Below are 287,022 nucleotides of genomic sequence, written 5' to 3'. Positions count from 1 at the left end.
AATAGTATAACTCTGATATTAAATTTTCATGGTGGGAAAACAATTAGGAAAAAATGTCTAAAAATGCTCCTGGGGTTGGGGGAATGGGCAATTTTAGTTTTTTAAAAAGGTTGAAAAATACTGATCTAGAGCAACCTCTCTTTCTTGACACTGGCCAAACCAATATTTCAGTGTATGCCCTTGTTTGGTCCAAGGGGAGATTTTCATGGTCTAAGGCAATAATACCCTTTTGTACAATGGGCTGAGTGAGGTGGTAGACTTAGAAAAGTGCCGCTCAAATACCTCCTTCAAGAAAGTACTGGCTGCCCAGCTGGGAGGAATGAGACTCTTTAGGGTCTTCCTTAGCTTTCCAGCAAAAGGCACAATCCTTTCAGGACAACCCCAGCCAATGACTGAGCAAGGCTGGCAGAGAAGGCCCAGCTATTCCCACCAGCACAAGAACTCTAAGGGGCCATCTGGGCTCTGGAGCTCCCCTATTGATCTTGCAGAGACCTTGTGGGTTAACACTCATTTTGCAGGATTCTGCAAGGGTTACATGGCAGTAGCACATGAAGTGCACAGGGCCAGAATATAGTAAGTGCTTAATAAAGGACAGCTATTACTTCAAGGATGTCTTCTAGCTTCCAGAGGAATAACAGCATGCTGAGATCTTAGATCTGCTGAATCTTTGGAGGGTCACACAAGCCAAAGACTGCTTGAGGCAGGGTTAGAACTCATAGAACCACCAGTTTATGCTCCTAAAACCAGAGTTTTCCATGTCCTTGAGTGACAAGAGGAGGGGAAAAAAAATTGGTTAACTTTGAATTGATGAATGCCATCACTAGCTGCAGGCAAAGGCAGCAGTCGATACAAAACTGTGCTCCATGATGCTATTAAAATTCAAAACTTCCCAGAGGCAGATGCCTCCTTCATGCCTCAGAGAGTTGGAATCAACCTGGGAATCATGGAGACAAATAACATTGTGAAGGATGGAAAAAGGTCACTCCTGTCCTATCTTAACTTGATTCTCTCCACCTCCCTGCTCTCTTACACCAATATATAACTGATGGGCCACAAACACACTTCCTGGTCAGAATGCACTAGGTCCTGAATTAGTCAAGATTTTGTGGTTGCAAGAAACAGAAATCCACATCAAACCAGCTTAAACAAGCAAACAAATGAACAAGTAAGTAAACAAGCATGAAGGAAAGAAGGAAGGATGGAAGGAAGAAGGTTATTGTTGATTGGTTTATTTTGTTCATGCAATGGGGAGTGCAGGAGGAGTAGACCCTAGGGGATTGCAGGGACTTAGCCATGCAGTCAGAGCTATCTATCTATCTATCTATCTATCTATCTATCTATCTATCTATCTCTCTCCCTCCCTCCCTCCCTCCCTCCCTCCCTCCCTCCCTCCCTCCCTCCCTCTATCCCCATCTTTCTTCTCTGTTAACATTCTCTCCTACTGCAGATGGGCTTGTTCTACCCTTGCTGTGGAGAGGAAGTGGAGCATGGTTCAGACAATCCTGGTTCTATCATCTCAGTCCAGTAACATCAGCTTTCTTTTCTGAAAGCCTGATACAAAGTCCCAGAGAAAGACTCAAGTTAGTTCAGCTTGATGCACAAACACATTTCTAGCTAAACACTGTGGCCAAGTCAATGGAGACTAAGGTTGGCCAAGTCTAGACCTCAAGCTCACCCCTATAGACTGCAGACTGGCTTGGCAGCCCTTAAAACCACAAGGAAAAGGAGTGGATCATTTCTCCCCAATGAAATAAGGTGCTGTGCCAGAAGAAGATGGGAAAGGAGATGCTGAACAGACACCACTGACAGGCATTCATTACAGATCCTTTATGTCTCAAGGTTTTGTTTTGTTTTCTAACAAATGTCTCTGAAAAAGAGGAGACGTTACAGTTGCAAAGGACAAACTCTGTGTTGACAGAAGGAAGAAAAAATATGCAGAAGAAAGGAGCTGAGTGAATAAGGCCATCATTAAAGCTCTTCTGTGCATCATGTTTGTGATTTCAGCTATTTACTCTCTGGGAGTATGACACTCCTATCTGCTATAAGCCTGGAATCCCAGGCTCAAACCCTCAGAGGGAAAGAGCAGTGCCTACCTTACAGGGCTGCTGTGAGAATTAGATGAGCTAACACAAGTCAAACAAATAGTACAAAGCCTGATGCACAGAAAGCTTATCCTATCTAATAAAGAGGGGATATGCTAATTGACCCTCGTGCCAACTCAAAGATGGTGGTGCCCACAGCCAATAAGGAGGGAATATGCTAATTGACTGCCATGCCCTCAAAGATGGCAGTGCCCACAGCCAATAAGGAGGGAACATGCTAATTGACCCTCATGCTGTCACAAAGATGGCAGTGCCCACAGCCACAAAATGGCAGCACCCAGTCCCCTCAGCCCTGCCGGGGATCCTCAGTCCCCTCAGCCCCCCAGCTGCCTAGGGCTGGTCCAAGGCGCAGGCAAACCTTGGATGTTGGATGCCCAGCCACCCAGGGCCGCCCGAGGCTCAGGTAACCAGGGCTGGCCGAGGCTTGTGCTGCCGGCAGTGGCAGCAGCAGAGGTGTGATGGGGCATCACCTTCCCCTGATCACTGGGTCGCCTCCCGCCCCTGAGGGCTCCGACTGTGAGAGGGGGCAGGCCAGGGTGAGGGACCCCCCCCCCTCCAGTGCATGAATTTTCATTCACCGGGCCTCTAGTTTTTTTATAAGTAAAATATAAATTGGGTATATTCATGTAGCACCCATATTCCCACAACACACTGAGGGCTCTTGGCTGCAAAAACCTGCAACTCTCTGCTTAGGGCTCTTTTTCTAAAAAAGGGAGACCCTTTCAGAGTTAATGCCCCCCCAAATCAACTCTCAACTGACAGGAGTTATCGAATAAATACTCCAGCTTCTGCCCTAACCGGTTTGGCTCAATGGATAGAGCGTCAGCCTGCGGACTCAAGGGTCCCAGGTTCGATTCTGGTCAAGGGCATGTACCTTGGTTGCGGGCACATACCCAGTAGGGAGTGTGCAGGAGGCAGCTGATCGATGTTTCTCTCTCATCGATGTTTCTGGCTCTCTATCCCTCTCCCTTCTTCTCTGTAACAAATCAATAAAATATATTTTTTTAAAAAAAATACTCCAGCTTCCTGGTCCCCCAGTGGGATAATTCTGAGCTCCCCACGTGACTGCATTCCAACAGATGCATTTGAGAACATGCACTTTTGGGGCTTCCTTGCCTTCGCTGTCTTATTACTCTCACTCCCCCACTGGCCTTTCCCGGAATCAGCTCCTAAACAGACTACTTGTACTTTAATCCTAGTCTCAGGGTCTGCCTCTGGGGAACCTAAACTGGGACAGTAAATTTACTAACAAATCTGTGAAAGAAAATGCACCAGAATGTTCACCGCCATTGTCCTAAGACTGGTGAGACTGTAAATGATTGCACTTTTTATGATCTATATTTAAAATATTTTTCACATATATGTGAATAGGAACTCATTGGATAGCAACTAATTGATTACTGAAACAGTCTCAAATCTTAAATCTAATTTTTAGTCTCTGTAGCACCTGACCACCTTTTTCTTCTACCTGACTCCTAACTCAAGGTTCCTAATCAACAAGCCTTCTTACTTTTGCACCTGCTACGTCCATTCCTAGCTCCATGCTTCTACTCATGTTTACCCAGCACTTTCTATCATTCTTACCTCTTCCATAAGGCCTCCCTGGTTCACTCCAGCCTGTGATGCCATTGTATGTCCATTTCTTCTGTATATCACTTAAGTGACATGATCAGTTCTTCCCGAATTACATCATTTTAAAGAGATACATATAAAAAAATACTACTTGGTATGGGTCTCTCAATTTCCTAGAATATTTATACTTTCAACACAAAAATGGTATTAGACCAATTCAAGATAAAATACCCCCGCCCCAAATTATTGACGATATCTGAGCTGCATCTGCTGTTTGTCTTTAACAAAAGGTCTTTTGAGCAGGACAGCGCGCTGGGAGAAGAAAAAGGGAGAACCAGAAGCTGGCTGTGATGCACTCATTCCAACAGCCATAAATGATCTTTTCATGAGGACACAGCCCATAGGGAGAGAAGGGAAGACAAAAAGCATTCTTGACTTGGGAATGGACTAGCGGCTCCCCCTCTGTCTGATCCAGTTACTCAGAATGGCCTTCTTGAGGCTGTGCCTCTTGTGAGTTATGCATCTTTCCCCCCTCCCAGGGCTTCATACGAAAGACAAGACGCAGCTGCCAGGGCCTCCAGGGGTTTCCCAGCAGTCGGCTCTGGTGAAATAAAATAGCACGTCCGGCTGGAAAACTCGCCGGTCTTTTCTTCACATGGGCTGTGCTACTCGTGGCCGGGATAAAGGATCCCAGGCCAGAGACTCACTGCTTCTCCTGAGACTGTGTGCTCCAGCTTCCGGACGTGCAGAGGACAGTTCCCTTCGAAAGCAATGAGACATGTTTGCATATCACATGCACACTCCATCTTTGTGAAATACTTTCCCGAAGGAGGGCATCTGCTTACCACCAGAGCGGAGATTCACTTCCAAGGAGAGAGGGGCTCTGTGGCCCTGATGCCGCAGACAAGTTGGGACTAATGTAGGCTGTGAGCTTCCCTGTTTATTGTAAAAGGGCTGCGGTTTATACATAACGATTGGTTGAATTGCTTGTGATGGTGCAATCTCAGCTTTATCTGCCCCAGAGGAAGACGGAGCCGGAGAGAACAGGTCTGTGACCCTCATGCGTACTATGAAGTGATGGGAAGGCAGCAAATGGGACATAACCTCTACTTAGAGTTTGAGCGTTATTAGAGACTGAGGCTGAAAGTAGACCCGGTGCCTCATCCCTCTACCCTGATTCCAATCTATAAATAATAGACCATGCTTCCAATCCCAGCAGAGGCGTGGGTGATCGCACAGCAGAGGGGAAGGAGGATGTGAGAAGTGACCGAGTTCTTGCTGATGTGTCGACAGGCAGCCCTCTCCCCACATTCTTTCTCCCTCTCCCATTTCATCTGGGTATTAGCTAGCAAATAGCTAGCAAATAGGATAAATGAAGACCCCACTTTCTGTTGGCTGTACCTTGTATTCAGAAATCTTTACTAGACTAAAATCACCAGATGCTAAAAATCGAATTTCTTTCTGACCTCAGAATAAATGAATGAATACATGAATGCCTTGTGACTTCTGTTTTGGTATTTGAACCATTTAATCAATATATTTTTAAAATGGTACAGCCAGCCCTTTAGAAGAGATACAAGCTGCCCAGCATCACTTACCTGCAATTGTTCCTATGAAAATAGCAGTAAGAATCTGTCCAGATTGACAGGACCATGTGCATTTGGTTCCAGGGATGCCTCTTGCTAATAAAACTAACACCTAAGTAAATAAATAAACATAAATGCCATATATGAGGAAGAGTCTTCAATGTGCCATGAGGTGAGAAAGCTAGAAAACATATGCCCCCTGGGCCCCACGCTTTCCAATGCACGCTCTCACTTGAGCCTCACGGCAGCCTCCTGAAGTGGGTGTTCTTGTGGTGCCTCTTTAGAGAGAAGGACACTGAGCCGTAGGAAAGTTAAGGAACTTGCCCATATCACACAGCTTGAAAGCAAGGACTAAAATCAAGTCTGTCTGAATCCAGAGCCCGGTATTTTATTGCCTCTCTGGTTTTTGCTCCCACTCTGGCTTCATGGCTCATCTCTTCCTTCTCTTTTCTCTGAGTCTTTACCAAAGTCTCTGTCCCTCTTCTCTCTTCCCCATCGCCTGCCTCCTACCACACATGTTTATCTGGGCATAGCTTTCTCCACGTTCTTCAAGGGTCCATGGTTTAGAAAAGTTTCCTTGCCAGACAGATTTGCCAGCCCCAGATTCAAAGGCCAAGCAGGTGTCTGATATCCCGGCCACCGGCCGCTGCCTGAGGCCACTGTGCAGCCACTGACCACAGGCTCCGCCTGAGCTGGGGCTGTCCGTGCATGTGGTCACTTGGATTGGAAACAGCAATTATTAATTTTAGGGGCAGTGTTAAGAAACAGCTGCCCCGTAGATTTTGTTGGCTCATCTGCATAAACATGTGCTATCAGTGTAAATAATTTGTCAGAGGTTTGCTTGGGCTCTTCTGTAGAAACAGTCTTTCTGCTCCAGAAGCTGTAAAGGTCAGATTCTCCAAGGAGCAGCTGCCCTCCTCCCTTCGGTTCCACGCACAGATCCATGCAACTCCCCCTGGCTAGCATTTTGAGCAAGGACTCTGCACAAAACACATGCCAAGAGGTTTACACACATTATCTTATTTAACCAAAGCTTCCAGGGCTAAACAAGGGCCACCTGTCACTTGCTAGGACGTGGCAGAGCCAGCTCTCCAATACAGGTGGCCTCACGTCGGGGCGTAAGCTCTCAACCCTTCTGCTCCTGGTGGCAAGCGCCTGGCCACTCCTGCCAAAGACAAAGATGAAACAGCCCAGCAAGGTACTCGGGATCCAGTAGCCAGTATTTTCACACATAACAAAAGCAGGCAGGATGCAAACCTGATATGACCCTCTCAGCTCCAACAGTAAATTTCTTAAGAAGAGCAACCGTTTAATGTGTGTGCGATGTTTTTTTAAAGAGCTTGGAGGAAAGTGGAAACCATACTGCACACTCTGATGGGCAGCCTTCCAGCTATCACAGTTACTTCTGTGAAAAGCAGAGCTGAGACCGAGGGGGGGAAGTCCAAGAAGTCAGTGGCCGAGTGGGTTTAAGGCATGTTATGTGCATCTAGAGATAAAGCAGTCAGAGGGGCCAAGCCAAGATTAATGGCCCGCGTGGCAGTCACCCCTGACCCTGAAGGAGCGGCCGCTACCATGGGAATGGCACGGATACTGAGAAGTCAAGAATCAGCCGCTAAGACCAGAGGGCCCTCCAAGGCCGAGACCTTCCCTGGGTTTATTTAGTTTTGCTATAAATCACTTATTTAATAAACTGTCATTCTTAGGATAGTACAGCCTACAATAATTTATGACGATTAGAGAGCTGAGAGAGAAAACCTGAAGTTTGTGTACAAAAGAAAAAAAAATCTCTCAAACTGTTTTCTTTAGATATCTGACTTCGTGTGGGAGATCAATGCCAAGATTCACTCTCTTTTTTTAATCCTCACCCAAGAATATTTTTTCCATTGATTTTTTTAGAGAGGATGGAGCGGAAGACAGATGGGGAGAGAGAGAAACATCAAAGTGAGAGAGACACATCGATTGGTTGCCTCCCATTCGCACCCTGATGGGGGCCAAGGGTGAAGCCTACAACCAAGATACATGTCCTGACCAGGAATGGAACCCTCCACTGTTGGGTCGGTGGGCCAACGCTCTAACCACTGAACAACCAGCCAGGGCGCCAAGACTCACTCTTGAAGGGTTGTCCTATCTCCAGCTGTTTGTAAGTGACTCTGAATCCCAATCAAATCAGCAATGGTGTGGTCTCCCCCACTGAAATGCTACTCTGCATTTTGACTTTAAGATGTATTCAATAGTTTTGGAAGAATGCAGAGCTAGGGAGTTCAGTGGCTTGGTGGGAAAGTCACAAGAACTTGACCCTCTTCAATATCAGTTCATCAAATACGTTTTTCCAACATGAGGATATTTATTGTGCTAACTTAGCTTCTGCCTGTAATCATACCTCTTACTTGGGGTGCTTCACGGAATGGGAAAAAGCTATAAGGCTTTCTCAGGAAAAGGAGTTGTACTACATTTGCCCTTTAAGGGTTATTTGATTGCATTTATCTTTCTCCAAAAAAAAAAAAAAAAATCTTGCTAGGACTTGTAATGTTCTAACAGAAATTGGTACGGCGCAGTCAGGCAACGGCAAGCAGGAAAGGGAAAAGCAGCAAGTGATGACTTTGAAAAGTATTAGCATACATTCCAGCGCATTCCAAACACATAAGGAATAAACTTAGCAGGGAAAGGCATTCCGTGAGATCCAAGTGCAAGAAACAAACACTTTACGTTACTATCCCGCGTAGAAAAAGAGCAGAAATTGGAGGCCCAGATGAAGTGTTCGTGGAAGATCCGTGAGAGCGCAGGGCAGACACACACCGAAAGATACTTCTCAGAAAGACATGCCTTGCAACTTGAGCATTTTTGAGCTCACGGTGGAATTTTAAAGCCATCCAGAAACAACAGATGTTTGAACCCAAATGATCCAACTTCTGATGCCAAAATTAGGGCTCTGAGGAGGAGCGTCAGAGCGAAACACATGAAGAACCACCTCAGTGACTCTCCTCCAGGCTGAGCTGAGAGAGATTTACTCTGTGGCCGGCTGACCTCTCCTTTTATCTGGGCCCATTTATATTCTAAGCGATAAAAATTTCTGTCAAATGGAAATATTAATAACGAAAAGGCAGGTCTCTGTTCTGGGTCTGACTTCAATCTCCCTCCTCTCCCCTTTGAGCACTCTGTCTCTAAGCTGAATTATGAAACCAGGAGGAGGACTCTTCTGAGCATGATTTATGCCCAGACTCTCACATGTGAAAACCAGCAACAGGTCACGGCTGAACCTACACGGCACAGCATTATCTAGCTTATTTAAACACTAATCAGCAAGCCAGATATTTCTGGCAAGCAAACAAAAACCAGCCAACACCAACTCCCACGACAATAAGTAAGCAGACTCAACTTTGCAAGCTCCCTTTTTTCCAGATAAATGGCAAACCTCGGCTTCACCTGGCTTAAAGGATACATCAAGGTTATTGCTTCCTTATAAAACAAGGTTTGTTTGTTTCTATTAGCTTGTCAGATTAACTACCCACCCCCACCCCATCTCTCAGTTAGACAAGTGAATGCAACTTAGACATGGAAGCACGTTATTCAGTTTTCAAAGAGACTTCTTGTACATCTTATTTATCAAATAAACTTCTCAGCAAGGTAGCAAGGGTTATTGGATGTTAGCACTAAAATGTTTCTTATTTCAGCATAGAAACACTGTGAGGAGAGTGGCAGTATGGGCATGGTTTTAGAAGGAAGCCAGGAACTCCAACTGCAACTGCACTTCAAAAATAGCACAGTGGCTATGATTATAATGTAGCTCTGCAGCACGTAAGCGTGGTATGAGCAGGAAATGGGAGTGCATCGTCTGAGCCTGATAAGATTCTCTAATGTAAGACATATGCTCTGTGTCTTAGCTGAAGAGCGAGGCCCAGCCAGAGAGAGGAAAAGCATATATGTTTATCTTTAACCCAAAGATCAAACTTATCAACCTTGGAAGGTTTTTTGAATTGCTGTTTAATTAAGTGATGAAGTCGAGAAATGCATAGCATAGATTCAAATGCGGAAAGAAATACCTTTATGGGGAAAGTTAAAATTTGAAATGCCTTCAAGAGGAAGATGAATTAAGTGGGCTCTGCGTCCCAAGCCTGTGCTATCTCAGGGCAGCCTCCCAGGCCACAGTCGCTCCTGTGGGACATCCGTGCTAATCAAGAGGGCATTCCTGACCAAAGAATAGCCATTGTCTATAAAAGGCCAAAGTTGAAAAAACACACAAACTACCCAAACAATAAAGAAGGCCAAAGTTGAATTCATTAAGAATCATATGTTTGAGAACACTCTACAATATCAATCATTATTCATAATTCTACTTATGATAAATAGAAATGTGACAAAGTGTCCCCGAGATTACCCTTATATTTAACCAGTTAACTGCCACGATATTTTGAATTTAATTAAAAAAAGGTCTGCCACTTGTGTCTATAGACGCTTATGGCCTACAAATGGTTAAGGAAAGAACCAATGGTTTATACATTTCCAGATTAGTGTTTAGAGGTAGTATGATAGAACAACATGGCCCAGCAATGGGTACAGGACAGCATCACATCCCCTAATCTCATAGTCCACATTAGGGACAATGAAGTGTGAAGCAGTCATATACCAAGGGCTGTTGGTGATAAAAGTGAACTAATATAACTGAAAGTCCTTGGTAAGATTTAAAGAGCACTGTAAAGTAGTGGTACATTTTTATACTTAGTAGGTGCCAAGAACTCAGAGACATTAATTAACTTGCCTAATGTCACACAGCTAGTGAGTGGTTAAGCTAGAATTTGAGTCCAGTCAATCTGACTCTAGAGTATATGCTATTGATCTTTATGCCGTGAATTGTATTATTATTCACCTGAAATGTAACATGCCTCTACTGCTCGATGATATAATGTGATCATCTGACGACTACGTGCCAGCAACCTAGCACTGACAGAAAAACTAATTCCAATAGCAGCCAAATTCTATGGAGGAAAACATTCTTTCACCTTCATCTATGTTCAACCTTTTCTTTTAATTTTTTAAATTAAAGTTTTATTTTTAAATTAAAATTTTGTGTCTTAGAATTTTCATATGTTTAATATGAGTACAAGATTGAACATTGGGTGCATGACAAGCATTCTGCAGCTAAAATATCTAACTTATGAAATTATTATACAGAAATCAATAGCTTTTATATTCACGAGAAAAAGATGCTTAGCAAATATAATGGAAGAAAATCTATTGACAATAAGCAATAATAAGTATAAAAATACTCCATCCTCATTTATAATAAACGTTAAAAAAACATGCTGAGATACCAACTTTCCCCATCAGACAGGCAAAACTCTGAAAGTCTGTTGGCAAAGCTGTCAAGAAATGGGCACTCTTGTACATACAGTATAAACCAGCACAGTCCTTACGGAAGACAATTTGACAATATGTCAGAATTACAAAAGCATTTCCGTTTAACCTGCCATGCCACCTTGGGAGTTTATCTCCTCTACCTGAGATATGTGAAGTGGCTGACGCAACATTGCAGAGGCAACCTGTGAGGTGTGCTGCTACTGAGGAAGCATTGTTGGTAATAGTGAATGATTAGGAAAAAATCTATCATTTATCCAAAGACTTCTTTGTGGAAAATACATTTGTATAAAAATAAACCTCACCTGAGGAACATTTTACAAAATACATGACCAGTTACTCCTTAAAACTGTCAAGGCCAACAAAACCAAAGAAAGTCTAAGAAACTGTCACAGCTGAGAGGAGCCTATGGAGACATGATGACTAATGTAATATGAGCTCCTGGAACAGAAAATGGTAAAACTACAGCAATTAGAACAAAGTATAAACTTTAGTTAATAATAATAGTAAAACTAAAGCAATCCAAACAAAGTATCAACTTTAATTAATAATAATGTGTCAATATTGGTTCAATAATTGTAATGTGTACCATGCTAAAATAAAATGTTAATAAAAAAGGGAAATTCTCTATACTGTCTTCACAATTTTTTGTAAATATAAAGTTCTTAAGAAATCAAAGTTATTAATAAAAATAAATTATAGAATAGCCATATAATGGAATAAATTCCATGCACTCTTCAAGAAAGAATAGAAAGCTCTCTGAACTGATAAGGAAAGATCTGCAAGGCTGTTAAGTGAAAAAAGCAGTCATGCCCTAGCTGGTTTGGCTCAATGGATGGAGCGTCAGCCTGTGGACTGAGGGGTCCCAGGTTCGATTCCCCCCAAGGGCACATGCCTGGGTTGCAGGCTTGATCCCCAGTAGGGGGCGTGCAGGAGGCAGCCAATCAATGATTCTCTCTCATCGTTGATGTTTCTATCTCTCTCTCCCTCTCCCATCCTCTCTAAAATCAATAAAATATATTTTTTTAAAAAGCAGTCATATAAGGCCTTGTATTTGCCTAGAGAAACCTGCATGCACACACAAGTACCTAACAACCGTGGTCATATGTCAGGGCTAGAGTGGGAATAGCAGGGTGATGGAGAATAGCATGAGGAGGAAAAAACACACAAACGCTGCCTATAGAGCCCTCTATGAATAAGCAATGAAATGGATCCCTGGATAAATGTGATTATTGTCGAAAAACAACTCCCTTCCTCAAATGATGAATCTTTCCATCCCTTACATCTCTATGGATTCATTTAAAAAATAACTACAAAGTGAAAATCCAACCAATTTCAGCCTGCCAAACTTTTATGAACCAAAACTCCTAAATGACTTGGCTTAAAAAATTATGTGACTTGCCGGTGCCGAGAGACTCGGGGAGGTGCTCAGCTCACTTAGCTGGTAAGTAATACAGAGGCGGCTTCAATCCAAACATGATTCCAATAAGAATTCCATAGTGGTCATAGAAGGATGAAGAAGGAAAAAACACACCTTAAAACCCAGCAATGAGACAAAAAGCGCCGTCCAAACCACGGCACTCAAAAATGTCCAAAAACAATAAAATAAAGGCAGAAGAGCGATCCCGACAGCGATTAAAAAAAAAAAATCATGTGACCCTTCCATAGTATTGCCAGTTTCTTTTTCAGTAAAACGAGGGTAGGCCTAAATAAAATTTTCTGTTTTGAAAAACTCTTATTATTGATTGAAAGAAAGATAATTAGTGGATAGAAGAAAAAATGAGAGGTCCATAAATAACTATTTGAAATGAAGTGCAAACTATGAACGTTATTTTCTAAAAAGATTAACGAAGTCATTTTATGTTCTACCTCTAGTAGGATATCCCTTCACTGAATATTTCAACTGTAGATATAAAGAGGGGCCGAATAATTTGAAATTGAAAGTTATTTAAAATAAAACCAAACCCTAATGATTTGAAGAGTTAGATTTATTTTGCCTTTATTTCAAAGAACTGTTAGAAGCACAATTCAAATGATAAGGCATTTAACTATGTGAGCTTCACGATGATATTATCTTCAAATCAGGCCCACCTCCTAACATTAAAGGCAGCCCCTGTCAAAAGAATATAATGAATTCAATACTTTAAAGCTGTAAGTCAAGCTAAAAATTGTTAAATAAATCCTCCTCCCTTGACATCTTCATAACAACCTAAAAGCTTAAGGCTGAATTTAGATTTCTCAGAGTCCTCAGAGTTCCATCCATACCAGAAAATAGCAAGGAAGAGGAGGAGGAGGAGGAGGAGGAGGAGGAGGGGACCTGTCCCCCTGCCCATGGCCTCCCCATCCTTGTGAGGAGAGAGGTGGGAAGAAGCCATGGAAGTTGCTTGGACCACGCGAGCTAGCAATTTCATTCTTCTATCCAGGTCACCCCAGATATGGTCTGATAGAGGGCACACAGGCTCTGAGTGGGCATGTTATCTCCATGGGTGGGGCTGGGCCAAAGGAAGGCAAGAGTAGGATCCTCAACAATTTCCAGCCCAGGCTGAGGGACCTTTCTGTTTCAGCTACTTCTTAGTGATTGATCATCAGATGAGGAAAAAGAGAGTAAGCCTTTCCATTCTTCTGGTCCTTTGAAATAACACTTTGAAATGGAGACCTTTTCAATGATGAGATTGACAAGTAGAGAAAAATCTAAACATGTAATGATCTGTCTTAGTCTTTATGCTCCTTTGGAGTTTTCTGAAATTCAAGGCCATATATAAAATAAGGTGGCACTGGTTGATTTTTATTATTTTATCATGTGATTTTTACATAGCAAATGATTCAAAAGATAATCTCTAGAGCAGAGGAATGGCAGTAGGGAGAATGGATGAGACTTACTCTTCAGTTGCTGCCATTCTTCATTGTTGGGTTTTATTTTTATTGTGTAGATATATTGCATTTACACTAAAACAACAACAAAAAAGGGAAAGATCTTCTAATGGTCCCTTAAGCAAATGTAGAAGTTTAAACGTTGAATTTAATTATCAGGTCTTTGGGTCCCCAGATGAAACACTGCCAACACAACAGATTAGGTAATGTGATAAATATAAAAACTCTATTTTTTCTTAATGGTAACATTCACATTTGAAGCAAGCTGTCAGTAGCAAACAGCTTTGCCTGAGTTGTCTGGTTTAGCAGATGTCTTTGTTAGGAATCTGACAATTATCACCACTATTTATTTCGCTGAATATCAAGTGGTACAGAGGGAAGCCAAGTCCTCATCAATAGTGCACGTGGTTAATTATATCATGCTGCTCCTCACATGCTTTACTCTTTGTTACTTGCTCTTGAAATTATCATGAAAATACATATCCAACTGACTTAAAACTGAATGCAGTTCAAAGTTAGTATCAGCTATCACACAAAATTATGTAGGCTACATAGAAAAAAGCACATTGTTTTTCTCAGCCCCTTTACTTGCTGTATAATATTAGGTAACATTTACTGAGAGCTTAGTCTGTATCAAATAATAAGCATTTCACATACATTTTCTTTTAATTAAAATCAGAAGCTCCTGTGGTGTTTGCTTATATTTTTTCACTTGCACTGTGCCTTCCTCTTAACATGTTATTATTTGTTATATTAGCCAATTATTTGAAGAAGGGTAGTGAATAGAAGGAGATGATTTGAAAGATAATGATGAAAGGAGACTTCATCGGATTGATTAGCCAAGATAAAAAACACAGCAGTGGAAAGCGATGAGTTTAATTTAGATCAGAGTGTAAGGTGTCTGCAACACATCAGTGTGGGAGGCTCAGCATACGGTTAGGAACAGGTCTGACTAGGGAAAGACAGATGAGGGAAAAGGTAGAGCTGTGAGCCATTCTCTAAAGCAGCGGTTCTCAACCTGGGGGTCGCGACCCCTTTGACGGTCGAATGACCCTTTCACAGGGTCACCTAGATCATCCTGCAAATCAGATATTTACATTACGAGTCATAACAGTAGCAACATTACAGTTATGAAGTAGCAACGGAAATAATTTTATGGTTGGGTCACAACATGAGGAACTGTATTTAAAGGGCCAGAAGGTTGAGAACCACTGCAAGGGAACAGCTAGGTAGCTCAAGCTGTAAGACAGGAGATTACCAAAGGACGGTCAAGAGTTAAGACAGAACTGAACACCGAATCTTCAGAAAGTTTATATTTAAAGGGCTTGTTTTAAGGGGGTAGCATGTAGGGATTCAGGGCAGAAACTCAACAAAAGCCATCCATGGGGCAGGAGAGCCAGTAGAATGTAACAAGGGCTCCAGGGGAGGTCAGAGTTCCAGCAAGAAGATGGTGGGGAATGCTTTCAAATTCTACTGAAAACAGAATTTGAGCAGAAGGTCTAGGAAAAGGTTGGTTTTTGGCATTAGCACTTTCTGTAGGCTAATGGTGCTGAGGATTGAGAGGGAGAAGAAAAAAGTGGATAAAATTATGGATGAACAGGAAGGAGACAGAAATACCACGAACAGAAATTAGAATCAAGGTAGAGAATTAAAACAGGAAAGAAAAGGTTTGTAGGTATCAAGGGAGGGACAAAAAGGGAAGCATTTCGAGAACATGGAAGGGAAGTAGACTAAGGGGACAAATGGAGGGGGAGCAAAGTCAAGGACCTGGGGAGGGAAGAGGGAAAAGAGAGGTGGGAACACTGGCTTCAGAAGGAAGTCAGGAAAATTCTTTAGAAACTAGAGGAAAGAGAAAGGGAATGGATGATAATTTTTGACAAATGAAATTTTTATAGTATTCCAGTTTCTGGTGAAGTTGGTAGCAAAAGAGGGGGGAGGTAGGTATGGAACTTTAATGGGGGTGCTGAAGATGGAACGGCAGCTATGTGTATTTTAAGAGTGAGTTGATGAGGGGTGAGAAAAGGAATTTCTGGCTTTGTTGAATCCCCAGAAAAATTGGAATACATTTTAGAGCATCTAATCCACCTGGTTAAGCTACTTTGTCCTGAAGTGCTCAGCCGCCTAGAATAGGGAGCAGAAGAAACAGGTGGTTGCCTTAACCAGGGCTGGGGATTGGCAGGACAGATGGGACAGGAGCTGGGGAGATGAGGGTCATTGGGATGCAGTTGTGAGTGCAGTGGGAAGAACTGTTCCTGAGCTCTGTGAGGTGCCTGAGATGTCCCGAGAGGCCAGGAACAGAAGTTATGGATAAAGAGCACAGAGTCTGTGTCCACAAAGGTGAAGAGTGGGTCAGGAGTGAGGTAACAGGAGAGAGAGACTGGTGGGTCGTGGTCAGAGAAAACTTCTAGTTTGATAGTGAAAACTAAGTTGTGGCTACACTCAGAGGACCTGAGGTGGAATGAGATGGAGTCACAGAGACAAGGTAAGGAAGTGAGAATTGAAAAGAAGGCCAAAGAGTTGAAAAGGTTATCAACATGGATTTTGAGTCCCAAAGAATACACTAGTTCTAGCTGAGATTTTTTTTCACATGACAAAGGCCCACACTAATATAGTATTAAAACATATGAGTAGCTAGAAATATACTTGGAAGGCAGACACTCAACCTTGTTCATTCAACAAATATATATTGAGCCATGTGCTTAATGTGAAACTGTATTCAATAAGCATGATCTGGTAGATTCCTCTCAAAGAATAGTTTAATTAATATTACTATCTTCCCACTGTCAGAGGGTACAACTTAGTACCTGGTGACCTTGTTGTAAAAGTAGAAAATAAAACTGGTTACTTGGAAGAAAAGAAATGATAGGAAAGCTAAACCCAGTAATGTCACCATGTTCTTAAATGGTTGGACCAATAACAGTGATTCCCAAGACACTGCTTGGATTCAATGTGAAACGACTCATCACTGCCTAATGTTTCGCCTTAGAGTATAAGCTTTCACCCGCAGAGTGAAAGTTTATACTCTTTCCACAGTCAATGGATCCAGACCTGCAGCCTCTCTCACCCCATCACCCTCTGCATTGATATAACAGTCTTGGGGCTGGCACATCTGGAGCCATTGAGTGCAGGGACCACAGCACACTGGACTCACTGGTCCTTTGTACCCCAGATGGAGACACAGTCACAATTTTCTGAAGTTCTAAACATAAATAAGCTGTTTTTCCAAGGACAAGTACAGTGACTCTATTATATACACTCAACAGGAGACTGCGCAGGGTTTGGGATGTGGTAATCACCCTACTCAAAGAGGGACTGTTAGTCAGATGTTGAAAAATATATGTAAATGGGCCCTGGAGGACATGCCATCCCTAAACCCTCCCAGAGAATGTTGACCTAGTCCTAAAGCATTTATTTACACGTTCTTTTCAAAGATTTTAAAAGCAAACTCAGAAACCCTATTTTGCATCACATGGGTTGGTCCAATATAGGCAAAATGTTGATTGTTGTTGAAGCTGCGCAGTGGATATGAGGCTTCACTATGCTATCCTCTCTACTTTGTATATGTTAGAAATTTTCCATAACAAGAAAAAAGAAAAAAAAAAGGAGATGTCTCTTTGTTGTGTTTGGATAGGTGGGATTAATGAGAGCCTTTCTTTGCTTTTCTCTTTCCTGGTGACTTACACAGTAATCTTTGAGACAGTGCTTACCCGAGGTCCCTTTTCTCCAGAAAAAATCAGAATGTACTGACACTAATATGTGGATGGTATCACATCATTATTGTCCCACATATTCCTTCATGCTACATAAAACGCTTCCATGTGCTGTCATTTCATTTATTTCTGTGGAATTTCTGTACCCACAGGCATTTTCCCAAATGATTGTCATTCCCCCTTCCCTGCCCCAAAGAATCCACACCAAAACAGGTTTTAATCATTCATAAACCAACCTTTATTGAACAAGTATGTGCCGTTATTTTAAAATCTCATAGCTAAGTAGCTTTGTAAGGCACAAATAAATAAATAAATAACACCTAACACTTCGCTTGCTCAGTAAGCATTTGTTAAGCATTCACTATCTGCAAAGTAGATGCTTGGGTCTTGATTACACAGCATGCAGGGAACCTCTGCGTGAAAGCAAGAGGGAGTGAAGACAGCCTGGCCGGGGTGGCTCAGTGGTTGAGTGTGGACCTATGAACCGGGAGGTCATGGTTCAATTCCCAGAGTATATGCCTGGGTTGAGAGCTCTAGGAGACAGCCAATCAATGATTCTCTCTTATCATTGATGTTTCTATCTTTCCCTCTCTCTCTCCCTTCATCTCTGAAATCAATTTTTAAAAATATATGTTTTTTTTTAAAAAGGGTGAAGACTAGTAAGGGGCCCTTGCAGTGGGGGAGGGAGAGTTTTTAAAACGTGCAGATGCTCAGGGTCCATACACAGAGCGGTTTGGGTCCAGCGTGGTCCCAGGAAGAGTTGAGAACCATTGGTCTAAATCACTGAGGCTAAGGGGGACCAGAGCTGACTCTGGTCTGACTGAAGCTGGCACGGCCATCCTTGGAAAGCAGTTGGTGGGTGGAAGGCAGGCAGGATGTGAATTTGAAGCTGCATCCTGATGGCGGAAAGGATATGAAAACGGCCCAAGAGAAAGGATTCAGCAGGATTTGGGCAAACGGTCAGGACTCAGAGCTGACTGGGCTATGGTTCAAGCTGGGCTCTGGTCCTGGCGGAGTTCTCAGCAAGGACCTAGAAAGGGTTGCTTGCATACTACTGGGTCCCTTTTGTGTAGCAGGCACTGTGCAAAGCTCTTCACTTACATAATCTCGTTTCATCCTCATGACAGCCCTGGGACATAGGGTGGGTTGCCCAAGGTCAGACAGCCAGTAAGTGGATGAGTTGCAGTGGAACCAAACTCTATTCTGACTGCAGACTTGTACTCCTCTGCCCCTCCCGGTGCCACAGGGACTGGGCACAAGCTTGTCAGGTTCACCCAGGGGTGAGCTAGGAAGACCACTGTTGAAGGGTCACATGAGGCACCAGGCAGTTATTTCCACCTCTACTCACTAGTGAGCAAAAACACCCAATGATTCCTGACCCTCAGGGTGCTCATTATTCCCAGCATCATGTCCCAGGAAAAAGTGAGATTGCCAGCATTTTCTTTGTGCCCCCAGCCTCCCCAATTTTCCCTGTTTCTTCCCCAGTCCCTGAGGAGGGGCCTCTTGTCCAACCAAATCCCAGCAGAGGCGAAGGAAACCAAACCTGCTGACACCCTGACCTTAGACTTGGAGCCTCAGAATCATGAGAAAATAAATCTGTTTACACCACCCAGGGTGTGGCATTTTGTTATGGAAGCCCTAGCAAACTAATACAGAGAGGTTATTCTCAAAAAGCCTTGGTGGCCCTTCTGCGTTGAGCTGAGGTCCATGTGGTGCTCTAGTCACTTGCTCCCTACTTACTTGACCCTATGCTCTTTCTGTCCCTTTCTTTATCATCATTACTCTCCTGGCTCATTGCAGTTTATTTAATAAGGGGTGTTTACTGTGAACACTGGGAATCTCAAGAATCTTTGGATGTTTGTGAACAATTTGTTTTTTATGTATTTCATTCCGGTGCAGCATTTAGATAACAGGAAGAAGCTATTAAGGTACTTATCCACTGACATATCCTCTATTTTCATTATATAAACTATGAAATGATCAGAAGAAAATCTTCCCACATCAGTTCTCTCACATTTCTTGCACCGATTGAGGGGGGTTAATAGCTCACTTTTGTAGATTATTTTAAATTCATTAGATAAATCTTTAGATTAAGATCACCCTAGATGAACCTAGTGGCTAGCCGGGGTTAATGCACTTCTTGAAGCTTTGTTTTACCACAGCCTCTCTCTCTGGGCACCTCTGTCCCTCGGCCTTCACTGCATGTGACATCTGTGCTTCTGTGAGAAAGATGTAGAAGGAACTTGAAATGAGGCAGAATGACAATCTTCATTCTGCTCCACGGCCATCCTCATACTTGACATTCTTTCAATTTCCTGAAGAAGAGTGACTCACCAGAATCACACAGCCACAGTAGCTGGAATAACTGGTCTCAAGGTCTCCTAATACTTCTTTCTCACGTCAGCAATTCCTTTTACTTATAAAGTGGAAGATTGCTTTGCCGGAGATGGCTGTGTGTTAGTGACAGAAGGAAAGGAAGAGGGAGAGTATCAGCCGGTGATTGAAAAGAGGGTTTAACTTTGGGCATTTCTTCCTTCTCTTTGTTTTCTTTCCAGAGTCCACTCTGGTCGCTTAAGCACCATGGATCTGGGAAAGCTTCTGCCTACTTTTCTCCAACAGGTTAGTATACTTTGGGAAGCTAAGAGTCAGGCCTGCCTGTTACCTAGAACTGATCAGGAGGGAGGGAGGGAGAAGAGTAAGGAGAAGTAAGGCAGACCTGCTCTCTTCCCCCAACCTTTCCAATGATACTATCAGCTGAGCCATTCATGCGACTAACAAGGTGATGCCAACTTCCCTCCCATTCGGCAAACAAACACAAAAGTCTCAAGGTGATGCTAAAGAAACAAAGAAATCTCTGTCTTTTGAAATGTGGGGGGAAACTGTATAGGTTTTTTTCCTGACTTTTTTCCTCAATGTGTTCAGATGTATGTGTGTGTAATGGAAGTTGGGAATAAATGAAGGAGCAAATATGAAGATAATATAATAATCTCTTCCTTGAAATACTCAAGTTCCACTTTTTTTCTTTTGCCCTTTTTTGGTGTTGATTTTTCTACTCTAGTTTTCTAAGCTACGGATGAACCCTAAAAGTATTAAAATTATTTCCAAAAAATATTTGGGTGCCTACTACAAGGCATTATGCCAGGTTTGAACAAGATGAGAAGAGAGCTAAGATTTAGTTCTCCTTCAAGGTCTGCAGTATCATAGCAAAGGTAATTCATGATCATATTTGCCCAGAAATTTGCAAAAGCAGCTACATTTTACAAGAGAAAACATTTTAATTGTCTAGTGCTCACTGACAGCATCTAAATGTCACTGACATTTAACTCAAACCAAAAACATATTCTGAAATAAGAAACAATTAAATAAACACTTTTATGAGAAATAAGGATTTTGGGACAGTTTGCTCACTTGTGTGTCGTAAGTTGTAAAAAGCAGAGTTACACCCATGCCATATGGGAACTAGAGGGCTCTAAAGTAATATAACATCATCTACAATACATCTGCTTCATTTAAATTCAAATTTAACATTTATAGGTTTAATAGTTGGCATTGTGGCCTTGTATGTCACATAAAAAATTATATTTGAGAAAGATTTTGAATTTGGTAGGTAGCTGATTTAGAGTTATAAAGTCTCTTCCAAATCTTAAAATATTATATTCTAGTAGGGCACAAATGTAGCCTTTTGGAATAAGAAATCCAGGGGGAAATATCTATAGCTCAACATTAGTTTTTAATGCTGTATTCCTACCATTTGGGATGATAAAGACGGCTATTATATTGGTTTCATAAAATCTATTTATCTGTTTATAGTGGTTGACTGGCAAGCTGTTATAATTTACTACCAAATTTCTGGAAGCAAAATAAAGGAGGAAAAAAATCAACTAAAAACCATAAATAAATCTTAATCACGATTCCTTCCATGAAATGGGCACGTTGTGGGTAACAATTAACATCACCATTATTTGCTCTTTTCTTTTTTATCAGATGCTTAACTATGTTACTAAAATAGGATCCAATCAATGTCAAATGACTAGAGAAATAGTGTAAGAAAGAGTCTCTAAGTTGCTAGGAGCTGCACAAAGGAAGGCAGTAATAACATACTTTTTTCACTATTACTAGCCAGTCTCCTTGGTGATCCAGTGCAATTTCTTCACCTAAAGCACATTTATGTGGCATAGGCATTTGCTTCCTCTCTGAACTTCCTGTTTTCCTGGATGTGAGGTTCTCTGAGGTGCGCTTTCAGGAAACAGTCGCTTACTCAGAGGTCTGCTAGGAAGAGTGATTTGGAGCCGGTAGGCTCCAACTGCGTGCTAAAATGATAGCCTTGCTCTAACCTTGGGCATGTCATTGACATAAAAGTCCTTAAGTTCAGTTCAATTCACTTTCACTAGCCTCTCATACAGCAGGAGGCATTCAGTCATTGCCAAAGTCAATATATGAACTCTGGTTGCTGAAGGCAGCTGGTTTCCCATAGAATCATGTGTCCCCATTTCCTATTTCAGTCAGTTTATGATTCAGTGGTAGAAAATGCCAAAGGGAGTTGGCAACAGCGGCCTTTTACACTTATAATAGATTTTCTTTTTATGTACTTTGGATTTTTCTCCGGTATTGTGCTCAGTGGTATTTTTACTGTGTAATCAGATTGGACAGCTCTACAACAAGGTGCTGATTGGCAAGAAAACCTCAAGGTAAATGGCTTCCTCTCTGCCTTCAGTCCCAGAGGCCACCGGGCTGCCAGTCTATTACCAGGAACACGGGGTCCTCAGAGGGAAGTGGGGCTTTCATCTGCATAAGAACTAAGTCTCCAGGGCAGCCCTGGAATTTGAACATTCCTTGAGCCTCCAGTGATAAGTTGAGATAAATCAGGCCTCTCTGGACAGTCAGGGTCCAAACATCCTATTTCTGCTCTGCTTTCTCCCCCACTCTCTTCTTGGCTGGTGGGAAAAAGAAAAAAATCCCTCCTTCTAAGGTAAAGAATTAAGAATGGGAGTTATTTGTTATTTAAACAGCTATTTTGCTGTTTGGTTAAATCTCTGGTCTTCAAGTTGCATGGTTCTCTAGTTTTCTTGTCTTTTGTTTGTTATCACTACTATGTCTTTTGGCTTCTCTTTCTCTGTGGGGTGAAGTTTGATCTTTACAAAAAAAGAGGAAGTAGGCTTTATTTTTTTCTAATTTTTGTTCATTAGTTTTATAACCTTGCAAATGTCACTCGACTTCCTGTACTTATAGATTAATCTATAAAAAGGCACGTTGATATCTATTTCCTTTTATTTGCAGAACATTAACACTGTCAAATATTTTACATTCTTTGACCTCAACAGAACTTTTTCTAATAACTATACTGTTCAATTGTGAATTTAATATTGGAATACACTATTCCTTTCCAAATACTTAAAAGTACAAAAATACTTAAACCATATACTGCTTGATTCCATGTATTTGTATTTTAAAAGAGATTTTGTGGATGGTAAAATACTTCTCTTGAGGTTTCATATTCTAAATTTGATGTGAACAAAATATACTCCAATATTCATTCATATGAAACTAGTTTCAGCTTTTGAGTAAATTATATATTTTTAATTTCACAAGAAAAAAATTTAGTTAGTCAATGGCTCCTTATTTTCAACATTATTTCTCAGTCCTCCCCTACTTGTCTTCAGAGGAGGAACAGAAAGTACTCGAGGGCTTTTTGGATATTTGGGTATTAGTGTTAACAGGGAAATATTGCAGATTGTCTAACCCACTTCATAAAATAAACCTCTGAAATCTCAAGCTCCACCCCTACCCACCAACCTGACTTTGTCTGCTAAGCTCTGTCATTGTAGAAAACAGGACAGACTTGTTCTATGAGAAGTGCCATCTCATTTATATTGTCAGTTGTGAGTTGGTCCTCAAAGAAAACCTCCATATAGACCTAAAACCATCCACATGTCCTTCTGCTTGCACTAAAGGTAAAAGTACTTGAAAACTGTAAAACCATCTTAACCTTTCACCAGACCAAATGTCTAGCAAATGAGGACAGGATTCAGGACAACAGAGAAATGAATCTCTTCACCTGAGGTCTTATGTATTGGAAAAGCATGAGGTCTCTGAATCTTGTCTCAGGTTCTTACAAATTTGGAGGCCTTTCACTTCACTTCTCTGAACATTGGTTTGCTCATTAAAAAAATTGAGAGTAATATCTATTTCATAAAATTGTTATATGGATTAGATTGATGTGACATGGCTGGCTATAAAAATTCTCATCTTCAAGTCAACTATCTATATTATAAAAAGCCACTGGCCCTAACGCCATAACAACCAAAGACCTGCTCGGGTGGGCGGGGCTTCGAGCACAGTGAGGTGCACGTGGGTGGGTGGGGCCGTGAGATTTTGTGCGCTGGGCTTCTAGTAGATTATAATAGGTAATTCTGGTTCTACTATCAAAGCTAGAACGTTAGTCCATATTTGTCACAAAAAATTACGAAAACAATAGTATTTGTATGACATGCCATAGTTGACAAAGCATATTCATTTACAAAATATTTTCACTTATACATATTCAGATAGTAAGGGTATTTTTGCTACTCAGATATTCTGGGGAAGTTTTGATTAAGAAACATTAAGCACCCACGTGCCAGCATCTTGGCAAACTGACGTCCATTAATTATTTACCACATCTACATTGGACATATATACAAGATGGGCTAGTGCAGCAATTCTCAAACATCTGGGCTCGGGAGCCTTTTACATTCTGACAAATTATTGAGGACCCCAAAGAATTTTTGTATATGTGGAGTATATATATTGATACTTATTAGAAATTAAAACTGAGGAAGTTTAAAAATATTATTTATTAAAAATAACAAATCCATTATACATTAACATAAATAACACATTTTTTATGAAAATTAACCATATCTTGCAAAACAAAAAGAAATTAGTTTGAAGAGTGGTACTGTTTTACATTTTTGCAAATCCCTTTAATGTTTGGCCTAAAATTAGCTGAAATTATTTATATGTTTCTGCATTCAATCTGTTGCACTTATCACACTTCATGTAGTCTCTGGAAAACTCTACTATATGCTCATGAGAGAATGAGAATCAAAAAAATTTAAAAATAGTCTTTCTGTTGAAATAATTTTGACTTCACAGATCCCCTTGCTTCTCAGATACCTCCTTCAAGGGTTTCCCATTCCACACATTATCCACTGTGCTGGTGCCTAGTACCCAGTTATGACTCAAGAAATATTTGCTGAATGAAATAATGAATACCAGACCCTGTGCTAGGTACTGGGGACCCACAGCTGAACAAGATAAGAGTGCCTGCTCTTAAGTAGCTTAGACTCCCATGAAAGAGACAAGTATGCAAAACACTGTGCTACCATAGCAGTAAATACAAGCTACTATGGGAGTGGGGTGGTAAGAGGGTATCTTGCCCAATCTTGGTGTTGGGGTCCATCCCCAACAGGTCCAGGGGTTCCCATAGGTGTGGATGAAGTCGGCGAAGAATGAAGGACACGGCGGCAGCGTTCAGTTGATCATCATAGCCAGGGTCTCCAGCCAGGTTCTCCTTTTTTTTTTTCATAATAAAAATTTACTCTTACACAAATCTAGTGTTTGAACAGAAAAAGAAAGCCCCACTGTCGCCTAGAAAGAGGACTTGAAGCAGCACGTGGGAAGCAGAGTGGCTCCAGGATGTCAGGTGTGTGGTTACCGGCTCTGCTCAATGTATGTGGAGATGTCAATTTCTTCAGGAAGCTCCGCCACATTGACTTCAAACCTATCCTGAACATCATTGAGGATTTTGGCATCATTCTCATCAGACACAAAAGTGATAGCCAGGCCTTTGGTGCCAAAGCGACCGGCACGGGCCACCCGGTGGAGGTAGGTGTCCGAGTCCTCAGGCGTGTCATAATTGAAGACGATGTTGACTCGCTCAATGTCCATCCCTCGGCCAAACAGATTGGTGGCCACCAGGATCCGCTGCTGAAAGTCCTTGAACTGCTGATAGCGTGCTAGGCGCTCCTCCTGGGCCATGGCCCTGTGGATGGCGATGGCTGGGAAGTTCTGTTCCACGAGCAGCTGGGCCAGGGCCATGCAGCGCTGCACCGACTTCACGAAGATCACCACCTGGTTAAACTCTAGCACGTCCAGGAGGTCGAAGAGTTTACGGTTCTTTTCTTTCTCTTTGAGCTTGACATAGTACTGCTGCAGCCCATGCAGCCTGAGCTTGGTCTCGTCGTCCACCAACACCTCCATGGGATCTCGCATGAACTTCCTGCAGACGGGCCGGATCTCCTTGCTCAGCGTGGCACTGAACATCATGCACTGCTTCTCGCGTGGCGTCAGGCGAAAGATCTCCTGTACATCCCGCCGCATGTCCAGCTGCTCCAGCATCCGGTCACACTCGTCCAGCACGAAGTGCTTCACGTTTCTGAGGTTGAGGCTCCTGTTCCGCACGAGTGCCAAGATGCGACCTGGAGTCCCCACCACGACGTGGGGATAGTTCTTCTTCAGCACCTCTTCGTCCTTCTTGATGGAAAGACCCCTGAAGAACAGGGACACCTTGACACTGGGCATGTACTTGGAGAAGCGCTCATACTCCTTGCTGATCTGAAAGGCCAGCTCCCGAGTGTGGCACATGACCAGGACGGTCACCTGTCCATTGACGGGCTCGATCTGCTGTAGGGTGGCCAGCACGAAGACTGCAGTCTTGCCCATTCCAGACTTGGCCTGGCATAGGACATCCATGCCCAGGATGGCTTGGGGAATACACTCGTGCTGAACCTCAGATGGATGCTCAAAGCTACAGTCCACTATGGCCCTCAGGAGCTCAGGCTTCAGCAGAAAGTCCCGGAAGCCAGAGCTGTGGATGGAAACGTAGGACCCCTTGACATCTTTCTTGGGGAGTACTGGGGTGCTCTCTGTAGGAGCCTGGGGCTCTTCATCTTCCTCAAAATCCAGAAGCTCGTTTTCCACATCCTGTTCTGCCATAATACTAGTTTCCCGTTCGCCTCCGTGCGCTCCGAGAGTCGACCCACCACTTCCTGCCTCCTGCGTTGGACTGAGCACCAGATTCTCTCTTTATTGTCCTGTTACATCTGTATTTATACCAGTTGATTTTAATCCTATCCATTGTATTCCAAAGTTTAGGGCGTTTGTTAATCTAGTTCTGTTGAGTTTAATCCTATCAATTCTATTCCAAAGGTTAGGGCGTTTGTTAATCTAGTTCTGTTGAGTTTAATCCTGTCTAGGGTAATCTCTGTGGTCCATTATAAGGGATATTCCAAGGTCACTGCTCTACTGATAAGCTATAAAGAAGTGACTGAAGGAGATTATCCTACCCAGTAAAGGTTATATCCTCCCTTCCCTGGGACTGCCCTGTGTCGGTGGGTCTCCAGGGGTATAGGCTTTGGTGCTTTCCCTGGTGGGCAGACCCCTGGGGATGTGGGCCCAACAAGTCCCAAATTTATTGCCAACAGTCTTAGTCCAAGTTCTTCATAAGTAGTACATAGTATTTCTGTACACTAGGGGGTTTCACTTATTTATCCTCTTCCTTAGTCCTGTTAATCCCTAACTTCAGGGAAAAAATCCTCACCTGGGGAAACAACCTTTCTCGGGGAGGTGGTCTTGTTTAAAACACATAGCGCTAAGAGGGGGAGCAAACATATTTTCTTAAAAATATATTTTATTGATTTTTTACAGAGAGGAAGGGAGAGAGATAGAGAGTTAGAAACATCGATGAGAGAGAAACATCTATCAGCTGCCTCCTGCACATTTCCTACTGGGGATGTGTCCGCAACCAGGTACATGACCTTGACCAGAATCGAACCTGGGACCTTTCAGTTGGCAGGCTGACGCTCTATCCACTGAGCCAAACCGGTTTCGGCGGGAGCAAACATATTAAGAACAGTATGCCACATATGCCAGGTCCCTTGAAACATATGCTGTGCAGATGTTTCTTCCCTGCAGCGACGGTGTCAAGCAGCAAGGATGGACCGGCTTCCGGCATCTTGGGAGATCAAGGAAGGCTCTAAGAGAAAATGATGGCTGAGCTGAGACTTAAAGGAGAAAGCCAGGTAAGGAATGCTAGTGTAAAAAAAGAGTGAAGGCGGGAGGGGTGGGGGTGGTAACAAGGCTTGCTAGAGTTTTTATAGAGAGCAAGGCATGGCAGGTTGGCCAGAAATAAGAATATGGATCATGTAAATTTCCTAAAAGTCTGAAGACTTTAAGCACATACATAAAGTTTAGGAAGGTCACTCTGGGTACAATGTGAAGAATGAGTTGGGATAAAATTGGAAAGGCCATTGTAGAGAGGTGAGGCCGGAGATATTGGCCTCGCTAGAACAGGAGTAGTGGAGATGGAGAGAAAGGAAGAGTTTAGACATCTCTGAGAAGGAGCCATTGACGGGACTTTCCCATGGCTGTCAATGGTGAGAGGGAGGGGCTGAGTATTTCTGGCTCAGGCCACTGGGTTGATGATGATACCATTTAGAGATTGAGAACAAAGAAACAAGTAAAATGAGGATTTAATTTGGGATACATTGTTTTGAGATACATTGGAACTTGGGGATGTATATCTTGAAGGCAGTCAGGTATGCAGATTTGTAGTAAGAAAAGAGAACTAGAAATTTTTATTTAGGAGTCATTAGCATAATCACTGAATCCATGGCAGTGAATGTGATCATCAAAGGAGAGTATAAAAAGTGAGATAGGAATAAACTGACTGGGACACAACTCTGAGGTACATGGGCATGTAAGTGACAGGCAGAAGATGGGCATCCTGGAAGTTAAAATACCGTGCTATAAAGAAGCCAGAGGAAAACTAGCAAAGTGTGGTTTCACAAATCAAGGGGCTGTAAACGCAGCAGGCCTTGATCACCAGTATCAAATGCTGCCAAGAGGTCAAGTGAAATAAGAAAGAGGGTCCACTGGATTGAACAAACAGGTTATTAGTGACTTTGTTTAGAATCTCAGTGGAGTGGCAGGGGCAGAATCGAGACGCACTGAATAAATAATCCATTGACTGAAGCTCTTGGGTGGACAGGAGGCAACAGAATCCAGAGGACAGGCATGAGCAGATCAAATACAGAGAACATGCAGAAATCCGTGCCTCGGACAAGGTAGATACCTGATGCCCTGCAATGTCGGGCAGGGTGGGCATGGGGGCAGGCAGGCTGATGAAGATGGAGACAGGAGGTTGCTGGCGTTCCTCTCTGAAGGGTTCTTTCTGCTGAGAAGAAACGAGGGAGCAAATGAGGACTTCGGAAACGTACCAAGATGCAAACCAAGCTGTTTCCTTAGATAAAATGTCCTTTATTAGAAAAAAGAAATCGGAAACATTTCAAGTATACAGAGCAGTATAGAAAATAATTACAATTTAACACCCCATGTATCCTCCACCTGGCTCTAAGCTTTTGCCACATTTTCTGCAGATTATTTTTGGGACAAAATAAAGCATTACAGATGCAAGGGAGCCCTATTACATTCCCTTCCCTTCCTCTCCATGAGTAAATCACTATTCTGAATTTGGTGTCCATCACTTCCTTATGTGATTTCCGGTTCTTAAACTTTTGTATACCATATATGTCTTTCTGCAACCTGATTCCTTCCCTCCCCTCTCAATATTATGTTAATGGATTCTGTTTAAATGAACACTAGTACCTTTGGCTCATTAGTGTACATTTAGTATTCCATGTATGTCCATTTGTCCAACAAACGTAACTTATACATCTACTCTCCCACAATGGACATTTAAATTGTCTCACTAATATAAGCAATGCTGTTATGAACATCCTTATGCCGGTTCATGAATATATATATATATATATGGTATAAGTTTATATTTATTTATTCCTATGTAAGTCCTAACATGCAGCTTAATAGGAAAGATAACCCATGTGCATGAATTATACAGGCCATTCATTCGTCTTCAAGAAGGGCTCAGAAGCCGATGGATGAGTGACGCTCTCCCTGGAAAGCGTTTGGAGGCGGCTCCAAGGGCCACACACTGTCAGTCCTGGATGCCTCATTCACGGTCACCCCGTGGCCTCACGTGCGCCCATTCATTCTCTCAACTCAAGTGCGCGCCGCCCCCCCCCCCACACCCCCCCCCCCCCCCGGCCGGACCCGGGCCCAGGGCGGGCCTAACGCCGAGGGTCCGCGGGGGCAGCCGCGCAGCCGACCCCTGGGCTGTGCCAGGCCCCCAAAGTGACAGCGCCCGGGGGGTGTGGGGCGTCCAGGGCCTAATCTCACTTGCAACCCCGCGCAGGAGGCTGAGGCGGCGGGGTGGACGGGGCACGGACGCTTGCCTCCAACTGTCTCTCCCCTCCACGCGCCACGCCGCCAGGTCAGTAGCTGGGAGCCCGGGCGCGGACCAGGCCCCCGCCCCGAGCGCCGCTCCCCAGCCGGGCCTCCCCCGGTGGCGCCTCTCCGCCTTACGCCAAATCCGTAAGGAGGCGCCGAGGCCAACCGGGCGGCGCCCGCCTCCCAAGCTCTGACGTCAGATCGCGCGGGGCGGCCCTCGCGGCGGCCATGTTTAGTAAGGGCAACCCCACCCTCGCGCCCCACTGGCCTTCCCTTCACACCTTCCTCAGGCTCTTCACGGACGAACGGGAGGGTTTAACCTTAGAGGCAGTGTTGAAGAAGCCTGCTGACGCCTGACTGCCCGTGGCCCCGGCGGTGCCCAACCCCGCCAACTTAAACATGGCGGCCGCCCCCGAGCGGCAAACGAGCGCGTACGCCAATGAAGTCATGCCCACCATGGAGCAGGGCGGCGAGGCCGTGAAGGGGAAATCTCGCGAGATCTCAGAGGCCGCCGCGCGGCCCGGAAGCCTCTCGGAGGGGGCGGGGGTGGGGGCGGGGGCGGGAGGCGTGCGCGAGCCGGAGGAGGAGTCCGGGTGCTGCGAGCTGCGCAAGCCGGGCAGCGACGCCGGGCGGCTGCGCCGCGGAACTGGCGTAGGCGGCCTTGGAGAATCGCGGGCTGCGCCGCTCCCCGGCTGGTCGCGGAGGGGGAGGGGATGTCGGTCAGTGCGAGATCCGCTGCTGCTGAGGAGAGGAGCGTCAACAGCAGCACCATGGGTGAGTCTCAGCTCCGGGCCGCCCGGCGCGGGTCGGCGGCTTCGGGCGCGGGGGGCCGCTGCGGCCGCGGACCGGGCCGGGGGAACGCCCTGAGGCCAGGCGGGGGCGGCGGCGAGAGGAGGTGGGGTGGGGGCCACGGCGGGCCCGGGGCGCGGCGGCGGCGGGCCCGGGGGGAGGGGAGGCGGCGGCGGTGACAGTTTGAATTGAAGGCGAGGGGAGCCGAGGCGGCGGCATTTCCTGTGCCGCGGCGGGCGGGCCCGGGAGCGGGGAGACGGGAGCCGCGGCCTCCGGCGCCGCGGCCGGAGCAGCCCGCGGGGGTCGTCTGTGCCCGGCCCGCCGGCTTCCGCGGCCCGGCTTCCCCGGGAGGCCGGCCGCAGCCCCGCGGGAGCTCCCCTCGCGGGAGCGGCCCGGCCCGGCGCGGAGGTGGGGGGTGTGGGCCGGCCCGGCGGGCGCGGGCGGGAGGAGGAAGGATGCGCTGGGCTGCGGCCGCGGGGAGGCGGCGGCGGCTGCTGCAGCGCTGCCCCTGCCGCCGCTCGGGCTTCCTTCCCCCCGGCGCGGCCCCGAAGGCCGGGGGATGGCGGGCGAGGCTTGAGGACCGAGTCTAAGGAGCCCGCTTTGGGCTTAATTTGTAAGAAAAAAAGAGAAAGAACGTCGGGGAAGGGCGCCCTCCCGAGGAGTGGAAGCGGGTGGGAAGGGTCGCGGGGAGGGGAGGGACCCTTCATTTCTGAAAGTGTGCAGTGTTCTCGGGGACTGTACGGAGCCCTTTCGTTTCCTCCGCTCCCCCCGCGCGTCGGAGAGAGCGAGGCCGTTTCATTCACATTTTCCACTGCCGCGCTCCCTGGCGGGCCGGGCGGTGGGCAGCCGGCGGCGAGTGTCCGGACGCGCGCCCCTCGCTGCGGGACGGGGTGGGAGCACCCTGTTTCCCACCGGGGTTTTCCCCGCGCGAGGCAGGAACCGTGGCTCCCAGGTGCCTGCTCCGTGACCGCAATAACGTCGTTGCGAGTTCATTGTCCGAGTTCAGCCCTAAGGTTTCTTTTGGTCTATTTTGGTAAAAGGGGAAGGGTGCCGAGTGCCCCTGAAAATCTAAATGAACGGGCAGTCCGGATTCAGAACATGTGACTTGTTTTACACATTGACATACACGCAGGTGACGCATGTGGTCCGCACCCCGTCCCCCACCCCAACCCCCAGCTTATGAGCAAGTTGGGGAGGAAACGTTTTAGGCGTTAAATGCACAGATAGCGATGACATGAAATTTATGGAAGCCCGGTAGACGGAAGGCCGGTGCCTTCGGATATAAACGGCTACAAAGCTGGTTGCTGCTGCCTGGATCCCTTGTGCCTCCAAATAGCCGGGACGGGGCGAAGGAGGCGGCAGGAAACGGTCCCTCACCCACCCAGCTGTCGGGTGCGGCTGGAGGCGGGCGCGGGCAGCGGGAAGTGAGCGTGGACGCGGCAGGGGTGGGCTATCTGGTCACTTCGCGTCAGTCTGGGGGGACAACACGATGTTAGCCTGATTCTCTCTCTTTTCCCTCCTTTTTATTGAGAAGCCAGGTTCTTTCAGTAAGGTTATTAAAAATGTCACCTGTGCGGTTAGGTTTACAGAACTGAAGTTCATAACTGATTCTAGAACTTCATTTTGTGTTTGTCAAGTAGATTTTAATTTACAGAAAGGAGATACATATATACACACATATACATATACATATATATACACATATATATTTGTTATTTAGTTAAGAGTTTTTGGTTTCTGGTTTTTCTTGCAGATAAGGTATTCAATAGTGTAACTACATGAAAGGTAGTGTTATCAATAGATTATGTTTCAGAAGTTTGTTATAAAATTGGTTGTTTAGATTTATGGATTTTCCCATAGAAATAATCTTAAATAAGTCCATGCCAGAACTTCTGAGCTAGTGTGAGATAAGGCTGGATCCTGACAGATCTTAAAGCAATTGTAGAGGGTTGACAACAACATAGGCGCCTCCCCCCATCCACCCCCACCCTCCCCAAAAAAACACAAACAAAAAAAAAACAGCTTGGGGAGGAGGAAGAGTTAGATCTGTGGTTTCCAAGGTCTCATGCATGGGGGTGGTCAGATGACAGGACCAGTCAGTGAAGACCGTGGTAGAGCGCTTGGTTTCAGACTTCTTATAATTCGATGGTGCACATATTCACAGTGGGTATGCTCTACTCTGGGTTTTGCCAATAGAGTATTGTTACCTACTGAATTACAGTGGAGAACCACGTTTCACATTTTGAGCTAATAAACCATGTTCAATTTTGATTAGAGATTGAAACATTTTATTTGAACATTTATGCATTTTACTAAATTTTAAGACAAAACTTTTGATATGTTCACTGTACTAAATTTGAATTGTAAATGATTTGAGATTAATTACACAATGAAAGTGATGTAGAAAAAAATGTGTTTTGCAGAGTAGAATTTTAAGGTAGCATGATTATAGGTTAGGCCTGTCCGATGAGAGCATACTGCTAAATGTAGACTGTTGGTCTCTACAACAGTGTTTTGCAGACTGCAAGTTGAGACCTATTAGTTGGTCTTGAAATCAATTTTGTGGATTTCTTCTAATGCTTTTTAAAAAGTAGGAGAGAGCCCTATCGGGTTTGGCTCAGTGGATAGAGCGTCACCCGAAGGGTCCCAGGTTTGATTACAGTCAAGGGCATGTACCTGGGTTGCAGGCTCCTCCCCGGCCCTGGTTGGGGCTCTTGCAGGAGGCAGCCAATCGATGTGTTGATCTCACATTGATATTTCTTTCTGTCTTTCCCGCTCTTCCACTCTTTCTAAAAATCAGTGGAAAAAATATACTCGGGTGAGGATTAACAACAAAAAGGTAAGAAAGAAATAGAAAATAGCAGTACATTAGTATAAATTTGGGGAGAATTAAATTCTGTTATATAAGTATTGTTTGGGATATTTCTTTTCTTATTAAGAAATACAGTAAAAATTTGTAAAAACACTCTGGGGGGTATATAGTTGGATGTGCAGTACGTGCAAGGGGTTGGAAGTCTTGGTGTGAGGAGGAAAGCGTTAAATGGTATTAAGTCCATGTGGCTTTTTCTTACCCGGATTCGGTTGTGTGTGGATAGAGAGAGCTGAGGCTACTGCTGAGAGGAGCTCATCTCAAAGCCAGATGGAGTTGGGTGGTAGCCACTGCAGCATTGTAGGAAGTGGAGAAGAGAGGTCTTTCTTAACCATCTAGTGACTAGACTAGACACAGTTTGCCAATGGTCGGCAAACTGTGGCTCGGCAAACTGCGGCTCGCGAGGCACATTGGGCTCTTTGGCCTCTTGAGTGTGGTTGTTCCACAAAATACCGGCTCTTCCACAAAATACTGACTTCTGCGAATGGGCCACGAAGTTTCAGTCGCACTGTATGTGCGCGCCCCCACGTGGTATTTTGTGGAAGAGCCACACTCAAGGGGCCAAAGAGCCACATGTGGCTCGTGAGCCGCGGTTTGCCAACCACGGATCTAGTCCATAATTCTTCTTCCTAGAACTCCGACCACTTAATACTTAGTATTTTTCAAACTTGGGAATCAGAATCACCTAGGTAGCTTTTGTGTGTCTGTACATTTATCACTTAATTAGTGGACCTTTGTGAAACATGGTCAGTAATTATTGAACATACAACATTATAGTACTAGGTCAGTATTTTCCAAAGTATAATTGATGAACCTCACACAGGAGGGTCAGTCAGGGCCTCTTACATAAGTGCCCTATATAGGTGTACCATTTTTACTCTTTTAACATCGTATTTTTACTTACCTTTCCTATGTTTAGATACACAAATACTATTGTGTTAAAATCACCTACAGTATTCAGTACGGTGACATGCTGTACAGGTGTATAACCTAGGAGATGGGCTAAACCATAGAGCCTAGGTGTGTAGCAGGCTATATATCATTAGATTTGTGTAAGTGCACGGCAGAATTGCTTACCTCATTTGTCAGAACATACCCCATTGTTAAGTCGCGCATAACTATATGCGGATAGGCTGTGATTTGTTTAACATGTCCCCTTCTGATAGATACTTATTCTCAACTAGAGGCCCAATGCATGAAATTCATGCACTGGTAGGGTCCCTATCTGCTGCTGGCTGCTAGCCTGGTACTCCCTCCCTTCCCCCGGCCGGCCCTGTCCCCTGGTCAAACTCCCAGATAACTCTTTTATTATTATTTCGCAGAGTTTTTGAACTCTTTGACACAAGACACTATTAATTAAAGCAGTAGTGTTGATGATATTGTAACTAGCTTAGGATTTCAACACTCACATTCACTCATTTAACAAATTTGTATCTTGTGCCTGCTGTGTGTCAGGCACTGGGGAAAGTGAGTTAAATGCTGTGACAGAAATAGAAGGCCTGGTGATTGATTAAGAGCTTAGATTTTGGAGTTAGGCCTAGATTCACATCCCTAAAACTTAACTGAACCTTGGAAAGATAACAGAATTTTTTCTTGTTTCCTTCTTTGTAAAAAAAAAAAAATTAGGGCCCTGACTGGTTTGGTTCAGTGGATAGAGCATCGGCCTGCGGACTGAAGGGTCCCAGGTTCGATTCCAGTCAAGGGCATGTACCTTGGTTGCAGGCACATGTAGGGAGTGTGCAGGAGGCAGCTGATCAATGTTTCTCTCTCATCGATGTTTCTAACTCTCTATCCCTTACCCTTCTTCTCTGTAAAAAAATCAAAATATATTTTAAAAAAAAGTAGGACTCCAAAAAAAAAAAAAAAAAGTAGGACTCCAAAGTTATTGGAAAATTAAATGAGATAATACATGGCAAGTTCTTAGCCTGGCTTATAACAAGCACTCAGATCTTAGCTTTAAAAAAGGTATTAGACTATTTGGCAATTAGCTACTTTTCTGTCTCCATTGTAAGTTTCTTAAACTCAAGGACTGTTTGTTCACTTTAATATTTACTTACTAAATCATTTGTGATATGATTTAAAGGTATGTATACAGTGGGAGTAGTAGGAGAAGGATACCTTTTCCAAAATGGAAAAGATGAATCTTAAAGTTGGGTATAAGTTATTAGGCAGAGGAAAATTTTCACACTTATTCTAAGCTGTGAAATCATAGTGATGTAGGTTATGAGATCTTGTGTGGTATGTTGAGGATTTTAAAAAAATCTTTATTAAAGGATTTTAAAAGACGAGGGGTAACGATGAGCAACATGATAATTCCAGTAGGGAAGATAGAGTACAAGGTGTGGCCAATGAAATAAGGAAGGTTAACGCAGCTGTCCTAGAACTAAAAAGTGATGAAGGACATCACTAGGGTGTTAGCAAAGGACATGGGGTATAGGGATGTTGGTGAGATATGTGGTGTGTGAGGGGATGTAGGTGGTAGATAACGAACCCAGAAATGTTGGAGCTTTCTGGATGAAACTGGCCAGCTGAGGAAGGGTGTGGATGGGAGATTTACTTAAAAAAATAAAAGAGTATCATTTCTTGAGATAGGTGATTTAAAACATGAAATTGATCCCTGGCCAGTGTTCTCAGTGGTTAGAGTGTTGGCCCATGCATGGGTTCGATTTCTGGTCAAGGGCGTGTACCTGCATATTCGCATATTTGGCGCGTGTGGGAGGCAGCTGTATCGATGTGTCTCTCTCCATCAATATTTCTCTCTCCCCAACTCCCTCCCATTCTCTCTAAAAATCAAAGGAAAAAAATATCCTCCAATGAAGATGAATAAAAACTAACAACAACAACAACAAAAACACACATGAAATTTCGAGGCTAGGGAGATAGCTAAGTAGGCATGTCTGGTAGTCTCAGGATTAGGAGAAATCTTGGATGGAAAATAAACATTTTAAGATTATTATAAATTTATTCATTTGTGCTTTGAATTTTTATGTTTAGTAATTGAATCTGACATATTGAACAAAAGCTATACTGGTAGTTTGGTCAGTACATTTTTTTTTATTATTTGGTTAATATTTGTGCTTTGGTGAGCAGAGTTGAAGGAAATTGGAATACGGTGATTTGTGTGAAACTCATGCATTCTTCAAAGTTAGATCAGAAGTCACCACTTTTCTTGAGTAATACTAAAATGTTTACTTAAAATTTCTGCTGGTATATTTCACAGCAGCAGCTGTTTAAGGGTCATGCAGGTGTTTCTTTACACAATGACATTTTGTATCCTTATGTATTCAAATTGTTCATTCAGATTGTAATTCAAGTTCTTTCTTTTTGAGGAATATTTTGGTACAGTTTTAGAGAATCTGTAAATACTTTCAGTGAAATCGTTATTTGTTAAGAGGAGGCAAACTCTTTATAGTACTTTTATTCTAGTGCTTTCTGTTTATACTGTTATTTAAATGACCAGGGTACCACTTCATTTGTTAGCATTCTGGGATGTGAGGTGTTCTAAACAGGGAAACACTTTTCAGTAACTAATATACTGCCAACCACCAACATTTTAAACTATTTTTAATTTTAAAAAGTTTCATATATATGTATATATATATTTAGTTCCTTTTATGATTAATTTAAACAAATTAACCAGAAGGAATAAAAACCATTAAGTTATTTCAGTCGCTAAAAGTTAATTTGTGTTCTTTTTTAATTACTTAAAATTTTTTCATGGCTGTAATTAGAGGTATATTAGTGGTTAGTGGTTCTTAACCTTGGTCAGGCATTGGAAACACTTCTAATGCTTAACGCTTGGAGGCTCATTAATTCACAGGTATGAGGTGGGGGTTCAAAAAGTGTGCATATATTAGTATTTTAGTTAATTATGATGAGCCATCAGGATTGATAACCTCTGACATGAATTACATATTATGTGGTATTTGTAAAAGTACTCTGTAAACTCTTACATTTTATACAAAACCAAGATACTATTCACTTAATATTTAATGTTGTTTTTGGTGTATTAACTCATATGAATTAAACATATGTATTAAATATGTACATGGTGTTCCAGTGTTGATACCCTAATTTGCCTAGCCATTTTTTTCCCAGCTTCAACAATTATTATTATTATTTTTTAATATATTTTATTGAGTTTTTACAGAGAGGAAAGGAGAGAGATAGAGAGTTAGAAACATCGATGAGAGAGAAACATCGACCAGCTGCCTCCTGCACGCCCCCTACTGGGGATGTGCCCGCAACTAAGGTACATGCCCTTGACTGGAATCGAACCTGGGACCTTTCAGTCCGCAGGCCGGCGCTCTATCCACTGAGCCAAACCGGTTTCGGCTGCCTAGCCATTTTTTATTTGTAGTTTCAATATTTTAGAATTTTAAGAATTATTTTAAAGAGTATCTTCAAGCAAACCTCTTCTGCTCTCCCTAGTTATTTTCCTAGTTTAGTACATTAAACTTGTTTTAATTTCTGTTTCTTATATTACTGGAGAGAGATTTGTTATGTATAAACTGATTAGTTCCATATTTTCAGTAGAATATACTGAACTTCTTAAAATCAACATCAGGAATATTTTGTTTTATGCTGTGACTTATATAGTATAGAACTATGAAATAATGCAATATGATAGTCATTTTTGCTTTTTTAAACTATATGTATATTGCTTTTCACTTTTTTCTGTTCTGTGGATGTATTTATCTTCTTCTGTCCCTGGAGTTTGTAACTATACAGTTTGCTGTTACAAATCTTTGTGTTTTACTTGCTCAGCTTTTATTTCCTGGTTCATTTCTGTATTGAAGGTCTGCTACTTGTTAAGCAGTGAGTTAGATTTCCATTTCTGTTTTCCAGTTGTATTCTGTATAGTTGATATGCTGGGTGAAAATGAAATAAAGTAGAAGTGATTAATATTTTATGGAGTATAAAATAATGTGCAAATAGAAAACCAAAATATGTAGTCATTGTATAATTTGCAAATACCATGCTAGTACATGCATGCTTAGAGGACAAATTGTAGTCTTCTATTTTTTACTAAAGGCCCAGTGCACAAATTCATGCATGAATTCATGGGTGGGGTCCCTTGGTCTGGCTGGTGATCGGGCCATCTTGCCCAGTCTCAATCAGGGCCCATTGGGGCCGGCCGGCCAGAGAGGGACCATGGGAAGGCTCCAGGGCGTGTCCAGCCCTCTCACCCAGTCCTGATCAGCCAGACCCCAGCAGCAAGCTAACCTACCAGTTGGAGCGTCTGCCCCCTGGTGGTCAGTGCACATTATAGCGACTGGTCGAGCAGTTGACTGGCATATTGTACTTTTATTATATAGACTATTTATTGATTTATCGTGAGAGAGAAATAGGTTGTTCCACTTATTTTTTTATTATCTTTTTAAAAATAATTATTTAATGTTGAAAGTATTACATATGTCCCCTCCCCCGTTGACCCCTTCCAACCCTCTTCACCCCATCCAGGCCTTTAGCACCCTGTTGTCTGTGACCATGGATTATGCATATTGTTCCACTTATTTATGAATTCATTGGTTGGTTCTTGTATGTGCCCTGACCAGGAATTGAACCTGCAACCTTGGCATATCAGGGATGATGCTCTAACCAACTGAGCTACACAGCCAGGAACTTGTCTTTTAGTTTTCTCGTTGCTGGAAAGGGTGAATCTAGTAGTTAACATATCTCTAGCTTAAGTTTGGAAACTTGAGAACTTGGCAGAAAGGATGGAACTAGTTATCCTAGATAGAAATATACATAGTTCTGTTTTGGATTTTATAATAGAATATAAAAGTTGGTCTCATACAGAACAACTAGGAGTTACATTTTGAGAGGAGGGTTCATTCAGCTGTGAGCCAAAAAGATAAAACTAGAATGACTTAGCTGGCAAGCAGACTCACCAAAAGTAGTTAAGTTTGTGTTTGACCATGGTGCTGTGCTGTTAGAAAGATAATTATATAGATATTGTTTCTTTGTTTTCTTTTTTAATCCTCATTGGAGGATACTTTTTCCATTGATTTCTAGAAAGTGGAAGGGAGGGAGGAGGGGCAGAGAGAGAGAGAGAGAGAGAGAGAGAGAGAGAGAGAGAGACATCCATGTGAAAGAGACACGTCGATTGGTTGCCTTCCACATGTGCCCCCACCCTTGACCTTGAATTGAATCTGAGACTCTTTAATCCATAGGTGGACGCTCTAACCACTGATCACCCCAGCCAGGGCCTTTTTTTTTTTTTTTTTAATTTTGGAGCTAGTTTAGACTTGCTTAAAAATTGCAACCCCTATCTTTATGAAAGTTAAGTATTTTGATCAACATGGAGGAAATGAAGAAGTAATACCATAAACTTGCAAATATGCCATGTTGTATGAAATCAATGTTATATGGAATAAACTGGCCTGGAATAAGGGAATAAGAGGAGTTTTATGCTTGATGGAAACTTTTATTTGAATCTGTGTTAGATGATTTGAAGGGTGAGTGTTCTATATCTAGCTACTCACTAGTGCATTCCGTTTAACAAATTAGAATCTAACCAAGATGAACAAAGGACTGTCTTTCCTATCGAGTAGTTTCCTCATTGGTCTCATTGCTTCCAGTCTCTTCCCACTTCATTTAATAAGTCTTTGTAAGATTATTGTACCCCAAATACTACTAATATAATTGGCCAATTATAGAACTTTAAATATTTTTCTATTTATAGTATAAGCTTCTAAAGATTCTTATTAAAAATACTGTTTTCTTGTCACCCAGTCTGCATGGCTCAGTGGTTGAGTGTCAACCTATGAACCAGGAAAAGATTTTACTCTGTTTCTAGGCTGAGGCCCAGGTAACTTTTTTATAAAGCTACTCAGGTACTTTTGATTACAACCAGGATTGGGAATCACTTATCTGCAAAGAATAGAGACCTTAATAATTGCACATTGTACTTTACTCTTTGTGAAGTGGTAAATATTTCATTCATGTATACTAGTATACATACATATGTATATGTGTGAAAATATATGTATATCTTACAATAACCTCATAAAGACATTATCCCAATCCAAGGCTCAGAAAGGTTATGTAATTTACTCACCAGAGCATAGCTCTAAGTTAGAGCAGATACTGGTATTCATATTTCTTATTAAAATATACTACTGGATTTGTCCACCTGGCCTGCGGGGATCGCACCAAAACCGGAAGCCGGACATCCCCTGAGGGATGTAGCAGTGTGCCAAACAGCAGGCGGCAAGGGAGGAGCCAGAACTGGGGCCGGGCGCCATGCCACTTGCACTCATCCTGGCCCGCTGCGCCTGCTGCCGCCATTCGGTAGTACTGCTGCGGAGTTGAGAGAGGCTCCTCCGTCACAGCTGCGCTCACCAGCCATGAGCCTGGCTTCTGGCTGAGCAGTGCTCCCCCTGTGGGAGTGCACTGACCACCAGGGGGCAGCTTCTACGTTGAGTGTCTGCCCCCTGGTGGTCAGTGCATATCATAGCGACTGGTTGTTCTGCTGTTTGGTCAATTTGCATATTAGCCTTTTATTATATAGGATAGTTTTTAAAAATCCCTCTCTGAGTCTTTTGTAGAGATTTGGTCTTTCCATTCCCTTTAACAGTATTTGTGGCAGGGGGTTATATGCTTCTAACCATCATTGTTACTTCCCTGTGAACTTTGTTTTGTACATATCCCTGCTGAAACCAAGAAGTGCATATCTTGTGATCTTAAAATTACAGATCAGAATACATCTATCTTTTGTCTCATTCTACTTGCTATAAGTCTGTTAATGAGATCTAGAGTTAAATTATCTTTTAGGGTAGCTATTGATTTATGGAGCATAGCTTTAGCTAAGATGTTCCTGCTTTTTCCTTTCATGCTGCTATTGGTTTAACTTGTTCACTTTTTGTTGTTGTGGTAACTAGAGCAACTTGTTGATTGAATGGCTGAAAATGTGCTTTCACCTTCTTTTGTAGTCTGATCTTAACTGAAAGTTTGTCTTTCAAATTCTGGTTTGGGTTGGGGGAAAAGGTAATGGTTTAGATCCACATATTTCTATGTTAAAACTTAATTTGGGTTCTGAGTGTGTCATATAAAGTTTTTGTTACCTTTCTCAGTTTTTTTTTTAAGACTTTCTTTTTTTAAAATATATTTTATTGATTTTTTTACAGAGAGGAGGGGAGAGAGATAGAGAGTTAGAAACATCAATGAGAGAGAAACATTGATCAGCTGCCTCCTGCACACTCCCTACTGGGGATGTGCCCACAACCAAGGTACATGCCCTTGACCAGAATCGAACCTGGGACCCTTCAGTCCGAAGGCCGACCCTCTATCCACTGAACCAAACCGGTTAGGGCCCTTTCTCAGTTTTTATCATCTGCCAGTTTGACAAGCCTATCTTTCATGTTTTTTATCAAAAGTATTGAATGATGTTATCTGGATTTAAGTAAGATGGATCCTGGTGGTGTATAATTCTGTTGAATTTGGCATACAACTAACCAGCTTTTGATCAATCTTATTTTATAATTTTTCAGTCTTTCTGTACCTTGCTTGTCAGAATTACCTTCTACAATTTTTCTTGAGATCTTGTCAGAATTACTCTTTTTTCCTTTGGAAACTTTTATTTGAATCTGTGTTAGATGATTTGAAGGGTGAGTGTCCAATGCAGTGGTTGCCACCTGTGGTTTGCGGACCACTTGTGGTCTGTGATGTCCGAAAGGTTGGTGACCTCTGGTCTGATGAACTTGTCAGAAATGGAAAATAAAGAACACCTGATTTGTCTATTAAAAAAAAAAACAACATACTGATTTGTGGTGAACATGACTTCATTTTCTTTCTCTGTGATTTTTTTTTTTACTAGAAATGCTTCAGATTCCTTAATAATAACCTGGAAAACAGAAAATATTATAAAACTGAATTACCCCAAATCCACTTAGCAAAATACAACCAGTGTTAAAATTTGAATATATTTTCTTTCCAGTTTTTTTTTTTTTTTTGTAAACTTCTCTTAGAAGCAGTAAGTGGCCCAGCTGGTGTGGCTCAGTGGTTGAGCATCGACCTATGAACCAGGAGGTCACAGGTTCGATTTCCAGTCAGGGCACATGCCTGGGTTGTTGGCTCTATCTCCAGTAGGGGGGGTGCAGGCGGCAGCCAATCCAATGATTCTCTCTTATCATTGATGTTTCTCCCTTCCTCTCTGAAATCAATAAATCTATAATAATAAAAGCGTAATACGCGAATTAGACCAGACATCCTTCTGGATGACCTTCCAGATAAGTCAGGGCTGCGAGGGAAGCCTGAGTCCCGAGGGCCAGAGGGAAGCCGGTGCTGGCAGCCGGGGAAAGGAAGGCCTACTCTTGCATGAATTTCATGCATCAGGCCTGCAGTATATATATACTAGAGGCCTGTTGCATGAAAAGATTCGTGCAATAGGCCTTCCCTTCCCCTGGCTGCCGGCACCGGTTTTCCTCCAGCACCTGGGACCCAGGCCTTCATTCAGGCCAGAGCCGTCTTCAGTCTTCGCTGCTCCAGCCGGAGCCACCTTCAGTCTTTGTTCCGCTGCTTCGTGCCTACGTATGCAAATTAACCACCATCTAAAAACAATTTCTATCAAAAATGCATTATATTGTTTATATTTCTCATGAATAATTTTCCTTCTAAAAATATGTCTTAAGGGAAAAATATAAATTCTGTTTCTGTTATGCTACATTTAAAAAATTGGGCCCTAACCGGTTTGGCTCAGTGGATAGAGCATCGGCCTGTGGACTGAAGGGTCCCGGGTTCAATTCCGGTCAAGGGCATGTGCCTTGGTTGCGGGAACATCCCCAGGAGTGGGTGTGCAAGAAGCAGCTGATCGATGTTTCTCTCTCATCGATGTTTCTAACTCTCTATCCCTCTCCCTTCCTCTCTGTAAAAAATCAATACAATATATCTTAAAAAACATTGGATTCTTTTGTAAGGAAGAGCTAGCTGTTCTGTCTTATGTATTTATTCATTCATTCATTCACTCATTCAGTTACTTGTTAATACTGGTATAGGGAAACGAATATAAATTTTATCAAATTGTCCTGGATTTGACCATTGGGAGCTATTTCAGTTGGCTCCTATTCTTTCTTTCAACATGCTCCTTCAATTTTGGGGGGTACTTCTTTACTTTCTGGTTCATTTTGTGTTTTCCTTTCCTAAGCCCTGGGATCAGTCATTTCTCCAAGCAGTCTAAGCTCCTTTTATTTGAGAATAGTATTTAGAATGCAAGGTCTGAGCACTAGAAGTGGTCATTGCTCTTGGGGTGTCATTGCTTCTAGGTGTCTTTAGCAGATCTAGGAAACTACATAATTATATATTCACACCTATATTAATTTCTATGTATCTAAGTGTGTCTAAACACTATATATGTATATGTTTATTAATGTAAAGTCATTAATTCATACTAATACGCCAATTTCAGTCCACTAACACAAGGTTCAATCTAGTCTTTTTCTTTACCTTATTTGTAACTCCTTTCTCCAACAGTGAAAAACCTGGCGTCCATCACAATTTACATATTTATTCAATTCTGGTATACACATAAATGTAGTTTCAGAATTGGTGTTATTATTTACTTACTAGGGCAGTGATGGCGAACCTTTTGAGCTTGGTGTGTCAGCATTTTGAAAAACCCTAACTTAACTCTGGTGCCGTGTCACATGCAGAAATTTTTTGATATTTGCAACCATAGTAAAACAAAGACTTATATTTTTGATATTTATTTTATATATTTAAATGCCATTTAACAAAGAAAAATCAACCAAAAAAATGAGTTCACGTGTCAGAGGTGACACGTGTGTTATAGGTTCGCCATCACTGTACTAGGGTATAATATTTGTATATGCTTTTTTGTCTTTAGTCTTATACAAAGTACTGTTTCAAAGTTATGTTTTTTTCTTCCCCACTCTACGTGTGATAATGTTACTGATTTGAAGTACAGTTAGCTTCATTTGTTATTTCTTTTCTGGTTCATTTTGTGTTCTCATATCCTGGCTGGCTTAGGTTACTTTTTATTGGAATGTGTGAAACATTACTGTGGTATTAATAGTCAGCTCTATAAAAACAGTATATCCACAAGTGTCCCTCAGACCTTACATCTCTTTTTACTCTATTCTGGTTCCCCCTTTCTATCACTGTTCCACCCATCCATATGGACAATCAATCTCATTAGTTTCTGATTTAGTTTTTAGTTTCTCCCTAGATTTTTACATAAATAAGAAAACTGTAAGCAAGGAGACAGAAAAACTATAAGTGAAAGGTAGCGTACAGGTCTTGTTTTCTTATCTTCTGTGTAGTTGCTTTATCCCTTTTTGAAAATGAGATATTGAAGTCCAGTTCTTGTTGAATTGTCTTATTTCTTCCTTCCATTTTGTTAGTCTTTGCTTTGTGTATTTTTGGGCTCTGTTGTTAGGGGCATATTTGTTTATAACTGTTATACCTTCTTGATAAATACTCGTTTTAATCAACATAAAACATTTTTTGTCTATGGTAACGATCTTTGTCTTAAAGTCAGTGTTGTAGCCACTTTAACTCTCTTTTTGTTACTTTTCCTAAACTTTTTCTTTCAAGCTCATTGTGTCTGTGATTCTAAAAGTGTTTCTTGTGGGCACCATACAGTTGAGTCATGGTTTTTAAAACTCCATTCAGCCAGTCTTTGCCTTTTGGTTGGAATGTTTAATCCTGTTACATTTAATCTAAGTACACTGAAAGGTAAGATTTACATCTGTCAAGCTCTGAAGCTTCATTTCACTTATACTTCTTTTCAACTTGAGAATTTTTGTTTGGTTCTTTTTAATAATTTCTCTCTCTTTATTGATGTTCTGTATTGGCAAACATTGTTCTCATGCTTTCCATTAGTTTTTCTTTTTTTTTTCTTTCTTTTTTTTAACACCTTTAAGTTTGCCTAATGTCTGGGCTTTTGGGGGGTAGTTTTCATTGATTGCTTTTTCCCCTTCTATATGGGCCGTGCATTCATGGAGAGGGTTTTTGGTTTTGTCTTGTTGCATTTCTCATAATTTTTTCTTGAATGCTGAACTTTTAAGTAATATAGTATGGCAACTGGGGTCTCAGAATCTTCCTGTCTCCCATTCCACAGGGTTTATTGTTACTGTTTGTTGCTTGTTTATCAACTTTTGGGGAACTAATTCTGTAAAGTCTGTTTTCTTTGATATGTGTTGTCATTGAAGTCTCTGATTATCTTAGTGGTTTTGTTATCTTGTGGGATCTTTCAGGGAACCACCAGACATGTCAAATAATGATAGTTCTTTGGGAATGAAGCATTGAAGGAGCATGTTCTGCCTCCTCCAGTTGTGAACAGCTGCTAATTTTTGCCATTATTGCATGTTGTTGGTTTTCAAGGCTACTGTGGTGCTGGGGAGGGGAGATGAGAATGGACAAGTTAAAATGCAAAAAGAGCTGCTGTTTTTGCTGAGATTCAGTCCTTTTTATTGAATAAGCACTCTTTGGATTGCTGCAAGCCTTTTGTTAATTTCCAGGGTTCTGGAGATGTAAAGATGGGAGGAGTTGAAGATTTTTAAGTAGATCCTACTAGGAATCTATCTCAATTTTCCTCAAATTCCGGTTTTGTTGGGTTTCCAGTTTATTACAACACCCTGTGATCAATTTTGTTGTTACTGAAAAGTATATTTAGCAGTTTCTAAAACAAGTTGCTCTTTTCAATCCTTCCATAATACTATCTATATGCTTATGATTCCCAAATATATGTTTACAGCACCAACTAACCCTAGAATTTCTAGATTCTTCTATTTAATTGCTTGCTGGACATCTCTCCTTGAATATATAATGGACACCTCAAACTTAGCATGTTCAAAGATGTTTTCTATTTTGGCAACTTTGGCTCCCACCTTTCCAGCCTTTTCCTTCTCTATGTTGCCTCTTTCCCTAAGAGATATCACTAGCCATGGAGTTGTTCAAGCTCAAAGCCTAGGAGTTTTCTTTGGTCTATTTTTCCTTCACCAGTCAACTCCAGTCCATTAGCAATGTCCTGACAGTTCTACCTTCAAAACATTCTGAATCCTTCTGATCTTAATCTACACCTTAATCTACACCATCTAAAGTTAGTGTACCCTTTCTTTCTTGGACTATTGCAGTAGGCTCCTTACTGGTTTCCTTATTTTCACTCTTTCTCTAAGCAGTGAGAGCTATCTTTAAAACACAAATCAGGTCAGGTCACTCTCCTGTGTGAAACCCTCCAGTGGCTTCCCATCATACCTAAAATAGCATCCGCATTTCTTTGTGTGATCCCACATGACCTGGCCCCTGACTGCCTCCCTGACCTCATTTTCTATCACTTATCCCCTGGTCCAGTACTTCACATCATTACAGTTCATGTACCTTCTTTTGGTTCCTGGAAGTAAAAGTTCATCCCCACTTTTAGGGCCTGCCACTTTGCCTAGAATACTTCTCTTTTCTTACTTTAGTCCTCAAATTATACCATATGCCAAAGACTTCTAGGAGATGAGGATAAAAGCAAGGAATAAGACACAGAGGGCAGACTCTGAGGCGGTTTTGTTATGTTTTTTTGTCTCGTGGGTTTCTTGAATATGCAAACTATAATATTTTCTCTGAAACTTCTTCAACTCTCCCAGATGGCCCTTTTTTAAATTTTTGATGCCACAATTTATATAATTCATTAATCTCTACCTTGATGGAGCTTACAATCTAGTTGGAGGTGGGTTGGGGCAGAGATGGCAATAAACATGATGAGTACAATGTATGTTAGATGGTGGTAAGGGCTAAAGATAAAATCATAAAACAGCGAAGTTCTGAGGTAATGAGTGGGAGTGTAATTTTAGATAAGGTGGTCAGAGTGGGCCTTGCTGTGAAGATGACATGTGAAGGGTTAGCATCATTATCATTGTTTCAGGTTGTAATATAACTCACAGATTCATGTCAGTATAGAATAAAAATGCACACTTTTCACAGACATTTTGCCCAAGGGCAGTCTGTTTTCTTTGTGCTTCATTAGTTGTCTTTCAGTTTTCACAGCTCACATTCACTTCATTTTTCCATTTGTTTTGCTTTCCATCTTTAGCTTCCTTCCCTTTCATGTATCCATCCATGAGCCTGCATTTCTTCCAATTCTGAATTTTAGTTTAGGTAATTAATAAAACCTGAAACACAGTACTGTGTAAATATTTTACCTAAAACATTTTGCCTTTATCTGATCTGGGCTGTCTTAATTCAGTGACTGACAAAGCAAAATTGATATTTTTTTCTTGCTGGTATTTATTAAACTTGGTTCCTATATAGCTTCCAGAAACTGTATGCTTGACAGCTTTCCCACCATTTCTCATAACACTTTAGGTGCAGGGTATAGAAAAGGTAGGAGGTTTTTTGTTCTATATTTCATCAGGAGAGCTGCTGAAAATGAACTCAACTCACTGGGCCTTGTATCCCTCAAAAAAAAAAAAGTCTTATTGACATGTGTAGAGAAAAGTCTGCCTTTAATTTATTTGTAATTTACCTGTGATTTGTTGAATTACATGTAAGTAACTTTTATTTTTTTCCCTATCTTTTGCTATGTTCCAATGGATTTCCTCTCCTGTTTGGACTAAATGTGTCATGTACAATTCTTGGAATTCTTCATTTACTGTTCCTCTGTGGATCTGTTCTGTTGGAATCTGGAACACTGGATGATGGAAATGTGTTCTTTACAAAGTAGCTGTGAGTATACTTGATAACTTATACAGAGACTTTTTTCAGTCTAAATTAACTTAAATTTAACTTACAGTTGGATGAAATATAAGCCAAGGAAGCCTTAATTTAATACATAGTTGTAGCTTTACACATGTAGGCTCTCAGATATTTTATTTTAAAATAATATATTCTGATCAGTATCCTAATTATATTTAAAATTAGGTTTTCAATTTAATTGGCTTTTTTTGTCTCAACATTTGGCTTAAAAATTAGTTTATGTGAATGAAAAAAGGGTAAAAGGTTATGGATAGAATATTTAACTACATATGTGATACTAGTGAAGAATGCAGACTTGTTAAATCCAAATGTGTTAGATTAATGCTTTAATCTCATGAGGTTTTTTAAATGAGAATTTAAATGTTACAAAAACTTTTAAAAGAAATGAGTACCTCTTCAGAATATTTTGCAATTATATTTTAATGATGAATAAGACCTACTACCTCTTAAGTAAAATTAACTAATAAGACTCTACTCAGATGGCCTGAACTATGGACAGTTTTTCTCACCAATGGGTAAGTTAAAAATCAGACTTATTCACTACACCAATTTAGAAGTAAGTTTCTTTGAATTACTCATGCAACTATTGAGGTCATCAAAAAACATAAAAATTATAAAACTGAATTATAATTTAAAACCAGGATAAATCTGATTTCCCTGATAATGAAGGCAGCAGGATCATGTGAAAACTTGAAGTGACATAATTGGATTTGGTATAATAGCATGAAAGATACTGTTTATTGATTAACACTGGTCATGAGAGCCTTCAAAAATTTGTGGAGAAATTGCTTTAAACTCAACTTTTTTTTTTTTTAAACTCATACCTGTGGTAATTAGTATGAACAAATGGGATAATTAGAAGAGTTCTTAATATAATTTTAAGGGATTTTATATTGTGAATAATCCTTTGTTGTTTCTTTTTAAGTTGATTGGTCAGAATCTTATTGTGAATAACTCACTATAAAGTGAAATCTAGCTCGGAGGCAGGTTTTTTTAAATTTTTATTTTATTTCCTTGGATTTTTATAATTGGCCATTATATTGTCAGTTAACTCATGCTTAATTCATTTTGTCCATTGCTGCAGTTAAGCAGTACTTTTATTGATACCATTAGAAGTCTGTTTTATTTGCCATGAATAATAGTTTGTATCGTTTTCAAAAATAGGTTAGTGAAGGGAATTTGAAATGTGTGACAAAAGAGTTTGTTGATAAATGAATAACTTGGCCCTTTTTTCTTTTCTCAGCAACAGAAGAACCTTGAAGGCTATGTGGGATTTGCAAATCTACCAAATCAAGTATACAGGAAGTCAGTGAAGAGAGGGTTTGAATTCACACTTATGGTTGTGGGTAAGATAACATTTCTCCCTAAAATTGAATTTTGATCTAAATATTAAACTATTAATCAACTCTGAATGAATTTAAGAAAACAATATTCCAAAAAACTACAGGGACCCTGTGTTATATTTTCTCTTATTATGTCAATACATTTTAAAATTGAGCTTGGTATAACAGGATTTATATGTTTTCTTGTCTCCTTTTAGTTTCCAAAACTAAAAGTTGACAAGCAGTGGGGTAGAGGTGGAATAGAACACTAGAGAAGTTCTCTTCACTTAGTAATGCTACAAGATGAAATAGCATCTGGTGATTACTTATTTCTCCAGGATAATTTTTTTTCTGTGGCTTATATTGCTAAGTAGTGTCATAGCACATGACAATTTAACTTAAACATATGTGCTCTCAATTTGAAAGAGAAGGATAGGGTAGGAAGGATCATAATCATGCAAATTATTACCCCAGGAATTCATTGAGTATAAGTTCTGGAGTGAGTGAAATATGAATCTCCTTATTCTTTAATTCAGTCTCATTTTGTTGTGCTTTATTCTTTGAACACCTTACCCTGCATGTAGTCAATTTTAAGATTGTCAAGGGTTACTTTGACAGTAGGTTGGTAACATCATTGTCTATGAAGGAACACATTACCATATGTAAGATGAGTAGACTTAAATGACAGTCTTAATCTTAAATGACTATAATATTTTCATCTCATTTAGGCTGACTTTAGAACAAATCCTAAGTATGATGCAACTTTATTGTATTTGTCTATACTTTGTAAGAAAGTTAAAAGCAGCATAATGGATTGACTGTCCTTGACAAAGAAAATTGAGTTGATACTTGGCCTTTATGTTGTGTGCATTAATTTTTGCTAATACAGTCAACCCATGGTATTGAATTAGAATAAATTATTTAGAAAATACTCCTTCATTGAAGGGAAAAATATTTTTATCAATTGACCATAATACTTTAATTAACTTGCCTGTCACAGGTAGAGTAGAAGTATAGTATGCCTAGCTTCCAAATTACTGCTGTGGAGTAGAAGTGGGTCTAGCTATATGGATAAAACTTCTTTAGAACATGCCTTTTCTTCCCTAAGTTGGTAACATGATCATTATATGTGAAGAAATAGTACATTTACATATGTAATGTTAGTGATCTTAAATGTCAAACTGTAGACAAATATAAGATCATTTTTTTTAATTTGTAAGAAAACTTCCAGGGTCCATTAGGATAATTACAATGATTTTCAAAAAGGTTTTGATAATAAAATTTTAGTATAAAAAAATAACTTCTTTTTTAAAAAATAGGTTTTTTTTTTTTTTTTTTTTTTTTTTAAGAGAGGAAGGGAGAGAGATATAGAAATACTGATGAGAGAAAACATCAAATTGATTGGCTACCTCCTGCACATACCCTGCTGGGGATCGAGCCTGCAACCTGTGGCATATGCCCTGACCAGGAATCTAACCACTGACCTCTTGGTGCATGGGTCAACACTCAGCCACTGAGCCACACCAGTTGGACTAAAGAATAATTTCTTGAACATATACTTAGTAGAATAATATTGGCATATGCAGGCCAGATTGAGTTTTAAATGCCTGTGACATTTTTTAAATGTTAACTCTTACCTGAGTGCCGGGAGCCGGTCCATGCTTGCTGTTTCAAGGGACCTGGCATATATGGCATACTGTTCTTAATATGTTTGCTCACCTTCTTGGCACCATGTGTTTTAACCAAGGTCTCTGAGAAAGGTTGTTTCCCCAGGTAGGGATTTTCCCCTGAAGTTAGGGAGGGAATAAAACCTCTTAACTAAGTGCCAGGTGGGTAATTAATCACTTTAACTACGCACAATCATGCTTAAGCTATATAATCTTTACTCCCTGGAATGGAGATAAGAAACGCCCTAACCTTTGAAATAGAGATTGATAGGATTGGAATCAACTGGTATAAATACAGATGTAAGAAGACAGAACCTACACAGAACTAGAGACAGAAGAACTTCGCTGGAGAGAACATGGCAAAAGATCCTGGACTGAACCTGACTACAGAAATGGGCAAGAGAACCTGACTAGAACCTGGTGACTGAACCTGGCTGGAGAACCTGGACTGAACCTGGCTGGAGATCTGAAGCAGAACCTCTCTGGAGATCCAGACCAGAACTTGGCTGGAGATCCTGGCTGGAGATCCTGGCTAGGCTGCTGATCAACTGAACGCTGCCTCCATGTCATTCCTTCTTTGCCGACTCCGTCCACACCTTTGGGGACCCCTGGACCCGCTGGGGTTGGACCCCGGCACCTGAGGATATGTTTTCATTGATTTGAGGGAGGGACATGCACGCACGCATACACGCACGCACTCGGTTGTCTCCTGTATGCGCCCCAACAGGGGATTGAACCTCCAACATTTCACTGTGTGGCCAGAGCCACACTGTCATATCATCTTGATTTTCAGAGGAAATATGTAATCTCTGAATGTATCCTTTTGTGAACTACAGCTTTTGTATTTTCATTGATAAAACATTTAGGTCTCTAATTCAGCAAAGTATAAAATCTGTCTAGCTTTTTATTAAGCATACTAGTGGCCCAGTGCATGAAATTCGTACACATTAAAAGGGGATTGATTAGAGGAAATATTTTAATATTGCTATTTGCCCTTTCTCTATAATAGAAGTGTCAGAGATTAAAGAAAATTAGTAAAATATATATGAAAATCTTTTGCCTGTCAGAGACTGGGGCGCACCACGGGACCCAGAGTCAAGTCCCTGCCCACCCATGTGCGCCTCAAAATCGCGCGAGACCCAGACCCTGTCAACCCCCTTCCCTTCCCCCATTGGGCTAGATCCAGACCTGGCCGGTCTCACCCTTGTCAAGCCCCACCCGGCAGGGGGTGTGGCCTGAGGTTCCCTGTCAAGTCCCATGGGGGCGGGGTGGGGAGCCTTAGGTCCCTGCTGATTGCTCGTTAAGACTCATTACGGAACTCAGCCTCCACTGTGAGTGCAGCCATCTTGTGTTATGGAAACCCTGCCTCCGGTGTAGGCGCCACCGTCTTTGTGGTGGAGTGATGGTCAATTTGCATATTCCCTCTTTATTATATAGGATTTAAACCATTAACTATTTATTGTGAATGTTATAACTATGCATACTCATGTTTTTGGTTTTTTTTTTTTTTTTTTTAAAGAAATACAGGCTCACACAATCACGAGTGTGCTTGCTTCATGCAACCTACTATTTGTCGTTGGTGTATAAATTTGGGTATATGAGATATATAGGACTTGAAAGAATCTATGAGTCATCTAATGCATAAGATCAAAGTCAACCCTTCAGCATTAAAAGGCACTCCTTAACATCTGTTTGTAGAATGTGCTCCCTGCTCAAGAATAGATCAACTCCCTGCTTCCCCTCTTCTATCCAAGTAAAATGTTTTGGGTTTTTTTGTTATACTCTGTGGTATGTTTTTTTTTCTCCTGATATCTCGCCTTTTTCTTACCCTCTAGTGTGATCATTGGCCTTAAGCTGCCCTCTAGTTTTATAGAACCCTCCACTTTATTTCCACAAAATCTTTACTTTGTCTGGTTCATATTTTTCAAAACTAATCCTATTTCCTTTCAAACTAAAACTTCCATAGTGAATGCTGGCCACTACTAGAAAGAAATTAGAGAAAAAATGTAATATCCCTCACCCCAGTATGAAAGATTAACAGTATTTCCAAGAATACTTGATTTTTATGAGGGGAAGTTTATTGAATGATCAGTTAGAATTTCAGGCAACAACATGAAGAATTTAGAGGAACGTGGTGTGAAGAGCTGTTAAACAGTATCTGTTGACTTCAGCTTTTTTTTCAGTTTAGCAGAACTTACAGAAACTTGATTTACAAACTCCAAAAGATGGCATACCCTAGCCAAAAGGAAAAAATACATTTATTTATTTTTATTCTTGACATTATTACAGATGTCCCTCATTTCCCCCCACTTTGCCCCCTCCCCCTTCCATCCAGCCCCTGCCCCCCCAGACATATACTCACTAAGGACAGTGCATTTTAAAGACAAGGTTGTGATAATCCATTTGAAAAATAATCATAAACAAAATTTTCTACATAGACATTTAGGTTTTCCTGGTAATAGGATTTTTTAAAAAGTAGTTATCTTCTTGAATTGGGCTATAAAAAAGAGTACTTTTATTTGAGTGTACCAAGAAATATCATAAATCATAAATATCCTCAAGACCTCTCAACTTTTGATGCATAGCAAGTGAAAACTTTTGAACTCAGTGAATGACGTAATTATTGAGTGGTTGGTTGGAATGTTTGCTACTAGCTACATAGCAGAATTACTACTTAGCTCTTAGTGCTGGTGGTCAATTACTATAATTAGAATAAGTAAACCTTGTTTACATAATTGCAGAACCAGGTCATCGGGAACCTGTTTAGCTTGCATTTTATAATTAGCCTGTACATCATCTGTATGTTGCAAATTCCAGGATATATAGAATACCTTGGAAATAAGCAGTATCTAATGTAACCTAGACTGTCAGATTAAATCTTCAGAGATAAGCATATCAAAAAGCAAAATAGCCCTAACTGGTTTGGCTCAGTGGATAGAGCATCAGCCTGCGGACTCAAGGGTCCCAGGTTCAGTTCCGGTCATGGGCATGTACCTTGGTTGCAGGCACATACCCAGTAGGGAGTGTGCAGGAGGCAGCTGATCGATGTTTCTCTCTCATCGATGTTTCTGACTCTCTCTATCCCTCTCCCTTCCTCTCTGTAAAAAATCAATAAAATATATTTTTTAAAAATCAATGAAATATATTAAAAACATTAAATTTAAAAAAAAAGGCAAAACAAAGAATAGCACCCTCCTGGATAACTTATTTTTATTTACCTCCTGGGTGATAGCTTTTCTTTATTTAACTGAATAAATATGTATTTTTAAATTTCCCATCTGTTAACTCTCACCATTTGACTTCTTAATATAAAATTGCTTTTATTAAAGTTCAGTAAAAGGCCTTCTCATTGTCCCTTGGCCACTTTTTTAAAAAATCTCTTATTTGGTATTATTGACCACTTTTCTTTGCAATTCCTTCTCACTTTTTGTGATACCGCCTCTTGATTTATCTGGTTGCTTAGGTTCCTTTCCACTAACCATCTTTATTTTTTTTCTTTTATTGTTATTGTTTATTTTAATCTTTATTGTTGAAACTGACCATCTTTAAATGTTGGTGTAACTATTATAAATAATTATTGGTGGGACTTCAAAACTTCGTGAACAAACATCTTATGAATGTTTTATTCTTAGGCTTGAAATGTAATATTTCTGAACAGTGATGAAATATGCATGGCTTTCATGGGCTAAAACTCAAAGATATCACAATATATTAAGTATTCAGTAGGTATCTGAAAAATGTTTACTTGGGTAGAATTTTTTCATTTATTTTTAATCAAGCATATTATTCAGGTTTATTTTTAATAATTAAGCATATTATTCAGGTTATTTCCATTTTTTAACTACTTGGTTTATCAGTATCTGAGAGGCCTGTTAGTGTTTCACTATGTGCTCTTGTAGCGCCTTGTGCAATCATCTTTCTACCATGTTTAAATTAAATGGTATATTACAGGTTTCTCCCAGCCAGTGTGTATATGGGTACATGTACGTGTGTGTGTGTGTGTGTGTGTGTAGGGAGATTCTTTTCCTAGCTGTATGATTTCTTGCTTTGGTAATTCATTAATTATTGCATTTTTACTTTTATGTTTTATTTCACTAAAGCAGCCATATACAATCCAGTGTTTTGTTTATGCCTAACTTTGACCTCTAGGAATATATTATTGTTAAAAATGAAGGCTATTGCCCAGCTGGTGTGGCTCAGTGATGAGTAGCGTTCTATGAACTGCGAGGTTATGGTTTGATTCCCAGTCAGAGAACTGGGATAAAATATGCATGGCTTTTGGGTCTCAGGCTCGATCCCCAGTAGGGGGCGTTCAGGAGTTAGCCCATAATGATTCTCTCTCATCATTGATATTTCTATCCCTCCTTCTCCCTTCCTCTCTTTGAAATCAATAAAAACAACATTTTTTTTCTAAATGGAGGCTGTGATATCAGGAACATTACTTTGTAAAATTATAAAACTAAAAAGATTCCTTGGAAACATGGGTCTAATTTGATAAGAAAATGAGGACAAAGAATTTACTCTAATAGGGAGTCTTTATAGTATATTTTCTAATGTCATATTTTTGTCCCACCAAGAAGTACTTGGATATAGCAAGTTTGATTATAGCATTGGTTGAATATTACAGTCGATAACATGGCAGAGTTTAACAGATTCCCCCTCCTCCCTGTTTCTTTTAGGTGAATCTGGATTGGGAAAGTCAACGTTAATCAACTCATTATTCCTCACAGATCTGTATTCTCCAGAGTATCCAGGTCCTTCCCATAGAATAAAAAAGACTGTACAGGTATGCGTATTAGTTTTGTTAATTGATGACAAGCTGGAATAATGTTAACACACAAAATCATGTACTATAACTTTTCTTATGCTTCCCTAGAGGTAGCTTTCAGAGTTGGCCTCAGCCAATGTAAAGTGGTAGACATGTTGCTAAGAAAGAAGTACAGCCAATTAGAGGGATTATCTTGACTAAAACCCAAATTTGTTCTGAAGACCCTAATAGAAATTACACTGTGATAATTATAGGAGTAACTAATACTCCTAGAGTTGTGCTGAATAGTAAGGTAGCTACTTGCCTTATGTGGCTATTTAAGTTTGAATGAGTTAAAGTAAATAAAATTAAAAATTTAACTTCTCAGTTGCAATAGTCACATCTCAAGTATTCACTAGCCATATGTGGCCAATGGCTACTATTGGGCAGTGAATATATATGTTACCATTGCAGAAAGTTCTCTTGGACAGTGATGTAGAGAAAACATGACTCTGAAAAGCCATTGTTATTTAAATACAGTGTTCTGTGTTCATTGGTAACATAATACCACATAGTAGTTGAATGGCAGTAGCAATTCATTAAGGCTTCCAAGCTATGTGTGGTCTAATTTAGTACTTTTCAAATTGGCTTGTCTATTCAGATCACTTGGTAAAATTTAATTTCTGTTCTCTTAGGTCTGAGGTGGACTGAGATTCTGCATTTCTAACAAAATCCTAGGTGATGGCAGTGGTACTGGCCCATAGACCATATTGCATATATAGACTCTAGATCTGTCTGCACTGTCCAGTACAATAGCATTTGCCACATGTGGCTGTTGAGCTCTTAAAATATGGGTAGTCCAACTCGAGATGTTATGCAACTATAAAATATACTTCCTGTTTTGGAGACTTAGTATGTAAAAGAGAGTGTAAAATGTCTAATAGTTTTTCTTGTATTGATTGCATTTTGCAATGATAATATTTTGGTTATATTGGGTTAAATAAAATACATTAATCTATTACTTTTTAAAGTGGCTACTGAAAAATTCAAAGTTACTTTTGGAGTTTACATTACATTTTTGTTCGGCAGCAGTGCTCTAAACGAGCGGTCGACAACCTTTCGGATCTCATGGACACCAGTGGTTCACGGACCACCGGTTGGTGACTGCTGCTCTAAACTATTGATTGAAAAAGTTGTTGGTGGAGTGATGCAGCCCATAAGCAGAGAGGAGGGGCATGGAGCAGACTTTACTCATTAGTGGTGCAGGAGCTGGATTTGGAGGATTGGCAGAAATTATCTCAGAGCACAAGATGGAAGGACAGTCTGGAAATTTGGGACAGGAACATGTATATCAAACTGCAAGATGCAGTGTAGAAATTGGATCCCTAAGACATAATTCTGTGACATAAATGTTTTATTTCTTCTTTTTAAAGCTTTGCTGCTGGGAATCTTTTTTTATCCCTCATAGAGTTTGAGATTTCAAATTACCTGCAAAAGTGTGTTCTAAAAACTTGATATTACATTGCTTATTGTAATCAGTATTGGATATTTTAACCCTAAGCAAAAAGTTAAACTTTTAACTTTCTTAATGTAAGTATTTAAATTCAGGATCAGTAAATGAAGTACATAGAAATGTTAAAGGAACCCCAGTGTAGATTCCTAGGTTTGGGCATATTGATATATATAAAAGCCTAAGGGACTAAACGACTGGTTGCTATGATGCGCACTGACCACCAGGGGACAGATGCTCAGCGCACAGGATCGGGCTCCCTCCTGTCTGGATCGGGCCTGTGGGTATCCAGCTGAAACCCGCTATCCGACATCCCCTGAGGGGTCCTGGATTGCCAGAGGGCACAGGCCAGGCTGAGGGACCCCACCGGTGCATGAATCTGGGCACCGGGCCACTAGTTTAGTATAAAATATCTGTTAGCCCTAGCTGGCTTGGTTCAGTGGATAGAGATCTGCCTGTGGGTTCAATTCCGGTCAGGGGCACATGGCCAGGTTGTGGGCTCGATACCCAGTCGGGGGAGTGCAGGAAGCAGTCAAACAGTGATTCTTATCATTGATGTTTCTGTCTCTCTCTCCCTCTCCCTTCCTCTCTGAAATCAATAAAAATATATTTTAAAAAAATATCTCTTAAATCTTAATTTCTTGTACCTACCAAGGTGATTAGTGCTAGTGAGGTTTTCTAAATCCTCTTAGTAATTTTAGCACCTAACAAAATGCCAGGCCTGCATTAGTACTTAAACTCACATAATGAGTCATTAGCATCTTACAAGTAGTGTACCAAGTACTTTAGGTACATTAACTTACTTAATTCTTATAAGGACTTTATGAAGTAGGTGGTATTATGATCTCCATTTCACAAATGTGGACATTGAGACACAGAGATGCTGATATGCCTGAGATCATGTAGAGTGACAGAACTAGGCTACAAATAGAAGCAGTCTGGTTTAGTCTGTATTCTGTCAGCCTATGCTATCTCTCTATTGTACATAATAAAGAGCTAGTTTAATTAACTTATTCTTAATAAATGGATTAGCTTTTCTTTACATCTACCCCTTTTTAAATAAAGTTTGGTCCAATAAATTATCAGTTTTCTTTTGGCTTATTTTACCTTTTCCTTTAAAAATATGACATAGGGAGATATTTTCCCAATTAGGCAATTTAAAATGAAGACTAAATGATTTGATCAGTGAAGTTATTTCTTCCTCATAGTTTTGTAATATGTGAAAGTAGTTTAAGTAACATGAAAATGCCTCTCTGGGCCATGAGGCTGCTCTCTGGTGCTGTGCTAGCTAGTAGGGATACTTGAAGTGGGGTTTTTGTCGTACACACATGGTGTTTGCTGTTGCTTATTAGGTTTGAATTTGCAAGATGGACTCGGGAGGGTATTGACTTTCATTTAAGTACTGGGCTTGAAATTCCAATAAACTGCTGGATGGATGATGGAAGCCAGTTAACTCACGAAAGTTTTGTACCGTACCATGTTTTAAAAAAATATCTCTAGCTCTCTTGATTCCCTGTGCAGTGATTTTTACTAGTGTCTAAACAGGTGAGAATATCATCCCATGCAATCTCAGGAATTCAACACTCAGAAATCTAGTTTTACATACTCTGCAATGAAGTATTTGTTTAAACAATGAGAGATTGTTTGTAATGTAGTTATAACAGTGCTTATTCTGTAATGGTTCACATAGTGCAAAAAAGTATATTAAATAGGATTCGTATACAGTTGTCATCAGTGATTCCCACATTGTGAGACTGAATATTTTTTCCTTTTATTATATCTTCTTAATTTTATACAGTAAGCATGCTTTTATCATTTTTTTTTTTTAAACACCTTTCAGAAAGGAAAAAGTAGCACCAAAAGATAAAAAGTAGCTATGGTGGGGGTTGGGGGCAGGGTAAAATTTATACTAAGTCAGTTCAACAAAACCTTCCTCTAATATTCCTTATGCCAAAAATAAATTTGCCAAACAAATCAACAGATTTATTAAAAACATCTATAGCCATACGGTACTGTTGACCCTAAACCAGCTGCTCTTCCTGCAGATTCTTCCATCTCACTACATGCAACTCTACCTTCCCAGTTGCTCAGACCAAAAATCTTGGAGCCATCCTTAATTCCTTTCTTCATTCTACTTCCACATGCAGTCCATCACAGCATATCCAGAACCCTACCACCTTTTTCCACTTCCCTAGTACCACTCATATCCACAGTTCCATCTTCTCTTTTTCTGGATTATTGCAGTAGCCCCCCTTCAACCTATTTCCTACACTTATTTTCACTTTTGGCTTATTCTGCCTGTAATACTAAAAAATTCTCCTAGTCTCTGCCCCCGGCTCCAAATGTGTTAGCTCTATGAGGGTCGGGACTTCATTTTTTTCACTGTTATAAGCTCAGTTCCTAGACTGTGTCTGTCATATGTTAGCATCCAGTATTTATTGAGTGATTGAACAAATGATTTAAGAAATTTATAAGAGTAAGTTTAATTGGGATATTTTTTAACTTGAGGATATTTGAAGTTTTGTTAATTTTTGTTTTTTGGTCTGTGATGTCCTGTAAATCCTTGTTATAGATTAAATGAAATAGTTTTAAATTTGAGGATCTTTATTTTATTATTTTCATCTTGTCTCAAACAACATTTTTAAAAATTTAATTTTTAATTATTGTATACCTTATATACTAACGGGCACAAATTTAAGCATAGAGCTTGATGAATTTTTGTGTGTATTTTTATATCCAGGTAACTACCACTCTGATTAATATATACATTTCTAGCACCCCAAAAGGCTTCCTTGTGCTCTTCTCACTCAGTATTACAACCGAACCCTAAATAGCAACTTTTTTACTTTTCTCTCTATAGATGTTCTTGTTCATTTAAATATACTCTTTGTGTCTGATTTCTTTCACTGGAGATTATGTCTGTGGTATTTATTCATGTTGCATAGCAGTTTTTTCATTGCTATATGATATTCCATTATAGCAGTGGTTCTCAACCTTCCTAATGCCGTGACCTTTTAATACAGTTCCTCATGTTGTGGTGACCCCCAATTTCATTGTTGCAAATTGAACATAATTAAATCATAGTGATTACAAAAACAGTATGTAATTATATATGTGTTTTCCGATGGTCTTAGGCAACCCTATGAAAGGGTCATTCGACCCCCAAAGGGGTTGCAACCCACAGGTTGAGAACTGCTGCATTATAGGACTACTAGAGGCCCGCTGCATGAAAATTCATGTACTGGAGGGGGCGGTCCCTCAGCCTGGCCTGCCCCCTCTCACAGTCCGGGAGCCCTCAGGGCCAGGAGGTGACGCCCCATCACACCTCTGCTGCTGCCAAGCCTCGGCCGGCCCTGGTTACCTGAGCCTCAGGCGGTTCTGGGTGGCTGCGGGGCTGCCATCCGAGGCTTGCCTGCGCCCCGAACTAGCCCTGGGCAACTAGGCAGCTGCCATCTGAGGTTTGCCTGCGCTTAGAGCCAGCCCTGGGTGGCTGAGGGGACTGGGGGTCTCCGGAGGCAGGCACCTGCCACCCTGGCGGGGCTGAGGGGACTGGGTACTACCATCTTGTAGGTGTGGGTGCCGCCATCTTTGAGGGCATGGCAGTCAATTAGCATATTCCCTTCTTATTGGCTGTGGCGCCACCATTTTTGAGGGCGGGGAAATCAATTAGCATATTCCCTCTTTATTAGATAGGATTATAATAATCCATGTGGGAATATATTCTTTCTATTGTAGATGAGCATTTGGATTTTTAGTTTTTGACTAATATGAATATTCTTACACATATCTTTTGGTGAACATAGGCACTCATTTTTCTTGTGAACATTGTGTGTGTGTGTGTATGTGTGTGTGTAAATGTATTTCATTGTTTCACTTTTTACATTTTATTTCTTGCAGGATTGAACATGTCTTTTATACTCATTAAGTGTTCAGATAACATTAAAGTGCTTTGACCATCTTAATATGACTATTCTTTCCTTCCTTGATCTGAAGGAGTTCCTTACCTAGATAATAGTCCCATACATTTCAGAAGTTACAGATAACTTCTCTCAGGCTAGCATCTGTTAAAGACATTGGGAGAAGTTCTCAATTTATTTTGTTAGAATTCTTTTTGCATTGGCCCATCTCCAATAATCCATTCTAAACTCACTTGACCTTTCTTTAAGGTAACACTTCAAAAGTATCCTCTTTTGCCCTGGGTAGGTTGCTCAGTTAGTTAGAGCATCATCTCTATATGCCAAGGTTCTGGGTTTGATCCCTGTTCAGGGCACGTACAAGAATCAACCAATGGTGCATAAATAAGCAGAACAACAAGTCAATGTTTCTTTCCCTCCCTTCTTTTCTTCCTCTCTCCCTCCCACCTCTCAAAATCAATCAATAAACTTTTTTTTTAAAAAGTGCCATCTTTTATTGTGAATATTTTTTAGTATCTCTAGTAAGATTTTTAAGAAAAAGGCCTGTGTACCACTGTTAAGTCTCCTCCATTTTCCCACAAGTAAGACCTACAGCGTCTGAGAATTGGATTGATCCAGACTTAGAATCCCAGAGAAGTCCTCTTTCCGGACTATTGCATGGAGGTATTCCTTGGTATACTGACACAAGTTGTAGATCATCCACACTTCCCCCGCCCCCCTCCCCCTTACCCGGGGAAGAACATGACATATGCCAAGTCATTCAGCATAGTTAGAGAATAGAATGTCATTTTCTTTTGCAGTTGACTGGCTCTTCACCAAGCTCAGTAATCTCTCAGATGATCTGCTTTTGGAAGCTCATAAATTCTCTCAGCAGAGAGTGCTCAGAGAATTATATCCCAGCCCAGACATATTAGACCATAAGAAACATACAATCCTGAATTTCAAAAGGCAAACTCTGCAATTTCCCTGACCTGATGGCTTTCTGAAACACTTTCAACTGTCCCAAAAAGGAGGAGGAGGAAAGAAAAATCCTGTGATGTAGCTAAATAGGGAGTGAAATTTTAATAAATCACAATTTCACCCTAGCCGGTTTGGCTTAGTGGATAGAGCATCGGTCTGCAGACCAAATGGTCCCAGGTTCAATTCCAATTGAGGGCACGTACCTTGGTTGCACACTCCTCCCTGGCCTGGACCCTGTTTGGGGCTTGTGCAGGAGGCAACCAATCAGTTTGTTTCTCTTACAACGATGTTTCTGTCTTTCCCTCTCTCTTCCACTCTCCCTAAAAATCAATGGAAAAATATCCTTGGGTGAGGATTAACGAAATAAATAAATATATAAGTGAAATATATTAAAAAAAAAAAAATTCTAACCCTTTTCTTAAAATTTAATCCAGTTAATTAAGTAACACTTTATTTACCATAGCAAATCATTCTTAAACATTAGGTTAGAAAAGTTTAGTGTATTTAACAGTCTTTTGAAAATGAAAGAAATGAAGCATATAAACATGGAAGGTTTGACTTTTTCTTCAGATTGAAAAACAACAATATTAGAAAACAGTGCCTTGGATTTCTGGAATCTAGGAATCCAAAAGAGGTCTCAATAAATTAATTATACATAAACAATATAAGGGCTTTAGTTTTATTTTCCAGAGAGAAACAGAGTTGAAAATGCCCCTGATTCATTCCTTCAGTATTAAATTATGCGTTTAATCGTAGAGAACTCTTGAGTGATGCCATAAAAAATGCTGATGTGACCTGCTTAAGTAAAGTGCATGGGAAAGTGGCCATTTGGAATACATTTGTTAAGAAAAGTTTGAAATTCCTGGACTTGCACTGATTTGTTTTCCATGGATCCCATGGGGATACTTGCAGAATCAGATGATAGGATACAGTTGGATGCTGTGAAGGGCACTCGTTTACAGTGATGTTTTCTGGATTTCTTCCATATGTTGCTGTCGACTCTGTATTTGACCATGTATGGATACACAGAATTTCATAGGCCAAAGGAGAAAAGAAGCTTTATAAACACTCTTTAAAGTATGTAAAATACAGATCTTTATTTTTCTTATGTCAATAAACAAGTTGTTGTGCTGATTTTTTAAAATAAAGACAAGGAGACAAAGACCTTAAAATTTATTCTATTAGGATGTGTGAATAATGTACAATTTATTACTGAAGGTTTAGTAATAAGGCAATCAAATGGTTTGAAGTAAAATTGGAAGATGATTCATATAGAACAATTGTATTTTTGCATCAGTTTCTAATACATAGTACTATGGATATTTCTGCTTCAATAACAGTTTCCATTAATGAATGACCTGTTTTTATGAAGAAGGTGGAGGCTGTGTGGCCTGAAACAGTGTTCTCCCAAGTGGATACTGGAGATGACCAAAAAATATTAGAATATATATATATATATATATATAATATATTTTTATTGATTTCAGAGAGGAAGAGGGGGAGAGAGAAAAACATCAATAACGAGAATCATTGATTGACTGCCTCCTGCACACCCCCTACTGGGGTTTGAGCGCACAATCATGGCATGTGTCCTGACCAGGAAGCTTAACTGTGACCTTCTGATTCATAGGTCAATGCTCAACCACTGAGCCACACGGGCTGGGCTAAGACCCTTATACTTTGATGTTTACTTTTTTCTATAGAAAAATTCTTATTAATATTTAATGTTCAGATTGCCAATTATATATAATTGAATTGAAAATATATTTGGGATGTGAGAGTTTACATCAGGATCAGAGCTGTCTGAAGACCATTGGTCTGAAAGATAAGACCTTTGCCTCTTGTCTAAAATAGTAGAAGCTCCTCCATGGACTTGCATGTCCAAATTTAGGAACTGTTTTCAGTTTTAACAGAATTCTTTTTTGATAATACTCTTTTTAACAAAATAACTTTTGATTTCTGTAGACCTGCATTGTCCAATTCCATAGTCACTAAGCCACATGTGGCTATTTAAAATAATTCAAATTGAATGAAATTAAACATTCTGTTTCTCAGTTACACATTGTACGGTCTAAGTAGCCACTTGGGCAAGCAGCCACTGTAGTGGACAGTGCCAATATATAGAACATTGCAATTATCTCAAAAAGTTTTCTTGGGTAGTGCTGCTCTAGACTTTCTTGCTCAGTAATCTCAGTTTCATCTCCTCAGTCCCTTCATGCATCAGCTAGCATCTGTAAGAAATGCCTAAGGAGAATGGAAAGACATTATCGGTTCTGTAAAGGAGCACCAAATTTCTTTTACCAGAAATTAGTCAGTTTTCCTTTCCAAACTCTGTTAATCACATAAATAGTTGCAGTTGCTTTGCACCTGTTCATGATTACATTTTCCCCTAAGTCTGGTGGCACATAATCTGGATTGTATAATGGCACTTACCACTCAAAGTTTTAATATAATTCTTGCCTCTTATGTTAGCCTTTAGGCATACCTAGAGTCTCTAGTTTTAATAAGCACTAGATGTAAATGTACAATGAGTGGGGGAATTAGTATTCTTTTCTTCACTTTATCTAGCAGCAGCATATGCCCAGGGTGAATGATTTATATGTTCTGATTGTTTAAATCCAATACTCTTTTCAATAGGTTTTTACAAATTCTATAGAGAATGGAATATTTCAATTAGAGTTAGTAGGGTTTTACTTTACCAGAATATATATTTTTTAACTGCTGGAACTTTTGTTGATTGCTTTGGCCTAAATATGCAATATCCCTTTAGAAAAGAAAACTGGATCTTAGCCATAACATAAACACAAGTGTAAATAATTACATGCTGAGAAAGATTTGGGAATGGTAATAAGTTTACTCAAGAACGGTAATTGGTTTGGACCAAAGTAGATGGAGAACATTTATTGTGTTAGATTAAATGTACTTGTCTGCCTAATCACAGTTGATCTCTTAATTATTGAATCATTCGAACACAGTATTTGTATTAATGGATGTGCATTGAGGTCATATAAGTATTATATGGCTTTAGTGATTATTACCATTTATCAGTTCCTTCTTTATACCAACTATTAGTCATAAACCCAGTATTTACATTGTACTTTTCTTTCAAGTAACCAGGACTTTTTATGTCCACGATAGTGAAAATGTGGGGGTGGGTAGATTTAGTTTGCAAAAAGCTTCTTGATTAGTTTTGATTAATGCTAATCTTCCTACAGCTTACCTTGTAGGAAACCACAGGTGTAATGTTGTGGTATTAATATCTGCACCAATTACTCTTACAGGTGGAACAATCCAAAGTTTTAATCAAAGAAGGTGGGGTTCAGTTGCTACTCACAATAGTTGACACCCCAGGATTTGGAGATGCAGTGGATAATAGTAATTGGTAAGAAGCGTTTGTCATCATTGCTTTCCATTATGTTTGGGGTTCGGGGTATTTTTAAACTCTTTCTCCTTAACATTTTAAAATTTCCCATCTTAGCAAAGGCCACTAAACTGTTCATACACCAACTTGCCACTTAATGTTGCTTAATGTCTTTGAGCTGACTTTCTTTTCTATAAAGTGGATATAATATTTATCCTAGAATTATTTTGAAGACAAATTTAAAACATGTATACAAGAATTCTGGTAAGAAATTTAAAACTTTTCATTTTCTACTATAATTTTATATATTTGTATACATTATTTTTTATCACATTCTAATTTATTTATTTTATTTTATTTTTTATTTTTTTTTATTTTTATTTTTTTTTAAATATATTTTATTGATTTTTTACAGAGAGGAAGGGAGAGAGATAGAGAGTCAGAAACATCGATGAGAGAGAATCATCGATCAGCTGCCTCCTGCACATCTCCCACCGGGGATATGCCCGCAACCCAGGTACATGCCCTTGACCGGAATCGAACCTGGGACCTCCCAGTCCGCAGGCCGACGCTCTATCCACTGAGCCAAACCAGCTTTGGCCACATTCTAATTTAAACCTGACTCTAGATCTTCAGTTTTCCATACATCATAAATGAAGAAAACATCCATGACACTTTAGTTGGAGGTTTTAATTTTTTTTAGTTCCATCTTTTGTTTTGTTTTTGAAGTAAATTTCTCTCAACTTTAAAAATACGCAAATAAATTTATCATGAGGTTTCTGTATTGTATATAAATGTACAAATTTCTTTGGATATAATTTTTCATACTGTAAATTGCCTTAGCATTGATATACTTATCGATACAAATATGGTAATAATTTAGTTACGTTTTGACTTAAATATTCTTTTATTCAGAAAATTTAGAAATAATCAAGATTTAGTCAACATAATTTATACACTGTTTTTATTTAAATCAGTATATGTAGAACAGTTTGAGACATACTGGTTAGACTGGTTTTGCCTATTTAAAAATATAGATTATTGCCCTTTATTAGTCATCATTTGTATATTTAAATATAGAATTGCCACTTAATTATTTTATCTTCATTCTGTAGCTGGCAGCCTGTTATTGACTACATTGATAGTAAATTTGAGGACTACCTAAATGCAGAATCTCGAGTGAACAGACGTCAGATGCCTGATAGCAGGGTGCAGTGTTGTTTATACTTCATTGCTCCTTCAGGACATGGGTCAGTACCTTGATGCTTCTGATAACCTTTTGTTGTTGTTTATTACTCAATTTTCAGTTCACATTTTAGTATTCTTTGTATGTGTACATTTCACTATACCGGTTGTAAAGTCCCAAATTCCATGTAAAAATGGCTTATACAATTTTTTTTCAGTCCTAGATAAGCTAGCAATGATTTTTACTTTGTAGTTTCTCATACATACTTTTTTTAACTTGCTTTCATAGAGAGGAACAGTGTTTTAATCATAGTTATATATTTCAATGTGGCTAATTTGGCTTTCTTTTTTACTACTGTGCCACTGATTGAACCACCCAATAAGGAGAAACAACCATAGCAATTAGCTTAGATTATATTCTAAGAAACTCCAAAGATGTTATTTAAAATAGATCTGAGAGAGAAGGTTACAGAAAGACAGAAGTACCAAACTCCTCACGTACCATTTCTTTGGTCACAAAATTTATTTGGCTTATTTCACCTGAGCCATCACAGCCACATTGTTTAAGTATCATGGCATCAGTACTAAACTTCTACTTACACCGAGTTAAGAACTAAGTATCTAGACATTCATCTGGTTTGATTGTTTTTTTTGTGTGTGTGTGTGGTTTTTTGTTGTTGTGGTGGTGGTTAATTCTTGGTTAATCCTTACCCAAGGATATGTTTTTTCCATTGATTTTTAGGGAGAGTGGAAGAGAGAGGGAAAGACAGAGAGAAACATTGATATGAGAGAAGCACATTGATTGGTTGCCTCCTGCACGAGCCCTGACCAGGGCCTGGGCTGGGGAGGAGCATGCAACCAAGGTACATGCCCTTGACCGGAATTGAACCCCGAACCCTCTGTTTGACCCTCAGGCGAATGCTCTAACTACTGAACCAAACTGGCTAGGGCTGGTGTGATTGTTCTCTTTGCCAGCCTGCACTCTCTTTTTTGTTGTTTTTATTTCCTCTGCCATTTTGAGTAGATATATGTATAATTGGTAACTGTAGATGTTTATAATTACTCTTTAATCTTTTTCTGGGTAAATGATTCAGTGGTAGGTAATTGCTTTTAATCTGGGTAAATGACGAAGCATAACTCAGTCACTTGATCTTAGGAACCCCACCATCTCTCCACGAAAAGGAACTAGACTGTTATATACTATCAGACTAGATAGTCCAACACCCACGTTGCAGTAGTGTACACCAGTTCCTTCATAAGAGTACCTTTCTCTTCTGTTTCCTGCTTCTTTCTCCACCTTTGCCCATTATCACTGTTTTGGTTTCGCTTTATTACTACATAAAGCCTTAATTATGTAGTTTACCATTTTTTGCAGTCAGATTGTAGTGGTACAAATATTTCTTTTATTTCAAATATTTGTCTACTATGAAGAAAGCACAAAAATTATCTCAAAAGGTTCAAAAAAGTAACATTGCCTAGCCAGTGTGGCTCAGTGGTTGAGCATCAACCTTATGAACCAGGTCACAGTTCATTTCCTGGTCAGGGCACATGCCTGGGTTATGGGCTGGATCCCTAGTGTGGGGCCTGCAGGAGGCAGCCCATCAATGATTCTCTCTCATCATTTATGTTTCTGTCTCTCCCTCTCCCTCCCTCTCCAAAATCAATTTTTTAAAAAAGTAATCTCAGAAATACAACACACACTCTATGGCCTTTTATGATTTCTTATTAGCTGCTCCCTGAATTTACACATTTTTAATCATTCCAGTTTAACTTGTAAGGGTTTTTATGTGTTGTTGTTTTTTTCCTGGAGACGGACAGAGTAAAATCTTAATCTGAGGTTGAATCAATAGAAATTGGTCAGTTTGTATTGAGTTTTATTATTTTAGGTCAGCGGTTCTCAACCTGTGGGTCGCGACCCCTTTGGCGGTTGAACAACCCTTTCATGGGGGTTGCCTAAGACCATCCTGCATATCAGATATTTACATTATGATTCATAACAGTAGCAACATTACAGTTATGAAGTAGCAATGAAAATAATTTTATGATTGGGTCACAACATGAGGAACTGTATTTAAAGGGCCAGAAGGTTGAGAACCAGTTTTAGGTCTTTTGGGCTCTCTCCAAGATTTTGTAATTCTCATGAAATCACATTTCTTCTGTTTCCCAGGGGGAAATATACTTCTTAAAATTGCATGGGAAATAAGATTTTTTTAAGCAAAAATTTTTTGATATAATTCAAATGATGTGTAGTGGCTTTGGGCCATTCATTGTTTGTCACAGGAATGGGAGTTCAAAATGTATATTTCTGATGTATAAAATGTGTTTTTGAATAGTTTCTCAGCTTAACTATTTTTGGAAATGGAACAAAGTTTTGTCCATTCATATGTGCTACTTAGTATGCATTAAGTGAAAGAATATGACACTAAATTTTATGTAGAGAGTTGTCAATCCCCTGCTCACTGCAGGCTGAAGTTCTAGGCAGTCTGATACATGAATAAGGGCCTATCTTATTTGAGTAGTCCCTGGATTTCCTTTTTTCCTGGAGTAATTATGAGTTGTTCCAGCAATGTATTTTCAGTGCCCTCTCCCCACCCCCAACCTCACCCCAGCGTTAATTTTTTATTTCAGCTATTGTTGCTTCTTTTTCTTTGTTCAGTGGTAGATAATTGCTATTATAACCACTATATCCCAGCACTTCTTTAGAGAGTATGTCTGTCAACTAAGTAAAGTAGTTCCAGTGTATTTAAATTAGCATTTGGGGGTGTGAAGAATCTGCTTTTCCAAACTTAAAATTCAGTTATATTAAATATTGTGTATTTCAGACTTAAACCATTGGATATTGAGTTTATGAAGCGTTTGCATGAAAAAGTGAACATCATCCCACTTATTGCCAAAGCAGATACACTCACACCAGAGGAATGCCAACAGTTTAAAAAACAGGTAGGCTGAATGCGCTTAACTCCTGGCTTTCTCATACCATTCATGTAATTTGTAGTTTTTCACATTTTCAGTCTAATGTGTTACAGTGTATTTCTCTTGCTACTTTTCCATGTGGTTGTTTGCGCTGTATTACAAGTAACTCTTGAAAATAATCCTCTGCATTAGTTTTCTCCTGAAAGCTCTTCTCTGTTATCGTGGTGCCTTTATTCTTTGTCGCTTAAGGCAATTTTAGACGTTTCTGTATAGCTTTCAATAGCATCCCCACACACTTTAGAATTATTTTCATGAATTTCCAAGAATATTACTTTTTGAAAGAACATGATTATGTTTTCCCCCTCATTTTGTCATGGTGCTTTCCCAATAAAACAGTCAAATTTCTTCTGTAATGGGTGTATTTATTTCAGTGCCTTGATAGCACTGTTTGTCATTTTATTCAGAAAAAAATTTTTGGAATACAGTGGTACCTGATAATTTCTTTAATTTTTAATTTTCTATAAAAGTTGAACACTTTTTAAGTCAGTTTATTTTTTCCTCATTGTATTTGGTTTGTACATATATTTTATGAAATGTAGGGTCAATTTCTGGTTTGTACATATATTTTATGAAATGTAGAGTCAATTTCTGGAATTACTCTTCTATTCCAGTAGCTATTTTTTAATTTTAGGCCAATGTTCTGTCTTTTAAATTGCAGCTGTTTTGTATAATATTTTAAAATAGATCTTAGAGTTAATTATATCTTATTTTCCTTATAGTTCTCTTTGTAACAAGAAACCTTATTTTTTCACATTTTTCAATATAAATTTGAGGATATCTTAAACCTGTTAAAAAACAAAAACCTGCTGAATTTTGCTTGTTAAAGCTATTTAGATTTTGAGACTGTTTTAATACATTTTTACTATATTTGGCATTTCTATCACTCTCATTTTTACTTTATAATGTGCTATTTCTAAATTAAAATACTAATCATATACATTTCTTCCCTTTGTCTTGATTTTAATGTATCTTGATTTGGAATGTGCTATTTCTAAGTTCAAATACTAATCATATACATTTCTTCACCTCTGTCTTGATTTTAATGTATCTTGATTTGGAACAGTAGTACTAAGAACTTAAAAAAGATGAGCAAGCAATGATCTCTTCTTCCAAATCAGTTGCATTGTAGTGGTTGTACAATTTTTTTTTTATATGCTTAAAAATAATAGTTCTTAACCCAGTGTGCCTATCAAGCTCATCTGGAGAACTTTTTCAAAATGAGTTATTGGCTTCTATCTCTACCAGTTGGTTCAATAGATTAAGGTGGGGCTTTAGCTTCGGTATTTTTGAAGATGTTTATTCAGGTCCTTTAAATACACAACCTCTGCTCTTAGAGCCAGCTTTTAGTGTTTCTTTTTTTCTGCTAGTCATGCATTTGACACATTATTATTTAGTTCATGTTTTTTCTATGTAGATACACATAACCTCAATTGTAAAACGTGTGGTTCTGTTTTTGTATGTGTGTTGTTTTTCTCCCAGTGGCAATTTTATTTCCTCTTAGTATAGTAACCATCTAACACATTTTGTTTAGGATCCTTTTACTGCTGCTGGGGACCCTTGGCAGTGAGAATAGCACTGAAATACCAGTACAGGTAGGGAGCTAGCTAGTTCTAGGTATGTTAGTGGTTTGTTGTGAATTTGAATAGGGCCAGTAGTTGAACAATATTTGGCTATCTATGTTTTGTTTAGAATTTAAAATAATTTTGGACAAGATAATTTAATTTGAAGTGGGTTATTTCTGATGTTATTAAGTTTATCTTTCTCTTTTTTGCATTCTCCTCATTAATACCTTCGCTTCATTATTTCCAGAGCATATTTTCTCCTTGTGCTTGCCCAATCTTGTATCTGTTGTTCCTTGGTTTGTGTTTATGCACATTTACATGCAAGGATATGTTCTGATGGTGTAGAATTTTTTCTACTGAAGCCAATACTGTATTTAGTTTTACTTACCTTAGCCAAAGTCTTCAAAAAATTTTAGGTGAGTTTAAGCATTGTTGATTCAGCCGAATAAAACAGTTGGAGAGAGCTTTATCTAGAGAAAGAATCTCAGTCATCCTATATAATAAAAGCCTAATATGCAAATCGACCAAACAGCGGAATGACCGGTGGAACGACCCGTTGCTGTGACATGCACTGACCACCAGGGGGCAGATGCTCATGCAGGAGCTGCCCCCAGCCCACATGCCCCAGGTCAGCCAAGGTGGGTGCCAGTGGGGGCCCCCCCAATCACCCCACTGGTCTCCCCACAGATAGGCCTTGATCGTCGGCCAGGCCTAGGGCCCCTACCCATGCACGAATTTCATGCAGTGGGCCTCTAGTTGTAAATAAATGGCCTACAGCCAATATAGTAGAAATCAACTAGAGAAAGCCCTTTCTGGAATCTCACCTCATGTTTAGACTCTTTTGGAATTATAACCACATCACTTTAACACTTCTGAAGTAATTGGACTTCAGCAGTGGTAAAGACCAGCATAGTACTTTGTTTTTAGATGAGTTTTTACATTATTGAAAAACAGTCAAGGACCTAAAGCTGAGGGCTCATAGGAATTTAAGATGAGTATAATAAAAATAAAGTTAATGAGTGGTGCTTTTTTGCTAATTTCCTCTTCCATTTTAGATAATGAAAGAAATCCAAGAACATAAAATTAAAATATATGAATTTCCAGAGACAGATGATGAAGAAGAAAATAAGCTTGTTAAAAAGATAAAGGTAGGCTCATTCCCATACATATATTAAAATGTTTTGGGGCCTTAAAAAACACTATAATATCCACAACAGTATCAGTTGGGAGATTATTCATTGTTGACTTCAACTTTGCTATTAACTCTGTTTGGTGACTATTATATGTAATAAGGCATTGTGTGGAATAGAGGGATGAATAATATAATTCCAATCTTCATATGGTTTTCAATTAACTGGTTTCATAAGATTTCCCTCCTCAAAACCAGGTAATGAGAAGTGAGAGGATTTGTTTTTAAGCACTGTTATGCTCAATCTTTGTTTTAACAGCCAGACAAAATATGTTCACTTTTGTTCTTTTATAAAAACTAACCAAAAATCTATACCAACATACTTTTTTGTATTTTTAATTTATAGTGGTTTCCTAAGTACCCTGGTCCTAAAAAGGTTTTTATAAATGGCATTGTGTAAGCACATAATTATCTTGGAATAATGAAATACTTTACCAATAAAGAATTTCTGAGTTTTTATAAAAATAGCCATATATTTTATATATTCTTATATACTCTGGGAGCTACAAGAAATTTGAAAGACTATTCTGATCTGGTCTGGATGAATACAGATGTGGGCCCCAGATTTGGACTTCCAGATGTATAGTCTAGTGAGTGTAATGTTTCCTGCTTCCAGGGCTGTTAGGGTCACTTTGTGATCATGTAGGTGGGCTAGTCACAAGCCTCATTTTTCCCCTCAATTTGCCAATATATTTTTTACCCTTTCTAGTTTTTCAATATGGGACAGCTTCTTTTTGGAATGATTTTTTTTTACAAATAATTTGATCAGTACCTGCTTTAGTACCTGCTTTAGTATTCTAAAATTTTTAGAGAAAATATGTTATTCATTGTTTACATTGCTAAGAATACCATGATATGGCAGTTTACTAAATAGTAATTGAATGCCCTATGAAAGTGAATATAGAAACTATCAAGGTAATTTTTTTACCAATCTGTTCTTGAGTAATATAACTTTTATTCTTGACCTGTGAGGACTACAGAGATGTATTTGAACAAGAATACTTTGTTTTATAGGACCGTTTACCTCTTGCTGTGGTAGGTAGTAATACTATCATTGAAGTTAATGGCAAAAGGGTCAGAGGAAGGCAGTATCCTTGGGGTGTTGCTGAAGGTAAGGTTTTCTTTAGTGAATGACTTTCTGTAAGAGCTCAAAAAAGTGATAAAAATTTGTATTTATAGTAAGTAATATAATATGATCACTGTATTGATATATTTTAGATTGTCAGAGTTAGTTATGAATTGTTTTATTTAGTCTCATTTTCTCAAACATTCCAGTTTCTCAGATCTTGTGTCCTCCTAAGTCAGGCAGATATGTGTTAAACCCTAACACATACTCAGAATTCACTTGTCAGTGCGCCACCCTCCCACCTCTGCCCCATCACTAGGTCTATTCTGTTTTGTTGTTTGAACACATGAGAACAGTGCAGGGTTCTTTACCTGGGATCCAAACATTGCCTCTGAGGAATTTAATAGTCTTTCTGAAATTGAAAACAGTTTTGGGGAAAAGGCCTCTCTCACTTTTATCTGAGTCTCAGTTGGGTCTAGGATCTCCAAAAATGAGTGAGAACAACTTTCATAAGCCCAGTGAGAGCATTCACAGCCTCCGTTCCTCAGACAGAAGCTCCCTCTTTAGGCATCTTCTCTTCAGCGGGGATCGTTACCAAGAGATCCTCTACTCATTTTGTAAAGAGTTTTAAACATCAATAAAATCTTAGCTATAGTATCAACTCTCAGAAGTCCACTGGCAAAAAGATGCATTTCCCTAAGTTTGTATTTATTATTACTAGTTTAACCTAATAGAAAGATTTAAGTCTTCTGTTTTACAGTAACTTGGAACAAAGATTGAGTCATGATTATTATTTTTTAAATATATATTTTATTGATTTTTTTACAGAGAGGAAGAGAGAGGGATAGAGAGTTAAAAACATCGATGAGAGAGAAACATCGATCAGCTGCCTCCTGCACACCCCCTACTGGGGAGGTGCCCACAACCAAGGTACATGCCCTTGACTGGAATCAAACCTGGGACCTTTCAGTCCGCAGGCCGACGCTCTATCCACTGAGCCAAACTGGTTAGGGCTAGTCATGATTATTTTATCTACTTGTTACTACTATGAAAAATTCTGTAATTTTTAGGGTATTGTTCCAAGTTACTGTCCTTATCAGTGGCTCCCCCCACCAATGAACTATACTCGTTCCCAGCCCTTAACCCAGATGACCTGCAGTTGCTAAGCAGAGGCTTTAGAGCTTGTACAATCCTTGAAATCTGCGATGAAGAATTTACTTGATATCTCTAGTTTTAGTGGTTTCTCCCCACTAAATATGTCCCTGTAAGTTATAAGGGGGTTTCTAAAGACATCCCTCTTTTACTCTCCCACCACTAAACTTTTAAAATGCATTTTATCATGGAGTAAACGTATTCTCTACCAATAAAGGAAAAGATATGATCTCCCTTTTCAACTTCACAAAAGTTCCTCTGAAGAGCTCATTTTGTTAGATGTATATATTTGATCACTGAAGATTAAACCACAGTAAAGCAGTATTACACTGTGCTTGCCAGGCATGCCCTTAGGTTAAGTACTGTGTTACCGTGTTAACCCTGAATGATAGCACTTTCACAGGTCCTGCCCAGGCAGTGGGGCCAGGATTTGGTAGCTGGTGATGAAAGAAAACCCTTGAGTGCATCTTTTTCCTGGGACTGTGCCAGTGGTAGCTGTCACTCAGTGGCACAGAGGAAAACAAATCCTTAGTGAAAAATTTATCTATGCTATTTTGCATATTCTTTTATTGTTGTTACCCCCACTTTTCTGTGAGATTTTCTTTGAAAAGCTTGCAGTTAATGGAAATGATACATGTGGTCTATTTCTTTTATAGTTGAAAATGGTGAACATTGTGATTTCACAATTCTAAGAAATATGTTGATAAGGTAAGTGTATGTAATGATGAAAACAAGCTTTTTCTTTCCCTAAATAAAGTTAGACTTGGGCAGATTTGTTTTGCCTTCCATAAATGTAGCTAGTTTAAACTGGTGTCTCATTCTAGCACTAAAGTAAGTAGTGCATGGAGACAACTTGGATTATTTCACCAGGATTTTAAAGTCATTCACAAAAATACAAAATAAGCTGTGTGGCTAGGTATGTATAGGAAAAAAGTCTATCATTGTATTTTCAGTTGAGGTTTTAACACTGAAAGGGGTATGGAAAGTTGAAAAAAAAACTTTTGCTTTTTTTTTTTTTAATGCGAAAAGCTTGGGAAAAGTGGAAGGGAAGGCTAGGTTTTGAAGGCATGTTTCCTGTAAAAGGGAGCTTATAGTTGAAGAGGTTATATGGTGTCACCTATAAGATACACTGGTGCCAAAAATTGAGTGACAGCCAAGGAGAGACTATAATGAGATAGAGTGCCTTGATTCAAAGGCTGAGAAGAGAGCTCCCACAGCATTGGAACTCTAAGTTTGGAAAATCAGTGACAAGTTAGCAAGAGCTATTTATTCTCAACCACTGGCTTTTCTTGGAATAAGCTGCCTGGCTTTACTGAAGTGGAGAGGGATAGAGCTTTAGGTGTAACTATGGTGGCCAGAGAGAGAATAAAGTCATCAAAGAGCAGAGTATAAAGAGAAAGGAGACATGGAAAACCCAGACTTAGAGCCAGGGGCAGTAAACTCTCAGAGAACTGCATAGGAATGTCAGATAGTAGGAATTAAATCATTAATTTAACATGACATTCTAATCACAAAGGGGGGATTGATAGTAAATGTTTCATGGATATTGGGAAGAATAAAAACGGAGTACACCTTTGTCTGTCTCCCAGAAGGGAGTTTTGGTAAAGTGGTGGAGTGTTGAGGAAGGGAGGATCGAATGATACAGAGACCTCCACACCACACACATCCAAGAAACTGCATTTGTGGAAGGAAATCATGCAGCAGCTCAGGGTGTCTTTAGCATTTCGAATCATTAAGGAATGATGACATTGCCTGATGTATTGTGCAGTTTATTTTACATGTATTGATTTTATATATTATGGAAATGCTACAAGCAAACATTCATTTAGCCAAGATACCACATTCATTGGGCAGTTTGAATAAACAAATTTAAATTCCCCACTTTAAATTCATCTTGATATGTGATCTAAAGTGTCCCTGTGAGTTTATTACCTTAGTAAAAATTCATGTTAATACTGCTAAAAGAAAAGGAATTCTTTCAGGTTTTATGAGCGTCCGTAGAAGCTAATCTACTTTCCCTTCTCTAGTAAAATACATACAGCAGATCCTTGAATAATGTCATTTTGTTCAATGCTGTTTTGTTATGATGTTGAGAAGCCATAGGAACTTAACTCTTATTTATATTGTTTAGCCTGGAAAGTTGCAGAACCTACCAATGATGTTAAGGGAGGACTTACTGTAGTGTAAAAGTAAATACTCTTATGTGGAAATGTCATCTTTAGTAAGTGCTTTGAGGGGATTTATGGCTCTTAAATTGTCATTTGGAACCTAAATTTCCATTGGTGTCAAGGTAGTGCATGTATCTTGCTCTGCTTTTTAATAAAAGCAAACTCTTGATCTGTTACTTCCTTACGACAGAACACATATGCAGGACTTGAAAGATGTCACTAATAATGTACACTATGAGAACTACCGGAGCAGAAAATTGGCAGCTGTGACTTATAATGGAGTTGACAATAACAAGAATAAAGGGCAGCTTACTAAGTAAGTACACATCAGAAAAGGTATTATGTCGTATATAATTATATTGTTTTCTTTTCATCAAGTATCTCCTGGCTACTCAATGGAAAACTGGGATGTTACTTATACACAACAGCAGAATTTTATGTTAACCTTTGTTTTGGCAGTTTTATATTTTCCTATTCAATTGTTGAAGGAAGTGTTGTTACCTTGTTTTTAAGAGAAAGAACCTTTCATTCTCTTAGTCAGTTGCCATTTTTATCATCTGTGTACCACACAGTTAATAGATCCACAATTAGAAATTAAACAGCTCCTTTAGAAAATACTTCCTTTTTTTTTTTAAAGGAAAGAGAAAATTTACTATTAAGATCTCTTAATCCATAATGCTTGTAAGATAAGCATCTAATTGTCTCTTTAAAAAGACTTCACATAGAGCTTCTCCCTTTTATTATGTCTTTTTTAAATAAGACTTTTTGATAGTGGAGTTTTCACTAACAGATTATGTAGAAACAAGGGACAGAACCAAACTAAAAGAATACTTAGATGACTCTGGTCTTGGTTACCATCTCTGCTTTCTCTGTTCCTGTTGTGTATTTACACGGAGTAAATTGGCTGGGTTTGGATTTCTTGGAGCGGTGTGAGTGACTACCCAGTGTGTAGCTTCACCTACTTAGTGCAGATATCAGGCTGCATGGTTTTGTGATGGGATGGGGAAAGAGGTGTGTGAAGACATGGTGAGTTAACCCGGGTAGTTCTTGGTAACAATGTCTGTGCCCTTTTTTTTTAAAAAAAAACTTGGAATTGCTGAAGATCATAAGTATTATCAAGACTATTTTAACTATAGTATGTACATTTGTAGCCAGGTGTTATCTACCATTCAAGGATAATCTGAAGGATCATCTGTATAAATAATGAGAAAGGCAAGTTTTCAAAGTAGCCATTACTGTGTTTTATAGTGTCCAGCATCCCTTATAATGGAACAAAAAGAAAATGTTCCTTTTTTCTTTTTTAGTTATGTCTCCACATGGCCTTTACATTCCAGAAGAAAGCACACAAAGCAGTTCTCTTTTAAAACCTGTGTTTATTTTCTTAATGATATTTGGGTCATAGTCCCTAATTTCTTATTTAACTTTGAATTAATTCTTATGTTATTAGCATGCTTCTTTGAGAAACTTTAGCGATTAATTTCTAGGTTTTCTGGTTTCAAGGATCTTGTGAGTGTGATTTTTAAAAAGGTAAATTTCTGGGTTTAATCATTTAGCAAGTGATTCTGTTTCGGTAGATGGGGGATGGGCCTGAGTTTATATTTTTAACTAGAGGCCTGTTGCACGAAAAGATTCGTGCAATAGGCCTTCCCTTCCCCCTGGCTGCCGGCACTGGTTTTCCTCCGGCACCTGGGACCCAGGCCTTCGCTCCAGCAGGAGCCGCCTTCAAGTCTTCGCTGCTCCGACCAGAGCCGCCCTCAAGCCTTTGCTGCTCTGGCCGGCCAGAGCCGCCTTCAGTCTTCGCTCTGCCGCTTTGTGCCTACGTATGCAAATTAACCACCATCTTTGTTGGCAGTTAATTTGCATATCTTGCTGGTTAGCTGATGGGAGGTGTAGCGAAGGTATGGTCAATTATCATGTTTGTCTATTATTAGTTTTTAATAAGCAGCCTGAGTGATTCTGATATAGGTGATTAGTAATTCATGTTTTGCAAAACATTGACTTCTAGGAAAAATTGATTTGGTTAACATTTTTAACAATTTTTAAATATTTAAAATACAATTTTTAAATATTTAAAATACAATTTTTAAATACTTAAAATATTTGCGGTAAGGTTCAGCACATGAGAAAAGGCAAGACTTTTATTTGTTATAGCAAAGTTATCAACTTTATCACAAAAAATGTAAGGATTATTAATAATTATTGTTAGTAAATGTTAATAAAATCCTATCCATTTTATTTTAATATATCCTTTAAAAGGCCATTCAATTATTTGTTTGTTTCATTGAATTTTTCAATTACAGTTCACATTCAACATTATTTTATATTAGTTTCAGGTATACAGCATAATAATTTTGACAATCATGTAACTTATGAAGTGATCCAATCCTATTTTATTTTATTTTTTAATACATTTTTATTGATTTCAGAGAATCGGAAGAAGAGAGAGAGAGAGAGAGAGAGAGAGAGAGACATCAGTGATGAGAGAGAAACATTGATCAGCTACCTCCTCCATGCCCCACAGTGGGGATCGAGCCCACAACTCAGGCCTGTGCCTGACACATAATTGAACCGTGACCTCCTGGTTCATAGGTTGACACTCAACCACTGAGCCACGCCTGCTGGGCTCCTGATTTCTTTTAAATGCACTTCACTAGCTTAAACGTTTTATAACTGTTTAAAGAAAAACATAGGTAAGTCCACTCATAATTTTATATGTTAATGTGCTGTCTATGTATTTTTCATTAAATGTATGCGCTTAATGTTTAATTTTCTTCTTTTAAACATTTGTTCATGTCCTAAAAATAAGGAATTGTTTGTTTCCATATTTCAAATACAAGGCTTTTAAAGTAGTACTGGGATATGTTTTTTTGTTAGTTGCAGGTAAGGTGTAATTCAGAGAAAAATAGTAAAACTTACAACAGTGTTGTTGAAAATTCTTCTGCATATACAGGATTCCGGTGTGGATTACTTGAGTTAAATTATACCCCAGGTGAAAACATTAAAAGTAGAATTCTATTGGAAATGTATTTCTTCCAACTGGAGAATGGCTGACATTAGAATAGATATTGATCTGCTATGTTAAGTTAGGTTTTTACTGCTTTATTGAATAACACGTACTGAATCTTACAGAAGTCACTTGGAAGTTTTATCCATTGGCTTGAAAATGTTAGCAGTTTATAAAATATTCAAGTTGACTTAAAAAAAAATCAATAAGCTAATTTTTTAAAAGTTAGATATTAGGTAGTAAATTAAATTGATTCATCTTATATTTAATTTTCTGAGACAGTTTTGGGAGGACTGTAGAATTTATGGAACCATGGATTAAAAATAAAAATATTTGGCTTGTATGTCTGAAATGTGTTTTTCTGTTATGTTAATGGTCCTAGCCAGTGGTTGGCAAACTGCGGCTCAGCAAACCACGGCTCGCAAGCCACATGTGGCTCTTTGGCCCCTTCAGCGTGGCTCTTCCACAAAGTACCTAGACCAATTATATTTTGGACAGACTTAAAAACAAGATTTAGACGTCATGTTGTACACCTTAAACTTATACAGTGTTTTTGTTTTTTTAAGATTTTAAATTGATTTTTAGAGAGAGGGAAACATGGATGTGAGAGCAAAACATCCATTGGCTGCCTCCTGCTGTGACTCTCTTAGTGGACATGTGAAAGGATGAGTCATCTGGTGGCTTCGAGGAGTGAGAGCCCCTTAAAGAGAACTCTAGAAAAAGCCAAGTTAAGTCTTTGGGGATTTAGTGTGATATTCAAGTTGTCATAGCCTTTCTTTTAAAAAAAATCTTCAAGCCTTTTTATTTCTTTGGTTGAGTTCTTTTAAATTTCTCTGACAAGTTTAAGTTTGTAATTTTTAATGTATCTGAGTGTGAAAAAGAGTTTCCCGTTAAGAAGTAGGCAGGTAATGTAATGTAATGTGTGTGTTTTTTCTAGCCATCTAAGAAAAAGTTTTATTTGAAAAAAATGTTATGACAAGTAATCCTTTTTCCCGTGTTTTCTACATAGTAAGCATAATTTTGTATTACTTCTAAATACCACTTTAGTAAAGATGACCAGAAGTAGGGTGGCAATTTATTTAAAAATTAAAGAGATTTGAAAGGTCATTTTGACTAGTGAGAGGTGTCAAAAATTCCATTTTTAAATATATGTGACCATTTTGTAAATATAATACTGGAAGATCAAATTTTTTTGGTCAGGAGTCATATTTTTGCAAGGTGAAATATTTAAAATATCTCAAATGTGAAATAATACAAATTTCTTTTGAAAGGACGCATATTTAAATAGGTTTAGAAATTTGAGCAGGCTATAAGAAGATAATTGCACAGTGTATTTATATTTACAATTTGGGATAGTAAGTACTAACAGAATTTTGGAAAAGAAATAAAATCACATTAACAAATTTTGCCATAAGCTTTTATTTTGGGGCACATACTTTATTTAATTATAAAATCTATGAATTTGCCTTTAATCGCTGCTTTCTGGTGTGGTTCACTTTACATATGCTAAGTTTCTGTATTTTTTGTTCTTTTAGATATGACACATATGAAGGCATGTAAGTGGCTATTTGTTTTTCCAAAGACAGCAGGTCTAGTATGTAGGGATTTTTAATATATAAATTTTTACCTTAAAAGAAAATTTCAAAACATTATAGCATATTTCTCTGCTATAAAAGTGTTATATTTTCTCCCAGAGTTAATTAAATAAGAATCTATATAACAATGTTTACTCTTGGTAAACTGATAGTCTTTTTACATGCAAATTATGCTATGAATTCTTTAAATTTATATGAATTGCCTATTTCCTCCCAGGGATAAAATTAAAAGAGCATTTTATAGATAGGTTTTTATAAGTAGGAATATATATATATTTAACTTTAAAATCACAATTCTATCTGAATTTTAAATTTTTAAATATATTTAGTCTTGAATATTTGTTTTCAAATCACAGCAGTATTGTTGTGTAATCTAAGTTGCTTAAACATATTCAGTTATTAAGACTCACTTCAAAAATAGTTATTAGATTGTTTCTTTTCTAGACTAAAAGGTTTTAGGAGGTGGAAGAAGTGAGGTTATTGATATACACCCTTTTTGAAAATCTGACAGCAGCTTTGGACCCTCTTACCCAGGGGTGGGCAAACTTTTTGACTCGAGGGCCACAATGGGTTCTTAAATTGGACCGGAGGGCCGGAACAAAAGCATGGATGGAGTGTTTGTGTGAACTAATATAAATTCAAAGTAAACATCATTACATAAAAGGGTACGGTCTTTTTTTTTTTTAGTTTCATTCATTTCAAACGGGCCGGATCCAGCCCGCGGACTGTAGTTTGCCCACGGCTGCACCAGAAAAATGCCCCCATGTGCGTGTGCAACACACATTTGGCATGTAATTTTTTTGTTGTTAGTCCTCACCTGAGGATATTTTTCCATTGATTTTTAGAGAGAGTGGAAGGGAGGGGTAAAGACAGAGAGATACATCAATTGTTTGCCTCTCCCAAGCACCCAACTGAGAGGATTAAGCCTACAACCCAGGTATGTGCCCTTGCTGGAATCGAATCCGAGACCCTTCAGTCCGTGGGCCAATGCTCTATCCACTGAGCCAGACCGGCTAAGGCTGCCATGTCATTTGGGGTATTCATTTGCTCTGTGCCCAAGAGATGTGATGCCATAACATAAGAAACATATTATTAAAAAGGACCTCATCAGCCTCTAGTGAAATAATAATGGCATTTACACTTAAAATTTTATTATTTGTTGACCTCACTTTTTGAATGCAGGTTCTTATTCTAAGTTAATGTTTGGCTTAGTTTCATTTTCAGGACTTCGGTTTCATTGCTTAATTGTTAAACTATACTGCAGATTTGTAAGTTTTCTTTTAGTGAAGAAATCTCCTTTCGTCAAATAACATTTTATTCTAATTTGCACTAATTGCAAAAACAGCTCATCTTGATCACAGCAGTATATCACATTTTTATCCTTCCTGTTTTGCTAAGAAAAAGCAGTCACCTATATTCTGTCCTGTTGCTCTTTTTCAGTATTTTCTGTTTAGCTCTCTTGTCCTCCTTGATAGAGAAGAGTGCTGTAAGGGTCAGAAATAGGCAGCCTCCTAAGGAGAGAATCAGCATGTTCATAGTGTCAGGTCAGGGTTAGTAACTACCCTTGGAGTTAGGGGTGATATTTAAGACCTGATTTTCTTTTTCAGCCATTATTTAATTTTTAAATCACTTTTTGAAATAAAACTCACCAATTTAAAATGTAAAATTCAATGGTCAAAGCCTGTTTTTGTGGAGGCCAAGTCAACATGTTTTAACAACAGTTGTCCCAGTGTTTTGAATAGTGTTCAGAGCTCCTCAAAGCCACAGAGCTCACTTTGCTCTCCTCGCTGGGGCTGTAGTAGGTTACCGATACTTCGGCATTCTCTCGATTCTATAAATATCCTAGTCTTTACATTAAACTCATTTGTGTTCTTTTTCAACATAAGAATTTTGAACAAAATTGTGCAGAGATTTTAGCGTGTGGACTTGAATGTCAGTGGAATACTGAACTACGTTTGTTTATGCTTATGTCTATTTTCTGACATACTAAAATAATTATTAAGATAATTATTTGCTTCGGATTCTCTGTGTGTGTTTGTTTTTATCACTATTGTTATCAATCTTGAAAAATTAAGAAATGAAATATTTGTGTTAGGTGGGATAAATTTTCAAGAGCATCAAAGTTACCAAAGTGGACTAAAAATGCTCTGCATGTAGTATTGACTGGGGTCATTTCCAGCACATCATTTCAGTTACCAAAATAAGTTTGAATTATTGTTAACAGTATAATTATGATGTCAGTAGTTGTCTTAGAGATTGTAATACTTGGAGATTTGTAGAACTAAAAGTATTCTACATATATTACTAACTCAGTTCCTTTTTTCATGTTTTAATCTTGTTTAAAGAAAGTACAAAATGAAATAATTTTCTCCTAGTTTCCCATTCTGTGAATGTATTTTGAAATGTTTCCTTTTCATTTTCCTTCTACACTTTATTTAATAGGTTATCTTTAGGTTAGATATGCACTAGGTGTAGAGAAACATCCTGCTAACAGTTGCCTTTGTTTTTTAGATCTATTTTCATAATAATTACTTACTAGAGATTTAAGTTTAGATAAGAAATTTTGTGGAAGTTCTAGATTATAAATATTTATAAATATTAAAATTTATAAAGAATTTTTAACGCATTTATGGAACTTCAGATCTGTGTTCAATGTTATTTATATGATGTCAGAATAATTGAAAAATCATTTGAAACTTATTTTCAAGAAACAGAAAGCAGAGATTTTAGTAATGCCATACAGTATCTCATTTGTTTTGATCACTCAGTTTTGTGTTAACTTTTTATTTCTGGATGTGTAATGATTATTCTTCATGTTCATAACAGGAGCCCTCTAGCACAAATGGAAGAAGAAAGAAGGGAGCATGTAGCTAAGATGAAGAAGATGGAGATGGAGATGGAGCAGGTGTTTGAGATGAAGGTCAAAGAAAAAGTTCAGAAACTGAAGGACTCTGAAGCTGAGGTAATCAAACTAATAGTTCCACTTCTTACGACACACTTCCTTTTCAGAATAATATTGTTCATAAAATTCAAAGATAATAGAACTTTTATAAATATTTTTCCAAATTGAATATAATACTCTAATGTAATAAAATGGAGAAATAAAAGCAAGCACTATGTTTCTATAAAATATATACTTCATTATGTAAGTAGACATAGTATATTTGGTAGAAAGACATAATAGAATAGTTATAATGAGTTGTTAGTTATAATGAGTAAGTTATGAAAAATGAAATTATAAGCCATTCCATATATTTAGAATAAGAAAAGTAATTCTCAGAGTTTTGAGAAATTTAACTTACTCTTTTGAAGGATGAAACCTTTCTTAGCATTAAAGGGCCTACCTGTAAAGAGATCTGGGCCAAATTTCCCCTAATACTGTATGTAAGCCATATCTCCCTGCTTTCTTCCCACTGATGTCAGCTTTCTGAACCTTGAATTAGGAGACAGGTTCAAATCCTGGTTTTCTGCCACTTTCTGGATAATGACCATGGCATAGGACTTAAACTTGTAGTCTGTTGCTTATCTATACAGTGGGAGGGAACATTGGCGTCTTCCCTCGTGAGCTTCCTACATGTTTGTGAGTAATGAAAAATGAGATAGGATATGTCTGCTGTTAGAAAGTGTGCTACACACCATAAGTTTGTAGCACTTTCCCCCATTTCTCAAGATTATTCTCTTGGGCCTCTGTTTGGGGAGGTCACAAGTCCTATAGGAAGAGGAATCCTAGTGCTTTCCAGATGGTGCTCTGTTTTATAGCACAAGAAGTCAGTGCTCACACTCTTAACATTAGGATGGATGAAACACACTTTTGCTCCCGAGTTCTTAACCACTTTTATATGTCGTGCTGTGATTTAGCTCCAACGGCGCCATGAGCAAATGAAAAAGAATTTGGAAGCACAGCACAAAGAATTAGAGGAAAAACGCCGTCAGTTTGAAGATGAGAAAGCCAACTGGGAAGCCCAGCAGCGTATTTTAGAACAACAGAACTCTTCAAGGTAACTAACTCCCAAGAAATGTCTAGTAATGTTTTAAAGAGTTATTTTCCTATTTATTAAAAAAAATTAGGATAGCATTTTAAAAGACATCACCCCTTATGCATCCTAAGCATAATTATTTTAATGGACAAATATTTTTATATAGGTGAATATAATCTAATATAATGCCAATTTTTTCACTACAAACATTTTGCATGATTTAACAGTCATCATAACTAAATTAGTAGGTTCATAACATTCTGCCCAGTTGACTCACCATAATCAGTTTCTTTCCTTCTCGCTCCAATTATTGGACTAATGGTTGTGCTCAGTTTTTAGTAAGCATAGAAAACACTAATCTAAAGATCTTTTATGCAGTCAGAGGTATGTTTTAATTGTGTTGAAATTATTTATTTAGGTAAAATTCTTAAGATAAAATTTTGGGTATATTAATTCCTACTGCAGTTAACACGTTTTGCAGTCTTTAAAGTGTTGTAAGGATTCTACAATTTACCCTCACTGATAAATGTTTTTAAGATGAGACATTTGTTCAATTAACTTTTTCTCCAAGGAGGAGGAAAATATATTTGTGAAAGCAAATGCATTTCAGAATACAAACGGCGATAGGAGAAAAGGATACCCTATTAGATATTGGTTGATTTTTTTTAAATTTGCACTATTTTGAGAATTGTTCTTATATATTGAAAATTGGTTTTTATCATATGTTTACTGTATTTATTTGTCAAATATTTGATTGCCTAAGAAAATACTATTATGGACTAGCATTGTCCTCCTTGTTTACTCTATTAATTTTTCAAATGAAAAAGTAGTGTTTGAAAATCCAACACAGTTGTAGTTGGGTTAGTTATTGCTACCATTTGTTGTTTATAATGTTGTCAATCATTTTGCTTATTTTCTTTAATCATTTAGAACCTTGGAAAAGAACAAGAAGAAAGGGAAGATCTTTTAAACCCTCTATTGACCACCAGTTACGTATTAGTTGCCAATATGCCAGCTTGGACATCAGTGTTTGTTGGATCCGTTTGACCAATTTGCACCAGTTTTATTCTTAATGATGGATTTAACAGCATGACAAAAATTATTATTATTTTTTTGTTCTTGATGGAGATTCAGATGCCTTGAATTGTCTAGGGTGTTGTGTACTTAGAAACTAACAGCTCTAAGTACCTTTCCTACATTTTCTTTTTTTATTAAACAGATGTCTTCAATTTAATGCAAGAAAACATTTTACTATTGTACAATCATGTTCTGGTGGTTTGACTGTTTACAGGATATTCCAAAATAAAAGGACTCTGAAAGGTTTTCACTGAGGATAAATTGCCATAATATGATGCAAACTATGCTTCTCTATAATAATTACAATACAAAGGTTCCATCCAATGCAGCATATACAATAATGTAATTTAGTCTAACACAGTTGACCCTATTTTTTGACACTTCCATTGTTTAAAAATACACATGGAAAAAAAAACCTATATGCTTACAATGCACCTAGAGCTTTTTTATAACAGCTTTTTTTTGTTCGTTTGTTTATTTTGGATTCTTTAAATATATATTATTCTCATTTAGTGCCCTCTTTAGCCAGAGTCTCATTACTGCTTCATTTTTGTAATAACATTTAATTTAGGTATTTTCCATATATTGGCCCTGCTAAAATAGAATATAGCATCTTTCATATGGTAGGAACCAACAAGGAAACTTTCCTTTAATTCCCTTTTTACATTTTATGGTAAGTAGCAGGGGGAAAATGCATTTATAGATCATTTCTAGGCAAAATTGTGGAGCTAACGACCAACCTCTTTCTACCCATGTGCAGCCTCTTTATTTTACTAGAAATGGGAATCATGGCCTCTTGAAAAGAAAAAAAAGTCACCATTCTGCATTTAGCTGTATTCATATATTGCATTTCTGTATTTTTTTGTTTGTATTGTAAAAAAGTCACATAATAAACAATGTTGTGATGTAATAGAGTGTGGGTCTGAACTGTTCTGCAGTTGATGTACAAGACGAGTATGTTTGGGAAGAAACTTTCCTACTTGAATTTGTCAGCTCCACGATTGCAGCGCGTCTTTTGTCTGTTTGTTTCACTTAGAATGTGTATGTGTTGCGTTTCTTTTTATTGAAGTACTGCTGCTCTAGAAACAGGTTCTCATGGTTACCGTTTTGAAAGTCTGTATTGTGATAAGGCACCTCTATTCTACCACCATGACAACTTCCACGGTCTCCATCCATGTCATGCCTCAGGTGTTCTTCAATCTGGTAGAGGAGCGATGCAGCTTTCTGGGGCCTTTTGATTGACTTCAGGCTCTTCGAGCATATGAAGGGCTGTTTTTGCCATAGGCTTGTGAGAACTGCTGTATTGTTTGTGATACTGTAACATTCAGGTGAGCATGGGGAAAGGCCAGCAGACAGCAGTGCTAGTCCCCTTGGTCAGAAGCATCCTCTCTAATTGAAGTAGCTAATGAACCACTGTCTTGCTCATTATTGGGTTGACCGAGTAAGCGCAAGTCCCGGTGCAGTTAGGGCAGCACGTGGCAGGGTTTTACTGCCACCCAGTGGGCTGAGGTCTGATTGTTTCATTGTCAAGTTCACAGGCAGCAGGGGAAGCTGACAGTGAATTAGATCTGGCTTATCTCTGTGTAGCTCAGTGTGTGATCTTGGGAGCTGAGGAGACACAGGCTTCTGCCTTTGGGCCATTAGCTTGTCAGACCTTCACATTCTGACTCCCTGTATCTTTCATGCCTTTAAAATCCTCTTGGAGAAACTGACCTAAGAATATGGAACTCAGGGGATAGTAGGTGAGAAAGAAGAGGACAGGGAAAGGTGGTGGGTAAGGCAGCAAGAGTGGAGGAGAGTTTGGCACTCCCTCAAGGCTCAGCAAATTAGCACATCCCACTCGGGAAGCCATTGATGTGGGTTTGTAAATAGTCGTTAAATCTCCGTGGATGTCCTGTGTAGACTGCTGTGTGTCCTCCCTGCCACTCAGGTAAATTGAAATCCTCTCTAATAAAAAGCTTGGCAAAGTAAACAAAAGTCAATGTATTTCATTCAGGTTGTTTTCCCTGCTCCTTGGGGAATAATAGTAACTGCCCATCTGTTGAATGCTCACTGTTGGGGGCAGTGAGCTAGTTTATGTGCATTCTCTTCACTTGATCCTCAGTAGAACCAGATGCCAGCGCCATCCTCTCTCAGCGTGGAAGCAGGTTCAGTGACTTCTCCAGGAGACAGGTGGTGACTGGTGGAGCTGCTGTTTGAACCGGGCTTGGTGACCCAGGGATCGTGTGCCTCTGTCACATGCTAAGGACCACCTGTCATCCAGGTTCCAACCCCAGCTCTGTGGGAACTGGGCCTCCGACATCCCTTCAGAACATTCATTCCTTCAGCTATAAAACAGCCACATGTCCCTTGCTGTTGGGTGCAGATTACTTCTGACTGCATGTGCAGAGGTACCTAGACTCCAAATTACCATGCGCGCGTGTGTGTGTGTGTGTGTGTCTCCCCTCAAGGATATTTTTTCCATTGATTTTTTGAGAGAGAGAATGGAAAGGGGGGAGAGAGAGAAACATCAATTGGTTACCTTCCACACATGCCCTGACTGTGGCCCAGGGTCAGATCTGCAGTCCAGGTACATGCCCTTGACCATGAATGGAACCTGCGACCCTTCGGTGCTGGGCCGACACTAACACTGAGCAACACTGGCCAGGGCTCAAAATTACCTTTGAATGTTGTGTAGGTGGCAAAGTGGGGCCAGCGCAGGTCAGGAGAATTGCTTTCCCAGTTTTAGGGGATGGTGTGTTTTCAGGACGTTTGCATGGTGCTGCGACTTGCTCTGAGTCCCCTGTGTATGCACAGGTGCTGGTTGGAGTTACTGACTGAGGTGTGTTTCAACAAAAGGGCACACCATAGAAATAAGGTAACTTTGGGGAGAAGTGGGCTTTTCTATGGTGCTAGTAATCCTGTATAATAAAAACAATATGCTAAGTGTCTGATCGTCTGGTCATCCATTCAACCAAAGTGTAATATGCTAATGATACGCTAAGGCCGCTCAAACGCTCCCTATGACATGCACTGACCACCAGGAGGCAGACGGCCAGTCGCTATGATGTGCACTGGCCACCAGGGGGCAGCTGCTCCAACCAGTAGGTTAGTTTGCTGCTGGGGTCCGGCCGATCAGGACTGAGCAAGACGGGCCAGACATGCCCTGGAACCCTCCTGCAGTCCCTTCCCAGCCCCGATTGTGCACTGGTGGGGTCCCTCGGCCTGGCCTGTGCCCTCTCACAATCTGGGATCCATCAGGGGATGTCGGAGAGCCGGTTTTTGGCCCGATCCCACAGGCCAGGCCGAGGGACCCCACTGGTGCACGAATTTGTGCACCGGGCCTCTAGTGGGAGTTATAAAATACGCTATTCTTTGCAAATAATGCTGAGGTGGTTTATCTGAGTGTCTGCAATGAAAACATTGCTGCCTTTCAAGCGAATCTGGTTCCCATGATTTGGGGTCAATCCACAGGATGTTCAAAGTGAAGTGTCAGCTGTTTTCAGCAGAGACGGGCCGGCAATTTCCTGCATTCTTTAGGAGCCTTTCAAAGCTTCCTGGGAAGAATGAAGACTATTCTTGGCCTGAGCCTTTGCCCCATGGGGTGCTGGGCCCTGCCAAACCGCCTTGTACTAGCAAAGGAGGGTCAAGTGAAAGGAGACCTTGTTCTGGGCCAGGCTCCCACAGGGCGGCCTGAACCCCTTGGCCACACACAACCACTATTTGGGATGCAGAGTTTGTGGACCTGCCGAAATCTAATGCCACTCGGGCCTTTGGAGAGCCTCTGGGATGGGGAGGGGGAGCGGCTGACATGAGAACGACTGTGAAGATGTGGTGTAAGATGGGGACTGACGGAGGGGGGGTGGGGGGCGGGGGGGTGTGAAGACTGCCCAGAAATGTCTGTTTTCTCTCTCCCAAGGGAGTGGGGGGCTGCTTAGCTTCCTGGCATCTAAGTGTGTTGCAAGGATCAGTTCACCTGGATATTTACCAGGAAACAATCAAACCACAGAATCCTGTGGGCGAAGGGCTGGCTCGCCCAGGGTGGACGGCCGAGCTAACCTGGTCTAGTGGGGCCCCTTCTCCCCGTTGTCTTTGAATTTCAGTGGTCTCTTTCATATTTAAACATGCTCCACTGGATTACAGGCCCAGAAAAGTTTCCTGTGTCTTGGATAAGCCAGCAATTTAAGCAACTTGGCAAGTGCTGGGTGCCCTGGCTTACTGCGCTGGGAGTGGGAGCTCTCCCCCTTACTCTGCATAAATCCAGGGATACAGATGGGTGGGTAGTCGGGGAGCCGTGGATATTTGTCCTAGGGATAAACCCCACGTGATTACACAAATCTGTGGCTCCGTGTGGTTTATTCTCAAAACAGAGTTGAAACGAACACCTCAGGAACACAGTTCTGTCACTCAGGCACCAAAATAAAATCCTCCTTCAGCCTGCACGCCACTGGGAACTGAGGTTGGCCTTTTCTCGAACTCCCACTTCATTTGAGCCTAATCAGACCCCACCCCGCACAGCCAGGCGCTTGGGAATGGGGCGAGGCCACTGGGCCCCCTCACACTGTGACCTCCCTCAGGTGGGGCTGGCCCAGTTACAGATCACATCCTGAGGAGACGGGCTTTCTCTCCAGCTTGTACTGGGAGGCCTGGTGGACGCGTCCTACCAAATGCGAACATTTCAGCAGGATCCAAACTGGCAGGAATACCCGGTCATCAAGGGAGAGAGCGCTCACTTGAAAATCGGAGGGAAGGGAACAGAAGTCAGGAACGTGCAGCCACAAGCATCCGTGGGTGCCTGCTGTGTGCCCAGGGGCTCCCACAGACGCCATTGTAACGCATTGGTTTTGGGGAACAAGCAGACTACAGTCAACACCGGATGGTTATATCACTTTTCTGTTCATTAGCCATTGCCGCATGCACCTGGGAATCCGCAGCCACCTGGGGGGTTCAGGGATGAACAGGCCCAGGGTGGTGGCCCAGGCCTGACCCCTGGGCTGGTGGAGGCAGCTCCCCTGCACCCCCTGGCGGCTGCCCAGCCCCCTCCCACCTCCTGGGGTCCAGTGGAGACTGGGATCCATGGGGCAGCCCTGCCTCCCACGGGGTGCCTTTCCAGCATCATTGCCTGGCGGGTGGCGGGTGGCCCTTGGGAGAGAAGGGGACGGCATCCCCACGCAGACTGCGACCCTAGGTAGGGAGGTGGCTTTCCTAGGGGCTTAGTGAGCACCATCTGCCCACTTGGGAGTCAGATTTTATTTAGTTTCAGAAATACGTCAGGACCTCCTATTATTTTTACTTAAAGGACAGTTTTATGAATGTTGCAAACGTAACTTAAACTTAAAACAACATCATAATCGAACACAGCAAACATTAACAGTTGGGCGGTTTCTCTCGAAGTTAAACAGAATTACCATGTGACCCAGTCACTCACGTCTGGGCCACCCACCCTACGAGCCTGTCATGACCCAAAGAAGCCAAAGCAGGGACTTGAGCGTCCATGTTCGCACCGTGGCCTGCATAGCAGCATCACTCACAAGAGCCAGGTGGGTGGAAACAGCCCACTTCTGGGAAAACCTGGGAAGGCAAACGTATAGGGACAGGAAGGGCTAGATACGATTAGTCCTTGAGGGAGGGGAACAGGCAGCTGCTGCCTAAGGGGTAGAGTTTCTGTTGGGCTGTTGACAGTTTTTTAAGGAGATGGTGGTGATGGCTGTACAACAATGAATGTCAATGTCACTGAACTGTCCTCTTAACAACGGTTAAAATGGCAACTTCAGTGTTGCATAGATTTCACCTTGATATCTTTAAATAGAAAATAACATTGAGTTCACCTCTCTGCCCACCTCCCCGCGGCCGGGCAGTGGCGTGACAGCTGGAAGGGCAGGGCTGGAGGGACGGCGAACCCACCAGGAGCTCGAGGCAGCTCCCTCTGCAACCAGGGCCAGGGAGGGCCCTACCCTCGCTCTCCCTGGAGCACCATTTGGTGAGTCACCCCCTCCGTCCTCCTCCATTCGCTGTCCTGTGAGCTCTGACCTGGGCCTGGGCTGGTCCGGCTTTAGTAGGCCAGCCCGCAGCTCCCCCAGGACAGGGCGTGACAGCGACTGTTCTAGAGCCCAGGTCAGCGCCGCAGGAGGGAGGCACTGCCGGCTCCCAGGGCTCCTTTCTCACCTCCAGAGGCCTCTCCCTCCCCACCTCTGCCCCTCTGAGAGCCCCCTCACCCTCTCCCTATTCCTGTCCCTCTCTCAGAGGCTGCAGGGCCTGGGTCCAGCACTCTGGCCCCCACCCCCAGCCCCATCAGCACTGCCCCACAGGCTCCTCACACTTCTGCTCATGTCACCCAAAAGTGGGGCGGGCCAAAGCGGGAAGCTTTCACAGGTGCCCGCTCTCCGGAAGTCGAGGGCTCCTAGGAAACCTCCTGGAAGCCAAAGCAGGGGAAGCCAAGGCGTTCCCTTAGGGCACATCTTGCTAACGGACACCCCGATAAGGGAGAAAAAGCCGGGTGCTCGCAGACATAGCTCAGAGCTCTGGCAGCTGGACCGAGAGGCTGGGTGTGGCTCCGCGGAGGGAGCGGCCGCCCCTCGCCAGCCATGCCCCCTGCCTCTGCCAGGGCTGCTGCGACACACACTGATGTGTTCACATGTCCCTGTTGGTACAAACACAATCCCTCGGGGTTTCTTCCCATGAGGCGAACAGGAGCTTCTGTAGGTCTTTCCTAAAACCAGTGGCGTCACAGGAACCTGCATTTTAAAAAGGCCTCACGTTACATATTGTGGGAAAGAGGATTTTGTTGGAATCTGGGGTTTTGTTGCCCCTGTTTAGTTTTAAATTTATTTTCTTTTGAATTGGATGGATGGATGGTGGGGTGCTAGGCTTTAAGGGTTTTCAGCCCCTCGGAATCTTGACCTGGTGCTGCCCAGCCTGCCCGGTGGGGGGCTCCCCCAAGACCCTCACTACTCTCCAGGCCCCTGAACAGCACAGGGAGGCCAGGCTGGGCCGGGGAGGAGAGGGGCAGGCGTGGAGGGCACCGCAGGCTCCACCAGGGGAGTGTGCTCCCTGTGGGCGGGACTGAGCCAGCCCGGGCCCAGCGGACATGTTCAGGAGGCCAGGACTGGGTGGGGGAGAAGCTAGGGTCTGAGCACAGGGAAGGGATCACCCTATTGGTGCCCATTTGGGGCAAAGATCAAGAGCAATAGGGCATTGCCCCCTGGTGGCTGGGGAGGGAGGCACCAGCTCCTAGAGCAGTGGTTCTCAACCTTCCTGATGCCGCGACCCTTTAATACAGCTCCTCAGGTTGTGGTGACCCCCAACCATAAAATTATTTTCGTTGCTACTTCCTAACTGTAATTTTGCTACTGTTATGAATTGTCATGTAAATATCTGATATGCAGGATGAATTTTCATTGTTACAAATTGAACATAATTAAAACATAGTGATTAATCACAAAACAATATGTACTTACATATGTGTTCTCCGATGGTCTTAGGTGACCCCTGTGAGAGAACTGCTGTCCTAGAGCATCAGGCTGACGGGTAGTCGTGGGCACTGGGGTGAGGGTCCTGTGACCTCACCATGTTCTGGGTGGATGAGGGACCATCTGGAAGAGGTTGGACAGATACTCAGGTGCTCCCCCTGGAGGTGTGACCACACGGCGGGCCCTCGCCGGTTATTTTGGCCACTGGGAAAACCTGCTGGCATTGCCTGGCAGGTGGCCTGGCTGTGGGAATGGCATGTGGCTGGAGGCCTGCCTGCCCCCACCTTGTGCCCTGCCCAGGTCTTAGAAGAAGGGAGGAGACAAGTGCTGGCTTGGAACCCCCACTTCCCTTGCGAGTGCTGGGAGCACAACTCCCAGTGGGCACCAGGGGGCAGCACTGCCCCAGCATCAGGCTCCTTCCACTGGCTTCAGTGGCTGCCCAGGCACTAAGCTCCTGGCAAGGCCTGAGTATTCACCGGGCCCTTTCCACTCTCCAGAGTGTCCCATCGCCGAGTAAGAGAAATGACACGTCCTCTGCGCAGTGGAGCTTGAATCTGCTGCGAGCTCAACAGCCTGAACATGTGCAGTTCCTTCCTTCCTTCCTTCCTTCCTTCCTTCCTTCCTTCCTTCCTTCCTTCCTTCCTTTTTTTTTAGTTCTGGAAACTCTCTGATCTACTCTATTCTTAGAAGATTGGCAGAAAGCACGGGGATTTCCATGGCCCCATCACGAATCCTAACCAGTTGCTTTACAACCCCAGACGGTGGTTATAAATACTCTGTCTGCCCCAGGGGCCCTCAGACGTGCTTCCAGAGGACCCCGTGCCCAAATCGCAGAAGCCACCGAGCCGTGGTGGCTGGGCCCCGACAGGGGGTGAGTGAGTGAGGGGTGGGTGGGCTCAGGGCCGCGTCTCTGCCCATGTGTTTAATGCCCCTGTGGCCGAGGCTGCTGGTCGGCGAGCTGGTGAACACACTCATAGATGCTGACTGATGTGAGTTTTTAAAAACTCGAGGAGGCATTTAGTAACTCATGTATTGTAATGAGGTGAGAATCCCTCATTCCTGGCACACGGCCCTGCTTGCATTTGGTAAGATTATTTGTCGTTCATGTGATAGGATGTAGCACACACATCACAGTACGTGGGTATTCGATGGATATTGTGGAGTCCTAACCCACGCCAGGCGCGTGCGAAAGGAGTCGTGTCATAACCTATTTTGTCCTTGAGCCGACCCCATGAAGGGCGGGGCAAACGTAGGTGTACAGTTGTTCCTATGGAAAAATAACACAAAAATTAATCAAGAATAATACAAGAATGAACTGTTTCGCAGACTCCGAAAGACGGCATCTCTTTCTCTCTTAAGGGACGAGGTGGGTCCCTGCGGAGCCTGAGGCCACAGAACATCGGACACGCGGCTGCCGCTGTGCCAGCCTCCTGGGCACGCACACTTGGCGCTGAGCCGCTCCCACGCGGGGCCTCGCTTCTCCGGGACCCCACGTTCCTCCTTCCCTGTCTGCTCGCCTGCCAGGGCCGCTGGCCGCTGGGTGGGGTGGACGAGGAGTTGGGGAGCGGATCTTTTTATTATTATTATTGATTTCAGAGAGGGAGAGGGAGAGAGACTGAAACATCCATGATGAGAGAGAATCATTGATCGGCTGCTTCCCACATGCCCCCCACCGGGGATCGAGCCCGCAACCCGGGCATGTGTCCTTGACTGGAATCGAACCTGGGACCCTTCAGTCCCAGCCGATGCTCTCTCCACTGAGCCAAACCGGGCAGGGCTGAATCCACCCTTTTGGAAGTGAATCTGTTACTGGGGGCAGGACAGCCAGGAGCATCAGTGCTCTGAGGAGCCGGTGACAGAGGCGGGGCTGAGGCAGGGCCGCCAGCAAACGGGAGGAGCCGGTGACAGAGGCGGGGCTGAGGCAGGGCCGCCAGCAAACAGGTGCCAGGGGCGGGCGGGCGGGATGCCGCTGGGCTCAGACCTGGCTCCCCTGGGCATGAAGTTGTGTGACTCTCGCTGGGCAGCATTTCTCATCCCCGCAGGGAGCCAGCTGGCCGTGGGGGTTTCTGCCCGCCCTGAGGCCCTGAGCCTCCAGGGGGGAGAGGTCTGACATTTCCCACCCCTCCTGGCTCCTCTCTGTGAATCCTTGGCCAAGACCAGTGACCTGGTCCCCGGGCCCAGCCAAGGCGGCAGGGCGGGCTTTCTCAGCCCTGAGAAGAGCTGCCCCCCCCCCCCCCCCCCCCCCGCCCCGGGAGCACTGACGGGCTGGGAGAGGCAGCTTGGCGAGCTGCGCACAAAGGGCCCCTTCTCTCGCCCAGGCGCCGTGACAAACGCGCTGCTGCTCGGGCTGCGGGGCCAGGGCGCCGGCCAGTTTCCCAGGCCCGGCGGGAGGAAAGCTGCAGGCGCAGGAGAAAGTGTGCGCAGGCTTTTGGCTGCGCCTCCTGACTCGGTGCCAGGTGGCCCCCGGGTTCCAAGCGACATCACTGCTGACTGAGTGGCTTCTCCGTCTGACCCTCTTGGAAGGATGGCTGTCTTGGCAACGGGTGGTTATCGTTTCTTCAGGATCTGCGGGAGGAACGGCCTCCTTCCGCGGAGAACCAGGGCCCAGAGCTGGCTGTGGCGGCCTCCCTCCCAGGTCACCGCGGATAGCAGGGCGGGAGGGGGCGGGCGCTGGTTCCACGGCCCAGGCTGCGTGTGGGCAGCAAGGGCCGGGCCAGGGGTGCTGACTCCCCACATCACCCACCGCCCAGCAGTGGACTCGGCTGAGCCACCCGGAGCCGTGCGGTGCCTGTGAGAGTCTCACCCACCATCACCAGGTGGAACGCGCACCTTCCCAGGGCCGCCGGCCGGTCAGAGCCGCCTCTGCGCTGAGTCCACGCCTCCGCTTCCAGGTGCATTTAAGGCAAGCTGCCATAGGTCCCAGGAAATCGGAAACAGCAGTCAGGAAGGATGTGTGCACCCTATGTTTCTAGCAGTGCAATTTACAATAGCTAAGATCCGGAAACAGCCCAAGTGCCCATCAGCAGATGAGTGGATGCGAAAGCTGTGGTACATTTTCACCATGGGATACTAGGCAGCTGTAAAAAAGAAGGCTCTCTTACCATTTGCAACAGCATGGAGGGACCTGGAGAATATCCTGCTAAGTGAAATAAGCCAGTTAGAGAAAGACAAGAATCACATGATCTCACTCATATGTGGAATCTAATGGATAAAATAAATGAATGAACAAAATAGATCCAGAGACATAGAAGCATGGAACAGACTGATGAATCTCAGAGGGAAGACGAGAGGGTGGGTGGGTGGGTGAGTGGAAGAGATCAACCAAAGAACCTGTATGCAAATATGCATAACCCATGGACACAGACAACAGGGTGGGGCTGGCTGGAAGAGGTCAATGGGGGTGGGGGGTGGAAGGGGAAACATAAGACTTTCAACAATAAAGATTTTAAAAAACAATAATAAAGCAAGCTTCCGGCTCACCCCAAAGCCATACAGAAGCGGCTCTTTGGGTTTGAACTGGGGCTGGAATATTTAATTCAGTGAGGTCTACATACTCACTTTCTCCTCTCCTGAGGGCCTCAAAGCCCCTATTGAACATTCATTGGCCATGCCTTCCCACCGCACCAACAGGAGGTTCACCCTATAGGTGCCTTTCCAGGTAGCCACAGCCTAACCAGCGTCAGCCCATGACAGTACAGGGTCCCAGCGTGGCTACGTTCTGGTTGCCTGGGCCTCGGCGAGTGACTTGACCACTTTGTACCTACATTAATTTTCTCAACTGAAAATGAGGATGATGTCCGTTACCGCCTCCACTTGGTTAGTTCAGTATGATAATGTGTGGGAAGTCTTCAGTGTTCTTAAGGAATGATAACTTTTTGGAAAGTTTGAAGAATCTCAAACCATGAGTAACTCATTGCATAATTAAATTAGCTGATATTGACCTACTGTGCATAAAACAAAAAAAATTGATTAAGTATGACTTTATAAACAAACTACTTAAAAGTTTACTTAAATAAAAGAGTTTATTGCACAAGAGGATTCTTTATAACTTCCCAAATTATTGGTATCCAACTGCGTTCAATTCTTCTTAAAACACTGCTTGTGCCATCTTATTTTCTCATACTCAAATGTTGTCCTGGTCTTCTCTGTGCTGGGGACACACTGAGGCACCCCGCTATTCTGAAGCCCTGAGTCCACCTCAGACCCACTTTTTTATGAAGCCTGCTTATCACATCTCAACTTCGGGAACATGTGTCAACTCACTGGTCTTGAAGTCACCCTCTGTAACCCTAAAAGGAAGGGACATTCTTTCTTAAGCTGCTAGGACTTGGAAGAAGCAAGTTCTAAGAAGGGGTGTGGGGGGATAGGGAAGTGGGTAGATGCCTGCTAGAGATAACAGCCAGACCTGAGTGCTGATTGGTAATGAGAAAATAAATACAGAAATGAGGAAACACAGCTCCAAGACCCAAAATGTTGGTGGAGGAACCCAGAATCCTGTATACTGTATCATCCATAGAGCATTGTTCTATTAGCGTTAACAGGATATTCACATATAGGGGCATTGATATGAGTAGAAGAATTTAGATTAGGCTCTTGTAAAGCAGTGTGTGTGAGTGGGATGGGGGGTTTGCACTGGCCAGTATTCCCCGATGGTTAGACCATTGGCCTATGCACTGAGGGTTATGGGTTCAATTCCTGGTCAGGGGCACGTATTTGGGTTTCAGGTTTGTTCACCACTCCTGGTCAGGCAAGTGCAGGAGGCAACCAGTTGATGTGTGTGTGTGTGTCGCTTTCTCATATTGATGTTTCTCTTTCTTCCTCTCTCTCTCCTCCTTTCTCCCTCCCTCCCACTTTTCTGAAAAGCAATGGAAAAATTGTCCTCAGTTGAAGATTAACAAACAAACCACCAACAACAAAAAGTTGTCATTGTACTGTTCAGACAGTACCTAGCTGTTTTCTCTTTTTTTGTTTTTTATTCAATGTTGCCTGGCATATGCATATATATTTTATAAAGTACTAGAGGCCCGGTGCACAAAATTCATGCACTTGGGGGTGGGGGTCCCTCAGCCTGGACTGTGCCCTCTCACAGTCTGGGAGCCCTCAGGGCTTCTGGCTGAGCGGCACTCCCCCGTGGGAGCGCACTGACCACCAGGGGGCAGCTCCTGTGTTGAGCATCTGCCTCCTGGTGGTCAGTGCGCGTCATAGAGACTGGTCGTTCTGCTGTTCGGTCAATTTGCATATTAGCCTTTTATTATATAGGATTATTTATTTAGTACAAACATTTATGTCCTCTTTTACTGATTACTTTTTTTTTTTCCTAATCATGTTTCATGCTTAAATCCCTGTGCTGGCTCTGCAGTTCATGGAAGAAATGGTACCTGAATGGCAATGAAGGGACAAGTCACAGTCCAGGAGCACCGTTAACCTTCTCTTTGGACCTTTCCCATTTCCCTCAAATCCCTCCAGCACGTAGGGCATGGGCCGCTGAAAAGAGAGACTTGTGTTTAACGCCAGTCTCCACCAGCACCTGGAGCAGGTTGTTCTGTGGTGAGCAGTCTCCCTGCTGAGTTTCTAATCATAACCTGGAGGCCAATGCCAATGCCTCCTACAGAAAGTCAGCCCTGCTTGTGAACAGGGCCTGAGGCAGAGGGAAGGAGGCGAGGGCCTTCACAGACCAGATGTGACTACCCTGAGTTCTGTGGATGCAGAAAGAACAGAAACCCACAGGTGATTTCCAAGGGCAGGAAGAGAAGCAAGATGCCACTCCAGGCATGTGAGAATGGGCAGCTTGTACTTATTTAAATATCAGTGGCATTGCCCAGCCGGCGTGTTTCAGTGGTTGAGCACCTATTATGAACAAAGAGGCCATGGTTCCATTCCCAGTCAGGGCACATGCCTACGTGACGGGCTAGATCCCCAGTGTGGGACGTGCAAGAGGCAGCCGATCAATGATTCTCTCTCATCGTTGAAGTTTCTATCTTTCTCTTCCTCTCCCTTCCACTCTAAAATCAATTTAAAAAAATTTAAATATCAGCAGCAGCATCCTGAGGCTGGGCGTGGGAAACTGTAGTGTTTGAGGGGAACACGCTCCTGGGGTGGAAGGAATGCAGTATGGTAGCAGGATCGTGCCAAGAAGAGAAGTAGCCGGTAGGGTTGCCCTTCTGGCTGGACAAGGCTGATGGGCCAGACACCAGGTGGCATCTGATACTCAGGTGTTAGCTTTTCCTGTTCTGCTTTGTAATCTTACGTCCTTCTAAAGCTCCAGGTACGTTTGCTCAGCACTTGTGTCAGCTTTGTTGAGAAGATAAAGGAAGACCTGTATTTAGGGGTGATGCTGGCCTGGAAGAGGGGCTCAGCATGGAGAAGCTGGCTCATCTACGGAGTAGCCTCGATGGTCAGGGAGAACCCAGAGCGGTGGTCAGAAGAAGGAGTGGCCAGCGAACCTCAACCACAGACATGCCCGTTTCCCCTTTCTGCTGCCACTCCCTCGCCCCGTCAGCATCTCCTGTCTCCCTGTTCATGTTTACTCTGTTTTGTTCCCTCCTTTAAGAGCAAAAGCGATGGACGTTATACCTGAAAGCGACTTTGGCAGCACGTAGGAGCAAACCGGGCCCCCACTTCTCCCCTCTCCACTCGCTGTGCTGCCTGGTCCTGGGGCTGCCTTCCCGCTGAAATAGCCCAAGAGTCGTTGCTGATTTTGCAAGAATAGTTGTGGTGCAAATAAATCTCTTGCCCAACTTTTCGGATCTGGAGATTTTGCCACATAACTGCTCCAACGCCAAGAATTCGTACCCCGAGGCCTTCCTTTCACCATTTAAGATTTGCAAGCAGATAGTTTAGCCTCAGCACTGGTTGCCAGGCCGCCAACCTTACAAACAAGAGGTGCAATCCAATCTGGACGGAGCCTGTGTCCGCTGTCTATTTTTAGGGAAAAGATGATTCACCCATAAGGCCAGCTGGGAATACAGCGTCGCTGGGGGTGGGCAGAGATTTAAAACAGCCCTGGCCCTCAATCCCCTGCTCTCAGTGGGGGCGGGAGGTGGTTAGAGGGACAGGAATTATTCTGGGTTTGAGAGGAGTGCAATGCAGCGTTTCCCAAAAACCCTCGACTGTTTTGCAGAGTGATAAAAATAACCCTTCCTTCTAAAAATAGCAGCCCCCCCCCCCAAAAAAAGAGAAACAAACAAACAAACAAAATAAAAATAGCCCTCCTAGAAACCAGAGGCCTGGATCTAATTATAGTCCCTAAGCACCGAGCAGGTCCTGCGGTCCCAGGGCCCAAACCGCTTCTTCGCGGATATTATGTGATGCCACCGGACCCAACCCCACGAAGCTGGTGTCTCCCCTCCCGCGGGACCGGTGAGCGCGCTGAGGGCCTGCGAGGGGATTCAGAGCTTGCACATCGCTTACCCTTCGCTGTTTCCATTTTCCCCAGATCTCCTAGGCCACAATTCCCAAACCGTGTTGCCCATCAGAATAAATGGAGACGCTTTTTAAAAATACAGATTCCTGGGCTTTCCCCCAGGCCTGCTGACTCCCGGGCTGGGCAGGAGCAGAGGCAGTTGTAAGTCCCCAGGAGGATTGGGATGTACAGCCCAGTCTGAGGTGCAGAGGGACAGGCTGGGTCCAGGGGCGCTCGGAGGTGCCACCTCCTTGTCCCTCCCATCTCGTCTCGGGCCAGGTAACCTCCAGCTGCCTTGGGCATCGCTGGCTCGTCCTCGGAGCGGAACTCCCTCTGAACCTGGAGCTTTCCCCTCTGCCTGGGAGACTCCCCACCCACCTCTCAGCTCCACACAGCTCAGCTCCAATGTCCTCTGTTGGTGGGAAGCACCAGAAAGGCTGGATGAGGTCTGCTTCACTCACAATGGAACCTGCTGGGCCTTCCACCCAGGGGGGAGGGAGGGAGGGAACAGGGGAATGGGCTGGGGTGGGTGGAGGAGCAGGGGGAGGAGAATGGCGTTCTAGTCCTGTCTGTGCCAATTTGCTGCACAACAATTTCTCCAGCTACTCCCCCGGAGGGGCTACTCTCCATGAGGATACAGGAGCGGCTGGATTAGACCCGGGTGGCAACTGCAGGAGGTGTCAGCCTGGCGCAGGGAGCTTGTGTGAAGTTGAGCTCAGCCCCTCCAGGTCTGCCTTCTACATGAGCCCAGAGAGCCCGGTGTGGGTGGGCACAGGGGGTTCTGAGGTCCTTTCTAGCCATGACCTTTTGTCACGCACCCTGTTAGCAAACAGCTCCTGGGATCTGGGCATGGGGAGGACAGAGAGTGTCCAGAACAAGTGCTGGCTTCTCAGGACCTGCCTTCCCCCTCTTCACCCCTCCACCCTCGCCCCCCCGGCTGCCAGGCAGCGCCGTCCGTGGAGGCAGGACCTCGAAAGCCATGTCCTCTGTAACCCACCTACTTGGGTCTCTGCTCTGTAGTGCCCATCCCCTGGGACAGGCATCCCGGGGGCAGCAACAGGCTCTTAGAAGACGCCAGGTACCATTCAGGACCCCCAAATGCCTGTGACCGTCGTTGCCGTGAATGGGAAGCTATATAGTGCTTTCTCCTCCGCCCCCTTTAAAAAGTATAGGACAAAAGACCTATAGAAACCACATCAAATGAATGTATAGCTCCACAAGTTACAGGTGACCATCCCTTCATCACTGCTCACCTCATGGGATTGACTTTCACGCCACCTCAGAAGCCCCTCCACGTCCTCTCAGCTCTCCCCTTCCCCTAGAGCAGGGGTGGGGGACGTCCGGCCAGGGGGCCGTGTAAGGCCTGTGAAATCATTTGGTCGGGCCCTGCCAAGGCATTAGGGATGAGTTAATTAAATGTTTGACCAACTTTAGCAGCTGGTTTGTAAGTTGATCATGTTGTACGGCCCCCGAATGGTGTCACAAACACCCCAATGGCCCTGGGCAGAAGAAAGGCTCCTGGCCTAAACGTAGACACTCTCCTGGCTTGTAGGGCTGTCCCTTCCTTGTGCTTCATAATTCCACCACCTGCTCACATTCCTAGTCTCTACAGTCTTAGCTTGCCTTCTGAAAATGTGTGTTATGTCTTTTTTAAAAATTAAATTTATCGCGGTGACATTGGTTAATAAAATGACATAGGTCTCAGGTGTGCGGCTCTGTAGACATCCTCTGTACTCTCCATGGTGTGTTCACCACCCACGGTGTCTCCTTCCAGCACCAGCATCCCCCTTCACCCTCTCCTGCCTCCCCTCCGTGTTACGTCTTCTCCGTCTCATTAGAGTCACAGGTTCCCCTCCGTCCCGCTAAGACAGAGGGCCGCTGAGCCGGTGCTTCCCCAGCCTGGCTTTGGCTGATTGCACACTCATTGCTCTGTGCTCCGATTTCCTGAAAGTTGGCAGCTGAAATCAGAGGTTTCATCAGTCTCACTCCCAATCCTCTTGGCAAGACTGTAGGTGGTGGTGTGTTCTTTCGTCAGGAGACACATGTCTGGTTTTCTCTTCCTCCCACTCCCCCTCCTCCTCCTTCTTTTCTCTCTCTCTTTCTCTCTCTCTCTCTCTCTCCCCCTCTCTCTCTCTTCCCCACGATTGACATTGTCTGGATCTATTCATTCCCTGGGAACTGAGAAGCGGTGGGAGCCCAGTGCTGTCCCTTCTTGGTCTGTAGCTGCCAAAGCCCTCGAGGACGAGGCGCTGACCCTCCTGTGTAACCCGCTGCCCGGTCCCTCATGCAGGAAGGCTTTGCTCTGGAGCCACAGGACACAGGCCCGAGCGGACTCGCGGAGAGCAGGCGGCCTGTTTGCGCTGTTTCGGCAGATGCTAGGGTTGCCTTGCTGTTCGTACCACAGAGACACAGTAAATACGCCTCCGAGGGAACCTGCCCAGGTTCCGGGGGCATTTCCCCATCTTCCGAGAGAACCCCGGGCAGGACAAGCACCGGCCTGGAGGGGAGGACTCCGGGGGAGCCCTGCATGGCTCCGGGCAGTGGCCACGTCTGCTGTGTGCGGTCCCGTGGCCTAAACGTACCTGAGGCGCCTAGTTAATGCGGAGGAGCCCAGGGGCATTGCCACGGAGACCAGGGCCCGGCCGGCCTCCCGAGTGCCGCTCGCCACAATCTCTCGTGTTGGGCTGTCCTCGGCCTGAAATTCTGCAATTATGGATTCGACCTTTGTTTCCTGGTGAAAGGCTGTTCTTGCTGAAGAAGAATAGCAATACATCAGGCCATTCCTTCTTCCCCGAGCCCCGCCTCCTCGTCCTGTGGCCCATCAGTCAGTCCTCAAGTTCTGCTTCCAAATTCCCTGTTTCGTCTGAGTAACTCTGGGCCCAAGACTTGGAAAGCAGCTCGGCTAAGAGACAAATTCTCAACCATTAAAAAAAAAAGAAAAGAAAAACAAAGAAACCCGAAGCAATTAAAGCTTTAATTTTTCATGACCCATGTTTTTATAGATGCAAATGACTCATCGACATCATGAAATATTAACCGAGTCAGTAATCCAGGATTACGTACGATGCCAAATTGCTCCCCACTGTCCGTGAAAAAGCTATCAGGCAGCAATTTCTGAAAACAAACAGGAACCTCTGAAGGCCCCAGCAGGGGAGCGAGGGCTGATTTCTCATCAGGCCGATCCTGAATGGCCCGGAAGGCTGTGCTGGCCTCCAGGCAACAGGACAGAGAGCCACACGGAGGGTGCGGGTGCAAGACCCGCCTCCAGGAAACCCAGCAGGGCTGCGACCTGGCGCCCCGGGGCCTGGCGGGCGGGCAACTCTCACCAGGATCAGTCCTGGCGCCCAGTGTGTTCATGGACAAGAAAATCGTGTCAGAAGGGAGTGCTGCTGGAGATTACACTTGTTTTATTTTACTTTTTTCTTCAGCCAAATAGGTTATGGGCCCTGTCACAATGTGGCAAATGCTGTGGGTCCTCTTGGAGGTCTGAGTCGCCTCCACTGCCCCGCCGACAGGGCTCCGTGGTTGAGTGTCGACCTATGAACCAGGAGGTTCGATGCCCAGTCGGGGCACATGGCTGCGTTGTGGGCTCGATCCCCAGTGTGGGGCGTGCAGGAGGCAGCTGACCAGTGATTCTCTCTCGTCATTGATGTTTCTATCTCCCTCTCCCTTCCTCTGGGGAAAATAATAATAATAATAATAATAATAATGTATATATATGAACTTTTGTCTTGCATAGGCTTCCTGCCAGCAAAGGGCCGTCAGCACGGGTAGGCAACCCTGTCCTGGGGGGCGGGAGGGGGGGTTGGGGGGTCAGCTCTCCCTCGCAGCAGGTGTATCCGGGAGAACAAGCATTGGACGTGAACCCACCGCTCCAGCCCTCGCTCCCGCTGGCGTGTGGAGTGGGCCAGCCCTCTGAGTGGGATAAGGACCGTGAGCGATGGAGGCCCGAGAGGCCTCCCAGGGAAATGCTGACCCCCTGAGAGCAGGGCATGTGGCAGGGGCCATTATTTTGTGGCCAAAACAGTTGCCTGCTGACCCAGCGGTCCTTCTCGGGAAGAGCCCTTCCCGGGAGAAGCCACCTCCCTGATGAGCCGTGTGACACCGGGTCCTCAGCCTCCCAGGCTGCCTGGTCTGTGGTCCAGTTTTGTCGGACGAGGCCATGAGATGGGGTACCAGGAGCTTGAGGGGCGATTTCCTCCCCTTCCCCACAAAGAAGCATCCAGACCCACGCCCAGCAGTGAACTTGGCCCTGGAGGACGGGACTGGCCAGAAAGCCGTGGTTTCTGCCTCACTGGACGCCTTCTTGCTTCTGCCTCAGGCCCTCATAAGGAAGAAGTGTCCGTAGTCTGTGCTTCACCCCAAGGACCATAGCTGGCCCCTGGCAGCGGCAGGGACCCAGGAAACCCCGGGAGGAGGCCCAAGTAATTGTGTCAACTCCCTGCTTATAAGCCAGTCTCCCCACTTCCACCTCAGGAACAGCTGCCGCCGTCCCTGCCTGACTTTTGTATGAAATTTCGAAGTGTTGCAGCATCGGCAATAGTGTCTCGTTGCTGTTGCTTCAGAGACGGGCACTGGGGGAGGCATGTGACACCCCTTCCCGTCTGTCCTCAGTGGGGAGTAGGCACAGGGGCCATGGAGAAGCTCCAATCAAGACTTGTAAACAGCCCGGCCGGTGTGGCTCAGTGGTTGAGCGTCGACCTATGAACCAGGAGCTGTGGGCTCGATCCCCAGCAGCGGGGGGAGGTGCAGGGGGCAGCCGATCAACGATCCTCTCTCATCACTGATGTTTCTGTCTCTCACTCCCTCTCCCTTCCTCTCTGAAATCAATAAAAATACATTTTAAAAAAAGACTTGTAAACATTTTCGAGCTGGTCCGCTCACCCCTGCCCGCTCTCAATTTACTTCCATCGAGGGGCGCCTTAAAGCTACCTTCGCCCTCCAGCTGTCGTTTCTCAGTTTTCTCTCCTGTAATGCGCCTTCCTGTGTTCATCCCTTTTGCGTGCAGAGAGAGACAGCGAGCAGGTGAGGGAGGGGGGAAGCCAGCGCCCAGTGCAGGGTTTCCTCACGTCGGGGCAGGGCCGGCTGACTTAGGAGCCCTTTCGGAGTTCTCCCCTGCCGTGTCCCTGCCACTGCAGATCCGGGGTGGCTGCTGTTATAGAGAGACCCCGACCCAACGCCCTGTCCCACGTAAGTCAGGAGCCTCTCTTGTGTAACTGTCTGGGTGGGGGTCTCGGGCTGCGGAGCTGGGTCAGTCTGTCCGCGCCCCAGGCCCCTGGGCTCAAAGTGCAGCTTCTCCCTCACGGGGTCAAGGGCGCTGCCCCATTTCCCGGCATCACAGCCACGCTCCAGCCTCGCCTGGGAGGGACACTACGCTGCGCAAGTCCTGTCGGTGGGGAGACAGCGGAGTAGTCTGTCCTGGCCCCCAAATTACGGCGAGACTTGTGGGCAGCAGACACCCTCGGGGTGAAATAAATATAATGTAATCTGCCCTCTCCCAGAGGTCGGGCTCACAAATCCCGTGGGAAGTGTGAGGGCCAGCGGGTCACCAGGCAGCCAGGATTTGGGGCCTGGGTGCTCTCGTCACGCGCGCCTCCCGCCAGCCCTTGCACAAGTGCTTTTGATTGATAAGCTAGATAAGGCCATTGATTTAATGACAAAACTAGGAATCAAGGAAGAGACCCTACATTTTCAAGTAAAATAAGGGGAAACTGGCTGAACAAAAGATAACATGCATTCTATTATTATTACTTTTCTTTAATCCTCACCTGAGGATATTTTTCCATTGATTTTTTACAGAGAGTAAAAGAGAGAGGGAAAGGCAGAGAGAAATGCATCGATTGGCTGCCTTCTGCGCGAGCCCCAACCAGGACCCTTTGGTCCTCAGGCCGATGCTCTATCCACTGAGCCAAACTGGCCAGGGCAGATAACCTGCCGGTCTGCTTGCTCCAGCACCCTCCTGGGCCCTGTCTCTGGGTTGCGGGGAGGGGGTGGCTGTTAGGAAACCTCACCCACAAATCTCCTCGGCCGAGGACATGCTGAGAGGTGAGAGAGTGAAAGGGAGAGAGAGAGAGAGAGAGAGAGAGAGAGAGAGAGAGAGATATCAGCTGACTGCCCTCTGCATGTGCCCAACCAGGGAGTGAACCCAAAACCCAGGTGTGCCCTGAATGGGAATCAGACCAGCGACCCTTCAGTGCACAGGACTCCGGCCAGCACTGCTGCGTCTCTGGTTCCCACACTCCCTGCCCCATGCCCTACAGAAGTCCCCTGGGACGTACAGGCGGTGAGAGGACATTTGAAAACGGACGCCTCCTTCCGTGGCAAAGGAGAGCGAGCAGCGAGGGGCAAGCCGTGCGGTGGCCTTCGCTGCCCTTGGGTGAGTACGCAGCTGGCACTGGCCCCAGCTGGCAGGGCCTGACGCCCTGGGAGGCGCTTGGCAAGTGCCAAGCATGATTGTGAGCATCCGAATAACCTCCCGGTGCCAGGTACCAAACACCTTTGCTGGGCTTTGGCAGGGGTTTCCCTCTCCCCCGAGAATCCCGGAGAATGGCCGGCTGGGCTGCGGGAAGGCCTTTCACTGGGGAGTGAGTGTGTGGAGGAAGGCGGGTCCTGTTTATGGAGTTCCCGGGCTTCGGGCTTCTCTGCTTCTCCATAGCTGCTCCTTTCCACTCACATCTGCACGTCCTGCCCCGGGGGTAGGGGGACCCTGCGCCCATTTCACAGATGTTTTCCAGATGTTGGTGCTCAGCTGCATCAGAAGCTGGGACCTTTCAACTTGGATTTGCACCCAGGTCTCTCTGACTTGAAAAATTCACTTTTCCACCTCAGTGCTCCCTTACATTCTAATTAAACCTTTTTTCAAGAATTAAACATCTTCACACACCCCCGCCCCCTGGAGGTCAGAGACTGGGTTACCATTAGTCACCCCACGTCTAATCCTTCCCAGCTGGAGGTCAGGCCTGGAGTTAGAAGAGGACCCCAATTTCTAACCCGAAATTCTGGGACCAGATATATGTTTACATCAGAAATTAAAATTCAGATATTTTCAGATTTTATAAAGGAATTTGAATGCATGTGTCACGTCTTACATAACACCCGGCAGGGCCTGAGGAAGTGGGGGAGGAGTGGATGTTCAAATTAGGCAAATCCATTGGCAGAGCCGTCCTGATTGAATTGCATTCTGGTGGCTAATCCCCTGCTACAGAATAAACGATTAAATCATTAACTTCAGCACGAGTGCACCGAGGGCAAATGGGGTGTGTCTCCCGCATTTACTCCCAAGCCCACATCACGCTGATGGTGAAACCTTAGCCAGAGGGGACTGTGGGAAACGTCACAGTCCCTTCCCCGTGACTGTGACTTCTCTCCTTCCGCAGTGATCCTCTGCACCCACACCCTTCCTCGCTGCCCTCCAGTCCGCCCTGGATGGGTAGGGCTTTCTCCTCCAGTGAGAGGGGCTTTCTCTCTGTCTCCAGTGGCTCCCAGCCAGGCTTTCCCGCTGCGTTCAGGAGCCCTAGCTCTCCTGGTTGCTACATGCTGCTGCACAGGCCCGTGCGGGGCAGAGGCTGAGATGTGGGCTCGGTGAGGTCAGCTGCCCAGACCCTGAGGTGGCACCTTCCCTCCCTCCCCTCCCCTCCCTCCCGCCCCACCCCCGCCCCCCGCCCCACGATGCTCACCTGTGACCTCTCCATCTGTCGGAGTTGTGCTGTGCCTCTAGGGCAGTGATGGCGAACCTTTTGAGCCCGGCGTGTCAGCATTTTGAAAAACCCTAACTTAACTCTGGTGCTGTGTCACATATAGAAATTTTTTGATATTTGCAACCATAGTAAAACAAAGACTTATATTTTTGATATTTATTTTATATATTTGAATGCCATTTAACAAAGAAAAATCAACCAAAAAAATGAGTTCGCGTGTCACTCCTGACACGCGTGTCATAGGTTTGCCATCACTGTTCTAGGAGGTACTTTCTGACCTTTCAAGTTGTGTTGCTAAAAACCTCCAGGCTGAGTACAACCTGAAAGGGGCCCTTTGGGAAAGAAATCCTCGATTTTGTGCTGCTTCCTGTATGTTGACGTCAAGCCTGCCCTGTGGATGTCACTGCCTGACTGTCACACGCCCAGACCTCAGTGGGCCCCACAAAGAGACCTCATAAGGGTTCGGTTAAGTCAGGGGTGGGGAACCTTTTTCTACCAAGGGTCATTGAGATATTTATAACATCATTTGTGGGCCACGCAAAGTTATCAACTTAGAAATTAGCTATATTTGGTCAAACATTTAATTAACTCACCCCTAATGCCTCGGCAGGGCCCGACCAAATGATTTCACGGGCCTTTGTTCCCACTCCTGATACATGAACCGTCCCGATGGGCGTGTCTTCACCCTCACGTGGAAGGTGGAAGGCTGCCTGAGGGTGCAGCCTCACCTGGAGCCTCACCTGGAGCCTCACCTGGAGCCTCACCTGGAGGCCCTTTGTGATCAAGAGAAGGTTTTTAGTGCAGGCAGAGCCGAAGGAAGAGGACACAGGAGCGATGGAGGGTTCTCGGCAGGTAAGGGCTGCCTGGGGGAGGCTTTCTGGCCGTTTGGGTGTAGCCTGGAGGAGGCAGTACTTTTTGGAGTGGAGAGGGAAGGGGGAAGGATTAGGAACATTCACCCACTGAAGTCCAACCCACACCACCGCTGGCTCAGGTCCCTGCCATCTCTGCTCAGTCCCGGGAGCTGCCCGGGGAGGCTGGGTGAGGGGTGGTGTGGGCTGGGCTGGGTCCCCCCTCCCTGCCAGATCCACAGGCCGCCTCCCGTGGAGGAACCTGGGTGTTGCCAGGAAGCTGGAGGGTAGCTGCCGTTGTTGGTAACGTCCGGTGCATCCAGAGATTTCCATTTGCCTTGATGAACGCAGGAGCCCCTCCGCAGGCCGGGGAGCTGAGTCTGGCTTGGGGGGGTGGGGGTGGGGACGGAGGGATCCCTGGGGAGCAAGGCCCAGTCCTCCCGTGTTCCCTGGAGACTCAGATGCGCAGTCTTCCACTTTATTTATTTATTTAACCACAGTTTGATTTATATTTTCATTCTTTATATTGTACATTTAAAACTTGTTCACATTTCTTCCTTAACACTCCGTTTTATTCTCTCCTTTTTTCTAGGTTAAATCTAGTGGGCTGACCTTGGCGAATAGGAGCATATAGGCTCAGGTGTAAGGTTTCTAAGATACAAGATCTGTGCATGGCAGTGTGCCCACCACCAAGGTCCCATCATCGTCTGCCGCCATATATATTCTCCACCCCACCCGCCCCCTTCCCTCCGGCAGCCACCACACTGCTGTTTGCGCCCACGAGTTTCGGTGTTATATCCCGCACGTGGGTGAACTCATGTGGTTCTTAGCCTTTCCTGCCTGACTTAGCATGACGTTCTCAAGGTCCATCGTGCTGTGGCGAATGGCAGTATGTCATCCTTCCTCTGGCTGCGTGGCAGGCCGCTGTGTACATGTGCCACCTCTTCCTGTCTGACCCGCTATCACAGGCTCCTTGACATCCCCAAGTCTTGGCCACCGAGAATAAGGCTGCCATGAGCATAGGGGTGCATCTGTCTTTGCAAACATGCTTTCGAGTTTTTCAGGTGTATCCCCGGAGAGGGATTGCTGGGTCGTATGGTAGCTCAATTCTTAATTTTCTGAGGAATCATCAGACTGTTTTCCATACTGGCTGTGTCAGTCTACATTCCCACCAGCAGTGGATGAGGGTTCCCTTTCCTCCACAACCTCCTGATATTACTTAGCGTGTTGAGTGCGTGTGTGTGTGTGTGTGTGTGTGTGTGTGTGTGTACAACTCTCTCGTACTTCACAAGTTTTGCTGATGGTCCTTTGATTTGCACATTACGTTTAGCATCCTCTTGTGTGCAAATTGCCACGTATCTATTGTCTTTGGTGAGGTGTCTGCCCAGGTCCTTGGTCTGTCTTTTGCTGGGGGTCTGCTTTGGCCTTGCTGGCCTGGAGAGTTCCTTGCACATTTGGGTGGCGGGCTCTTATCAGAACGTCTCTGGCAAACAGTCTCACAGCCTGTGGCCTGTCTCCACGTAGTCAGTGTGTTTCGCGGAGCAGAGGCGCTCTATGGGGTTCTGCTGGGCCTGCACTGAGCTGCAGCTGCACGGGTTTTGGCAACAGGTGACTGAGCAGAAGCCTCGGGACACACACACAGCGTGGAACCCGTGGAGGGCCGGCCTGGCATCGGGAGGGATGGCGAAGGCTGGCAGGCTGCTGCCCGGGGGGCAGGGCTGATTCTGACATTAACATGTGCGCCTCCTCCTCCACCGCCCTCAGGCCTGAGTCATCGCATCCCTGTCATGCCTTCCTATTCACATAGCTCTCTGCACACACATGCACACACATGCGCACACACACTGGGACATATCACTCACACACACACACACACACACACTGGGGTATGGACACCCCACAGCTTCCTGGAACACTCTCACCGCGGGTCTCTCTGGGGCCGAGAAACTGCATCCCTCCAGCCTCCTCCTGGCAAGCGAGGCTGCCGCACAGTGTCTCCTGAGTCCTCATTTCTCGGGTAAAATTAGATCCGAGACCAGGGCTTGCCAGGTGGCTGCCTGGGGAGTGGGGGGTGCGGCCGTTACAGGAGGGAGCGGTGAAGCCACAGGAATGAAATGTGCGCGGGGTGGGAGGGTGGGAGGCAGACGCCCTCGCCCGTCATCTGAGGACCGGTTCTGTCTCTCTCTGGCCCAGGCTGATTGTCTTCCTGTTTTTGTCATTGATTCTGGCCTGCAGGTTACATCTCCATTTAAACCCAGCTCTCCACTTTCCCACCTGGATACTTCCTGCCCTTCGGTGGCGGCTCCTGGTGATGATTCCTGTTCTTAGCCCCTCACGGCCTCTGGGGAACCCCCCTGACGCCCTCAAGCACATTAGCCCCCCCATACTGGTGCCTTCTCTCTGTTGGACTGAAGGTTGCCCTTGGGTCTCTGTCCCACCAGACAGGGAGTCCCACCTCAGCAGCCACCAAGTGTATTCATCCCTGCCTGTCACCCCACAAATACCGAGTCAGAGCTGGGTGCGGGTGCTTTGAACAGATTTAAGGCTAAAACGCTTGTGCCGTCCTGCGAAAACCCTGCTGCCACTGGGAAATTCGGTGGACGGGCCCCTCGGGGGTGCTTGGTGGTGTGTGTGTGTGTGTTCACGCGAGACCCTCAGCCATGAGGCTGTAACTCACTGAACAAGAGACAAAGTTTCCTCCCCCCACCCCACGGGGGGAGTCTGGCCAAGAGGCGGGTGTGAGGTGTCCTTGGCCTCAGTGACCCTTTTCATTGGGGTCGCCAGCCTCAGCCCAGGGCGATCAGGTGTCAGGCGGTTGCCCACCCCCACCTCTGCTCCTTGGAAAGTTTGATCTGGGAGAGAATTAACGCCGGGCTGTGTGTGAGCTGGGCACCCCCATGATCTCTCGGGGTTTCTTCTTCGTTCTCCGTCCACACGCCCTGCCAGCTGCCCATCCATCACCGTTTCCCTTAAGAATCCTGCACCTCCATCCCCCAGTTGAGCATCTCACAGTGGAGAGACGTGCTGAGCCTCTGGGGTCTCAGAGGGTCAGCTCTCTGGTCCACCCTCCTGCCGCCAACACAACAAACGCTGCCTCGCGTCCAACACCAGACGCTGCCCTTCACATCCAGGCCCCTGGAGATCTTAGCTTTTAGCCCAAGATCCATGAAGAAAAAGTGTTCCATGTTTCTGACGCAGGCAAGGGCAGGGACAGAATTCTTCCTTTGAGGTGAGTGACCGCATGGTGCGGGAGGGAGGGCAAGCGGGCTTTGGGAGCAGGAAAGCTGTGCCGTCTTCTGCCTCCAAGAAGAGTTTGGGGACATTATGCTGAACCTTGGTTTCCTCACAGGGAACACGGGGTTAGTGATGTTGGAAATGCCGGTTCCCGCCCGGCCAGTGTGGCTCAGTGGTTGAGCGTCGACCTATGAACCAGGAGGTCATGGTTCCATTCCTGGTCAGGGCACACGCCCGGGAAGCGGGCGGTGTTACCTACCTGGCGGCAGGCTTCTCTCCTGTCACTGAGAGAGGCAGACCAACTGGTCTCCAGACTCGATTTTATTTCACGGTTAAAATACTGAAAAGAACTGTTACCTGCCTGGGCAGTTCCATTTTAGGGTTGAAGAGAAAGAGCCGGGAGAGGCAGGGATCAGCTTTTCGGGGCTGGGTTTGGGGCTGGGTGGGCTGAGGCCTCTGTCTTCCTGCTGGGATCTGGGGAGGGTCAGCAGCCAGCCCCTCCTGGTGGATCAGCGAAAGCGGAGGCTGGTGGGTGTCGGGGCCACGGGCCGCGAAGGAGAGAGAGAGTTGAGAGGACCTTTGGAGAGAACATTAGGCAGGTCTCCTCCGGGGGCCAAGATGCTTTTGTTTTTTAAATATATTTTTATTGATTTCAGAGAGGAAGGGAGAGAGAGGTATAGAAACATCAACAATGAGAGAGAATCATTGATCGGCTGCCTCCTGCACACCCCACACGGAGGATCGAGCCTGCAACCTGGGCATGTGCCCTGACTGGGAATCGAACGGGGACCTCCTGGTTCAAAGGTCAAGAGCCACACTGGCTGGGCCCAAGTGACGTGTTGAATCCCCACTGGTGGAGCCGGAATCAGTCACGGGAGAACTGCCCGTCACAGGGAGACAGGCAGCCCTGAGGCCCGAGGGACACGCCCAGGTCTCTGCCCCTGAACGTGGTGACTCCTGTCCTGCGTGTCCCCCCACAGAAGCCACTTCTATTTTAGTTGGTCGTGACTCTAAAGAAGGGAAACATCGATGTGTTGTTTGGCCCTAAAAACAGCAGGACTGGTTTCCTTTAATAGCTGCCGTCAGGGCTGCTGCTGGTCTAATGCACTTTTAATAGTGGATCGTGTTTCTATTTCCCGGCACCTCGGTTGCCATGAGCACAAACTTTCCTTCTTGATGCGGCATGATTCACAGCGACACTTGGTTTCTGGACGGGAGACCTGTTCTGGCCCAGATCATAAGACACAGCTAAACGGGGGTAGGAGACAATCGTTTCTGAAAAGAAGTATTGATTGGACTTTCATGTGCTTAAGAGCCCGTTGTCATCTTGCGATTGCATTTCTCCACATTGTTCTGAATATTTCAGACCTTCCCCTGCGCCCGCTGTCCTCTAATAACCCCTGGCTCTTCCCAAGCCATTGGGGACCCGCGTGGGTGCGACAGGAGCTGGGAAAGGCGTGAGAAGAGACGCCAGAGGCAGCTGCCAGCAGGAGCCACAGAATCCCTTGGGGCCCGTTCTTCTTGGGAGGCACTTTGAGATAAGAAACCTACCACCTACCCAACCCTCTTCTCACACCTGATTCACCCCTCAGGCGTGGGAGTCCCCCTTCCAGGGCATCTAGCACAGACACAGCCCCACCTGGCACCCTATCCACAGGGCCCTGGTTATGGGTCGGGCTTCCCAGGGACGCCCTGGAGAGGGCTGGGAAGGCCTCCGGGTGTCACGTGGAATAACCGAGAACCAACCTTGATGGAGTGGTGACTGTGGGACAGGCGCTGTGGTCAATGCACAATCACCCCAAGAGGGCGGGACTCTCATGATTCCATCTCACAGATGAGAAAGCCCGGGCACAGAGTAGTTAGGGAAGTCGACCAAGATCACACAGCTAGTAAAAGGGTAGAGCCAGGACCTGAACCCAGAGTCCACACCCTGAACCACCGCCCGGATGGCCTCAAGATGACACGTCCAAAGTGCCTGGCGCAGCTTGGCGGGTATTGACCAGGGTGTGGGGAAGTGGGCCCTGGCTGTGGAGATGACCACTTCCTGGCCACAGGACAGGCCCCGCCCGCACCCCTCACTGAACCACTTTGGCTGTTCTGGAATGTGAGGTTAATGAGGACACCACCTGCTGAGGTTGCTGAGCGCGAACGAACGGAGATAAGGCTCTGGCCCAGCGCTCGGACCACAGTCCACGCCCTACAAATGCGACCTGTTATCACTTTTACCCAAAGGCTTTCGATAGCAGGTCTGACTCACACCCTGGGAGGCCAAGCCTCTTAGAAAAACCACCCGGGTGTTTGCTATTGACACAGAACAATTCCCTAGATGAGCCACATTGTGGGGGTTTGGGTCAGAAAGTTATTGAATCATATTTCTAGCATTTTCTGGACTGCATTTCCAGTGTCTTTCTGGTGCCTGGGCATCAGGGGCAACGCCCATCTCTGGTCAGCGTTCACAGGCCCGCCGGGGTGTGTCTGCTCCCTGGACACGGGCCAGAGCTGTGGGCACACCAGGCTCCACCGCTGAGTCACACTGCAGTCCCGTCTCATCCGCCAGCAGGAGCGTCATGATGGGCTCTGGCCACAGGACTTAGCAGCATAGACGGGCCTGGGGCCTCCCCCTGCTCAGCCCGTGGAGCCCCTCGCTGTGGGCAGGAATGGCTTTGGCCCTGGGACGGATGGAATTCACAGCACAGACCTAAAGCTCCATTGTCAGCGAAGCTCCAAATCGCTCCCACCTGTCCCTCCCCTGGTTTTACAGTCCAAACGTTCCCTGATTGTTCCTGTGTATCCTCCCCCAACCCCCGGGAATCGTTTACACATTATCTAAACATTAAAGGACACCCTTGGTCTGGTTCCGGGAATTCTTTCTCCATCACAGCTCCATGCGCCACTATCTGCTTTGCGGTCGAGTCATTGCTGTTTGACAATGTCACAAGCATTTATTGAACTCCGCCTGTTTGCCAAACACTGGGAAGAGATACACGGGTGGAAGGGTGGCCACACCTGGGCCTGGTCCAAGGAGCTGAGTGGTGGGTGACACGGGGTCAGCTGCACAAGCAAGTGGCTGAGGGGAGGGCTTCCCGAGAAGGAGGAGGGGCCGGGGTGAGGGGGGCTGCCTCCTTCGGGTTGGCCAGGACCCAGTCCCGCCGTGTGTTCCCACTGCGTTGTCCCCGCCTCCTCCCTCCCATGGCTGGCTCCTCTGTCATCACCCTTGATGTCAAATGTCACCTCTCGTAGGGGAGCTCCTGTCCGTTTCATCCGCGGTGGCCCCTCACCCCGGCACACAGTCTCGCTGGCGCGGTTTCCTCCACGCGTGTTCACGTGGGCGTCCTGCGTTTCCCCACCCAGCAGACGCCTGGTGAGGACATGTCATGTGACCAGCAGAGCCTCCGAATGAAGATGAATGAAGGAACGACAGGCTCCTTGGGGTTGGAGTGATCGTCACGGGGACGGCTCGGAAAAGGGTCAGAGAGCCGCCGGGATCGACACGGGCACCGTCTGCAGCACGTCAGGACCTGGTCATGAGAACAGTGGTCAGGGGCCTTCTAGGATGGCGGCAGAAAGCAGACTCAGGTCAACATGGAAGGCATTTTGTAGCAAAGTCCCACAGATTAGAACCGTACATCTGAGTACAGACTTTCGTTCTAGAGACGCTGGGAGGGAGTGACCACTCATTTTGGTGGTTTATCCCTTCACCTGCCCGCATAAAGGTCAACCCGACGTGAGAAGCGTCAGAGCAGCCAGCCAGCCATGCCCCAGAGAATATTTACAGCATCGTCAACCACACACAGAGACGTGCAGATGTGACATGTTTATGTGTAAATGCGTACATTTACACACACACATATTTGTCTATACTTGCATACACACACGCACGGGGATGGTAAAAATAGGGGAGACTCTCCGACCAGTTTGAGCTGCACAGGTATCCTTGAAAGTGAGCTCTCTCCTCTGCCCCGGCTTTCAGGCACACTTGCAGTGATGCCTTCTAGAACATTCGTGACCTGTTGAACAGTGAGTTCATTGGCTGGCAAAGTGCCACCGGCATTGGAAGCTTTACTGCAGGTCTGGCCCACGTTTGCACATTTCTGGAGACTTCCTAGTACTTACCCAGGAAACGTATGCAGAGCCCCTCGTCGGCCCCAGGCCCCGTGCGTGTGAGGAGCCAGGCGCACAGAGGACTGGGCTCTTGATGGAGACAGACTAACAAGTAACCTGTAGAGGGTCAGGGGCCATGGGAGGGGCTTGGATAGACCGGGGTTCTTAGAAGGCCAGATCCGGGCTTGCTGGGTGGAGAGCAGGGCTCAGCATTCAGGGAGGAGCGTGGCAGGCCGGGCCGAAGAAACAGCACCTGCAAAGGCAAGGGAGAAGACACAGCCTGCAGAGGGAAGGTGCTGGGGGGTGGGCGGGGCCCACAGGGGTGGCTGCGGAGGGAGGCAGGGGCCCTGTGGACAGGGACCTTGTGTTTGAAGCCAGGGAGTTTGCACAGTCTCCTGGAAGTGAAGGGGGTCGCTCAGGATTGCTGCAGACCTGCCTCTTCGCAGGAAGCCTTGGGCAGCTGGGAAGACACGCCAGAGGGGAGGCGGCCTGGCTGTCAGCAATGGCTCCTGGGAGTGGAGACCAAGTGCAGGAGGTGGGGATGAAAGAGGGTGAAATGGAAGATGGCTCAGGGTGAGGGAGACGATGGGATGTGACAGGCTGAGAGAGCTGGGCTGCAAGGATGGGAACCGCTGTGCACCAGGCCCTGTTCTAGGCTCCCGGCTCCACAGCACACAGAGCAGACAGCCTGCCCCGCCTCGTGGCTCTGGCATCTAGTGGGTGGAGCCAGACAGAAAAGGACAAGCAAGTCAGCAGGCAGAAAACCAGGGCTAAGTCCTCAGGAGGAAAAGAAAGATAGCAGTACTGGCAGACAGGGTGAGGACATGACATTCTAGGCAGGTGGCCAGTGGAGATCTACAGGGTGAGGGAAATGGTCCAGTAGTTCTCTGGTGGAAGAGCATTCCAGGAGGAGTGAACAGCAATGCAAAGGCCCTGGGGCAGCATGTTCCAGCAACTTCAAAGGGCCCGTGTGCTGGAAGGACCCGGGTGGGGGTGGGGGGGGGCAATGGTAGGTGAGATGAGAGCTGTGGGGTGAAGTAGGGGAGCAAGGATTGTATGGGACCTTGTAGGCCGCGGTTAGGACTTGAGCTTTTACTCTGCGTGAGATGGGAGTTAGCGGAGAGTTGTGAGCAGAGGACATGATCTGACCTTCGTTGTCATCGGCTGACTCTGGCTTAGGGTTGAGAGCAGACTGGAAGGGGCAAGGGCAGAGCAGGGAGACCTGGTATGGCAATGGCAGTGGAGGGGGTGAGGGGGGTCAGACCCTGGATTTATTTGAAAGGTCAAGCCCTCAGGCATTGCTGACAGATTCCATGTGTCTGAGAGGGAAATTCAAGGTTGACTTTAAGAGTTGTGGCCTGAGCAGCTGGGAGATTGGAATTGCCACCTTCCACGGTCGGAAGATCAGAGGTAGAGCTGGTTTCTGGGTGGGGATAGGGATAATTACGGGCTTAGCCTGGGAGAGGCCAAGTTTCAGATGCCAGACGGAGATGTCCAGTTCGCAGTGAATGACAGAGGTCTGGGTCTCCCTGGGCTTCAGATGGGGCTGTGGGACAGGGCCGGTGGGAGGGCCAAATGGCAGTACCTGCAAGGTGTCATGGCAGGGCCACCTCCCACCTGTTAGCGTGACTGAAATGCCATCTTTAATGTCATGGTTCTTGATGGAGCTGCCCATCATCATCACTAGGGAGGCTTTTTAAAGGCATACATTTTTGGCCCTGGCAGGTTTGGCATCAGCCTGTGGACGGAAGGGTCCCAGGTTCGATTCTGGTCAAGGGCTTGCTCCCCTACTTGGTTGCAGGCTGGATCGCCTGCAGAAGGCAACCAGTGGATGTGTCTCTCTCACAAAGATGTGTCTCTCTCTCTGTCTCTCCCCCTCCCTTCCTTTCTCTCTAAAAGTCAGTGGAAAAATATACTTGGGTGAGGATTAACAAAAAAATAAAAATAAAGGCGTAAATTTCTGAGTCTCACTTCAAACCTACAGAACAGGAATCTCAGAGCTGGGACCCAAACCTAGAAAAATTTTCAAAACCCTCCATTGAATAACATTCTCCACATAGTAGGGCCTTTTTGTTATTGCTGTTTTCACACAAAGTGGTGGAGAGTGTCAAGAGAATCAGAACACAAAGCACAGATTGGGAGAAATTAGTTGCAAAACACATTGCTGATAATGGGCTATTATCCAAAACATACAAAGAACTCTTAAAACAACAAAAATGAGCAAAGGTCTGAACAGACACCTCACCGAAGAGGATATATACAGATGGCAAATATACATATGAGAAGATGCTCAATATCATAGGCCATTAGGACACTGGAAATAAAAACAACAAGCTACCACTCACGCCTATGAGAGCAGCCAAAACCCAGAACAGCACCAGGTCCGGTGAGGACGGGAGCAACAGGCACTCACTCATTGCTGTGCAAACGCAAAACGGTGCAGCCTCGTTGGAAGACAGGCTGGCAGTTTCTTCCGGAGGTAAACACACTCTGACCACACGATCCAGCAGTCACATTCCGTGGCATTTACTCTAAGGTGTTGGAAACTTAAGTCCAGACAAAAAAACCTGCACACAGGTGTTTCTGGCAGCTTTTTTCATCATCGCCCAAACTTGGAAGCAACCACGTGTCCTTCAGTAGGTGCATGGATAAGCTGTGGTCCATCCAGAAAATGAAATAGTATTCGGTGCCAAAAAGAAATGAGCTCTCAAGCCATGAAAAGACATGGAGGACCCTTAAATGCATCTGACTAAGTGGAAGAAGGCCATCTGAAAGTCTACTTACTGAACGGGTCCAACTAGATGACCTCCTGGAAAAGACAAAACCACGGAGACAGGGAAAGCTCAGAGGTTGTCAGGAGTGGGGATTGGGGGAGGGAGGAGTGAATAGTCAGAGCACAGAGGAGTCCTCGGGCAGTGAAACTCTTATGATACTACTAGAGGCCCGGTGCCCGAAATTCGTGCACGGGTAGGGTCCCTAGGCCTGGCCAGTGATAAGGAGCCTCCCTTCGTTCTGTGCCACCCCCTGGTGGTCAGTGCACATCATAGCAAGTGATAGAACTCCGGTCTTCCCGTCAAACTCCCACAGAAACTTTGCATATTAGTCTTTTATATATAGACTAGAGGCCCAGTGCACAAAAATTTGTGCACTGGCAGGGGAAGGGGGGTTGGGGAGGGGGTGTCCCTCAGCCCCACTTGTGCCCTCTCACAGTCTGGGACCCCTCAGGAGATAACCACCTGCTGGCTTAGGCCCGGTCCCTGGGTGGCAGATGGCAGGCCTGATCCCTCGGTGCCTGCCCCGCCTCCCCAGTCACGCACACAGCAGGGCTGATCCAGGGGTTGGGGCGCCGCCCCGGGTCGGGTTGCACACGGAACGCCCCAGGCGGGCTGGCGGATCGCTGCTGCCCCGCCTGGCCGCCCCAGGTCAGGTCGCACACGGGATGCCTGGATGGAGGCCAGGCGGGCTGCCTGATCGCTGCTGCACCGCCTGGCTGCCCCGGGTCAGGTCACACATGGACGCCCACCACCCCGGGTCGCAGATAGAAGGCCTGGATGGCGGCAGGGCAGGTGGGATGGCGCTGTCCTGCCCTGCCTGCAGTATGCAAATTAGCCGCCATCTTTGTTGGCGGTTAATTTTCATATCGGGCTGATTAGCCAATGGGAGGCATAGCGAAGTTATGGTCAATTACCATGTTTGTCTATTATTAGAAAAGATAGATAATGGCTGATACATGTCATTATACATTTGTCAAAATGCATAGAAGAGTGAACCCTAATGTAAACTATGGACTTTGGGTGATGAAAAAGAAAATAAAACTAAGAAAAAAGAACTTAGTGATTGAACTAACTTTGAAGTGTTAATGATGCCTGACTGGTGTGGCTCAGTGGCTGAGCTTCTACTGATGAACCACGAGGTTGTAGTTCGGTTCCAGGTCAGGGTACATGCCCGGGTTGTGGGCTTGATCCCCAGTAGGAGTGTGTAGGAGTAAGCCAATCAATGATTCTCTCTCACCATTGATGTTTCTATCTCTCTCTCTCTCCCTTCCTCTCTGAAATCAATTATATATCTCTGAAATCAATCAATCATACACACACACACACACACACACACACACACACACACACACACACACAGTGGGGCCTTGACTTACGAGTGTCCCGACTAACGAGTTTTTCGAGATACGAGCCGTCTCTCAGCTGATTTTTTGCTTTGAGTTGCAAGCTAAAATTCTGGTTATGAGCCAGCTTCAGATACCCCACCGGTAGTTGGCGCAGCGAACGTCACAGCGAACGCCACAACATCAGCCCAGCATCACGTGTCTCACTCGTTCACTTTTTGATTTGACATACGAGTAATTTGAGTTACGAGCTCTGTCATGGAATGAATTAAACTCGTAAGTCAAGGCCCCACTGTGTATATATATATATATATGTGTGTGTGTGTGTGTGTGTGTGTTAATTATTTATCAAATGTCATTTGAGTGAAGTGTGGCTTTTGTGCTAGGCTCTCAGCAGGTGCTGGAAACAGGTGAGGGACCCAAATGGGACCATCACTGCCCTCCAGAGCTTACATTCCAGAAGGCCTTCTGGGAAAGTGTGGGGAAGGGCGGGGAAGCAGGGGTTCTGGACACTGTGCCTCAGGCAGATCTGTCTCTGCCTGGACAGAGGCTCCCTGTGGTGTGGGCTGGGAGGTGGCCCCCCAACCTTAGGCACCAGGAGAAAACACAGAGGAAGAGACCCACCATCACCCCATCTTCTTGGACCTCAGCTCAGTGCGCAGCATCTCAGTCCGAGGCAGCCCCCTGTTTCCTCCTGCACCACTGGCAGGTGTCTCGACCCCCAAAAGAATTGGGGAAAGGTCTCAAAGAGGAAATTGTGCAGCTATGCTCATAGCAGCATTATTCAAATAGCCCCATAGTGGGTGCCATGTAAGCGTCTATCTGTGGATGGATGAACATGTGATCTGTACATACAGGGGAATATTGCTCAGCCATAAAAAGGAAGTTTGACACACGGTGCTACGTGGATGGACCTTGGAGATGTTGTCTAACCGAAATAAGCCAGTCACAAAAGGATAGATCCTGCGTTTCCTCATCTAGGAGGTCCCTAGAGGAGTCACATTCACAGAGACAGGAAGTAGAATGGAGGATGCCAGGGGCCGGGAGGAGGGGAGGGGTGGGGAGTTAATGTTTAAGGGGACAGAGTTTCAGTTTTGGAAGATAAAGAGAAAGGTCTGGGGTGATGGTGCTGATGGTTGCACAACAGCGTGAATGCACTTCATGCCAATGACCTGGACACCTAACCCGGTCAACATGGCACATTTTATGTTATGTGTATTTTACCGTAATTTTAAAAAAGAAGTTAGGCACTTTTACTAACCAAGATTGGAGCCCCTCTCAGGTCGTGTGGGTGGGGGCACCAAGGAAGATGGGGCCTCCCAGAATCCTGAGCAAGGATGGCTGTGGGTCAGGGGGGGGGGTGCTGCCTGCTGTCTGTTTGTCCTGGTCTCTCCTGTGCCCACTCTGTCCCAGGCCCCACAGGTCTGCCCTCCACACTGCTACTCCTGGCTAACCCCTGCCCCCCACCCTCCTGTGCCCTCCCTACCCCACACTCTCTCCTCAGATGTTCCATTGTCTTCAGTCTCCCAGTCGACTGCCTTTTCTGTAGCCCCCAGTTCCAATTTGAAGGAATCAGATCGGTCATCCCATTTGGGGAGAGCAGGTGTACTGTAAGTGTCTTGCAGTTTGCAGGCTGGTACCCCTGACCCATCAGCTCAGCCAGGTTAGCGGGTGGCCCGGGGCAGCCGGGCTCTGGCTGCCACCTCTCTGTAGGGGCTGTGGGTGGCGGGGACAATGGGTTCCGATGATGGGACTTCCTAGAACAGCAGTAACCTAATTGGAGACCGCCAGACTGGCTGGTTCTATATTCATCCCAGTCAGCTGCTCCCTCCCTCCCTCGCCACAACCTTTCCACCGTTTGCTATTCTGTTGCTCATTTATTCCAGAAATAGCAAATGACGTGCAAGGTAAGGCCTGCCTTCTTTCTTTTTATATTCCCACATCCCCACATGGTCGCACTCAAATGTTTATTAATAAACTAATTAATGGGAAAGTGAAAACGTAGGAAGAGCACTGGGTTTGGGGCCTGAACATCCCAGTCCAGGCACACAAGGTCACTTTCTGTCTGGGTAACTTTTGACAGGGCATCTAATTTCTCGGGCCTCAGCCTCACAGTCTACAAAACAGACGGGCCAGAATGCATCCGTATCCTGAGGTACATTGCATTGCATCCCCCCAAAGGCCTTGAATGGGTCTTTCCAGCAGAATTTCTCAGTCTTCAAAACATTTTTTTAATATTTTTTTATATATCTATATATATAAAAGCCTAAGTGACTGTTACAACCAGTCGACTGAATGACTGGTTGACTTGTCGCTATGATGTGCACTGACCACCAGGGGGCAGACGCTCAACGCAGGAGCTGCCCTCTGGTGGTCAGTGAGCTCCCACAGGAGCGCCGCTCAGCCAGAAGCCAGGCTCATGGCTGGCAAGCACAGCGGCAGCAGGAGCAGTGGGGCCAGGATGAGCAGGAGTGGCGTGGCGCCCGGCCCCGGCTCGGGCTCCTCCCCAGCCGCCTGCCACTTCAAGCACTACTACATCCCCAGAGGGGTCCCAGGTTGCAAGCGGGCGCAGGCCAGGCTGAGGGACCTGCCGGTGCGTGAATTTCATGCACCGGGCCTCTAGTAATTATATAATTGATTTCAGAGATGAAGAGAGAGATAGAAACATCAACGATAAGAGAGAATCATTGATTGACTGCCTTCTGCACGCCCCCTACTGGGGATCGAGCCTGCAACCCGGGCATGTGCTCTCACCAGGAATTGGCTTGCATGGCTCCCACTATGGGGCCATTTGAATAATGTTGCTATGAGCATAGCTGCACAATTTCCTCTTTGAGACCTTTTCCCAGTTCTTTTGGGGGTCAAGACACCAAGAACCCTGACCTCCTGGTTCACAGGCTGATGCTCAACCACTGAGCTACCCTGGCCGAGGTCAAAGTCTTTAATGCGGTCCTGGGCCTTATGAACTCTCCAGAGGGAGATTATACAGGCGAACACTCCCCAGGTCTGCTTGTCCACACAGTCCTTAAACTTGGATCCCACTCTGGGGCGTGGCTGGGCCAGGTGACAGGCCTGTTTGGGATACACCCAGCTTCTCAGGGCTGCTTTAGCCGTGAAGCATCGCAGTGTACATGTGAGGGCACTTGCTGCTACCAGTTTCCTCACCTGGAACAAATGGCTTTGGGGTTTAGGTTCTCAGTGACCGTGGCTGGCTTTGTCCGCTTCCTGTCTAGTGTCCATTTCCTCGTGGTTGGCTGGGGTTCATGTGCCTCCGTCTGCTTATCTGTGACCTGCAGGTAACCCCGGCCACTGCGTCAGATTCTACGAAGTCGCTCCTCCTTATCTCGGGACGATATGGTACCTCCTGTTACCAAGAAAGATAAGGCACCGCCCCATGTGTCCCTGCTGCTGCCAATCCGTGGGAAGGCGTCCCTGTGGGCAGCCGCTGTCCAGGAGGTCCCCGAGTTGCCATTCCGCCACCAGATCAATATCTCAGCCACGCGATGACGGGGAGGCACAATATAACTTGTGAGTTTATTGTCGGAAAGTTCAATATCTTTCCTGACTTTGATTAATGGCCAGATATTCTAACTGACTGGGGAGCAAGGAGCACTGTCAAGTCAGAATTTGGGGTGCTCGGGGCAACCAGAGGACGAGGGGAATACTCCCCTGCAGTGGTTTCCTGGCTAAAATCACAGGAATGTTTTCGCTCCCCCGTCCGCAGGCCAGAGGCCTGAAATCAAGGTGTGGACAGGGCCGTGCTCCCACGGCGCTTCTGAGGGCGGGCCCTTCCTCACTCCCTCTCTTCTTCTTGGCTTGAGGAAGCATCACTCCCATCTCTGCCCCACCTCCCCATGGCCGCCTTCCTGCTGAATGTGTCCGAGAGTTCCTGGTGTATAAGTCGTACTGGGACAGGGGCCCATCTTAATGACTTCATCTTAACTCAGTTATGCAGGCAATGGGCCCGTTTCCAAAAAAAGATCCCATTCACAGGGACCGGAGCCAGGACTTCAGCATATCCTTGGGGGACATGATTCCAACCACAACACCCTCCTGTCAAGGAGGAGCATTTGCGGTGCCAGAGGCGTGTAGCGTGTTGCCCGTGGCCTCGGAGCCCTGCCTGTGAGCAGTGACGACCGAATCTCGCCTTTTGGCGCCCATTCTTGGCTTTCAGAGACGAGTTCAGAGTTCAGGCACCTTCGGCACAAAAGGCAGAGTTTAGGGCCAGATGTCAAAGGCATTTGAGGCTCTATTTGCAGAGGAGAGGACACCCTCGAGTCAGCAGAATGCGGGGCTTAGAGCCAGCCGGACTTCCTGGAATCGTGCCCCCACCGCTTGGTAGCTGCGTGATCCCGAGCCAAGCCCTCCGCCACTCTGAGTTCTGGCTTTCTCACGCATAGATGGGAACGACACCAATCCCATCCCTGGGGTTCACACGTGGGGGAGGCTTTGACCCATTACCTCCCCTCTCCCCCCTGCGAAGATAGGTGGCAATTTCAGCAGATATTTTTGGTTTTTACAACTGAGGGGGTACTCCTGGCCTGTGGCGGGTGCAGGCCATGGGTGTTGCTGAACATCTTATGATTCACAAGACAGTCCCACACCACCCAGAATGCTCCGGCCCCAGAGGTCCACAGGGCCAAATGTGAGGAACCCTGCCCATCCTTAGGGAGTTATCCTTATGGGGTTGATAATTAGCTTTGGAAAAGAGGCAGGCTTGGTGCCCTGACATTGAGTCTGCCCAATAAATGGAAAAGTAGGGAGCTGGCGACAAGCCCATAAAAATATTCGAACTCACTAGAATCTTCAGGGTATGAAGAGGAGAAAGACTCAATGGATTCTGAGTGACCGAGAAACAGAAAGAATATGGAAATATAATTAGCAAATGCAGACAGTGAGGCATACAGAAGGGATAAAAATACTAATGAAAGCACCTGTCATGTCACAGGCTGGACACTTTTACCGACTCACTTCATTTAATCTTCTTAGCGACGTTCTGAGATGAGGCTTTTTATTCCCATTTTATAGATGAGGAAACTGAGGCTCACAAGAGTTCAGTATCTTATCCTGGGGTTACGCACCTGTAAGTGGTAGAGCTGGTATTTGAGCCCAGGTCTCCCTGTCGCTCCACCCTATTCACATGCAATTCCTGCAGCTGACAGACTTATTAGTCATGAACCAGCACGGGGTGTGGATCCGAGGGAGGCAGCCAGGAGTCAGGAACCTGGCGGAGGTGCCTCGGGCATGCCTACGGACAGGACCCCTACCCTCCCGAGGTCTGCTGTGCCCTTCACATTCCCTCTGGAGAGCCCGACAGCTGTGCCAGGCCTGCCCTCCAGGAACAATGCAAAATGTGAAAGAATGAGCCCAAGTACGTCCCTTCTTCTAGCTTCCCAGGGCAAGGCCTACCCTTCTGGGTAGCAGAGCACAGGAAACTGCACAGAAGAGAGCATCTAATTTAACCAGCGACCGGACGACACCAGCACGAAAGGGCAGCGGATAAACAGGTGTGCACCTTTGGAAGGTTCTTGCACATACACGAGGTGGGATGACCTCACGTGAAGGTTGATGGTGCTAAGTGAAGGATGTACATGAACCTACAACAACCACTAAAATAACGATACAAGATTTACAGCAAATAAGCCACCAAGGAGATAAAGTAGAATCATAAACAGAAACCAGTTCACCAAAGAAGATACACAAACGGCCAGTAGGCAGGGGACAAGGCAGCACCTCCTTTCCGCCCTCCTCCCTCCTCTCTCTCTCTCTCTCTCTCTCTCTCTCTCTCTCTCTCTCTCTCTCTCTCTCTCTCTCTCTCTCTCTCTTCCTTGGCTGCATTCGAACCTCAGGCCCTTCAATCCCCAGGCCAAAACTCTCTCCACTGAGCCAAACCAATCTGCACTCTCCTACTCTCTTTTTTTTTAGGGCCTAAAGTAGAGGGTTGCAATCACCTTTTTCCTGCTAGACTAAGGGTTTCAATCACCTTCTTTTTTCTGGGAGAGTCAACTAAGACCACTTGAGGTTGAAGCACTCACATTTGCCTCTGGTTGATCACTGAGAGAGAAAGAATGCTACAGGGCCCCTGTAGTTAAATTGTGAAATCCCTACATGAGGAGAGAGAAAAGGAGAATATGTTGTTTTTTTCCATGTCTCTAATATTCAGAAATATTCCCCGAGAAAACTGGTGACAAGAGACAGGGAATAAGGTTATGTGTGCCTAGCTCCTGAGAAGCCTTCTCAGACTCTGAAAGAATAACAGGATAACTAACTCCCTGTGGACTAAAAGGCGTCTCTGGTCACCCTCGGTCTTGAAGAAAGTCTTGGCTTAATAGTCCTTTTCCAGAGAGCAGGTTGCCTAACTTAGTGAAGAGGTTGCACCGTGTGTATGTTTTTAATTCCATTCCTCTAACCTCATCCTCTTAGATTTCTTCTCCGCCAAGCCAATTGAACAGTTGTATCTCGGACTCAGGCTCAAAAACCTCTTGGATGACTTGTCACACCTGCATACTACTATGACCGCACCCTAGCATAACCATGTGTACATGTTTATCTAGATTAAAAGGTGGTGAGAACATCAAGAGAGCATATTTGGAGAGCTGTGGGTATATTGACTACTTATTATCTCATCCTAATCTCTAATTTATTATTGCAGTTCTTCCAGAGCAGTCCAAATAAGACCAGGTGGTGGTGATAGGTAAGAGAGATCATGGTGAACTGAAGTGGTGGGAGCAATAAGATAGAAGGAGTATTGGACAGGTGTGGAAAGTACTTCTAAGGTAGAATTGATAGGTCTTGCTGATGGGTTGAATGATCTTTTACCCTCTCTGCATCCACCCCCTTGGCCATTTAACTTTGAAGTGTCCTTTGCCTCTGTCTCTGGACTTGACCATGTGCCTGGCTTTGGGTAATAAAATGAAGCAGAAGTACAAGTGTGGTGCTTGTAAGTCCATACCTCAAGAGGCCTTGCTCTTTCTCGTGTTTCTGTCATCTCCATGAGGACATTCCTGAAGTAGCTACTGGCATGGAACAGATATGTGGCAGAGTCTTGAAGTGCCCAGTCAGCCCAGTTGAGACTCGTCTAGAATCTCGCCTCTAACGCATCTTCAAACAGACAAATAGAACCTTAATGGGGATTTATTTTTTTAACAATTCTTTGTATTTACTTTATTGTCACGGAATTGTTGTGGTTTTTTTTTTATTAACTCACTTTAAAAACGTCATTAAGGGGGCGGGGAGCTTACACATTTGACAGTTTAAATAGGCCTACATCTCTTAAAGAAGTTGAATAAATATGAATAACCTTCCAAAACAGAAGGCACCAGGCCCAGACGATTTTACCGGTGAATTCTAAGGAAGAAAATAATACCAATTCTTGACAATTTCTTCCAGAAGAGAGAAGGAGAATGAATACTTCCTTAACTCATTCTATGAGACCAGCATTACCCTAATACCAAAACCAGACAAAAACATTATATTGTGTTATGCAAAGGAAAATTTCTTTATAGTATGTTGATGTCTGCTAAGTTGCAGTATCATTTTGAGACCAATCACTCAGAGTTGAAAGAAGAAAGAATTGAATATTCAAAGTGTCGACGTTACAAGCTTTTTAAGTCAAAATTACTATTACTTTTCAAACTAGGAATACAAGGCCACCGGAGCATCCTACTGTTTTTTTTTTAAAATTGTTTTATTGCTTAAAGAATTCCAAAGAGTATTACATATGTCTCCTTTTTTTTTCTCCCCTTGACCCTCCCCTAGCCTCCCATGCCCCCCAGTGTCTTGTGTCCATTGGTTATGCTCATATGCATGCATACAAGTCCTTTGGTTGATCTCTTACCCACCCCCCTCAAACCCCCCAACCCTCCCCAGCCTTCCCGCTGTAGTTTGACAGTCTGTTCAATGTTGCTCTGCCTCTGTATCTATTTTTGCTCATAAGTTTATAATGGTCTTAATTATCCATAAATTAGTGAGATCCTGTGGTATTTTTCTTTCATTGACTGGCTTATTTCACTTAGCATAATGCTCTCCAGTTCCATCCATGCTGTTGCAAATGGTAAGAATTCCTTCTTTTTTACAGCAGCATAGTATTCCATCGTGTAGATGTACCACAGTTTTCTAATCCATTTATCAGCTGATGGGCACTTAGGCTGTTTCCAGATCTTAGCTATGGTGAATTGTGCTGCTATGAACATAGGGATGCATATAACCTTTCTGATTGGTGTTTCTGGTTTCTTGGGATATATTCCTAGAAGTGGGATCACTGGGTCGAATGGGAGTTCCATTTTTAGTTTTTTGAGGAAACTCCATACTGTCTTCCGTAGTGGCTGCACCAGTCTGCATTCCCACCAGCAGTGCACGAGGGTTCCTTTTTCTCCACATCCTCTCCAGCACTTGTCGTTTGTTGATTTGTTGATGATAGCCAGTCTGACAGGTGCGAGATGGTACCTCATTGTTGTTTTGATTTGCATTTCTCGGATGATTAGTGACTTGGAGCATGTTTTCATATGTCTCTTGGCTTTCTGAATGTCCTCTTTTGAAAAGTGTCTATTTAGGTCCTTTGACCATTTTTGGATTGGATTGTTTATCTTCCTTTTTTTAAGTTGTATGAGTTCCCTATAAATGTTGGAGATTAAACCCTTATCAGTGATAACATTGGCAAATATATTCTCCCATGCAGTGGGCTTTCTTGTTGTTTTGTTGATGGTTTCTTTTGCTGTGCAGAAGCTTTTTATTTTGATGTAGTCCCATTTGTTTATTTTCTCTTTAGATTCCAATGCCCTAGGAGCTGTATCGGTGAAGAAATTGCTTCAACATATGTCTGAGATTTTGTTGCCTTTGGATTCCTCTAGTATTTTTATGGTTTCCCATCTTACATTTAAGTCCTTTATCCATTCTGAGTTTATTTTTGTGTATGGTGTAAGTTGGTGGTCTAATTTCATTTTCTTGCATGTATCTGTCCAATTTTCCAAACACCATTTATTGAAGAGACTATCTTGACTCCATTGTATGTTCTTGACTCCTTTGTCAAATATTAATTGAGCATATTGGTTCGGGTCGATTTCTGGGCTCTCTATTCTATTCCATTGATCTATATGTCTGTTCTTGTGCCAGTACCAGGCAGTTTTGAGAACAGTGGCTTTGTAATACAGCTTAATATCTGGTATTGAGATCCCACCTATTTGGTTCTTCTTTCTCAGGATTGCTGCAGCTATTCGGGGTCTTTCTTTATTCCAGATGAATTTTTGGAGAGTTTGTTCTAGATCTGTGAAATATGCCATTGGTATTTTAATGGGAAGTGCATTGAATTTATAGATTGCTTTGGGTAGTATGGACATTTTAATGATGTTGATTCTACCAATCCATGAACATGGTATGTTCTTCCATCTGTTTATGTCTTCCTCTACCTCTTTTTTCAACGTCCTGTAGTTTTCTGAGTAGAGGTCTTTTACCTCTTTAGTTAAGTTTATTCCTAGGTATCTTAATTTTTTTGGTGCAATGGTAAATGGGATTGATTTTTAGTCTCTCTTTCTGTAAGTTCACTATTGGTGTATAGAAATGCCATAGATTTCTTGACATTAATTTTGTATCCTGCTACATTGCCAAATTCATTTATTAAGTCTAATAGTTTTTTTTTATGGAGTCTTTAGGGTTTTTATATATAATATGTCATCAGCGAATAAGGACAGTTTTACTTCTTCTTTTCCAATTTGAATGCCTCTTATTTCTTCTTCTTGTCTAATTGCAATGGCTAATACTTCCAGTACTATGTCGAACAGGAGTGGTGAGAGTGGGCATCCCTGTCTTGTTCCTATTCTTAGGGAAAAAGTTTTTAGTCTTTGTCCATTGAGTATGATGTTGGCTGTGGGCCTGTCATAGATGGCTTTTATTATGTTGAGGTATGATCCTTCTATTCCCACCTTGCTGAGAGTTTTGATCAGAAATGGGTGTTGGATTTTGTCAAATGCTTTTTCTGCATCAATTGATATGACCATGTGTTTTTTTTCTTTCAATTTGTTTATGTGATTTATCACATTTATTGATTTGCGGATATTGTACCATCCTTGCATCCCTGGGATAAATCCTACTTGGTCATGGTGTATGATCTTTCTGATGTACTGCTGGATCCGATTTGCTAAGATTTTGTTGAGGATTTTGGCATCTATGTTCATGAGGGATATTGGCCTGTAATTCTCTTTCATTGTGCTGTCTTTGTCTGGTTTTGGTATTAGGGTGATGCTGGCTTCATAGAATGAGCTTGGAAGTGTTTCTTCCTCTTGAATTTTTTGTAGTAGTCTGAGGAGGATAGGTTTTAGTTCTTCCTTGAATGTTTGGTAAAACTTCCCTGTGAAGCCATCTGGTCCTGGGCTTTTGTTTGCTGGAAGCTTTTTGATGACTGCTTCAATTTCTTCCATAGTTATTGGCCTGTTGAGATTTTTAGATTCTTCCTGATTGAGTTTTGGAATGTTGTATTTTTCTAGGAACATGTTCATTTCCTCCACGTTGTCCAGTTTGTTGGAATAGAGTTGTTTATAGTATTTTTTAATAATCATTTGTATTTCTGTGGGGTCTGTTGTTATTTCGCCTCTATCGTTTCTGATTTTGTTTATTTGGGTCCTCTCTCTTTGCTTCTTGGTGAGCCTGGCTAGAGGTTCATCAATCTTGTTTATCCTTTCAAAGAACTAGCTCTTGGTTTTGTTGATTTTATGTATTGATTTTTGGTCTCGATGTCATTTATTTCTGCTCTGATCTTTATTATCCCCTTCCTTCTGCTCACTCTGGGCTTTTCTTGTTGCTCTCTTTCTAATTCTTTGAGATGTAGAGTTAGATGATTTACTACCATTTTTTCTTGTTTTTTGAGGTAGGCCTGCAGGGCTATAAATTTCCCTCTCAGGACTGCTTTCATTGTGTCCCATAGGTTTTGGATTGTTGTGTTTTCATTGTCATTAGTTTCCAGGATGTTTTGAATTTCTTCTTTGATCTCATTGGTAACCCAATCAATATTTAATAACATGCTATTCAGCTTCCAAATGTTTGAGTATTTTGGGTTGTTTTTATTGTAGTTCATTTCTAATATTATGCCATTGTGATCTGAGAAGATGCTTGATATGATTTCAATCTTCTTGAATTTGGGGAGACTTTGCTTGTGACCCAATATGTGGTCTATTTTTGAAAATGTCCCATGTGCACTTGAGAAAAACATATATTCCGTGGCTTTGGGGTGAAATGTTCTGACGATGTCAATTAAGTCCATCTGATCTAGTGAGTCATTTAGGATTGCTGTTTCTTTGCTGATCTAGAGGATTTATCCAGTGATGTCAGTGGTGTATTAAAGTCCCCTACTATGATTGTATTGTTGTCGATCTCTCCCTTGATATCTTCCAGGAGTTTTTTTTTATGTATTTGGGTGCTCCTGCATTGGGTGCATATATGTTTATCAGGGTTATATCTTCTTGTTGTATTGATCCCTTTAGTATTATGAAGTGGCCTTTTTTATCTCTTGTTATGGCCTTCACTTTGAGGTCTATTTTGTCTGATATAAGTATTGCTACCCCAGCTTTTTTTTTTTTATTTCTATTTGCCTGAAAGATATTTTTCCATCCCTTCACTTTCAGTCTGTGTGAGTCCCTTAGTCTGAGGTGGGTCTCTTGTAGACAGCAAATATATGGGTCATGTTGTTTTATTCATTCAGCCACCCGATGTCTTTTGATTGGAGCATTTAGTCCATTTACATTTAAAGTTATTATTTAAAGGTACTTGTTTGTAGCCATTTCTATATTTTGTGCCTGTTTTCTTTCTTAGCTTTTTATTTCTTCTTTTTACACCAGTCCCTTTAGCATTTCTTGCATTGCTGGCATGGTGGTGATAAACTCCCTTAACTTTTTTTGTCTGTGGAGCTTCTTATTTCCCCTTCAATTTTGAATGATAGCCTTGCTGGATAGAGTATTCTTGGATTCAGTCCTTTGCTTTGCATCATTTTGTAAATTTCTGTCCATTCTTTTCTGGCCTGATGTGTTTCTGTTGAGGAATCATTTGATAATATAATGGGAGATCCCTTGTATGTAACTTTCTGTCTCTCTCTTGCAGCCTTTAAGATTCTCTCTTTGTCCTGAACACTTGCCATGGTAATTATGATGTGTCTTGGCGTGGGTCTTTTCGGGTTCATCTTGTTTGGGACTCTCTGTGCTTGTGTGACTTTTTTCTTCCCCACCTCAGGGAAGTTTTCTGATATTATTTCTTCCAATAGGTTTTCTAACCCTTGTTCCTCTTCTGTTGTTCTGGCACCCCTATTATTTGTATGTTATTTCATTTCATGTTGTCCCATAGCTCCCTTAGGCTCTCCTCCTATCTTTTAATTTTTTTCTCCAATTGCAGTACAGTTTGGGTGTGTTTTGTTTCCCTGTCTTCTAATTCGCTAATTCGGTCCTCTGCTTCTCCTAGTCTATTGTTGAAACTTTCAATGGTGTTTTTTATTGCAGCTATATTGCTCTTCATTTCTTCTTGGTTTTTGCATAAGTTTTTGATTTTTTCATCCATTTCTTTTTGATTCTTACATAAGTTGTTGATTTTTTTATCTGTTTCTTCTTGATTCTTGCATAAGTTGTTGATTTTTTACTCCATCCGGTTTATGCACTCTAGGACTGTTAATCTGAATTCTTTTTTTTTTTAATTAAATCTTTATTGTTCAGATTATTACATTAGTTACTCTTTTTTCCCATCATAACTCCCCTCCACCCAGTTCCTACCCCACCCTATGCCCTCACTCCCCACCCACTATCCTCATCCATAGGTGCACGATTATTGTCCAATCTCTTCCCTCACCCCACACCCCTCCCCCCCCCCAAGAGTAGTCCATTCCCTTTCTATGTCCCTGATTCTATTACAATCGCCAGTTCATACTGTTCATCAGATTATTTATTCCCTTGATTTTTAGATTCACTTGTTAATAGATATGTATTTGTTGTTCATAATTTGTATCTTTACCTTTTTCTTCTTCTTCCTCTTCTTAAAGGATACCTTTCAGCATTTCATATAATACTGGTTTGGTGGTGATGAACTCCTTTAGCTTTTTCTTATCTGTGAAGGTCTTTATCTGGCCTTCACTTCTGAATGATAGTTTTGCTGGATAAAGTAGTCTTGGTTGTAGGTTCTTGGTATTCATCACTTTGAATATTTCTTGCCACTCCCTTCTGGCCTGCAAAGTTTCTGTTGAGAAATCAGCTGACAGTCGTATGGGTACTCCCTTGTAGGTAACTGATTTTCTTTCTCTTGCTGCTTTTAAGATTCTCTCTTTGTCTTTTGCTCTTGGCATCTTAATTATGATGTGTCTTGGTGTGGCCCTCTTTGGATTCCTTTTGTTTGGGGTTCTCTGCGCTTCCTGGACTTGTAAGTCTATTTCTTTGACCAGGTAGGGGCAGTTTTCTGACATTATTTCTTCAAATAGGTTTTCAATATCTTGCTCTCTCTCTTCTTCTGGCACCCCTATAATTCGGATGTTGGAACGCTTGAAGCTGTCCCAGAGGCTCCTTACACTATCTTCGTATTTTTGGATTCTTTTTTCATTTTGCTTTTCCGGTTGGGTGTTTTTTGTTTCTTTGTATTTCAAATCTTTGACTTGATTCTTGCGATCCTCTGGTCTGTTGTTGGGAGTCTGTATAATGTTCTTTATTTCAGTCAGTGTATGCTTAATTTCTAGTTGGTCCTTTATCACATCGAGAGTCTCATTAGATTTCTTGAGGATCTCACTACATTTATCGGCGGTCTCACCAGTCTTCTTAGAGATCTCACTACATTTATTGGTGGTCTCACCAGTCTTTTCCAGGGCCTTATTAAGTTTATAGGTGCCTTCTAGACAGTTCTTTAAAGACCTTAAAAGTGTGGTTTTGAACTCTATATCCAGCAGTTTGCTTTCCTCCAATTCTGTCGTTTGTGTCCTGTTTCTTTGTCTCGGCATTTTTTATGCTTTGCTGTGTCGATAGAGTTCCTTTCTGTGCTAAGTGTCCCAATTACCTGAGGTAGACACTCTTGGTGCACCCCCTTGTGGGCTTTGTGCACAGTCTTGATGTAATTAAGCCTTGATTGTTGTAGTTATCACTGTGAGGAATTGACCTCCAGGCCAATTGGCTGTGAGAATCAGCTGTGTCTGCAGTAGGAGAACTTCTGTGCTGGAGACACCCCTCTGGGGCTAGACTTGCTTCAATGGGGCTTTGGTGCTCACTGAGTCTTCCCCCTGAGTGTGTCTTTTACGGTTCCACAGAGCTGCAAACTGGATGGTCCCACTCTGACCTCTGGGCTTCCTGGCTCCTGGATCTCTAGGGAGGTGCTAATCTAGCCTTTGCCTGAGGCTATCCAGCAAAAGTCTCCCTGCAGGGCTTGGGCGGGGCAGGTCCCACGGGATCAACAGGGTGGGGTTAGCAATTATGGCTGCTCTCAGTCTTGCCCTCAGAGGCTCTGCTTCTCAGTGTCCCAGTAATTGCTGCAAACCCCACGGAGAGAAAGCTGCCCTAGGGTTCTGAATGATGCCAGACAGTCCCGCTTCTCCCGTATGATTCTGGGTCCCTAGAGACTCGCCCGGAGCTGGAGCTCAGAGTCTGAGATCCCTCCCGATTGAAAACAACAACCACGCCCTCAGCCGCCAGCCCGCTCCGCATGCACTCTGCACCTTAGTATTTTACTTCAGCACTGCGCCTCCTCTGAGTCTCGGTATGTTTTACTCTTTTCTCCTAGTTGTAGAACTTCCACTCAGCCAGCCTTCCTGTGGTTCTGGACAATGTCCGTTCTGTCTTTTAGTTGTATTTTTGAAGTGGTTGTTCGAGGCAGCAAACTCCAGTGTTTACCTATGCCGCCACCTTGATTTCTCCTCTTTTTCTGACATGTTGCATCCTCTGTTTCACTTAGCTGCTTTTCCGGTGAGTCCTCAACTTCTTTCCTTTGGGGGTTTCTTTGTCTACCCATGTTTGATCTCACCAACAGATCTAGATGTTGAGTCGTTCAGGGGCTGCTCCTTGGGTGGCTGTGGCTCCTTGGGCTGCAGTTGCTCCTCGGGTGGTTGTGGTAGCAGTTGCTCCTTAGTTGGCAGCAGTTCCTCTGGTGGGTGCTGTTCACAGCCATGGTGGCTCCTCTGGCTGGTGGGGGGAGGCTTCTCACACAGCTGCTGTTCCTCAGACAGAGGGTATGCTGATCACGAGGCTGCTGTTCCTTGGATGGGGGCAGGCTACACACGCAGCTGCTACTCCTTGAACTGGGGCAGACTGCTCACATGGCTGCTGTTCCTTGAATGGGGACTGGCTGCATGCTGCTGTTGTTCCTCTGATGTGGTGGGCTGCTTGTGGGGCTACTGCTCCTTGGACTTGGGCAGGTTGATTGCAAGTCTGCTGCTCCTTGGATTGGGGTGGGCTGCTTGCACAGCTGCTGCTCTTTGGACAGGAGTGAGCTGCACGTGTCGCTGCTCCTCCTCTCCAGGTGTCTGGTTATGTGGCTTGCTCTCTATCACTTTAGCCAGACAGGATAAAATTTACCTTAACAAGACATGACTGAAGGGGAACAAAGCATCAATCCTATGGTTTTAATTGCTAATAAGGAAAATATCGGTTTCTATAATCCACTGCAACACTGTGCTTTATAAAATATTTGGTTTTCATCCATAGTTGCTGGCTCACAACTCCCCAAACACTTGGAGTTTATGTGTTGAGAGTGATAAAGGTGTCTTTTATGTTAATGAGATGACTGTTGGACCCTTGTTAGCTCCAGACTCAACTTCTTGGGCATCCTTTGCTCCCTGTCAACCCCTCCTCTCCACTCTCAGTCACTTACTCCTCCCCAAAATAAATACATCTCTTTTTTTTAGGCTCAAAGAGAATTCCTTTTTACTTTTTGAAGATTTTCCCCAACTTTATTGAGGTAAATTGAAGTATACTAAACCTCAAATATTTAAGTGTACAATTCTATCAGTTTTGACATACTTATACCCATGAAACCATGACCTTGCAAACATTTCCATCTCCACCTCCCCTCCCCCAAATTTCCCATGTTCCTTTTCATCCAAGCCTCCCTCCATTGCATTTCCAACCATCTGCTGATCTTCCTCTCTCTGCAGATTAGCTTGTATTTTCTGGAGTTTTGTATAAATGGAATCACACATTATGTTCTTTCTCTTTTCTCTTGGCCTGTCTTCTTTGATTCAGTATGATTTTGAGATTCTTCAGTGTTGTCTATATTAATAGTCTTCTTTATTGCTCCATTGTACTCCATTGTACAGTGTTACCACAATTTGTGGTGGATTGGGGTTGTTTCTGGATTTTACCTCTAACAAGTAAATCTCCTAGGAACAGTCACGTACAAGTCTTTGAATTTCATGCTTTCCTTCCTCTTTGGCTAAGTATCTAGGAATGAAATGGTTGGATCGAATGGCGAATATATGTTTAACTTTTTAAGAAACTGCCAAACTGATTTCCAAAGTGGCTGTACCATCTTACACCCCCACTAGCAACGCATGAGAGTTTCAACTGCTCCACAACACTTGCTATGGCGTTTAAAATTTAACCCTTCATTGGGTTTTGTTTATTTGAATGCACAACAGTTGAGTTACCTCTTGGTTTCATTTCTACCAAAGGGAGCGCATGCTCAGCTTTACGGGGAATGCGACCAGACCATGCCTGTTGTGCCAGTGAAGTTAACAGTGGCCTTCTTACCCACAAAGCATCCTGGTTTGGACATAAAATATGTGGTTTCTCTACTTCTAATCCAACTAGCCATGACCCCAGGCTGCCCACCCACAGCCACAAAAGCTCAGCACGGCATTCTGTTCCACAAAGACTTTTCCCTCCTCTAAAAGGGATCCTCCTGCTTGTCTTAATTTTTTTCTTACTTCAACCGAGTTACAGGAGGAAGGGAGGGGCACAATGTAGTGTAGCATGGGGGGGGGGCAAGTGGAAATTGATAGATGGAGTGGGTGGGAGCAGGTCCTGACGGCATCATTTGAGCTGGGTGCAGCCATGCTTGAGGAGGGATCTACTCCTTAACTTTTCCTCGCAAGAACCAAGACACCCGCCTTTTGTGTCTAAGGTAGTGTGACTGGGATTTCTGTCACTTGCAGTTTAGAGTCCCTGCTAGTACGCACATTAGGGGACTGTACCTCAAAGGCAGTAGCATTTTGCCAGCCTTGGCTGCCTCTCCTTTCACATGTCTCCCTGAGGGTGACTGTTTCTGCTGACCTGGCCCTGGGACTTGAAAGCAGTGACACTGGTTGCGGATGAGACCTCCAAGAGCATTAAAGGACCAGGGTCAACGTTTTTAATGGTCACCACGCGGTTTGTTTAATTGAATACTCTAGTTTGGTGTGTCCAGTGTAATGCAGCAGGATCGTTACTCTCTAACTCGCTGTCATTTTGTGGTATGACCCCAAAACTTGTGAATTTTGGGAAGCAGCCTTCATTTCCAACGAGCATTTTCTTTCTAGCGGAAGAAAAGAGGCCGAAAGTGAGGGGACAGAAGTTAAAAAGATCCCATCTAGCCCTAACCAGTTTGGCTCAGTGGATAGAATGTCGGCCTGCGGACTCAAGGGTCCCAGATTCTATTCCGGTCAAGAGCATGTACCTTGGTTGCAGGCACATCCCCAGTAGGAGGTGTGCAGGAGGCAGCCGATTGATGATTCTCTCTCATCAATGTTTCTAACTCTCTATCCCTCTCCCTTCCTCTGTAAAAAAAATCAATAAAATAAAATTTAAAAATCCCATCCAGTCCCCTCTCGAACATCCTCAGGTTTAACTGCAGGGCACTCCCTGGGAGTGCCCTGGCTCTGCCCCAAGCCCCAGAGAGAGCTGAACTCGGCTGGAGGCCAGGTAGTGTCCGTCCCTGGGCGCCCCTCTCCTTTGTGGGGCTCCGTCCGCCAAAAGCAGCTGCGCAGGCCTCACCTCTGGGAAGAGACTAAGCCTCCAACCCGCACAGCAGCCCTCGGACTAGGGTGGCAACCCCAAGTCAGGATCAGGAACTCCCCCTCTGCCCTCAGGTGACTCTTTGCAAACCACAGGGCATAGGCCACGCTCCTCAGGCCCTAAGTCCCGCCTCTGAGGCCCCCCCCTGCCCCGAGGCCCGCCCCTCCCGCCATAGCTCCGCCTCCGCACTCCCGAGTTGGGTCTCTAACCTCACACGCTCGGCCAGCCCCCTCGCCCGTGGCCCCGCCCCCGCACTCAGAGCCCCGCCTCTCTCACTCCCGGGCTCCGCCCCCGTGCTCCAGGATCCGCCCCCGCACTCAGAGCCCCGCCTCTCTCACTCCCGGGCTCCGCCCCCGCGCTCCAGGATCCGCCCCCGCACTCAGAGCCCCGCCTCTCTCACTGCCGGGCTCCGCCCCCGCGCCCCGGGGTTCCGCGCTCCCCGCCCCCGCCGCGCGCGCTGGCCCCGCCCCCACGTGCCCTGGGAGTCCCGGGGAGGAGTTGCCGCGCGCGGGGAGGCGTGGCCGTGGTGCCGGCGGAGGCGCGGGCGGCGGGGCCCGGACTTTGGCTTTGACAAGGGCGGCGAGCGGGACCGGGCGCTGGTGCGGGACGCTGGATGCGGTTCTGGCGGATCCTGCGGGCGAGTGGAGCGCAGGACTTTTTTCTGGGATCAACGCAACTGCGGTGACGCCGCCAGCCCGGGTGCAGCCGCGAGACGGTGCAGCCGCGAGACGGTGCAGCCGCGGGCGGCGGGCGGATTTCGCTGCCTTCGCTGCCTCCCCGCAGCCCTGCATCTCCGCCGGCTCTAGGAGAGCGACTCGGAGAGTTTCTCCCGCAGAAGGAGCCGGGGCGCGCGGCCCGCGGCGGCGTGGGAGGGATCCCGTGGCCCGGCCCCGACTCGCACCCGCGCGGGCGCCAGGGCTGAGGCAGGGCCCCAGCGCGGTCCGGGGCTGGGCTCCGGCCGTGGAGCCGCAGGTGGAAGAAGGACGCCCCAGGGGAGCGCCGAGAGGTGGGGCGCGGGGTAGGCGGCGGGTCTGGTGGGAGCCGATGAGCACCCCCGCGCCGCACGCACTAGTGCGGACGGAATTCAGGCAGGAGCAGGAGGTGTGGGCGGGCGGGATAGGTCTCTTCCCAAGAGAAAAGACTGGTGGCGTTTTGGGGTCCCAATGCGATAAAACCGGACCTCTCCAGAGGCGAACCCACGGCGGCCAGCCTCCGTGCGGGTTCGGGGTCCAAGGGCAGCCGGCAGCTGGGGCTCCTGGTGAAGACCTTCAGCTCTGGGTAGGGGAGCGAGTGCGCAAGGATGAACCGGTTCCGTTGACTTGTGTTGATGCATTTATCTCCAGGTGGCCACGGGGCAGCTGCTGTTGGACGCCCTTCTGTGCCTGCCAGGTCTACTGGGCTTCCTTCCCGGGCAGAGAGTCCCTCTGCGGCGGCGGGGCGGCCTCCCGGGGCCCCTGGGCCAGGCCGGTCATGGGCAGCACCCTGGGCTGCCACCGCTCCATTCCCCGGGACCCCTCGGACCTGTCCCACAGCCGCAAGTTCAGCGCAGCCTGCAACTTCAGCAACATCCTGGTGAACCAGGAGCGGCTGAACATCAACACGGCCACGGAGGAGGAGCTGATGACCCTGCCGGGGGTGACTAGGGCCGTGGCGCGCAGCATCGTGGAGTACCGCGAGTACATCGGCGGCTTCAAGAAGGTGGAGGACTTGGCCCTGGTCAGCGGCGTGGGCGCCACCAAGCTCGAGCAGGTCAAGTTCGAGATCTGCGTGAGCAGCAAGGGCAGCTCGGCGCAGCACTCTCCCAGCTCCACGCGGCGGGACCTGCTGGCGGAGCAGCAGCCTCACCACCTGGCCACGGCCATGCCCCTCACCCCGCGCGTCAACATCAACTCGGCCACCCCGGCTCAGCTCCTGAGCGTCCGAGGCCTCACGGAGAAGATGGCCGCCAGCATCGTGGACTACCGCCGGGAGCACGGGCCCTTCCGCAGCGTGGAGGACCTGGTGAAGACGGACGGCATCAACGCCGCCTTCCTGGACAGGATCCGGCACCAGGTGTTCGCGGAGCGGTCCCGGCCCCCGTCCACCCACACCAACGGAGGCCTGACCTTCACCGCCAAGCCTCACCCCAGCCCCACCTCCCTGAGCCTGCAGAGTGAGGACCTGGACCTGCCGCCCGGCGGGCCCACTCAGATCATCTCCACGCGGCCTTCGGTGGAGGCCTTCGGAGGCACCAGGGACGGCCGGCCTGTGCTGAGGCTGGCTACGTGGAACTTGCAGGGCTGTTCCCTGGAGAAGGCCAACAACCCCGGGGTGCGAGAGGTGGTGTGCATGACGCTCCTGGAGAACAGGTGAGGACCGGAACCACCACAGGTGTTGGGGTCCGTGCAGAGTGGCCTTGTGGGGGGGGGGGGGGAGGAAGAGGGCAAGGGTATTTCATCAGTGTCCTCGAGGCCCCAGACAGTATTGTTACCTGCCGTTGAGGTCTCCTTCTGCTCCATAGTTTTCAGAATACAGCTGCCTGGGCTTGTGACGGGTTTCATGAACGTGGTATAGCTGAGGCCAATTCGTAGTTTGTGGGTGAGTGGAGGTCGTATTGGTGTTACTGCTTTGGAGTTTGACTCAAGTCTTCGTGGGTGTATACCCACCAGGCCCTCAGAGCCTGGGGACGACAGCTCAGTTTTGCATGTGAGAAAGAGCTAGTTGGATTTTTTGTGTGTGTGTGTGAGCGGGAAAGCCATTTGTTTCCCTAAATAGGCCTATTTGTGTGCACAAAATCAGCTTAAACACCAGGTATTTGCAAACACATGCGTGATGTATATTTACCAAAATGCCATGAATGAATCACTCTTCATTCTTTCTCCTTATTTAGCCTGAAGCTGGCTTTCAGGCCCACAGTGGCGGCCCCAAATGTCTGCAACCTCTTCTGTCCCATAGTCAGCAGAGGCCACACGGACGTGGGGTGAATAGTTGCCACATTTTCCCACTTGACCCGCAGGAGAGGCTGGGGGGCGGGCTCTTGTCACGGAGCTGGCGGTATTCCCAGCAGAGTTCTCTGTAGGAACTTCCGCTAAGCCCCCATAAAATGAAACAATATTATTGTAGCAGTAACTCCTGCTGTTAATAAAATAGTGAACTGTATAATGCAATCAGCTTTGGGAAGGAAAGAGATGTTTTTAGGGTCCCTTCCAGGTCAGGACTCCTCCGGAGGTGGTGGCTGCTGGTGGGGGCTCGCTGCTTTCCTTTGCGCCGGGGGGTTGTGGGTGAGGCTGGCCCCGTGACCGTTTGGTGACACGAAGTAAGTTGGGGTTGGGGGATGGGAATCACAGCGCACGGTGACAGAGTGTCAGGATACACGGGTGAGGAGAAACCAGGTCACAGCGTCTCACTGGCCTCGTCCCAGGGGCCCTCTCGTCACTGAGGATGGAGGGACCGTGCGCCGGCTCAGAGGCCTGGACCCCGGAGCCCCGAGCTTCTTCCTGCGCCGCCCTGTCCTTTGCTTTGCAGCACGACTCACTCCTTTTGCAAAATCATCTTGTGCACAGGTGAGAGCCGGACTCGGTCCTGGGAAATATTTATCCGGCGTGGCTTGTTGTCGTCATCCACAGCAGCACGGATGTGTGGACGGGACGGGAGCGGCAGAGGGCGGATGGCAGTTCAGTTCCCATCAAGTTTCCCGAAGGCTCATGTTGGGGGTTGGGGGGGTGGGTGAATCAGGATCTGAAGTCGCCCCAGTGAGACTGACAGCCTGGCAGCTCTGGCTCGTTTACCCTGACAGTGATTTTTCAACTGCACGGGCACGGACCAGCGCTGGCATCTGAGACCGAATCGAAACCCTGGTGTCTGTGTTTTCTCACGCACTCCGGCCGGTTCAGGCGCACACTCAAGGCTGAGCCCGTTGGACTGTGTGCCCCGGGGGTGCTCTGTATAGCGCCTTCCCCGGTGCTGGCTCTTCTGACAAGAGCTTTCTCGGTACTGGTTTTATGTATTATTATCTGTGGTTGTTCTGATCATCCCTGTATTTATTCAACCATATGATGGCCTTTGGTCAGAATGTGAAGGGGCTTATCCGGCTTCTAGAATAGATGAATGTCAGGGTGGAAAATGGGAGGGAGCGCAGGGGACAGCCAGCCGGCCTCAGGGGGCTCCTCCCCACAGCGCAGACCTGGGCGCCCGGGGCACGTGAAGAGGAGCGTCAGCAGCTCTTGTCCGCGTGGCCGTGGCCGCGTCTCTCATTTCTCACACCTGCCACACCTGTTGTCCTGTGGGGAGGTGGTTCCCTTTGTCTCTTCACAATGTGTTCAGTGTTCTGGGCTCGCCAAGCACCTTGTTAGGGTCTGGTAAACATGAGGCAATAGTGTTAGGGCCTGTGTGACTGTCCTAGGGCACCGAGAGAGGGCTGACGGACCGCCAGTCACGTGTCATCAGACCAGCAGTGCGCATTCTGCTAGAGCTGATTCACAAAAGTCCCTCGCATTCCAGTGGATCCTCTTCTTAGTAAGAGGAAATAGGGCTAGTGTGAGCAAGGGTAGCTGCAGGTAGGTTCCCGGGCGGCGCTTTTTCTCAGACACGTGTACGTACAAGGGCCACCTGGCTTCTGGATCGACTCTCCTAGTTTCCTACAGCTTCCCCGTTCGCCCGACTTCCCCAGTAGTTCTGAGAAGAAGGCAAGGCTTGCTTTGACTAATGATCTCCATCTCTGGGTGAGGAAACTAAAAGCAAAGAAGTTCCGTGATGAGCTCATCAGTGACTCAGCTGGGCTCGGACCCAGACCTTCCGACGGTAGACCTGTGTTCTTCGCACGCATGCCATGTTTGGTAAGCAAGTCACCTTTATCCACCTCTTGCTCAGGCATCCTACACTCTGCCTGTTCAAGGACATGTGCCAAATTGTGTGCCAGTCACATTTTCTTACATTAAGTCCATTGTAGATACATTTAAGACAAACAAACAAACAAAAAACACCCTGGCTCCACCTCTTCTGTGTTAAATTGGTGACATTCCTTAAGCTCTCTAGGTCTCAGGTTTCCCATCTGTTAAATGGAGTTCAAGAAAAAATGAGGCACTTCTTCTGCAAAGGAAATAGCTAGCCCCTTCTTGTCCTTTCTGAGCGTTTGCTTTAGGAGGCCTTTCCTTAGATTAAAGGCACCCAGATGGGACTCTACAGGTAGAGCCTTCCTTGCCCTGAGGTGTTGCCCCAGCGGAGAGGGGGCGGGGAGCTCCAAGAAACCGTGCTTTGCCTGCAAAGGCTGAGGCAGGACAGCAGAGAACTAGAGACTCACAGTCACCAGGAGCCTCCAGGGACACGCGACGCAGAACTGACAGGTTTCCTCAGATTCCGCTGCCAGGTCTGTCTTAGGCAATGCTTTTCCTCGCTCAGTATTTATGGAGCAAGACTGACAGAGGAGTGCTTCTGCCAAATATCCTTGCAGAAATTTGGTGACAGCCAACATATGGAATGAAGATTGTTCAGTTGGGTTTTTTTTTTTTTTCTTTTTTTCCTGAGGAGGAGTTCTAGTTTGAAAGAATGAGCCCCAGGAAATGGACAGATAATCTCCAAAAAAAATGTAAAGAGGTTTAATGTTCCACTTACCCAGACCCCCATGGCCTCCCTCAGAAGGAGCCGTGTCGAAGTCCTGAGCTTGACAAAGGTCTAAACGTGTGTTCTTGCCACATGTCTGTCTGTGGTATCAAAGGACAAGGGGAATGTGTGCCTGGCGATGGGTCCCAATTGCTAAACAAGGTTTTCGTTTATCCGACTTGATCACTAGGATCACTATAGACACAACTCATCTTGTCGTTTGATTCATTCATTGAAAAACTGCGTATTGAATGGCTGCCGTGGACGTGCGCTCGCTAAACTCCAGAGTCAGCGTGGCCCTGCACTTACCAGAGTGAAGTGCATGCGAATCAGCTGGCACGGCCCAGCCTCAGAACCGTCCGGGAAACCCAGATGTATTCATTCATGTATTTATTTATTTATTTATTTTTAGAAAGCCACTGAGTGTGACTGATATCTGGCTGGATTTTGCCCATATGAATATGGGGTTCCTTCATCCTAGGCCAGTGGTCGGCAAACTCATTAGTCAACAGAGCCAAATATCAACAGTACAATGATTGAAATTTATTTTGAGAGCCAAATTCTTTAAACTTAAACTATATAGGTAGGTACATTGTTATTAACTTAATTAGGGTACTCCTAAGGCTTAGGAAGAGCCACACTCAAGGGGCCAAAGAGCCGCATGTGGCTTGCGAGCCGCAGTTTGCCGACCACGGTCCTAGGCGATTGGAGTGTGGGTAGATGTAGCCAGACATGGCAGCTGTGACATTTGTTCTGATAGCTGTGGACACTGAGGCTCAGACTGGTAGCAGCCCTGTGGCCTTCTGAGATAGAGATGTGGGAGTCAGGGTTTGAAGCCAGGCCACTGTCTGATTGCAGAGCCAGGGAGCAGAGCTGTCTTTTCCCAAACTCCCTGTCCCTGTCCTGCTGCTTCCTCCCTGTGTTGGGTCTCTGGCTGGACAGGCCTCACCTAGGCTCCTGGGCCCGCGGCAAGGCCCCGGAGGCCTCTGCTGTCTTCCTGTTTTTGTTCTGAAGGACCAGGCTGATGGCCAGAGGTAGAGCCATGCTGAGGGCTCAGGGTCCCTCCACCTGGCCCCTGAAATGTGAGGCTGTGACCTTGCTCGCCTCCAGGGTGGAGCTCTGGTTTTCTGAGCCAAGGAGCGCTGGGTCATTTCCAGAGAGAAAGGTGGTCAGGACTGAGACCTCCTGGCCGGGGCAGCAGGAGGAGGGGGTGTGGACGGAGAGAAGTCCTGGTGTGGGCATGACGTGGGGGTGTTTCACTCGGGGGAAGAATGCTTCTTTTGTCTCTCAAGAGAGCTGGGCCCACTTGGGAGCTGGTTTGGGAGGTCTGATAGCACAGATGGTCCCTGGGATGTTCGTTGCTTTATTATTTACTCATTCATTCAACCGATGGTTTGGAGCTCTCACCAGGTGCCAGGTGCTGTGTCCAGCTCTGGTAATAAAGCAGAGAACAGGCCACAGTCCCTGCCCTCAGGGGACTTCCACGTTAGGCGGAGAGATAAACACGTCAGCATGTGGATAAACAATTACAGACAGTGGCTGATGCTGAGGAGGATGGAGGGGAGGTGAAGAGAAGCCTGGAGGTCGATGGGGTCAGGGAGGCCTCAGCTAAAGGCTGATGGAGGAGCAGGGCCAGGCATGGAAACAGTGGGGGAAAGGGTGACCCACTAGAGGAACCAGCAAGGGCCAAGGCCCTGGGTCTGTTCCGGACAGAAAGCCAGAGGTCGGGAGTGGCAGGTGGCCATGGTTGCGGGGAGAGGCAGGGCCAGTGGGTGGGGCCTCCAAGGCTCTCTGTTAACCACACATGGAAGCCACAGAGGATTAGCAGCAGAGGTGGATGAATTACGTGTTACCAGGTGGCTCTGGCTGCTGGGGCCCTGGGCGTGGGTCCTGGGAGTTGATAGAGAGGCTGTTGCAAAGGGAAGGTTGAAGGCGATAGTGGCCGGGAGCTGGGGAAGTGGGTGGAGAAGAGAGGATCTTTCAGAGGTGAAAACTGCCAGGACGTGCCCATGTTTTGGACATGGCGGGGATTAACTGCTGGATTTCTAGGAGACAGGCTCAGAGGCGGTTAAGAATTCCCGGGGCGACTAGCGTGCCTCTGTGCTGTGTGGACACGATGCAGCTTGCCGACCTCACCCCTCCCCTCTGCTGTTGTCTAGCTCGGGACAGGCGTGGATCCTGGGCCATTGCGGGTGGAGGAAGAGCTATGCTCTCTGCAGGCTGGCGTCTGACAAGGCGACTTTCTCTTTGGCTTCAGTTCCCTAGAGAACAGGGCATATTTGGGAGGGGGGCAGGACCTTAGTGACTATTTACATATATTTACATATATTTAATTCAGCGTTGATTGAGCACCTATGCTGTGCCCACTGCCCGGTGAGGTCAGGGACACAGGGAGAAGGTACAGCTTAAGCACAGAGACCTGCTACCTGCCTGCCAGGTTCTGGAAGTGTGTGACCTCAGTGTAGGGAAGGTGAGGGACAGGACCAACTCAGGTGGCTGGGAGCGAGTTGGTCTGGAGGAGAGCCTGGTGGCCATCGGTGTGACAGTCAGCCGCCCCCTGCCTCGCACAGCTGAGGAGTAGGACGCCGCAGTCAGTTCCCAGCACTGGGGGCCAGTGTGCCCCCCGCCCAGGCTTATAGTGTGGGATGCTCCGACAGGGACCTGCAGGCTCCCACGCTCGGTGCCTCCCAGGAGAGAACAGCAGCGAGGTGTGTGCTATTTTTAATTCTAAATTACCCCGCCTTACGGAGATTTTATCCTAGATAGAATTCCTTAATAACGAACTCCGCCAGCACCAAGTCAAAGGATGCATTTCGCTAAAATGTTGTGTGCTCATCACAGACACGTGGTCTGTGTGGAGGCCTGGACGGCTGACTGGAAATTCCCCACCAGTGACTTCTGGCGCCCGAACACCCAGGAGGGGCCACAGGGGTGCCTGGCCCCGCCTGCAGCTGCCAGCCCTCAGCAAAGATTTAGGGATCTCAGAAGCATCCCAACCCTGTGCCTCGTACACGGGCCTGGTCCCAACAACAGGTTTTAGTGTCATGGTTTGATTGACAGCTGTCAAACAGCTGGATTCCAGCAGCTGGGAACCCTGGGGCTCAGAGCAGGCATTTCGTTAGAAAGGAAAGCCCCGAATCCTCCGACAAAGCTCCTGATGAAGAAGCCCTGGGTTTTCTTCCTTGCGTACAGCTCCCTCACCCTGTTGCTTTGCTGTTTGCTTCCCACGAGCCCCTGTTTCCTGCGGATTCTATTTTGGTTCAGCCGTTACCTGATTAAGCTGTTAAGGGAGGCCTTCAATTGTTTTTATCTCGAGGCCGCTGTCAACTCCAGAAATGCCGTGCTCTGCCCAGAGAATGTTGTTCCCCGTGTACACACTTAGGGTTGCGTGCGCTCGGGGTGTGGCTGTATCGCCTTCTGGGGACCTGGATCCTGTTTGCTCACAAAAGCCGGAGGGTGAAATTGGGACTTTGTCTTCCTTGCCTTGGGCCGACAGGGAGGTCTTGGGTGATGGTGCTTTTACAAATACTGAGCCAGTCTTCTACTAAAACAAAACAAAACAAAAAAAACAAACACCCAGAACTCCAGAATGCATTTTCTTTCTTTCCCCTTCCTTAGAATGTGATTTCAGGAAGCACATCCAGTCTGCGCGCAGTGCTTTTGCGTCTCCCTTTTCTAAAATGGGGGAGAGTATACGTTTTGGGGGCCTCCACGTACAGATGATGGCCACTGGGCCTTGGACCCTGTGGTGGGCGCTGGGCTTCCTCGCTTCGAGGGGAGGGGCCTCTGCAGCTTCAGGTCACTGTGTCGCTTTCTTCGTCGTGGCTTCTTTTCAAAGGCGTCCCCAGTCAATTTTAATTGGAGGAGTTTTATTTTCAGCGTCTGGTGGTTGTAGTTGTGCTGAGAACAAGAGCAGTCATTAACACTGATAATGACCGTGGCTGAGGCCCAGGGCTCAGCAAGCAGGCTGACGGGTGGGGAGCGTTACTCGCCCTTTTACAGGTGCTGCCGCTGGGGACAGATCCTGGCTCGGGCGCGGGGTAAACTTCCCCCGGTCACACAACCCTGAGTGCTCGACTGACCGCCCAGGCTCCCTGCGCTCACTGCTCTCTCCACCTGAGTGTGCTTGATTCACACCCCGGCCTGCGTGTTAGGCTAGATTTATCTCAACAGCTTGTTTTGCGTTCCCTACGTCATGACTTTTCATGGGCATGCTGGTGTGTCACAGTGTGTGTGTGTGTGTGTGTGTGTGTGTGTGTGTGTGTCCTCATATTTGTCTCTTCAAAGTGGAGCAAGGATGTTTGCTGAGTGCAGTCATATTTTTATGACTATTCATTCTTTTACGACCCTCTTGCCCACAGCTATTTTGATAGCAGTTTCTGTAAACAACTTGCTTTTGTAGAAGCTGCCAATTTTCATAGAAACAGCTTCCCCTCCTCACTCCTGGTTCCTCAGTTGAGGGTCTGTTTAGGAGACAAGAGTCATATGTACGTCTGGCATGAACAGGTCGGGCCACCGACGCAGGTGACCTGGCAAGCACACGGTGGGGGCCCCTGGGGGGTGGCAGTGCACCGCTGTCCGGCTGGGGGTGCTCGTGACCAGGGATTCCACCCCCCCAGCAGGCTTTATGGAGACATGGGGGGCAGTCTGGTGGGCCCCTTGAGCAGAAGTTGGTTAGGAGAACATCTATCATGTTTGTAAATGAGCACATGGGCTCAAGTTATAGTGTTGATTCGTCTGGAGACAGCATTGCCGTCTGTGTGTATCGCACACCCGCAGTGACTGGAGGTGGTTACTGACCCACTGTTTTCTCCAGAAAATCGACTCAAAAATGGAACCGTGTTGCGAGAAGGCTAAGAGTTCATTGTCCCAATTACCCCTCCAGAAATTTCTTGCAAATGTTAGCGGTAGAGGAGGTGAAGGAGCAATGTTTGTTGCTTGTTCTGAGACCTGTGCCGGTCAGCGTTTCCTTCAGTGGCAGATGGCGAGCTTGCAGACTCCTGAACAGCTGGGAGCTGGGGGAGCTGGGCAGGTGCACTGGCCTGGGTGGTCAATTAAAACCGTTCCAAGTCTGTGGCTCTGCACTGTCTTTTCGAACTGTTCTGAGTTTGATTTTCAGGTTTGGATTTTGTTCTTGTTAACTACATGGCTACACGTGTGAGACGTGCAGGAGACTGCTTTGTAGCTGTACCTATAAGCTAAACTCAGTTAAGTCCAGGCAAGCCCTAGCTGGTTTTGCACAGTGGTTAGAGCGTTGGCCTGTGGACTGAAGGGTTCTGGGTTCGATTCCAGTCAAGAGCATGTACCTCAGTTGCACGCTCCTTCCCGGCCTGGTCAGGGCTCGCGCAGGAGGCAACCAATTGATGTGTTTCTCTCACATTGATATGTTTGTCTCTGTTTTTCCCTTTCTTTTCACTCTCTAAAAATCATTGGAAAAATATCCTCAGGTGAGGATTAAAAAAGAAAAAAATCCGGGCAAGACTGTTAGGAGTTGATGTTAACCTCGAATGAGGTTCGTTTTGATGCCTCCAACATTTATAATTATGTGAGTTGTTAGATATTGATCAACTTAGAACTAAAAGGTGCTTCTGCTTTTTTAAGCGTTGGGGTAAAGTTAATTGAAGGGCACCTGAGATGATCTGATGGTGTTCACTGTGTTACCATTTGCAACCATTCATGTGACCTTTGCAGTTAAGGAATGTCTTGTCATGGGTGGACAAAGCCAGGAATAGACATAAACGGGATGGTGAGTGAGAGCTAAGACTGCAGACACCCACGACCCCTGGTTTCAAATACAGTATTTGTGTTTGTCAAAATAGCTCTGGTATTTTTATTGATTGATGTGTTAGTAAAGGCTTGGTATTTAAATGTATACATTTCTTCTAAATCATAAAGGTCCCTTTCAACCCTGAAGCTTGTTCCACAGAGAGGGGAAATGACCACTATTTCCACCAAAAAGCCTTTGTTCTGTGAAGGGAAAATGCTTGTTCCTAGAGGTAGGAGGTGTGTTAGTTTCCTAGGTGGCCATAGCCAAGTACCATAGCCTGGGTGGCTTAAACCACAGAAATTTACTTCCCACGGCCTGGAGGCTGGAAGTCCAAGATCAAGGTGTCTGCAGAGCGGGTGCCTTCTGAGGCCTCTCTCCCTGGCTTGTCGATGGCCGCCTTCTCCCTGTTTTCCCATATCTCCCTCTGTCCCTGTGTCCTAATCTCTTCTTTTTAAAAAATATATATTTTATTAATTTTTTATAGAGAGGAAGGGATAGAGAATTAGAAACATCCATGAGAGAGAAACATCAATCAGCTGCCTCCTGCACACCTCCTACTGGTGATGTGCCCGCAACCAAGGTACATGCCCTCGACCAGAATTGAACCTGGGACCTTTCAGTCCGCAGGCTGACGCTCTATCCACTGAGCCAAACCGATTAGGGCCTAATCTCTTCTTCTTATAAGGACACCAGCCATCGTGGACTGGGGCTAATCTCATGGCCTCCTTTTACCTTAATTACCCCTTTAAAGATGTTGTTTCAGCCCTAGCCGGTTTGGCTCAGTGGATAGAACGTCAGCCTGTGGACTGAAGGTTCCCAGTTGGATTCCAGTCAAGGGCACATGCCTGGGTTGCAGGCTCGATCCCCAGTAGGGGGTGTGCAGGAGGCAGCCAATTTATGATTCCCTCTCATCTTTAATCTCTCTCTCTCTCTCTCTCTCTTCCTCTCTGAAATCAAATGTATTTAAAAATAAATAAATAAAGATGCTGTTTCAAATACAGTCACATCCGGAGGGACTGGGGGTTAAGACCTCAACATATGAATTGGGGGTGAGCGTAGGAGTCACGATTCAACCCATAACAAGATGGTGTAAGAGAAACTGCCCTGGACTTCCTTCGTGGCCGTGTATAAAGCACCTGTTCCTTCAGGTGTTTCCTGGAGAGACGATGATGCTTCACAGTGTAAATGCTAGAGAAACCCATGTCCGAGCCGGGGAGTGACAGTCTACAGACAAGAGGAATGGCTTTATGCGAGCCCCATCGAGTGTGGGCTGGCTCTTAGGTGCCGGCTTTGCTTCCCTGGAACGTCTCTCCTTTCAACATGCCAGCCCTTGATGTTCTCCTGAAACCTGCGACCCACCCCCACCAGGCAGCAGCTCCGCCCTGCCAAGTACCGCGCGCGCCCTTGGCCCCAGTAATGGTGACACATGATGTTTATCTGCCCTTTAGAGTTCAATGCCCTTTAGAGTTGCTGAGGAAGGTGAAGCTCAGAGGGACCCCTCAGAAGTCACTCTGGCTCGGCTCCCCGGCTTCTTTGTGGGGCGCCCCAGCAGCCGTTCTGCAGTACCGGCCCGTGCGATGAGTCTGTACCCCTAGACCAGGGGTCCTCAAACTTTTTAAACAGGGGGCCAGTTCACTGTCCCTCAGACCGTTGGAGGGCCGGACTATAGTTTAAAAAAAACTATGAACAAATTCCTATGCACACTGCACATATCTTATTTTGAAGTAAAAAAAAAAAAAAAAAATGGGAACAAATACAGTATTTGTATTTGCATGTGGCCTGCGGGCCGTAGTTTGAGGACCCCTACCCTAGACTGTACACTGATTAACTATTTACTTTGCCCCAAGTGCCGTGGCTAAGATTTTTATATTCATTAACTAACTTAATCTTCACCCCATCCCAGTGCGGCAGCTAAAATATCCCCACCTTACACATACTCATTCCTGTCCTCAAAAAAGGTGAGGAATAACATGGTAAAGGACACAGACGAGAAGCCGGCTGCTGTGGCTCAATGGTTGAGCGTTGACCTATGAACCAGGAGGCCATGGTTCTATTCTGGCCAGGGTGCATGCCTGGGTTGTGGGCTCGGTCCCCAGTAGGGGGGGTGCAGGATGCGGCCGATCAAGAATTCTCTCTCATTGTTGATGTTTCTCTCTCTCCCCCTCTCCCCTTTTCTCTGAAATCAATAAAAACATATTTTAAAAAAGAAAAAAAGAATGTATAGTAAACTTGTCAGAAGTCCCAGCGTTGGCGAGTAGGGAGCAGAGTCAGTGCCAGGCAGAATTACTCAGAGCCCAGACTCTCAGTTCAGAGGCAGCCCGTCCACACCCCTGGAGAGGACCAGGAGGTTAAGAAGGGAGGGACAGTGTGGGCTAGCCTTTTCATGTCTAGAACGTGTGAAAAGATCAGTTTAAAGAAGTGGGCCCATCTGATAACCAGGACAGCTGCTAAATGACCAGTGGACAGGTCGAGGATGACCCTTTGCCTGTGATACGCTTTCTACAAGAGAAATTCTTGATTTTGTTACAATCAAATTGATTAATTGCCCCTTGGGTGCTGCTTTGCAAATTTCATCTTACTCCAAGTTCACCCTTACCTTTTCTTCTTGGTTTTACATTTTCCTCTTAGCTTCTTATGTTTTTAACCTCTCTGGAGTCTACCTTTGTGTAGGAGCCAAGGGTACGATTTTATTTTTTTTGGAATTTTCCCAGTATCATCTGTGAACAACTTATCTTTTCCCCACTGGTTGGGGCCGCCTCCTTTATTGTATGTGTCCATCAAGTTTAATGTTTTCCTGTGCCTTTTTCGTGTCTAATACTATGGCATCTGGTCAGGTGAGCCTCCTTCCTGTTCTTATGAAAAATCGTTTAACCGCACACATTTTAGGCTCAGGTTGCATTTCTCAAACATCCTGCTGGAATTGTGATTGGAATTGCATTGACTTTACAGATGGAGCTTGGGAAAAGTTGACATCACTGCAACGTCACCTCATCCTTTCCTTGAACATCCATAGCTCTTCATTGAGTTAAGCTTCTTTGGGAACTTTTATATATTTATTGTTGCATTCCTATGCTCAGTCCCGACGTGGCCTCCTCTTTCTATCCTCAGGTATAGGACTTCTGCTTGGCTATTCTTCAGGTGGTTCTCCAGATTGATCGTTCAGGCATTTGGTTGTCATTTTGATGTGGTTGTGGGAGGAGGTGAGCAGTGATCACCTACTCCACCCTCTTGACTGGAACCTTCTTTTGGAACTTAATAGAGCTCAACATGGAGGTTCTGTGCATTCTTTCTCGGGTTAAATCTTAGACCCTTTGTGTCCCTATGTTTAAAAATCCCCAGAAAATGAAGTTCCACAGTTTTGCTGGTACTCACTTCAATGCGTGCCTGTCCCTATCACTCTGAGGCTGTTTCTCCACCCGCTGTACATCCTTTATTTGTCATTTGGGCCCGTGGTTCTCAATTGTTCCTCATAGAAGTGACAGTCAGCCTTCAGAGCCTCTCTGTGTACTGGGGGCCTCAAGTTTAACCTCCTGCCATCTGCTAGTCTCACCCTGAGTAACTTGAGTTCACTTCGCTTTTCTCCATGATTCGTATTTTTCCAGCATAAATCATTTCTCTAGCTACACTCTCAGCCACAGACAGTCCTTCTTGTCTGAGTGGGTATACAAATATGAGTGGACCTAGTGGAAAAGCCTGAACAACAAAACAAAACAAAAAATGTAGGGACCTCCAATTATAAATGTTTAAAATTAAAATTAATTTTATTTCTGCAAAACAACTCTAGCCGCGAGTCAGACTTGATTGTAGGTCAAATTTGAGGTCACAGACCTTGGAATTATCATGTATAGTTTAGGCATCAGATCTTGAGTCTGGTTTTTTTTTTTAATCTATTTTGCTTCTCATGAGTCCGTGGATTCCTGTGTGTGTGGCCACAGACATAGGTCTGAACATGCTTCCACCCACAGAGTGTCGGGTTCTGCGTGCGTTATAAATATACCATGGTTTTAAATAGATCTTTATCTTTAGTGTCAGTTACTTCTCTGCTGCTCCCACCTTCTCCGTGCCCGGGCGGCTGTGGGAGGACTGGATGCAGTTGGCTGTACACGTCTCCTGAGCATGTGTGAGCTCTCTCTCCCCTGTAGTTCCTTCCAGCCAAGCCCAACGGGACCAGGTGAATATTAGAAGTTTCTTTTTCTAGAACTGGTTTCCCAATGACCTGGTGCTGCTCAAGTCAGGGCCAGATGCCATGACCTCGCTCTTTTCAAGGCCTGGCTGTGGAGTTTGTTTTTGGTGTCCAAGTCAGGGCCTTTTGTTTTGATGTGAAACATTTAAAACATAGAAAGTGTATAAACCATACCTGGGCCCCCTCTTCCCTCTTGTCAGTGCGTTTTTCTTTCTTGAGGATCCAGAGTCCTCATGTCCACTGTCATTCTTTAGGCTCCTCCTACCCATCCCTTCTGTGCCAGAGTCCACCGCCCATGGGGATGCAGGAAATGCAAAAGCTCACTTTCCCAGCATCCTTTGCAGCTAGGGCCTAGGCTCTGCTGCTTGGTGGGTTTGTTCTACCCACTGAGTTGGGTAGCAGTGACTGCACAGGGGCTCCGAGGAGCTCACTCCAGCCTGGGGACAGTTTACTCAGGACCAGGTTCCTGGGACAGAGGCAGTGTGGCTGGTGGCCACTTCCAAGAGCCTGGCCTTCTCCACCTTTCCGATCACTTTCCGCAGGGAAGTGGCCATACACCTGGCCCTTGCCAGACCCTGCACAAGCGTGGACACCTGGACCAGGGGACATTTGTTACATGTCTCAGAGTCTTCCTCAAACACAATCCATTTTTAAGACAAAAAACATACCAGTCCATAAGCAGGAAGGGCTGAAATTGACCCTCACATGGAAAGGTGGCGTCTCTCAACATTGGCAATTTTGACTTAAAAAAAAAATTTGCACTTTTGAGATTATTATAGATTCACATTCTGTTGACATTTGGGGCCAGATAATGGGGCCAGGGCTGGCCTGTGCATTGTAGGATGTTTAGCGACATCTCTGGCCTCTATGCACGTGATGCCAGGAGCACCCCCTCCCCCAGGTGTGACAGCCAAACATGTCTCCAGGCATCGCCAGGTGAGTGTGCCCAGGAGGCAGTATTGTCCCTGGCTGAGAGTCACTGCTCTGGAACCACTCATCAGAGAGGCACAGAGCGTGTTGGCCACGATGGGGACCTGGCTCAGGTAGGAGAGTTTCTGTGGCTTCAGGAGAGGGCTGGACCCTGGGTCCGGGCTGGACAGGAAGGACGGAGCCACAGGGCTAACAGGGAGACCCCTTGGGCCGGTGAGGTTGAAGAGGAGCTGGGGGTGACTCCCTGCATCTGGTGGGGGGTGGATGGAGGCTGGCAGGCACTGTTTTAGCCATAGAGCGTGTGGGACGGATGGAGCTGGTGGGAACAGGCGGAGTAGGAGGCAAGGCCGAGGAGGTGAGGCCCAGGGGCCCTCTGCGCCCTGCCCCTCTGTGGGACAACCAAGTGAAGGAGGAACTTGGGAGCCCCGATCTGCTCCACCGCCCTGATGAGGGTGAGCCTGGGAGGGGGCAGGGTTCAGAGGCAGGAAGGGCAGGGTGCTAAGCCAAGCAAAGGCGCCGTGGAAGGAAAAGGCTTGGAGGGAGGAGGTGTCCACGCTTCCTGGGTGGCAGGTTGCTTCAGGAGGAGCCTGGACAGCATCCCCTGCTCACACAGCCGGGGCAGAGTGGGAATCTGGAAGGAGGGAGAGGGGGGTTAGTTATTCCTGGGCCTTGTTTTATGGTAGAAAAACTGGGTCTCATGGGAGCCTGGCGGATCCTACCAGTTCTGTTATGCGATGGCTATTTGGGTAAAATTATTTCCGTTTGCATGCTAGGAGGTGCCGTGTATGGTGGCGAGCCTGCAGGTACAGTATTAGCAGGGCTCAGCATTCAGGGTATTAGGGTTCCTCCTTCTGTCGGGGAGACCCTAACACTTCCTTAGTAATGACCCCTTAAAATAAGAGGAAAACTTAGTCAAAGTAAAATAATAGTTTTGTACACAGAGGAACCTCTCAAATTAGAAAAATAATTGCGTTTGAGAAGTAAAGTGTTTTTTGTACGAAGAGAAACATCTCAAACTGGAAAATAGTTGTATTTTACTTTCGATCCCAGTTTCTTGATATGTGCTCGACTCTATTATAAATCCTATCCTAAATAAACTGTTAATTCCCAAAAGCAGAATACATCCTTTGCAGCGAGGAAAAGAAGTGGGAGGGGAACGAGCATATGGTATACATTCTATATATAGGTGGAACCTAAAAATAAAGCCCCCTGGTTCTCCTCAAGTAGCTCATAGGTACTGTGAATGTCTTCAGGGAAAGAAAAAGAATAAGAACAGAAATAATTAAATGTGCTTTGACTTAGAATGCTGTCGCCTAAATTTTTAGAGACAGAAAGTGGGTTGGTGGTTGGGGCCGTGGTGGGAGCAGGGATTGGCTGCAAATGGGCACCAGGAAATTTGGGGAGGCCTGAGTGTTCAGAAACGGGGCTGTGGTGATGATGGCCCCATGAGAAAGTTCCTAAAAAGTCACTGAACTGTGCACGCGCCAGGGGCGGCGTTTATGGTGTGTGAGTCTGACCTCACCGAAGCCATCAGCGTTGTTGCTCTGCGCCTTGGATGGTGTCTCGTTGGATGTCTCAGTAGTGTTTACGTCTCTTTCTTTCATTCGTTCTTTCAACAAGTGCCTGACCCCCGGGGAATCATTTAAACTCTCCGTGCCTCGTGCGCCTACACAGGTTGTTGGGACCAGGAACTGAATGAAGTGTAAAGCACTGACAACAGCCCTGGTTCCTCCTCTCGTGGTCACCACCACCATCATCGTCATCATATTCTTGGTTATTGTCATTTTCTTCTCTGTCTTGGCCTTGGCCTCTCTCTGGCCCAGGTCCTGCCTCTCCACGCTGCAGTTTATTTTTCTAAAAGAAAAACCTAATGTTCTGCCCTAACCGGTTTGGCTCAGTGGATAGAGCGTCGGCCTGTGGACTGCAGGGTCCCAGGTTCGATGCCGGTCAAGGGCATGTACCTTGGTTGCGGGCACATACCCAGTGGGGGGTGTGCAGGAGGCCACTGATCGATATTTCTCTCTCATCGGTGTTTCTAACTCTCTATTCCTCTCCCTTCCTCTCTCTATAAAAAGCAATAAAATATATTTTTAAAAAAACACCTAATGTTCTGAAAATGCTGCTTACAGGTGGTTCCCTGTAGCACTTTAGATGGAATCCAGACCACCCTGTTCAAACAGAGAGCCCCCGTTACCCACACCCCCCCACACACTCACACACTCTCACATTCACACACATATCACATACTCACACACACTCACATTCTCACATATACACTCACACACACACACACTCACTCATACACTCTCACATTCACGCACATACTCACATACTCTCATGCACTCACACACCCTCACTTACATTCTCACATATATACTCACACACACTCACACACCTCACACACTCACACATACACTCTCACTCTCACACACAGTCACACACATACACTGGGGCCTCTTTTGCTCCCCATCTGAAGCTCTCCGGCCACCGCCCAGCCCTCAATACTCGATGCTCCTTCCAGTGGGGATCCTCCCAGCTCCCCTCTGGGCTCCTCCTGACGGCCCCCTTCCCTTCTCCTCCTCCTCCTGTAGATGCCAGTGTCCAGTGATACCTGGGGCAGGTGCCCCTGTGAGGCCCTCAATTTGGTGTCCCCCACAGTCTCTCTGAATTGCCATTGCCGTAATTCCTCCTGCCCCCCAGCACGAGCCCTTGGGTGGAGCGTGGCCTCCTGCTCCATGCTGGTTGCAGCCCCAGCAGTGCCTGCTCGCGGTCCGCGGTCCCTGCAGACCCACTGGGCCTCTGAGTGCTGACTGACCTCTGTTTAATCACCCAGGGAACCAACTTGATCCAAGAGCGCATTCTGTTGACCTCAAAGAGCCTTCGGCCTGCACCCTGCCTCTCCCTGGGTTTTTATCCAACAGGAAGCTCTGTGTTATCGTCCAGAGGTCTGACCTAAAGCAGAGAGGAGGTCATGGCCTTGGCATTCTGGGGTGGCACGTTTCCACGGGGGCACTCTTCTTCCCCCCAGCCTCTGATCCTACAGCCCTGGAGCTGGGAAGGCTTTCTCTGCGCAGGGTCAAAGGGTTACCTGTTACCCATCTGTCAATCTGCCGACCAACCTTATTCACACATGTTTGTTTGTTTTTTAATTAAATCTTTATTGTTCGGATTATTACAGTTGTTCCTCTTTTTCCCCCCCATAGCTCCCCTCCACCCGGTTCCCACCCCCCTCTCCGCCCTCACCCCCCACTGTCCTCATCCATAGGTGCACGATTTTTGTCCAGTCTCTTCCCGCATCCCCCACACCCCTTTCCCCCCCAAGAATAGTCAGTCCACTCCCTTTCAATGTCCCTGATTCTATTATAATCACCAGTTCATTCTGTTCATCAGATTATTTATTCACTTGATTTTTAGATTCACTTGTTGATAGATGTGTATTTGTTGTTCATAATTTGTATCTTTACCTTTACTTTCAATTCTGAATGATAGCTTTGCTGGATAAAGTAATCTTGGTTGTAGGTTCTTGGCATTCATCACTTTGAATAGTTTTTGCCACTCCCTTCTGGCCTGCGAAGTTTCTGTTGAGAAATCAGCTGACATTCGTATGGGTACTCCCTTGTAGGTAACTGACTGTCTTTCTCTTGCTGCTTTTAAGATTCTCTCTTTGTCTTTTGCTCTTGGCATTTTAATGATGATGTGTCTTGGTGTGGTCCTCTTCGGATTCCTTTTGTTTGGGGTTCTCTGCGCTTCCTGGACTTGTAAGTCCATTTCTTTCACCAGGTAAGGGAAGTTTTCTGTCATTATTTCTTCAAATAGGTTTTCAATATCTTGCTTTCTCTCTTCTTCTGGCACCCCTATAATTTTGTTGTTGGTACGTTTGAAGCTGTCCCAGAGGCTCCTTACACTATCTTTGTATTTTTGGATTCTTTTTTCTTTTTGTATTTCCGGTTGGGTGTTTTTTGCTTCTTCGTATTTCAAATCTTTGACTTGATTCTTGCGATCCTCTAGTCTGCTGTTGGAACTCTGCATAATATCCTTTATTTCAGTCTGTGTATGCTTAATTTCTAGTTGGTCCTTTATCATAACCTCGAGGATTTCACTAGATTTCTTGAGGGTCTCACTACATTTATCGGCGGTCTTGCCAGTCTTTTTGAGTGTCTTACTAAATTTTTCAGCAGTTTCTAGAAAGTTCTTGAAAAACCTTAAAAGTGTGGTTTTGAACTCTATATCCAGTTGTTTGCTTTCCTCCATTTCTGTCATTTGTGACCTGTTTCTTTGTCTCCACATTTTTTATGCTTCCCTGTGTTGGTACAGTGGCTTTGTGTGCTAGGTGTCCTATAGGGCCCAGTGGCTCAGCCTCCCCAATTACCTGAGGTGGACACTCTTGGTGCACCCCTTTGTGGGCTTTGTGCACAGTCTTGTTGTAGTTAAGCCTTGATTGTTGTAGGTATCACTGGGAGGAATTGACCTCCAGGCCAATTGGCTGAGAGAGTCAGCTGTGTCTATGGTGGGAGAACTTCTGTACTGAGGACACCCTTATGAGGCAAGACTTGCTTCAGTGGGGCTTTGGTGCTAACTGAGTCTGCCCCCTGAGTGTGTCCCTTATGGATCTGAGGAGTTGTAATTGGATGGCCCCACTCTGACCACTGCGTACACTGGCTCTTGGATCTAAGGAGGTGCTAATTTAGCCTCTGCCTGAGGCTACCCAGTAGGAGCTACAAAGATATCTGCAGATTCCCCTTCCTTGTTTGGTGTTTGGAGGTGCCCAAATGAGGCCCAGCTGTGAAGCAATGCAAGCTGCTGTGGGGCCTTGGGCCTTCTCTTGGAAGTTCTGGGTCTGTCTGGCCCAGCTGCAGTTTGTTAGGTAATTTTTAGATTGCCAAGGGCCAGGGCATTCATATGCAAAAGCCTCTGCTGCAGCTTGGGTGCGGCGGGGTCTCAGGGAATCAATAGGGCGGAGCAAGCAGCTATGGCTGATCCTCAGCCCTGCCCTCCCCTCCCTCCCCCCCCTCTCTCTTCCTTGACTGGAATCAAACGTGAGACCCTTCAATCCACAGGCCAACGCTCTATCCACTGAGCCAAATGAATCTGCACTCTTCTCCTCTCTTCTTTTTCCCGAGGCTTTGACTGAGGGGTTATTTTAAAGCAAATAGGTGAACCTGGTGAAAGGGAGAAAAAGAGTGAAGAGGGAGTGGGGGAAAGAGAGGCTTTGTAATGACTTCCATGTGAGGACAGCCCAGAACCCCTTTCTCCAACTTCATCTCCTTCCATTCTTTCTTTCACTTTATGGTTGGAACACATCATAATTCCCCAACTTGTACACTATTTCAAGCCTCTGGGGTCTTACTTGGACTGCTCTGTGTCCAAGTACAGTTCTTTATCCCTTCTTTTGGTACGGATTCAAAACCCTCTGGATAGAGCGTCGGCCTGCGGACTGAAGGGTCTCAGGTTAGGGCTGTCCTCACATGGAAGTCATTACAAAGCCTCTCTTTCCCCGACTCCCTCTTCACTCTCTTTCTCCCTTTCACCAGGTTCACCTATTTGCTTTAAAATAACCCCTCAATTGAAAATTGAAAACAATTCAGGCCTTCGTCAGGATTTTCACCTTTATCCTGAGAACAATAGGGAACCATTTGGCAGACTTAATGAAATGAGTGGTCAGAGCAGGTTTTCTTTTTTTAGTTTATTCTCGTTGCTGCATTGAGAATGGTCTGAGAAGGAATGGACAGGAAAGATTTGGACAGAGCAGTCAGGTGGTGATAGGTAAGAGAGATCATGGTGAACTGAAGTGGTGGGAGCAATAAGATAGAAGGAGTATTGGACAGGTGTGGCAAGTATTTCTAAGGTAGAATTGATAGGTCTTGCTGATGGGTTGAATGATCTTTTACCCTCTCTGCATCCACCCACTTGGGCATTTAACTTTGAAGTGACTTCTGCCTCTGTCTCTGGACTTGACCATGTGCCTGGCTTTGGGTAATAAAATGAAGCAGAAGTGCAAGTATGCTGCTTGTAAGTCCATACCTCAAGAGGCCTTGCTCTTTCTTGTGTTTCTGTCATCTCCATGAGGACATTCCTGAGGTAGCTACTGGCATGGAACAGATACATGGCAGAGACTTGAAGTGCCCAGTCAGCCCAGTTGAGGCGCTTCTAGAATCTAGTGGTTGGCAAACTCATTAGTCAACACAGCCAAATATCAACAGTGCAATGATTGAAATTTCTTTTGAGGGCCAAATTTTTTAAACTTAAACTATATAGGTAGGTACATTGTTATTAACTTAATTAGGGTACTCCTAAGGCTTAGGAAGAGCCACACTCAAGGGGCCAAAGAGCCACATGTGGCTCGTGAGCCACAGTTTGCCAACCACGGGTCTAAGGGAAAGAGAATGATTTGAGGCAAGCAGTTAAAAGTCACTCAAAATACATGTGCAGTTAAGGGCGCAGGGGTGTGCATTTGTGTGGGTGGAGGGGTACGCAGGGTCATCACCGTCGCTGGGGTGTATGCAAAATTTGGATTGTTTAAAATTTAGTTAAGCAAATCATTCTTTCAGTCGTCTCAGGAACTATTATTGGAAACGCTGAACACCAAACAGTTTTTGCTACAACACGTGAGTCGCACGGGATAGGTCGGAGGCTGTGGTGACTGTCCCTGTGGGCAGATGCTGTATACCGTGAAGTCTGTGGTTGCCGCATATTCATCTTGGCAGTGGTGCGCCCATCCAGCCGGACTCTGCCAGCCATAGCCGAGCACAGGCCCGCTCCCCTTGTTCCTAGTGTGTTTGCTGCGTGCTCTGTTTTGGAGGCGGTTTTGCACGCTTCTCAGCTCTGTCATTGCAGGCCACCAGCCTGACCCCTCCCTCCACACTGCCTCCTCAGTCAGGCCACCCTAGGTTTTAGAATTTTCTGTGAAGTCTTCTTTCTTTAAAAAAAAAATTAAAATTGTGGTGTAACATACATAACATAAAACTTACCATTTTAACCATTTTTTAGTATATAGTTCGTTGGCATTAGGAACATTTACATTGGCCCGGCCAGCGTGGCTCAGTGGTTGAGCATCAACCTCTGAACCAGGAGGTCACGGTTCGATTCCCGGTCAGGGCACATGCCCAGGTTTCGGCTCAATCCCCAGTGTCGGTGTGTAGGAGGCAACCGATCAGTGATTCTCTCTCATCATTGATATTTCTCTCTCTCTCTCTCTCTCTCTCTCTCTCTCTCTCTCTCTCTCCCTCCCTCCCTCCCTCTCCCTTCCTCTCTGAAACCAATAAAAATATATTTTAAAAAGAGAAAGAAAACTAATTAGTTAAAAAAAAAAATGCAAAAAAAAATTTACATTGCTGTGCAACCATCACCACCCGGCATCTCTAGAAGTTCTTTCATCTTCCCCAATTGAGACTCCATCCCCATTAAACACGCGAACTCCCATCCCCCTCTTCCCCCAGCTCCTGGCACCACCTTTACTTTCTGTCTCTGTGGTGTGACTGCAAGACCCTCATGTAAGCGGGATTATACAGCCTTTGGCCTTTGAGACTGGCTGTCTCACTTCACATCATAGCCTCGGGCTCACCCATGTTGTGGCCCGTGTCCACGGTCCCTTCCTGTTTAAGGCTGAACAATGCACCACGTTTTGTTCCCCGTCCATCTGCCTGTAGGCACGTGGTTTCCCGCCATTTGGCGGTTGCGAGTAATGCTGCTGTGGAGACACGCATATAAATATCTATCTGCCAGTCCTATTTCTCCGCTTGTTAGTAATTTAACTCGCTTTTAACTGTGCGGGTCATTTTTAAAATTGTAATTGTTACTTGCTTTGTTAATCCGCTGGGTACAAATTTGTATCCGTTTCGTATGGTCTGTCTCTCCATTTTCTAAATAAGCCCTGTTATTTTTACCGCAGGATGCGGAGAGCTTCTTGATAGTCATTTGGGCAATAACGATTGTGTTGGGTGATGAGGCCGGGAGTGAGCAGGAAGAGGCATTTTCTGTTCTCCCCACGTCAGTCATAAGGGTGTCATCTTATCGGTCCTTCCGTGTGTCTGGCACCTGCCCGCACGGCGTTGGGGTCAGCCTAGGGGCTGTGGTAATGGCCTTCGATTCCCCTAACACTGTTGACAGGTAGGACATTGCAGCTGGCAGCGTTGTGACTGCAGCTGAGATGGGGAGGCTGGGCAGCTGTCCTCCAGCCCTGTGGGAGGGAGGGAGCGCCTGGCGATGCCACAGGCTGTGGCCAGTGATCAGCGTCAATAAAAACCAAAACATGCCTGGGTGGTACGGCTCAATGGATTGAGCGTCATTGGTTTCGGAACCAAGAGGCCATTGGTTCAATTTCCGGTCAGGACACACCCCCGATTGTTGGCTCTATTCACAGTAGGTGGCATGCAGGAGGCAGTGGATCGATGTTTCTCTCTCATCCATGTTTCTGCCTCTCTCTCTCTCCCTCTCCCTTCTTCTCTGACTAAAATCAATAAAAACATATTTAAAAAATAAATAAATAAATAAAAGGCAAAACTTCAACCAGGCCCTTCCCTCCCTCAGGTGAGATCTGCAGTCAACTGGTGAGAGTTAAGGCCATATTTTTCCTTGGCTGAAATGAGTGGTTTGCGCTAAACACACACACACACACACACACACACACACACACACACACTGAGCTCTGAAATATGTAACTGACTAATTACACATATTTATTTTTAAATATGTTTGGAAAATGAGATGAATGCCTAGGAGGCCCAATGGTGACTTCCGATGTTTTATTATGCATGTTCCATGTTGTCGGGGGTTTCTGTAATTTCATATTTGGAAATGCTTTATAACAACTCGTTAGCAAATGCCGATTTCTGCGTTTAGAAACTTACCGTTGAATGCGTGGCAGACAGAGTGTCATTCAGTGGCCTCAGCTGGACAGATGGTGTGGGATCCCTGGGCTGGCTGATACGGTAACCGGTGCCCTGGTGGTACGTGCCCTCCTCCCGCCTCTGGGGTTGATGTGCGTAGGTGTCAGACCGTTTCCATCCTATCAGTCCCCAAGGGACGTGAGATGCAGCGGAGACAGCCAGGGGCTGGGGGGGAGGGACCTAGCCCAGTGCCTGGCGCTGTGTGGTCCTCAAAAATATATGTACTGATCGGCCCACCCCGCCTATGGAATCTCAAAGTGACTCTGAATTCTGAAGGATGGAACGCTTGTCTGGTTGAAAAGTAGGGATTTTTTTAAATGCCAAGTCCTTGAAAAACATCAGTGGATGGTTCCTTTGTTAATCTTGAAATCCTAGTGCTGGTGTTGTTAACACATTGTATGCGGGAAACGTATTTATACATTTTACGTTGGCTGGTAGTAGAGCGCGGGGCACGTATTAATACGTTTTTTATAGACTAGCGGTAGAATGCGGGTAACGTATAAATACGTTTATTTTTATACTTTTTTACTGCTCTAAAGGGATGCTAACATGCAGATATACGAATTCCAAAGGACAAAATTTGGGTCTCTAACACGTACAATGGTGAATTATGTATGTACTTCCAGGTATAATGGTAATCAATCTATTCAACTGCAAAAATGGCCCGCACCACCTGTTAGCGCGCGATAAAAGCTACCCGCAAACAATGTGTTAAATGTGCAGTGACCATGGCCTCACGTCGCACTTCTCTGTGTCATCAGTGGACACTGGTTTGGCTCAATGTTTTTGAAGTTCCCGGCTGTGTTATCTGTTTTGGAACGTGAGGATCTTGCTGTCGGTCGGTGTTCATTGAGTCCCTGCGGTGGGTAGGGCTCCAGTCCGCTCAGCGCTTCGGGGAAAGAAGAAGGTGCTCGCCCTCCTGCTACCCCAGCTGACGGAGAGGCCGGGCTTCTGGGAATGAATGGCTCACCTTTCTTCCTGAGGCTGTTTAACTCACTGAGGCTCGGAGCAGAGGTCCTCAAGTGGACTTGGTTCAAATCCTGCGCCCTGTCCCTTGGTGTCAGGATTCACATCAGCTCCCCGTGCCTCAGTTTCCCCACTTATAAACTAAGAAAGGAACAGGAGCCTCTCAGACGTGGGTGAGATGCAGGTGAGAAATGCAGGCAGGGCTCCTGGGGCAGATGGAAAACGTGCAGCCAGCACCACCCTCTGTGTCCAGCTCAGCGACTCATGGCTTGGCCCCGAATCTCTCTCCACCCTCAAGTCCCGTGACGCCATGAGACAAGAATCAGTGTGCGCCTGACCAAGCAATGGTTCCTGCTTGGCTTTCCAAAGGCCGTGTGTCTCATTCATTCTTCGGCCCCAGCCCCACGTGGGGGGACCTGGGAGCAGGACCCAGCCCCCGGGTTGGCCTGCGTGGACTTGTGAGAACTTAGGGCGCCTTCCACCTGCTTCCCCGTGCCTGAGGATTCAGTTTGCTTCTCCGGTCTGATACCTGCAGGGAGCCTGGCACACAAACTAGCCCTGATCCCAGCCCAGACGTGAAGCAGCTGCTCTGAGAGCACGGGGGTGGGGGGGTGGTGCCTGGCACTCCATCATCGGGTTATTTTTAGAGAGGAGAAGCCCACCCCCACGTCACCACATATCCTTCCTGGCCTCCGCCTTCTGGCGCTGGACCTGCTGGCTGAGCGTGACTTCCACCCACCACACCCAGAGGCCGGCTTCCTCATTCTGGTGTCCTGCCAGCCGTCCTCCCTGAAGTCACTGCCGGTCATTGACCTCTTCCCCAGAAAAATGCTCAGAGGGTTTGAACTTGAAACAGGTTCCCCGTTCGCTTTGACTCAGAAACTTGACCCGGAGGCCTAACCTCGGGCGAGGCTGGAAGGACCAGGTGGGTGTCGGTAATGAAGTGTCCGTGGTCACCTGGGGCCGCTCAGAGAGGGTCCTAACATTAAACCCATGCTGGGACCCACAACAGTGATTAAAGAGGACCAGGACCTGGGCCCGGGGATGGCATTACTTCAGAACTGAAACCGAGGTTCCAGCCCCGACCCCACAGCTGCATAGGTGAGCGTGGGAGAGCGTGCAGCACCGGGAGATGGGGACAGGCACTGGGCTAGCCCAGAAGCAGCTGCCGCCGGCCTGCTGAGTCCTCCGTCATGGCCGAGACCAAGGGTGGCGTCTGAGAGGCTGATGGCCACTCGCTTCCCACAGTGAGACCTTGGCCCACACTCGGGAGGACTCTCAGCTGGGGATGCTCAGTGATGCCTCCAGGTCCCTGGGCTGTGGGAGCCATCCGAGGAGGGGGGACCTGGGCCCTCTGCTGAAACCAGACCCCGAGGCCCTGTCCATCCCAATGGCCACGCAGGCACGGACCACCCACGCTTCATTCTGTGTCTTCACTGTGGGACTCAAGGTTGCTCTTTTTTTTTTTTTTTAAATATATTTGTATTGATTTCAGAGAGGAAGGGGGAGAGGGAGAGAGAGAAACATCAGTGATGAGAGAGAATCATTGATCGGCTACCTCCTGAACACCCCCTCCCTAGATCAAGCCCGCAACCCAGACATGTGCCCTGACTGGGAATCAGATCAGGACCTCCTGGATCATAGTCGATTCTCAACCACTGAGCCACACCTGCTGGGCAAGGTTGCCCTTTTCTGTTAGTCGGGGGGGGGGGGGGGGGGGGGGCTTCTCCTGGTGACAATGTGTAGCCAGAGGGCGCAGCCTCTTCTGGTTTGGGATCCTGAGGGTGTCGTGACCCCTGTCCCGTGCCCTGGAGAAGGCTGCCCGGGAAGCTGTGGGAGATCCAGGCTAGGGGCACCGAGACTCTCCCTGGTGTCGCAATCCTGCGGTTAGAGGGTCTCACCTGTGCCAGCTCCGCACAGCCCCAGGGGCACTGGGCACTGCCTTCCCGTCTCTGAAAGCGGGCGGGAGCTTTGCATTGCAGATGTGATGTTTATTTTTAAATGCAGGGACTGGTGGTGTGCGAGCAATGACGCCTCAGCAGCCAGCTAATCTGTATTGTGTAAAAACACACAAACCACAGATTATTTTTAAAGAGGAAGAAAGCACACACGCAGATGCAGCTAACTCCTCATGAGACGTGAATTGAGGGGAAACTCAGCCCTCGGCATTTCTGAGCAGCGGGGGGAGGTGGCGCAAGCAGACGAAGGGGCAGGGAATTCTGTCCTCTCCGGGGTAGCTGACACCTTCCCTTGTCTCTGATTTCCGGGGCACGGACGATGTTCACCTGTAGGTGTGTGTATTCCTTCTCTCTCTTTTCTTTAAACGAATCTGAATAATTTTGTGTCCATCCCGAGAAGCACAGAAAACTGAATTACGGAGTTTGCGTCTGATCCCAGAGTGAATCAGCCGGGACTCGAGCCGTGGAACCTAACCCATCGCAGGCTGCATCCCAGCACAGGAGGGACAGCAGACCTGGCTTACCTGGTACCAACGTCCTGGGCTGTCAGGGAGCCCAGCTGCGGGGATGTGCACAGGGTTTCTTCTTTCACGGCCCACGTGCCCTCGGGCTGGGCCCAGCCCCAGCACGAGGGGCAGGTGGCAGCCTTTGTCTCCGGTGGGAACTGGAAAGCTGCACTGCCGACGGGAAGCGGGGACTGTGATCCCCACCCCGAGTAAGGTGGTGTCGGTTTTGAATTATGTCTCTAACTTTTGAAAATGGGAACACGTTCCCTCTGTGCGCAGGCCGCCCGGTCGGGGTGGGGAGTGAGCTACATGCAGACACGGACTCTCTGGCTGCTAAGTGTAAAGTTCCAGTGCCTCCGAGAAGGGGTGTTTTCTGCAAAGAGGGGACAGGGTAGCAAAGAGCGGCAAAGACAGAACCCATGGCACTCTCTCTCTCGGGCACCGGGTAATGGGGCCACTGACCTAAATAAGGGCAGGAATCCGCCAGCACAATGAGCTCCTGTTGCCAGGATGGCGGAATCGAGGCCACAGTGCCCCACGTTCACACGCTGGCCCTGTGTGCATTCAGGCCCAGACGACAGGCAGGCTGCTCTCCCAAGACGGCTGGCCGCCCCAACCCGCCCACAGAGGGTTTCCTGGCACCAGGCGCCTGCTCGAAGGCTGGGTGGGTGGGAACCGGGCTAAATCCCTGGACAGAGTCACAGACAATGGAGTAGGATTTCATGGGAAGAATCCCAAGACGTGGAAACAACAACCCAAGTGTCCTTTGATGGGCGACTGGATAAAGAAGATGTGCTAAATATATACAGTGGAATGTGCTCAATCATAAGAAAGGATGGAATACCACCATTTGCGACAACATGGATGCATCTTAAGACTATGTCATGCTAAGCAAAAATAAGTCCGATGGGGAAAGTCAAGAACCATATGATTTCACTCATGTGTGTGATAGAAAACAGACAGCAACAAATGAATGAACAAAATACACTCATAGACACAGACAGCAGTACGGTGGTTACTAGAGGGAAGAAGGGTGGGGTGGGGGATGGAGAGGGGGAAGGGGACCAAATACCTGGTGACAGGAAACGACTGGACTCGGGTGGCGAGCACACAATGCCATATGCAGAGGATGGGTCACAGAACTGTGCACCTGAAACTTATATAACCTCGTTAACCAATGTCACCCCAATACATTTAACTTTTAAAAAGAAAAAAACCAGATCCCAAGAAATGAGCAGACCTTGGCATTCATTTTTTTAAAAATATCTGTTTGTTGATGTCAGAGCGGAAGGGAGAGGGAGAGAGAAACATCATGGATGAGAGAGAATCATGGATTGCTGCCTCCTGCATGCCCCACACTGGGGATGGAGCCCACAACCTGGGCACGTGCCTTTGACCGGAATTGAACCCGGGACCCTTCAGTCCACAGGCTGACGCTCTATCCACTGAGCCAAACCAGCTGGGGCTCATTTTAATATTGTTTACTTAACCCAATAGATCCAAAACACTAAGATTCACCATTTGATGCACATCATCAATGTAGAAATTACTAATGAAACGTGTTACGTTCTTTTTGGGTATTCTTCGAAATCCAGGGCGGGTTTCACCCTCCACAGCACCTCTCAGCTTGCACCCCTCACCGTGCAAGCGCCCCGTCACCGGGCGTGCCCAGGGCTGTGGTATAGGCGAGGGCAGGCCCAGCGGCTGACTCCCTGGCGCCTCGTGGAGTCAGCCGGGAAGATGCCCGGGTGCTGTTTGGGCTCCTGGGATCCCTGTAGGGCAGTGGTTCTCAACCTTGGCTGCACATTAGAATCACCTGGGAATCTTTTTAAAATCCATTTCTGAAATCAGGATTTTAAAAAGATTCCCAGGTGATTCTAATGTGCAGCCAAGGTTGAGAACCACTGCTGTAGGGTCTTTAGAGCATTCTTCTGCTATTAAAGAAAAAGCTTTCAACCTTCATAAATTATCGATAGTAGCTCTTCACACTCCCGTAGGGCTTTTCTGTGATAGGCTACTTTCAGTGTGTTGTTTTCCGCACCTATAGCTGCGAGGGAGGCAGCAGGTCCCGTTCCTTCGGCAGAAGTTAATCCAGGGTCTGCTGGGTGCCAGATCCCGGAGCTCAGATTCCAGCGGAGGAGAAAGCAAGTCCCGCGCCCACGTGGTCAGGACTGTAGCATGAGCAGGGGCTGCGGACACACAAGAGAACACCTTCCTCTGCCCCGGCGTCAGGGGACTCTCCCAAGGGGGGTCTCTGAGTGGACAGATGCAGAATGAGGGGACCTCTGCCAGGCAGATGACCGGGGTGAAGGGGAGATGCATTCCTAACAGGACGCGTTGGGTCAGAACTCTGGGCCTGGTTGTCCACTTCACAGCCCAGCCGGGCGAGGCCGCCTGCTTGAACCCTTCCCGGGTGCACAGGAGCAGGGCCCGAGCCCAGGAGCTGGGGTTGCTGGGCCCAGAGCAGCTCTTCATCTGGAAAGCGAGGGCCAGGGCAAGGTCTGTGGGAGACGGTGTGGGAGGGCCCTGCCCTGACACTGGGTGACCCGTGACCTCCGCTCCAGGCCCTGGCCTGCGACTCCAGTTTCCGTTTTGAGATCTGAAATAAGAGTGTTCTGCGTTCGGGCCTGTGTTGTCTCTGCGGGAAAGTTCCGTCGGCTGTGCTGTAAGTGCCGTGTGTGTGTCTCTGTTGTCGTATCAGGGAACCTGGGGGAGAAATCACCTTCCGGGTTTACAGCCGCCCATCCGGAATCTCCATTCAGGACTTGAGCCCGGACAGGGAGCGTCTCGCCCTTGTCCACACAGGGCCCTCGGCCATGGCTGGGCAGGACAGTCAGTGCCACACGCCCTCCAGGAATGGCGAGCCTGCTCTGCACTCAGCAGTTTGCATTTTGATCTCATCAGCGTGTTCCTCTTTATAAAGTGTGAATCCTAGTGACCCGAATGCGCTGTCGGCTGGGCCTGGACCAGCGGGACCGGGTTACTCCAGTTCAGAGAGGCCCCGGGCTGGGGTGGCAGCAACGGGGTTCCCTGTGTGGCTGCGTGGGGGCGGATGGGGCTTGCTCACCCTGGCCAGGGGCAGAAGGGCCCGCCAGACTGACAGGTTCTCAGACTGAGAAAGCATTATGCCCCAGGTGGACTGGGCCTGTATCCTTCCCTTACCCTCTTCCTAGCAGCCCTTTAATTTTTATTTATTTATTTATTTTGGTTAATCCTCACCTGAGGATATTTTTCCATTGATTTTTAGAGCGAGTGGAAGGGAGGGGGAGAGACAGAGAGAAACACCAATTGGTTTCCCCCTGCACACGCCTGGAGCGGGACTGGGGATCGAGCCGGCCACCGAGGTACATGCCCTTGACCGGAATTGATCCCCAGAACCCTTCAGTCTGTGGGCCGACACTCTATCCACTGAGCCAAACCAGCGAGGGCCCTAGCAGCCCTTCTGAAAGAACAAGCAGAGTTTGCAGAATTTGGATGTTAGTATTTAGAAACACAAATGCAGCGTGTGTCACTCTCGGCATTTGGCTGGTGACAGATTTCAGGCCCTCAGCTTTGCCGTCCACGCGTGTTGGCTCCGCTGAGGTTTTATCTGCGCTGATGAATGGGAACAGCAGGTTTCAAGCTCTGAGGCTGGGCCCCGGCGTGGGTTGTGCTCTTCCCCTGGAATTGAGTGGTCAGTGGCGGCTGCCCAGGCTCTAGTCTAGGGGATAACATGGTAGAGTTTTAGAAACAGGCAGGCAGACCACCTGCCGGACCCTGTGGCCCCTACGCTGTGCCAGGGCCCGTGTTAAACACGGTTCCTCGGTAGGTGTTTCCCACGTGGCTGAGGGAGCTTACCCTCGAAGCATTTTTCCTTCCTTAGGGAAGCGGTTCTCCAAGTATGGTCCCCGGACCAGCAGCAGCACCTGAGAGCCTATTAGAAATGCAGATGCTCGCCGTGGTCTGTGTGGCTCAGTGGATAGAGCGTCCCCCCATGGACTGAAGGGTCTCTGGTTTGATTCCCGTCCAGGGCACAGTTCTTGGTTGCAGGCTCGACTCCTGGCTCCGGTTGGGGCACATGCAGGAGGCAACCAATCGATGTGTCTCTCTCACATCGATGTTTCTCTTTGTGTGTCTCTCCCTTCACCCCTTCCACTCTCTCTTTAAAAAAAAAAAATCAATGGAAAAATATCCTCAAGTAAAGAGGAACAAAAATGGAAAAAGAAGTGCAGACTCTCAGGCCACGCCCAGGAGCTCCGGCATGAGGACCTGGAGAGGGGCCATCTCTGTTTTCAAAGCCCCCCAGGCACCCAGACACACCCCGGCGCTTGGGAACCCCTCCTGAGAGGTGAGGGCACGGAGCTGGAGCTCCTGCACCCACGCCCCGGCATAGGACAGGCAGATTGGACAGCCACTCTGTGCCTCAGTGTCCCCGTCTGCAGAGTGGGGTGCTAACAGGACCTTCTGCATGGGCCGTGTGGATTGCATTAGGTAAGGAATGTTAAAACCGGGAGGCACATCCTAAGTGTTTGCTCTAGCTCGCTCAATGTCCGTTGGCTTTGATCCCTGTCTGTTTGACCCCAAGGCCACTTCCTCATTTTACTGTAGAGCAGTCCCTTAGAAATCTAATTCATTTAGTTGTTAAACCATCTCATTCTGCAAAAAAATGTGGGCTGCTCCCTAGGTTCAGGCTAGCAAGGAGGGTTTCCTCCTCATCGCCAGCTCTGGTTCCTTTGTGGGAGCGGAGCTGCTCGGAGCCCGAGAGGGATTTTAAGGCCAACTCTGAGCTGGGCATGTGCATGCCATTATCGATTAGCGATGTCTGTCCGGATGCTGGGGGCGGGGGTTCTTTCCTCCTGTTGGGGGTGGTTGTCAGGCAGCTCAGTGAGGATTTCTGATGCTTTCCTGCCACTGGGTTTCCGGGGAGGCTGAGTCACCACTGAAAACCGCAGGCCAGGGGGTTGTGTGGGCTGCGTGATCAGGGCGGATGCGTGGAGGCCGCGTGTGGTTTGTGGGCCGAGCCTGCCCAGGAGGTAACGTGCCTCTGGCCTAGGGTGTCTCTTCTGGGACTCGGGTGGCTGTGGCCATGGGGAAGGGCTGGTTAGGACCCGGACAGTCTGAACTCTGGTCACATGGCTTCCCTTCCATCATCACGACTAATAGGAGTTTTAGCCCCATTTGCAGTTCATGGAAAGGGCAGCCACACAACAGAAGTGTATCTTCTCACAGTTTGGGGACCGGGAGTCTGAAGGCAAGGGGTCTGCAGGGTGGGTTTGTCCCGGGGCCTCCGCCCTTGGCTTGCAGAAGGCCGTCCTGTCCCTGTGTCTTCCCATGGTCTTCTCCTGTGCACGTCCGTGTCCTGATTGCCTCTTACAAGGCCCCCTCATTGGGTTGGGCCACTCCAGTGGCCCTATTTTAACTTAATTACCTTTAACTCAATTACCAGGTCTCGATTACAGTCACACTTGGAGGTCCTGGGGGGTTAGGACCTCCACATGTGGATTTTAGGGGGGACACCATCTAGAGCAGCGGTTTTCAACCTGTGGGTCGCGGCCCCTTTGGCGGTCAAATGACCCTTTCACAGGGGTCACCTAAGACCATCCTGCATATCAGATATTTACATTACAATGCATAACAGTAGCAACATTACAGTTATGAAATAGCAACGAAAATAATGTTATGGTTGGGTCACAACATGAGGAACTGTATTTAAAGGGCCAGAAGGTTGAGAACCACTGCTCTAGAGGTTCAGGAGAAGAGCCCAAGGGGGCAGCAGGCCCAGCACCAGTTTACTTGTGTGTGCGTGTGTGCGTGTGCGTGTGTGCGTGTGTGTGTGTGCGTGTGTGTGTGTGCGTGTGTGTGTGCGTGTGTGCGTGTGTGTGTGCGTGTGTGTGCGTGTGTGTGTGCGTGTGTGTGCGCGTGTGTGTGTGTGCGTGTGTGTGCGTGTGTGTGTGCGTGTGTGTGTGTGCGTGTGTGTGTGCACGCGCGTGTGCGTGTGTGTGTGTGCGTGTGTGTTGTGCGCGTGTGTGTGTGCGTGTGTGTGTGTGTGTGCGTGCGTGTGTGTGTGCGTGCGTGTGTGTGCGTGCGTGTGTGTGTGCGTGTGTGCGTGCGTGTGTGCGTGTGTGTGCGTGTGTGTGTGTGCGCGTGTGTGCGCGCGTGTGTGTGTGCGCGTGTGTGTGTGTGCGTGTGTGTGTGTGCGTGTGTGTGTGTGTGCGTGTGTGTGTGCGTGTGTGTGTGTGTGTGCGTGCGTGTGTGTGTGCGTGTGTGCGTGTGTGCGTGCGTGTGTGTGTGTGTGTGTGCGTGCGTGTGTGTGTGTGTGTGCGTGTGTGTGTGTGTGTGTGTGTGAATCCTCACCGAGAATATGTTCCCATCGGTTTTTAGCGAGAGTGGAAGGGAAAGGGAGAGACAGAGAGAGAAAAAAGTGGATGTGAGAGAGACACATCGATTGGTTGCCTCTAAAGTCTGCAACCGGGGTGCGTGCCCTTGACCAGAAACGAGCCCGGGACCCCTCAATCCACAGGCCAACGTTCTGTCCACTGAGCCAAACCGGCCAGGCCCCAGCACCAGTCTGAATGGTTGGAGGTCAGGAAGGATGGGCCCGGGGAAGAGCAGTGGAGAGCAGTGTCAGCGGGCGGGGAGGGCGGGATGTCTTTAAGAGGGGACTTGGCCTCGGGTCCTGGAGAGAGAGGAGCTCCGCCGAGCAGGTGGGGTGCACGAGCGTGGCACAGACGTGTCAGAGGGAGATGGACGCGTGGCGCAGGTCAGCTGGGCTGAGGCCTCTCGGTTGGTGACACTTGACCTTTGGCAGAGTTTCCGCAGGAATCGATGTCCGGCTTGGGAAAGGCAGGTGGTACTGTCACCTTGCATCCCCACCAAGCCTCCAGAGTCTCCCCACCGAGCCCTGACCTGCAGGTCCGCTCGAGGAATTCCCCGACGTGTCCCACGTGAAGGCCATGTGGCAGTCTCCATGGACCTGGCACCTTAGTTAGCGGTCATACCCTCAGCTGGTGGTCGCGGAGTGAGGGTTCCGGGCTGGCCGCCTCTGCCGTCCTGGGAACGTGTTGGAAATGCCAGTTCTCAGGCCCGTGGCAGCCCTGCCTCAGGAGGAAACTCAGGGGTGGGCCACCCAGGTGATACTCACTGACCCCCAGCCCAGAGCCAGTGTCCTCAATCCAAAACACAGGCAGATGGTTGTGGGACAGGAACACGAAAGCCCCAGGCAGCCGAGTCCTTGCCTCCCGCCTGCTTCCCCGAAGGGCCTGTGCGGTTGTCACCTGGAGCCCTGAGCGTGGAGAGCTGGGCGGCAGAGTTAGAGGTTCCCAGGCAGCTTGTGCTGGGGAGGGGACTGGGAAGGCAGGGGCCTCCTGGGTCCTGAATCAGTGTCTTAAATTGAAGAGAAGCCGGGGAAGGAGCAGAGGGGCCTGGCTTGCAGGCCGGAGGGTAAGGTTTCGCACACAGCAGCTGGAACTCATAGCAGTGGCGTCGGGGGACCTCTGGCTTTGAAGACCAAGATGCTGCTGCTTAACAAAAACCAGCCGTGGCCCACCCGCCACCGTCCGGGTCACCGAACCCTCGTGCCCCTTGGGTGCCCCGGAGATCAAAGTGTGGCGGCAGCGGCAGCTGCTGCTGCTTGTTGGGGGCTTGGCCCCGCGCTGCAGCTCGCGGTGTGCACACAGCAGCCAGCGTGCATGCTGCAGAGGCCAGGGTTTCTCCCCCTGGGAATTCCAGGGACAGACAGACATCCAGAGACCAGCCAGGTCCCCCATGTCTGGAGCTGACTCAAAAGCCTGAGGGGGGGGAAGCCCAGATAGCCAGACTGTGGGCACAGAGCGGTGCCCGTTTGTCCCGCACCCCCTTTTTTGGTTAATCCTCATCAGAGGATGTGTTTTTCACTAATTTTTGGAGAGAGTGGAAGAAGGGAGTGGGACCTCACTCACCTTCTGAGAGCCGTACTCACGGCGCTCGGGGGCCTTGCTGCCCGGGTCCGTGTTCGTCTGTTCTGTGCTGCTGAGCAGAACAGATCCTGGGCTGTGGGTGGCTGGGCCACAGGAGAGGTCTGGTCGAGGATCTGGACGTCCTGTCCTGGGGACCCAGGGCCGGCACTGTGCCCTGATGCTGGTCCTTCTGCCCTCGGGGAGAACCTCCGGGCCTCCTGGCAGACCGCAGTCCCGCGTCCGATCGACCGGGATTCCTTTGCAGTTCGCGTGCCTGTGCAGGTGAGCCTTCCCGTGCTGCCCAAACCACAGGGGAGATGGAAGCCTCGGCTCTGGCTCTGGTGCCCCCAAATGATTTGAGCCAACTGGCAAAGCTTCCCAGACACGCTTGGTTTTAATTTTTCTCTCCGGTGAGCAGCCTCTAATCATACTCCTTCCAGCTGGCGGGCCCTACACAAAACTCTTCTGGGCAAAATATTGATAATTGTTATTTATCAAGACCGTGCGATAATGTAAAATTCCTATGCATACTGATCCAGTGTTTCCAGCGAATTCTATCCAATTAACAAAGGAGAGGGCCCTGCCCGTATTCTCGGTGGTTAGAGCGCAGCCCACGCACTGAAGAGCCAAGGGTTTGATTCCTGGTCAAGGGCATGTACCTGGATTGCAGGTTCAATCCCCGGCCCGTCTGGGGCGTGTGGGGGAGACAAGCAATCGATGTGTCTCTCTCACGTCAATGTTTCTCTCTCTCTCTCTTTCTCACTCTCTCGCTTTCTCTCTCTCTCTCTCTCTCTCTCTCTCTCTCTCTCTCTCTCTCCCTCTGTCCCTCCCTTCTTCCACTCTCTCCAGAAATCAGTGAAAAACACATCCTCTGATGAGGATTAACCAAAAAAGGGGGTGCGGGGAACGAAGGAGAGGAGTGAGTAGCACGGTTGCAGAATGTCAGCTACGTCGCTGAGGTCCTGTTGGTCGCTGACTGCCCCGCCCCAGGCCACTTCCCTCCCCACCACCCACCCGCTCTGATGAAAGGATTGAAATTGGCCAATAAAAGTCCAGTTTCTCTGGTGGTCAAGTATATGTAAATTTAAACTGCATAATAACACCTTTCCACCCTTTGGGTTAGGGAGGATTAACAAAAATTACGCAGCTCGATCCCCAGTAGCGGGGCGTGCATGTAAGGGAGCCGGTCAGAGTGTACAACGGCTGGTGGAAGCCCACTTCTACAAAGCAGTTTTGCAAAAGCTCCTTAAAATCTTGAAAACGCACATCGCCGTGGCTGCCCGGAAATTCATTGTCTGAGACAATTAAAGGTATTCGAAAAGTAGTACATGCAGAGTTTTCCACTAAAGCAGTGGTTCTCAGCCTTCCTGATGCCGCGACCCTTTAATACAGCTCTTCATGTGGTGGTGACCCCCAACCATAAAATTATTTTCGTTGCTACTTCATAACTGTAGTTTTGCTACTGTTATGAATCGTACTGTAAATATCTGATATGCAGGATGTATTATCATTGTTACAAATTGATCATAATTAAAGCATAGTGATTAATCACAAAAGCAATATGTAATTATATATGTGTTTTCCGATGGTCTTAGGTGACCCCTGAGAAAGGGTCGTTCGACTCCCAAAGGGTCTCGACCCACAGGTTGAGAACCACTGCACTAAAGTGATCATTAGTGAAAAATTTCAAACAGCCTTAATGTCCGACAGATTATTCTAGCATATAGCTATGCTTTTATCTACATATATATCTCCATTCAATTACATAAAAATACTTAATGAGATGGAATCGTGTCAATAATGACAATAATTTATAATTTAATGGCAGTTAAAAATAATAGAGCGTGTACAATATGTATAGAGTCTAAAAGGATAGATATCAAAATGTTAATGGTATTTCTAGGCAGCAAGATTGTGCTAACGTTTCTTTCATTCGTGTGTGTGTGTGTGTGTGTGCGTGTGTTCTAAATTTTCTGCAGTGGTGGGCGCTCTGTAAAGACCTTCTTATGATAACTTAAAGGAGAGATTCCTGTGAAATGTGCCCTCTGGCTTGGGCCTTTAAACAGCTCCAGCCGGAGAGCCTCGCTGGCTGCTCTGTATTACAAGCCGGGGTGAATGTTTGCTTTCCGCTGATTAATGAGGCCGCCGCCTCTGACAAAACCCAGAGGTGCATTTCTTCTGGCCCGAAAGGAAGGGCAGCCTCACAAGAGGCGAAAGGTCGGCATCCAAAGCCAGATGAGGAATCCGGGCTGGAGCACTGAGGGGGGGCCGTGCACTGTGCGAGGTAACTGTCTGATTTTCAGCGTGTCCTGAGAACAGGAACTTTTTGTCTCTCGCACGTTCAATCAATCGCTCTTCCTCTTCCCCAGAAAACGAACATAAATAAGTTCTCTAGACGGTGGCCATGAGCAGCTGAGAGCAGCAGGAATGGGCCTCGCTGGGCTTATGGGACTCTCCTTGTTACAGAAAGTTGGGTGATGGGCGGGAGGGGCCACGGCAGGGCCAGGTCTCCGGGATCGCATGTGAAGTTGAGCTTTAGGAATATGCATTTAATGGCGGCTTGACCGGCTTCAGAAACATGAGAGGGTGGGAGAGGAGGAGAGGGGAGCAGGAGGAGGGGAGACTGGTGATTCCAACCAGGTTAGAGGGGCTTCGGTAAGTGAGAGCTTAAGGGGGCGCCTGAGCGAAAGCCCTGGCGGAGAAGCATTTGGGGGGGCGGGAGGGTAGGTTGTAAGTAGCGCTGAGGGCGAGTTTCACGATGGGGTCGGGAATCTGCAGGATGTGGTTCGGTTGAAAAATCAGAGGCAGTGCTTTGAGGCCCGCCTTTGTGTGAAGTCTCATTGGAAACCAGGTCTTGGGGCTGCAGCTTGCTTTGCAGCGAGTCCAGAAGATGCTGGGCTGGCGAGTGGCTAGTAGGCGATCGGGTGTGTTATTGCAAATGGGGTGAGATGCCAACAATGATGACATGTGGGGGGTAGGTGGGGAGCTGTTCCCTGTATCGTTCTCTGCATTTTCCTGGAGGTTTGAAAATGTTCACGATTACAATATTGGGAGCAAAAAGACAGAGCAACTAGATGGCAAATCCTAAACTTGTGGACATTTATAGGGGAAAAAACAGTTGACCAGGAGTCCCCTGTGAATCCCAAAATACAAAAATACGGGGAGCAAAAAAACCAAAACTGCAACCCCAAACCCTTAATTATTGACTTGCTAGCTGGTCAGCATGCATAAAAACAAACAAATAAAACAAAACGTGTGTTGCTTACTTTCATTCTCCCAGGATTTGATGCGCATAAAGAATTTTTACATAATGCAAAAGATTAGGATGTTGGAAGGAAGCCTGGTGAGTGGAATGGGAAGAAAAGACAAGGTCACCCCTGGAAGATCGCATCCCCCAGGGCTCTGAGCACCTTCCTATGGGAGGACCACGGGCAAGTGGAGGTGCAGAGCAGATGGGGTCAGCCACAGTCTTCACCTGCGACCAGGTGAGGTCCTGCAGGAGGCGACACTGTCCCTGCAGTAGACGCAAAAGCTCATTTGACCTGGTGGTTTCTTCCACTTCCCCCAGGAAAGCCCCAGAGTAGCCAAAGAGGAGTCAGTGAAAGCCGGCGTGGCTCAGTGGTTGAGCGTCAGCTCATGAACCAGGAGGTGAGGGTTTGATTCCGGGCAGGGCACATGCCCAGGTTGTGGGCTCGATCCCCAGTGTAGGGCGTGCAGGAGGCAGCCGGCAATGATTTTCTCTCATCATGGATGTTTCTATCTCCCTCTCCCTCTCTGAAATCAATAAAGATATATTTTTTAAAAAGTGGCACCAGGTGAGGAGTGTGTTGCTGACAAAGGGCGTGCAGTGTGGGGAAGTGTTCTCAGCCTCCAGCGGGAGCCAGGCTCACTTCCACTGGCCGCTTCCCACATGGGGTCTGACCATCTTCTGCTGTTTCCTGTTAGTGTGGCCTTGTCACCTCTGACCAGTGGTTTGTGCTTGAAGAGATTTCCAGAAGAGGCTGCCCTGGTCCCACACGGAGGGTCTCCCTGGGAGCCGGGAGCTGGGGCGCCTGCCAGGGTCTCAGGAGCCTGGAGGCCGGCACTGTGTGGCCTGGAGGAGCAGGACCTGACTCGGAAATGGGTTCTCTTTGGGGTGCTTTTCCCACGTGCACAATGAAGAGCCTGCAGGGAGAGGGGGAGCCAGCCTTCACATCTGTGCACAAGCCGCTGCTGAGAACAGCTCCTGCTCTTCCTCCCGCCCACCCTGCGCCTGCACCCCCGTACCTGTCCACTAAGGCCCCTTTCCAGGGAGCCTCTCCACTTGGTGCAGAAGCTCACAGCGCCTGCCTCCGCCTCCTGGAGCGCCCTCGCCTGGCTGAGGCTGGGTTTGCTCCCCCTGAATCCCCAGCGCCCACTTGTGCCTGGTACATACCCTTACATACTAGTATTTTATCTGTGCGGTGACTGGACGGCTCCACATTGCATTGTCTGTGCAATTACTGTCGAATCTCATCCTCTAAAATGCATCACTTTGTAAATCAGTGACACTCAAAGTGCCAGACGAGGGAGTAGAGATTGATCCTGACTCGGAGAGCGTGGGTGCAGGGGGGCGTGTCACCCTGTAGACATGTTTGCGGTACTCACAGGGCTACCTCCACCTGCCTGGTCAGGGCCAGTGAGGTTCATTCAGCCTCCCCCCCGAAGCCCCCTTTCTCTTCTGCGTCTTCGGCCTTATGGTGTTTCCTCCTGCTGTCGGGGTCGGGGCCTGCCACTTCGCATTCTGTGTAGGCCTCACTGTGGCAGATGCCGCCCGCTGAGCAAGACCTCTGCCCTCAGTGCCTTTCCTCCTGTGGCTTGTCTAGCAGCCATGACTGCACACCTTCTAGGTCTTTCTAAGCGATGCCCGTCTTGACTTTAGGACTGGCCCTGCCGTCGCCATCTTTCTAAGTAAATCACTGCTTCTGTGGGATTTGCCTCTCTTCTCAAAGTCCAGCGCAGACAAAGGCATTGCAGCGCCATGCAGGAGCTGGGCTGTTCTCAGCGCGCGCTGGCCAAGCCCAGGCCACCGGCTGACATGCCCCGTGTCTCCCGGCTCTGCTGGTCCGCGTGGGGACCCAGAGGGTCTCAGGGAGACAGGCCTCCCGGGCCTGGGCCCAGGCAGCATCCCGGCTCTGGCAGCCCTGTGGGAGCCAGGACCATGCTGTGCTCGTCTAGGCCCCCCTGGCACCCGGCACCGTTTCTGACACGTAGTAGGACTCACTGTGTGTGTGGAGTTAGCGAGAGGAGGGAGGAAGGAGAGGAGGAGCCGGATTGAAATGAGAGATGAGCTTCCCTTCCAGGGCGGGACGTTAGAGGTGTCGAATGGCGTGTTTGGTAAATGGGTTTGCTGCTCCTTCACGTGTGAACTCCCTCCCAGGGGGTATCCGATGTGCTAGAAGAATCTGGTACCAGAGACGTGAAATAAAGACTCCCCGCTGGGATAGTCTCTAACCGGGTAAGAAATAACGTCAGGATATCATGTAACAGGACGCATCCGGACACACCTTAGCACTGCAGCTGCTGCGAGGAGGGAGAAAGACGAAGCAAGCATGGCTGGGAGGGAGGAAGGGAGGGGAGGTCCGTGTGACTGAGCAGAGGGAGTGCCCTGCCAGGAGCCCTGAGGTCTGTGAATTGTTGCTGCTGCTAGTGGTGGTGACTTGAAACTTCCATTGCACTTCCTGGAGTTGCTCTTAAGTAACTCATTGCATTTGCTTGGCTGGTGCTTGCCGAGTTGTGCAGAGAGATCGTTGTGCAGAGTCCTGTCAATTAAGGTGAACCTTATCGTGGATAGAACCCCTTGGGAGGGAGGCACGGGGTCCAGGAGGGGCTCCTTTCTTTCTGCTGCAGAGAGCCTGTGCAGAGAGCCCGTTGGGCGGGGGGAGGTGTTGGGGCACAGGGACCAGCGACCATAAGCAGATTAGCAGGGTGAAGAGGGAGCTGGTGACACCATCAACAGCTGACCCCTCCCTCAGCACTCTGCTGAGCTTGCTGCTTCCTCCCTGCGCGGATGAGCCCACCGTGGCTGCCTGCTCACCGTGACTCTGACCACTGCAGAAGCCACTCATCACAGAAGGGGAAGTACCTCCCCGATAAACTCCCATCCACTTCCGAAGTCTCTCACCGAGGTGCTGCCTGCGGCCTGGGCTCTGGCCCTGGACTGGAAACGGGGGGCCTGTGTCCCCCCTGCCCTCTCTCTCTCCCCTTGGCGCCTGTGCCTCGGCTGGTTCTCTGTGGGGCGCCTTCATCCCTGGCCCCTCCCCCGGCAAAGCTTACCGGCCCCTCCACCAGGAAGCCTTCCCTGACCTCAGCTGGGCCGGCTCCTCTCTGAGCCTCGGCTGTCCCCTTGGTACACTGTACGTCATATTCTGGTCTGACTATGGCCGCCCAGGGGCCGTGAGCGCCTCGTGGGCGGGGGGCAAGTCAGGGCCAGCGTGTACCCCGGTTACCCCGCACAGTGGGGCTCAATCCAGGTGCAGGGAGCCAGCGGGCCCTGAGCAGGCCTCCGTAAGCAGTGGCCTCGCTCTTTCTTGTCACCCTCCGAGGGCCGTCGGGGAAGATGGCCACTGCTCATGGCCCCGGTGTGCTTTTCTATAGTCCTCCGACTTTATTCAGGTTCTCACAAGAGGCGGCTGTCAGTTCCTTTCAGAATTTTGGGGGTGAAGTGTACATGACATAAACTTCACTCTAACTGGCACCGAATACGTGTACAGCTCAGTGGCCTGAAGCACACTCGCTTGTTGCGCTCCCATCACACCATCCGTCTTCAGGGCTGTGTCCTCATCTCAAACCAAGACTCGGTCCCCATGAGCCACTAACTCCCACCCCCGCCCCCGCCCAGGGCCCGGGAACCTCCTCCACGTTCTGTCTCTGTGAATGTGACACTCTAGCCCAGTGGTCGGCAAACTCATGAGTCCACAGAGCCAAATGTCAACAGTACAACGCTTGAAATTTCTTTTGAGAGCCAAATTTTTTAAACTTAAACTATATAGGTAGGTACATTGTTATTAACTTAGTTAGGGTACTCCTAAGGCTTAGGAAGAGCCACACTCAAGGGGCCAAAGAGCCGCATGTGGCTCGCAAGCCGCATTTTGCCGACCACGGCTCTAGGCACCTTGGAGGCGTGGGGTCACCCGGGATTTGTCTTTTGTGTCTATGTAGCTCATTTCACCTCATAATGTCCTCAAGGTTCATCCCTGTAGCACAGGCCAGAGTGTCCTTCCTGTTTTTGTTTTTGGGTGTTTTTTTCTGTTAATCCTCACCCGAGCGTATTTTTCCATTGATTTTGAGAGAGAGTGGAAGGGAGGGGGAGAGACAGAGAAAGAGAAACATCGATGTGAGAGAGACACATCGAGTGGTTGCCTCCCACACGTGCCCAGACTGGGGCTGGGATGGAGCCTGCCACCGAGGTATGTGCCCTTGACTGGCATTGAACCCGGGACTCTCAGTCCATGGGCCGACGCTCTATCCACTGAGCCAACCCGGCGAGGGCCAGCGTTGCCATCTTTGTAAAGCTGAATGATATTCCACTGCGTATGTGCCCCCCGATGGACGTTTGGTTGTTCCCGCCTGTTGACTGCTGTGAATGGGGGTGCAGACACCTGCTCGAGTCCAGGCTTTCAGCCCTTCTGGGTACCTGCCAGAAGCGGAATTGCTGGATCCGACGGTAAAGTCGCTTCCACCATTTAGAAACATGCTTAACAGCTCTGTAATGGTCATTTCAGTTCAAACCCAAGGCCACCATCGTATGAGGGGAGGTGACGTAGAAATGCGGCTGAAATTTCAGCCTTTTGCCCTGTGACCTGCCTGATGCCCGCTGACATGAAATGGTTTGTTTTCAAGTGTGGTTTTAATTTTCTTACAGCATCAAGCTTCTCGCTGTGCAAGAACTCCTTGACAGAGATGCCCTGGACAAGGTAAATGTTTTGTTCTTCCTACCCCACACCCACACCAAAAACAAACAAACCTGCAACTCCCTGCCATCAGAGAGGGAGTTGGCTGCAAGGCTGGGCTGTTTCTTGTATCCTGACAGTTAGTGCATCATGAAAAATTGTAGTCAAAACCCCCCATGTTGTTCCTATGCTGCTAACACGTGTAGACCGCGCCTTCGGGGCTGTGTGAGGGCAGAGGCTCCCGCGTGGGCCGTGCTCTGGGGCAGCCGCCGTGCTCCGGACCCCACCCGAGTGCCAGGGTCCGTGACAGCCACTCCCCTGCATCCCTGCTGTGCGTCATCCTCTGGGCTAGTGGATGGTAAAACCGAGGCCCAGCGAGGCGATGAGCTAAGTGGCGGAGGAAGGAATCAAATCCCGTGGTTCCATTTCGAAAGCTGATGCTTTTTCTAATTCCTAGACCAGTTCATGAGTTCGAGGCCCTTTTTGGGCTACTTCTAAGGAATGGGGAACCCCCTCCCTGCCTCAAACCAAGGTTTGCACTGTGCCCTGGAAGAGATACCCGTGTACCTTGGCTTTTAGGTTTGTCAAGACACAGCTGGGACCCTTGGCCGGTTGGGGGTTTGAGGTCTGTGTGTGAGGTGGGTGGGGCTCCCAAAAGCAGGCTGGGCAGGTGCCAAGGGGGTCAGGCTCTCCAGTGCCACTCACAGACCCCAGACGCACACCCCGCTGCTCTCCTCAGGAGCTTAGGCCTCTTCTAACTATGTGATTACAGGTAGTAATTAGAATACATACTGTCAACAGAAGAGGAAGTGGTTAGAGCCCAGCCAGCATGGCTCGGTGGTTGGCGTCGACCTATGAACCAGGAGGTCATGGTTCGATTCCCAGTCAGAGCCCATGCAGGCTTGATCCCCAGTGGTGGGTGTGCGGGAAGCAGCCGATCAATGATTCTCTCCATCATTGATGTTTCTATCTCTCTCTCCCTCTCCCTTCCTCTTTGAAATCAATACAATTATTTTTTAAAGTGGTTAGAGAGATAAGCACTGACGTGATATTTTATTCATAGAATTGTTTGGATTAGTGGATGGCAGGTTGACACTGAAGCAAATTAAGTTTTTAGGCATCAAGCCGTGATGTGAGGGAGAGGGTGGGGGACCCGGGCTCAGGCTCTGAATCTCACATCCCATCAGCCTCGTTTCCATTCTGGGTAGAGCAAGGAGCGTGCTGCCTGCCCGAGCTCAGAGGCGGCAGGACACCCGGATGAGTGGGTGTAGCGGAAGGGCTTTCTAGCTGCCAAGGCACTCAGGCCGTATTAATTCTTAATTACATATGAATTCTTAATGTGCACCCAGCCACAAGGCGCACTAGGTCCAGGAGTGCATGAAGCCTCTCTGGATGGGCTTGAAACTTTGAAAAAGTTACGTCTCCTAAAACAAGCCTCTTCTCAGTAGTCACTGCACTTCCTGGTTTTACTTCTGACTAAAAACAAAAAAACACAACAGACCAAGCTGGTAAACACGCGGAGGCCGGAAAACACCAGCAGGAAATCATCGGCCAGGTCTTTGGAGCTGTGTTACTATCCGATCTGGGGGGCCGCACAGAGAAGCCCACCTGGGGAGCCAAGGGCTGCGGGGTCCGGCCGAGAAGGGGGCTGCTTGGGGCGGGGCGCACAGTGTGGCTCAGATAGGCTCTTTCCTCACTGTGTTATTTTGGGGTTGCTAATCCTCTCTGTGCTTCGGTTTCCCAGTCTGTAGAGTGGAAATCCTTGTAATCCCCAGCCCACGGAGGTCTTGAAAAGGCTAAATAGACAGTCGACATGATCTCCCCTGGCTCTGACTGACCCCCCCAAAGTTAGCTGCTGCTCCTGTGCCTTCTCCTTCCTCCTCCCCCTCCTCCCTCTTCCTCACCAGGTCTGGCCGTGGCTTTGTACTGTTCCCTGTCTCCATACATGACTGGCAGACAGCTTTCCACGACGGTCTGAATGGGCACGGGCCCGCGTCCTTCTTCCTTCTTTTGTGTGGTGTGCGCGTCAGTTCAGTCGCTCGCACTGCTGGCCTCTGTGGCGCTCTCTGCGTGCCAGGCAGGTAGCTGACACTTCAGAGAAGTCCAGAGGCAGCCAGTGGACATGCGCGTGGTGGCCAGCTGCATGTGAGTGGCAGGTGGAAGATGACAGGAACCTCAGGACTTACAGGTGCTTATCCACCTGGACAAGTGGGGGACCCACCAGGAAAAGCTCTTGGTAACTCGGAGAGCGGTGCTTCCGGAGCCTGGCCTGCAGACCAGCAGCCTCGGAAGCAGTTAGAAATGCAGACTCTCGGGCCCCGCCCAGACCCCCGCCTAGGAACCAGGAGGTCACAGTTCACTTCTCGGTCAGGGCACATGCCCAGGCTGCGGGCTCGATCCCCAGGAGGGAGCGTGCAGGAGGCAGCCGATCCATGACTCTCTCTCATCATTGATGTTTCTGTCTCTCTCTCTCCTGCTCCCTTCCTCCCTGAAATCAATGAAAATATTTTAACAATAAGCTATAAACCCTGCAGCTAATCATCTTAAGTCTGTCTACCAATTTCTTGTTTAAAAAAATAAAACTTTTAGACCCACAAGAGGGTGGTTTAAATCGCATAAATGTCAGGACCCGTGGCATCCTCTGAGGACGCCTTTTGGACCCGAAGGGCTTTTGTCAAACATCCCTCAGGTGCCAGAGCAAGGACCTGCTCTGAGAAGGAAGCTGCCCTCCGGCCGTTCTCTCTGCTTTAAGGGCAAGACGCTTTTGTTTTCCTGAACTGAAGTCACACAGACTTCGTTCCCAGGCTTTATAAACAGGCCCACCTAATGCCTTTCAAACAGGGCATTGCATGAAAGGAAATAAAAATATTGGTACAGCTTGATTTAGTAAGATCATTTTTCAACGGCCCTTTCAACCCTCTTCCTGCAAAGCTGCAAACAATAGCTTGGCCGTGGCCTCCAGCTGGAGGTCACCCTCCCCCGAAGGGCCAGAGGGCAGAGCACTGGCCCACCCAGCCCTCAACCTGCCTGACTCATGGCCATTTGCCGGGAGCCAGTCCATGCTTGCTGTTTCAAGGGACCTGGCATATATGGCATACTGTTCTTAATATGTTTGCTCACCTTCTTGGCACTATGTGTTTTAACCAAGGTCTCTGAGAAAGGTTGTTTCCCCAGGTAGGGATTTTCCCCTGAAGTTAGGGAGGGAATAAAACCTCTTAACTAAGTGCCAGGTGGGTAATTAATCACTTTAACTACGAACAATCATGCTTAAGCTACATAATCTTTACTCCCTGGAATGGAGATAAGAAACGCCCTAACCTTTGTAATAGAGATTGATAGGATTGAATCAACTGGTATAAATACAGATGTAATAAGACAGCAAGACACAGAACTTAGAATACGGAACCAAGAGAGACAGAACCGAGGCACAGAACCTACACAGAACGTTCTCTAGAGACAGAAGAACTTCGCTGGAGAGAACATGGCAAAAGATCCTGGATTGAACCTGACTACAGAAATTGGCAAGAGAACCTGACTAGAACCTGGTGACTGAACCTGGCTGGAGAACCTGGACAGAACCTGGCTGGAGAACCTAGCGAGGGAACATGGCCACAGAACCTGGCTGGAGATCCTAAGCAGAACTTCGCTGGAGATCCAGACCAGAACTTGGCTGGAGATCCTGGCTAGAGATCCTGGCTAGGCTGCTGATCAACTGAACACTGCCTCCATGTCATTCCTTCTTTGCCGACTCCGTCCACACCTTTGGGGACCCCTGGACCCGCTGGGGTTGGACCCCGGCATCTGGCGCCCGAACAGGGACCCCTAGGTAAGCCCCACTCTCGGGATGGATAGGACTCCACCGTAGGAAGAGGGTGGATAGTCTTCGCCAACTCCGTCCACACCTTTGGGAACCCCTGGAACAGGATTCCCCTAGGTAAGCCCCCTCCATTGAGAACCCCCACACTCGGGACGGATAGGACTCCACCAGGGTGCTACAGACCCCCCTATAGAAGATAAGTAGGGTAAGAAGGTGGATAGTACAGAACTTAGATTGAGAAGATGTGCCATACTGAGTCCAAAGAAAGAAGACTCTGTATTGATCTTTAGATTAAGAAGATGTGCCATACTGAGTCTAAAGAAAAAAGACTCTGTATTGATCTTTTAACATATACGCTTGCTAGCAGAGGAATTAAGGTTACTCCCAGTCAGACAGAACGTTTTATACAAGAAATATGTCCATGCTTTTCTGAGGAAGGAAAGGTAAATGTAATGGCATGGGAGGAGGTAGGCCCAAGGAGCCTTATCCTTAACCCCACTGCAGCCTTTCCACCCCGGGAAAGTGCAGGATTGGCAAGCTCTCCCTGGGGTGATAGATCAGGACTCAGGTAATAGCGGAAAGCGCCAATCCTACTCTTAAAATGGATACAAGAGAGCATTTGGGGTTTTTCTTTTTAATGCCTGCTTTTAAAAAATAAAAAAGGGGGAATTTGCCGGGAGCCAGTCCATGCTTGCTGTTTCAAGGGACCTGGCATATATGGCATACTGTTCTTAATATGTTTGCTCACCTTCTTGGCACTATGTGTTTTAACCAAGGTCTCTGAGAAAGGTTGTTTCCCCAGGTAGGGATTTTCCCCTGAAGTTAGGGAGGGAATAAAACCTCTTAACTAAGTGCCAGGTGGGTAATTAATCACTTTAACTACGAACAATCATGCTTAAGCTACATAATCTTTACTCCCTGGAATGGAGATAAGAAACGCCCTAACCTTTGTAATAGAGATTGATAGGATTGAATCAACTGGTATAAATACAGATGTAATAAGACAGCAAGACACAGAACTTAGAATACGGAACCAAGAGAGACAGAACCGAGGCACAGAACCTACACAGAACGTTCTCTAGAGACAGAAGAACTTCGCTGGAGAGAACATGGCAAAAGATCCTGGATTGAACCTGACTACAGAAATTGGCAAGAGAACCTGACTAGAACCTGGTGACTGAACCTGGCTGGAGAACCTGGACAGAACCTGGCTGGAGAACCTAGCGAGGGAACATGGCCACAGAACCTGGCTGGAGATCCTAAGCAGAACTTCGCTGGAGATCCAGACCAGAACTTGGCTGGAGATCCTGGCTAGAGATCCTGGCTAGGCTGCTGATCAACTGAACACTGCCTCCATGTCATTCCTTCTTTGCCGACTCCGTCCACACCTTTGGGGACCCCTGGACCCGCTGGGGTTGGACCCCGGCAGCCATTGCCTGTGCCACTCGCACCCCAACCCCCTCTGCAGGCCACTACTCAGCTGTCCATCAAAGCTGACCGCGTCCATCTCCGTCCTCTAGAACGCGGGCTCTGAGGCTGCACAGAGCGGGTGAGGCCACTCTGCGGTCTCCTAGCTGTGGGACTTCCTCGGCGGGTTATTGCCAAGCCTCGATTTCTTTATAGCATGGGGGTGGGAGGTGTCACAATGATACCTACTTCGTGAGAATTAAGTGAGATAATGTATGAGCTAGAAGGGGTTATGTATACGGTAAGCACCAGAGCAATGGTGCTAATTCTATTCCTACTACTGCTAATTTGCTGCTGCTATGGTCCTTGATCTCTTATATCATCATCGTCACCATTGATAACTTCCTCCTCCTTCTCTCTTGAGGAGCCCAACTTGAGATTGATTTGTCGCCATTAGTGGATGTTAGAAAGGAGTCCCCCGCCCACCCCTCTTGCCAAATTGTCTAGGACAAATGCCTGCCGGTCTTTCATGCCTGCTGCCGCCAGATGTTTCTCCCAGACTTTCAGCTTTGATGTCTGGCTCTTAGTCTAGCCGTTCTGCAGGTGGAGCAGGGAATTAATTGCTAAGTCTTCTGGGGGCTTCATGCGTGAGATAAAGTGTGTGCACTTCACCAGTGAGCTGGACTGGACCCACTGAACTTGGTACTTGCACCCAGGAGCTGTGGTTCACTCAGTGGAGTTAGAAGTTAATAGATTTGAGGGTTTTTCAGAAGGAAATCGGAGGTACATAATTGTCACGTAGATGCGTGTGAAGAACCTAAGGATGCTTGTACCTGCGGTTGGTGATGGTGTTTCTGAGCATACACACGTGTACATACATGAGCACTGGCTCTGTGGTTGCAGTACACGCTTCCAGAATGTTTCCCGTGATTTGGACTCCATTTAACTTAGCCTGTGTGACGGTTGAATGCTGACTCTGGGCCTAAATTGCACTGCACACCAAAGGGGTGAAACGATGGAGATGCATTTGAGTGGCATGGACAGGATCCCAGGATGTCGGAGCTGAGGGGACCACCCAAACCATCCCATCAGAACTGTCATTTGCGGGCTGAAGGCAGAGGCTGGAGGAGTGGAAGTGTCCCCCTTGCCCAACCAGCTGAGCCGCCTGCCAGGGGAGTTCACATGTTCCGGAAGCTTCTCCATGGAGCTCTCAGGTTCCCAGCTCTGGGCGCTGGTGGAGGTAGGATTCATTTCTCCACCCAGGGAAGCTGTCATAGCTTCAGTCCTCTACAGAACGTAGCCCCGTGCAGAAACGTTCCCCAGAGAGGGACAGAGAGCCCAGGGACACCAGGAGTGCTCTGTGTGTGGTCGGGGCCCGTCGGTGTGAGACGACACCGCGCACGCCCCAGTGGTGCAGAAACCACAGCCCTCAGTTCCGTGCTGTGACTGCGCTTTGATCCCATAGTGGCTGTTCTGAGGGGGCATCTGGTGGGTAGAATGTCTGCACCCCGTTCTTCCAGCATCAGGCCCTCCACTGGTGACTTCGGACGCATTTAGCCCAGAACCTGGAACGTGTCACTACTTGTCCTGCTTCCTCCTGTTGTGCTCTTTCTCTTCTCTCCCGAGCCTGTCGTTCTCTGAATGTGAATTCTCACCCTGCACGGCTGCCTGTGACTCCTGGGAGCTTGAAGTCGTCTGACTCCAATAAATCCTGGTTTACCTGAGCTGACCTCCAACCAAGCCCCAAACATTGTCATTGAAAAAAAATGTTGGCTTTCTATCATTAGAAATTATCATTAAATAATTTTACCTAGAAGTGAAAATTTATATAATGTAATTGCTCATTTTTTGTGTAATTGTTGTATATTTGTTTTTATGATGAACACTTAATGAATTTAGGTTGGAAATATTTTTAAAAAAAATTTTGGAGACGTTTAGAGGCAATGCTGTGAATTTAGGAGTGGCCAGGAAAGAACTCACGCCTGGAACTTGTTTCATCCAGGTCGCTGCTGCACTCGGAGAGTCAGAATTGAGTGCCGTCTTCTCCATGGGAGGCCGTCCGTGGTGGTTTCATAACTTTGTCTTTATTCTCTGAAAGTTCTGAGCGCTTTACTTTCTCAGTGGTTGCTCTAGAGTTTAACATATGCATCTTCACTCATCAGATTTACTCTCACTTATTTCAGTGAGCTATAGACACATGACTCCTAAGTGGTTCTATTCCCGCTTCCCCTTTTTCTGCTGTTGGTGCACATATTACATCTAAATGCTACAGGCCTGACTATACATTGTTCTGGCCATTGCTTTACGTGTCCTCCCGTCTTTTAAAGAAGGTGAGAGGAGAAAGGAGCACGCATATGTTTATGGAGTTGTCTACGTTAACCTTCTCATTTCCATTTCTGGCTTTCCTTCTTTCTTCCTGTGGATTCACGTTGCCATCTGGCATCACTTCCTTATTCTAATGCAGCTTTGCTCCTTCCCATCTCCTTTGGGCTGTTGTCCACTATATTCCATTTCTGTATGTTACATCCCAGTCATACAACGTGTACATGTTGTTTATACAACACGAGGAAAGGAGGAAGTATGCACGTATACTGCCTTGTATAATTGCATAATGACCTTTCCTGATTCTCGTCATTTTTTCATGAGGATTTGAGTTGGTCTGGGGTCGCTTGCTTTCAGTCTAAAGAATGTTAATATTTCTTATAAGGAAGGTCTGCTAGCAACTAATTCTTACAGTTTTGTTCGTCTGGGAGTGCATTGCATCTTCCTTTTTGAAAGGTGGTTTTTCTGAACTTAACACATTGCGGACCAGTAGTTTTATTGCTAGCTTTACCCAGTAGCTAGATAAGTTTCTATTGAACGAGTACAAAAAACGTTTCACATAAATGTTAAAGGCATGCTTTAAAATTAAACACCCATTGCATTTTGAAGTTATTTATTACATGTTCTTACAAGCTAATATCTTTTAAAAGAATTCTCATGATTGTCCACAAGCCTTAGAACAGAAAACACGTGAATTCCCGTGATCCGTCCGCCATGTGTTCAGATTCTTGGGTGACAGCACTTTGAATATGTCATTCCACTGCCTTCTGGCCAATGTTGTGGATGCACATTCAGCTGTTAATCGCATTGGGAGCAGGTGACTGGCAGGCTGGATGTATGCCTCGGCACTGTGCTTACTAAAGGGGTATTTCGTTTACTGGGCTTCTGAAGAGTGACTCACACTTACTCCATGTCCCAAAGCTGGTTTGAGGAAACTTTGAAGGCTTTTTTCTATGTAAAGTCCAACAAAACATTTCACATAATCTAGCAAAGAGAGAATGAAAAGGAGAGAGCATCATGTTATTCTTGTAAGACCAAGGGCTTTGTACTAAGAAATACCGGATTTTGATTCTCAAATTATATGTTATTAAATCAATTCAGTAAATTGCAACTAGCATTTGTTTCATTATACATGTTTACGAATGGATGGGTGGATAGATGGATGCATGGATGGATGGATGAGTGGGTAGATGGATGGGTAGGTAGATTGATATATATATATATATATATATATATATATATATATATATATATATATATATATATATCTCACACATATATACACACACACTAGAGGCCTGGTGCATGAAATTTGTGCACAGGTAGGGTCCCTAGGCCTGGCTGGCGATAAGGGCCAATTGGGCCTTCCTTCCCCAGCTGCTGGCTGCTAGCCAGGGCCTTCCTTCATTCCGCACTACCCCCTGGTGGTCAGCGCGTGTCATAGCAAGAAGTCAAACTCCCGAGGGGATAATTTGCATATTAGCCTTTTATTATATAGGATACATACACACACATAGTTGGCAGGCAGACAGTTAACCAGATTGCCATATAAAAACTTTTTATTTCCATGAGTCATGGTCAAAATGTTTGAAAACTGCTGTCCTAGACTATTTATTGGCTTGGAAGAGGGGAAGGAGGGCTTGCCCTGGGGTTTTTCCAGTCCTGGACAGGCCCTGCTTGGCCATGGGTATATCCTAAGCACTTCTCCCTCCTGCCTTGTTAGTCTCTTGACTCTGTTTTGCTTTTCAACAGAAAGAAAATCTGTCCAACTCATTGCATTCCCTTTCAAAGTGCTTCATGTGGCCACCACCTCATGGAAATACCCACATTGCCATGGTGACAAGAGTTATTTGCAATTTCCTGTCTTGTTCGGTCCACCCTCAAATGCTTCTCTTATCAGGAAATGCTAACAATGAGTTGGTATGAGAGAACTTTCAATTCATTTTTTGACAGAATTCTGAGACTTTTCATGAATGATTCATTCATTTCTTGAGAGCACGTCTTTGTGTTCAGCAAAGTGCGGGCTAATTTGTCATTTTAAACGACACAGAAGGGCAGGCAGGTACAACTGTTTGGCTCTATGACTGAACACATTTATGCTGATGTTCTTTGCAGGTAAGATGACTGAGCTGGTCAGGAAGGCTTGCTTTGACAAAATTGATTCCATGGAGAGATCTATCAAATCGTTAGCTACCCGTTTAGCATGAGTGATTCCTACAGGTGATAAAAGACGGTGTGGGTGGCATTGAAAGGGTGAGTTGAGGCCTTAATGAGATTTGAAACTCCTGGGAAAGCATCCAACCTGCTTTCCGAGATTTTGATCTGTCTGCCTAGAAGTGCTGAAGTGTACTGACACCCCTTGCGAACAGAATCCAAGACTCGTTTCTAGATCCTGGACTTGGTTTCCCTACAACACTCTGCCCTGGGCTACCTCCCCCCTCCTTCCCTTGCCCTAAGCCTGTCCCATCAAACTCTTGTCATGGAATACAGACTGACTTTCCCATGCAGAATTAATGAGGTGGGGAAGGACAGCCAGGGACAGCAAAGCCGCTCCCCGTTTGTGAGTCCCTCCAGAATTACCTGCCTTCCCGGTTGCCTGTCCTGGCTTCCGACACCCCGGGCCAAGCAAGAGATTTGTCTAAGTGGCGGTATAGAATCATGATGAGTCACAAAGCACCCCTCTGATGTGTTCAGCTCCGGGAATCCACAGGGACGCGTGCCTGGGACTAAAGCAAGATCCTCAGCATTTGCCAGCTGAAGGGCTGGACCTGGAAGGAAAGGGACACATTCTGGGACATGTTCTGTCTGAACCCCACCATTAACACCAGCTCCTGGGGGATCAGTAAAACCTTTACCCCAGATGATAAGGGTGTGAGACTGTAGTTTGTGTTAGTGCTCATCGTTTCTACCCAGCAAGCTTGGCCTGCCCCCCGTCTCCACCTGGCTAGCACCCCGCAGAGGAATAGATTGCTGCATATCGATTGTTCATTTCGTGTCTTGTTATCCAGACATGCGTGTGGTGCAGTCAGTTTGAGTGGCTGCATTTGAGAATAAGAGGGGACGAAGAATCAAGTATTTTTAGGCATCGGTTCAAGATGTGGCAGGGACATTTTTTAATGTTGTTTTGGTCCTTAATTTATTTATGAGCAGCACTTAATCAGCTTTTACTTACGAAAAAGAATTAACTGTGTGTGTGTGCATGCACAAATGCATGCCTTTTACATGGATAAACTTCAAGCCAATTAATCAGTATTTATATTACGGCCAGAAAAAGTGAAATTTGTAGAAAATGTGAAGGCAGAAAGAAAAATGAAATTACTATTTGGTCTCTGTGATTTACTTTTTTAAAAATGTATTTTTATTGATTTCAGAGAGGAAGGGAGAGGGAAAGAGAGACAGAAACATCAATGATGAAAGAGAATCATCGATCAGCTGCCTTCTGCACGCCCCCTACTGGGGATCACTCCCAAAACCCGGGCATGTGCCCTGACCAGGAATCGAACCATGACCTCCTGGTTCATAGGTCTACACTCAACCACTGAGCCACACCAGCCGGGCTCTGTGACTTACTTTTGTTGTCCAGTCCCTGCTTTATATCATTGCCAGAGTAACTCTTCTAAAACACAAGTCTGATCATATTGCTCCGTCACCTGGTGGGAAGCTGAGTGGCATAATGGAGTCAGATAGATTTGGGATTTGGGTCCTGGCTTGGCCACTTGGCTCTGGCTGATCTTAATCCCTCCAGCCCCGAGTTCCTCGTTTCTCCGATGGGAATAATGCCTCCGTGGCAGGGCCCCGTGTGTGAGTCTCAGCAGCGACCTGAGTCCGGAGCGTGCACTGGTGCCTGGCACGCGGCCAGCCTCCTAGCGGACGGATAAACACTCTTGATCTGATTCATACGTAATTTCTCATCCACTTGGTTTTGTGATACATCCCTTCTTTCTGTCCTGTTTGCTTTCGTGCCACCTACTCCCAGAATGTTGGAAGGAGCCCGGGAAGCCTGTGAAACTAAGGTCAGGCAGGTTGGCTATTTTTAAATGCCTCTGGCAGAAATGTAATGGGAGAGGGCGGTTGCGGGAAGATAGCTGGGGGCTGGCTCTCCGTTTCTGCCGTTGGCACAGGACGTGTCCGCACACCCCAGGAAGGGGGCGCTGTTTCATGGTTGTCGCTCCTGCCGCCATCAGGTGTCTGGGACAAAAAATCACAGTCCCCCCCCCCCCCCCCCGCCCCCCACACCAGCATCCCTGGCTGCCTGCACAGAAAAGAACAACCAAGTCTGCGTGGTTTGCCCGATAAAGTAGGAAATCGCAGGCTTTCAAGACTAGGGTGTGGCATCATGCAACTCAAAATAAAACAAGGCATGAGTCCGTACCCCAGGCTCTGCAGGCGCTATGTGCATGATGGTTGCCTCCGAGGAAGGCAGGCTGCGACAGCGCCATTTAGAAGAGCTGACGGCGGGCAAACAGCCAGTTCCCGAGGGTACGCACCAGCTGTTCCATGGGACGGCTCCTGAGGAATTCGGGGCTCTTCGCAGAAACGCGTGGGAAATGCTGGGAGTCTTGCATTTGACGTGAGTCTGAGAGTGACCCCGTGTTTATGGGCTGAGAAGATCTGTGTCGGGTTTAAAACCATGCGGGTGTCCCCGTGGGAGGGGAGGGGCAGCTGACGGAAAGGGCCGGCTTTGTTCTGCTCCTGTATTGTTCTCTCCGGGACTAAGCAGCTAAGCCATCGTTTCCTACCCGAATGTGCTGGCCTCTCTCTCCTCCCGGGCCTCACCCTTTCTGTCGCCTCACCTGAAACCTCAGGGTCGAAATGCTCTGATTGATCACTTGCCCCGTGGGAGGCTTCATGTGGGTTCAGAGGCCCTTTCCCCTGTCTGCACCCACCTTACCTGTGCGTGCTCCCCTGACGTTGTCAAAGAGGGAGAAGACTCTAGAAAAGCGAGCGTACGGTTGGCTAAATCACTGCGGCTTGTCTCAGGAAATGAGTTACCGTCATCTGACGAGCGGGGTGACATGGGACATGCGCTTGCAGGTAAATGTGGCGTCCGTGCTTGGGTTCCCTGTGGGGTGTGAGAGCGTGTCATTAGGAAGAACCAATGAGAATCCGGCCCCTCGGCCGTCGCTGTTGGCACGTTTCTCAAGCGACGTGAAAACATCGGCACCCGTGGAATGGCACGTGCGGCACCCCGGGGCCTCTGCTGGGATCGGGGCGCTTGGCTCTGCCTGCAGCTTTCCTACGCTCCCCGAAAATAGCCCCGAGCCCTCCAAAACGCGCGGCTATTTTCAGACTTGCCTCCCCTTGGAATAATTAGTTTCAGTCATTACTCACAAGTTTATGCCTAATTTGGGAAGAAGCGCTTGTTTTATTTGTCCCCAAACTGTCTTTTTTGAGCTCTGAAAAGCCTACGTTCCAGAAATGACTGGGCTGCACATTCCTCTCCCAGGTGCTCGGTGACCAAGCGGAGGGAACGCTGGAATAAACTGCCGGTGGCAGGTCCCCGAGGAGGGGGCACCGGCCCCTGCTCCCCGCCTGGCCCCGGGCCCCACGGCTGGAGCACCTGGTGTCTGTGTGGAAGAGTGGCTCCTTTGCTTCAGCTTAAACATCAAGGCCATTGCCCAAGTCAGTTTTGTTACTCCTCACCTGGGGTATTTTTCCATTGGTTTTTAGAGAGAGTGGAAGGGAAGGAGGAAGAGAGAGAGAGAAAAACATGTGAGAGAGGCACATCGATTGGTTGCCTCCTGCACGTGCCCTGACCAGGGCCAGGGATCAAGCCTACAACCCAGGACGTGCAAAGGGCCTGTGGTGGAACGGAGCACGGCTGGTCTGCAGGACAGAAAGGTCAGTGTGGCCTCAGCACAGAGGCTGAGGGTCAGACTGATGAGATGGGTGTACAGGGAAGGTCAGAGACCTGGCCGTGCTGGGCCCTGCGTGCCCCGAAAGGACTTTGTACCACAAAATCCTTGAGCGGTGTGAACAAGAGACCTGGAATGAGAAAAGGCTGCGGGGCCTCCGTGCGGAGTGCAGGGTGGCGCAGGCCGGCGAGGTCACAGACACACCGGCGAGCATGCAGGGAGGGCCGAGGGTGGCGAGAGGCTGTGGAGGGCAGTGGGCAGGCCTGAGAGGATTAGGAAATAAGCGATCTTGGCCTAAAAGAAGCGACTGTAGGTCCTCAAACACACACGTGTGCCTGCTCACAGCAGCAGAGGCTACGGCAGCCAAAAGGCGGACACAGCTCCAGTGGCCATCGCTGGTGAGTGGACACACAGAATGTGCCCCCTCCGTGCCCCGGAGCAGTACTGAACCCCAAGAAGGAGTGATGAACTAACACCCACTCCAACAATGAACCTAAGCGTTGTGCTGAGTGAACAAGCCAGACACCCTATTGTGCGAGCCTTTCATCTGAACTGTCCTTAGAGACGGAAGAGACGGGGGCAGCCAGGGGCTGGAAGAGGAGGTGGGGAGGGACTGCTTCATTGCTGCTGGCTTCTCTTTGTGGCTGACTAAATGTCTGGGGACGAGACAGAGGTGATGGCTACACAGCACTGTGAAGCCACTGAATTCTGCACTTTCAACTGGACTCTGAAATAGTTAATTTTTTTATATGTGAATTTTATGTCAATCATAAAGAAATTGACCTGAGCCCTGGCCGATGTGGCCCTATGGTTAGAGCGTCGGCCCAAGCACCGAAGGGTCGCTAGTTCGATTTCCAGTCAGGGCATGTGCCAGGGTTGTGGCTCAATCCCCAGTCGGGGGCATGCAGGCGGCAGCTGATTGATGTTTCTCTCTCATCGATGTTTCTCTCTCTCTTCCTCTCCCTTCTTCCCTCTCTAAAATCAATTTTAAAAACCATGTTTTTAAAAATAGGCTAAAAAGAATAAAGAGAAGGGGAAAAGAGCACAACATTATCGTCACAGTCTTAACTCCCATCGAAGATTAAGAGTCTTAACATCCAAGGACTCAGAGAAGGAGAGCGACTGTGGGCACGTCCCTGAAGGGATGGCCAGGGTGGTGGCCACGTGGAGTGAATGTCACACGGCGTTCCGTGGCTCGTGCACCTCCGTCCCTGCTCTAACTTTCATCTCCACGGAATCTCTAACTTCCCCTTACTCTCCAGTGAGCAGTAGCCCTTGCAAAAGAAATATTTTAATTGCCCTTGAAAGTTCCCTCCCCCAACCCCCACCCCCGGCTTATTTTTAACCACCTCGTTCAGAAAACATGGGAAACACCAGCCCATCTGTTGACAGGAGGGCCTGTGGTGTCACCACCTTGTCTGTAAAAGCAGCTACTGGTCAGCTGGCGGTGGTGGCCGAGGAAATGTCTCCTTGTTTGCTTTCCTTCTTCCTTGCACGATAAGAAGGTTTGGGCAAGGATACGTCACCCAGCTCCTTCCAGGTCCCCGTGGAAAGAGCGTGTTCTCGGAGCTGACCTCGAAGGGGGTGGTGGGCAGGGGGTTGAGGGACTGTGAGCTCATCACTGCTCCCCAGGGATGAAAGCGGGGCCTGGGCTTGGAGAGCAAGGGCTGCCCTACGAATCTGCAAACCCTTGGCTGTGTGCTGAGGCGCCTGGTCCCTACTGGGGGCGTGCTAGAGGCAGTGCCACAGGCTGTAGTCCGCCGTGCTGGCCTCCCTGGGAGAGCTGTGTCCCCAGGACCTTGCAGCCGACACACCGATGATGAAACTGACTCTGGCAGGTGATGGGTTCGCTCCAGAGAACCTAAAACATGTGATGCGGGTGGCGCAGTGACATCGCGTGGGTCGTGGGTTTGACTTGTGTTTCCTGAGCCAGAGTCTCTCCTAAGTGCACTGAGCATTAGACTTGGCCAAGCCTAGGCTTGCACCCTGCCTGGCCCACCTGCTGGCAGGGAGCGAGCTTGGCCTGTGACCTCTCCGGTCGTCATTAGGGTCGCCTGTGACCGGCTATGAGCCGTGCCTGGCACTCAATAGATGCTGGTTCCCCTCCCCCACCTCCCGCTCTGATCCTGTCGTTTAAAGATTCAGAAGCGAACCTGGTCATAGGTTGGCCACCAGTGTTTTCTGACTATTTTTGGATTTACCCAAACTTAATGGATTAATTTACTAGATCTTAAAAGTAAACTTGCCCTGGCCGGGAGGCTCAGTTGCTTGGGGGTTCACGTCCCTGTCAGGGTGCATACGGGAGGCAGCTGATCCATGTTATCTCTTATATTGATGTTTCTCTCTTCCCCCCTTCTTCTCTCTCTCTCTAAAAAACCTTTTATTCCAGACAGTTTTGCAAGAGTTCCTTCAGATGGAATCCTTCCTCATAGAGTTCACACAGCAATCATGACAGAGGAAGAGGGAGGAAAGATTTTAATGTTTGTGAGAATCTTGTATTTCCTTCCCCATTTTTCCACTTTTCCCACTCCTGACTTGGAGGCCCCTATGGCCACCCCAAAGGGTTGGGGGATTGGGTTCTGCCGTCTGCCTAGCTGGTGGTGGGCCAGGTGCTGTCACCCGCTCACGTCTAGCCCGTGGTCCTTCCTGTCACTTGTCCTGGGAGAGAGAAGCCGTGGGAGAGGGACGCCCCTTTGAGTCATCTGTCTGCAGGTATCTGCGGCAGGCCTGCTGCGAGCCATCCGTGCCGGCTCCCTGACGCCTTACCCCACAGGTTGTCTGCGAAGAGCCAGAGGCAGAGTGTCTCGGGGTGCGGGGTGGGCCCAAAAGGTATTTGCTTGTGTTGAATAACCCAGGCTGTCTGTGCAGACCGCACACCAGCAGTCTGACGGCCAAGTCTAAGTCAGCGATGTCTGGCCTTGTCCGCAGCTTCTCCAACCCCAAAGGGTTGCTTGGGGAACCGTCATAGTGCACACCTTGGCTGGGCCCTCAGAGATTCCGGTTCCGTCAGGGACGGGCCCACAAACCTGTGGGTTTACCAACAAGAACCAGCGAGATTCTGCCCGCGTGGCGGCAGCAGGGGGTGGGTTAGCCGCCGGGGTTTTAGAGGCACAGCTGGTGTGGGGGGAGGGGGAGCGTAGGCGCGCTCAGGTGTGCAGGCCCCGGTTACCTGGGAGACTGTTTGCGGCCACACACGCCTCCCCCTTTCCATCTCCACCGCCTGCCCTGGGGAGCAGCCCAACTTCCTAGAGCAGCATTTCTTCCCCTGATGAGTGGGCGGGGAACCAGCTGTTCTGAATAAAGCCGGGACGGCGGGGTTCAGATGGGAGGGCTCTTGGGTGCCTTTGTTTTCCTTGGAGGTTCCAGCAGGAAGGACTGGGGACTGGTACAGGCCGGCTGGCCCACCCTGTGAGGCAGAGGGCAGGAGGCGCACCTGGCTTCATCCCTCCCTCTGACTTCCAGCTGCGTGACCTTGACCTTAAACTCACACTTGGGCTTGGCTGTTCCCTGCGGCACTTGGCTCAGCATGCTGGGCCCCACCCAGAGACTCTGTGGATTCCGTGGGTCCGGGCGGGGCCGGGGAATCTGCATGTCCCCTAAGTTCCCAGATGATCCTGACTGTGCTCCGACCGGCCCCACCTGAGTTACCCAAGGCTGTCTTTGGGGGGTGAACATGGGAAGCTGTGACCCGGGATCACCTCTCTCGTGGCCGCCCTCCGATCAAAGTGGCATCCCTGCGAAGGGGACTGTCGGTTGGGCTCGGGTATCCGGTGTGAACAGGGGAGCCACCTGTTGTCAGGTGTCCGCAGGTCCTGGCACGAAGCCGCCCACAACAGCAGGGCTTTCTCCGACGAAACCAGGGTGAACGGTGTGGCGGTCGGGAGGGAGCTGGGGTCGGTGTTTGCACCTCCTAGCCAAGCCCGGGAGAAAAGGCCACCGCACAGCCACCCGCTCTCCCTGCATGGGCGCCGACCCGGGCCCTCCTGGGACCTCGGCTGCACTAGTTTTGCAAGGACACGAAGGCTGTGACGACGCGTTCTGCACTGTGTGTGCCCGAAGGCTACAAAAGAGTCCCCTGGGGATCACTGTGCGCTTCACAGACGGACAGTCTGCTTTTCGAGGTGCGGTGCCTGGGTGTCGCCACCCGGGGCCTGGCACCGCGATGGAGCCCGCGTGAGGACGCTGCGTCAGACCCCGCACGCTGGCTCCGGGCCCCCTGCCTCACTGACCGTCTGCTCTGTCTTTGCAGTTCTGTGCGGAGCTCAACCAGCCGGTCCTGCCCAACATCCGCAGGTGGACAGGGCCGCGGGGATGCTGGAAGGCCGTGGTCGCCGACACGCCCTCGACTCAGCTCCAGAAGGTACCCTCCTCCCCCAAGCGGGCCTTTTCTTCGCATTTAACGGAAACGTCCTTTTCCCCCTCGTCACAGACCTTTAGTAATTTCCTTGGCCATCGTCCTGGATGTCGCTTTGTCTTTCTGCCTACTTTTTCCACTCATTTCTAAACGCCCGGTTCTCAGTCTGTGCTGAGATCGGAACGGACGGCTCCCCAGGCGGAAATGGAGTTTGGGGCGCTGGGAGGGGGCAGAAACCCTGTCTGGAGCTGAGGCAACAAATGGGGTGTTTCTGTCCTTTGTCCTCTGCCGAGCTTACGGAGAGCCGGCTGCTGGTGGACTGAAAACTTGGGAGCCACTTAATTCACTCGCCAAGGGCGCGCTCTGGGTGCTGGAAACTGAAAATGGTGGCAGCGCTCAGCGGGTTTTAATTTCCCATTGTCTCTCATTAGCGTCACCCATGTGGCTGTCTGTATACCTCTGCACTCAAACACATCACACAGAAGACCAGTTTTTGCTCACTTGGAAGGTTCGATATCTGTGGAGTTTTAGATTTTAACATAGACTTTTGTTAGTTAATCGTGGCTTGGAAACTGTGTCATCACATAATTTCCCTATAAATGCAGATGTTATCATGTTATCTCCAATATAGCAAATGTGCTTATAAAGGACATAGGCATTGTCCTTCTGTGAGTGGCATTGAGATTCGGGGCTTTTTTTTTTTTAATATATTTTATTGATTTTTTACAGAGAGGAAGGGAGAGGGATAGAGAGTTAGAAACATCGATGAAAGAGAAATACTGACCAGCTGCCTCCTGCACACCCCCCACGGGGGATGTGCCTGCAACCAAGGTACATGCCCTTGACTGGAATCGAACCTAGGACTCCTCAGTCCGCAGGCCGACGCTCTATCCACTGAGCCAAACCGGTCAGGGCGAGATTCGGGGCTTTTGCATGATAACTGTGTCCTGGGTAACAGTTCCCAGCCTTTGCTGACCATCAGCTCTCTTTTTAGCTACTACTTAAACACGTGCCATAAACCTCATTTCTCTGGGTTTTATGTGTTGGGGTGGAGGTAGTTACTGTGGGAGGCAGCCCTGTACGCTCACCGTAGGCTGGGAATAGTGCTGAATTGGATGGACTAGGTCTCGATTTTACCACTCTGGCCCATGGGTCTCCCTCCTCAGTCCACATAGAGATCATAGCACCTTGCTTTGTTGTTGTTGCTAATAACACTTTACAGATACGCAGGTTCATGATGCTCTTACAGTCCCTTTAACACTCTATAGTCATCCCTTCAACAAGTACCCCTCCCCGCCTACTGCCAGGGGTGGCAAGGGCAGCCCCAAACACCGCATGCTGCCAACACGGCCCTGTCTGCCTGCCCCTTCCGGCCCTCACAGCGCCTGCTCCCGGCTGCAGACCCTGGGGTCCTGTCCACCTGTGAGGGCTTGACTGGTTCCTGCATTGGCACTGTTAGCCCCGACCCCCATTCACCTGTAAATATTTAGGGAGCGTCTACCAGGCCCCATGTGTTGTGAGCAGCAGGTAACCGGTCAGCACACCCAGCCCTTGGAGTCTTCCTGTTTGGGTTCTCAGCATTGCCATCTACCAGCCGTGGGGTTTCAGGGGACTTACTTACCCTCTCTGAGCAGCCTAGTCTGGCCTCCTCTGGCCCGTGGGGGAGGGAGTAGCTACCTCGCAGGATGGGATGATTAGAAAGGCACCCCACCCACACCAGAGAAGCACCCAGGCACTGGGCTGTCTGGAAAGCCCTGGGAATTGGGAAACTGGTGGTATGAGACGCCTGGAGGGTAAGATTTGCTTCAGGAACAGCCCCTGAGTGTGTAACCCAGGACTTCCGGCCTCGTCCCCCGGGTCCCCAGCCCTGAGACCCACCTCTCCAAACTAACACCTCTCTTCTCCGCAGGGGGCCGGCTTCTCGGGGTTCCTGTGGGACGTGGCGGCCGGGGTGGAGCTGAGAGACGCCGCCTCGCAGGAGAGCTCCCCGGGCAACGGGCACGGGAAGCCCGCAGGCCCCAGCCCGTACCTGGCGCGCTTCAAGGTACCCGCTCCGCGTCACCGCGAAGGCCCGCTTCTCCTAAAGGGGACTGTCCCTGTGAGCTGGGAGCCAGGGAAGCCTGGCTGGCTTGCCTCCTGGGTTTCACTTGGCAGTGACCTTGCCCAGGGCAGGAATGAGGGGTTCGGGGGGACCCGGGCTCTGAGAATCCCCACATCTGGGCAGGAGGGATGGCAGGCGCTGGCCCCCAAACCTGACACACCAAATCCCCTGGGGAGACTTCCTTACACTCGGGGACTCCTGGACCCCGAGCCTTACGGAGTTTCCCTCCGGGACAGGGCCCAGGACTGGCCAGCTTCTCAAGCACCTCCCCCCCCCCCCCCCACCCCACACACAGAGCGCTGGGTCAGGGGCCGGGCAGCTGAGGCCCTCCTCCTCCTTACCAGGCAGAAGGAGGCCCTCAGGGGATCATTTGGGTTTGGAGGGGGCTTAGGAGGGGCCTCTGGGGTGTGGGCCCAGGACAGCTGCAGATGCTCCCTCGCCTGTGCGAGTGTCTGTCCCACCAGAGGCAAGAGCAGCCAGCAGGCCTGGCGGAGCTGCCTCTCAGGTCCCGGATGCCCCGGCAGAGTTGATGGACGGCAGGCGGTCAGGTGCTGGGCGGCGGGGGGAGGAGAGGCCAGCGGCCAGGACAGACCACGGAGTTGGCAGTCCATTGACCTGACCCCCACGGCACTGACCTGTGACTCACAGGGTCCAGCAGGTAGGGTCCCTCACTCAGAGCTGGCAGGCCGCCTGCTGGGCGTCAGGGCCACCCCTTCCATGGGCTGCAGAGCAGGTCCGAGCCTGAGAGCTGCCCCCACCCAGCAGTTTCTCTCTGGGCCCCGGGTCCACTGGCGGGTGGGCAGCCCTGCATTGGGGGTGGGCTGCCTGTGTTGGGGCTCATGCCCTTCTCCCACCTGTGGGTGTAGAGTTGCAGGGATTCCTGAACACACACCTGGGGGTGTCTGGAGGGGGGTGCTCATGGTACCGATGTGGAGAGCAGCTGGTATCATCTTTAAACCCTCCTCACAACAGCGGATCCCTTTTTACGTTCAGTGGTTGTACCAGCTTCGGCCATGCGGGCGACAACCAGAGCCCGTGGTGTCTGTGAGAGGCGGGCCGTCCTTAATGGCCAGTGAGAAAATGCCCTCCTGTCGGAACGATCGGCCCACATTCTCCAGATGAAGCGGCCCCTAGTCAGGCGCTTCGGGCCCCATTCCAGGCCAGGCAGGCGCATAGGACAGAGGCGTGGCTTCTCTCCCGGGGCTCCCCAGGCGGGGTTTCCCTGCCCACATGAAGAGGGGCCTCTGCGGTCAGAGCCACAGCTGCAGAGACCTCCCGGCGGGGGGTGGGGGCAGGCTGGGCTCACATCTGTGAAACTGCCAGCCGCCACTTCCCGGGGCCCCCGCACCACCACCCCCTTCCGATCAGTGTGTAGTGTGGTTGCCGTGACAGACGGAAGTCAGGATTGCCAAGCCCTAGCAGCCAAGCAACAGTACGAGCTCAGGGACCAGCCCCCCTGCACCCCACGGCCCCTCCTGGGGACGCAGGACTGTGCAGCAGGTGAAAGCGAACTTCAAACACCAGACGCAGGGCCTCCAGGGGGAAGAAGGCACCGAGGTGGGGGATGCATGGGGGAGGGGAAGGGGCGGGCCCACAGTGGGGCCTGCAGAGGATCCAGGCAGCCCCCACCCCGGGGAAGACCCTGGATGTTGCTAACAAGCAGCTGCGAGAGCTGCCGCCCCTCCCTTGTAGTTGCTTAGAAGGGAAAGCCCTGGCATTCCAAATGGGCCACCTGCCCAGGCCCAGCAGGGGGGGTGCCCTGCAGGGCGTGGGGGATGAGAGAACATACAGGGCTCACCCTGCAGGTGCCCCTGACCCGTCTCACAGGGACGCCCGCCTCGCCTCCTGCTGTCCACATTCTGTATGAACTACGGCGAGTCGGTCTTCACGGGAACCGGGAATAGAAGCATCTAAGCCCGTCCCTGTTGCTTTGTCTCCTCCTGTCCAGGTGGGAAGTCATGACTTGACTCTCGTGAACCTTCACCTGGCGACCCTGCCCCTCCCGGCGGGGGAGAACCCCAGCAGGAATCACAGCGACGGCCCCCGCGGGGCCAGCTTTGCCCCGGCCTTGCAGGAAACCCTGAGAGGTAGGAACTGGTCTTTCTCTGGGGCGGGGCCAAGGCTCCGGCTTCTGCAGGGCGGGCGGGGTGGGCTCTGCCAGCATCTCTGTCCTGCGGGCTGGTCTGGCGCCCGTGCACAGGGACCTCCTTGTCTCTGCGTATCTAGCATTCGGGACCCACAGCATCGGCTGTGCGGCTCTGCCTGTCGGTGCTGGAAAGGGTTGGGGGGATCCATGACGCCGCCTCAGCTGTGCCACCTGCTGCTGCCACCTGGGTCTCTACACCCGCTCATCTTGTGAAGGAGAGAAGGCTGAGGGCCAGAGCTCTCCGATAAGCTGCTTTTCATCTCGGTCCTTCAGCAGCTGCAGGGCCTCAGACAGCTCATCACACATCACCCGATGGGGACCAACAGTGCCGCCCTCAGTGCCTGGGGGCTCGCTGACTTCGAGAACCAAGCCCATTGGTGCTGGTGGACGGGAGTTGCCTCGGAAGATTCCAGAGGGATTGAAGCACATGAAAAGGCAGATCTGTGCACGCTTTGCCGGGCGGCGAAGCCGGGATGGTTCAGCTGGGCTCGGGTTTTCGGGGTGCCGGCCTTCTCTGGTGAGGGCTCGCAGCCTGGAATTCTCTCACGTTTTTGAGCTCTGACCAATATCCTCTAGCTTTCTCAGCATTTTTCTTGTTACTTTGGCCCCTCACAATGTAGTCAATTAATGAAGAAGCGACTACAAAAATAATTTGGCCAAACTCTACAGTCTTACATTTGAGATTGTTTTGTTGCAGTAAAATGCACATAACATAAAATGTACCATCCTAGCCATTTCTAAGTGTGAGTGTCAGTGGCATGAAGTACTTTCACTTGGTTGTGCGACCATCACCGCCCTCCATCTGCAGAACTGTGTCATCCCAAACTGAGATTCTGTCCCCTGAACCACTAACTCTCCCTGCTCCCCTTACCCCCACCCCCAATGCCTGGGAACCTCCATCCATTCCTGTCTCTATTAGCTTTTCATCTTCATTAGTTTTGGATCTTTTTATGCATCTGCATAAAGTGACTGCTCTAGGGACCTCTTAGAAGTAGAGTCTTAAAGTCTTTGCCCTTTTGTGTCTGGCTTATTTCATTTAGCCCAATGTCCTCAAGTTTCCTTTATGTTGTAGCACGTGCCAGGATTTCCTTCTTTTTAAAGCCAGATGCCATACCGTTGCATATAAGGCGAAGCAAAAGTAGGCTTATAGTTGTGGGTATTCGAAACACAGTTTATCCTTGCATGATTACATGTTATTGAATTATTTCCCACACAAACAACTGTACACCTACTGCTGCCCCACCCTGAACATTTACTGCCTGTCCATCCCCCAGTTTGGTTTACCTGTCCATCCGCCAGTGGGCACGTGGGTTGTTTCCGTCTTCCACCTGCTATGAACATCAAAATGCGGCTTCCGTCCGGGGCCAGGATGTGCTGGGACCCGCGTTCTCCTGAAAAGATGAGTCTCTGGGCTGAGACAGGAGCAGCTAGGTGGGAAACTGTTCGCCTATAGCTAGTCTGTGACCTATTCAAAGGGTGGCTGGATGGCTTTTAGAACCTGTGGCCATTCCTATTGCTCTTGATCTCAAGCTCCCCCCCCCCTTTTTTTTTAACGTGGAAACAGAGGAAACCCGCCAGGTCTTTGCTGCTCTGATAACCGCAGGCACTCCCCGTTTCTCTCTGGCACCAGGGTGTGGTCAGGTTTGCATCAGAAAGCCTGGGTGGGTTCATGCTCTGAGTCCCCAGCGGGCCGCTGACCCACAGCAGCGCGGCCTTGACGCGTCCGGGTGCGGGCAGTGACTCACGCTGCCGGTGTCCCCCCAGGACTCGGCCACCCGAGGACTCAGGAAGTGCCCCTGCCGCGGGCGCAGCGGGCGCAGCGGGCAATCACGGGCCCAGGCAGCTCAGCTGAAACAAAGGCCAGGCCTGGCTCCACAGGCTGTCAGAGCAAACAGCCGTGGGTTAGCGGGCTCGGTCTTCCTGCCGTTGTCGGAGGCTGTGCCAGGCTGGCATCAGCGGGGGCTCTGCCCGTCATCCGGTGGCGTCTTCTCTCAGACCCCCCGGGGCAAGACCAAAGCCGGCACAGAGTAGCGCCCGGCATCTGCGTGGACGGCCCCTCCGCGGGGACCGGCACCTGCCATTGGCACTGACGTTCTACATGCCTCGGGGCCGTCCAGGAAATCCGCCCGAGCATCCTCCCTTCTATCCTGGGAGCCAAGGACGTGACCGGGGAGCCCAGCCGAGGCGATGCTCTCTGGGAGAACCCAGGCCTCTGCACCCTGAGATTCTCAGCGACAAGCAGTGTCTCGATGGCTTCCCCGCCGCCGTCACCTAAAGGAGAGGAGCCGTGAGGATCCCGGCGGGCGGCGCCTGTGCAGAAGGAGCTGTGGCCTCCTACATGGAAGACAGAAGAGCGTGCCTTCCATCCTGCGGTCACAGAGCTGGGCCTGTGGAGCCTGCACACCCAGCATCCCTCCTGGTCGAGAAGGGTCTTCCAGCCCCCCTGTCCTCAGGTCTGCCCCCCAGGGACACCTCTCACTGTGGGAACCTTCCGCCTCAGCCTGTTAGCACCTTTTCCTCCATCATCAATACAGGCAGCCACCCCCTCTCCCTTCCTTTCCAACCTGAGCGGCACCTTAGTTCTGAGGGTTTCTCAGCTTTCCCCCTGTTTAGTCCATGTGTGTCTACTGAGGGCCTGGGTGCGGCAGGCCCTGTTCCAGGCACCGGGGGTTTGCGATGAGCCCCCACCCATGTCCACGTGGCTGTGTCACCCCAGCTCTATGGATGATGCGGGACTGGAGCACTGGCTCAGTGCCTCACCTGCAGAGAGGGCCTGGCACAGGGCCAGGGCTCAGTGGATGGCTAACACTGGCCAGGTTTGACTTGTGAACATCGTCCTCAGGTCAGCTTTCCCACTGGAAGACAGGTCACTCCGATGGAGGCTGAGGGGCCATCTCTGCTGCCCACACAATGACGCCTCACGGAAGGCTTCCCTCTCATCCCCTTTTTGTCCCTCTTGCCCCTAGAGGAGGGTCCCCTGCAGTGCACGCGTGCCCTCTGCTGGTGGCTTGTGCCATTTCACTTTCGAGTCTTCCCCTAACAATGGTTATGAAGCAGATTCGGGTCAAGGAAAAGGATTTGGTGGGTGTCGGGTGCAGTGGGCTCTGGTCTATGAACTGCTTTCTTCAAAGCCTCAGTGATTGAGCATCAGCCTATGAGCCAGGAGGTCACGGTTCGATTCCCAGTCAGGGCACATACTCGGGTTGTGGGCTCCATCCCCAGCAGGGGGTGTAAATCATCGATGTTTCTATTCCTCTCTCTGAAATCAATAAAACATTTTTTAAAAGAAAGGTGTGACAGAAACACTGCATCCTGCGATGTCATGGCTCCCTGAAGGGAACCGGAGACAGGCGGTGATGGTCAGGCTGTCCATGAGACTCGCTGAGCCCAGCGGGGCCCACTGCCCTTTCGGAACGTCTGCTCACTTTGGACAGTTCTTCATAACTGTCCCACTCACTAGTATACATCAAACCGTGGGGGGAACGTTGAAAACGCTTTAAAGAGAAAAGCTCTCCAGGGTGGCTCTGTATTCGTCTGCTGGGGCTGCCGTAACAGAACACCACCGCTGGCAGCTTGCACAACACATGCATTTTCTCCCAGTTCTGAGGCCAGAAGCCCAAGGCCAAGGTGTCAGCAGGGCTGGTTTCCCCTGAGGCCTCTGTCCTTGGCTTTCAGACAGCCACCTTCTCCCTGTATCGTCACATGGGCCTTTTCCCTCTGTGTTCAGGAAATGTGTCTTTGAGCTTTTGTAAAATCTCTGGGCGAGACTAGGCCTGCTTCTGCTGTGAGATTTGGAACACACGAGCTGGACTAGGGGTGACCTCTGCACACACGGCCCCCCATTACCCAGTGTGTTACTAACCTCCTCTTGAAGGTTTGGGGGTTTTCGCACAAGGAATTTGGGGAAATTGGAAGAATGAGAACCACTGGCAGTCCTAACCCCTGAGGGCATCAAATCAGAGACTCGCGGTCCCACTTACAAATGGGCTGTGGTCAGCGCCCGGTGTCCTTCCCGCCACGACTTCTCCTGATTTTCTTCCTTCCACTTCCAGGAGAAAAGGACGTGGTTGTCCTGGGGGACTTCGGCCAGGGCCCGGACAGCAGTGACCATGACCTCCTGCGGAAAGAAAGATTCCACCCCCTGGTCCCCGCGCACACCTTCACCAACATCAGCACCAAGAACCCGCAGGGCTCCAAGTCCCTGGACAACATCTGGATCAGTAAGAGCCTGAGGAAGGTTTTCACAGGTAAAGCCCGTCGCGCCTCCTCTCCTGCTCGGGAAGGAAGGAAGCGAAAGCCGTCTGAACCGGCAGCGCCGATCCTCTGGGCTGAGCAGGAGGCAGGAGTTACCCACCTCCTCTGGGGGCAGTGATAGGGTTACAGTTCAGGTCACCATATAACTCATTCCAACTGAGCCACTTAAGAGTGAAGGTGGGCGTGAAAAAGAATGGAAAGGCATTCACTGGCCGACAACAAGGCACATGGAGTGTGTCCTGGGCAGACCTGGCGATGGGCCAGCAGAGACCGGTTCAGAGATGAACTGACACCTTACCCCAAGTCTAGGACGCCTAGCCACTCAGCCAGCATTTCTCCAGCCTGTCACATCCAGGGCTGTGTGTGGCCTGCGGTTACGCACACGCAGTGCCCAGGAGCGCAGTCGGGGTGAGCAGAGTGTTGGGGTGACCGATAAGGCGGGAGAAGCACGTTAGACAGGACTCCACCAGGACCGGGGTGTTGTGGGTAATTAGCACTGAAAAGCAGCCCACCCCCAAAACAGGAGCCTGCTGAGATGACTGTTTGGGGTCAGAAAACAATGAGAAATGTGGAAGCCATAGGTGCTTCTGCTGAGAGACAGGAACCAGGGTCTCTGTGCTGCCTGGAGGCTTTGGGACCCCAGTGGCTGCACAGAAACGTCAGTGAGACAGTCACAGGTGAGAGGGACCAGGCCTGGGCCGCTGGGGGACGGGGACACGCAGCCAGGCTGAGGTCCTCAGCGCCAGAAAGTCCAGCCTGGACACTGGTTTCCTGGGGGGACTGTGTCCTGAGGGGGAACGTGGGGCTCGGGGGGCCACGGAAGGCACTGTTCTCACCAAGCCAGCCTAGAGCCCAAGAACACAGGGCCCTATGAAAGCCACCAGGCAGGCCACCTGTGCTGTGCTGCTCAGGTGTAGAAGCTGAGGCGCAGGGAGGAGATCCCACCATCGGGAGAGGCCATGGCTCAGACTAGGCCTGGGCCTCTCACACTGGCCCACGTGGCTCCGCCCCAAGGCCACAGCCTCGCATTCCACTGCTCTGCACCGGCTTTTGGAGCTAGTTCATTGTTTTCCTGCTTCATATATTTCTTAATCTTTAGTTTTTAAATATTTACTGGCTCTTAAGCCTCTGTAACTTGCCCGTTGTTCCCCTTTTTATGGAACTGACACCCCACCAGCCTTGCGTTGGTCATCCCGGGAGACGTCTGTCCCTGTGTCAGACACTCCTGTTCTCAGATTAGAAGTGTGCGTGGCGAGGAGGCGGCCAACCATCGGCCGACGGGTGTGGGTGGGCAGGCGGCCTGGACGGCGGGCTTTCAGGGCCTAAACGATCAGCGTCACCTGTTCAGAATCAGAGTGGCCCCGGCATCTCAGTGGCAGGGCGCTCCAGGTAGCCGTGTGGGCGGGGCAGTTGTCTCCGCCCACCAGTTCGTGCCCCTCCCACCAGCCTGTGGCCCCGCCCCACCAGCCCGGGGCCCCGCCCACCAGCCCGGGGGCCCGCCCTGACTCTGGTCCCGCTCCCCCAGGCCACTGCGCGGTGCTGAGAGAAGGCCTCACGAACCCGTGGATCCCGGACAACTGGTCGTGGGGCGGCGTGGCGTCGGAGCACTGCCCCGTGCTGGCCGAGTTTTTCGCGGAAAAGGACGGGACCAAGAGGGAAGGCCCGCGGAGCGGCAGCGGGGTCGCCTTGGAGCGCAGCGAGGCCAACATCAAGCACGAGCGGTGATGACTCGGCGGCTTCCCACTGTTCACCGCAGGGGCGCCGGCGGGAGGCAGCCCTTCCCGGGAGAGACGGCGTCGCCCTGCCTCGTGGTCTTCGCCCCGCCGTCTGCGCTGGGCCCCGACCTGCCCGCCTTCTTCGCGGACCTTTGAGGACCTCTCTGGGGAGGGAGGTGCCAGTGGCCAAACCAGAAACCCAGCGGGGAGCCGGAATGCCTTCTGCTCTCTGGCCCGCCAACCTCTGCAGACGCTGCCGTCCATCCCGCCTGGGTTGCAGCGCAGGGAACGGTCGTGGAGGCAGGAAGGGAGTGTGCAAAGCGTTCCGGGCTGCGAGGCCTGGCTGAGCAATGCCGGGAGCTCTCATCTCCGACCGCCAGTCTGTGATGTTCTGGCTGCAAATTACATAAAGCTTCTAACTGTGACTGAGCGTTCTTCTCAAATGTTCTGAGGGGTGGTGGTTAGTTTTGTTTTGAAATGTAAACAGATGAAGCTGCCTGGCTTCGGGGAGAGTCGGGGGCTGGGTCCCCAGCTGTGGGTGTTTGGTGCCCACTTTGGATGCCTCTGGGCGTGGCGGGGGGGGGGGGGCTTGAGGGTCCTAAACACAGACCAGCCCCTCCAGGGAGCTCCATGCCACCCCCTGCCCCAGACTCTCTGAAGTCTGCACCTCACCATGGGGTCCCCCTCTGCTAGGAGGTCTTTCATGATGGAGTGCTCCACCTCCTCATCCCTCCTCCCCCCAACCCGTGGCAGCCACTGGTCTGTACTCTCTCCGTGGGCTTGCCTTTCCCAGTGTGTCCTGTAGTTGGATTCACACGGCCCGTAGCCTTTTCAGATCGGCTTCTTCCCTAGCAACCGGCGTTTAAGCTCCTCTGGGTCCTGCGTGGCCCCACAGCTCACGCCTTGTCCTTGCTGAGTAATATCCTGCCACTTCTATCTGCCCCTCTGTGGGTTGTTTCTAACCCCCACCCTCCTCCAGAGTCCCCTGCCACCCGACCCCCCTGTCCATAGTGTGGCCTTTCTGCCGATTCCTCCCGCCCCTCCCGCCCCTGCTGTCCTTCCTGCGCCTGCCTCCCGGGACTGTAGATGGAAAGCACCAGAGAGAAGAGAAGAAAGGTGTGTTTCTACCCATTCAGCACACACTGTGCACCCGCCAGGCTAGGCCCTGGGGAAGGGCAGGGCCGAGGGCTCGCTCCAATGTGGTCCTGGACCTGGGTGGTGCCGGTCAGCAGCTGCAGGCCCCGGATGTGTGGGTCTCCTGTGCCCTCTGAGGGAGCCTGGGAGAAGGGGCTGCAGGGTCTCTGAAGAGGTGGCTGCAGGGATCCCAGTGCCAGGCCATTGGAAACCTTACCTCTCCCTCCTGCCTCTGCGGTGCCTCCCGCAGCGGCCAGGCAACTCGATTCGATTGGTTCCTGCCTCTCCCATCACCTGGGAGAACACCCAGGCCCGGCTGGCGTGGCTCAGTGGCTGTTTGATTCCCGGTCTGGGTACATGGCTGGATTGTGTTTTCAGCCCCAGTGGGGGCGTGCAGGAGGCAGCCAAGCAATGATTCTCTCTCATCATTGATGTTTCTATATCGCTCTCCCTTCCTTCTAAAAACACACACACACGGGCCCCCTAATGAAATCAAACCTGGAGACCTCAGGCTGGTGATCCCTGAGATGATGTCCTGGCTAGAACACCCACCCACCCCCACCCCCGTTAGCTCTCCACCGGAGCCCCTCCCTGCTGCTGGCAACTGCCCCCTCATGGCTCCCACCCGCCGCCCAGCTGAGCCTAGGCTAGGACAGGGAGGGGCAGCCTTCACCGAAGGCTTATGGAGGGAAGGAACCACCAGGGAGTCACGCAGCTGATTTGTGTGGCCTGAAGGAGGACCCTCCTAATCTTCAGCTCGTGGGGCAGACGGGGGTCTCCTGCCTGCCTCCTCCCCTCCCAGAGGCCAGCAGCCCTGCCTGTTGGGGAGGCCCTGGGGCAGGTCTGCACTAGCAGGAAGGGCAGCGAGAGGACATGACAGGGGAGCTCCCTGCCCGTCTGGGACTATCATATCAGCGGAGTTCGCCTGCGGCACCTGCTCCCTTTTCCAGCTGCAAGGCCTCTGGCGTCTGTCTGTCTGCCCAGGAAGCGCCCGCCCCCACAGGTGCACGCCCACAGGTGGGCATCCTCAGCCTAAGGGGTCTTGGGAGCCCTGGTGCGGGGAGGTGGGGGGAGGAGGACGGGTGCTGCCTGCCGGGCGTGCCCCGCCTGGGACTCACACAGCTGACCTGAGGACATTCTTTGAGGATGCGAGGCTGATGCACCGCCCCCATTTGACAGTAAGTAACCATCCGGTGAGTGACAAGGTCGGGATTCCGACTCAGCTCTGGTCCGAAGGCCATGGTTGAAATGCTCTTGAGGGGCCGGGTGCCGGTGAGGAGTGGACACGGGAATGCTTGTGGCTCGGAGGAGGGAGAGGGTATTTCCCCGGGCAGATCCGAGGCGGCTTCATGGGGGAGGTGTCTCTGGAGCTGGGACTTGAGGTAGGATGAGGGGACGCATGGCCAAGGGGGGATGGCATCGGGTCAGGGGAACATGAGGGCAGGGGTGTGGGGGGAGGGAAGTGTCCAGCAGAGTTCCCTGTGGTGAAAGCTGAAGGTGTGTTTTGGGGGAAAGACTAGTCGGAGCCAAAGGCCCGACCTTCAAAGACAACATGCTAAGGAAGAGGGAGGCTGTTCCGGCTGGGGGGGCGGCTGGGGGGGCGGGGGCCTTTCAGTGAGAGGAAGAGGCTGCAGCGGGGGCTCGGGGAGCCTGGCCCAGGAGGGCGGGTGGTGGGGTTTGCAGTGTCACTGTTGCTACCTGCGCCCTCCACTCAGGGGTCACAGAGCGGCAGGGGTCACAGGGGGGGGCAGGCCCACCTGGGACAGGCGGGAGCAAGTGCAGTGGGTTCCAGTGCCCACTGCCCTGACCAGCTGGGGCAGCCGCTGGGGTGCGTGGCTCCCCCAAGCTCAGCTCCGCGGAGCTGGAGCCACGTGTGTGGGGTGATGCTGGTGGGCTGACTTGTCCGGAAGGGGGTCCGTTTATCAGCCTTAGGGATGCCCTGAGAAAATGGAGGTCACCCTTCAAAGCACCCGCGGGCTGAGCCAGCTGGCTTCTCTGCGTGGCCCGCGCTTCCACAGGTAGCGCGGAGGTTTCCAGAACTCCCTGTGTGTTAGGGCAGGAAGGCAGGAAGAGGGCTGGGCTTGGCGTCTGGGCTGGACGGTGGCACCAGGCGGCTGCAGGACTGGTGTCTGGAGGCTGGGTCGGGCAGGGCCACCGGGATCCCTTCCAACAGGGCCGAGAGGAGGGGGGCGTCCTACTGTCTGGGCCAGCGATGGCAAACCTATGACACGCGTGTCAGAGGTGACACGCGAACTCATTTTTTTGGTTGATTTTTCTTTGTTAAATGGCATTTAAATATCTAAAATAAACATCAAAAATATGTCTTTGTTTTACTATAGTTGCAAATATCAAAAAATTTCTCTATGTGACACGGCACCAGAGTTAAGTTAGGGTTTTCCAAAATGCTGGCACGCCGAGCTCAGAAGGTTCGCCACCGCTGGTCTGGGCGATGCCACTGAGTGGGCTGCTGTCGCGCTGAGCGTGGCCGGTGGTGGCCCAGGTGCGCGACAGTCCCCGGCTGGGCTCTGCTCAAGGAGTTCTGTGACGAACTTGTCAGGCGGAGACTGGAATCGGACCGAAGAGCAAACAGCTTTTGCCGCGGGCATGCGGGAGACTTCAGGACGCCTTCTCTCCAGCCCGTTCAGGCGATGTCTTCCCCAGAGGAGCCGTGCTTGCTGAAAGGCAGGGTGCAGGTTTGGGACTGGCCCTGAGGCCAGCCAGCAAGATTGACCAGCTCCCAGGGCCTCCAGCCGAAAACAGGCAGAGCAGCCAGAATGAGGAAAAGGCTGGTGGTCCCTCTAGTGGGCGGTTGTGGGGCGGCACGCAGCCGCTCACCCAGGCTGGCTGGAGCTCACAGGAAATCAGAGCTTCCGACTGGAGAGGGGATCAGTCTTCCTAAATCCAGGAAGCCCGTTTACCTGGGAGAGCCAAGCTACTTGCTTTTCTTGGACATAATACAGTTATAAACTATAAATATGATCAGGGTTATTTTTAAAAGGCAAGAGAACCAAATATCTGGTTTATCTAAATTTGAGATAGTAACACTTAGGTCCTTACATATGTGCTGCGCCTCAGGACTTAGATATATATGGTGATAGGGTTTTCTCAGGTTTAACTCATCCCCACTTGGGAAGGAAAAGGTCTCCGGAGCCTCACAATCTCTTGAAATTGACAGCCACTGAAATCCCACCTGTTTTTTTTAAGGGACCCCCATAACTTTAAAGAGTTCATGTCATAGAATAATCTCCAAGATTAAATGTAAAATTCAAAATACGGAATGACGTGTAGCAATCTATCATTTGTGCTGGAAGTACAGCAGAGTCTTTGCATAAGCTATCTCTGGAAGGACACACAACACACACACACACATAGTGAAGTTGGTTGTCTTGGTTCCCCCCAGCTTTATTGAGCTACGGCTCACATATAACACTGTTTAAGCTAAGGTGTGCGTGTGGTGATTTGATTCACGTACATTATGAAATCATTACCACCAGAGTATTAGCTAATACAGCCATCACATCATATAATTACTATTTCTTTATTGTGGTCAGAGCGTTTAAGATCCACTCCCTTGGCAATTTTCAATCTATAATACAGTATTGTTCACTCCACTCCCCATGCTGTCCATTAGATCTTCAAGAACTGAAAGTTTGTACCTCTTGACCATCTCCCCAGCCCCCCTGACCCCAGCCCCTGGCAAACATCATGCTCTCCTGTTTCTATGAGTTCATCCTTTTAGAGTCCCCATTTAAGTGATGTCATACAATATTGGTCTTTCTCCGATTATCTCACTTAGTGTAGGGCCCTCACGGCTCATCCACATTGTCCAAACTGACAGGGTTCCCTTCCTTCTCAGGGCTGAATTCTATTTCATTGTAGATTCATACCACATCTTCACCCATTCATCGGGTGACGAATGCTTAGGTTGTTTCCATGACTTGGCTATTGTCATGCTGTAATAAATATGGGACTGTAGATATCTATTCGATATCCTGTTTTCATTTCCTTTGAATATATACCCAGTAGAATCGCTGGATCATATGGGAGTTCTATTTTTAATTTTTGGAGGCCGTTCCATATTTTTCCCATACTTACTATAGCTACCTACATTCCCACCAACAGTGTACAAGGGTTTCCTTTTCTCCGCATCCTCACCAACACTCAATCTCATCTTTTTTATAATGGCCTCTCTCAGCTATTATAAAATCTCATAGTTTTGATTTCCACTTATCTGTTTAGTGATTTTGAGCGTCTTTTCATGTACATGTTGGCAATTTGTTTGTCTAATTTTGGAAAATATCTACTCAATTCTGCTCATTTTAAAATCAGATTGTTTTTATGCTATTGAGTTTTAGGAGTTCCTTACATATTTTGGATATTAACTAATCAGGTATATGATTTGTAAATATTTTCTTGCATTTCTTAGGTTGTCTTTTTGTGTTTTCTTTTGCTGTGTAGCAACTTCGTTGTTGTTGTTGTTGTTAATCCTCACCTGAGGATATATTTCCATTGATTTTTAGGGAGAATAGAAGAGAGAGGGAAAGACAGAGAGAAACATGGATGTGAGGGAAGCACATTGATCGGTTGCCTCCTGTATGAGTCCTGACCAGGGCCTGGGCTGGGGAGGACCCTGCAACCAAGGTATGTGCCCTTGACCGGAACTGAACCTGGGACCCTTTGGTCCGCAGGCCGATGCTCTATCCACTGAGCCAAACTGGCTAGAGCTGATTCTCTCTCATTGATGTTTCTATCTCTCTCTCTCTCCCTTCTCTCTTCCTCTCTCTATCAATTAAAAAAATTAAACAAAATTTACTCAATGAACAGGGCAGTAAATAAAGACAGAATGATCCCTCTCTCTTTTCCCATGAGAATATAAGCTGCACTAACTGGGGCGAGGTGGAGGGTGGCAAATGTAACCTTTCTCTATAAATAAGGCTCAACGTGATCCACGCTCCTCTCAATAATCACCACACAGCAACCCAGAAATTCCACAAGAAAAATATAATTAGGTTCCAAAGGACAGAAGTTTGCATGCACATATAGTCACATACTCCACGAAGAACCTCAGTGCTCTTGTTTCTGTTACATCTAGACACAAAATGCCCAAAGATTTACAAAACCAGCCATACAAATTTTAAACATGTTTACAAAGGTGAAAATATAGAGAAATGAAGACTATGGAATTTTGTTTGCCAACAATTTCACTTTGAATCCTGTCTTGTGTGAAAACCAGACAGTGCATCAGAAAGTGTATTTGATACTATCTGCTAGAATTTCAGTAGACAACACTGATGAAATCCTAAGCATCAATAGTCTAGGACAAATAACTATTACAATTCTAAAATGTGATCTTCAATTATTCCCCTAAGTACTGCTGCTATAATTTTCTATTTATTAAACCTTTATTTAGGGAATAAAACTGACATTAGAATTCTATCTCAGGAAAGAGAATTATTACCTTAATTAAATCTTCAATCCCAATTTTTAAAGCTTAGCTTTTCTGCGCATTTGAAACTACTTTTGGTTCGCTAACTTTTAAAATGTCCCAAGACAGTCGGTGTGATTTAAAGTCGTTTTTGTCTGGCTGGTGCTTATGTTTCTTGTTTTTATTGGAAGCCGTAAGGCAGGAACGTCTCCCTTTCCCAAACCAGACAGAGAATGTCACCCACTTAACACTCAGGCCACCCACCCAGGAGCCTAGGGCTACTGGACCTTCCTCTGCAGCGGAATCGTCCGCAGGGGGAGCCGTGTCACTGCCCACAGATGCTCAGCTCACGAGCATTGAGCTTAAGTCGCAGGACACAGATCCTGCCGTTTCTGCCTATGCTTCTATTCCAGCTAATCAGACACTTTCCACAGTCACCTTGGAGAAGTTTGACGATGAAATCAGAGACAAAACATGAAGCTGAGCCTGGAGGGCTCCGCTACAAGGAAGTAGTGCAGTGGGTCCACAGTGGTGCTGCCGTGTGTGTGAGGCCAGCGCACGGCCAGCCACGGAGATGTGCAGCCCCACCCCAGGCCGAGGGCTGGCTCCCGGCCCCCGAGGGGGAAGCAGGGCTCTGCAGCCACACCCTGCCTGCTGCAGCGATCTCCTTTAAGGCAAGCCCTTGTGGCCACGTGAAGGAGAACAATCACACACCAGCCTGCGGCCTGCGGGAGGGTGCCCAGTCTTTCCCAGCATGATGGCCAGGCTGTCAGTGGACACCCACCCATCGTAGCACCATATTTACGCCTGAAGTGAGGTAAACATAAACTCTCAGGTAGCTTTAGGTAGAAATTTCAGTAGCAATTTTGTGTGGGTTACTTTTTTTGTGGGGTGGGGGGTCTTTATTCTTCAATTTTGTTACAATAGCAATTCTGAATGGGCTATCTACAGCAGTATTCTTTCTGATCATTAAAATAAGTTGTTTGAAGAGCCATTTGATCCCAAGTATGTATATGCAAGTATATATCAAAATAAATTACAAAGCCAGGTGGGTAAGCTTTTGGCAGGAGAAATGTGGCCAATCAGAACTCTCATTTTTGAAATTTAAACTATGTCACTGTTGGGTTGGGGAAGCCAAAGGTTTTGATCAAGGACACAAGCCAATCACAGGGACGGTTCAGCCGATGGCAGGGCCCGGCAAAGCCAGTTCTCAGAGCAAGGTCAGGCGCACTGTAGACGCTACCTGTCGGCATCTGGCTCCAATGGGAAGTGGGTCAGCCTACCTGTCCTGTTTGTTGCTCCATTTAATGAGAAGGTGAGTAGCTTCTCTCTTCCCCAACTATTCCAATGTACGTAGACAAACCTCTCTGGAACCTGTACTTACCATTTCTATAAATGAATAGAGAGGGAGAGACCCTAAACCTTGGTTAAAATTTACAAGGGGTATAATATGTTTCAGCAAATGAAAACAGAGTTTAGATAAGGGATAACTGGACACAATTCTCTAATTGAGTTCCTACAAACGGGTAAGGTGAAAAAATAAGATGTAAAGAACTAATGAAACTTTTCAAATTGTCCGCACCCCCTTAACGTTACTTAACACATAAGAGAAATAAGAAACCTTAGATGGAGCTGTTCGGGGCATAAAAACTAACTTTTCAGAGGAGGATAACGACCATCCTCGGAAAATAAAACGTAGCCGTGCGTGTGAACAGCCGGGGCCGGCTCTGGCCGAAGCTGGTCTTGGTGCTCAGGCAGAAGCTCATCGCTCCGTCTGACCAAGACTCTCCAAAAACGCTCATTATAGTATTTTCATCTGACTCCGTGTGTTGAGAATCGGATGGAATCAGATGAAAACAGGTCACTTCCCTTGCAGCCTGTAGAACCCGTTTTAGGAAACAGTTTCAGGTTTGTACTTATCCTAAACACTCAGCTGAATACTGCTGACCAGTCTGCAGAAACTCGTGTAAACAGTCTTCTTTACAAATCCGCCGGTGCTGAGGCACCAAACGGGAAGATAAGGGTACATTTCGCGCTGCTCGCAAGGGTCCTAATTAACAGATAAGGTCTCTGAGCTCCCGGTCGGTCAGCTCATTCACTTCCATGATCTTCTCCAAGTGCTCCATGTACCGCTCCTGGTCCAGCAGGAACTGCGGGACCCTCATGTTCTCAGTGACGCCCAGGCCCTTCAGGCGATCCACGTCTTCGTAGGAGACCTGAGGAACGGAGGCGGGTCAGTTTTAAATGTAACTATCAGTCACATTTAAAGAGCAATTTCTTCCCTGGGTAGTAAGTAAACTTTAAGTATGTGGACTGTTTTTTTAAAATACATTTTTATTGATTTCAGAGAGGAAGGGAGAGGGAGAGATAGAAACATCAATGATGAGAGAGAATCATTGATTGGCTGCCTCCTGCACGCCCCCTACTGGGGACCGAGCCTGCAACCCAGGCATGTGCCCTTGGCCGGAATCGAGCCCGGGACCCTTTTATTTGAGTTTAGAGAGAAAGAGGAAAGAGAAGAGGGAGGGAGGGAGAGGGAGGAAGAGAAGCATCGGTTTGTTGTTCCACTTTTTCATGCATTCATTGGTTGCTTCTTGTATGTGTGCCCAGGTGCAGGCTCAGTCCTCAGTGTGGGGTGTGTAGGAGGCAGCCAATCAATGATTCTCTCTCATCATTGATGTTTCTATCTCTCTCTCCCTCTCCCTACCTCTCTGAAATTAATAAAAATATATTTTAAAAGGGGGGGCGCGGTAGTGTTATACCTACAGACTGCTTTCAAATGTTTTAGAAAAAGATGTTATAGCCCTGACTGGTTTGGCTCAGTGGATAGAGCGTCGGCCTGCGGACTGGAGGGTCCCGGGTTTGATTCCGGTCAAGGGCATGTACCTTGGTTGCAGGCACATCCCCAGTGGGAGGCGTGCAGGAGGCAGCTGATGGATGTTTCTCTCTCATCGATGTTTCTAGCTCTCTATCCCTCTCCCTTCCTCTCTGTAAAAGATCAATAAAATATATTTTAAAAAGATGTTTATAAATGAAACCACATACTGCATCCCCACATTTCCTATTCCTTTCTTTATCTCTTGTTGTCCACAAAGAAATTTTGCCGTTCGGTTCTGTGACAGAACACATTTCTTCCCTCCAGTATCACGCTGAAGAAGCTAATTCCGAGCACAGATAAAAGCAGTCTGAACCCGCGCCTGATGTCATCACAAAGTGGCGGGCGGAAGTGCTTCGCGTTGCGCGGGGGCCTGGCGCCTTCCCTGTCACTCACCTTGCCCAGGGCGGTCAGCAGGGGGAAGTCGATGGAGGCCCGGTGGCGCAGCAGCTGCAGGATGCCGTCCAGGTACACCTGGTCCTTACTGAAGCAGCCTGCGGGGACCACAGCGTGTTACCCCAGTCCGAGACAGCGCCCAGGAATGAGGTGCTGACCATCCCGTCTAGGAACCAGCCTGTACAGAAGGCTTTGCTAAGGTGCCGAGTGTCCTTGTGTGTAACTGCTCTGATTTGAAACATCCAATGTGAGGTCTCTGCAAGACCAGGATCACAGGAGACAGCAGCTCCCTTCTACAAATCTCTCCTCCTCAGGCCCCCATCCGCATAATTAAAATAGCATTCCCTTAATTATAAAGAAACACTGGTAACTTAAATGGTATGACTCCTATAAATAATTATCCCACCCTCACCCCCACCCCACCCTCCGACTGCAGCCTTAACTCCCATGATGCAATGCAGGTGTCCAGTGGGGAGGGCAGAGGATGGCTTACAGCATTAGGTCTCATGGGGGCAATGTGGAAGCACAGGATGTCTGAACTACTAGTTTAAAAACACACACCATTAAAATAACTGTAGGTGATTCTGATACTGTTCTTCCCTAAGAAATCCAGAATTAGGACTGGGCTTTAAAGAATACGGGGTTTATAAATAGAAAAAATGTGGATGAAGACATGATGAGCAGAAACAGCTCATGAGATCTGATCCTTTAAAAAAAAAGTGTTCATTTACAAAGAAAACGCTCCTCCCACCATGACATACGTGTGACTTGGTTAAATGCTGCTGTTAAGTGGACGGAAACCCACCATACGGGAGTCCTGTGCTCTGACGTTGTGGATTTGGTTAGCTATGCTAATAGCCCGGGGGTTGTGAACAAGTTGTCCTTATCGGTTAGGGACGCGTACAGAAGTATCTGCAGGTAAAAGGACAGATGTCTGGAATTGGTTTTAAATACTCTAGGGACAACTGGTGAACCACAGAGAGTGGTTCCTAATCATTAAGCCTGCGTCGTGTTTAACGAGGGTTCAGTGGGCACATTCATCACTCCTGTTTTTTCTGTTAATCCTCACCCCAAGTCAGAGGACCTAGGGCCCGGGGCCACCCACCTGGCTGGGCCGTGTCGGTGCAGCCCCTCTTGGCCCGCACGCAGTAGTCCCACCGCGTGTTGGGGTCCTTGACAAACTTCCCGATATCCTGGAAGAGCTGGCAGAAGGACAGGCGGCTGGCCTGGAACACGGTGTAGTAGAGCAGCGCCGCCCGCCACAGGAAGGGGTCTTTCCGGAACAGGACGCTGTGGATGCTCGCCAGCCCCTCCTCCGTGGGGTTGTTGGGCTTCAGCTCATGCTTCCTGCGGCCCGTCCAGCTGCCCCAGGGCTGCTGCAGGTTGTTGATGCCCCGGAAGTAATGTGTGCCTGCGGGAGGGGCCGGGGACGCAGGAGACGCCAGTCTGTACTTCCTCCCCCAAGACCCTGCCGGCCGTTCTCAGCCCAAATCAACCCCACCAGCAGAAGCCAGCCGCCCGAAGCCTCTGATGGGAAGGAGCACACTGCCCCCTCCCCTCCCGCCCCCCAGGCTCCCAGGGCTCCTTGGAAGAGGTTATTTTTCTAAAGGGAAGAATCATAGACTTGGTATTGGAAAAGAATCTCAGAGATCAGGTCATTCAGTTCCTTCAGTTTAAGGTCAAGGAACCGAAATCCTGGGGTCAGTGACGTTTAAGCTTAATGCTGCTGACAGGCCCCGAGGAGCTGACTTGAAATGGGACGTTAATCCGCGAGGCTCGAGTTCAAGTGAAGCCTCATAACGAACGAACTCCACGGCCTTTTGCCAAATACAACAGCGAGTGCCCCATTACAAAGGGCGTGTCTGTGGGGCTCATTCGGTACGACGCGGGCGGGGCAGGGGCCGCCCTACCGATTTCGTGCCTCAGCATCCCCTCCAGCCAGTGCTCACGGGCCGTGGACACATTGATGGTCAGCGTGGGGCAGCCGTTGACCACCGTCATGGAGGCGCGGGAGAGCAGGTCCTCGGTGAGGTGGACGACGACCTGAGGGCCACAGGGAAGGCACGGAGACGTCAGCAAACGGGAAGGTGGGGGAACAGCCCAGGAACACCCCGATGCTCCCAGAACCAAGAGGATGAACTGAGGGCCGGTCCCCTGGCCCTTCCGATGCTGAGCCTGTGGGACCTCAGGGCCCTCCCTGGACTGGAAGGAAGGCAAGGGCTCTGCGGGGAAGACACGAGGACCGGGCCCTGTCCCGCTGAGCTCAGCCCGGCGGCAGACGCAGGGCGGGTGCAGGCGGAGGCCTGCACACTGCAGCCAGAGCTATGTCCACACTCAACGCCAGGACCTGGCTTCCAATGGGAGGGGCCACCAGGGCAATCCCTTCATTGACTGTTTTCATGAAACCGCTCACCTGTTCCCACAAGCGATACAGAAATGGCAGTAAGAAAAGAAACTAAAGACAACTCCATGCAATGGGAAATCAGACTTACAGTATTTAGTCAGAAATCTGCATGACTAATTTAAGGAGCTAGACAGGGTTGGAGAGAGACAGCCTGCAGCCAGCGCCGCGGGCCCTGAGGAGGGCTACGTGCCCATGGCGCTCGCGCCAGGACTCACCTCCCCCAGGCAGCCTTCCTTCGTCATGTACTTCCTGACGTGGCTCCAGATCCGACTCTTGGACAGCAGGCTCCCGCCCGTGGCCTGCTCGAACTTCTCGTAGCTTCCGTATTTCTGCAAAGTCAGCTCCATGATATTGATGGACTGGAGAAGAGGGAGGTCGCGGAAGCGAACAGCCTCCCGTTACTTCGAGGGGAGTAATAAGCCGGCAGTACTCTCATTTATCGTGACTGTGTCTGTGCTTATTGATCCCAAATGAAAATACAACTGAGGCACCGCCTCTTTCTAATCCTAAGCAGCTTTCACGCCCTTGCACATACTTTCACAAACATCTGTAGTTACAAATACTACTCTCTTTCTGTACTCACTTCTCTCTTTTAAAAATCTTTATTGTTGAAAATAATTAAATATGTCCCCCTTTTCCCCCCATTAACCCCCTCCAACCCACCCCCGTTCTCTGCCCCAGGCCTTCACCACCCTATTGTCTGTGTCCATGGGTTTGCATATATGCATACAAGTTCTTTGATTGATAACCTCCCACCCACCCTCCCCTGCCTTCCCTCCAAGATTCCAATGTGTTCGCTTCTCTTTAACACAAATGACTCACTACTGCACAATCTACCACCATATGACCAACTACACATGACCCACTGCCAGGTGTACACCTAAGATAACTTAATACATAGGTCCACACAAATATGTGCACACATATTCATAGCAGCATTATTCATAATAGCCAAAAAGCAGAAACAACCCAAATGTCTATCAACTGATGAATGGATACATAAAATGTGAGATACATACTTGGGTATTACTCAACAATAAAGTCCTGATACAAGCTACGACATGGATGAATCTTGACAACATTATGCTAAGTAAAAGAAGCTTGTTACAAAGGACCACATACTGAATGATTCCATTTATATGAAATCTCCAGAATAGGCAAATCCATAGAAAAAGAGAGAGTAGACTGGCGTTGGCCTAGGGCTGAGAGGTTGGTGGCAAACGGTGAGTCATTTCTAATGGGTACAGAGTTTCTTTTGGAGGAGGTGGTGAAATGTCCTTGAATTGGATAGCTGTGATGTTGCATAATTCTAAACATACTGAAAATCACTGACTGTACACTGTAGGTGGGTGGACTGCATGGCATGTGACTTTTATCTTAAGCTGTCATTTAAAAAGGAATAGTCCAGTCCTAGCTGGATTGGCTCAGTGGATAGAGCATCGCCTGGGGACTAAAGGGTCATTAGTTCAATTCCGGTCAAGGGCACATGCCCAGGTTACAGGCTCAGTCCCCAGTTGGGGGGCGTGCAGAAGGCAGCCGATCCGTGATTCTCTCTTATCATTGATGTTTCTCTCTCCCTCTCCCTTCCTCTCTGAAATCAATAAAAATCTATTTTAAAAAGTAACATAAAAATAATAATAAAAAGGAACAGTGCATCAAATGGCACTGTGTAACTTTTAAACCACTACCCCAGGAAATGAAAAATCCGTACAAACTGTGCAGCAGCGTCTCGGGTACAACAAGCTTCTGACACGTTCTGTGAGGGACCTGCTGCTGGCTGGCCTGCTGGTTCTGTCCACGGCTCAGCAAGCTGGAAATCTGACCATCCGTCACGAGCCACCTCACCAGTCATGTGCTTAAAGCTATCTCCCTGCTCAGCTGCCGTGTCGCTTGGTGCAATAGGGACACGGGTGCGACGGGGTGGGAGACGGGCGGCCAGCCGGCCTGTTCACCTGGCGCCTGCCCTTCACGGGCTGTGACAGCCCAGGCATGTCATTCCTCCCTCTCAGGCTGAATTTCTCCGCTGGCAAATGGAGATGAAAATGTTTGCCCTACTTACTTCACAGGGTTGTTGTGAGGACAAAGAGAGAAAAAGAGACGACAGGAAGAGAGACTGAATGGGTTTGTTGTCTATTTCCCATATGACTGTGTATCGTATTTAAGTTTTAACAGAATTAAAGGCTGGGTTTTAATTTTAGAATTTAAGGTCATTGGTTTGACCTCCACTCAATTCCAACCCTCCCTTCACTTCCCCCCTTTTATAAACTCTACCATCTAGGAGCCCCCCCCCAATCCTGAATCACCCCCGGAGGTCACCCCCGGAGGTCACAGTCCTCTTTCCTAGGCCAGTGCTGACCAAACTGTTTCTGTGGAAAAGTGGTGGACAAAGTATCATTTTGAAAAGGGCTCCGTGGCCAAATGCGGCTGGAAAATACTGGATTAAACAACAGTGAGTCACCTGTTCCTCTTATACTCTAAACTCTAAAAGCAAGACACTGCTTTCCGGGGCCATATTTAAAGTCACATAGCTCTGCTCCTGGACAGATCGTTTCGTAAGAAATGAAGCCTGTGTCACTGGCTGTAACATCTGTCTTCACCTCAATACTTAGTCCCTCCCCCCACAGGTTACCATGCAAGATGCCTGGGACCAAATCACAGGTTCAAAAGCCTTCTTCTTTGTAAGTCAATTCAGTGGTGTATTCTCGCTGAGGTGTTTGTTTTTAAACATCACCTCCTCCTACACGCTCCTTTCCACATCACCGTTGGTGGCTCCTTCTATGACTGCGTCTCCCCCTCTGACCGCGCGTGCTCCCTGTATTGACCCTCCTGCAGACCTGCGCCCCGGTGGCATTGTTACCGCAGGAGAGCAAGGGGCTGCCCTGGCGACAGCTGTTCCAGGGAGGGAGCAGGGAATGACCTTTCCACCTGAGCTAATCCATATAAAGGTTTCCTTTCAGTAATATGTGTAATCAAAAACGTAGTGTATTTGCAAATAACAGTTATTTTGAGAAACATAATCTAAGGAATAGGATAACACGGGAATTGGGTGAAAGCACAGATTGTGGAGCCACAGGCCAAGTCATGTCAGCTCTCAGTCTGTGCGGATGCTCCCTCACCGCCTCCCACAGAAATGAGAGCACATTCGCTTGGATTTAGTGGCGGGAAACCTCTCCCGACTGGCAGGGGTTGGGGTGGGACTCCAAATTAGAAAGTGTTGGCGAATAAATCTCAGCCCTTCCTCTCAGCACTAAGGAGGGGAAAGCAAACAGCTTTTTAATAATTACCATAAATTTAAAATGTGATATCCCCACATTCAACCAATTGCAATTTCCACCAAAAAAATCACAAAGTGATTGCCAAAATAGGGATAAAAGCAACAGCTGACTTTTTAAATTAATGTTTGGCACAATCTCAGCACATTTAAATAAAAAGTGACTGCCCTCTAAAAAAACAGAGATGTGGTAGAAAAGGTTTCTTCTAGCAAAGGAAATTAGATAGCAATATTAAAATTATTTAATCTTAAAATCAGCTCTACCTAATGGCTTAAATGATTGGTCAGATTGCATGTCAGTTGTAACACCACCAAACCTGCTGGCACAAACCCAAAGAACCGCATGTGGCAGAAACGCGACCACAGGGCACGCGGCCCAGGCCGGTGGAGCCATGCGTGCTACCCCGCCTGCCAACGCCGTGCAGCCCCACAAAGCCACGCCGAGCCTGCTGTGCCAGAACAGCCGGGGCAAGGTTCATTTCACCAAACGTCTGCCTTTGCCGGTCGCACCGTGCCCTGCAGGTGAAGCTCAGGTACCTGAGAAGTTTAGCCCTAACACGCATGCTACGGAGCTATGGGCTGCGTGTCTGCACGGGACTCTGGAAAGTGCTGCTCATGCCAGTCTCATAGGATTGGCGAACCTTGAACTTTTATACTTTCATCCTTTTCTTCTTTAAATGAGCGCCTACATATTGACTTGATGGTGATAAACTAGGTGAGCAAAGCACTAGAAAGCTCATGGCCCCTGTGTGTGGTGGGGCCTGAGCCAGCTGGAGGTGGGATCCGACCAGGAGAACCGGAGGCTGCGGTCCAGAGCCAAGCAGAACCAGTCAGCCCATTTCCTCCGCTCAAATGGAAAAGGGCTGCACTTGCCTGTGGGCTCACTAACGGCCCAGGCCTGTAACTCCCACAGGAAAGCCGGGAGCCAGATCTGAAGCTTTCTTCCTCATATAGAGTCTTCCTGCCCTGGCCGGTGTTGCTCAGTGGATAGAGCATTGGCCTGCAGCCCAAAGGGTCCCAGGTTCGATTCCGGTCAAGGGCACATACCTTGGTTGCAGGCTCCTCCCCAGCCCGGGCCCTGGTCAGGGCTCGTAGAGAAAGCAACCAATGGATGTGTTTCTCTCACTTCGATGTTTCTCTGTCTTTCCCTCTCTCTTCCACTCCCTCTAAAAACCAATGGGAAAAGATCCTCGGGAGAGGATTAACAACAACAGCAATAAAAATCTAATAAAGCGTCCTCCTGCCACAGAGTCGATGAAACAGATTCTTTATGGGGCGTGAAGGAGTTTACATAGAGGCTGTGCCGCTTACCTGGAAATTTCTTGTCACGTGTCCAGGTGGACAGGATGGGGACTGACTATTTTATGTAAACACCTGCAATACTTTTAAAGTCTTTTTTCGTTTTATAAGACAGCAAATAACTGTTCAGCTACGTAACCATGAAACACCGCTCCTGCAGGGGCGCTTTACCTGCTTAAGGAACCGGTCCGACGCGTGGCTGTGCTTGGCCAGCACGCTGGGCAGAGAGGGGTTCGAGTACTCAAACTGCGGGTCGTAGGTGTAGTCGGACTTGAAGAACCTGAGCTTCTCCCTCTCCAGGTTGGTGGGCTTTATGGCCGTCAGAATACAAAACTTCTTCCCAGAAGAATCATCTTTCTCAAAACTCCGACACAGCTGGGGCGGGGGCTGCGGCTTCGGCTTGGGGAGAGGCGAGAAATGGTGCTGCTTGACCTTGTGTTTGGATTTGGGTGTCAGGGCTATGCCGCTCCCTGTAACAGAGATACCATGTGTAAAGGCCACAGGACTCGACAGGGCGCTCGTGATGAGGGCAGCGGACTGCTTGTCGAGGCAGCACCAGGCGCCGCTGCTCAGCCCCGGCACCAGGGCCTTCGTCTTGCGAAGCTCTTTGCTGTGAGGCGAGCAGGGAGACTTGCTGGGCTTCCTACATCTTTTGGGCTGGGCGGAGGAAGGCCGCCTTTGCGACGGATGCCTCTTCTCCTCTCTGCTCTGGAGGAGGACATTGTAGCTGCTGGTGCCGGTGGTGAAAATGTCCTTCAGGATCCCGGGCGGTAGCTGGGGGGCGCTCCGGCGGCAGTCCGCGGCCACGGCCTCTTCCGCGTGCAGCACGGACTTCTGGGCCAGCTCCTGCTCGGGCCAGTGAAGCTTTTCTGTGTCGGTAAACAAATCAAACACAAGAAATAACAAAGACACCACATGAAGCGAGTTGCTGATGACATGGGAAGGGTGCTGAAGGTTCTGCAGACTTTATAACTGTGCAACCATCTTTAGAAAAGACCTTTTAAGCATTAAAAGGAGACGTGACTAAACTGTGGTCATGCTAAACATTGTCACTTCTGAGTTATCTAAAGAGGTCCACAGCTCCAAACCATCTCGATGATCAAGGTTTAATATAGATGTGAGACGGCACATGTAACTAATCTGAATACTCAACTCTACCAAAGAACGGGGGTTTCATAAGTCCGAGTCACCTTCAAAGCCAATACAATCTTGAAATCAGAGTGTTTATACAAAGGTAGCCATCGGTAAAGGAAGAATAACACTGCCTTATTGACCTTGAAAACCACTTTTAAGATTAAAAATGATATGCTTATGTTCAAGCATGTTTTAGCAATGTCACTCAGTATTAGCTGGTTGGTTTTCTTAATTCTAGGCTATAGATTAAGATGAAAGAAAATCAATGATTTTTCTTGCCATGTCTGAAAAAAAATTGTAATGACTATTACATAGACACCAGCATATCAAATGGCAAATTAAGGAGAAGTCAACTTTGTCTTTAAACCTCCCAAGTGGCTTAAAAAGACAAGAATCACTTGATATACTGCTGCTCAGGTGCTGCTGTAAGACTGGATTTGCACCCCTTCTTTCCACAAATACTCGGAATGTGACTAAGTATTCTTACAATACATCTGCACAAATGCATGGTTCCTGCCTTCAACCAGCTTCTAATCTGGCTCTGAAGGCGAGGCAGTCCTAGGAAGACCTGCATAGTAACACAAGGGAGTAGAAGCTTAAACGTGAAAAGCAGGAGCTATAACCTAGACTTGAGAGAGGCGGAGAGCAACGTGAAGAGAAACGGATGAGGGGGTTTCAGCAGAGCCTCAGGGCTTTCAGCTTCAGTCTACACTGACAGCGGCTGCGTTTGCCTTCATCCTGCTTGTCTGAACGAGGCTCCAGCCAACGTCCTACCTGTACATCTGGCATAGTCTGGTCACTGTCCTGTTCTAATTCCTTTCTGCAGATGGGACGCACTGTGGTTCTCAACCAGGCCTCGCTCCCAGGTCTCCTGGACCGTGGTGCCTCTAGCCCGCAACCCTGGGATCCTCCCACTAAGGCAAGTTCAATGCTGGCTGACTTGGACGAGTGCTTACCTTGCCAAGAAAGACACGCTTTATTTCATTTTCATTTTTTAAAAAATTATTTATCCACACACATCTGTCATTCACCCATTCAAGATGAGGCGTTCAGGGATCCTTTCCACAATAAGTAGGAATAAATAATAACAATAGCGCCGTCCTCTGCTGCCATACTTATGTGAGTTTGGGATTTCACACCAAAACTGTACGTTATATCACGCCTCAGCAATGTTAAGTAATTGGCTCAAGGTTATAGGACACGAGAGTAATAAACAGTAAACTGTGTTTTGAATGCAGGTGTGTCTGGTCACAGGCTCCATGCTCATTCTCTCGTGTAGGGTCACTCATTCAGTTATCCACAGACACTCAGGATTAACTCGGCTGCACGCACCACACACCACTTCTCTGCAGAGAACCCGGCCCCAGGAAGACGTGGAAATGTGGATACTGATGTACTAAGACAGGTACCAGGACCGTGTCTTAGTCTTCTCTTTCTTTCCAACATCTAGCCTGGGATCTGGCAGACATTCCATAAATGTACACTGAAAGGACAGCATGACCTTGAACATGCCACTCTCCAACCATGGTAGGTCAGCAGGTGTAAGTAGTTCTGGGAGCATTCTGTATTTACATGAGGAGACACCGCACCAGCGGAAATATAACGGGGAATTGGCAATGTCTGGAGACATTCTTCTGTCACACTATGGGGGGGAGCTACTGGCATCTTGTGGGTAGAGGCCAGAGATGATGCTAAACATCCTTCCATGCACAGGACAGCTCCTGCAACAAAATATTCATCCGAAGACAGTGCCACGGTAGAGACATTTGCTCTAAATGTGTTTACTTAAAGTCCAGAAATTCATAGGGTTGAGGGTAAAGAAACAGTACCAGGTCGAAAGTGGATAATAATCCAAACATGTAAGGTACTTAAAAGTCCTACTTAACATTTTCTAGGTCAACATGTGAAGTTTGAATTCTGGTGTCTAGACAATAACATGAAAGTATGAACTTGCGGGGGTTAAACTACTGCATGTCCAAGCTGAGAGGTGAGAGGTAGGAGTGAGACTGCACAGGTCAAGTTGAAGGTTGACCGCATAAAGAAGCCATTCAATCAATGCTAACGACCAGCCAAAAATCAACGGGACAAACAAACTCTCACGCCGGTGGGTGGGTCCCGGTTCCTTGGGTTTCGGACTTAAGTGTTGCCGACTGGTACTCTGAGCTGGGCAGGCCGGGCAAATGTGGGCTAAGGAACACCAGGTTCACAGGCTGCAGCCCTAATGCCCACGGGCAAGGTCAGTTTCTCCAAAGACACCAGGAGTTCAGGAGATAAGAAAGGAAGACTGAAATGGACACTAAAAGGGAAAGAGCAAGAGAACTGAGATAAGAACAGGGGATCGCACACCTAGAAAAGTCAGGTGAGGACTGGGCACGGCCAGGAAGGTCGAGGGAGGTAACGGGGCTCTCGATTGAAAAGAGGGGAAGTTGCCTAATGAAAGTCAATGCAGAAAACTACTCTGAGGAATTTCTAACTTTGACAGTTATTACATTGATGTTGTGTTGATTTTTAAAAAAAGAATATTCAAGGAAAAGTGCTCTCTTTGGTTCCTAAGACTCAGTAGCTCTGTGACCAAAGCGGGAGCTCACAGAGCTCTTCTGTTTTGTCATAGAGCATCGGTGACCCGTTCCTCCATAATTCTGTCCCACCTCGAACAGCCTGCACACTCCGGGTACCTTAACGAAGTCCGGAACCATCTGCCAAACCCTTCAGGAGGAGCTGGGCGGAGAAGCGGCAGCGTGCGGCAGCCTGTGACACGGCCCCTCCCAGCAGGTGCAGCATCTCCCTTCACGTGCTAATCGTCTGCCTGAGAGCCCCAGCCTCGGCCCTTTCTCAGCCCCATCTGCTGAGTCAAGTCTGGGAGCGCCCCCGGGGTTTTGATTTAGTAAATGCCAATCCTGCCAAATGCTGACATCCCACGAAGTTCATGAACGTGGGCAGGTGGCCCGTCACTCCCACAAGGAGTATATAAATTAATTCCTCACAGCAGGCACACGAACCTTGTTTTCAGTTGCATAAAAAGTATTAGAGAACCTGAAAGTTTTTTGTAATTTTAAATACTATTGTTTAAGAAAAATGACCTTTAAACCTGCATAAGAACATAGTAAAAGCCCAATCAGGAGTTTCACTGAAGAAAATCCTATTCTAACTCCTCTTTCCCGAAAAATTTAAACTTTGGGGGAAGTGTAACTCATTTTCCCTCTGAAGCGTAATAAGGTAACTAAAAAATCAAACGTTCTCATATTAAAAGTCACTAAAGTGGCATTTGAGCCATTCGAAATCTGCTGCACTAGAACCGGGGTGGGGGGGGGTGTAAATGAACATCATTTGTTGATCAAAGAAATCATTCATCCCAACCTGATTACTCAAACTGAGGCCAAAAGGGAAATATGGCATTAGAGCTGCTACTCAGTATAGCCACACAACTAGGTGAGTGCGCTGAGATTACCAACACAATGAAAGCTCCGTTTGTATCTAGAACGGGAGCAAAGGTACCAGGAGCCCTGGCGTCCATTCCCAGCGCTTTCAATTGCCTCTCTGTAACATCAGTCTAATCACCAAGCCCATCAGTGCCTCTCATTCCTCTTCTAGAGGAGCGGGGAGCGGGGAGCACTGCGCACGGGCTCTCAGTGTTTCTGGGTTGTGAAGAGGTGAGGTTTCACAGTAATTAGGAGGCCCCGGGCTGAAAGGAAGATTACATCACCAGAAACAAAGCCTAGTGGAAAACTACCATGCAACCGATTTTGACCCACAAGACGGCAATTTTATATGGTTCACTAATACTTATGAAACCTGAGAACCGGGGTAATTTCACCACAAAACAACAGGTTGCTTGATGACAAACAGAAGAAAAGGCTAAGCCAAACAAAATAATCCCCAAATAAGATCAAGTGTTTATCCTATTTGGGGATTAAATTAATTAAACCTCAAAAGATATCATCTCTGTGGACAGTAGAAAGGATGACCACGCTGTGGTGTATTCAGACAACAGAATAGTATATTGCAATGAAAAGAACAAACCGTGGTTGCAAGCAACAATACAGATGAAGCTTACAGGTAATACTGAGCAAATGTAACCAGATCACGAGCACATGCCATATAAGTCCATTTATATCTAGTTCAAAACCAGAAGTTAGCACAGTGGTTAGCTTTGAGGGAGGGGTTATAACTAGGAGGAGGTACCAGGGTAAGGAGTGCAAGAAATGTTCAACCTCTTGTTCTGGGTAGTGGTTACATATGTGCAAATTCATCAGGCAACACACTTAAGACTTGTGAACCTTAATGAATGTAAGTTACACCTTAATTTTTTAAAATGATATATCGGTATCTTTGAAAACACATTTGTTCCCCAACAGTCTGCATTATAATAGAAAAGCTATCCTATATAATAAGAGCTAATATGCTAATTAGACCGGACGGCAGAACGACCTTCCGGAATGACCAGTGGGCAGGGCCGCAGGGCCCCAAGGCAGAATTTCATGCACCCGGCCTCTAGTTAATTATATCATCTCTAAATCCAACAGCACCCACTATAGTTTCTCAACTGTAAGTTGAAAGATGTGACGAAAAGATCCTACTATTACAATTCCAGGAACTGAGGAACACAACTGTATTCCAGGATTCCTAAAAATGCCACCGTCCCAGCTAGGAGCACCTCATGTTACTCTGTTAGTGACCATGATTCTTTATAACGTGACACTAGTTTTTTGGTCAGAAACTGTTGTGGTGTTATTGTTTTACAGTTGAAAATACGCAGTGTTCTATAATGCCAGAAATGATGATTGTGGTGAGAGAAGCATTAAACACCATCTAGAACAGCGGCAAACTTGCCCCTGGTTTCCACTTAAGATGAACACAAAACCCCTCACCATGGCAAACGTGGTCACTCGTGGCCAGTTCTGCCACGGCCGCACCCTGCACAGTTCCCGGCCTCAGTCCACGGGAGCTTCCTTTCACACATCAGCCCCACGCTCACCTCTCCCTCCAGACCCAGCACCTCCTCACACTGTCCCTGTGTTTGGCGAGTTCTTCCCTCCCCTCTATTGGATACACTTCTCCTCGTCCTTCACCACCACTTGCTCAGGAGCCTCTGGGGGAGTCTTCAAAGTACGTGCCATGGCTGCGGCCTTACGTTTGTTATATGATGGCCTCCCCGACACTGAAACTGTATGATCCCTTATGGAGACATTGTGTTCGTCTTTGCTCGCTGCTCTGAACATGCAAGGATGTAGCGAAGGGAAGAGAAAATCTGAGAGGCGAGAAAAAATATAAGATTTGAATACCTGATGGTTGAGAAAAAGTCATACCAGTCCAGCATAAGAAAATGAAACAACTAGTTGCCCTGGCTGGCGTGGCTCAGGTGGTTGAGTGTCCTGCCATGCCCCGAGAGGTCACCTGTTTGCCCGTTCAATGCCAGGTCTGGGTACATGCCCGGGTTGTGGGCTCAATCCCCAGTAGGGTGTGTGTGTGTATGTGTGTGTGTGTGTGGGGGGGCAGCCCATTGATGTTTCTCTCTCATGGATGTTTCTCTTCCTCTCCCTCTCTTTCTCTCTCAAATCAATTAAAAATTTTTTTAAAAGAGAAACAACTGGTGGTGTTGAAGACAAGTGTTAATGGCAGGTGCCTACTACTGCTGCGGGACACACGGGAGCACTGTGCCTAAGTGTTTCAGCCCATAAGTCCACGCATTGAGCTCAAGACGACGTTGGTCTCGGGTATTTTAAACATTCACTTTTTTTACAAAGGAGCTTCATTTCCAGATGACGCATCGATCACATCTATGTCACATACAAAATAGGGGCAGTAAGAAGCCATAAACTGACACAGTCTTATATGGGTTCTGACAGCACTTGCTCCTCATTGAATGAGCTCGATGTCTTATTTTTTATTTTCAAACAATTTTTTAGTAAAATATGGTCTTTTCAGACCAAAATTTACAGACTTGTCTGTGATAAAAACGTAAAAAACTTGAGTGAGCTACCAGATAATGTGCCACTGCTGTTAAATGAGATCTTCATGTTGAATTTGTGTCGTATAGTCTTTGTAACAGTGTCGTGCCTTTCCTAGTGGTTGGGAACGTGGACTTTGGGATGGAGCTCAGCTGAATTGAATCTTTATCAGTAGCTGTGACCTTGACCAAGCCACTGAACTTTGTGCTGTGTTTCTTATCTGTAAATAGGGATAATAAGCTACATACGTTATAGTATTGGTGCGAGGAACAACACAGTTAATCTTTTAAGTGCTGAGACCAGTGCAGCCGGTGTTAATGATCAGTATCATTATTTTATTCAATTATTTTATTCAGCTCCTATAGAAATACTCCATGAAATAACATAAATGGGAAAATACTTAGAATCTTTAAATTTGGATTTCCCAGGTAAATTTAACATTAAGCAATTAATTCTGCATTCTACCACCAACGTTTTTGTGGCTTTAGTATAATCAACTATCTTCTTTAAAAAGCTGTGGGAAGGCACAGGAACCTTTTCTGATGTGATTTCACTTCACACAGCATATAGAGCATACACAGCACACACAACTTTCTTACTATAGTTCTCCTAATCGGCAGTTACACCACAATGTTGTATTTAGGTTATATGAAATCACGACGAATAAGTCAAAAGTGCGTAAGATATCACATAGGGAGTGATTTCAGAAACATTTAATTGCTCAGTCCTGAAATAGACACCAATCAGTTTGTCCTAACTTTATGGCGCTTCTAGAGCTGAAAAATCAAACGCACACACATTTCCATCAGTACTCTCACCCCAAATAACTAAGTTCTCCTGCTAGCCAGGACCGGGCCTTCTGGGCATGAGTGAAGAGTGAGAGGATAGTGAGGGGGAGGGGGCATGTTCTCGGCTAAATGCTCTCCATAAAGCGTCTGCCCATCCTAGTTGGGCATTCTGTATGGCCATGAAAGCTGGGCTAGGGCTCCGGAGCTATCATCCTAACTGGTCAAGCACTATGTCAAAGAAATGGGGAAACTATTCTGAAAAATGACCTGGTCAATTCTTTTTAAAGAGGCTGTAAATGTGAGGCCTGAGTTGTCTCAAATGGCTGTTTGAATTTTTAATAAACTATAGAAATTCACTGCCAAATTCTCTCTCTCAAGGTATTCAACATGAAGCGCTACATTGATACATGCACTGCATTAAATTACAGGAAGAGAGTTGAGGCAAGAGGTCTGTGTCTACTGTTTTATAAAGCTCTCTTCAGACTTCCAACTCTGCATATAAAAAAAAAATCGCTGACTAGCTGGTCAGAACATCTGCTTTCTAATACTATCGTACTCTCTCTGCAAGGATTGTTATGCCTTGGGGAAGTTATTTTAATTGATTTTACTTCTAAATTGTTACCTAATAACTATCACTCTGACAGAACCTAACTGTATAAGGCAGTGACCCTCAAATGGGGGTGGGGTGGGGTGGGGCGGAATTTTGCCCTCCAGGGGACACTTGGCAATGTCTGGGGACATTTCTGGCTGTCACCACTGGGTAAGGGAGGGTGTTGCTCCTGGCACCTGTGGATAGAGGCGGGGGATGCTGCTAAACATTCCACCATGCACAGAACAGCCCCACAACCAACCGTTCTCCATCAATTCAATGTTACAGAGCCATGGCTGGGAGCCCTGCTCCAAGACAAAAAGATGGGATGGCATTTTTAAGTCACTTTCACCATTTTCATTGTCTTTTAAAATGCAAATAGCATCTACATCACATCACATTTTAAAAAATCTAATGCCAATTTAAGTGGCCTCTTAGACCTTAGATCCAGTAACTGTCTGTACCTCCTGTCAACATAGCAATGAGATAAACCCCAGCAGTGGCATGGCCGAGCAAAATCTGCCCCCTAGTTTATACTACAGAACTGAAATAAAATAGTGCAAAATCAAGACCATGGATATATGGAAAGGAATTTAGTTTTACACTTAAAATATTCAGAGAAAAGGTGGTTTATTAGCTACTGCAATGCCTTGCAGTGATGCCTAGTGTTAGAATTTGGCATTTCCTCTTACTCTGTTCTTCCTCAGAACACCGGACTACCACCAGCCCTGTCTCGCAGAAACGTTATACGAACCAAATGCTGGGAACGTGGCTAGAGAATTACCCTAGTATTATGTGAGATAATTTTTAAATGATTAATATCCATAGTTATTTAAAAAAATAATGAAGTCAGTAAACTTTCTGACCTAGGTATAGTACATACTAAAGTGACCTTTTAAAAACATCATCTCAAAACGCCTTACTGACCTAATAGAAGCAAGCATACAAATAAGCAGTATAAATACGTACACATAGAAATGTGTTCTTCTGGTTAGCTCTGATTTTTATGAGCAGTCTAGAAAATTATGTCCTAGGGCACTATAATGCCTACTGACATACATACTGTGTTTTGAAATAGAATTTAACAATGCGTGTTTAGACTGTGCATTTGTAGGGCCAGTATTCTGTGCATGATAAGTGACAAAATGAAAAGGGACCGTTTTTCGTCCCGCTCTGCACATCGCCCTCCCGTCCCCCTCCCCCCGCAACATCTCCTGGTCCCGCATCTCCGCCCGCATCTACCGTTACCTGGGCCTCGGGGCTGTCAGGACCGCGCCAGCAGGGGAACAGACAGCGGCACCCGGCCTGCCCTTTCCGCACTCACCCGTCACGCGAATGGACTCCAGCATCGTCCGGCCGAGGTCGCGGGCGGTGGGCTCCGCGGGCGCGGGGGACGAGAGCCGGGCGGGCCGGCCGGGGCCTCAGAGACGAGGTCGCGGGGGAGGTAGCGGTCAGCGACCTGGGGCAGGATATGCGGGTAAGGACAGACGGACACTGGGCTGTGAGCAGTGCTCCCTGCAGCACGCAGGTGACTGAAGGTTCACACCGCGGCCCAACGGAGGGTAGCAGCGTTTAGAACCCGCGCTGTGACGTGGCCGCTCCCCCGTTGCTAGGAAACGCTCCTGGCGTCCGCAGGAGCTGCGCTTCCCGGAGCCTGCGCGCCGCTGGGGGCACTCGCGGGTCCGGGCCGGGCTCGCAGCACGAGACAGGGAAGAACTACAACTCCCGGCGTGCACAGCTCGCGTCTCCTGCGACGCACGCGTTTTGACTGATAACCCGCACCGGCGTTTGTGCGCTGTTCAAATGGGCTTAACTGGGCAGTAGCTTCAAAGGGAGGGGGTTGTGACGTGAAACTCAGCCCCAGCTGCGAATTGCAAAGCCAGTCTTCTCCGCCCTTCAGTTAACTTAGAAGTTGCGGAAAAGCTAAAAACCTGAAGTTGAGCTGGGTAATATGAGCACCTTTTATTACTGGAGGAAGCCCAGATACATTTACCATTTGAGTACCCCTGCATGATAGCCTCAATGCTACAATACAAATTGTATTGATAGGACTGGTGATCAGTGTGATCCCGTGGCCGGGAGATAATGTCACTCCCCTAAGTAAAACACGCCAATGGCTTCCTTTCTTACCTATGAGGTCCTTTATGTCCTGGTCTGCTGCCACCTCTTGATCTCATCTCCCTCTACTCTCGCCTCCTTGGTCCCCTCGGGGCACCCTCAATGCTCTGCAACTATGACAAGCACTTTCACCTCACGGCCTTTGCAGGCTGGGATTTCCCCTGCTTGGAAGGCTCTCCCCCCAGATGCCCACGACCAGCTCCTTCAATTCTTTCAGAACTTAGTCCAAATGCCACGCCTCAGTGAGGACTTACCTGGCCACTCAATTTAAAATTCCACTCCTTTCTCAGATTTCTTATCCCCCTTCTCTGCTTCATTCTTTCCCTTAACACTTAACATTATTCATTTTATTATATATTTTCTGATTTGTCTTGTCTGTCCTTAGAATAAAATTTCTGTAAGTGCAAAAATTGGGGGGGGAGAGGGGTTTCATTGCAATGTTTCCAGCATCTAGGATAGTGCCTGGCATGCAGTAGGTACTCAATAAATTATTTGTGAGTTAATGAATAAGTAGACAATAGAAAGTATGCATTTTCAATGATAACTTAGAGAAAACAGAATGATATAAAATGGGTATATAAGAAAACTCTCTAGGTTAAAGCACTTCATATTGTAATGAGCACTGAATCCTTTGCATTCATAAGAGCAATTATCCTTGCAAAACATGTCCTAAGAGGCTGTAAATGAATCGTACATACCAAGCTTCCTTATATGTCTCCCTTAGCTTCTTTGTATACCTAAAACTCTGAAACCCACTTTCCAAGTTTGCTATAAATGCATCTATTACTCCTGCATATTTCTAGTTTTTAAAGTCACTGTTTCTCAAAATATAAAGACTCCTGAAAGATTTTTCCGAGTCATATGTCACCATCCATTTAAACAACTTACTCTGAATGTTTTTACTAAAGCATGCTTAATCAGAATGTCCATTTTCATTATATTTTGAAGAAACCAAAATGTATTATTTCACTCATTCCATTTATTTATACACAGTCACTGGGGCTTGTACTTTCAGAGTACATAAAAGACATGAAACATCCTCAAGAGCCTTGCTGGTTAGTAGGGAGCGTTTTATACATCCATCACACACACATTAGGAAATGATGCGCACTAAAGGGGCCTCCTTCAAAGGTTCATTTAACTTACGAATTCCAAAAAACAGTCGGATGCCCCTAGAATATTATTTCATTCTTTACTTTCAAAATTATTTTTATGTTCACTCTACATTTTCTTGTGTCTGACTGATTTGTAAATATCTTTACTGATAAGTATTATATAAAGTTGCATGTCAATTTAATCAAAGCATTTTAAAAGATCTTCCTGTGCTATTAGGCATTGAAGTGCTCTTGCTAACAAATCCATGAGCACAAAGAGCTTATCTAACTTCCTACAAAACTAGTACTGTTATCGGCTCCTTTTACCGTTACTGTCTATGCAATTATTCATCCTCGTCAGCTCTGCATCTGCTCTGTTAATTACTGCTTCGAGCTATGCCTGCCTAGTATTTCCATTTGCAGCTGCCCACTTGGCTGCTTTTGAGTCAGCATTGTCTCTGCATATGTGCCAGAACAATGAACAGTTCCATTTTTCTGAGACCCGTATATCTTTATACCTGATTCTATATAAACCATTAATTTCAAGAGAATTGATGTGATTACCCATTTCAAAGCACTGAATGTAAAATAAAATCAAAATATATTAAAACTGACTTTAGTAAGTTATGTTTATCTTTAAAGATGCACCTTTTCCCCTCTTTAAAGTTTTACTAAACTTAAGTTTTCCAATACTAGCCAAGAATACCATTGTAGTTAGTTATCCTACTGTACTTCCCTTTTATGCTCAGCTCCCTGTGCACTACCAGCATTACGTTGTGGATTATTTTAATTTAATGATGACTTCCATTCAATTTAAATACAAAAATGATAAGGAAATGGGTACTTTAATAGAAATATTATTCTTTTATGTGGGATTTTTATTTATGAATAAAGAGCTTAAAGTTTTCTTATTTTATCAGTAACTTTTGTTTAGTTAACTCATATGTTAATCTGTATATTCCATGATACATGGCAAACTATTCAGTTGATGGAGTTTGGGGATAATAAAAATCCCGTCTAAAAATCTCTGTAATAAGAGAGGATTTTTTTTTAAAGAAAAAAGATTAACATCCTCCTTTTGAAAGTCGTAGAACACATCTGATCATTTACTGTCAACGGAGGAGCGGGTAATAAAGACCAAGAAAGAGGAAGAGGGGTGGTGGAGACCGGAGAAGGCTGCTCACAAGTATTGCTTGTGCCAGGGAGAGACAAACAACTGCAAGGGTTCACTTTCCAGCAAAAGTTCATTTCGTTGAGAACAGATCAAGCGTATGTTAGGCTGGGAACTGAGAAAAGTTTAATTTCTTAAGGAGAAGTTAGCTTAGTAACTTTAAAAAATTAGAACATTAAAATATAAATTTCACATGAGAATTTAAAAGACTGGGGGAGGGGAAGCTTCAAGAAAAGACTTTCTTTTCTGTTCTATTGGAATCAATTTATGACATTCTATGTTATGGAAATGCATGACTTGAGGAGAGTCGGTCTGCAGCTTCTGCTGTAAAACAACAGGGCAACTCAGCTGCGACACCCAGATTCTAACCCAGATTCTAACCGGCATTAACAGAAGCCCGGGGGCAGGCTGGCAACAACGTTCATTTATCTTAGACCAAAATCCACGGAATCGTTGGTTTTGTGGATTTAAAAAAAATTGTCGGCAAAGCTTGAGAGCTTTCAAAATGCCTGTCCTGAGAATGGAATGTTTTCAGTATGTCTTTTTCAGGAGAATGAAAAGCATTACGTGGAAGGCCAATAAGAGAATGCTTTGTGAAACCGCCTCCGCCTTTGCACGTCAATGAAAATGGTCAGAACAGCACAAAAATCCTGGGAAAGTGATTTTTAAAAATAGGACGTTTTGTTGTAAGTGATTGGGGTGGACAGATATTTTTTAATCAGACAAAAATACTGCCCATCTTTATCATATTTGGAAGAAAATAGGATGTACATTAATTATGCCACAGATATTTATTAAGTGCCTACTATGTGCAAGACAAAAAGAGGAAAAAGACACAATCCTGCCCTCAGAAGTTACCGATAGTACACACACACCTATGTATGTAAACATGATGTACATATATCAACCAGTCCTTGACACATACATCAGGGATGCTCTGGTGAGTAAACCAGATAGTTCTCTTGGAACTTATGTTACAGTTGGAGAAACCACCTGACATGAACTTCACAAATGTAGTAATTTCTGATACAGACAGGTGCTACAAAGCACAGTGAGTCAAGGAAGTATGCTAGGTGGTGATGTGGATAAGGGTGTGTGTGTGTCAGAAAATGCCTCTGAGGAGGTAACTTTTGAGCTGAGAGTTGAAGGAAAAGAGCCAGCCGTAGGAAATCTGGGAGCACACGCATCCTAGGTAGAGGGAATTGCAAAGGTAAAAGCCCTGAGATGGGAATGATCTTGACATAATCCCTGTGGTTGCATGAAGGTCGGCATGGTTGGAGTCCAGGGAGCTGGGGAAAAGTGGTAGAAGAAAGATCTCAGAGGCGGGCAGGGGCCGGGGAAAGGGATTTGTCTTTTAGTCTAAGTGCAATCAGAAACCATTGGTGGATTTTAAAGAGAGCAGTGACATAATTGGCTTTTTTTTTTCTTCTTAAGATTGCATTGACAACTGGAAGAGGTTAATGGGGGAAAAGGAGGGCCTATGTAGTACTTTCAACAATAAAGATTAAAATTTAGAAGAAAAAAAAAGATTGCATTGACTGCTCTGAGGACAGTGCCTAAGAGGGTGGCGTGGAAGCAGGGAAACCAGATAGGAGACTCTTGCAGGGGGCCAAGTGAGGTGATGATGGCTGAGAGGGAAAAGGAAGCTGTGAGAGGGAGCGAAGAAGACCCAGGATATAGCTGCAGGTTGGACATGTGGATAGAGTGGGAGGAAAGGAAGAAGGAAATTGACATGACCCCTAGGTTTCTGGCTTAAGCAACTGGATAGCTAGTGGTGCTATTCAAAGAAATGGAGAAGATTGAAGAAGAACAGGCTTGGTGGGGAAATTCTATTTTAGAAATGTTAAGTTCAATCTGGCAGTTAGGGTACAAGTCAAGATTTCAAATAGGTGGTTGGATATTAGAGTTTGGAGCTCAGGGAAGAGATCATGTAAAGAAATAAATTTGGGAGCCATCAGTATACGGTGGCACTTTAAGGCAATAGGACCAAGAGATCACCAAGGGCCGTGGTCGGCAAACTGCAGCTCGTGAGCCACATGTGGCTCTTTGGCCCCTTGAGTGTGGCTCTTTCACAAAATACCACGTGCGGGTGTGCACATACAGTGCGATTGAAACTTCGTGGCCCATGCGCAGAAGTCGGTATTTTGTGGAAGAGCCACACTCAAGGGGCCAAAGAGCCGCATGTGGCTCGCCAGCCACAGTTTGCCGACCACTGACTAGGGAGTGTGTGTAAAGGTAGACAAGAGTAGAATTTTGAGTTTAGTCATTTAGTGGTGAAGCACAGGAAGAGGAGCCAACAAAGGTTTACACACACACACACACACACACACACACAGCAATAGACACATAACTATATAACTCTCTCTCTCTCTCTTTTCTGAACTGTTTAAGAGTACTTTGCAAACATGATGCCCCTTTACTCCTAAATACATCACAGTACGTATATTCAGGGTGGGTTAAGAGTAGGCTTACAGTTGTTTGTATGGAAAATAATGTTAATAAATAATAATACACGAATAAACTATTTCATAGGCTCACAACTGTTAGCCTACTTTTGCTCCACCATGTATATACATACTGTGATGTATTTAAGAGTAAATACATGTATATATATGTGTGTATATGTGTTTGTGTGTGCGTGTGTGTGGAGAGAGAGAGAGAATATGAATGTGGATGTCATGAACACCAGAAATTTGGAAGGGTTAAAGAGAGAGGAGAAGAATGATGGTCTAGAACTAGTGTGTAAGGAGAGAAATTTTTTGTTTATTGACGGAGCAAGCTCCTATTCCATCTCCCCGTTCCAAAAGTCCATCCAATATGTGGCCCACAGATAAAGGATGTATCAGATGTTAAACTGATTAAAACAGAATGCCTACGCTTGATCTTAGCCAAAAGGCCGAGAAGCAATGATAAGGAGAAACTTTTGAAATGCATGAAAAACAAAGAAGGTCACAACAGACATCAATGGAGTACAATGAACCTTCTTCTTATATCAAACTTAAGGAGATTTTATTTTTGCTGTTCAATAAAGGAAATTTGATGTTTAAGAAACATTTGCTTCTGCTATTTTTAAATATTTAAGAGCTACTTTAATATGGGATTGCAGAAATTTTAAAAATAGGATCTGTGAATATAGCTTTAAGAAATTTAGATATGGAAAAGTAATGTTATCAATATATGAATTACAGTGTGATAAGTACATAAAAGAATTCTTCCTCTTTATGAAAGGATTTACTGTGGTCCGTTAATATGAATTCCCGAGCCCAGCTCAGTGGATTGAGCATCATCCCCTGCACCAAGAGGTCACTGGTTTGATTCCAGGTCTGGGCACATGCCCAGGTGCAGGCTGGATCCCCTGTGGGGAGCATGTAGGAAGCAGCCCATTGATGTTTCTATCTCTCTTTCCCTCTCCCTTCTTCTCTCTCTCTAAAATCAATAAAAAACATTAAAAAGTGAATTCCCTAATACCCTTATTGACCACTTGAAAAAGGAAAAAAGAAATTAAAGCTGTATAAATTTTGAGCCTATTGAAGTGTTTGGAAGATAAAGGAAATCTGCCTGTAGTTGCATTGTTTTTTGGAAACAATACATGTACTATGTTCAGCAAACACAATCTGTTTTCTCTCACTGTGGAATATGAAACTTTAAGTCAATGATTCAATTAGAGAGAAAAAAGTCTGGTGCTAAGGACCAATAAAATGTAATGCTAAGTACCATTAACAGCAGAGATTATAACAAATAAAATGGCCCTTCTCTGTAACATGTATACAACATCCTTTGATGGTTCTTATTTCTTCATTATAATAACTGTATAAAAGAAGTGGCCCTTCGGCCAGATAACCTGAAGTAGAGGACTTGGCTTGAATCTTTCTTGCCACTGCCTTATGGTTAGATCTTGGCCTTTGCACGCTCTGTAAAAATAAGAATATTTATGGCATTGTCATTATTTTGTGAGTGAAGTGAGAATGTGTAAATATATTTTGAAAATTAACTGTAAATATATTCCATTTGGAGTGTCTTTACTGAAGTAAATACTTTTGAATTTTGTATTTTTCATCCCTCCATTAATTTTGTCTGTGAAAGATATGATTACTATTTCCTTTGTTGAAAAGGAAGAATCAATACTCATTTACAAGGCCACCTTTAATCTCTCATTATCTCTGCTTCAGGGGCTTTGAATTTATCCTTAAATTAATATAATAACCTGTGGTCTTTACCTAAATAACTTTGAAGGTTGTGGTTTTTATTTAAATAACTAGGGAAGACACTTTTGATGACTTTTAGAATATTAACATCATTTAGGTCAAACTGTATAGCTAATAATCATGCAAATATGGCACACATTTATTTTCTCTCCTAAATTAATAATTAAAAAAAATTTTTAAATCAAGCAATTCCAAGAAAAAAAAAACACATGGTTGGTATTTATTTAGCACTTAAGCTATAGCTCAAGGGAACACATAGCAGTATTATATCTTTGGTGATCAAAATAAATAAACTGAAATGTTAAGAGCATAAAGAATTGGATTTGAAATCCGATAGATCTGGTTCAAATTATATGCTGATGGTCTTAGGCCATCATTTAGCCTCTTTGCATCTCAGTCTCCACATCTCTAAAACAGGAATAATAGTTACCTTACATTCATTCCTTCAACATATATTGTGAGCCCCCAAAATGCTCGGTTACAGCTATAAACAAGACAAGCTCCTGCCATTCCATAGTTTACACTATAGTAGGAGGGGTAAATAAGAAACAAAAACACAGAACTAAAATAATTCCATATAAGTGGTGAATGAAATAAAGGAAATAAATCAGAGTAACAGGGTGAAAAGTGATGGGGGAGCATAGAGAAGGGGTGTGGCCATCGGATCAGGGAAGTCTTCTTTGAGGAGGCAGAGATTTCAAGCTTAGACCCAACTAATGAGGGGAGAGACATGGGTATGTCTAGAGGAGCAGTACCCAGGAAGTGGAAAGTTCTTGAGGCAGGAAAGAATTTAGCATTTCTTAATGACCAGATTGAAGGCCTATGGAGTTAGAAACTAGTGGGGGGAAAAGGGGAGTGTGTTATGATATTCAGACGATATTAGGAGGAGTAGGTAGACAGGGTTGAGGTCACGTATAATAAAGAATGTGGATATTATTCAAATTGCAATGGAAGACATAAGCTGACCCTAAACAAGAAATTGACACTGCATAATTTACATTTTAAAAAGATCCCTAAAAAAAATCAATGGAAAAAAGATCCCTCATAGTTCATAAGTTTGCAAGGATTACTTATGTTCCTTTATACCAGTAATAGATAGTTTAAAAATATCTTAAAAGATACAATTTATACATTTTAGGATCAGATTGTTAAGCTTCATAAAGGAAAAAAATCCTCTTGAGATTTTTAATTGAAATCATACTGAATTTATCACATAACTTGGAGAAAATTTATATCTTTGTGATATCAAGACTTTGCATTCATGAACATGATATAGCTTCACTAATTTAGGCCTACTTTAATTTTTTTTCCTGTTAATCCTCACCTGAGGATACTTTTTCCATTGATTTTTAGAGAGTGGCAGAGAGAGGCAAAAACAGAGAAATTTCAGCGTGAGAGAGACACATTGATTGGTTGCCTCTCATAGGCACCCTGACCAGGGCCAGGGATGGAGCCTGCAACTGAGGTATGTGCCCTTGACCAGAATCGAACCCGGGACCCTTCATTCCATAGGCCAATGCTCTGAGACAACCAGCTAGGGCAGGTGTACTTTATATCTTCCAAAAATGTTTATTTATAGAGTGCTTCCATGAAGATCTTTAAATTCTTTAACTTATTCCTATTACCACTTTTGTTGTTGCTTTTATTTTTAGCTTCTGGCAATAATATTGAAATATATTGATTGAAATGATCCTCTAAGTCCTATGTTACTTTAGAGAAAATTTTGCTTATGTGTATAAAGAGACATCGAAATATTCATGGCATCATGGAATCTTGGAGTTACAAATATACAGCAGTAAAAAAATGAATGAAATGCAGCTGGAGCTACTGAGGTTGACTCTCATAAAGAGAATACTGAGGGGAAAACTGAAGAAATAAAACTGCAGAAAGGTATGTATAGTGATAATAAAATTTATGTAAAACAACATATTGTTATGACTATATGTAGATATAATAAAAGTACAGACATGTCATGGGAAGGATGACATGGGAACCATGAAAATCAGGACAGTTTTACTCCTGGGGAGTGGAAGGTGAATGGTATTAAGGAAGGACACGGGAGACTTCAATTATGAGATTCCATATTTCATAAGCTAGGTGTTAGGTACATGATTATTTTATTCATTATGTTTTTGTAAACTGGACATATTTTATAACAACTTTTAAAAGGAGAAAAGTAAGTCTAGCTTATGAACTGAAGCATGAACTACCAAGGGCTAAAAGAGGGAGAGAGGAGGCACGTTAGGGACACTCGCTGTGCTCCTGAAGGGTGGAATTGGGTATCTAGCAGTTTCTGGCATAGTCCGTGTTTAACAAATGGTAGTTATTATTGAGGTGGTTGCTATCATCATCATCATCATCATCAGGGCAAAGATCAAAGACATTGGGGGGACTGTGAAAAAAGAGAAACTAAAATGTTTCAAGTAGCTATGTTGTACTAGGTGCTTTATTTATCCTTTGGTCTTACCTAGAATCTAGTTATAAAGAATCTAAGGCTCAGAGAAAGGCAGGAGGCTCAAGGCTACATACATGTCTAATGACTCATTTTTCAATGTTGTTTAAAACATACACTCTCTCCCGCCAAGATACACACACACCCTTTCCCTGTCTAGCATTTGAAAAAAATTCAAACATCTTTTCTCTTTGGTTCTTAAGTAGCATATTTTGAGTTAACGTTTAATAGCTCGATCCACCAAACACTTGGATTAGTGCCTTGTTACTTATCACAGAATACTTTTGGATCGCTCTCAATTTTTCACTTGATCCTCCAAACAACTCCGAGGAAGGGCAGTTGATCATTCCTGTTTTACAGATGCGTAAACTAAAACCCAAAGAGGCTTCCTCAGAAATCCTTAGCCCGTGTGACCATGAACTTCATGAGTTCCTATGTTAAGTAGCTTATGACTGAATGGGCACTTTTCTAGGTTGAGGGTTAACGTTCATTGTATTGTAAAGGAGTTCACGACTCCCCCAGAAGGTTTACGAAACAGTGGGTTAAGCAGGGTCCTGGTGCAGCCAAGACCCCAAGCCATTTCCTCCGACCTCACACCCTGCCTTCTTCTCATTACGACTCACAGCATCAACCTTCCAACTGGAGCTATTACTGGTGGAATACGATTTGTACTGTTTACCCACCGCTAAGGCGCAAGTGTTATTCAATTTACGGAAACATCTTACCTGGGGAGTTTGTCCAGCTGCTGGGCACTCTAATCTACAGGGTGTTATATTTCAAACGAACAAGTCAAGAGCTGTTCCTACAAGCCCCAGCACAAACTTGCTAAGAAAAGGAATCTGACGCAGTGGCTATGTAACGTATTTTACAATTGCGAGTAATCTATAAACAATAATCACGGAAAAAATTAAAATCCTGAGACATAGCTTCTCGATCTGGAGGCGGGAAGCAGACCATGAGCGGATTTTCATTTCTCCTGGGCCGGTTACCGTATGTCTCAGGGTCCCCTTTCTCCCAGATGGAAAGGGAAGGATTAAAGCGGATCGCTCTCTCCGAAACCCTTCCCACTCCACCACCTTTGCAGCTTGGACAGGACTGAGGAGCGCCAATGGGTATAAACTCGTGGCACAGCCTGTGAATGTCGGCCGCATTTTCCCCATGAGAAAGGCCTCCAGCGTCCAAGGGGGGCTAGCGGTCATGAACCCCAAGTGTCTGGGGGTCGCACTAGACCTGCCCCTTAGGAAGGCCAAGCCTGCAGCCCACTTTGGGTGATGTCAGGGTGGGCGGAGAGGATGCCTGGCAAGGTCCGGGGGGATTTCACAGGAACCCAGTGCTCTCAATCCCGCCCTGAGGAATGCAGGCAGGGAACGCCCCAGCCCAGCCCGGGGGAAGGGAGCGGGTGGGGTGTGCGAACGTTGCAGGCGGGGCTTCGGCCCGAGGCGGTTCTTGTAACCGCAGCACCGCACCCCCCGCGGAGCCCGGGCGCCGGGCTACAGGCCGGGGCTGAGCTGGGGGAGCGGAGCCGCCCTGGGAACCTCCCGGCCGCCGCGGCCACGTGACCCAGTGCGGGGGCGGGGAGAGGCGCGCCCCGCCCCGCCCCCCCACGCATGCGCGCGGCTCCCGGCGCTGAAATTCAAATTTGAACGGCAGCCGGAGCCCGAGTCCCACACTGGAGGCTGCGGGGGGCAGGAGCGCAGGCTGGGAAGAGTGTCCCGGCCCTGGACTCCTCGTTCTCTCCCGGCGACACGCCGAACTGGGACTCACTTCTTTCCTTTTCCGGAATTTGAACCACGGCCTCCGTCGTCTCGCAATCGACACGCGAAGCCCGGGGCGATGGACCCGTTTACGGAGGTGAGGGAACCTGGGGGCGCCGCCGGGCATGACCCTTCTCGGCCCCCACCCGCCCTGCCCACCTCCTGTCTACCTCCGGGACCCCCGGGCGGAGGGCGCGTGCGCGCGCGTGCGCAGAGCCTGCGTGCGGGGTCCCGCGGGGGCCGCCGGGAGGGGCCGCGGGGCGCCCACCTCGGCGGCCCGTCCGCACTCTCCCGCCCGGGAAACCTGGGGAGGGGCGTGTAGAGTCTGTCCCAAAAGGTAGTGAAAGACGTCCGGTCGGCCCGGTTGTTAAGGGGATGCCCCCGTGGAGTGGGACCCTGTCCCCCCGAGAGGGAGGGTGGGGTCCGACGGAACAGGTCCCGCTGGGAGCGCCCGCGGCGCGCCGGCTCGGGCGGAGGCCGGTGCCCGGGTGACTCACCGTTGCATGTGCAACCGCCGCCGGGAGATGGAATGGGATCTGCGGGATCCGTGCGGCCCGCCGGGAGCTACGGGTGCCTTTGAGGCTGCGGTTCCCGAGGTAACAGCCGAGCGATGGAATAAGCTGGCGCCTGAGACCGTCGCCTCCGCTCCCGGAAGGTCAGACGGTTCTGCAGATCCCGCCGCTCGGCCGGCCGGGCTGAAGGTTCATCCCGCTTGGCCGCACATTGAAAGGGAAAGCAGTAGCTGGACGTGTACAAATCAAGTTTACGAGCCCACGGCCCAGAGTAAAGAAATAAACCTTTTTATGTGTGTTTATGGGTGACATCGCCGCAGGGTTCCACTCCCCTTTCGGTCCGGGGAACTGGATGCGGGTAATTACATTCTTACTGTGTGATTAATCCTCCGGCTCTGACCCGTGCGGCATGGGCGGTTCAGGGGTTGCGTGTTGCCAGCTGTGTCCACTCTCTTTTCTTCCTCTTTTTAAGGTGGTTGCACAAGCTTCAAACTGTTGTTTTTTGAGTTTCTGCAAAGGGAACCTAAACGTCTCTACATCAGATTAAAAAACTTAAATGCTTTGGAGAGTAATACTTTTTTTTTTTTGGAAATGTAATTATAATTCCATAAAGTGTAAGGTATTTAAAAGTTTCAACAGTTAGACCTTACTTGTTTTCAGACACAACAGTATTTGTTATTATTTTTTAAAAACATATTTTTATTGATTTCAGAGTAGAAGGGTAAGGGAGAGAGATAGAAACATCAATGATGAGAGAGAATCATGGATCGGCTGCCTCCTGCGCGCCACCACTGGGGATGGAGCCCACAACCCGGGCATGTGCCCTTGACTGGAATGGAACCCGGGACCCTTCAGTCCACAGGCCGAGGCTCTATCCACGGAGCCAAACCGGCTAGGGCATATTATTATTATTTTTAATTCTCACCCAAGGATGTTTTTCCATTGATTTTTAAGGAGAGTGGAAGAGAGAGGGAAAGACAAAAATATCGATGTGAGAGAAACACATTGATCGGTTGGTTGCCTCCTGCACGCCCCACCAGGGCCCGGCAGGGTGGAGCCTGTATCTGAGGTAGGTGCCCTTGACAGGAATCGAACCCAGGACCCTTTGGTCTGCAGGCTGACTCTCTATCCACGGAGCCACACCAGCTGGGGCAACAGTATTTTTGTTTCAAGTTCTCAATCATCTTGGGAGAAAACACCAGTTTGCTTACCTTTTTATTTTTATTTTATTTTATTTAAATCCTCACCCGAGGATATTTTTTACCATTGATTTTTTTAGCGAGAATGGAAGAGAGAGGGGCTGTTTACTTTACTTTTAAAAATTCTCACAAAAATCCAGAACTTTTTTTTTTTTTTTCAGAACACATCTTTGTATCAGCTTTAAAGAATAGGCCTGGTCATGCACCATATTTTTCACTTAATTGAAATTCTCATGGATATTTTTTTAATGTTACTAACTTAGAATGGGATTCCTTAAAACATTAGTCCTCTGTGTTCTGAATAGTTTTTTTTTTTTTTATTCTCCCAAGTAGCTAACAGGAACAAAGCATTTTGAATGTTGGCTGAAAACGTTAAAAATGTCATTCTGAAGCAGTACAAATCTCAATTGAAAGAAACTTTATTTGAAAGAAACCTTTCTTTTTAGCATGTGCTCAGAAATATGTATTTAATATGTATGGTTTGTATTATGAAAAGTTAGGTCCGTTGCAGTTGGAATAAATGGCTTTGACATCTTTCCCTTAATTGGTAGTGAGTGAACTGTTTGAATTGGTTCCCACCAGTAGGTGCTTAATTACAGCATTCATAACATTTTTGCACAGTGAAGTGAACTGGCACAGTTCCTTGTCTGAAAGGACTGAAAGTCAGTTGAAATGACTTTCTCAACGAGCATTTCTCATCAGAACCATAGAGCACAGGAGATGGAGAGACCGTTTTCTCAGTTTTCCCGTGCCCTCCTCCAAGCATAGCAGATACTTTATTGGTGACATTGATGTCAGGGAGCCAGGGCTTACTTCTCCAGGTAACTGGTTGAGAAAGGCTGCAGCCCCCTAACCTCCGTTTTCCTGGGTTCTCCCTGCTGCCGCTGGTGCTCTCTGGTACACTCTTCTCCCTGCTCTTCTGCCTGGCAAACTCTGGTTTAACCTCTTGCCACACTGATCTCCCTGCTTCAGAGGAGAGGACACCTTTCACAGTGCTCAGCTCACTTGCATTTACCTCTTGAGCATGTTACTTGCTGGATGTAAGCTTCTCGAAGGTAGGCCTGTTTTTTCTATTCAGAGAGAGGTTTCCCTCACCTCAAGCACACCCAGTAACAGTGCTGAATTAATATAGGAGAGAGCCATTCCGTGCTATTACTTTACAATCAAGTAATTACACACCACAGTAGCTGTTAGGGCATTTTAGCAGTGTTTTTAAAGTGTAGAACATTTCGAATGACACAGGCATGATAACCTCTCATGCACCCATTACCCAGCAGCACAGGCCAGTGTTTCACTGAATTATTTGAAAGCAAATCCTAGAGGTCATATAATTTCATGCTTAAGTATTTCAGTGTTTACCACTAAATGCTAAGGACTTTAAAAGCAAAACATCAATATGCCATCACACCTAAATAGTAACAGTTCCTTAATATCAGGTATCCCGCGAATGTTCAGATTTCCCTAAGCATCTAATGCTTTTGCAGTTTACATGAATCAGGATGTAGACAGGGTCTTTAAAGTTTTACATGGACCAACCGGAAGTAATGACTGCATCTCGGTTCATGGGTGAACAAGCAGTTTCAGCAGATGTTTATTATGATGATCTGATATGAGCTGATAGCATTAAAAAAGTTATGTTGATGATATGGAGTTAGTTCTCTGACGAAAGTTCTTCAAATGAGCAATTGGATTTTGTCAAAAGACAAGTTTATGGCAAAGTAAGATCCCCGACTCAGGAGCCCTTGTTTGAATTCTGCCTCGCCTTTCCTTAGCTCTGTGACCTATGGCTTGTTATGCAACCCATGCCTGGATTTCTTCATCTCTAAACAGCAGTAAAAAGAGAGCGTCCCACATAAGGTGGTTTTTGTTTTTGTTTCTAGGCTTTGAAAATGAAATGAGTTAATGTGTGCAAACACTGAAAGTACTTTATATTAAATCCTACACAGTGTTAGTGATTGTTGTACTGTTAGGTGAATTTACACTTACACATAACATTGGTGTTAGCCTCTTAATTTAAAGATCCGCCCATGGGCAATGGTCATCCCAGTCCAAGACAAGCATAGGGAAACCAGGGCTAGGTGTGCCAAGTCAGAACATTCTGTGGAGGAACCCTAAAAGAGAAAAGGCTACAATGAACGTACTTTATAAAACACCTTTCCTTGAGATAAAAACAAACATGCTGTTACTGTTTTGTAGGCAGCCTTTCTTATTTTCCAGAATTGTGACAGTCTCTATTGACCCAGGAGGGAATGCTACTGGAGTACACTGAGAATAATAAGTTAATTTCTGCCCTAGCTGGTTTGGCTCAGTAGATAGAGCGTTGGCCTTTGAACTGAAGGGTCCCAGGTTGGATTCCGGTCAAGGGCACATGCATGGGGTTGCAGGCTTGATCCCCAGTAGGGGGCGTGCAGGAGGTAGCGAATCAATGATTCTCATTGAAGTTTCTATCTCTCTCTCCCTCTCCCTTCCTCTCTGAAATCAATAAAAATATATTTAAAAAATAAGTTAATTTCTATTGAATCTACTCTGTTTAAGAAGGCAGGGAGTCAGTAATCCTTCCTAGAAAATTTTTGTCACAAATGATTCAAAGTGTGTGTGGCAGAAATTGCTTAGGGACTATATGCTTCAGTTATCTTAGATTTATCCATGTGGAGTATCTTATGTCCTAATTCTGTTAATTATTGCAATGTTTTATTTTTTTATTCCTCTACTCTTTGAAGGAATGTACGTTATAAACAAAGAATCTTTAACTTCCTGATACACCATTATAAGGAAGGGTGACTTACATTTACTGAGCTGTTGTTTTTATATGTATATCATTTCTTTTAAATTAATAACCTTTGGTATTTATTAGTTTTTGTTTTACAGAGTAGCGAACGTGTTTTTTTGTTGTTGTTGTCTGTTTTGTTTTTTCTCTTTTTACTTATCTATTTTTAATTTGGAAAAATTTGGATCCAGAGTAGACAATAGGACAGTTGTGTCAGTTAGAATGACACAACCACATTCTTTTGTTGTGACCCATTGCTCATAGTAACTGAAGATACACTGACTCACAAGTATTCTAACAGACTGGAATGGGATGTGGGCATGTCCATGAGTGAATATAATTAGGCTAGTTTTGTCCGGGGAGTGATTTTATTGCTGGAGAAATGATCAGACATAAATTTGTCTATCACCTTTGAGTTTATGCAAGACTTTTATTTAAAGGGGGAAGGTTTTGTGTTTTGGAAGGCACTTGGTTCATAAATCATCCTGTCAGTGCCAGAGCATTTAGACTTTGTGCCACTTTTTTCAACCAACTTTAAAAAAATTTTTTTTTATTGATTTTAGAGGTGGGGGAAGAGACAGAGAAATAGAAACATCAATCTACTGCCTCCAGTACATCCCCTACTGGTGATCCAACCCATAACCCGGGCATGTGCCCTGACAGGGAATCGAACCCTTGGCCTCTCTGTGCACAAGATAACGCTCAGCCAACGGAGCCATACTGGCCCGGGCTCAATGGACTGTAAGTTAGAAATCATCCTGAGGAGAAGAGAGAGTTGAGCTTTCTTCCCAACTTAGCTCATGCTTCAGAGGATGAAAAAAAAGTTATTTTAATTAAGGAATGAAAAGGCCAGATGGAGTTTAATTTCTTAGTCTGCCAAGTACTGTACCTGTGCTGCAGGGCAGTACATAAACTCCAGCCAGCAATCTGCCCTCCCTCAGTTGTGTGCATTTGGCAGAGAATGAGCTGTTTTACAGGTCTCGTGTTTGTCTTGCCACAATTCAAACAGGAGCGTCAGAGTTCATAAAAGTATTGATAACTTTATGAAATGGCTCAGATTTCAACATAAAACTTTTATATTGACATTTAATTAAGTAAAACATTAAGATTGGTTAGTGTATTTTTTTCCTCTTTGGAAGTGTCTTATGTTTTCAGTTATCTCTTGCTGTTTACCACCCCAGATCTCAGTGGCTGTATTCGTGTTGCTGCTGTACCAAATGACCACAGACTTGGTGGCTCAGAATCACACCTTTGCTTCGTAGGTCAGAAGTCTGATGGGTTTTACTGGGTTAAAATCAGGGTGCAGACAGGATTGGGTTCCTTTGGAGATTCTAGGGGAGAATTTATTTCCTTACCTTCTCCAGCTTCTGGCGCCTCCTGCACTTCTAGGGTCCTGTCCCCCTTCATCCACCTTCACAGCCACCAGTCACGTCACTCTGACCTCTGCTTCCCCTGCCACCTCTTCTCTGCCTCTGAGTTTCCTGCCCCTCTTTTCCCTTATAAGGGCCATTGTGATTACATCGGTCCAGATAACCCATGATGGTCTCTCCATCGCCAGATTCTCAACTTAGTCACACCAGCAAGCTTCCTTTGGCCATGCAACATATTCATAGTTTCAGGACAGTAGGATATGAGAATCTTTGGAGACCATTATTCTGCCCACCTACCTTAGTGCTTAAAACAATGACCACACTATTTCTTTTTTTAAAAATATGTTTCCACTGATTTTTAGAGAGAGGAAGGGAGAGGGATGAGAGAGGAGCATCCTTAATCGGCTGCCTCCTGTACATCCCTTACCGGGGATGGAGCCCACAACACTGGTAATCGAACCGGTGACCTCTTGGTGCATGGGTTCCCCTGTTTGCTTACCACTCAGTCCACCGAGCCACACCAACCGGGCTTTACTCCCCCTTTAATGTTCATATTACATCAGGTGTAATTTTGACATTGGGGTGCTCATTTAGTGGATCTTGAATGCCTTAGGATTTCACTTTTGAAATGTATTAACTCTTTTTCTGCATGGCAATTGGTGATTTTAGAAGTTACCTGAAGTTTAGCGAGGCTTTGACTAAACCGTATTTTAAATATTATCTATGTAGAAACTACTCGAACGAACCCGTGCCAGGCGAGAAAATCTCCAGAGGAAGATGGCCGAGAGACCCACGGCAGCACCGAGGTCTGTGCCTCTCGCCAAGCGTGCCAGAGAGCCGCTCGCAGAAGCCAGTAACCAGCAACCCCTGCCCGGGGTGCAAGGTAGGACTGTGAGGTGATGGAAGGAGAGGAGCCCCAAACATAACATTTCCTCGTGCATGTGCAAGAATCAGCACCTGGGGGAGGCAAACGTAGCAGCCCCTGGGGAGCGACCAGCCTTCTCCCTCTGTGCCAGGATTATGTTTTGTGTTAGGCCTAGAGCCCTAGACCCTACTGGGCCATGGCAGAGCTTCCTTTAACAAATAGTTCAAATTAATCGGTTGAACTTTATTTTCCTCAATGCAAACTTATTCTGAGTGTGGAATAGTCTGGAGATAATCCTTGGTATAACTTTTAAAGCACAGGTAGAAAAACAGGTTACAGAGATAAGGGCTTGGGGCTGGCTTACAGTTATTTTGGAAACTAACCATAGAATGATAATTTATTTTCACATATTTATGTTGAGGGAAGGGAGGGGAATACGTTACATATAGATGGTATTCGGCCAGGAAAATAGAGGCCTGGCTCAGTCCAGGATCTTCTGCTTTTGCTGTGACATGGGTTCGTACAATCACATAGTGAGTGCTGTGTGCTTGAAAACCAGAGGTTGGGACTACATTTTGATGCTAAAATGTAGGTATTTACTGTTGTTCACAAGAACTGTAAATGTAAAGGATTCTGTTTTTCCAGGTGGTATTGCATGTTAAAATAGAAACATGTTAAAAATGATCAGCTAGGTCAATGGAAAATGAGTTACAGAAGAGTAGAAAGTTTCATGCTGTATTTTACTTAGATGGATGTTGATAAGGGCAGTCATAGCCTCTTACTAATACAACTTTGGTCACTGCCAGAACAAGAATACTTGGTTAGACAACTGGTGAAACTGACCTCTTAGGAAATTTACATCCTGACTTTTTAAAAATACTAACTTTCCAGGAGATATATTAAAACTCATTCCTGGGTTGAAATCATACGCCTTTTATTTTAGGACTTGGAATTTGTTTTCTAGGTGTTTGTGGAAGTTTAAAATGTGAAGTGTGGTTAAGCACTTGTGCTGATGAATTTGTTTGGTATTGACTAGATAATTCAGTCACATTTTTGGTTCCCTGTCTCTTTCCTAAACCTTAAGCCAGGTGCCCTGGTATCCTTGACTTATTGTCTGTGAAAGACTGTTTTAAAAACAGAAAGTCTGGTTCCTACCCTTAGCTCAGCGGTGTCCCTCTAGGCAGGGAGCTAAATTCCTCCAGCTTGATTTTTCTTGTCTGAAAGTAAGGTGATCAGGCTGTGACCTTTAGCAGGCTCCGGAACATTTGCGCATTCTGTGTGTGCACTTTTAATTTCCTGCTGTTGTAAACTGTGTAAAGTATTGTGTGTCTATATTGAGAATGTTAATTTCTAAGTTATTGAAAGCAGAATTTTACATATTTCTTGTAAGTAAAATCATTGAAAGGATTAGAGCAGTAGTTCTCAACCTTCCTAATGCTGCGACCCTTTAATACAGTTCCTCATGTTGCGGTGACCCCCAATTTCATTGTTACAAATTGAACATAATGAAAGCATAGTGATTAATCACAAAAACAATATGTAATTATATATGTGTTTTCCGATGGTCTTAGGCGACCCCTGTGAAAGGGTCGTTCGACCCCCAAAGGGGTTGCGACCCACCGGTTGAGAATCGCTGGACTAAAGAGACGTGTTTTATTAAGTTGTGAAGTCCCTATGGCAGTTGTTTGTGCTGTGAGGAAGTATAGAAGTTTGAAATTTTCCCCTTTTTAATCTAGAGAAATCTTGTACAAAACCATCGCCATCAAAAAAACGCTGTTCTGACAACACTGAAGAGGAAGTTTCCAACTTGGAAAATGCACAACCGGTTGAGTCAGCTTCTGCCAAACCTTGTTCTCCAAGTCCTGTGTCCCCTCAGGCACGGCCACAGGCACCGGCTCCGGCCAGTGATTCCCTGCCCGCCGCCCAGGCATCGCTGCTGGGCCTGCAGAGCGCGCTGAACGCCAGGCCCGAGGCCTCTGCAGCCTCCTCTGTTAAAACACGGATGCAGAAGCTGGCAGCCCAGCGGCGCCACTGGGATAATGATGAGGTGACAGGTATGCATGGCATGGATGGGATGTCCCTTAAATCTGTCAGTAAGATTCACATTGTATGTTGAAAATCGTATTTATCAGTTAACACATGAAGGTAACTGCTTTTGCTTCATCTGTATCCCCGTACGGTCACTTGCACATAGTTCGCTTATCAGTAGTATATTTATCAGGTGTGGGCGTGCAGGAGGCACCACACTGAGGAGGGACATGTTTTTGCAATTTCAACTTCAGGTGTGTTATCTGCAGTGTCTGGGGTTTAGCCAAAAGGAGGGAGGCAGTTGGTTAAGAAAGTTTTGTTTTTCTCTTTTTAATTTGGATTAAGTATCATCTGATTTGAAAAGATATTGTCACATTTAAACAGCTCGGTGCTCTCATGCATACGAGAGCTTCGGACTAGCTCTAAGCCTGTTAACCTCGTTAAAAATCCCGAGTGGAGCGGTGCTGGTATTTGCATGTACCGTACATGCATCTCTTGAGCATGGTCATGAGTTCTTTTTCTGAAAACGTTTTCAGATGATACCCCTGAAAGCTCACTCATCCCAGCGATGCCAGCGGAGGACAAGGCGGCCTCCCCTCCCAAACCAGCAGAAGCCTCGGCCACTCCCGTGGGGAGGCGGGGCCGTCTGGCCAACCTTGCTGCCACTATCTGCTCCTGGGAAGATGATGTCAGTCTCTCATCGGCAAAGCAGAACAGTGCCCCAGGACAGCCTGGCACCACTTGTTTGTCCAAAGCTTCCTCTGCCAGCGGAGCATCTGCTGGCATCAATGGCCGCAGTGTTGCGCAGGAAGCCGCATGCTGCTCCCCGAGGGGTGGCCATGCCTCTCTGAGCAAAGCCCCGGCCTCGAGAGCCGCGGCCGCCTCCTTGCCTACGGGTGCCGTTTCCAGCGCTGCGGTGAGTACACACAACTTTCAATACAGAAGCCTTTCTTCTTTGTTAGGAGAGATAATGTACATTTACGTGTAGGTCTGTCTTTTTATAACATAGTTGCAGTGTTTTATGTTACTTTTAGAATATTGGTTTCATAGAAAGTAAAAGTCATAAATTTGATACCCCCACCCCAAGATAAGTGAGCAGTTAAGAACTAGTGCAACTCCAAAGTGTGCACCATGATATGACGGAGCCTCTTCGTCAGGGAGAGCCTGAAAATGACTTTCTCCGTCAAGGTGCGCATTTCTGACAACTAGGAGCCGTAGTGACCAGGTGGCAGTTGTCAGCGGTGGGTACGGTGCTTCCATGTACGTCTTTTTGAAAGGTTCCCTTGTGCATGTGCTACCTCAACATTTTAAAAAAATATCTTTTAAAAAAACAAAAAAGAAAAAGAATGTTGTGTACTGGGCATCGTCGTTGAGTGTAGCGCTGGGATCTGGAATTAGCCTGCAGGCAATTCCCAGCCCTGCCACATCGTTAGAAGTGTGGCCTTGGACAAGGCTTTGTCTTGCAGAACATAGGAAAGGGTTCTGGGGAGGGTGAAGCGAGGTGATGTGCACAGAGCACTTAGCATAGGGCTTGGCACTAGTGAGTACTTCCTTTATTATCATTAGTCATCAAGTACATGATGCAAGAAAAATACATACATGTTTTTATTTATTGTAAAGGGAGAGAGAAACATGAATTGGTTGCCTCCCATAGCACCCCGACCAGGGACTGAACCCACAAGCCGGGCATGTGTCCTGACTGGGAATCGAACCGGCGACCTTTCAGTGCACAGGACGGTGCTCAACCAGCCAACCAGCTGAGCCACACTGGCCAGGCCTATGATACGATTATGTTAAAATAATACTGACTTAATTAAAATACAAAAATATGTAATTTGGTTTAACATAGTTAAAATTCATAAATGTAATAGTGTGATACTATTAAGAAATTGTTTTTTAAAATAGTGACTCTGTCCCTCATACTAAATTACCCATTGATCTAGTATACAGCCTGAACTATAAAGCATAATTTGAATTACAGTATTTTCCAAGTTGATTTTTTTTTTCAAACCTTTCACATTGGCTTGATCTATTAGATAACAACAACATTTTTTCATGTGTTTACATAGGCTACCAAGCAAGTGGAATTTGCGTTGTTGTTATGGGACTATCTTTAGGTATTATGAGTGTATTTATCCTCAGTGTTTTCATGTTTCAGAAAGCTGCTTCTTCCCCTGTGAAAGCTTCTATATCTGTCACCAGTGCTGAAAATTGTGAGGTACGAAAACCTGAGCGACTTCAAAAAACTCCTGCTACTCCTTTGAAAACTGAGGTATCGAAACCAATCGGGAAATCAGCTGAATCCCAGACAGTTCGACCCAAAGAAGAAGTAAATAGAGAAACTTGTCTGCAATCTCACTCTAAAGACAAATCTACAACACCAGGTTATGTATTTTTTAAAAAAATCTAAAGTTTTCAGGGTTTCTGTTCTCAGCATTTTAAATACCCAGTTTGAATGGTACAGGGTTGGTTTGCCAGGGCAAGTGCTGAATGCTTGGATGAGACATCTTCAAATTCAGCTTTAATTGGTAGAGTGACTGTTTATTAGTGTAGATCAGTCCAGTTACTGGTCAAAGCAGTTTAAACATGCTTTTTCCTTAGAATGACTGTGCTAGATACTTTCCTCTGTACTTTTTAAAAAATATATTTTTTTATTGATTTCAGAGAGAGGAAGGGAGAGATAGAAACATCACACCCCCTACTAGGGATCAAGCCCACAACCCCCGCATGTGCCCTGACTGGGAATCGAACCCATGACCTCCTGGTTCATGGGTTGATGCTCAACCACTGAGCAATACCACCTGGGCATATATTGTTTACTTTCTGAATGAATAATCCTGGTAGAGTCAAAGCACTTTGGAACTGTACAGTCATTTAGAACTTCCCCGTAGAAATGATAATGGTTACTTATTCTGAATAGCCTCCAATAATGTGGTGTTTTCTGTAGGAGCTGGAGTCAAGCCGTTTCTGGAGCGCTTCGGCGAGCGCTGTCTAGAACGCAGCAAAGACAGCCCCACGCAGAGCACACCCCACAGGACCCCCGTGGTCACTCCAAACACCAAGGCCATCCAGGAAAGACTGTTAAAGCAAAACACATCTTCATCTACTACCCACATAGCCCAGAGGCTCAAGCAGGTGCGTACATCCTACTGCCTTCACATTACCCATGCCACAGTCTCAGCATAGAACGTACAGACATCAAGTCACGTATTCCCATACCATTCCTTTTGACTGAATAAATAGCATCTTGGTTCTCTGTATTGTGTATTTCAAATTAGAAATACAATTGTTCTGTATTCCTTTATATTGTGACTTTTTTCCTCTTAAAACTGAAGACAAGCAAAGTTAGTAGTGTTTGGATATTATTCTTAAACCTACTATTGGCTTTTGTGTAAAATAGAGCTTTTGATGATTTTAGGAACGTGAAAAAGAACTAGCATGTCTTCGTGGCCGATTTGACAAGGGCAGTTTATGGAGTGCAGAAAAAGGCGAAAACTCCAGAAGCAAACAACTAGAAACCAAACAGGTAATGTAGACAGATAGGTGAGTGATGATGAGAGGAGGAAGGACAGCTCTGGCTCTCCATGCCAGGCCTCTGGTGGGCGCTAATCAAGTGCATGGCATCATCTAATCCCCACACTAACCCTGGAAGGTAACACTCCCCCGTTTCTGGGTGAGGACTAAGCCCCAGGGAGGTAAACCACTTGTGCAAGTGGCACAGCTGGTGTGTGGGAACCAGGGCTTCTGACCAGCCCTCTGACCTTGGCCTCCTCCTTTACCCCCACGTTTATTCTTGGGCCCCATCCACAATGGAAGGATGAGGCTTAGTGAGTTTGTCTGGCGCTGTTTTCAAAGCCATGATTTACACCTTTGAGAATGAATGCCATTGCTTTTCATTACCACCACTCATTCTTTCAGTTACTCAGCTAATGTCTGAGTGCCTATTGTATACAAACCCGAAGCTTTTTTACTCTCCAGGTGCACTCAGCCCATTGTTCTCACTTCTGAAATGCACCTGCCCTGCCTGCCCCTTCTCAAACTTCTTGCTTACCCTTAAGACAGTCTGCTGCACAGTATTTGATAATGTGCTGTGTGTTTGTACATCAGGCTACTAGCTGAGTATGCAAGTTACTTAACTCTCCTGTGTCTCAGTTTTCTCATCTGTAAAATGGAGACATTAGTACTGATCCTAGAGAGTTATTGGGAGGATCTGATGAGGCGATGATGTGAAGTGTGTAGAATAGAAAGATGACTGACACATGTGAAGCTCTGTGGAAGTATTCGCTGCTGGTCTTATTTCTTCTCTTGCTTTAATCACAACCTTTTCAAAAGCAAACAAGCAATGAATGTTTCTTTTGCATAGCCTTATAAATATTTTAAAAAATGACTCAGTTCTTTTTCCTTTTCTTTTTTAAAAAAATATGTTTTTATTGATTTTAGAGAGAGGAAGGGAGAGGGTTAGAGAGATAGAAATATCAATAAGAGAGAAACATGTATAGGCTGCCTCCTGCACCGCCCCCCCCCCCCCCCCTCACCCACACACACACTTGGAATTGAACCCACCACTCTGGGCATGTGCCCTGACTGGGAATCGATCCAGTGACCTTTTGGTTCATGGGTTGACACTCAGCCACTGAGCCACATTGGGTAGACCTCTTTTTTCCTTTTCTTATGATCTGTTTTTGTCCTTTGCTGTTTTCTTTGCATTTTACCCACAGAGTAACTGGTAAGTGGAATCTGGAGGTAGCCCTAATTGTTGTTTTTTGTTAATCCTCACCTAAGGGTATTTTTCCCCCCCAATGATTTTTAGAGAGAGTGGAAGGGACGGGGGGAGAGACAGAGAAAGAGATTCACCAATTGGTTGCCTCCTGCATGTGCCCCTGGTCAGGGCTGGGGCTTGAGCCTGCAACCCAGGTATGTGCCCTTGACTGGAATCACACCGGGACCCGTCAGTCTGGGGGCCGAGCAACCGGCCAGGGCGTCCCCAGTTTTACAGATGTGGGCTGTGATGAGTGACACGGGGGAGTTGTTTTCCACACACATGACTTTCACTTGAATGGTTTCTCTGAAGCTGAACCTGATGCAGATTTCCATTCTCCCTTGCCTCCTACTCCCAGTGACTCACATCCTGAGAATCTCCAGAACGGACCTAGCGCCGAGGGCTCGTGTTCTGAACGTGGCTTGGCCTTACACACGTTGTCTGTTTTGTTCTGAGGAAGCTTATGTAGAGTAATGACTGTGGTTTGTTTCACTTAGTAACACATAAAAAGACAAAAATCTATCGTTTTGAGAAGTAAAATGTATCTCTTCACTCGCTTTTTGCAGGAAATTCACTCTCAGAACACTCCCCTCAGAAAACATCAAGTTGTTTCAAACACCCCGTCCGGTCCAGTAACAGAAAAGGAAAAGGCGGCAGGAGAGCAGACCCCAGCACAGCCCCCCAGCCCAGAGCCCGCAGGTCAGTGCTCCTCCCCACTTCACGGCGGGAGCTCTGGACGCGGGTTGGCAGTCAGAAACGCTGCTCTAGTGTGAAAAGGCCGATTCGCCCCTTCGTTTCCACACTTTTTCCTTCTGGCCACGCTCTGCTTCTCGGCTCCGCGTCCAGAGTGAGAAGGCAGCCTCTCGCGGGAGTGTGAGCACTGCCACTGTCGCGTCTGGAGCTGGGAGGGGTGCATGCCCTTTACCTCCGCTTCTCTGCACGTGCGGGCGGGTTGGAGCCTTGGGACCAGAGTGCAGAGACGTGCTGTGTGCAGAGGGGGTTGCGGCCGCGGTAATGGCACTCAGTGGCCTGAGTGGCGGGCAGCGGGAGCTTAAAGTCACTGTGCTCACCCATAACCCTGTGTCCGGCTGGACTGGGGCTCCCGAGGCTTTGTTGACTGGCAGTGGTGAGAGTGGCTTCTTTGTCTTGTTCCTGATCTTGGAGGAAGAGCTTTCAGTCCTTCACAGAGGACAGTGTTAGCTGTGGGCTTTCATAGAAAGGGGTCGTTTCCTTCCGTTGCTGGTTTTTTTAAGTTGTTTTTATTTTTTTAAATATGTCTTTATTGCTGAAAGTATTACCGATGTGTCCTTATTTCTCCCATTGACCCCCTCCATCCTGCACCCTTTTTAAGTGTTCTTATCGGCACTTTTCTAAAAAATTGAAAAACAAATTGCAGAACAGCATGAGAGTGTGTCCACGTGCTGATAAAACAAAAGGCTGCTCACATAGATCACCGTAGAGGGAAACTGGAGGAGCAAACATAACCTGTTCTATCGATGTCCCTTCCTCTTGGAGAGAGAAATGGGGAGGTGGGAGAGGGCAGGTGTTTGGGGGTATTCTCTATACATTTCTAAATCTGAAATCCAGTTTTGTAATCAGGAAAAAAAAAAGATAGATTCTATAAACAAAAGTTCTGGGTTCTTATAATATTAATATGGTTTTCCCTAAAACTTTTTTAGGTTTCACTGAATGTGAAATGACGAAGTCTAGCCCTTTGAAAATAACACTGTTTTTAGAAGAGGAAAAGTCTTTAAAAGTAACATCAGACCCAAAGGTTGAGCAGCAGACAGGTTGGTTTTTATTCTTTATTTCTTACTAGCACTGAACATGTTATGAGAAATAATATAGTAGAAGCACATATTCCACTATACGCTGTTCTATATTTCTTAAGAAAGGTTTTTTTAAAATTGATTTCAGAGAGGAAGGTAGAGGGAGAGAGAGAGAGAAACATCGGTGATGAGAGAGACTCATTGATCAGCTGCCTCCTGCACGGCCCCTACTGGGGATCAAGCTCACAATCCAGGCATGTGGCCTGACCAGGAATCGAACCTTGACCTCCTGGTTCATAGGTCCATGCTCAACCACTGAGCCACGCCAGCCAGGCCAGCGTTCTATATTTCTAAGTGGCTTATGATTTTATAATTCTCTCTCTCTCTCTTTTTTAACTACGAAGAAGTACTCTAGCCTCCACAGAGAAAGAGCACGGAAACAGCTATCTTTAGGGTACGGACCGCTGTGAAAACATGGTTGAGCCTACCCTCACCTGGCACGGGGCTGGGGGGGCATGCACTGCCTGGCACTTCCATGGACTGTCAGGAGCTAGTGGCCCTGAGGCACCTGTGAATCCTGCCCTCGGTGACGCTCATGTTTCCTGTTAGTGACTGCCGCCTCCACGGGCAGCTCCTACCAGAGAAGAGTCCTTTGAAAGAACATGTTTTACACGTCTGAAGCTCTTGGCTCTAACCTTGAGTTCTTACTTAATAATCTTTCTCACACCCAAAGCATTGGGTCAGCTTTTGATAATTTCCACTTTTATTGGTAAGAAAGTATTACTGGAAATTTGAAAATAATTTTGGTTTCATATGTTAGTAAATTTTATTGTAATTTTTTGTTTAGGAGGTGCTTTTCTTCAGGGCTTTCCCCTGTTTATTACTAAGCATGTGAATGTTAGATCTTTTCTGCTCTCCCTCTGATTTTTAAAGGTCTGGATCACAGCATTCACTTTATTGAAATGTTTTTCAGAAGTGGTACGTGAAATTGAGATGAGCGTGGATGACGAGGATGACATCAATAGTTCGAGAGTGATTAACGACATCTTCAGTGATGTCCTGCAGGAAGGCGAGCTGGATGTGGCCAGGAGCCCGGAGCAGATGGGCCAGGCGGGAGCCGAGAGCGGGGAGGACCAGGAGGATGCCCTGAATATCTCCTCGATGTCGCTGCTTGCTCCGCTGGCACAGACAGTCGGCGTGATAAGTCCAGAGGTAAGAAAAGAGGAGACAGGCTCGGGACATAAAGAAACTAAATAGCATTGGGGTCCCCTTTTGTTTAGGTGGGTGCATGGGCATTTAGAACTCTGGGGCCAGGGACAGCCTGCAAACCTGACTTTAATGCTCTTGTGAGAGCGAGCTATATTATTAGCCATCACCCTGTAATGAATAACTGCAACTTTGTTTGGAAATTGATTCAATTAGAACTGTTTCTAAAGAGGGTTATAAGTGTAGGTTTTAGCTATCTTTCAACTTTTATTTATTTTTTTAGGAACTTGGTTTAGTTTGTTTTGTTTTTACAATGAATCAGTTGACTTATGTGATACTTATTTTCCTCATATAGAGAAGAATTCATTCAGTTCTTCAGAATATTTAGAATCAGTGGTATCCATAAAACCTATTAATACCCACTGCTTCCCTGCAGAGTTTCGCTTCCTCGCCTAGATTGGAACTGAAGGGCAGTAGCATACATGATGAGAGTCCCAAACCAGGAAAGTTCCAGAGAACCCGTGTCCCGCGGGCCGAGTCTGGTGACAGCCTTGGTTCTGAAGACCGTGACCTTCCTTACAGGTGAGAACATTTGGGGGAGGCATTCACTCGCTAAGGCTCATGGTTTCAATTGATACAACAACTTGGAGTCCTTGTAATTATGTTACTAATAGTTAACTTGCAAAAAACTTCGTAATAACTTCTGTCAGCTTCTCTTTTGCCCAGTGGCATTTCCCATTCTGGTGAAGTGTTCTGCTGAAATGCTGAATAAAAGATAGTGCTAGTGTGTTGCTGGATTTCTAACAGAGTGTAACTGTTTCCTGAAGCATCGATGCATACAGATCTCAGAGATTTAAAGAAACAGACCGTCCTTCAATAAAGCAGATTGCTCAGAAGGAAGATGCTACTTCAAAATTGGAGGGAAAAAGGAATGCTGAAGAAAAGAGCGTCTTTCCTTGTCAGGTGAACGTCAAGCAGAAAATGCAGGTGTGTACTCGATGGAAGGGGTGTGTGGTGTTTGTTTCACGAGACTGAGCTTGAGCACGAGGCCCAGCCTTTCCGTCTCTGGGCCCTGAGGGCCTGGGACAGTGTCTGACGCCTGACACCCTGACCTTAGCAGTTGCTCTTGAGTTCAGTTTAATTGGAGAAAGGTTCTCTTTATTAGAAAAGTTGGAAGCTTGTTTGATGTTATTGAAATATTTATTTTTAAACATGTTTGTCCTCCATATCCTTAAAGTGTAACTATAAATTAGATGATGGTGAAATGTGCAATTTATTTTGCTCTTAAAGGTTCTTTTACTCTAGGAAAACATTTAAAAATTATACATGTAATTTAAATAAAATGAATCAGGTAATCTCTATATCGCTAAACTGGGATGCATTTGAAGGCATGCAGTTGTGCAGAGTATGCTGAGAATGAATATATGAATATATTTATATCCCCACACATCCCCACACACTCTCTGTACCTACCTATCTATCTGTAGCTAAAAAAGGGTGTGACTTTGTTGGACATCGCCCCAATTATAATTTTAGTAAGTATGAGTTGAAAGTCTTTTTGTAAGGAAGAATGTTGATAGTGTAATTATTTTAGTATGTTAAATGTTCCTGGTGCATAGTCTAGAAACTTGAATGGTGAAACTAACATTTGGACTTTCTGGAAATTTTGGAAATTATTGAATCAGATTGGTTATAATCCAAGTTTCAGTAAGTGAATGTGGTGACTGAGAATGTGAGTTTTCTCTCTTCTCGTGGGTCTCACCAGGAGCTCAACAATGAAATCAACCTGCAGCAAACGGTGATCTACCAGGCCAGCCAGGCCCTGAACTGCTGTGTGGACGAGGAGCACGGGAAGGGGTCCCTGGAGGAAGCCGAGGCTGAAAGGCTGCTTCTGATCGCAAGTGCGTGAGACCCAGGCAATCCCAGCAGGTTCAGCCAGGAAACACTCAATTCACCTCGAATGGTTGACACCTCTAATTGTGGAGAAAGGGCCTTTTCTGATAACCTGGTTCAGTTCATCTACTTTTTTGTTCTGGATAACGTCTGTGAACACCCGCCACACAAAATGAGATGTAGTTTGCATGAAAGGATAAGAAATGGGAAAGCATTTGAAGGCATGCAGTTGTGCAGAGAAAGCTGAGAATGAATATATGGATATACTAGTATTTACATCCCCACACTCTCTCTACCTACCTACCTATCTGTAGCTAAAAAAGGATGTGAATTTTGTTGTGTGTGTGTGTGTGTGTGTATGTATGTGTGGTGATGAATGGTGGAAAGATTATATCACATAAGAAAACTGACCAATAGTTGAAGCATTAAATTATTGGAACTTGGTAAACAGATGACCAATTAAGGTTTTTTCCCAACTACCTACCGCCTGTTTCTGTAAAGAAAGTTACTGATTTCGTCTTTGGGCTTCTGTACTGTTGCCACATAATTGGCCTCTTTTAGAAACAGTTGCAACTTTTAATATTTGAAATATTAACTTGCATTGTTTTACATAGCTGAGAAGAGAACACTTTTGATTGATGAACTGAATAAACTGAAGAGTGAAGGACCTCAGAGGAAGAACAAGGCTGGTCTCCTCTCCCAACGTGAATTTGTCCCGTCCAAAGGGTCAGTCACTTTGTCAGAAATCCGTTTGCCTCTCAAGGCAGATTTTGTCTGCAGCACAGTTCAGAAACCAGGTATGGAGGTTTTTATTTGCCTGCGTTCTAGATCTTATGTGTGATTATGAACCTCATCTAGCTTGGAATTGTGCAAATGGGAACAATTGGAGAGCATACACAAAGCTACAAAGCTTGTGTCTTGGGTCTTAAAATCCTTTTGTGAAGATGTGTGTAAAAATAACCAAGGACAGTTCATATGGGAGCTCACTGTTCCACACCGTAACAGACAAAGCTCTGACTGAAAGTCAAGTTGGTTAAACATAATTTCGAACATACGTCGTTTTCCTGAGATGAGTTATCCTGACATAGCAATCAGTTTCATTAATTTTATTGTGGAAAGTATTTAGGGCATCTAAAATGGCTCATTTTACTTACTTTATTCTATGTGAAATTCATCTCGTTATAGAAATTTGTTCTATAAATTCTGAAATTATAGCATTTGGGGGAGTTAAGAGCCCCACAGTGGACATACTTGTATTGAACTTTTATTCCCTCTGCCCCTCTAGATTGAATAAGTAAACTTTTCTTTAAATTTTTGTGTGAGACATTCTCTTGGAGAGAATGGAGACCTAGACTAGGTGAGAAGCGAATTTGAAGTGCGGGGAAAGTAAAGAGTGGGGACCTTTCAAGGTTTGAGCATTTTGGTAGGAAAGAGGTGACCTCAGTTCTAATTCTTGCTGTTGTCCTGTTTTGGTGGGCTGTGGGCAGAAATCTGTTGGTCATTTAATGTGTACCTTGAAATCTGTGGTTATTTAATGACAGATAGTGAAGAAATAGTTCATGTTTTCATTAGAATTTATCTCTGAGGAACTTTCACAAGTGTAGTACTTTGATCTCAGTTTTGAAATATGGTAGTACATGCTCAGATGCATACTTGGGTATATACCATTGAGTTGTATACTATTAGCTCAAGAACTAGGGGTCACTAGGTAAAACACAAAGCCAGCAGAATTTGAGGGGTATGCAGTTATTGTAACTCCCATAGTGGGAGAGCCCGTGATGAGGCTTATTCTAGCATTATGATCATCTGCTTATGTCTTACCTTTGTGTCTGGAAAGTTGATTTTAGAAAATTTTTAATGAATTTTATGTAAGTCAGTGCAGTATTCCTTTATTCCTCTGGTCTTCCAGAATGCTCGTTACCTAAATCCAATTCTCCTTGATCTGATTCTGTAATGTGATTCCTTCCTGCAGATGCAGCAACTTACTCCTTCCTGATCATACTGAAGGCAGGAGCCGAGAACATGGTGGCCACCCCGCTGGCAAGCACTACCACTTCCCTGAATGGCGATGCCCTGACGTTCTCCACCACGTACACTCTGTGAGTACATCACGCGGTTGGCGGCTCACCTTTCCCTTCAGTAGTTAATACAGCCTAAGCACACAGGTGGGCTTATTACCTGTGAAGTGCATATAAAAATAATGATCATAATTTTTTATGTATGTTTTAAATCTCATTACATACTTAATATTCAATCTCAGTGAAAGAACATATTTAGTGTCACAGACTTATTTTGAAACAAGTCAAAATTAAGTTTGAAAAAAATTACCATTATTGAAGATCTTGAGTTGTAAGTTACTGAAGAAAATATTTGAAAAAATTGACTGTTCTTACCAATTTTATATTCTTAAGTGGTTGATAGCTATTGTCTTTAGTTGAAACACAGTGAATTCTTTTGCTCTGAGTCTTTTAACAGTATGGTGGCATCATCCTGGGCCATAACTTGGTATTTTTGTTATAGTTTTAATGCTTTGTTTTCAGGGAAGATGTGTCCAATGACTTTGAAATCAGCATTGAAGTTTACAGCTTGGTAAGCAGTTAAAGCTCTCTAAAATAACTACTAGTATGTTGTCTTAAAGATAACAGATTTAAACTAGTTATGCTTTGGATTTGTGTATTAGGTGCAAAAGAAAGATCCCTCAGTGCCAGATAAGAAGAAAAAGGCATACAAATCCAAGGTGAGGATGAAAGAAACCCAGCAAATTATAATAATCATTTTGTATCAGAAACCATAGATACTATACCAGTTTCCATATGTATAATTTTTAATGATTATCAAGTTTTTGGACAATTTTATGCCCCAGATTTCAGGTACTGCATTTCATAGGTATGAACTCTGACATAAACTTATAACCCTAAGTATAGCTCCTCATGCACTCGGCTTGATGGTCTGTTCTCGCTGGTATTTGACAGCTTACGTGTATTACCCCTTGTGTTCCCCAGCCTTCCCTGGAGTCTGGTCTCTATGTCCTCTGCACCAGGGCTTAGGAGAGGTGTGGGGGCAGGACTCTAGCTGGCTTCTCACTCTTCCTGCTCTTTGTCTTCTGTTCTTTTTCAAGCCATCATTTAAAAGAATTTATTTAGCTTTAACAGAGAAAGAGTGATAGTATGGGTAATACCTTAATAAAAGACTCAAGTATATTCATACTTGAGAATTATTTTCTATGTGGGAGTGTCTTAGGATTGGTTATTTTTAAACTCCAAATCATAATGTTTAATAGAAAATATTCTGATATGTTTTCTTTTAGGCTATCACTCCAAAGCGACTTCTCACATCTATAACTACAGTAAGTCGAATTTTTAAAAAATTGAGCCTCCTTGTGAAATCTTCATGTTACACATATGATTGTAAATATTTCTAAACCCTTAGCACTTTGGAAATCTTTAAAATATATTACTGGGGGGAAAATCTCATATTTATGTAGAAAAAAATGTGTTCTGAAATGTTCTTGCAGTGTTAAAGAGTTTTGTATTTAATATTCAAATCTTTTATCTAATAAAGAAAATAACTTGTTTCTTCTTCACACCCTGTTTTAGAAAAGCAGCCTTCATTCTTCAGGTGAGTGGATCTTGAACTGTTTGAAACACTAGAATAAGGAAGAGAGCCAACCAATTGCACAATCGCATGTGCAGCCATCTCGGTTTATGGGTGTTTACATAGTCTCCTTGGAAAGGCATTTTCTATGTGGTTTAGTACCACGTGAGATTACTGTCCAGTCGCCGTTGTCAGATGCCACACATCTCTCAGGCCCTGGCAGCAGTGTCCATGAGGCCGGTCACGTGACCCTGGCAGCGGCAGCAATGCCCGTCCCCCGGCTCATGCTTCCTTGCAGATTTGCTCTGGCTGTCAGCACTGTGGAGTTGACCTATGTTAGCTTTGCTAACCATGACTGGCATTGAATCATGTCAGAAAAGCATCTTCCTAGCACAGTGGGACCTGGGGTACTCGTAAGCCAGGAAGGACCTTCTAGAACGGCTTTAGGCAGGGATTAGGGTTGAGCTGGTTTCACTCACCTCCTTTGGGCTTTTGGTCTCTTCTTGGTACAGAGTAACTAAGAAGCACCGTGCAGCATCAGCATCGTCTGTGCTGCCACCTAGACTATGGCAATGGAGTCTTCTCTCTCATTCCCATGCATTTTATGCACATTTTGAGGTTCTGTATCTTTAAAAACCTATTGGTCCCAAATATTCAGACGTGCCTAAACTCTACTATAGTTAAATATAAAATATGTAACAGTTTGCTGTCACTAGCAAGTTTGATATTTTCCCTTCCTGTTTGGAGATGGAGTAAAATGCAGTTTTCTCTGTGGCAGGTTAATGTCATTCTGTTGGGGTGAGGTGAGGAGTGATTTACACTTAGGGAAGTCACTCCGAATTAAGCCCCAGCCCCTTTCTCTCCAGTGATGGCCAGCCCGGGCGGTCTCCATGCTGTGCGCACCAGCAACTTTATCCTTGTTGGATCTTACACGCTGTCTTTGTCTTCAGTAGGAAACACTAAGTTTGCTCTGGACAAGGTAACCTGAATTTATTTATTTGTTTTTAGAAAAATTAGGTCAGTGGAAATGCCCCAGTACTTTCAACTATTAAAATCTTTGACTGAAAATGTATGTTCTTAGAATTGTACATTTTAATGAGGCATTCTTGTACCTACACGATATATTTTTTGATGTTGGAAATATTTCTCCCTTGTATCTTAACAGTTAAATCCTGAAAGTACTGCATGCTGATTTATTCTAAATGTCAGTTCTGATTAAAGAAGTATTACTTTTTAAAAAATTTATTTTTCAGTTACAGTTGATGTACAATATTATGTTAGTTTCAGGTGTACAACATAGCAATTAGACATTTATATACCTAATGAAGTGATCCCTGATAAGTCCAGCACCCATCTGAAGCCATACATAGTTATTACAATATTACAATATTCCCTGTGCTGTACTTTACATCCCTGTGACTATTTTTATTTTATTATTTTTAAAATATATCTTTATTTCAGAGAGGAAGGGAGAGGGAGGAGAGAAAGAGAGAGAGAGAGAGAGAGAGAGAGAGAGAGAGAGAAACATCAATGATGAGAGAAAATCATTGATCGGCTGCCTCCTGCACGCCCCCTACTGAGGATTGAGTCCACAACCCAGGCATGTGCCCTTGACTGGAATGGAACCTGGGACCCTTCGGTCCGCAGGCCAACACTCTATCCACTGAGCCTAACCAGCTAGGGTTCCATGACTATTTTTATTAACTGGAAGTATTACTTTTTGCTCTTAGATGTTAAGCTTACAGGTTTAAACATAGTCACTTGCCCATTGGAACCCATATTTCGAAATGAATAGTAGTTTTAGTTTTGACAAGATAGGGAAAGATAGGTTAATTTCTTAGACAAGTATCCATGAATCTAAAGCATTTCCTTCCCATACTTTCCCTCCCAGGTTTAAAGCATCAGCATTCAGATCTGTGTAATATCACTGAGTGCTTCTCACCATACTGTGATATAATTAAACTTTTAATAACTAACAAGACCATTTTAAGGAATGAGAGAACTAGAAGCAAACTTTAATTCTTGGGTTGACCCCTGCTTCATAATACAGGGGAATTTTTAAATATTATAAGAGATTTTTGTAGTTAGAATGTAGAGATGAAGTATTACACATTAGGAGGCCTAGTTAGTGTTGGCCCTGCCAGGGATTTCCTCTTTAACATTGAGCAAAGGCACTTCATTTCTCATAGCTTTAGAATTCCATGAAATCTTTCTTGTAGTTGATAGACTATATTTGAAATTTTGATTATTGTTAATGCATAAGTGTATTTTTTAACATGTTAATTTAAAAGATTCCTGTACCTTTTTACTTAGCAATTCAGCTAGCTTAACAAATTGAGTGATCCTGGATTTTTTTTCTCTCTTTGTCTTTTATTTTGTTTGTTTTAGATAAATTATGATGTAAAAGAGCGAGAGCTACTGGGCTATTTGTTCCAGGAAAAGGTTGCAATTTTTTCTTTGCTTGAAACTAACAAGCTAAAAAATCAATCCTTAAGTTTTGGCCTATATGTATTTGTTTCACTAACCACTCTTGTGCCTTCTTGGTTATTTTGAATAATTAAGGACATTATATACATTCTTTCTTTAGTCTCTTGCAGTTGGGCATCTTTACTTTGCTCTCTTTTTTTTCATGCATATTTGGTGTTGGCTTTCCTCCTATTTCTTTTTTCATGTTTTAATTGTTCAGATTCTGTAGTCACTTCAATGTTGATTTTCTGGGTACTAAAATAACAAATTAAATTTATTTAAGATTGTTTACCTCCCATATATTGAAAGAGCTATTGGTGATGCTTTAAGTAGAAAACTTATTTGGTCACAATTGGCTATAGGCATATTGCCATGTAGATGATATTTTGTTTTTAATTTTTAAATTAAAATGAATTTAACATTAAAATCATACTAAGAATAATCATATATTTTAGATTTTTAAAAGGATTTTTAATATCCTTTTGAAGTTCAATTGCAAGCAATTCGTATTTAGAAATGTTAATTTATAAAATGCTGGACAGTATTAGTTTATTTTATTTATTGTTAGAACAAGATTTGCAGATTAACCGTAAGAACTGGGATTCTGTGAACTGTATTCCTTACTCGCTGTTGTCTGTCACAAAGCCAATTTCTACATGTGTAAGCGATTTCATTAATCTCTAAAATGGAGGGATTTCAGTAACACGTTAAATATAGAATGTTTGCTTTTTGAAATTTTTTTGTCTGCCATTTTAATTCAAAATGTCACAAAATATTTCTATTCTCTTAATTCTTTTGAATTTATAACTTAAATAGGCAACCATGTGATTGAGTGCAAAATCATTTTATTTAATTGGTTGTCTCTAATACTCTAAAGTCTCTTTCATATACGACACAATTTTGATGTCAGATTTGTCCCAAATGTACTTTAGTGAGTGCCAGGAGAAAGCAGATAGTTGTTCCAATTGTTTGTAGTTGATATAAAAGAATATTTAAAATAGTTATGTTTAGGTGTTCTTTAAATTGGTGGGGAAAATGGAAGACCTTTTATACTCATATAATTACTCTATTTAATTAACTTTGAGAGAGTAAACAAGTGTCCCATATCTTACCAGATACTATCGGTACAAGGGAGGGTTGGCCTATTTTACTGGCGCCTTGACCAATAATACAACAGCTATCTCTGAGATCCCTTCGGAATAGAGTGACCTTTGAGGTTAATCCAGACTGTTTGCTCTAGAGATTTAGGGCACCACTAGCAGGAGATTACCTTCTTATTTGAGGTTACAGATACCTGATGTAAAGTCTGGCATCCTGGAATTCAAATTATGAATCTCAATGAGTCACAGACTCTCAAGGACTTTCTTTTCTTTGAATAACCAATCCAAAATAGTCATAGGTTTTTTGTTGTTTTAAAAAAATACTCAGGTTTTATTACATGTTTTGGATAAAGAGAGACGCGCATCCCACAGCTCATCTTCTGACTTAAAAAAACCTCATAAATATTTCTGCTTTCCAGGACACAGGGATGTCAATTTAAATGGCTTTAGGGCAACCAATTAGCATTGTAGAATTTTGAGGTCACAGGAAGAGTGGTTGGGGTTCTGGTGTGCACAGAGGTGTTCTGGTTTATGCCTTTGGCCTGGTATAATGATTAATGGTATCCCTTTCTCTCTCAGAAATATCCCAGTGTGTAAAGATTACACAGTTGTCCTGGTTATAGTTCATTTTACAGTTCTTAACAGTATTCTTAAAATACCCTTTTGTTGAACAGAAAACAGAATAGGCTCATACATTTTCATCTCTCTCCAAACTCAACGGGGTAGTAACATCGACTCGTTTGTGAACATTCTCAGTTCGCTTGTTCAGAGCAAGCTTCTAATCAAGAACATTGTGTACTTCACAGTTGTGGAGTTAGAGGGACCATTTTCTTTGTATCTTTCTGAGATTCTTTTTACCAGCAGCATTCTGCAAAACAGTGGAATTCTCTTTTTTAGCATTGAGAGGCTAAGGAACTTAAAACTGACTATATGGAAAAGAAAAAGGCAAGGGAATTTATAACAAATAAAATAATGAGATATGTGGTGTTTTGATTCTACATTATGGTTCCCTATTAAATCCAGAAACTTTGAGGTTTGTCTAATGGAATGAATCTATTGAAATCTATACTTTTTGGCCAAGAGAAGATTAAATTGTTGGAAACTAACCTTACAATTAAAACTTTAAAATTTAGACTGTGCCCTAGTTGGTTTGGCTCAGTGGTTAGAGTATTAGCCCACAGAGTGAAGGGTCCCAGGTTCAATTCTAATCAAGGGCATGTACCTCGGTTGCAGGCTTGATCCCTTGTCTCTCTCACATTGATGTTTCTCTCTCTGTCTCTCCCCTCCCCTTCCACTCTCTTATTTAAAAAATTATTTAGACTGAACTAAGATTATTCCAACTAGGAGATCATTCTTTTTCACTGGATAGCAGGAATGACAGACATTAACATCATTCTTTCTTGACCAGAAGTCAATGTCAATAAATATATGTATGTTAACCATTTTACTCTAATGACTCAACCTCTCCAATTGAATTTCTCATGTTTGTTGTAATCTTTAAATTCTAAATCTTTTAAAATTCTTACATATACTAAGTAGCTTTTATAATTTAAGATACTTTTGACATGAAGTGTCTTCACTAACTAGTAATATGTTGATAAGAATGATACATTTACAAATATTTATGTGAATGTTTACTTTTAAAATTTTTTTAGTAAATTTATTGGGGTAACATTGGTTAATAACATAGATTTCAGGTATACAACTTTATATATGACATCTGTATACTCTATTGTGTGAATGTTTTCCATGCTAGATAAACAGCATGATTTTATTTGGGAAAAAATTAATTCCCCCAAATTCCAACCAGTAAGAACAACATAGTCTCAATTTAGGCACTTAATTCTTGTTTTGTCAATTTATGATTCCTGTATTTTAAAGCTACATTATTAGGTCCGTGAACATTTAAGATTATTATATCATCTTGATGAATTATCCACTTTATCTCTGATAATCTTAAAGTCTATTTTATCTGCTATTAATAGCTACAACAGCTTTCTCATGATTAGTGTTTGTATGTTATATCTTTTTCCTTCCTTTATTCTCAATACATCAGTGACTATATATGTCAAATTTGTGTTATAAACATATTTTATGGTCATATTTTGTTATTTGGTGTGACAGTCTTTTGTCTTTTCATTGGGGTGTTTAGCCCATTTATATTTAATGCAGTACCAATATAGTAGGGCTTAGTCTACCACAACACCAGGCAAACTTTTAGCCTAGAGGTTAAGTCTGGCTTATGGCTTGTTTTGTTTTTTAAATTGCCCCTGCAACACCTAGTCTACTTTCTGCGTCTATGAGCTTGGCTACTTCAGGTACATACATGGTATATATGTGGTATATACTTCCAGGTATATACGTGGAACCAGAAGTAGCTGTCCTTCTGTGACTGGCTTATTTCACTTAGCATAATGTACTCAAGGCTCATCCATATTATAGCATCTGACAGAATTTCCTTTTTTATGGCTAAATAATATTTCCATTGTATCTATAAACCATATTTATTTTTTCTTTTTTTCAGTGAAGAACTCTGGGTATTTATTTGCCCAAACAGTGTTCTTTTAGCAAACATTTATTGAATGCCTGAGTATGATTTGACAGTAGGATATGGGAACAGCCAATAAAAAGACACAATAGTCAACCTCATGAATCTGCTATGTGGGGCTGTGGGTTAGGACACATAAGAAAAGATGCACAGGGGAGTTTTAAAGCCTAAAAGACAAACTTCAGAGTAGTTTTTATACTCAGAATGGAGAGGAAGGAGAAGACTGCATCACATTTCCAGTATCTGTTCATCTATTGATTTCACCTCTAGGGTATTATGAAGATGCTACAATGAACCTGGGAGTGCAAATATCCCTTTCAGGACCCGATTTCAATTCTTTTGGATAAATTTCCAGAAGTGGGATTGTTCGATTATATGTTATTTCTATCTTTAATTTTTTGAGGAACCTACATACTGAAAAGTTTTGAATTTTGATGAAGCCTAATTTCTCTCTGTGTGTGGTTTTTTTTTCTGTTGTTGCTCCTGCATTTGGTCTCATATCTGAGAATGTTTCCAATTCATGATTATTTAATATTTACCTTTATGTTTTTTTCTAAGACTTAAGATTTTATTTGTAGCTCTCATACGTAGGTCATTGATTCATTTTGAGTTAATTTTTGATATATGATATGAGGTAGGGATCCAACTTCATTCTTTTGCATGTGGATATCCAGTTTCACAACCCCATTTGTGAAAAGATTGCTCTTTCTTTATTGAATGGTTTTGGTACCCTATTGAAAATCAATTGGCTATAAGATGTATGGGTTTATTTCTGAACTTTCAGTTCTGTTCTTGTCTATACGTCTATTCTTATGCCAATACCACCCTGTTGTAGTTATGGTAGCTTTGGATGAAGTTTTGCAATTGGGAAGTGTGGTTCTTTCAGCTTTTTCTTTTTTAAGATTGTTTTGCTTGTTTGGGACCTCTTGCAATTTCATATGAATTTGAGGATCAACTTTTTAAATCTGCAGTTCACTGTTATTTACTTCTGAGTAATATTTTGTTGTATTACTGTACCAGTTGGTTTATCCAGTCTCCTATTGAATATATTGATGGAGAATGGATAAGCACTTGTATTCTCTCTTATATCTGTGTTTTCTTGATCATGCTAAGGGTTTTGTTTTTACCAGCTCTAATTTGGATGTGCTTATTCTTCAAAAGCACTTGTTGCTGAGGAGCCAGTGGCTTTTTGGCCACTTAGTTTATATTCCTGCTTTAGAAAACAGTGTGTTTTCAAGGCACAATATTCTCCGTTCATGATTAAACTTATCAAGAAAAATGCCAGTTTGAAAGTGTTTTGCAAATACTTTACTGTCTTTCTTTGCAGGTGCCCTTTTTATCTCCTTTGGAAGGTCATATTTATTTAAAAATAAAATGTCAAGTGAATTCAAGTGTTGAAGAAAAAGGTTTTCTAGTAAGTAATCTTTATGTATTTTCTTTTTTTCTGTTTTGTGAAGGTTAGACTTGGATTTCTCGTAGGCAAGAAAGCCTGTGTGATTCAGTGGTAAATTGGTTCAGTAAAGATTCCCTGCATGTCCATTACATGCCAGTGACTGTGCTGGTGTGGGAATGTACTAGGCCACGAAAGTTCCTCTGCTCAGGGACTTTTAGTTTAGCTGGGAGAAGGACAAGTGGACAGTAAATACGATGCAATGCTATCAAGGGCAAAAGCACAGAGTGTGTGCACATTAATAAACTGGCGGTAAGGGAGTGGACGTGAGGAATGGGAGTGCGAGCAACTCCTTGAAACAGTTTGGCTGCAGGTGGGTGAGAAGCGTGTGGTACTTGACAGGATCTTTAGGATAAAAGAAGGATTCCGTTGACATCTTATTAGGCTCAACTTGAGTCTTCAAATACAATGGGTAGCTTTTAATAGGGATGGAGATTGAGGCAGTTCAGGAAGAATTCCTGGGATAAATAAGATCATGAGAGTGAGATGAAATCAGACCCAGACCACAGTACACGGTCACAGGACTGATTTTGTACAGAATTACATTTTTTCAGTTATCAGAGAAACGTACGTGTGAAGAATATGTGGACGAAGGTGGGTGTGGTGCAAGAAGTAGGCAAAGTCCAGTAGCTTCAGTTTCCTCTGTGAAGCAAGAACCTGAATGAAACAAAGCATTTGCAGTGGCTGTGAAAGGTGCAGAAAGGAGCTGGGGTGCCCGGCAAGCCCACGTGGCCTAGTGGATGGTAAACCTGGCTTCCCTGCTAGCTTTTCTCCCGTGCACATCCAGCAGGTGGCACTAGATCAGGGGTCCTCAAACTATGGCCCGCGGGCCACATGCAAATACAAATACTGTATTTGTTCCCGTTTTGATTTTTAACTTCAAAATAAGATATGTGCAGTGTGCATAGGAATTTGTTCATAGTTTTTTTTTAAACTATAGTCCGGCCCTCCAGCGGTCTGAGGGACAGTGAACTGGCCCCCTGTTTAAAAAGTTTGAGGACCCCTGCACTAGATAGTCTTGGAAAAGCCTGTCTATAAATCCCTGTGTTGAAGGTAGTGTTTACTTAGTGACATTTTAATGTAAATATTTCCATATTTTATTAGAGACACCGTTATCCAGTCTCCTACTGACGGTGACTGATGGACTCTGGCAGCTAGTTCATTTTCATATAATGTCTGAGCTCTTAACTAGTTTGTTATATCTCTTCAGGCTTATCCTCACAGAAAGGGCTCTGGACTCTCCCAAATAACTTCTGTCCCCTGTCTAATCAACACATTTTAATTACCTCTGCCCTCTATAGAGTAGAGGTGGGCCCAGCAGGTGTGGCTCAGTGGTTGAGCATTGACCTATGAATCAGGAGGTCACAGTACATGCCTGGGTCTGGGCACATGCCCGGAGTGTGGACTTGATCCCCAGTGTGGGGCATGCAGGAGGCAGTGGATTAATGATTCTCTCATCATTGATGTTTCTATCTCTTTCCCTCTCCCTTACTCTCTGAAGTCAATAAAAATATATTTAAAAAAAAATAAGTTAATTGAAATTTAAGGTGTTCAGTTTCTCTTCCTGACAGCTGGAAGGAAGGAAATGACCATCCAAAGAGCCTTGATAAGTGGTTCTATGGTGCTCCTCCAGCTCCGTCTCCGGTGGTCGGCAAACTCATTAGTCAGCAGAGCCAAATTTTTTAAACTTAAACTATATAGGTAGGTACATTGTTATTAACTTAATTAGGGCACTCCTAAGGTTTAGGAAGAACCACACTCAAGGTGCCAAAGAGCCGCATGTGGCTCGTGAGCTGCAGTTTGCTGACCACGGGTCTTAGACTGATGAGCAGCAAGGGACGAACACTCTGGATGTCTCGAAGGTCCCTGGTCTGTGGTCTGCGTTGTGATGGTGTTGTCATTGGCTTTCCTTGGCCCTTAGTTTTCTCAGCTATAAAAAGGAAAAGCTGTCCCCTTGTCATTCCTCTGATTAGACTAGAGCATAGTGACAACTGTGTTACTCTTCTCCATCTAATGTCCCCTCTGTTACCTTTATGATGTGAAAGGTGAGCAGAAACACAGGAGGGCGCTAGTGAGTCAGTCATGCTGACTCTGTCCATGAGGCTGAAATAAGATTCTTGTCTTATTCCCTTGGGTGGCTGTGTGCAGGTGCTGCCTAGAGAAACCAGGCCTTGGGCAGGAGAGAGGGTAAACTGGGGAAAAGGAAAAAGGTGGGGTAAGAGAGCATATGGTTGGAGTCAGCTAATGAGTGTGAGCTAATTAATTAAGCTATTAATGTGAGGTTTTATTCTATCATGGAGATATTTCTTCACACAGAGTAATTTCCTTCCAGGGCCAGAGATTGCACTGCTAAATCAAGCCACCTTTTGGTAAAACTACACAAGTTTGTGGATGGAGGAGGCTCTCTCCCACTGTTGTTTGGTGTAGGGCTTTGTTGAACCACTTTAAGGTGGAACATTCTTAGTGCATTTTGAAATCACCAAGATACCTTTGGATTACCTACATTAGGGCCAGCAGAGTATCCCCCTGTTTGTTTTCATAAAGTTCCACTAGAACTCAGGCTCATTGGTCTCCATGTTGTCTGTGAGCGCTTTGCACTGCAGCAGCAGCAGCCAGATGAATGGTTATGAAAGAGCCACACAATCCAAATCTCTACTCTCTGCCCTTCACAGAGAAAGCCTGCCCACCCCTGACTAGGGCGCTGGGGCGTTTTTGCCTTGCTCTGTTTCTTAATATAATAGTGTCTAAATGGATTCTTTTCTTAAATTAATAGGAAGGACTTGCATACATTAGGGCTCCATTACGGCTAAGAAACAGTGGGGGTGGGGGAAGCAGCTCCCACTTACACTGTGCATGTAGAAGCTCTTCCATGGAAAAGCCCCCGGTTACTAGTTGGCTGTTTGCCTCTTTTCCAGTCCTGTTTTGTTGTACCACATAGAAATTACATGTCAGTCTTTTGCATTAAGTCTAATTGTTTTTCCAATAGATAAGGCATGACATCCTCAAGTCACTTTACTCTCCAGTGCTTGAAGTACTTTTCTCTTATTTAAGGAGCGTTTGGTCAGGGACACCGTGCTTTTAAAAAGTCCGATATCAGGTAGAAGTACGTACTTGGGGTTAATACGCAGAGGTTCTAAGTGCTGATGCCTGTAGATGCTGCTGAAAATCTGGGCACATGTCTGGGTGTGAGCAGCCAGTGATTCTCACCACTAAGGATGAGACAGGATGGAAGTCACACAGGGAGAGTGTGAAGCAGGGCATATTCCAACATAGTGCGACATTGAGCCAGTGGGATTAACATTTAACTGGTCCCCAAGTGATTAAGCCAGGATCTCCCTGACTTTTCCAGACCATATTTGAAGATGTGAGTGGGTTTGGTGCCTGGCATCGAAGATGGTGTATTCTGTCTGGAAACTGTATCTCCTACTGGACGTACCCCGATGATGAGAAACGGAAGGTAAGGCTGAGGGTGCCGGTCGGTGAGAAGGCCCTGACCTTCCTTGACGTGCTGTTTCAGTAAGTGCTCTATCGGGCCTCCACCACCCGCTCCCCTGGGAGCCTGTTTCTTGGCCATCGAAAACGTGCTGGTTGCAAAATATGTGTGTGTGTGTGTGTGTGTGTGTGTGTGTGTGTGTGCACGCATGCGCGCACAGAAATTTTATATTTTATCCATTCCCTGTGATTTGATCACTCTTAAAATACTGTAAGGCATATATTTGTCTTTCTTCCTAAGTGTTTTATAATATTTTTAATTGACATTTTTAGTCAAAAATATTATTAAATTTACTTTAGTATTACTGTAGCCATGTGGCTTTTTCAATTTATAAAAACTTAAATACTGTGTAATGCTGACTTAAATGGTCTTGTTTACCTTCTGCTAATACTTTTTAAAAATTTTTATTTTTAAAGAATCCCATAGGAAGGATAAATCTGGCCAATTGTACCAGTCGTCAGATAGAACCAGCCAACAGAGAATTTTGCGCAAGACGCAACACTTTTGAATTAATTACGGTCCGACCACAAAGAGAAGATGACCGAGAGACGCTTGTCAGCCAGTGCAGGGACACACTCTGTGTCACCAAGTAAGTATTGGGCTGCAGCTAGTTCTGCCAGCACAGGAACGAACTGCCCATATGCTCTTCCCAGTGTAAGAAATATCAGGGTCATCCCTGTCTTTAGGGGGTACAGGCTTAATAAGAACACAAAACACACATGTAAGTGAACAGTCTAATAACTAAATTAGTCTAGTGAAGAAAAGCTTACCATCCTATACAATAAAAGCCTAATATGCTAAGTGTCTGACCATTCGACCAGTTGCTATGACACACACGGACCACCAGAGGGGAGATGCTCTGACTGGTAGGTTAGCTTGCTGCTGGGGTCTGGCCCATCCGGACTGGGCTAGATTGGCTGGGCATGCCCTGGAGCCCTCCCACAGTCCCTCCCTGACCCCAGTTGTGCACCAGTGGGGTCCCTTAGCCTGGCCTATGGGGATCGGGCCTAAACCGGCTCTCTGATATCCCCCAAGGGGTCCTGAATTGCAAAAGGGCGCAGGCCAGGCCGAGGAACCCCACCGGTGCACGAATCTAGTTCAGGTTATATCTTAGCTAATCATGCTTTCAGTGTTCTCACGGTGTAGCCATTTTTAGGGCAGTTAGCTGATATACTTTGGGTTAAGTTTGAAGAGTTCATGTATAATTGGGAAGCCAAATATTATTTGAAGAGCCTTTACACACCCCTTCCTTTCCATTCCAAAGTGCCCTTATCAATCAGGTGACTTACAAAAGCAGTCATTCTGCTCTGCCAAGTTCTGGTTGGAGGTGAACAGAATGAACTATTGGGAGTGTCACTTTCTGTTAGGCCGAAGCTTAGGTATAAGGTGCAGAAGCTTATTGTTAAGAGTCTAAGATTCTTTTGCTTGGATGCCCAAGAGAAGCCTAAAGCCAACTTCAATGTACACAGTTGTGATTAGGGACAAAAGTTCGAGTTTGACACAGTCTGTTAATGAGGCTGTAGCTGGGCATTGCAGATGGGAGTGGATGGAGCTGCTCCAGGGGTTTCTGATGTGGGACTTAAAAATGACTCAGGGAGGGGACCCGTTCCCTGGAGATTCTTGGTGTCTAGATTACTTCAGATTAACTCTGTAGAACTCCTCCCCTCCTTTCCTTTGGGGGCTTCTCTGCAACATAAGACAGGACAGGACAGGGGGCACAGTTGGTTTACGGTCATTTGTCCAGGTCCACAGTCAGTGGGGAACCAGCCAAAATTCAGTACCTAAGTGGTTCCTGACCACAGCAGCCTATGTTAACCCTTTTTCATATAGTCTTACCTTTACCTACTATCAATCCCTCCCAGACTTCTTCTTGATCTTCTTGACCTTCTCCTGCAGTAGAAATAGCCAGATCCCACGTGACTCCCACGACTGTACTTACTTTGTTTTTCTCATTATAACATCACTAGAGGGCCAGTGTATGGCATTTGTGCACTGAGGGGGGGAGGGTTCCCTCAGCCTGGTCTGCACCTCTTGCAGTCCAGGACTCTCAGGCGATGTCCGCCTGCTGGCTTACGCCTGCTCTCCACAGGGAACGGTCCTAAGCTGGCAGTCGGACATCCCCCGAGGGGTCCTTAGTGCTGCTGCTGCGGAGGTGGGAGAGGCTCCTGCCACTGCTGCTGTGCTCGCCAGCCGTGAGCCCGGCTTCTGGCTAAGTGGTGCTTCCCCTGTGGGAGCTCACTGACCACCAGGGGGCAGCTCCTGCATTGAGCGTTTGCCCCCTGGTGGTCAGTGTGCGTCATAGCAACCAGTCATTCCGCTGTTCAGTCGATTTGCATATTAGCCTGTTATTATATAGGATTGTCATTTGAGCAGACCCATCGTTATGCATTTGAGACTGGAGGGCTCTCATTTCTTGGTGGCTTCTTAAAACCGTTTGGATCATACATTTTGTTAAAATATAAACATTTTATCGTTCTGCATTCTCCTTTGTCTCACTTACCTATTTCTACACAGGGCCTTTTATCTAAATTAAATGTTTCTCATTTTACAAATTGTACTTGAAGCATCTCCCTATGGGGCTCTCAGTTAGCATCCATTTACAGAGGGTGCGGAGGAACTCATTTTACTGGTTTGTTGAGGTTTCCCCCCATGTAAGGGCGTGGGGCAATGTGGAAGGGGCAGAAGAACTCTGACCAGCTGCTGGTTGGCTCCCGCAGGCACTGGCTGTCCGCAGACACCAAGGAGGAGCGGGATCTCTGGATGCAGAAGCTCAATCAAGTCCTTGTGGACATTCGCCTCTGGCAGCCTGACGCCTGCTACAAGCCTCTCGGGAAGCCCTGAGCAGGGCAGTTCCCGTGCCGCTCAGTGGTGGCTCTGAGCTCCGTCACACGTGTATCTTAAGAGCGGCAGATGTGCTGATGGCATTTTATGCTTTAAAAACAAAAGGGTATGTGCCAATATTCACTACATATTATGCAGTATTTATGTCTTCTGTATGTAAAACTTCAACTGATTTGTCATTCATAAATTGCCTGGAGGAAAATTTATTATAGTTGATTTTGCTAAATCTTAATCTAAAATCCTCATTTCCTAGAAACCTGATTATTCAGTTATTCAGGAGAAAATGTTTGTTTTTAAGTAAGAAATTGTAAGTTGGCTTGTTGGAGCTGTGGGTCTCAGCGCAGAGGGGTCTTCGGGAGTTAGAGTCACTCTTTAGCCTCATACGCCTTCCTGTGGGTTGTGGGCCTCTATTGGATGTCTCTTGTCACTTTCGCACTGAAGACATTTCTTAGGGACTTTACGGAGCGTTTTTAGTAATGAAGGTAAGGGCTTTTTCAAAGAGCAAATGGACATTCGTTTAAGCTGAGGCTTCTCCGAACAGGAGATGCAGACTTAGGGAATATTGTGTGAGATTTGAAGGTAAGATGTTTATTTAGAAGACTTAATAATCACATGGTTTACATTTGCTGTTACTGAAGATGCTGCATGGTACACATGTTCATAAAATGTAGCTTTCAAAAGTAATTATTTTTGCTTTATAGCTAACAGACTCCTCAGATATACTTGGCACGTTAGTTTCTTTCTGTTCCTGTAACAAGAACAAATGTAAATTGAAGAATTTTTATATAAGAAAGCAAACCTCACAAGCTGCTGTGGGCTAATACTTGGCTTGCCAAAGCTCTTGACTTTTTTACTTTTCATGTCATATATGACAGTGTCTAGAAATCCGTTATGAAATCTGTTGAAAAACTATTAAGTAATGTATTTCTTTAAAAGCCTAACACTTTATTTTTGTGTTATAAAATATTGTAAAGCATGGTCTCAAACTTTTAAGTACACTTTGAGTTTCTTCTCTAAATTGTTAAAGTTATTGATGGCCTCATTTATAAACACTAAATTCTGTCACCTCCTGTCATTTTATCTTTTATTCGTTTGAATGTGTTTTTTCTTATGTGTATTATAAAATGTGCTTTATGATCTCTTACCTAAATAAATACTTGCAAATGGCTTAAAGAATCCGCTTTTTAAGAAATCCTATTTAAACGTGTGGTGTGGCTGCTCCGCACCCCAAGCTATGGGGCTTCGTGAGGGTATTTTATTGACAGTATCTTTTCATCTTTTCAGCTGTGTCCCAGGGCTGGACTCACTCTCTGTGCTTTGGGTTGCTGTTGAATGAGTGGCTGGGTGAGAGGTGAGTAGGGTGGCTGTTGAATGAGTGGCTGGGTCAGGGATGAGTAGGGTTGCTGTTGAATGAGTGGCTGGGTGAGAGGTGAGTAGGGTTGCTGTTGAATGAGTGGCTGGGTGAGAGGTGAGTAGGGTTGCTGTTGTTGC

The 287,022-nt window shown here is 46.3% G+C and overlaps 5 protein-coding genes and 2 non-coding genes across 22 annotated transcripts; 4 read left to right on the top strand and 3 right to left on the bottom strand.

Moving 5' to 3' along the window:
• Nucleotides 1–24,073: 24,073 nt before the first annotated feature.
• Nucleotides 24,074–26,841, bottom strand: LOC118665931 (ATP-dependent RNA helicase DDX39A-like). Its single transcript, XM_036327336.1, has one exon. It carries the CDS (start codon nt 26,167–26,169, stop codon nt 24,886–24,888), a length of 1,284 nt encoding a protein of 427 aa, XP_036183229.1. The 5' UTR covers nt 26,170–26,841; the 3' UTR covers nt 24,074–24,885.
• A 3,241-nt stretch (nt 26,842–30,082) lies between these two features.
• SEPTIN7 (septin 7) lies at nt 30,083–87,181 on the top strand. 9 transcript variants are annotated; one of them, XM_036327332.1, is made up of 16 exons: nt 30,159–30,255; nt 31,656–31,657; nt 48,322–48,357; nt 49,086–49,188; nt 55,511–55,617; nt 65,244–65,344; nt 66,439–66,573; nt 69,331–69,448; nt 72,099–72,191; nt 73,247–73,343; nt 75,107–75,158; nt 76,809–76,934; nt 81,158–81,178; nt 84,044–84,179; nt 85,076–85,215; nt 86,125–86,164. In XM_036327332.1, exons 3-16 carry the CDS (start codon nt 48,334–48,336, stop codon nt 86,162–86,164), a joined length of 1,293 nt encoding a protein of 430 aa, XP_036183225.1. In that variant the 5' UTR covers nt 30,159–30,255; nt 31,656–31,657; nt 48,322–48,333. The 9 variants fall into 9 exon arrangements, with proteins under 9 accessions (XP_036183221.1, XP_036183222.1, XP_036183220.1 ...); XM_036327333.1 differs by lacking the exon at nt 31,656–31,657 and adding an exon at nt 47,808–47,812 and having other exon boundaries at nt 30,160–30,255; XM_036327335.1 differs by having other exon boundaries at nt 30,233–30,255; nt 48,342–48,357; nt 86,125–87,181.
• On the top strand, nt 74,839–74,966 carry LOC118666681. Its single transcript, XR_004971030.1, has one exon. It is a non-coding gene; the product is annotated as a small nucleolar RNA SNORA30/SNORA37 family (small nucleolar RNA).
• A 52,384-nt stretch (nt 87,182–139,565) lies between the features above and the next one.
• Nucleotides 139,566–212,064, top strand: EEPD1 (endonuclease/exonuclease/phosphatase family domain containing 1). 4 transcript variants are annotated; one of them, XM_036327324.1, is made up of 8 exons: nt 139,566–140,020; nt 140,392–141,396; nt 183,616–183,667; nt 201,294–201,404; nt 203,308–203,442; nt 205,448–205,586; nt 209,698–209,892; nt 211,425–212,064. In XM_036327324.1, exons 2-8 carry the CDS (start codon nt 140,519–140,521, stop codon nt 211,622–211,624), a joined length of 1,710 nt encoding a protein of 569 aa, XP_036183217.1. In that variant the 5' UTR covers nt 139,566–140,020; nt 140,392–140,518; the 3' UTR covers nt 211,625–212,064. The 4 variants fall into 4 exon arrangements, with proteins under 4 accessions (XP_036183217.1, XP_036183216.1, XP_036183218.1 ...); XM_036327323.1 differs by having other exon boundaries at nt 139,566–140,054; XM_036327325.1 differs by having other exon boundaries at nt 139,855–140,066.
• A 5,418-nt stretch (nt 212,065–217,482) lies between these two features.
• On the bottom strand, nt 217,483–238,989 carry KIAA0895 (KIAA0895 ortholog). Its single transcript, XM_036327321.1, has 7 exons — nt 238,202–238,989; nt 228,590–229,287; nt 224,064–224,207; nt 223,355–223,487; nt 222,550–222,855; nt 221,445–221,542; nt 217,483–220,389 (listed from the first exon to the last, which is right to left on the bottom strand). Exons 1-7 carry the CDS (start codon nt 238,224–238,226, stop codon nt 220,228–220,230), a joined length of 1,566 nt encoding a protein of 521 aa, XP_036183214.1. The 5' UTR covers nt 238,227–238,989; the 3' UTR covers nt 217,483–220,227.
• A 4,995-nt stretch (nt 238,990–243,984) lies between these two features.
• Nucleotides 243,985–244,168, bottom strand: LOC118666708. Its single transcript, XR_004971050.1, has one exon. It is a non-coding gene; the product is annotated as a U2 spliceosomal RNA (small nuclear RNA).
• Nucleotides 244,169–249,461: 5,293 nt separating this feature from the next.
• On the top strand, nt 249,462–286,707 carry ANLN (anillin actin binding protein). Of its 5 annotated transcripts, none has more exons than XM_036327315.1 (25): nt 249,462–249,768; nt 256,249–256,402; nt 258,121–258,438; nt 258,949–259,328; nt 260,571–260,796; nt 261,360–261,547; nt 261,831–261,938; nt 263,738–263,870; nt 264,851–264,961; nt 265,914–266,152; nt 266,583–266,728; nt 266,974–267,133; nt 267,912–268,047; nt 268,654–268,836; nt 270,012–270,138; nt 270,580–270,628; nt 270,720–270,776; nt 271,347–271,385; nt 271,636–271,657; nt 272,500–272,612; nt 274,022–274,075; nt 279,075–279,161; nt 282,547–282,654; nt 283,107–283,279; nt 285,408–286,707. In XM_036327315.1, the coding sequence occupies exons 1-25, from the start codon at nt 249,751–249,753 to the stop codon at nt 285,529–285,531; spliced, it is 3,453 nt and encodes a 1,150-aa protein (XP_036183208.1). In that variant the 5' UTR covers nt 249,462–249,750; the 3' UTR covers nt 285,532–286,707. The 5 variants fall into 5 exon arrangements, with proteins under 5 accessions (XP_036183208.1, XP_036183210.1, XP_036183212.1 ...); XM_036327318.1 differs by lacking the exon at nt 249,462–249,768 and adding an exon at nt 250,197–250,454; XM_036327317.1 differs by lacking the exon at nt 274,022–274,075 and having other exon boundaries at nt 249,463–249,768.
• Nucleotides 286,708–287,022: the final 315 nt, after the last annotated feature.

This window comes from Myotis myotis, unplaced genomic scaffold (assembly GCF_014108235.1).
Source record: "Myotis myotis isolate mMyoMyo1 unplaced genomic scaffold, mMyoMyo1.p scaffold_m19_p_11, whole genome shotgun sequence".
NCBI lineage: Eukaryota > Metazoa > Chordata > Mammalia > Chiroptera > Vespertilionidae > Myotis > Myotis myotis.
Note: the sequence above shows the minus strand (reverse complement) of the source record. Positions and strands in the feature narration are given on the sequence as shown.

Bases quoted from the DNA above. Each gene is read 5' to 3' on its own strand.
- LOC118665931 (XM_036327336.1), bottom strand. From the start codon at position 26,169: ATGGCAGAACAGGATGTGGAAAACGAGCTTCTGGATTTTGAGGAAGAT.
- SEPTIN7 (XM_036327326.1), top strand. From the start codon at position 30,195: ATGTCGGTCAGTGCGAGATCCGCTGCTGCTGAGGAGAGGAGCGTCAAC. The intron at 66,574-69,330 runs GTCAGTACCTTG...TGTGTATTTCAG, and splicing joins ATTGCTCCTTCAGGACATGG to ACTTAAACCATTGGATATTG. The intron at 84,180-85,075 runs GTAATCAAACTA...GCTGTGATTTAG, and splicing joins TGAAGGACTCTGAAGCTGAG to CTCCAACGGCGCCATGAGCA.
- EEPD1 (XM_036327324.1), top strand. From the start codon at position 140,519: ATGGGCAGCACCCTGGGCTGCCACCGCTCCATTCCCCGGGACCCCTCG. The intron at 203,443-205,447 runs GTACCCGCTCCG...CCTCCTGTCCAG, and splicing joins CGTACCTGGCGCGCTTCAAG to GTGGGAAGTCATGACTTGAC. The intron at 209,893-211,424 runs GTAAAGCCCGTC...CCGCTCCCCCAG, and splicing joins CCTGAGGAAGGTTTTCACAG to GCCACTGCGCGGTGCTGAGA.
- KIAA0895 (XM_036327321.1), bottom strand. From the start codon at position 238,226: ATGCTGGAGTCCATTCGCGTGACGG. The intron at 224,208-228,589 runs GTAAAGCGCCCC...CCTCTTCTCCAG, and splicing joins CGGACCGGTTCCTTAAGCAG to TCCATCAATATCATGGAGCT. The intron at 220,390-221,444 runs GTGAGTGACAGG...TCCGTTCCTCAG, and splicing joins TGCTGACCGCCCTGGGCAAG to GTCTCCTACGAAGACGTGGA.
- ANLN (XM_036327315.1), top strand. The intron at 266,729-266,973 runs GTGAGAACATTT...TGTTTCCTGAAG, and splicing joins GACCGTGACCTTCCTTACAG to CATCGATGCATACAGATCTC. The intron at 274,076-279,074 runs GTTGCAATTTTT...CTTTCTTTGCAG, and splicing joins GCTATTTGTTCCAGGAAAAG to GTGCCCTTTTTATCTCCTTT.